Source organism: Macaca mulatta, chromosome 3 (assembly GCF_049350105.2).
Source record: "Macaca mulatta isolate MMU2019108-1 chromosome 3, T2T-MMU8v2.0, whole genome shotgun sequence".
Lineage (NCBI taxonomy): Eukaryota > Metazoa > Chordata > Mammalia > Primates > Cercopithecidae > Macaca > Macaca mulatta.
In genome coordinates this window covers 3332645-3554100 of record NC_133408.1, presented here as the reverse complement: position 1 = coordinate 3554100, position 221456 = coordinate 3332645, and the positions used below count along the sequence as shown (strand labels likewise).

The window sequence follows — 221456 nt, the reverse complement described above, 5'->3', positions numbered from 1 at the left end:
AACCTTTTTTTTTTTTTTTTTTTTTTTGTAAAAACAGACTCGTCTGTGGAGAAAACCAAGGAACCTCTTTCTCTTCTTTATTAAAAAGCAAAACAAAAACTCTCGTTAGGACCAAAAGATATTCCAGGTTCTCGTTTCGTGTCTTCTAAAAATAAGCTAAGCTGAAGAGTCTGGGTGTCCACGTGCTCCTGGGAACGGCCCTGGCAACCTTGGTGACATGCTGTCTTCTCCGGGGCTGCCTCCTTCCCCGATGGCATCGGTGAGGGTGACCGGTCCGTGCTGGTGCTTAGCCCAGTTCCTGAGAAGCTGGGAAGGCCTGGCTCAAAGTCCCGCGTCCAGATGCCATTTATTTTTTAAAAATATATCCTGAATTCAGAGCACACAGAATTTGGCATGACGTTCTGTTGTTTTCTTGGGAGATGAAAGCGAAGTGCCTGGTGCCACTTGGTATGGGGATGTCGTGGGCAGGTCAGGCCTGGCCCTCTAACAAGAGGGACTGACTTGCCTGAACCCCACTTCGCCTATTTGAACACAAGTGCTCAGGGGCATTGGGGGGCAGCCATGCAGACCCCTGCGGACTTCATCACCCTGAGCATCACAGGCATCCGGCTCACCCAGGAGAGGGGCCAAGGTTAACCGTGAGGCCCGTTGCCTGCCTTTGTTGGCCCAGATCCCACCTCCGCTTCACCCAGAAGCTCAGTACGTAGGAGTCAGACCCTGCCACCTGACATTCTGGGACATGTGAGTGTGTATAGATGCACATGCACACAGTGTGTGTGGACATTCATAGCCATACACATGCACACGTGTGCACGTCCCAGCACACACACGGGCACACCTGAAGAGTAAGGGGCAGCATTAGGAAGTGGGCTTGGGGAACCCTCCTCTTCATGTCTCTTCTTGTTTGTTTGTTTGTTTGTTTTTGAGATGGAGTTTCACTCTGTCACCCAGGCTGTGGAGTGCAATGGTGCGATCTTGGCTCACCACAACCTCCGCCTCCCAGGTTCAAGCGATTCTGCTGCCTCAGCCTCCCAAGTAGCTGGGATTACAGGCGCCCACCACCACCAGGCCCGGCTAATTATGTATTTTTAGTAGAGACAAGGTTTCTCCATGTTGGTCAGGCTGGCCTCGAACTCCCGACCTCAGATGATCCGCCTGCCTCAGCCTCCCCAAGTGCTGGGATTACAAGTGTGAGCCCCCGCACCGGCCCTCTTCATGACTCTTCTGAGCATGATGCCTGAGAACCCGGAATCGTCCAGGTGGCTCACACAGCAGCAGGGTTCATGGAGAGAAAACCCCTCTGGAAGAAAGTGCCCCCAGGGCTGAGGAACCTGATGAAGAAATCAAACAGTCCTGTGAAGTCTTAGCAAGTTGGCAACGTGGCCCGAGCTTTGCTTTGCTGTTGGACGTGAGCTCTTCCGCTGCAGGCGGCCTGCACCTGGGCTGGGCAGGAACAAGTCCAACCGCAGGTACTCTGGACGTGAGCCTCGACCATCCCACATGTGGCCAGGCGGCCTCTGAGGGTGGACGTGCACACACACATGCACACATAGACATACACGTGCAGGTACACCAGCAGGTGCTTGCCCTGCCGCTGAACCCCTGGGGGAGGGACAAGCCCAGTCACAGGGGAAGGCACCAGAGGACAAGGCCACGGAGGGCTCCGGGTGGCTTCAGCTGCTGCTCTGCAGTCGGTCCCAGCCTCCCAGCACTTGCCAGGTGGAGCCACGCCGAAGTCTTAGGATCCAGGGATGGGTAATGCCAGCAAGGTCGTGCCGTCCAAACGCCCATCACATGTGAGAGCTCACTTCACAGCTGCTGGCGCAGCCTCTGCTTAAACCCAGTTAGATCCCAGCATGCCTCTACCGTCTCAATCGGCGCATTCTGTTGATCACAGATGGGGAGAAGTGTGTTTCCGTGGGACAGTGTGTTACGGGGGAGGCTTGGATTTGGGGGCCTGGAGGCCTCTAGATGAAAACCCAAAACTCACTCCTTAGGACCTGTGTGGCCCAGGCCAAGAAGGTTCTTAGCCTCCATGCCCTTCCGTGTTCTCGCCTGTAAGATGGGGACGGTCATCGGGACGATCAGCGTACATCCTGAGCTTAGGCCGTGACAGGTGCTGAGCAAGTGGCTGCTGTCCTGGCAGACCCAGGGGCATCCCTGGCCTGTGTCTGTCCTGAGCCCTGCCTGTGCCAGCCTGGAGGGGAGGGGCTGTGGCAGTAGCCTTTGCTTCCTCTCCCCTTGGAACCTTTCATGAGCCCCCAGGGGCTCCTCCTCCCCAAGATTCATCTTTTCCTGTCACTTCTTAAACCCTTTGCGTCTGGGCGTGGTGGTTCACAACTGTAATCCCAGCACTTTGGGAGGCCAAGGCAGGAGGATCACTTGAACCTAGGAGTTCAAAATTTTTTTTTTTTTTTTTTTTTTTTTTTTGAGACAGGGTCTCACTCTGTCACCCAGGCTGGAGTGCAGTGGCGCAATCTCGGCTCACTGCAAGCTCCACCTCCCGGGTTCCCACCATTCTCCCGCCTCAGCCTCCTGAGCAGCTGGGACTACAGGTGCCCGCCACCATGCCCGGCTAATTTTTTGTATTTTTAGTAGAGACGGGGTTTCACCGTGTTAGCCAGGATGGTCTCGATCTCCTGACCTCGTGATCTGCCCGCCTCGGCCTCCCAAAGTGCTGGGATTACAGGCATGAGCCATGGTGCCCGGCCAATTAAAAAATATATATATTTTGGTAGGGCACAGTGGCTCACACCTGTAATCCCAGCAGTTTGGGAGGCGGAGGTGGGAGGATCACTTGAGCTCAGGAGTTCGAGACCAACTCGGGCAACATGGTGAGACCCCCTATCTCTACTCAAAGTACAAAAATTAGCCAGGCATGGTGGCGGGAGCCTGTAATTCCAGCTACTTTGGGAGGCTGAGGCAGGAGAATCACTTGAACCTGGGAGGTGGAGGTTGCAGTGAGTTGAGATTGTGCTACTGCACTCCAGCCTGGACCTCAGAATGATACACCATCTCAAAAATAAATAAATAAAAATTAAATATTATATATATATAAAATAGCCGGGCATAATGGTGCACGCCTATGGTCCCAGCTACTTGGGAGACTGAGGTAGGAGGATTACTTGAACCCAGCGGGTGGAATTTGCAGTGAGCCAAGATTGTGCCACTGCACTTCAACCTGGGTGACAGAGCAAGATCCTGTCTCAAAAACAAAAAATCAGCCAGGTGTGGTGGCGTGCACCTGTAGTCCCATCTACTTGAGAGGCTGAGATGGCAGGATCACTTGAGCTCAGAAGGCTGAGGCTGCAGTGAGCCATGATTGTGCCACTGCACTCCAGCCTGGGCAACACAGTGAAATTCTCTCTCAAAAAAACACTAAAACACCCGTTCTTGCTGGACTGGGCCTCCCTTGCGGGTGCGGTGCAGTTCATCCCTTAGCACCTCTGAGGTGCGTACGCCGCCCCCGTGTCCCTCCACACTGCTGTGATAATGCTGCTTTTGTGCAGTTGATAGCACAGGGCATGTGAACCGACGTCATCCCCCTCCGTCAGGGCACACAAGGAGGGTGGGCTCCTGACTGACCTCGGCAGGACTGTGCCCACCAGAGCAACACACTCAAAGCCTCTGGCTGCAGCTCCTCAGACCAGTGGGAGGTCATTAGACCCACAGGAGCAGCACGTGTCTCCAGGAAGTGGGATGGGACTGTGCTGCCAGAAAAGCAGATGAGCAAAGGCGGACAAGTCCAAGGTGTTCAGAGCTGGCCGGAGAGGCGGGAGGCTGGGAACATGGCAGCTGCAGAGCTCTCCCCGGGAGAGTCCGCGTGTGGTGGGAGGGACCCGGGACCCAGCCTGGTTTTCATGTGTGGGGCCCACAAAGACCTTGAGCTGCCTTCCGGGAGGATTGTCATGCAGGGCAGGGTGCGTCAGCAGACGAGCTGCTCTGTGCCAGGGGAGCAAGCCCCAGGGCTGTGCCAGCTTGTGCTCCCCTGCCCACGCAGCAGGCAGTAGATTCTGCACCCGGGATGCCTGGGACGCCCACAGGCCTTGGCCAGGCTCGGCTTGTGGCGTGCAGAGCGAGGGCTGGTGGAGCTTCCCGGGCGCTTGGAGCCAGGGAGTGTGAGCAGCGGCAAGGGAGGTCCTTGGAGACAAGCAAATGCTAAATGATCTGAAACTGGGATTGGAGATAGGGCAGGGGAGAGTCGGCTCTAGACAGGCATGTCCAGCCTGTTTGCAAAACCCCTGTAAGATCTAAGGACATCCAGGGGACAGACATCATGAGCGTGGGGTTCAGCTCCCGTGTGCCACTTGTCATGGAGGGACTTGAAGCCCTGACCTATGCTAGAGGTCAGAGGACCTAGAAGGACCCACATCTTGTCTGTCCTGGGCGCCTGCAGAGCTGGGTGGGCCTTGCCCACAGTGTATCTGGGAAGGGGCTATACACCTGTCCCCATGGCTTCCCTTCAGCTTCTCTGCGATTCTCAGTCGCCCATCAGGACCAGAAGGAATTCTAGAGCATAATTTCTCCTCAAGCAGTTGTTTGTTTGTTTTTTGGAGACAGAGTCTCACTCTGTCTCCCAGGCTGGAGTGCAGTGCCATGATCTCAGCTCCCTGCAACCTCCACCTCTTGGGTTCAAGTGATTCTTCTGCCTCAGCCTCCCAAGTAGCTAGGATTACAGGCACTCACCACCATGCCCAGGTAGTTTTTTTATTTTTAGTAGAGACAGAGTTTCACCATGTTGGCCAGGCTGGTCTCGAACTCCTGACCCCTCAGGTGATCCACCCGCCTTGGCCTCCCAAAGTGTTGGGATTACAGGCGTGGTCACCGTGCCTGGCTCAAGCAGCTTTTAAATGCATCACTTTCCGCCCCCCAAAATTCCAACTCACACAGCTATGATTACATGGTCAGTTCCATCTGCCCAGGACTTTGTAAGAAACCTGACCCCTCAGGCTGGCCCAAAGCCATTGGATCTGCCCTCTCCCCAGAACAAACAGGGAGGTGGCTGACACCTCCAGTGGCTTCACGGCAGAACTTGTGCAATCGCAGGATGCAGCCTTGGGTGGCTGAAGAGAGCAGGGCAGCTGTGAACGGTCTACGCCATGTCTCCTGCTCAAACCCTTTTCTGCTGCTCCCAACCAGAAAATAAGGGTGGAGACAGCCTGCACCCCTCCTTTGCCAGTGAAAGATCTGGAGGGGAGGCGTGGGGTCTCTGGGGGCCAGGGAGGCGGGCATGACGATGCTGGTGCCCATCTCTCTGGGGCATGCCACCCCCTTTGGACTTCATTGTCCCTGCCGTGTCACCAGCGGCCCTGCCATGCCCTGCCTCTGAGTGTGTGGGATCTGTACCTGCCTCGCCCCCGCTGGCCGCTTTCTCCAGGACACCCGTGAACATCTCCAGCATCCTCGGAGCAAGGGAGGAGTGCTCCCGGAGCGGAAGTGGCCACAGTGACGCGAGGTCAGCAGATGGCCGCGGAGGCCCGGGCAGTGACCGGTCGGAGAACGAAGCCTGAGGTGTTCCCGGGCAGGTTTGCATGGGGTCTCAGCGGTGACCATGCACAGAGAAGAAGCGTGCCTTCCTGGCCCCGCGGTGTGGATTCCTGGTGCCTCTAAGGTCTGTTGACGGTGAAGCTGCACCCCGGTGAGCACGAGCCGGGGTGGGGTTGGGGGTGGCCCTTCACATTCCCTGCCCTCAGTGACAGAAACTCACTGTTATTATCCTAAACTCTGTTTCTGCTTAGAATTTGGGGCAACTTGCCCGAAATAACCCTTCCCTTGTCCTTGGCATGAGAGGACTCTGTCCTCAGGGCGCAATCATGTAGAAATAGGTCGTCCTGAAGGTCCCCCCAGGAGATTCCTGAGAGGAAGGAGGGAACCTGCTGTGAGCCGCCTGGGTCGTTCCTCCTGCATGTCCCCTCCCAGACCCAGCCGGCGCTGGAGACTGGTCTGAGGTCAAAGGCAGCGCCTTCTTCAGAGAACGGCCACAGCTGGCAGAGTCAGGCCTCCCATCCCCTCCAAGACAGCTGGGCTCCCTGGGGCTGTGGGAAGTGGGGCGTGGGGAGGTGACCAGCGGTTTCTGGTCCTGTGTGCCCAGCACCTGTCAGGCCACAGAGCCTTGCCGTGGCGCCTCCCCTGCCCACCAGCACACGAAAGGAGCAGGAAGGGATATCCATCAGAGGCTTTGCCGTCAGTGGGGGAAGGAAGCAATCTCACTCCATCTTCTGGTCCGAGGCCTTTTCCCTCTTCAGGGTGGGCCCGTCCACACCCCCCTGAGGTGGCTCTTCCATCTCTCCCACCCGTGCAGATGGGACCTGCAGGCTGCAGAGTCAGACCTGGGGGAAAATCCTGACTCCGAAGTCATTTCTCAGCCTCGTCAGAAAATGAAACGCAAACTAAGAGCTCCCCAGGAGGCTGAGGGAAAGGAGCCGGGCTCCCATCCGACAGCTCACTGGGCCATAAGCACAACCTGGGGTGTGGGGAAAAGCCACTGCCCTGCCCTGGGGGTCTCCAGGGTACCTGGGCCGGAAGCCTGCAGTGGGGGCCCGGGGTACGAAGGCCTGGGCAGCGGTTCACGAGGAGACCTTGGACGGGAGCTTGTCCCTCCCTTTCTGCAGCAACCACTAAGAAAGGAGCAGAGGGACCGGGCACAGCGGCTCACACCTGTAATCCTAGCACTTCTGGAGGCTGAGGCAGGAGGATCTCCTTAGGCCAGGAGTTCAAGACCAGCCTGGGCAACATGGTGAAACCCTGTCTCTATAAAAATAAAAAAATTAGGTCGGGCACGGTGGCTCAAGCCTGTAATCCCAGCACTTTGGGAGGCCGAGATGGGCGGATCACGAGGTCAGGAGATCGAGACCATCCTGGCTAACACGGTGAAACCCCGTCTCTACTAAAAAATACAAAAAATTAGCCGGGCGAGGTGGCGGGCGCCAGTAGTCCCAGCTACTTGGGAGGCTGAGGCGGGAGAATGGCGTAAACCTGGGAGGCGGAGCTTGCAGTGAGCTGAGATCCAGCCACTGCACTCCCAGCCTCAGGTGATCCACCTGCCTCGGCCTCCCAAAGTGCTGGGATTACAGGCATGAGACACCACGCCCAGACAATTTTTAAATTTTTATTTATTTATTTTTTAATTTTTTTTTTTTGAGACGGGGTCTCGCTCTGTCGCCCAGGCTAGAGTGCAGTGGTGCAATCTCGGCTCACTGCAAGCTCCGGCTCCTGGGTTCACGCCATTCTCCTGCCTCAGCCTCCTGAGTAGCTGGGATTACAGGCACCCGCCACCATGCCCGGGTAATTTTTTGTAATTTTAGTAGAGACGGGGTTTACACTATGTTAACCAGGATGGTCTCAATCTCCTGACCTTGTGATCCGCCCACCTTGACCTCCCAAAGTGCTGGGATTACAGGCGTGAGCCACTGCACCCAGCCCTAACTTACCTCTTAATGCTTCTACTGTGTCCCATAGGTTTTGGCACATTATGTTTCTATTTTCATTTGTTTCAAGGAATTTAACATTTTTTTTTTTTTTTTTTTTTTTTTTTTTTTTTTTTTTGAGACGGAGTCTTGCTCTGTCACCCAGGCTGGAGTGCAGTGGCCGGATCTCTGCTCACTGCAAGCTCCGCCTACCGGGTTTACGCCATTCTCCTGCCTCAGCCTCCCGAGTAGCTGGGACTATAGGCGCTCGCCACCTCGCCTGGCTAGTTTTTTTGTACTTTTTTTAGTAGAGACGGGGTTTCACCGTGTTAGCCAGGATGGTCTCAATCTCCTGACCTCGTGATCCGCCCGTCTCGGCCTCCCAAAGTGCTGGGATTACAGGCTTGAGCCACCGCGCCTGGCCGGAATTTAACATTTTTAAAACTTTTTTCATTTTTAAAAATATGGATCACTTCATGAGTTTGCACATCACTCTTGTGCAGGGGTCATGCTAATCTTCTCTGTATCATTTCAACTTTAGTATATTGCCACGGTTTGCCACAGTTACTAAGGGACTGGACTGAATGAAGGGGACCAACATGCAGAAATGAAAACTTAAAACAAAAGTAACTATTTGAAAGGAAGGGGCCGGGGAAGAAGATGAGCACTCCCAGCTTCTGGTGAGCAAGAGCAGCCCCCAAGCTTCCACAGCCCTTCTTAGTTATCGAGTAGAATGAGCAGGGAGGAGGAAGTAACGATTGGTCAGCTGCTTAATTGATCACAGGTTCATATTATTACTAACTGGCTTCAGATGTGTCCTGTAGATAATCACAAGAAACACTTGTGCTTGGATCGTGACTCCCCTCAGTATTCCTTGGGGGTGGCAGAAGCAGTTTGTCAGTTTACCAATTTGCCAACATTCTGCTTTTATGAAAACAGTTTGCTGTCTACTCACATAGCCTCCAGTGGTATACTGAGTTGATCACGACCCTCACTCTTTCGGCCTGCAACAGCATCTGTGTTGCCAAAGTGAGTATGGAATTTTAAATTTCCATTCTTAATCTCTTCCTTCATCCACTGGTCATTTAGGAGCATGTTGTTTAATTTCCATGTATTTGTAGAGTTTCAAATGTTCCTCTTGTTATCACTTTCTAGTTTTGTTGCACTGTGGTCAGATAAGATACCTGGTATGATTTTGATTTTTAAAACATTGTAGAGACATGTTTTGTGTCTTAACATATTGTCAATCCTGGAGAATGTTCCATGTGCTGATGAAAAGAATGTATTTTTCAGCTGTTGAGTGAAATGTTCTGTAAAGGTCTGTCAGGTCCATTTCGTCTACGGTGTAGTTTCATTCCAGTGTTTCTTTGTCAATCTTCTGTCTAGATGATCTTTTTAATGCTGAAAGAGGGGTGTTAAAGTCCAACTATTATTCTATTGGGGTCTATCTCTCCCTTTAGATCTATTAATAATATTTGCTTTATATATCTGGGTACCCTGGTGTTGGGTGCATATGTAAGTGTTATATTCCCTTGCCAAATTAACCCCCTTATTATTATACAGAGTCTTTGTCTCTTTTTACAGCTTTTTACTTGAAGTCTGTTTTGTCTAATATAAGTACCGTTACTCCTGCTCACTTTTGGTTTCCGTTTTTGTGGAATACTTTTTCCATCCCTTCACTTTTAGCCTCTGTGTCTCTTTACATGCGAGGTGAGTTTCTTGTAGGCAGTGTATAGTTGGGTCTTTTTAAAGATCCATTCATGCCAGGTGCAGTGGTTCATGCCTATAATTCCAGCACTTTGGGGGGCTGAGGAGGGATGATTGCTTGAGCTCAGGAGTTCAAGACCAGCCTGGACAACATAGGGAGACCCCATCTCTACAAAAACACTTAAGAAATTAGCTAGGTGTGGTGGTGCATGCCTGTGATCACAGCTAATTGGGAGGCTGAGGAGGGAGCATCACTTGGGCCTGGGAGGTTGAGGGTGCAGTGAGCTGTGATCATGCCATTGCACTCCAGCCTGGGTGAAAGAGTGAGATCCTATCTTGAATGAATGAAGGAATGAATGAATGAATAAATGAATAAATATATTCAGCCAGTCTATATCTTTCAAATGGGGGAATTTAATCCATTTACATTTAGGGTTGTTATTGATAGGTAAGGATTTACTCCTATCATGTTTTTGATGTTTTTGGATTATTTTCTATATCCTTTATTCTTTACTTCCTCTCTTTTTGTTTATCTTTGTGATTGGCTGGTTTTCTGTAGAGATAAGTTTCTACTCCTTTTTCTTTATCCTTTCTACCAGTGACTTTAATAGTTTCACGTTTTCCCAACAGTTGTCATTTTTTTCACTTCCAGATATGTAAGATCTGGAGCATTTCTTGTAAGGCTGGTCTAGTGGTGATGAATTTTCTTAGTTTGTGCTTGTCTGTGAAATAGTTGATTTCTCCTTCATTTCTGAAGAATTATTTTGCTGAGTATATTTTCTTAGCTGACAGTTTTTTTTTTTCTTTTAGTACTTTGAGCATATCATCCCATTCTTTCCTGGCCTGTAAGCTTTCTGCTAAGAAATGTGTTGTTAGTTTAAGGGGGAGTCCCCTTATATGTGACTTGCTGCTTTTCTCTTGCTGCTCTTATAATTCTTTGTCTTTGACTTTTGATACTCTCACTGTAATGTGTCTCAGAAGGAAGGTGTTTTAGTTTAATCTATTTGGGATTTTTTTTTTTTTCCAGCTTCTTGGACCTGAATGTCCATCTCTCTCCCAAGACTTGGGGAGTTTTCAACTTTATTTCATTAAATATGTTTTCTAAATAGTTTCCCTTCTCTTCACCTTTTAGAATGCCCATAATGCAAATATTTGTTCATTTAATGGTGTCCCATAAACTCCGTAGGGTTTATTTTGTTTTTTTTATCTGCCTGTGTTATTTCAAATGATCTATCTTCAAGGTCAGAAATTCTTTCTTTTGCTTGTTCTAGCCTATTGTCAGAGCTCTCAATTGCTTTTCAAATATCATTCATTGAATTCTTCAGCTGTAAGATTTCTGTTTGGTTCTTTTTGTGATATCTATATCTTCATTGCATTTCTCATTCAGAGCATGAACTATTTTCCATATTTTATTGAATTGCCTATGTGTATTCTCTTGTGTCTTGCAGAGTTTCCTTAAGCTTATTATTTTGAATTCTTTTTCCAGCACTTCAAATATTTCTTTATGATTGGACTCTGATACTGGAGAATTACCTGTGTTCCTTTGAACCTGGGAGGCGGAGGTTGCAGTGAGCTGAGATGGTGTTGCTGCCCTCCAGCCCAGGTGACAGAGTGAGGCTCTGTCTCAAAAAAAAAAAAAAAAAAATATATATATATATATATACACACACACACACACACACACACACATATTTATTTATATGGAACTAAAAGAACTCAACAGCAAGGAGCCGGGCACGGTGGCTCACACCTGTAATCCCAGCACTTTGGGAGGCTGAGGCAGGCGGATCACAAGGTCAGGATATCGAGAACATCCTGGCTAACACGGTGAAACCCTGTCTCTACTAAAAAAATTAGCTGGGCTAATTTTTTCTTTCTTTTTCATGTTTGATGTGTCCCTGCATTGATTTCTATGCATCTGGTGAAAAACTTGCCTTTTCTGGTTTTATGGAGTAGGTTTCATAGGGAAAGACTAATTTCTATGAATGGGTTTTGGGGTGTCACTATGGTAGGGGTATATTCGCCTTGGTTCTAGGTGGACACAACGTAGTCTCCACGTAGTTTCTTCAGCTGTAATCCAGGCTAATGACACTTGTGAGTGTCTCAGTGGCCTAGGCTAAGAGACGTGGTGGAGGCAGTGTCATGGCTTTGCCATTGCTGGACGATTTCTCAGGTCTTGGGTACGTGTGTGCATCAGGGGTCAACCAACTTGGGGCTGGGGTAGGGGCTGTGGGACTGTTACTCTGGCTGGGAGCCTGTGCACACAGTTGCTCCGCTGGCCTGGGGGCATGCCTGCCAGCAGTGGTTGGTGGGGCTGGTTCCCAGGCCCAGGACTCAGGCACACAGCTGTCTGGCCAGCCTGGGGGAAGGGGTGCATTTGCCAGACGGGAACCATGGGGCTGGTTCTTAGGTCCAGGATGTGGTTACACAGCTTCTCAGTGGCCTGGCCTAGGTGTGTGTCTTCTGGGGGCCACTCACGGGGCTGTTTCTCAGGCCTAGGATGTCACTGCAGAGCTTCTTGGCTGGCACTAGTGTGTGTCTTCTGGGGGTGGCCCACGCAGCTGCTTCTCAGGCCTGGGATGAGAGGACAATGCTATTTGGCTGGTCTAGGGACATGTCTGCTGGGGGCAGCCCATGGGGCTGTTTCTTGGCCTGGGACATGGGCGCGCAGCTCCTCAGTCAACCTGGGGATATGTCTGCCAGGGGCGGCCCTCAGCTGTTTCTCAGGCCCTTGTTGTGGGCACAGAGCTATTGGGCAGGCCAGGGGCTTATCTGTAGGGGCGGGGGCACCCAGGACTTGGGCCAGGGCACATGGCCTCTCCACTGGCCCAGGAGTATGTCAGGCTGCTCAGAAGCTCAGGGGCCTCTCCTGCTTGAGGGAGGGCATGCAGCAGTCTGGCTGGCCCAAGGGTGGGTTCGTCCTGGGTGGGTTTGCCAGATTGTTCCTCCAGCTGGAAGAGAGGGCGATGGGAGCTGGTTTCTCTCTCTTTTTTTTTTTTTGAGATGGAGTCTTGCTCTGTCGTCCAGTCTGGAGTGCAGTGGCGCGATCTCAGCTCACTGCAAGCTCCGCCTCCTGGGTTCCCGCCATTCTCCTGCCTCAGCCTCCCGAGTAGCTGGGACTACAGATGCCGCCACCTCGCTGGGCTAGTTTTTTGTATTTTTAGTAGAGACGGGGTTTCACCATGTTAGCCAGGATGGTCTCGATCTTCTGACCTTGTGATCCGTCCGCCTCAGCCTCCCAAAGTGCTGGGATTACAGGCGTGAGCCACCGCGCCCGGCCAGGAGCTGGTTTCTCTTCTGTGTAGGAGCAGAGTCACCGCCGAGCCTTGGCCTGGGCTCCACAGAGCTGGGGTTGTGACATTCAGCCCCCGGTGCAGGCATGGTGGAATGGAGATGGAGCCCCACGGCTGGAGAGGGGGAGTGGCTTCTGGCACACAGAGCAGGTGCACTGCAGAGGCGGCTCCAGTCTCACATGGCTCTGAGCTGCAGCAGTTTAGCTCACGGGGTGTGTGGGCGGGGGGGGCGTGGGTGGGAGGTGGGAAGTGTGCACCTTGTGTTCCTAGACCAGGGCAGTGCTGCTGTGTGACTTCCCGGCAGCTCTCCAAGCTGGGCTCGGGGCTTGCAAGGACCGTGGGATTCTCCTGTTGTAAGGACTGTAGGTATTGGCGGTGGCAATGGGGGCTGATGAGGATCTTCTGCTTAACTTTGCCCCACAAGGGGGTGCCTTCCTGACTCCCAGCAGATTCAATCTAGGTGGAGGAGATGGGGCTGCAGGGCCAGGTGCCTCAACACTGCCCTCCAATTTGATGGGCTTCCAATCACCAAAGGTGTGTCTCTTCTCCCTGCTGCACTACAGCACTCTCCCTCTGACACTCCAGTCAAATCTCAGCTATTTATTTGTTGTCTTGGTCCTTTCTTGTGGAGGACAAGTGCCAGGGGTCTCTAGTCAGCCACCTTGATGACATTATGCTCTGTGGTTTTAATTTGAATTTTCCTGCAATGCAAATAATTAGTGATGCTTGGTGTTGAGTGTTTTTTTATATACCTGTTGGTCATCTGCATGTCTTCTTTTGAGAAATGGCTATTCCTTTTGCCCATTTGTAAGACTGGGTTGTTTTCTTGCTGTTGAGTTCTTTTTTTTTTTTTTTTTTGAGACGGACTCTCACTTTGTCGCCCAGGCTGCAGTGCAGTGGCACGATCTCGGCTCACCATAAGCTCTGCCTCCTGGGTTCACGTCATTCTCCTGCCTCAGCCTCCCGAGTAGCTGGGACTACAGGCGCCGGCCACCATGCCCGGCTAATTTTTTTAGTAGAGATGGGGTTTCACCGTGTTAGCCAGGATGGTCTTGATCTCCTGACCTTGTGATCTGCCTGCCTTGGCCTCCCAAAGTGCTGGGATTACAGGTGTGAGCCACCGTGCCTGGCTTCTTGCGGTTGAGTTCTTTTAGTTCCATATAAATAAATATATGTATATATGTATATAACATATTTATACATATATACATATATACATATATTATAATATATATGAATATATAAATTATATATATATATATATTTTTTTTTGAGACAGAGCCTCACTCTGTCACCCAGGCTGGAGGGCAGCAACACCATCTCGGCTCACTGCAACCTCCGCCTCCCGGGCTCAAGCGATTCTCCTGCCTCAGCCTCCCAAGTAGCTGGGACTACAGGCGCCTGTCACCATGCCAGGCTAATTTTTTTGGATTTTTGGTAGAGACAGGGTTTCACTATGTTGGCCAGGCTGGTCTCGAACTCCTGACCTCAGGTGATCCACCTGCCTTGGCCTCCCAAAGTGCTGGGACTATAGGCGTGAGCCACTGTACCCGGCCTCTTATGTATTTTGGATATTAACTCCTTATCGGATGCATGGTTTGCAAATATTTTCTCCTATTTTGCAGGTTTTCTCTTCACTCTGTCGATTGTCTCCTTTGCTATGCAAAAGCCTTTTAGTTTGATGTAATCCCATTTGTCTATTTTTGCTTTTGTTTCCTATGCTTTTGGGTCATATCCAAAAATAAATCCTTGTCCAGAACACTGTCATGGAGTCTTTCCCTGTGTTTTCTTCTAGTGGTTTCACATGTTCGGGTCTTGTGTTGAGGCTTTAATCCATTTTGAGTTGAATTTTGTATATGGTATGAGATAAGGGTCCAATTTCATTCTGCATGTGGATATCCAGGTTCCCTGGCACTAACTGTTAGAGATACTGTTCTTTTTCTGAGTAGTGAACACACTCCCATCATTCAGACATTGTAGCCATCCAGTCCAGTGCACAAGGAGAGGCCTCAGTCTCCCCCAGCCCTGTCTGCCTGTGTCCTCCACCCCTTCCTCCCTGTAGCTTGGCTGGTGCGGTGCCTATGATGCCTACTCTGAGTGGCAGGCGGTCTGTCTCAGTTGGTCAATTGCTGTGCTATACTGGCCAGCAAGTATTGTAAGTCTTGTAGATAAATATTTACATTAGTGTATGTTTCCAGTAATTTTTTTTTTTTCTGAGAAAGGGTCTTACTCTGTTGCCCAGGCTGAAGTGCAGTGGTCAACCTTTGCTCACTGCAGCCTCAACTTGTTGGGCTCAAGCATTCAGCCTCTCCAGTGACTGGGATCACAGATGTGTGCCACCACACTGGCTAACTTATTTTTTGGCAGACTTGGGGTCTCTCTGTGTTGTCCAGGCTGGTCTCAAACTCCTAGCCTCAAATGATCCTCCTGCCTTGGCTTCCTAAAGTGCTGAGACTACAGGTGTGAGCCACTGCACCTGGCCTTAGTCTTTCTTTTAGAAAACTGGACATGCTTGGCTGGGTGGCTCTCTGGAAGCTTCCTTGGCATCTTAGTGTATGTCAGTGTTTAGAAATGTTCCACTGCCATGTGGCGCTGCACCCCCACTGCTGGGTCAGGAGCGCGTCCCTCATCCACCTTATTGCTGATGCTGTTGGCGTCTTGAAGGGTTTACTTTTTCTGCTCATGCTGGGTTGGACTAAGAGAGGGAAAAACCTCCTATTACTAGCAGGTGTTGGCCTCTCCCTCTCCTGACATGAGAATGCATCTTAAATAAAGACCTACCTCCCTCTCCCATGCCTGCAAAGGGCCAAAACGCTCCGGCTGCAGTTGCCAGGAGATCAGCACCTCTTCCTTTCCCCTGCCTTCTGCAGATTGCCCCTCCCCATGGCCTCTGGTTGAATGTGTCTGTGCAAACCTCTGTAGTGATCTCTGCAAAGGGAGGAGGGGAGGGAGGCCGGGACTGAGCCCAGGGCAGAGGTGGGAGCTGGGCCTTGGGGAGCCTCCCTTGGGTCCAGGCAGTGGCAAGAGCCATGTGGAAAAAAGCAAGTCCCTTTACTCAGAAAACCCACTGCTGTCCCTCCACCAGCCTGGGTCAGGACAGGACAGATGGGCCTTGGCAAGCCTCCCACCGACACCACGCCAGCCTCACGCAACAGGAGTCAGCCACCTTAGGTCTGCAGCTCACAGCCCATCCTGCCAGGGACAGTTGGAAGACTGCCTGGAGGGAGGCCTTTGGTTCCCAACAAAGCTGGGCTGAGGCCACGGGATGCCCTGCAGACCCTTCGTCCTCAGACTTGTTTCCACATTTATTTAAAGGATGCAGGGAGGAGCTGGTTTTCTATTAATAACAATTAAGTACTCTTCATGTTCAAAACAGAACACTTATTACTTGCAATTTTCTGAGCCAGCTAAGCTTCCAGCCAGTGTATTAAACATGTAACCTTTAGGTAATGAGATGAACTCTTGATTTCAGTACCAGGCTGTGGGTACTTCTCTCCTAGAATTCCAGCAGCCGTCGGGACCCCTCTAAGGGCTGGGGGCTGGACGACAGGGGTGCAGGAGAGACGCGTCCATCACCGAGCAGTCTGCCTTCGAGGCAGAGAGTGTGCAGGGACTGGGGTGCAGGTGGTTTATTTGGGCCTAGAGAGAGGGGGAAGGGAGTGGGGATGGTGGGGTGGAGAGGACAGGGGGTGAGACAGGGACTGTCACTGAGCTGGTTCCTGCCATGGGTTTGACCTGGCCAGGGCTGTGAACGAAGCTCCTCTGAGCAGAGGGAGGTTTGCATGACCACCCACCTACCCCAGGGTGGCCATCGTGGAGAGAGGGCCTGCTGGTGTCCATTTTCCAACACTTCCTGGCTGAGCCTGTTTCTGAGCCCACGGAGAAGGTTCTAGGCCTGGGGCAGAAAAGTAGGGGCCCCAACTAGTCTCAGAGGAGGGACCCTAACAGTGTCTGGTGCCACCCAGCTGCAGCTGAAATCGGAGTGAGCTGAAGGCATGTGGCCTGGGGCACCTGATGTGTCTGTTAGGGTCTGAGTGCACCAGGGAGGGCAGTTCTCTTGTCACCACTCAGGCCACTGTGGTTGGACAATTTCCCATTGTACCAGTTATGTAGGAAGAGATGTAGACATTGGGCTAGCTGACAGCACCTTTATTCGAGTGATGTTTTGGAGGTTTGCTTACTGGCAGCTCAGCCCTCAACCAGCTCTTGCCACCTTCTTCTGTGCATGTTACTCGATGTTAGGTGTGCCAGGGGTTGGCATGAGAGGCACTGGCTTCTGCCACCTGGGCAGAGGGCGGCTCCCTGATCCCTGAGAACATCAAGGAAAAGGTGGGGCACAGACGAGGGCCTCCAGCAGAGTGGCTGCTCCTACCCCAGTCCTGAACCCCACCGTGTAGGGACACAACTGGGGGACATGAGGCCAAGGCACACACAGGCCTCTTGGGGAGTGACCTCTGCTTGGAGAGGGAGCATGAGAATCCAGGCTGTCAGGAAGCCAAGAAAGATGCAACTGAGTTAAAAATAGGAGCACGAGGCAGAGTGTTTGGAGCAGCCGTCCACAGCGCCAGGCTTGATTCCATCAGCGCTACTTATTTACATCACACTATGCAGCCTAAAACCTGGGAAGAGCGTATTGTTTCTGCACAAGCTCACATGGCAGCAGGTTCTTTCTGAAGACACCACACTGTGACGGCAGCAGTTGACAGTGTGCCACACACAAGCCTGAGACTCAGCAAGAGGAGAGGGGCCAGGCTGAAGGCCGGGCACACCCTCACCGTGCCGGGAACCTGCCATTTCCTCTTGTATAAAATGGCTTGATAGCTGCAGTCCTGGCAACTGTGTTCTGGGCGTTGCCAAGCCCCAGTGGGCCTGACCCCTAAACAGCTATGGGGCGAGCCCTGGGCCTCTGTCTGTCTCTCCTCTCATCTGTGACATGGAGCTAGGATACCTCCTCCCAGGCTTTTTGTAGGCATTAAAATAATCCAAGGCTGGGTGACGGTGGCTCACGCCTGTAATCCCAGCATTTTGGGAGGCTGAGGTGGGAGGATCACCTGAGATCAGGAGTTCAAGACCAGCCTGGCCAACATGCTGAAACCCCATCTCTACTAAAAATACAAAAATTAGCCAGGCATTGATGGCGGGCGCCTGTAATCCCAGCTACTCGGGAGGCTGAGGCAGGGAAATTGCTTGAACCCGGGAGGCAGAGGTTGCAGTGAGCTGAGATTGCACCATTGCACTCCAGCCTGGGCGACAGAGCCAGACTCTGTCTCAAAAAAAAAAAAAACAAATCCAGGTGTGTTGATTGCATAGAATACATGTTTTAAAGGGGGGAAATTCTATCATAATCCCTGCTTTCAGATGAGATAACAGACGCAGGAGACATGAAGAGTAACTGAGAATCCATGCGGCCCTGTGCCAGGATCTGCTGCGTAACCACAGTGCGGCCTCACTTTTTGCAAACAGGTAAGCTCCTTATGGACCGAGTGGGCTGGGTGTGGTGGCATGCGCCTGTTATCCCAGCACTGTGGGAGGCCAAGGTGGGAGGATCACTTGAGCCCAGGAGATGGAGGCTGCAGTGAGCTATGAATGCACCACTGCACTCCAGAGTCGGTGACAGAGCAACTCTGTCTAAAAACAGAACAAAACAAAACGGAAATAAAACAAAACAAAAAACAGTGGAAAATGCAGATGTGTGGTAAAAGGGGGAAGGAGCTGCTGAGTCTGTGACCCAGACACTGTCACTGACAACGTTTTGATGAATTTCCCTCCAGTCTCTTTTGTAATGATAATGGGGTGGAGATTTTTGCTTTTATGTAGCTGTTATTATATCACATCACTTTTTTTTTTTTGAGACAGGGTCTTGCTCTGTTGCCCAGGATGGAGTTCATTGGTACAATAGGCTCACTGCAGCCTCTACCTTCCAGGCTCAGGATCCTCCCACCTCAGCCTCCCGAGTAGCTGGGACCACAGCTGTAGCCACCACACCTGGCTAATTTTTGTATTTTTTGTAGAGACAGGGTCTTGCTATGTAGCCCAGGCTGGTCACAAACTCCTGGGCTCAAGTGATCCTCCCACCTTGGCCTCCCAAAGTGCTGGGATTACAGGTGTGAGCTACCAGGCCTAGCCTTCACTTTCAAGATTTTTATTAATTCACGTTTTAAGTATTTCCCAGATTATTGTAAGCCCCTTTAAAAAGTGTTTATAGGCCGGGCGCGGTGGCTCAAGCCTGTAATCCCAGCACTCTGGGAGGCCGAGACGGGCGGATCACGAGGTCAGGAGATTGAGACCATCCTGGCTAACACGGTGAAACCCCATCTCTACTAAAAAAAAATACAAAAAAACTAGCTGGGCGAGGTGGCGGGCACCTGTAGTCCCAGCTACTCGGGAGGCTGAGGCAGGAGAATGGCGTAAACCCGGGAGGCAGAGCTTGCAGTGAGCTGAGATCCAGCCACTGCACTCCAGCCTGGGTGACAGAGTGAGACTCCGTCTCAAAAAAAAAAAAAAAAAGTGTTTATAGATGGAGAGGGTCCAAGTGCAGTTCTGTTACGTGGATATACTGTGTAGTGCTGAGGTCTGGGCTTCTACTGCACCTGTCACCCACGTAGCGAACATCGTGCTCAACAAGCAATTCTAAAAACATTCAGAAGCCCGTTCTAAACACCGTGTTGACAGTGACACGACAGCTCATCAAATGGACGAAGCCTGGTTTATGTGACACAGACCGCGCCTGTGGTCCCAGCTAACAGTTGTCGACATGCAGGTTGTGTCCAGTTGTTGAAATGATGCAACGTGTGTTTTTATCCATAAAGGTTTGGGAGAGATTCTGCTTCTTCAAAGAGCTCTAGATGTAGAACTGCTGGCTCAAAGGATGAAAGGTTGGAACTGCTTTTTAAAAAACCGATGCCTGGCCGGGAGCAGTGGTTCACGCCTGTAATCCCAGCACTCTGAAAGGCCGAGGCAGGCAGATCACTTCAGACCAGGAGTTCGAGACCAGCCTGGCCGACATGGGGAATCCCTGTCTACTGAAAACACAAAAATTAGCCAGGTGTGGTGGTGCATGCCTGTAATCCCAGCTACTTGGGAGGCTGAGGCAGGAGAATCGCTTCAACCCGGGAGGCGGAGGGTGCAGCGAGCAGAGATCATGCCACTGCAGTCCAGCCTGGCGACAGAGGGAGACTCTGTCTCAAAAACAAACAAACAAACAAACAAACAAAGGTGGCATCTTAGAGAATCTCCCACCAAGCCCCAGAGGCAGTATTTTCCCTTTTTTGGACTATTTGCTCACCCGGGATATTATTTATGGAGAGATTGGTTAAATGGACGGATGAAAATGCACATCAAAAAATATCCGCACCAAGGTGTTGGGCTCACACCTGTCATCCCAGCACTTTGGGCTGAGGTGCAAGGACTGCTTGAGCTCAGGAGTTCAAGACCAGCCTGGGCAACATGGTGAGACCCCATCTCTACAAAAAAATAAAAAAATTAGCCGAGTGTGGTTGTTGTGCCTGTAATCCCAGCTACTCAGGAGGATGAGGTAGGAGAGTCTCTTGAACCCAGGAAGCAGAGGTTGCAGTGAGCTGAGATCGCGCCACTGCAGTTCAGCCTGGGCAACAGTGAGACCCTGTCTCAAAAAAAAATCAAAAACCAAAAACTGTACCAGGTTCAGGCCTGGCTCTCCCTGCACCTGGAGCAGCTTCTAGAATACATGGTGAGTGCAAGAGGAGGAAGTGCTCTGTGAAACACTGAAAGCCACACACAATGTGAAAACTCACATGTGATTACTTTGAAGTCACTTGGCTTTCTATTTAAAATGTGAGGCTAGGCGTAGTGGCTCACGCCTGTAATCTCTGCACTTTGGGAGGCCGAGGTGGGCAGATCACCTGAGGTCAGGAGTTCAAGACTAGCCTAGCCAACATGGTGAAACCCCATCTCTACTAAAAATACAAAAAATTATCCGGGCATGGTGGTGGGCACCTGTAATCCCAGCTACTCAGGAGGGTGAGGCAGGAGAATTGCTTGAACCCAGGAGGCAGAGGTTGCAGTGAGCCGAGATCATGCCACTGCACTCTAGCCTGGGCAGCAGGGCGAGAGACTGTGTCTCAAAAAAGAAAAATTTTGAGATGATAATGGATTGACATGCAGTGTAAGAAATAATCCAGGGAGGTCCTGGGCACCTTTACTGAGTTTCCCCAGTGGTGATGTTTCTTAACACTGGATCACAGTGTCACAGCCAGGTATTGACATGGACACAGTCCAGATCCAGAACATTCTGTTTACGCAGGAGCTGTTCTGTTGTCCTTTTCTTTTCTTTTCTTTTTTCTGAGATAGAGTCTCGCTCTGTCGCCCAGGCTGGAGTGCAGTGGCGCGATCTCGGCTCACCGCAAGCTCCGCCTCCCGGGTTCATGCCATTCCCCTGCCTCAGCCTCCCGAGTAGCTGGGACTACAGGGGCCCGCCACCGCGCCCGGCTATTTTTTTGTATTTTTAGTAGAGACGGGGTTTCACCATGTTAGCCAGGATGGTCTCGATCTCCTGACCTCGTGATCCGCCGGCCTCCACCTCCCAAAGTGCTGGGATTACAGGCGTGAGCCACCGCGCCCGGCCTGTTGCCCTTTTCTAGCCACACTCCCCTCCCTCCTTACCCCACGCCCCGGTGTCCCCTGGCAAACACTTGTCTGTTCTCCATTTCTATAATTTTGTTATTTCAAGAATGTTGTATAAATGCAACTGCACGGCGTGTAACCTTTTGGGATTGAAGGGGCTTTTCTTTTGTTTGTTTTTGAGACAAGGTCTCTCTCTGTTGCCCAGGCTGGAGTGCAGTGGTCCAATCACAGCTCACTGCAACCTCAGCCAACCTGGCTCAAACAATCCTCCCACCTCAGCCTCCCAAGTAGTTGGGACTACAGGCACATGCCACCAGGCCCAGCTAGTTTTTGTATTTTTTGTAGAGACGAGGATCTCCCTATGTTGCTCAGGCTGTTCTTGAACTCCAGGTTCAAGTGACCCTCCTGCCTCAGCCTCCCACAGTGCTGGGATTCCAAGCATGAGCCCCCGCGCCTAGCCTGGAAGGTTTTCACTCAGCACCTTTCTCTGGAGGTTCCTCCAGGCCTTGGAGGGGATCGTTTGTTCCTTTCTGCTGCTGAGTAGTATTCTGGGTGTGGATGGACCACACTGTTTGACAATTCAGGGGTTGAGGGACGTCTGGATTGTGTCCGGTTCTGGGCAGCTTGCTGTGAACATTCACTGACTGGCCCTTCCTTTTGCCTTCTGTGCAGAGGACCCGAGTAGTCCCTCTGGTTAGATAAGGCAGACACAATGTCCCAATACATAATTTAACAGGCTCTTTGCAGCCTGGAGATGATGTAACGGGTTACCAGGAAAAACCATTTGAGTTCAAGTTCCAGCAACTTTTCAAAAATAACGAAACAAAACAAAAAACACCCCAAATGCTGTCTCATGAAAAAGGGTACTAAAAAAAAAAGAATGAACATCGATTCACAGGAATAGCATCATTTCACCATGATTCATTAAAAGAAAGTGCCAAACCAGTGTTTGTGCTGAATTCAAACATTTTCTAAATTCCCAAGTGGAAAAACAAAATAAAAATTTCTTATAGGTCTGCTCAGAGGGAAAACAGCCTAGCAGTCCACTTACTGCCCACGCACCAAGGGCTGCCTGGACCCGAGCCGGTGGGGTTGGAGGCGGGGACTCTGCCTTTGCCTCCCTCCCTCCAGAAAGAACACTCCCTAATGTGGGAGCCGGTCCAGCCGCACAACAGTGTCCACGTCTTCGGGAAGGGGAAGGGCTAGTGTCTGTCTTCTCAGAGCAGGTGGACCCAGTTGTCTGTGAAAACAGAGCAAAGACATAGGTATTCCTTGGCTTGGAGTCTACACTTGCTATTGTCCGGGTTTTTATTTTTTTATTTTTTGAGACAGAATCTTGCTCTGTTCCCCAGGCTGGAGCGCAGTGGGGCAATCTCGGTTCACTGCAACCTCCGCCTTCCAGGTTCAAGCGATTCTCCTGCTTCAGCCTCCTGAGTAGCTGGGATTACAGACGCCCGCCACCACGCCTGGCTAATTTTTTGTGTTTTTAGTAGAGACGGGGTTTTACCATGTTGGCCAGGCTGGTCTCGAACTCCTGACCTCGTGATCTGCCCACCTCGGCCTCCCAAAGCACTGGGATTACAGGCATGAGCCACCGCGCCCGGCCTCGTCAGGGTTTTTAATTATAAACTTCAATTTTAGCGATTTGAGTACACGTGAAGTGGCATCTCATTTTCATTTTAACTTGCATTTCCCTGATGTCTGTTGAGCGCTGAGTGTCTTTTCCTGACATAACTGGTCCTTTCTGTCTTTGATTCTTCTGTTGTTCTTTCCCTGCCTTCTTTTGGATTAGTCAGATATTTTCTATTATTTCATTCTCTTTTCTTTGTTGGCTTCTTAGCCAAACCTCTTTTGTTCATTTTTTCCCTAGTGCTTTTTCTCTAGGGCACTGACTATGTATGCCTCACACACCAAATTTAATGTAGGGTCAGTATTGTATCACTTCAGTCTTCCCTCTTCATACATAACCCTTCGCATCTTGCACCTCACACCTGGAGTTCCACACTTCACCAGTGTGCAGAGCTTATCAGTGGATGACCTCTCTCCACCCATCCTTCACGCTGTCCTTACCTTACCAGCAACAGAGTGGGTCCCTCTCTCTACAAAAAAAGGAAAAATTAGCCAGGCGTGGGGGCACTCACCTGTGGTCCCAACTACTTGGGAGGCTGAGGTGGGAGGATCACTTGGGCCCAGGAATTCTAGGCTGCACTGAGATATGATCAAACCACTGCACCCCAGCCTGGGTGACAGAGCAAGACTGTCTGAAAATAAAACAAAACAAAACAGAAAGGCCTTTCCTGCAGCACTGCTGGACTTCCAGTCTTTGTGCCGTCCTCAACTCTGTAACAGCTGCTTCCTGGTAAACCCCATGGAGTCGTCCCACACGTGTAGTCCAGCCTAGGCCAAGGACTTTCAGGGAACCCTACACTGACTTCTGGCTCCCCACTTCTGCTAAGTTTCTTCCCCTCCAGTGCCCTGCTTTGCTGGCCTGCCACTTTAGCTGCCCTGTCTGGTCTCTTGCCTCTCACACCATTACAGCGCACCACACTACACTATGTTCACGCATTTAGCAGCTGTGTTCACACTCAAACTATCTCATATATACATTTTGTTAAAAAAAACTTCAGGACTCTAAACTTATGATGCCAAGGGTGAAGTGAAGCCCTGGAGACTGAGTCAGTAGCAAGTTTGCAATTCTGCTTCTTCGATTACAGTTTCATGCTCTTCCTCCTTGTTCTTGAGCGGAATTGTCTTCCCCATTGTTCTTGTTCTGTAAATTAGGGTTCTCCAACCCCTAGGGCCACAGACAGCTACTGGTCAGGCCACACAAGCAGGAGGTGAGCCTCGGGCCAGTGAGCAAAGCTTCATCTTTATTATCAGCCGCTCCCCATCGCTCGCATTACCGCCTGAGCTCTGCCTCCTGTCAGGTCAGCAGCAGCACAGGATTCTCCTAGGAGGGTGAATCCCATCGTGAACTGCACATTGGAGGAACTAGGTTGCATGCTCCTTATGAGAATCTAATGCCTCATGATGTGCCCCTGGCTTCCATCATCCCCAGATGTGACCATCTAGTTGCAGGAAAACAAGCTCAGGGCTCCCACTGATTCCACACTATGGGAAGTTGTATTTTACTCTATATTACAACATAAAAATAATAAAGTGCACAATAAATGAAATGTGTGTGAATCATCCTGAAACCACCCCAACTATGTCTGGAAAAACTGCCTTCCATGAAACAGGTCCCTGGTGCCAAAAAGGCTGGGGACTGCTGCTGTAAATGACTAAGAGAGACCAGGCCTCCCCCTTTCCATTTGCTGATTTTTGTTACAGATTAGCTGTCTGCTTCATTTCCTGTACCCAACTCAGACCTGATAGTACAGAGACCCCATGACTGTTTCATCTTTGGTGGACCCCAAAAGAAAAAGACCACCTCGACTAATCAGACCGTTGTAACTATGCATTAGGCCTTATACAGAAAGATGTTGAAATTGTTAGGCTTCCCGAAACGTTGGCTATAGAAACGACCCCAAATTTCTACGTTTGAGAACACTGACTTCCATTCTTTGTAATGTTTCCTGGGCGGCACATCAAGCTGCGCATTTGACTAAACTCTAGATTCTGACACTTTTGATGATTTTTGGTGGACAATTTTTGTCATTTTATTCGTACATGTTACCTCAAACCCAGTTTATGGCTGGGCATGATGGCTCACGCCTGTAATCTCAACACTTTGGGAGTTTGAGATCAGCCTGGGAAACATAGTGAGACCCCGACAAAAGAAAAGAAAAAAATTAGCTGGGCGTGGTGGCTGGCTGCCCCCGTGGTCCCAGTTACCGGGGGGCGGGGGGAAGGGGGAGGATCGCTTGAGCCTGGAAGGTCGAGGCTGCAGTGAGCCGTGATCCCGCCATTGCACTCCAGCCTGAGCAACTGAGCGAGACCCTGCTCCAAAGAAAAAGAAAAAGAAACACCCGCCCCCGCCATTTACGTGCACAAGAAGTCCATGTGCAGTTAAGTGTAAGGTTTATTTTGTGGTATTCCGAAAGCTGCCCCGCCGCCTGCCCGTGCAGACACGGCCCGGGGCCAGGTCCCCACAAAAACCTGTGCGGAGTGAGGGAGACAGGAAGAGCCCAGCGGTAGGCGGAAGGCACGCGCCGGGGACACTCAGCGGCGAGGGCCTGCGGGAGCCTCCAGCGCGAGAAGGGGCCCGATCGCAGGGCAGCGACCGCGCCGCGGGACGCCCGAGCTGCCGGGAGAGCGAGGGCCGCGAGACCGGCGTCTCCAGTCCGGGAGCATCCAGGCTCCCTCACCGTGCGCGAGGCCCACCTGCCGAGTCCTGGGCGCAGCTCTGGCGCAGGGCCCCGCGGGGCGCCCACTGCCGAGGGAGGAGGAAGGACGCGTCCCGGGAGCCCCGCCCCGCCCCGCCTCCCACTTCCCGCCTCCCGGTCCCCGCGCGGCCTGCCCGGGCGCCCTTCCGTCGGAGGCCAGGCGCCGCGAAGGCCCGCCCCGTGAGGCCTCGCGCGCCCCGGAAGTGGTCATGCCGCGGCGCCGAGGCCGGAAGTGGCTGCGGCCGGCGGCAGCGGGCGGCAGAGGAGGTGCGACCGGCTCTGGAGCTGCCTAGCGCGGCCGGGCGGGCGGCGCCGCTCAGGCTCGGGCTCGGGCTGGGCCCGGCGCGGCCTCGGGGCTGCCCATGGGGCGCGGGGGGCCGGGCCGGTGACGCCGGACGCCCATGGACGCCTCTGAGGAGCCGCTGCCGCCGGTGATCTACACCATGGAGAACAAGCCCATCGTCACCTGTGAGTGCCCGGAGGCGGGGAGGGCGCGGCGGTCGTTGGGCTGGCACGGGCCCCGGCCGTCATGCACCCGGCGCCCCCAGACCTTCAGTTCCCGGCGCGCTTCGGGCTGGGCCGCTTCCTGGAGGTGTGACCGGGGCTGCGGCTGAGGCGGGGCCCTCCGACTTTTCGGTGACGCCCTCTGACCTTCCCGCCGGGCGACCTCTGACCCCTGGGGGCGCCCTGCGAGCCGGCTGCAGTTGGAGCCGGTGGAACCCGGCGGACTCTGCCCGGGACTGGGCGCGCTTCGGCGTCGAGGGTGAGGAGAGGGGGCTGCCGCCGCCCCGTCCCGCCCCCGTTGAGCCGCGCACCCGGGACCTGGGGGCCCCGGACTTTTCCGCCGGGCGGTTTCCTTGCGGGCCCCCTTTCCCTGACTCCGGGGAAGTCCTTCGGGGCTCGCAGAGTTGCAAGCGTTGGTGAAGTAGGAACAGTTTGTTGCGGGGTGAAGCGTCAGGCAGAGCCGCCGGGACTGCTTTGCCTCCTTGACGCTTCCCTACCGCGCACTCAAACCATTTTACGGATGAGAAAGCCGAGGCTCGGGCGCTTATGCAAGCTGCTCCCCGTGAACGGCGTCCCGCTCGAGTCTACACTAGGGACACCCGGTGCCTCTTGGGTGTCGTGTCCTCCCCCCACCCCTCTTTTAATGCATACACAAAGGAACTATTTTTCTGTTAGGGGAAAAATATTCCCTAAATTTTACAAGTGTGACTCTCCGGAGTTAAATACGGTTAGGAACAGTGAGCTTATGAAATGTTGGTTGGCTTTTTGATGACTTTCAGAGAGGTGTTTCAAACTATTACGATTTTTGACCTTTGACAGTATTCTGTATTTTCATGCATGTATGCAGTTAGTTTTTTCTAATTGCCTTTCATGCTTTGAAAGGAAGCACTCCCTATTGCAAAATCTGGGTGCCAAGGCCACAGTAGAGTATGTCTTGAGAACTCCTGTTTCCTTCTCGCTCTGTCAGTGGGGATGCACCTGCTCTGGTCCTTCCTGTTAGATCCCTGAGAAACTGTATATTTAAGGTTGAATTTTGTTGCTTCAGCTTTAGATGATAGACTTCTTTCTTTCCTTCCTTTTGCTTTATTTTTTTCTCTTCCTCTCTCCCTCTTTTTTTTCTACAGAGACCTGGACGAGATAATAGACTTTTCTTAGGGAAGTGGACTGTGTCTCCTTTAAAATTGGAGACTTGCATAGTTCAGCAGTAGCCGTCTTTTTTCCTTCCCAGAGTGTTTGTGAACTGGAGGTCTTTCCCTACCCTGCACCTGCAGCCCCAGAGGGCAGATGTGGATAGAGCTGGTCTGGAAGCCCTGCAATTTCCCGAGTGCTTTCCCAGTGCTGGGGAAAGATGAAGCCATGTGCAGTTCATACTAAGTTTCACTGTCTTCCAAATGTTGAACGTTTTTCTCCTGAAGTGCTGTGCACATTGTGAGTGCTGGATACATATTAATTGCCTGTGTGGACATCCACGCATCTAATTATATCTTCTACCTCCTAGCTTGCTTACATTTCAATAGCAATATGTATTTATAGGCATTATGTAAATACATTTCTGAGGAGAAAGTTCCTAAGTTCTGTTGGATTCAACTGTAACTAAAGGGGTAGAATTTATTATCTCGATAGTCAGTGTTGGAGATATTTAATGTTTAGTTTTGTACATGCGTGCATCACGGACAGCTGAAGGATGCAGTTTTCTTTCTTACAGATTTATTGGATTGTCATCTTGGTGGAGGTTTTTTTCCTGTGTTTTGAGCAGCAGAGTGAATGGTTTTTTGTTTTTGTTTTTCTTCTTCTTCTTCTTTGAGTTGGAGTCTTGCTCTGTCACCCAGGCTGGAGTGCAGTGGCATGATCTTGGCTCACTGCAACCTCTGCCTCCCGCGTTCAAGCGATTCTCCTGCCTCGGGTTCCCGAGTAGCTGGGATTACAGGCGCACATGGCCACGCCCGACTGATTTTTTTTTTTTCCCCAGTAGAGACAGAGTTTCACCATGTTGGTCAGGCTGGTCTCGAACTCCTGGCCTTGGGTTATCCACCTGCTCAGCCTCCCAAAGTGCTGGGATTACAGGTGTGAGCCACCACCCTCGGCCTCCAGCAGCATAGTGAGTGTTAATCTCTGCACTGATACTACACTGTCTTAGAAGGTGCAAACTGTCATTCATTGGAGTCTCAGAAGAGAAAGGGGCTTCGGTAGACTTTCAAAGTTAACTAGTTAACTTGAAAAATGATCAGTTTACAAGTGAAGGTTTTTTTTAAAAAAGCTGACTTCATATTTCACACTTGAAATTATGTTGTGGTATATCTGGGACTGAAGCTTTAGGAAGCACTTGGCCTGGTTTCACTTCATACCTTCATCTTGCTCCCCTCTTTCAGCTATACATGTTTTGAAAGAAGGTAGTATGAACAGTTGCTTTCAAAAAATCCACCCAGAGGCTAATTAACTCTTAACTTTTTACTATTATATACATAGTTCTCTTAGTCAGCAACATTTTTGTTTTCAAAAACCTTTTTAAATTTTTTTTTTTTTTTTTGAGACGAAGTCTTGTTGCTGAGGCTGGAGTGCAGTGGTGTGATCTCAGTTCCTGCAAGCTCCGCCTCCGGGGTTCACGCCATTCTCCTGCCTCAGCCTCCCAAGTAGCCGGAACTACGATCGCCCGCCACCACGCCCGGCTAATTTTTTGTATTTTTAGTAGAGACGGGGTTTCACCGTGTTAGCCAGGATGGTCTTGATCTCCTGAACTCGTGATCCTCCCGCCTCGGCCTCCCAAAGTGCTGGGATTACAGGTGTGAGCCACTGTGCCCGGCCAAAAATCTTTTTAATTCTCACTTGAAATTTTATTACCTCAGATCTGTTCATTTTAAAATGAAAGTAGAGTTTATGCGTGTTGTTGAATTTTTTTTTTAATAGAATGTCTAATATTTTACTTCAGTGAAAATGCATTCTGCTTAGACCTTTCTGGGAAGAATATAGAATGTAACTGGTTCAGGTGAATTTAAAAACTGTTTATAGGTAGGGATAGAAGAATGAAAAGTTCCGAAAGATTAAGGGTGACTAGATTATTACTTTAAAACCTAGCTGATTATTTTGCTTCATTTTATTATTATTGTTTTTAGAGATGAGGTCTCGCTCTTTCACCTATAGGCTGGAATGGAGTGGCATGGTCATAGCCAACTGCAGCCTTGCTGGGCTCAAGTGGTACCGTCCCTTAGCCTGCCAGTAGGCAGCACTACAGGTAGGACCCACCTCACCGGCCTGAATTATTTTAATAATATTTTGAAGCTCTCCAAATGGCTTTTTTTTTTCTTCCTGGGACAGAGTCTTGTTCTGTTGCCCAGACTGGAGAGCAGTGTTGCGATCTTGGCTCACTGCAGCCTCTTCCTCCCGGGTTCAGTCAGTTCTCCTGCCTTGGCCTCCTGATTAGCTGGGACTACAGGGGCACACCACCAAGCCCAGCTAATTTTTGTATTTTAATAGAGATGCGGTTTCACCAGGCAGGTCTCGAACTCCTGACCTCAGGTGATCTGCCCGCCTTGTCCTCCCAAAGTGCTGGGATTACAGGCATGCGCCACTGCACCTGGCCTTAAATATTTTAGTAGACTTTAGCCCTGATTAAGCCTCCTGCCTAATGGGCTCCTGTGAAGAGGGACTACCTCAGCAGAGGCCTTCTTAAACTCAGAACTAGTTAAAGCTTGTAAATATGGAAGTGTGTATGTGAAATGTGCAGGGATGGGAGCTGAACAGTTAGTGGAATTAATGCTTTGACTGAATCATAGCAATGGGAAAACCTGTAGTATAATTTATTAATCATGAAAAATGCCTGGCGAAACTGAAACAAATCCAGCAGATCCATTTGGTCTAAATTTAAATTTTAGCGTAAATTTTTTTTCAGCCACAGGGTCAGTTTTCTGTTTTGAAATAAGAACTTGGGTTTCTGGCCCAAGGGTGTATTAGGAAAGACATGTTCCTTTTCCAGCTATCTCATTCAGTTAGTGACAAAGTTAATGTAATTCCAGTGATTTGTGGCTTTTCTTTGTTGACTGTCATCATAGCTACAATAGCACATACCTGTTATTACCTTGGAATTGAATAGTATCTGAACAATAATAGTGCCCTCCCTCTAGGTAATCTGTTTTCACTAGTCACATCTATTGCCTGTTTCATTTTTCTGAGTCTCTGTATTTGGGGTTCCAGGTCCGATATTAGAAACTTTTAAAGGGGAAAACAGGCAACAGAAATGAGCAGATTTGTAGAGCTTCGTATCTGGTTGGGCTTTGGGATTTTCCTCTGCAGGTTAAAGTTTTAAAATTTGCACATTGAAACTTTCTACTAAACCTGAAAGTGTGGTGCTTGTGGTTTAACCACCACCAGTTTTACTACCATAAAAGTCACTTGAAATGTCTGTTTAAATGGGTGAACATATAATAAATGCAGATCTTGTTCCATATTGAATTCTCAAGGCGATGTTGAACCAAAGCTTGAAAAGTAGGAGGAACATTCTCCTTAGGAAACCTCAGTTGTCACATAGAGTATATATTTGGAGGCAGGGACTAACGGCACTAACAAATGTGCTTACTGTGTCATTTCTACCCGAGCATGGTTAAAAACCATTCCATCTTGTGCGCATGACCTCGGTTCTTGCATACTTTCACAGACCCTCGGCTGTGAAACGGGTAGAGTACCAACCTCATTGGGTTGAGAAGGGGTGTGTAAAGCACTCAGGAGAATGTCAGGATTATAGTCAGTGTGCAAAAAAAGTTACTAAGGAGAGATTCCTCAGTTTTCTCTGTTCACAATGCTTTTAGTGTCTCAGTAATTTTTTTCATGGCACCTCTAGACTAAAAGGAATACTTAAAAATTCCATTTATTAAGTAGTTAGGTTCCAGTAATTTATTAAATATTATGTACTAACAGGAGCTATTTAAAAAAAACATATACATTAGTTGGAAGAAAAAAATATTTTCATCATTCTTCCTAACCACAGCAGTGTGCTGCGGGAGGTCAGGCCTGGCAGCAGCTCAGTGGCGCCTCTCACCTGGGGGTCTGATTGGATGCTGCTGCTCCCTTAGATTTTTTTTTTTTTTTTTTTTTTTGCTTTTTGGTGGTACTTGCTTTTCATCAGAGCAGCCACCCTGTTTTGCAGTGATAATGATGTCATTGAAAGAGTGGAGCTCTGATCTGATGTTGACACTGTGAATCCCTTATGTGGGATTCCTACACCACAAACATTGCTGTTTCCTCGTGAATCTAAAACATCTCTTGGTGCCTCTCTGACTGCGTAGTGTGTGGGAAGTCTAGATACACGGTTTGGTAGCCCGTGCTGTTAGTGTTACTAGCCCAACTCCAGGGTGGATTTGAACTGATACTTTAGAAGTGAAAAGCTTCCTTTCTTTTCAGCTCACATACCTAGTTTTCTACAAGATGTGTTTCTGAAGAGTTTCTAGTAAGTTCTGGCTTATGCAAATGAAATGGAAAGGTCTGATTTTTCTTTTTCTTTTTTTCTTAAGTGCTGATGAATCTCTGAAATAAGTATGATGCAGCTTAGGCAACATAGGGGATTCCTATGTCTACAAAAACAAAAATAAAAAAGTTAACCAGGTGTGGTGGTGTGCGCCTGTACTTCCAACTACTTGGGAGGCTGAGGTGGGAGGATCACTTGGACCTGGGAAGTCGAGGCTGCAGTGATCTGTGATTGTACCTCACACTGCAACCTGGGTGACAGAGCAAGATCTGGTCTCAAAAAAAAAAGGCTGGGCGCAGTGACTCACGCCTGTAATCCCAGCACTTTGGGAGGCCAAGGTGGGCGGATTGCGTTGCGAGGTCAAGAGATTGAGATCATCCTGGCCAACATGGTGAAACCCCGTCTATACTAAAAATACAAAAATTAGCTGGGTGTGGTGGCGGGTGCCTATAGTCCCAGGTCCTTGGGAGGTTGAGGCAGGAGAATCGCTTGAACCTGGGAGGTGGAGGTTGCAGTGAGCCGAGATCATGCCACCGCACTCCAGCCTGGCGACGGAATGAGACTCCATCTCAAAAAAAAAAAAGTATGACAGGCATAACATACGAGCCAGTCTTTTTTTTTTTTTTTTTTTTTTGAGGCGGATTCTCGCTCTGTTGCCCAGGCTGGAGTGCAGTGGTGCAATCTCGGCTCACTGCAAGCTCTGCCTCCCGGGTTCCCGCCATTCTCCTGCCTCAGCCTCCCGAGTAGCTGGGACTACAGGCGCCGCCACCACGCCCGGCTAATTTTTTTTTTTGTATTTTTAGTGGAGACGGGGTTTCATTGTGTTAGCCAGGATGGTCTTGATCTCCTGACCTTGTGATCCGCCTGTCTCGGCCTCCCAAAGTGCTGGGATTACAGGCTTGAGCCACTGCGCCCGGCCACGAGCCAGTCTTTACTTAGAGAGTTTTTACTGTGTGCTTCCGCCAGAGGCCTGCCAGCTGACAGTGTGATTGTGTGGCTCACCCCTGCTGAAAGCTGGTTGTCTTAGTGGAAATACAAGTAACTGACTTGAGGATTTTTTGTCATAGAAAAGTGTGTTGCCAGTTGACAGAGTGTCTTCACTGGAGTCGCATGCTTTAGCGTGTAAGTGTGTGGTTTCAGAAGGTCGCACACTGATCTCCAAGCACTGAACCTCCCACCCCCATGCTCCACCTCTGGATCCAGTGGCTTTAGATCTAGAGTTACAGACCAGCAATGGCAGAAGACTGCAGGGTCTTTTTTTTTTTTTTTTAAGACACGGTCTCACTCTGTCACCCAGGCTGGAGTGCAGTGGCATGATCTTGGCTCACTACAGCCTTGACTTCCTGGGGTGAGGTGATTCTCCCGCCTCAACCTCCTGAGTAGCTGCTTGTGCACCACCATTCCCAGTTAATTGTTTGTATTTTTAGTAGAGATGGGGTTTCGCCGTGTTGCCCAGGCAGGTCTTGAACTCCTGGACTCAAGTGATCCGCCCTCCTTGGCCTCCCAAAGTGCTGGGATTACAGGCAGAAGCCACTGTGCCCGGACTGCTGCAGGGTCTTAAAACAGTCAAAACATTCCCGCCTCAGTGCCTGCCTCTGTGGTTGAGTTTGCCTCAGAGCCCCCTGTGGCTTCCTCTCCTGTGTCTCACCTTCTTTCTTCCTCAAATCTTTCCTCTACCTGCTCTTAACATCAATTTCAAATATAGTCACAGTATTTTGGCCTTAGAGAATATTTGTTTTTAAATTAAAAATCGATAACCTTGGAGTCATTTGTGACTCCTTTTTTCTCTCACAACTGACATTATCTTTGAAATATATCTAGAATCCAGCTATATATAGGGCCTGCCTGGATAATCTGGGATAATCACATCTTGAGCTCCTGAACTTAATTAAGTCTATAAAGACCCCTTTCCCGAATAAGATGACATTCACAGGTTTTGAGGGTTCGGACGTCGTGGGGCGCCATGCCACCTGCCGCACCAGTCTGTGTTAGCTACCAAGCGCGCAGTGGCCGGCATCCACCAAGCGTCTGTGGTTTTAGAAGCTGCGTCTGTCTGTGGAGGTTTGTCCTTCCTGTACTCCTGACCGAGGGAATGTTATCTTGACATTTGGGCTTTGGAGTTCTAGATGTGGATACAAGGTGGGGTGACCCCTTAGAAAAAGTCCAGCCTCTTCTGTACTCTCTCTCTCTCATGTGGCTTTTTGGACGTTTTTACCTGGTGTTTCATTTCTGAATGTTATTTTAGGCCCCTGTTTGCAAATTTTTTTTTTTTTAAACAGTGACGGGGGACTATTGTATGTTTGGACATTTTTCTTATTTTTAACTGAGATCTGTTAGCAGTTTGAAGCCATTGTATACATTTCAGAGTTAGCTGGGTGTGGCAGTGCATACCTCTAGTCCTAGCTGCTTGGGAGATAGGCCAGAGGATCGCTTGAGCCCAGGAATTTGAGGGTGTGGTGAGCAATGTTTGTGCCACTTCACTCCAGTCTGGGCAACAGAGTGAGACCCTGTCTCAAAAATAAATAAATAAATAAAATAAATAATTTCAGGGTTGAAATTTGTCAGTGGGTTGAAATGACAGTGCCATTTGTCGGCACTGTCAGTTCACCTAGACCAGTCAGCAAGCTCTAAACATCCAGGTTGATGAGAAGGGCCGACAGAAGTCATTTTGAAATTGAGTTGCTGAGGGCTAGTTTTGCTGTGACTGGCCATGATCAGTGTAACTGTTTAGTAGCACAGCTCAGACCAGTATTAGCATGTCTGATGACTCCTGCTTTACCGAGTACTTAGGGAAGGCAGACACCATCTGTTCACATGGAAGCAGGGAGGTTTGTCCCTAAAATTATGCCTCTGAGAAAGCCTTTGCCATATAATTAAATAAAAATGTTACTTTAGCATTCTAAGAATTGAGTAAGTCAACTATACACTAGAAATTTTTAGCATAGTCTTACTCATTCCAAAATTAAATTCCTATTCTGAGAACTTGATACCCAGCACTGTCTCTGCTTCTCCTGTAGTCTGTTCTGTCCTTTGGGGATCCTGGGTTGTCTAGCGTGGAGTATGGAGGAGTTGGGCTGTTTTCATCGGTGAGCAAACATTTACAGAGCACCTATTACATGCCAGTTACTGCTGAAGGGGCTTGGGTTATGTCAGAGAGCAAAGATCCCAACCCTTTGAGAGTTTACGTTCTAGCAAGAAGAGATGGACAATAGACAAATTATGTTAGGTGACAAGTGCTATGGGAAAAAGAAAAAGAGAAGGATAAGGGAAATGGAAGAACTATAACATTTCACATATTTTATTATAAAAGTTTGCAATATGTATAAAAGTAGACAGAATATTATGAACAGACCCTACAAACCTTTCACCTAACTTGAACAGTTAGGTGAATTGCCCAGTCTTGCTTCTCTCTACCCCTCATTCTCCGCAGTCTTATATTATTTTGAAGCAAGTCTCAGACATATAATTTATCCACAAATGGATGTTATGGACTGAACATTTGTGTCCCTTCCTACACACCGAAGCCCTGACTCCCAGTGTGCTAAGAATAGGAGTTGGGCCTTTGAGAAGTACCAGCGTTAGATGAGGTTCAGGAGGGTGGGCCCTTTATTATGGGATTAGATGAGGAAGAGTGAGAGGACACCTCCCCCTTGAAACAGGGAAAGACCGTCTGAGGATAACAGCGAGGAAGTGGCTGTCTGCAGTCTGTGACACAGGCCTCACCAGAAACTGAATCTACTGACATCTTGATCTTGGGCTTCTTGGCCTACTGAGCTATGAGAAAATACATTGCAATTTTTTTTTTTTCTTTCATAGGGTCTTTCAGAGAAAAAAAATCTGTTTTCTGAGCCACCCAGTCTATGGCATTTTTTTTTGTTTTTAAAAATTTTTTTATTTCTTTTTTTTCTCTTTCATGGTATTTTTTAATTACACCTAAAACGTTTCTTTCTTTTTTTTGTTTTTGTTTTTGAGATGGAGTTTCGCTCTTGTTCCCCAGGCTGGAGTGCAGTGGCACAATCTTGGCTCACTGCAACCTCCGCCTCTTGGGTTCAAGCAACTCTCCTGCCTCAGCTTCCCAAGTAGCTGGGATTACAGGCACACGCCACCACGCCTGGCTATTTTTTTTTTTTTTTTTTTTTTTAGATGGAGTTTCACTCTTGTTGCCCAGGCTGGAGTGCAGTGGCGCGATCTCGGCTCACCGCAGCATCCGCCTCCCAGGTTCAAGCGATTCTCCTGCCTCAGCCTCCCGAGTAGCTGGGATTACAGGCATGTGCCACCATGCCCAGCTAATTTTTTATTTTTTTACAAAGATGGGGTTAGTAGAGATGGGGTTTCTCCATGTTGGTCAGGCTCGTCTCGAACCAGGTGATCCACCTTCGCCTCCCGTAGTGCTGGGATTACGGGTGTGAGCCACCATGCCCGGCCCTAAAATGTTTCTTAATACCAAATATTCAGTGTTTAAGTTTCAAATGCGTCTTAAATGTCTGTTTTTAAAACTGTTTGAATTAGTATCCAAATGTAGTTTTTAGATAAATCCTTTACGTCTCCTAAAATCTTCATGTTCGTCCTGTCTCTTGTTTTTTCTTTATGACTTGATGAACCTGGCTCGTTTGTCCTGAAGAGGACCCACTGCCTAGACTTTGGTAGTTGGAGCTGGAGGCTGGGTCGGCTTCAGGCTGGATTTTTTGTTGACAGGTCTGTTTCATGGGTGGTGCTGTTCTTCCAGCAGGTACGTGGTGTCTAATTGCCTCTCCTTTTGGAAGTTGGCAGCCATTTATTTTCACATCACTGATTCCCTAAAGGTTGCAAAATGGTGATATTCTCATTTCCCTATTTCTTTTTCACTTATTTCTGTTTGTTTTTTTTTTTTTTTTTGAGACGGAGTCTCGCTCTGTCGCCCAGGCTGGAGTGCAGTGGCCGGATCTCAGCTCACTGCAAGCTCCGCCTCCCAGGTTTACGCCATTCTCTTGCCTCAGCCTCCCGTGTAGCTGGGACTACAGGCGCCCGCCACCTCGCCCGGCTAGTGTTTTGTATTTTTTAGTAGAAACGGGGTTTCACCATGTTAGCCAGGATGGTCTCGATCTCCTGACCTCTGGCGCCCATCTCGGCCTCCCAAAGTGCTGGGATTACAGGCTTGAGCCACCGCGCCCGGCTCTTTTTCACTTATTAGCTGAACTATTTCTGTGAAAAATGCGTGTGTGTACACATATGTGCATGCATGTACATGCATACATTTACAGTCATTGGTTACCCAGTGGTACAGAGAGGCATTATATACTCGATTCTTTCCCTTTATGTAACCATTTTCAAAGTGAGTTGGTTCACTGGCATCCTTCAGAGGTGATCAGTTGGCGTGTTTTTGTTGTTCGTTTATTGTGGCTGTGAACTTAATCATAACGAACATACTTGGTGTGTTTCAGTCCATTGCATTGTTGCCTCGTTGGCCAGCATGTTGTTCTCCCTTTGGCCAGGGAGAGTCTCATTTCATGTTGGGGTCTAAGATGGAGGTGTCTTTGTCAGATTCTTTCTTATCTAGCATGACAAGATGTTCCGGGCTCATTTTGAACATTTAATGCCCTGATCTGCACTTAGCAATCGTCAGGGAGTCCTGATTCCTTTTAGTGAAAAATAGTATTTCAAGACCATAGTCTGCAAGCTTGGGCTCCTAGTTGCTGTGAGGCCTTTTCAATGGACAGAGCTAGGAATAGCTGTAGGAATTTTTGTTTGTTTGTTTTTTGTTTTTGTTTTGAGACAGGCTCTTACTCTGTTGCCCATGCTGTAGTGCAATGGCACGTTCTCGGCTCACTTCAACCTCTGCCTCCCGGGTTCAAGAGATTCTTGTGCCTCAGCCTCCCGAGTAGTGAGTAGCTGGGATTACAGGTGCATGCCACCATATCTGGCTAATTTTTGTATTTTTAGTAGAGACAAGATCTCACTGTGTTGGCCAGGCTGGTGTCAAATTCCCGACCTCAGGTGATCCACCCACCTTGGCCTCCCAAAGCATTGGGATTACAGGTGTGAGCCACACTGCACTGGCCTAGGAATTGTTCTTTGTTTTTTGTATTTTTAAGATAAAATACATCGTAAGTTCACCTTTTTGATGAAAACTCAGGGCTGCAGGGTTTTAATTAACAGCTCCGTCCTCTGTGTTTTCTGTTTTCCCCACTGAAAATCCTAATTCTCATGGGTACTTGAGGAGGCTAGAGTTAGAGGTTCCCTAGCTCATGCTGTTTCAGTCACCTGGAGAGCTTGTGGACCCACAGATGGCTGGGTCCATTCCCCATTTCTGAATGAACAGGTCTGGGTGGGGCCTGAGAATGAGCATTTCTAACAAGTGCCTGGGTGGGGCCTGAGAATGAGCATTTCTAACAAATGCGTGGGTGGTGCTGATGCTGCAGGGCCAGGGGCCCCTGAATAGAGCATCACGTGATTGCTCAGTTGCCTTCAGTTGCTTTATCCCTCACTACACAGTCTCTTGAGTAACACTATTAACTCCACCATCAACAACAGGACTAGTGATGGACTAGGGCTAGGAGTGTTTTTGACGGTTCTTATTGGCATCTGGACGTATCCCACAAGGAATGAACTGTCAAATTACTGTAGTTGTAAAGTTACTTGTCATAGCTCCTCTCTGAGATTATACCACTAAATGTATATGTATACATTTAAGTTCACTTGTTTTATTTTTCCTGATTATTTTGAGTGAAAACCTTTAAAAAATCTAATTGCTTTATAATTATATAAAATATTTACTTCCAAAATTAAATCTACAAAATGAGATCTGTTTAAAGAAGTCTTGTGTACATTCTGTCCTCTCCATGCTAACTCCTCCCTTCCTAAGTACTCCATCACAGTTTTCATGGTTTTCCTTCCACATGAAAAACATATTTGTATTTCCCTTTCTTAGCTTAGACATTGACAGCTGCGCACACTGTCCCACGTCACTTTCCCCCGGACTCCACTCACGCTGGGAGTGTGTTGAGATCGTTCTCATTCCTTCTGGCCGTGTAGAGTCCATGGTGTAGATGTTCTGTGGTTTACTCCGCCAGTCGCCTCTTGGTGGAATTTGAGTTGTTTTGTCTTTTGCTGTTTCCAGTCGTTGTGCACAGGTAGCCTGTCTGTGGCCTTTCCGATGGGCCTGCTGGGACGGAGCCCTGCAGGGCGGGTTGCTGGGCTGAGGTCGATGGTTATGTCACTGTGCTGATGCTGCCTCAGTTCCCTCCTGAATGCTTGCACCATTGGGAAGCTGCTTGTAGCCTCACGGAGAAGCCAGCCCTTGAACAAAAGCTGTGGGGAAGGGGAGGTCCGGGGGAAGACCAATTTGGGAGCCCTTCTGTCTGAAGCCTTAAGGCATTGGGGTGCCAGGAACAGGAGTGTTTCTTTCTGACTTGTAAGTACAGTTCTGTGGTTCAAACTGCTACAGGAACGCTGTGTTTATTTTAGAAAAGTACACACTGTTAAAGGCTGATTCCTCAGTATTCTTATATTCATGTGCATTTATCCAATCTTTTTGTTTTTAAACTCTTGAACTTTAAGTTTGCTCTCCAAGGGCCAGAGAAAGCAACTTGTTTCCTTGATTAGAAGAGTTCATTCAACTTAACATTCTTGGCCTGTGTGTTCTTGTCTTTTAAGTTAAAAAGACTTTGGGATTTTCTGTCTTTTGACTAGTCTGTGTGTGTAGTAGTTCCTTTTCTGCAAATTTCCACGGTAGGAAACTTGATGAACACTAATGTATGGGTTTTCTTTTGATCCCACCTACAGTGGGTAGTATTTTCATATGACTGGGTGCTGGGAGAGAGCAGCAGAGGGCAGGGTGTGTGTGTGTGTGTGTGTGTGTGTGTGTGTGTGTGTGTGTGTGTGTGTCAGAGGGAAGGTAGAGACCACAGGAAGGACCCGGAGGAGAGCCAGGCCAAATGGGTGTAACGTTAAGCCAGCGATGAAATGACGGGGTGTACTGAGTACTTCTTTAAACTTGGCCTTTAAACTTGGAGGTGCAGAATTGTGGGAGGGTTCATTTGCTCTACTTCTCAAATATGTGTCTTCTAATGAAGGGAGGACCGTGTCTATGCTAGAAATGTGGAGTCAGTGGCCTAGTCATCTTAGGGGGTAACTCAACCTTGCTTTCTACTTAGAGAATCTGGATAACATCTGGATCCTTTTTTCTGCTTTCTCGTTGACCTTCACTCCCTGCCCCCACCCCGGACTGCGAAGGCCTTTCACAGACAGATACTTTGGGAGGAGCACTGGGGAGGCTTCCATACCTATGATTATGAATTTGATGTTAGTTTTCGCCATGAAAGAGCTCCCAATCTGAAGCATTAATTTTCATTACTGCCTTGACATTATACACGAATTATAGCAAATCTACTTTATGCATTATTGAACAGGCTGAGATGACTTCCCAGTTTGTAACCTTGGATATTTTTATCGTCCATTTGAAAGCCCGTTTTACCGAAAGCCATTGAGGAGAAATTAGTGTATGGTCTATGGACAAGCACATGCATTCTTAGGCTTGAAGATAGTGCCCTCTCTGATCCGTTGTGTTCAAAAATGGACTGCATAATAGTGGATTGCAGCTTTCTTTTGTTAATAGGCTTAAAGAATCATTATTTCTGCAAAATTTTCTGTAAAGCAAATCTTAGATAAATTATACATTTCCTTTGACTTTTTTGTTAAAAAATAGAAACGTAGAAACTTGCTTGGAAGGGCCTTAAAATGAGTTCATCTCTTGTCGTAGTCCAGCCACTCCACTGCTTTTAGTCGCAACTGGGAGATGACCCAGCCCCTGGTTGAGGCCCCTAGCTGTGGGACGCTTTCTGTCATTGTTCACCCACCTCCACCCTCAGGTTCTTCTCTCTTAGGCCATAGCGCTTCTTGGGTTGAGTTAAATCCATTTCTCTGTCTTTCCCACTCATTAGTGCTCTGAGACCTACGAAGCCCTACAGAATAAAGCCAGCCTTTTAAAATAAGACAGCCTCTTAGATGGCTGAGGACAGTGTCTTGTTAACAGGTTGGAACACTCTAAATGTCTCCAACAATTTAAGATAAAGTGAGATGTATTTTATTAGAAAACCTACTGTTCCTTTTACCAAGATTATACTAAGGAATTTGAAGAAAAGTTGTCCTGTATCAGAGTATCAGCAAATATTCAGACTCTTTATGTCAATTTTTTTTTCCCAACATAAATCTCCAAATAAAAGTATTAGCTTTGAAAATATATCCTGTCAGGTATTTAGGAAAGCCACAAACTGATTGAACATTGTTTTTCTTTGCCACTCTCTCTTGGTTGCAACTTCGGGATCCTTTTATACTTTTGTATAGGCTTTGCACGTTCAAGAATTGGTTCAGTAAAAAACAGATGACAGAAATGTTCACTCTGTCTGCAGAAGGCCTTTTGGAACCCGTATTTTCAGCCAACCATTGTTAAAACAACTGCTGCAGAATAAGTAGTAAACTGGTTAGAATTAAGAAGTTAGGAAGGAGCACAGGGCAGTATTGAGTCCCAAGCTAAGCTCCCTGGGTTCGAATCCCAGCCTTGGTGTTCATTTGCTTGATGCTGAGCCAGTTAGGGCAGTTCTTGATGCCTTGGTTTCCACATGAAGGTTCAGAGAGTGAGTACACGTGAGGTGGCTGGGGCATACCATGCCCACCGTGCTGTCTGGAGGGACAGTGAACAGGCGGCCCTTCTCTTGACTCTGTTACCTAGCAATTTTTCTGGGACCCTAATGTGATGGTATTAGGAAGTGGGGCCTTTGGGAGGTGGTTAGGTCATGTGAGTGGAGTCCCCACAAAAGGGATTAGTGCCCTTGTGAAAAAAAAGGGCCCCAGAGATCCCCCACGTGAAGGCACAGCAAGGTACTCAATGTGCTGAAGCCTTGAGCTCAGACTTACAGCCTCCAGAAATGATGAATAAATTTCTACTGTTTATAAGCCATCCTAGTTTATTGTATGTTGTTATGGCAGCCTGAAGAGACTAAGACATTGAATTTATTGAAACGCTACCTGTTACACTAAATCACTGAAGTCGTCTTTTTTTTTTTTTTTTGAGACAAAGTCTCGTTCTGTTGCCCAGGCTGGAGTGCAGTGGTGTGATCTCGGCTCACTGCAAGCTCTGCCTCCCAGGTTCACGCCATTCTCCTGCCTCAGCCTCCTGAGTAGCTGGGACCACGGGCGCCCGCCACCACGCCTGGCTAATTTTTTTGTACTTTTAGTAGAGACGGGGTTTCACCGTGTTAGCCAGGATGGTCTCGATCTCCTGACCTCGTGATCCGCCCTCATTGGCCTCCCAAAGTGCTGGGATTACAGGCGTGAGCCACCACGCCTGGCCTGAAGTCATCTTTTTGAATTCTTTCCCCCACTGTGTTTAATTCTTATTTGCTGTGAACATAAAAGGTTTTAAATTACACAAGTAATGCGTGAATACGTGCTTGTAAAAATCTCAGGGAATACGGTAATAATTCAGGAAATAGCCAAGCCTATGTTAGTAATCTGATTGCATGTAACAGAAAATCCAATTGCAACTGCATAAATAATCAGAAAACTGACTGGTCCATGTAATCGGACCCCAGAGCCCTGCTCCCCCTTTCCTGGGGATTCTCTGAGCCTGGGGGCCCATGCAGCGGGCACAGGCAGCACCCTAAAAAGAGTGCCCATGTCCCCCTGGGTGGCTGCTGCTTGCCATTCCCTCTACATGTCTCTTCCCATTTGGGGGCTCCAGTGCCTGCTCTTCATCCAGGGTGATGCTGTGTTCCCATGGGCTCTGGGGATCCATGGCGCCCCAGCTCCCTGACCTGCTGCATCCTCTTCTCTCCCTGTCTCCCCAGTTGGCATGAGAGCCGATGGTGGATGTGGAGGCACACAGGGAGAGGGGTGTATGTAATGAAATTGTGTTTTGAATTGCTCTTATAAATTATTTTGGTAGGTCTCCTCTGTCACCAAAAAAAGGAGACCTTAGTTATTGGAGTAAACGGCCTGAGTTGACTCTTAATAAATAGCCTCTTGAGTCAGAACAGTAAACTTGGTGACTTTGTGAACAGAGTTTTCTGAACATGGCCACATCAATCTCAAGCCCCGTTTTGGCTCTTAGGAACTACCTTATTAACAGCTGAGTTCTTACTGGGTTTTGCTCATGCCTCTGTTGCCCGTGGGATTAAAATGAAAAATCAGCCTGGAAGGTGCTCTGCCTTGCAGTTCAGCCCTCAGAGCTGTAGTGACTTTTCTGCTTAATGGTTGGATTAGTTCAGGAAACTACAAAGTCTGTGTTGTTAATTTAATTACCTACCGTGTGAGCCACAATTGAATTCTTTTGGGCTCTTACACTTAAGCTGTTCACCATCTTTGTTTGTTTGTTTGTTTGTTTGTTTGTTTTTTGAGACAGAGTCTTGCTGTGTCTACAGGCTGGAGTGCAGTGGTGCGATTTTGGCTCACTGCAACCTCCGCCTCCCGGGTTCAAGCGATTCCCCGGCCTCTGCCTCTCCAGTAGCTGGGACTACAGGCCCGCACAACCTTGCCCAGCTAATTTTTGTATTTTTGGTAGAGACAGGGTTTCACCGTGTTGTCCAGGATGATCTCGATCTCTTGACCTCGTGATCCACCCACCTCGGCCTCCCAATGTGCTGGGATTACAGGCATGAGCCACCACGCCCAGCCTCTCTTCACCATCTTTCATGTGCTGGTTCTCTATACCTCATTTTCAAAGGCATCTCTAATTTCATAAGACTTGATGTGAAGATTTAAGAGTGTGTTAAAATAATGGTTGTATATGCTGATGAAATTGTGATTTTTCTTCACATTCTTAATGCAGCGCTTCAGTGGGTTAGAATTTGGCCTTCACATCTGCATCAGGGGTACCGTCTTAGTGTGCTCGGGCTGCTGCCGCAGAGTCACACAGTCTGGGTGGCTTAGCAGAAATGCATTGCGTCACAGCTCAGGAGACCAGGTCCAGGCATCCACAGCGTGGGCCTCTGTGTCCTTATGGGGCCTTCCTGCATTCCTCCTGTCTGTGACCAAATCTTCTCTTATAAAGACACCAGTCAGTTGGATTAGGGCCCATCCTGAGACCTCATTTAACTGAACTCCCTTACCAACTTTGAAGACCTTATCCTCACATGGTTATATTCTAAGGTACTGGATTTTAGGACTTCAACAGGTAGATTTTTGTGGGACACAGTTCAGCCCATAACAGGTACTGAGGTCAGATGGTCACAGGTCAGATCCCTACTTACGTCAGGTGACACTTTTGCCACTGTTGGATGTGCTGATTGACCGGTCATCTTCCAGGTGAACACAGGTTAGAGAGTTAGTCCGTGACGGAATGCGAGAGACATTGCTACTTGGCAGTCTCCATTTAGACGAGTCTTACTGTACCGCAGGTTCCCCGGGAGAAGAGCTTGGAGCAGGTGTTGGAGGCAGTTCCTCTTTTACTCTGTGTGGATGTTGTTTGTATAATTATGTGAAGTTACTGTATTGCAAGGACAGAGTGTGAGAGAGGAGAGAGTGATTGTGTGTGTGTGTAGTTTTATATAGAAGACCAAGTGGAAGAGAAGAAAGCTTCCATTTAGTTGGCTTACTTTCCACTTAGCAAAGAGTAATGATTTTTATATACTAATCTTGGAACTGTTTAACAAGACAACAGAAATTGGTAAAGTTAAGAAACCAGAGGCTAAAGATTTTCTTCTTTTATTGATTTCTTTTATTTATTTATTTATTTTTGAGATGGAGTTTCGCTCTCGCTGCCCAGGCTGGAGTGCAATGGTGCAGTCTTGGCCCACCGCAACCTCTGCCTCCTGGTTCAAGTGATTCTCCTGCCTCAGCCTCCCAAGTAGCTGGGATTACAGGCATGTGCCACCACGCCTGGCTAATTTTGTATTTTTTTAGTGGAGACAAGGTTTCTCCATGTTGGTCACGCTGGTCTCAAACTCCCGACCTCAGTTGATCTGCCTGCCCCGGCCTCGCAAAATGCTGGGATTACAGGTGTGAGCCATCGCGCCCGGCCTCTTTTATTGATTTCCGAGATGACTACCAAATAAATGAACAAGATGAAAAGTGATAACTTCAAACGAACATTGTTTTTGTGTTATCAAAATGTAGTAGTAGTCCCTTTTTAACCACTGTGTGCCGTGCCTTGTTTGAGGTGACTGACGCGTGGTCTCATTTAATCCTCAGCAGAGCTCCTCTGGCCGAGCTCTTCCCATTTTCCCATTGCCCATGTCCCCGCGGCACAGGAAGGTTAAATCGTCTCCCCAGGTGTAGTCAGCTGGTCAGTGATGAAACTGAGATGGGGACCGGGCAGTGAGGTTCCCAGCACCCTGCCCACTCACCGTGCCATCTGCTCAGAAATGTCATTACCCTTCCTTAGTGACTTGACATTATTATATGAGTTTCAGGAGGTTTTTTATTTTTAGGCTTTTGATAGCAAAATAAGCAGATGTGTTAATGGCACACATCAATTCCCAATGATTTCTTAAAGATCAATATAAAAGCAATTTGGAAAATAGTTTGCTGAAGTAAAGAGGATCCTCTGAGTATAAGAATTTTAGTCATCTGTATTAAAAGGTTCTTTTTTCGCTTAAGTGTAATTCAGTTGTCTCATCATTTTATGAGAACAAAATGGATTTTTCATTTACATTAAAGCGAAGATAAAAGAGCTGAATTAACACTGAGCGTGCAGTGTAAAGTCGGCCGCAGCCAGATTCCTGACTCGCGTCTGCCACTGTCAGCTCTGTGCTCTGAACACGTTGACCCTCAAAGCTGACTTTCCTCGTCCATGAATGTGGGTCATGTTTGTGCCTTTCCTCCGAGGAGTTATGGGGAGGACAGAATGAGAGGGTGGCTGGCAAGTGCCTTGTGTAATACTCGCACATGGGGAGCCACCTATAAATTTTAGCTTCTCCTGGCATTTGGTTGAACAGCGAGTTGATTTTGGTGAAGTTTTGGTTTCTTTTTCTCCATGGATTTTGGCTGTCTGGGAGAAAGTGGGGGCTGTAGAACACAGCAAAACTGGGTGAGGTGGAGCCGGCTCCCTCTCTCCTTAGCTTTGTGTCCTTGGGGCAAGTTCGTCACCTTCTCTGATCCCCATTTTCCTCATGGGGAAAATCACACCCACCCCATGGAGGTGTCATGAGGGTTCAGCTTCATCACATCTGTCCCGTGCTGGGTTTCCCTGAGACTCGTTATGTAGAGGCACAGGTACAGAAGAGTCTTGCGATATTGGTTTATTAAACATAAAATTACCTAAAAACACCAATTTATTAAGCTCTAGAGCCCATTTTGCATGTATTCACCTAAAAATATGGTAACTGAATTTTTTTCTTCCCTTCATAGGTGCTGGAGATCAGAATTTATTTACCTCTGTTTATCCAACGCTCTCTCAGCAGCTTCCAAGAGAACCGATGGAATGGAGAAGGTATGTTGTGTATTTTTTGACTGTATCCCTCTCTTCATTGTTTAAAATGAAGTACATGTTTTTAAATAAGTGTATGTTGTTTAAACATTTATGTGAACAAGTGAAGTAGCACAAGTTAAAAGCCTCAGTTCTAAAGAAACAGTGACCTCATATAATCTATGGGTCTTATTCTTTATGGAAAGCGATGGTTTTCTTTTTTTTTTTTTTTTTTTTTTGAGACAGAGTCTTATTCTGTCGACAGGCCCAGGCTGGAGTGCAGTAGCGCGATCTTGGCTCACTGCAACCTCCACCTCCCGGGCTCAAGCAATTCTCTTGCCTCAGCCTCCCGAGTAGCTAGGATTACAGGTGTGCGCTACCGTACCTGGCTAGTTTTTGTATTTTTAGTAGAGACAGGTTTTGCCATGTTGGCCGGAGTGGTGTCGAACTCCAGACCTCAACTGACCCGCCCTCCTCAGCCTGCCAAGGTGCTGGGATTATAGGCGTGAGCCACTGTGCCCAGACTACAATGGTTTTCTTAACGAGACATTGGCAAGTAGAAACAAGACAATTAATTTGAGTTAAAGACTCACTTTTATAGGAATGATCTGTGATTCTTCGTGGTTAACCAGAACGTCTTAAAGGCACAGGCATTTTGCAAAGGCGACATGTCCTCACTCAGACTCGACTTTAAAGCAGAAGAGGCCGGGCACGGTGGCTCATGCCTGTAATCCCAGCACTTTGGGAGGCCGAGGTGGGGGGATCACAGGGTCAGGAGATCGAGACCATCTTGGCTAACACGGTAAAACCCTGTCTCTACTAAAAATACAAAAAATTAGCCAGGCGTGGTGGCAGGTGGCTGTAGTCCCAGCTACTCGGGAGGCTGAGGCAGGAGAATGGCGGGAACCCAGGAGGCGGAGCTTGCAGTGAGCTGAGATTGTGCCACTGCACTCCAGCCTGGGTGATAGAGCGAAACTCTGTCTCAAAAAAAAAAAAAAAAAGAAGAACTGGGCTGTATCAGCCATCTTACAAGACCCTCCCTCCACCCTGGCTCCTGTGCGTTTTCCGTAAGGACAAGAAGGTAAACAGAAAGATGGTGTTTAAAACTTAGGAGCGAGGTTAGATCAGCCATCACAGGCTCTGTTGCATGTTTATAGTTAGTCGTCTGGTGACATACTCATAGGAAATCATGGGCTGGGAATCCTCTTTTTGGAAAACTTATTTCTGGTAAGACCAGATGTTATTTGTAAAAAATGGTTGGATTTTATCTTGTAACATAGGTAATCTAATTTTAACCAGGGTATACAGAATTTCCTGTTATTTGTGTTTATGTAATTCGGATTCTCACAGCATTATTCCTTTCTGACCACCAGTTTGTGCCTTAGTAACATGAGGGATTAAGGTGGCTTTCTGGAGATGACTTACCAGGTGAATACAGTCTAATTTCTGTGCTGATTATAGTGTCTCACAAGATATGCATTTAGTTGCTAATATTTAATAGAAAGAGTGTACAGAGTGTAAAAGAAAAACTGCTTAACATGTGAGGAGGCCCAGTGCTGTGAAAGAGAGAAAACAGTTTAGCAAATGGAGTAATCTGTAAGTAATCTGTAAGGGCATTCTGATAGATAAAGGGAAAAAAAAGTGTGTCCATGAAACAAGATAATTTTGAGAGAAAAGTTAAATAGAGAAATTATGTAGGCCCAGTGGTGGCTCACGCCTGTCATCCAAACACTTTAGGAGGATCAGGTGGGAGGATCGCTTGAGCCCAGGAGTTCAAGACCAGCCTGAGCAACATAGTGAAACCTTGTCTCTATAAAGGAGAAACAAGATTAGCTGCACGTGGTGGTGCACGCCTGTAGTCCTAGCCACTTGGAAGGCTGAGGTGAGAGGATCACTTGAGCCCAGGAGCTGGAGACTACAGTGAGCTAAGATTGCACCACTGCACTCCAGCCTGGGTGACAGAGCAAGACTCTGGCTCAAAAATAAACAAATAAAAAGAAACTGTGTAGATTTAATATTTGTATTCATCGCTTCCGCTTTCTGAAGCTCCACTAAATGGACTATGTAAATACTAAACAAATAAATGGACTGAAAAAAATTGACCAAACAAAAGCTAAACAAATAACCCTACATAAAGAACTTAAAAAGGCGGACGTGCATAAAGACAGAGAAAGGAGGAGGCAGTGGAGACAGGGGGATGTGGCTATGTTTTTGGGAGAAAGAGAAACAGGTGGAGGAATTGGGAGAGAAAGCTGAGGAAGTTTGTGTCTTGTGGCTCCGTGAGAGGAGGGGAATTTCTGACAAGGGACAAAGTGCCAGATCTTGAAAGGCCTGGGTGAAAGCAGGGCTGGGGATGGGAGTTGGCAGAGGTGTGGACAGGGGCAGTTAGACTCAGGGTCCCCACTCCTGTCTGTAGTGAAGTGATTGCTGTCATTACCCACCCCTCCACCCCTTAGGAACCAGGAAAGTCTTTCTGTGAACAGAAGAGCTCCAGACCGTTGGATCTGAGGCACTGCAGAAGGCAAGGGAGAAGGGCCGTTGTAAAACCAGCTGGCTTAGGTTCTGAACAGGGCACAGCTCTGCTCTGGGAACCCTGCAGCCAGATCCATGCTTCCTGGGCAAGAGAATGGAGAACTTATCTCAGGAAAATTGTACGGCCCAGGGAAAAGACTACATTTTTCAGAAACGACCTTGAAATTTAGGAAAGAAATGTGTTACCTTAGGGAAGATACGTCCACCTGAAACCTCAGGATGTGGCTTTATTGGAATAAGGGTCTTCGCAGATATAGTTAAGATAAGGACCTCAATGTGAGATCATTTTCAATTAGGGTAGACCCTCAATCCAATGACAAGTGTCCTTATAAGAGGCAGAAGAGAAGACACAGGGGGAGAAGACCTTGTGAAGATGGAGGTAGAGATTAGAGTGATGAGGCCATGAGCCAAAGAATGCTGAGGATGCCAGCAGCCTCCAGAAGCTGGGAGAAAGGCAAGCAACCTCCCACTGCAGCCAGAAGGAACTAAGCTCACCTACACCTTGATTTCAACTTTCGGGCCTCATGAAATATGCAAGAGTAAGCTAAGCCTCCAGGTTTGTGGTAGTTTGTGACAGCAGCCCTGAAACTCATGCAGGAGGGCAGGTTGAGAAGGATGGGGTAGGTACTTGCTATAGTTTGAATGTGTCCCCCAAAGATTCTTGCCATGGAAACTTAATTTCTGCCCTCGTGAGTGGATTAATGTTGCTGTCACGGGAGTGGCTCCTTATCATGTGGGTGGCTTTGTTATCAAAGTGAGCTCTCTTTGGCTCTCTGGCTCTGGCCCTGTCACCATGTGATACCCTCTGCCATGTTTTGACATAGCAAGAAGGCCCTCACCAGATATTGGCACCTTGATCTTGGACTTCGCAGCCTCCAGAACTGTGAGCGCAATAACCTTCTGTTGCTTATAATTTACCCAGCCTGTGATATTCTATTATAGCAGCGGGAAACAGACCAAGACATGGATGTGTGTGTATTGGTGGGCGGTGAGGGGGAAGAGAGGGAGAGAGAGAAAAGCTTTTCAGTACTCTTCGTATTGAAGTACTTATCTCAGCCCAGCACAGTGGCTTATACCTGTAATCCCAGCACTTTGGGAGGCCAAGGCGGTTAGATCATCTGAGGTTAGGAGTTTGAGACCAGCCTGGCCAACATGGTGAAACCCTGTCTCTTCTAAAAATACAAAATTAGCCGGGCATGGTGGCACACATCTGTAATCCCAACTACCCGGAGGCTGAGGCAGGAGAATTGCTTGATCGTGGGATGAGGAGATTGCAGTGAGCCGAGATCGCGCCATTGCACTCCAGCCTGGGTGACAAGAGCGAAACTCTGGCTCAAAAAATAAAATAAAACAAAATAAAATAATTACTTTGATAAAAACTAGAAATTTGAAATTAATTGATTGGATCTAGGAAATGAAAACAATTGAAACAGAGTTTCCCAGATGCACTGAACAGCTGTGTAGCTGAAAATCAAATCAGTGTGCTGCAAGAACCGAGCTTAGAGACTCCGGATACCATTGCTAAAAGCAGGAGCAGGAGAGCACGGAGAAAAAGCTGGCTCCAGAGGATAAATCCAGGAGCTCCAGGATCCACCTGAGTGGCTTTTCAGAAGGAAAGTGGAGGGAACAGAGGACAGCTGACATTTGAAGAAGGGCTGTCAAGATTCTCCCAGAAGGGAGTCGGGATACTGCAGGAGCCTAGTGAATGTCAAGCAGAATGAAGAAAACAAAGCAAACAGAAAATCATGCCAGGGCATCAGAGAGAAACGGAAGAAGAACCAAGTATGCAGTTTCTAACAGAACCACTTACAATGCAACATAAAATACATTTACGACAGTGGGTGCCTGTAGTCCCAGCTACTCGGGAATTTGAGGCAGGAGAATGGTGGGAACCCGGGACGCGGAGCTTGCAGTGAGCCGAGATTGCGCCACTGCACTCCAGCCTGGGCGACTGAGCGAGACTCCGTCTCAAAAAAAAAAAAACGTTTACGAGCAGCCTCCCCACAGTCCTGAGGGAAAGTACCCCAGACCCTAGAATTCTTTATCATTCACAGTGTCGTCAAGATGGAAGACCGTGTCACAGCTTCCCACCCTGAGGGCCTTGCGTGAGCCACAGGTGCTGAGCGGTTTTTCCTCTAGGCCTCCAGGTGGCCGTGTGGGGCCCAGGATGGCCAGGAGTTCTGCTCCACCACTTCTGTGTGCAGAAAACCATTCGTGTCTACCCCAGAGTCCCATTCAGATAACGTGTTTATTGCTTGTCATGCTATGGAGATAGGTGCACTGAAGTGAATAAAAATATTTTCAGACGTCTATAAGATCAGAAGCCTTGCCACCCTCTGAGTGATTAAAGAATGCATCCCAATATGAAGGCAAGTGAACCCAGGGATCCAGGGTGATAGCAGCGTCTGCCAGCAACATGACATGTTTTACTGAAGTTAAGGTGTCACTTTTTAAAAAAATTAAAAATCTAAAATTTCAGATGTGTGTGAAGAAAAACAGAGAGAAGGGGAGATAGACTTTAACTTTAGTCTTTGTAGTAAAACCTTAAGTTACATACTAAGAATTAAAATGTAACCAAAGGTAGAATAGAAATAGATGATAAGACTTTCAAAGCAGCAGAGAGAAAAGATGGAAAAAGAAAACTTGATTAATCTCCCAAAGGACAGGGAAAAATAGAGCCGGCAAATAGAAAATGCACATACTTGAGCATCAGCATAGTCACATTAATGATGGTTGGTTTTAAGTTATTAAACATAGCATCCTTAGATTGGATGAAAAACGAAATTCAGCTGTAACATTCAGAAGAGATGCAGCTGCTAGAAGCGAGAAGTACAGGCATGGCACAGAGATCCATGCGGTGTGGTTCACTGTTAGAAGCATTGTTGGGCCGTCACCGAGAGCCTTGGATGAGATGCAGGGGGCGTGTGGGATTTCTTGATGGGTTCCTTCTTCTTGGGTTGAGAATAAAATAGAGGTTTGTACTGCTATTTTATTTTTGCTCTGCAAACAAGAATCTCTTATCTTTTCACCAAATAACTTTGTTTCTTGGATAAAATACAAGTTGTTCCAAAAATACGAATGCAACCCTAAAGCTTTCGTAAGTTAAAACTGCACTTTGGACATTTGGGACACACTTTTCTTCTTTTATGGTGACATAATTATAGATTCCGTTACACTGAAACTGGCTGTTGAGTCTGTAGTGGCCCTGGTTAAATGCAATACTTGGAAGAATGTATTACTGTGCCTTTATCCTTGAGGAAAATGAAAGATTTTGTGGAAATGGAACTTTGACCTGTACATGCAAACTGTGTTTAAAATAATTCATAGAATGTTTTTGAGCAGAATAGTACAGTTATGATTTGCGGTTAATATATGTGCTCTGAACTCATGGCTATGATTACATTGTTTGTTGTTCTGTTTCCCCTCTTCTGATGAATGCTGTTTAGTTGTTTTCTCAGTGACTTCAAACAATTGTTTACAGGTCCTATGGCCGGGCTCCGAAGATGATTCACCTAGAGTCTAACTTTGTTCAATTCAAAGAGGAGCTGCTGCCCAAAGAAGGAAACAAAGCTCTGCTCACGTTTCCCTTCCTCCATATTTACTGGACAGAGTGCTGTGTGAGTACCAGTGAGGGGAAGAGGACGCGCGGTGGGATAGGGTTGAAAATGTATGAGTCTAGGCTTTGTTGAGGCAGCTGTAATTTTTCAAATTTACCTTTTAACATACTCTGTTGTCCCTTCATTCCTTGGCCAAGTGTGGGGCTTGCTGTTGCGTGTTTGCGCCCTCGTCTGGCGTGCTGTGCTCACCGTGGCCCCAAGCGCGGTTGTGTGCCCGTGTCTCCAGTCTTGTGAGCTGTCTCACTGTGCCCCATGGCTGCCACCCTTAGTCTGAGCTGTGTTTGATCATGACTTTCAGCTTTGTTTTCATGATCCCCGTGTTCCCATCATGGCTCCGTTGTCCTTGGTCATCTATTGTTTCTTCTGCTTGTTTGTGACCCCACTGAGGCCAGGACCATGATCTTCCTCCCTGTTGCCATGCCTGGGCAGGAGGCGCCCTGTGACTCTCCGTGGAACGAGTGGGCCTCAGCCCTGTGGCCGCCACAGCTTTCACTTGTGTTGTCTAGTTGTGTATTCATGAATCCAGAAAGAACCTTCTCATTCTTGATACACTTCTTCTGTTGTGAACTAATAGAAAATTCTGTGAGCCATTTCTTCCTGTGTATTTTGACTCAAGTAAAGCAAGATTCAGCAGCATAGAAAGTACATAGATGATTACACACTGTGACATCGTAGCCTAAATCTGAGGCACAGAGGTTAATGAGCCAGGAACTGTAAGTCTGCACCTGGTTTTCCTCAGACTTCACCTCATGCACCCTTTCTCTGCTGACTTTGCTCTGCCTCCTTTCCCAGGGGCTCCACATGGACGGGGCTTGGTTCCCCAGCAGTGAGTGAGGACGCACGTGAGGTGTTTTCCACCAGGGAAGCCTGCCCGTGGTTTTCACCAGGCTGCTCCACAGGCCCCCTCTGCCTGGCGTGCCCGAGAAGGACGCTGTCCCTGGCCTGCTGTGCCAGCTCTTCTCTCCATAGCCCCTGCTTGTAATGTTGGATTTGATCACTCCTTCCAGGAGCTGTCTGGTGTCTCCCTGGCGTGGGGCTGTTGTCCCTTTGCCATCAGTGATCTACCTCTGGGGAGCCGCTGTGAGACCACCTGAGTGTCCCGCCCGCACCCAGTGGCAGTTCTTTCCTGAGCCAGTCTTGACTAAGGGTGCTGACCTTTCTCCCCACCTCTGTCAGCCCATCCCCTAGGCTGGGGAGCGTCCGCAGGGCCTTCCATTCAGGCAGTGGTTAAGAGTCAGTCACCTTTACTGATGCTCAGGTTGTCCCAGATTTAGCCATCAAGAGTCACTTCAGACTGGCACCTGTGTTCTTTTGAGCACTTTCTAATCATTTGTGGCATACCAAGATGTTTTAGGTTCTGGGAGCTCGTCGCCCTTGTGCTGGAACCAGCCGCATCTCCACAGAGCCCTGGTTCCTCTGGCAGCAGGTGTGCTTGCTGCTGTGGGGGCGTTGCTGCTTCTCCACCCTTTCAGCAGACAGAGCTGATGGGGATGTGCCTTAGAAATCATGACCTGGGCCGGGCGCGGTGGCTCACGCTTGTAATCCCCACACTTTGGGAGGCCAAGGCAGGTGGATCACAAGGTCAGGAGTTTGAGACCAGCCTGGCCAAGATGGTGAAACCCCATCTCTACTAAAAATACAAAAATTAGCCGGGTGTGGTGGCACATGCCTGTAGTCCCAGCTACTCAGGAGGCTGAAGCAGGAGAATTGCTTGAACCCGGGAGGTAGAGGTTGCAGTGAGCCGAGATCGCGCCACTTCACTCTAGCCTGGGAGAGTAGTAAGACTGTCTCAAAAGAAAAAAAAGAAGAAATCATGAACTGATACTGATGCGTCCAATTTTATAACCTGGAGGGCTCTTTCTTGCCTCTCATTTATTTCTACTCTCACCAACATCAACACATTTCTGTATTTGCTCAGTGTTACAACGTGCATAAGATAGTTTCAGAATTGCTACACCCACGCCACAACTAGGAACAAGCCTACTGAGAACAGCTCCAAATTTGCTTGCAACTAAACTTTTCCTTTTGGACAGTATGTATCATAGTGTTTATGAACGTCTCCCTCAGCTTCATCCTTTTCAGGGTTTTCGTAGTTACTCTTGCATGTTTAATTTAGGCATTTTTGTTGTGATCAAAGTAAGTTTATAAATTCCCATATGCAGAACTAACATCTTGATCATGTTGAGACATACTCAAGAGCAAGGGCTGCCTTTCCGTTTGTGCAAGTCTACTTCTGTGTTACACTTTATTAGAGATGTTTAAAAATTCTCTCTCTTCTTTTAAGACAGGGTCTTGTTCTGTCACTCAGGTCACTGCAGCCTCAACCTCCTGGGCTCAAGTGATTCTCCTACCTCAGCCTCTTGAGTAGTTGAGATTACAGGCATGTGCCACCATGCCCAGCTAATTTTTTTGTATTTTTTGTAGAGATAGGGTTTTGCCATGTTGGACAGGCTGGTCTTGAATTCCTAGGTTCAAGGGATCCACCTGCCTCCACCTCCCAAAGCTCTGGGATTGCAGATGTGAGCCATGGTGCCTTGCAGGGTCTTGCTGTGTCACCCAGGCTGGAGTGCAGTGGTGTGATCTTGGTTCACTGCAACCTCCGCCCCTCTAGGCTGACGCCATCCTCACACCTCAGCCTCCCAAGTAGCTGGGACCACGCCTGGCTTTTTTTATTTTTTTATTTTTTGGTATTTTTAGTAGAGGTGGGATCTTACCATGTTGCCCAGGCTGATCTCAAACTCCTGGCCCCAAGTGATCCTCCAGCCTCAGTCCCCTGAAGTGATGGGACTACAGATGTGAGCCACTGCGCCTGGCCACTGTAGTTCAATACTGAACTGTATTTGCATTCCTGGTATAAATCTCACTTAGTCATAGTATTATTTTCTTAATGTGGTATTGGAGTCTATTGCTTCAATTTTATTTAGGAGTTTTTGCATCTATAATTCACAAGTGGTTGGTCGGTAACTTTTATGCTCTTTTTATGAGGTTTAGGTATTGATGTTCTACGTAATTCATTAAAAGAATTTGGAAGTTTTTACTTACTTTCTGTTTCTGAAGTAATTTATGTAGCACTGGAGCTGCTTGGTCTGTAAGGTTTGATGGAATTTTGGGAAACTAGCTGGGCCAGGTACGTTTTTGTATCTTTGATGAAAATTGGTCTGTTTCAGCCATTTGCTAATTTTGATAAACTATATTTTCCTGGAAATTATGTATTTCAATTAGGTTGTAAAATTTATTTTCATTGAGGTGTATGAAGTGGTCTTTCTTTACTTTTTTTTTTTCCCCCGAGATGGAGTTTCGCTCCGCTTGCTCAGGCTGGAGTGCAGTGGTGTGATCCTGGCTCACGGCAACCTCCGCCCTTTGGGTTCAAGCGGTTCTGCTGCCTTCGCCTCCCGAGCAGCTGGGACTACAGGCGCGCCACTGCGCCCCGCTAATTTTGTAGTTTAGAGACGGGGCTTCTCCGTGTTGGTCAGGCTGGTCTCAAACTCCTGACCTCAGGTGATCTGCCTGCCTCAGCCTCTCAAAGTTCTGGGATTATAGGTGTGAGCCATCACGCTCAGCTTTTTAGACTTTAAAAACGTGCTGTCAGCAGTTATTTTCCCATCATTATTTATTTATTATTATTTTTATGAGACGGACTCGCTCTGTCACCCAGGCTGGAGTGCAGTGGCGTATTCTTGACTCACTGCAACCTCTGCCTCCCAGGTCCAAGTGATTCTTCTACCTCAGCCTCCCAGTAGCTGAGGTTACAGGTGCCCGCCACCACGCCCGGCTCATTTTTGTATTTTTAGTAGGGATGTGGTTTCAGCATGTTGGCCAGGCTGGTCTCCAACTCCTGACCTCAGGCGATCTCCCAAAGTGCTGGGATTACAGGCGTGAACCACGGCGCCCGGCTCCCATCATTATTTCTTATTTTGTATGTTTGTGCTTTCTCTCTTTCTTCCTTGATTAAATTAGCTAGTTCTATTTTTTTTCCCCCTCCAGAGAACCAGGATTTTAACGTATTCATCTGATTTACCGTTAGTCTGTTTTCTACTCAGTTTCTACTTTCATTTTTATTATTTCCTTCTTTTTGTTTTCTCATGGTTTACATTGTTCATTTTCTAGTTTTTGGGAGTTTGAAATGCACTTATTTTCATTCTTAAATTTTTATTGATATAGGTCTTTAAAGTTAGGAATTTTTCTCTGGTTACTACTTTAAATATATCCTATTGTTTTATCATTATTTTTCAGAAATTCTCTATTTTTGATTTGAATTTCCCCTTTCATTAAATAGTTGTTTAACAGAAAGCTTTTTAGTTTACAGAAAAAAAAAAGAGATAAAAAATTTTTTGTTTAGAAATTTCTAGCTTTGTTGCATTGTGGTCAGAAAGTGTTTATATTTTTGCTTTATAAAACTTATTTTAAAAATTTTATGAATTTGACTATTGTGTGACCTAATGAATGATCAGTGTTTTTGGACATTTCATGTGTGTTTGAGAATGTATTTTCTGTTTCCAGATTGTAATGTTAAATGTCCGTAAGACCTATCTTACTGCTTGTGTTGTTTAGGTCATTTATATTTTAAATTTTGTCCATTTGACCTATCTTTAACTGACAGTGGTTTGGTAAAGTCTTCTGTTAGTGTTAAATTTTGTCCATTTGACCTATCTTTAACTGACAGTGGTATGGTAAAGTCTTCTGTTAGTGGTGTGTTTCTGTTTCTCTTGCATCTCCTGTAGTTTCTGTTTTGTATAGGTGGTTGATGTATTATTTGGTGCTTAGGTGTTTAAAACTTACAATTTTTATGGAGTGACATATGTCATTTACAGAATGGCTTCTGGGTAGTGTATCTTGCTTAGGGAAGCCTTGTGTGTCTGAAGAGAACTGATTTTCTGTATTTTCTTTTAATAATTTTGTAATTTATGTCTTATACTGAGACCTGTATAACTTCAAATTACTTGTGTATAGTTAGGAGCTGTGGGGGTTGAGGGTCTAATTTTTCTGTCTGAATGCATAGCAGATTGGCCTAACACCATTTCCTAATAGTGTGTCTTTTCTCCGCTTACTGGGAATGTCACCTTTATTTTACACCCACATCCTGTATGCACAATATTCTAGACACTTCGGTTCTATTGATGATTGTCTATCCTGTGCTAGAATCAGACTTTTAATTATTATGCTTTTTTTTTTTTTTTTTTTTTTTGAGATGGAGTCTTGCCCTGTTCCCAGGCTGGAGTGCAGTGGCTCGATCTTGGCTCACTGCAGCCTTTACCTCCGGGGTTCAAGCGATTCTTCTGCCCCAGTCTCCCGAGTAGCTGGGACTATAGGCGCCCGCCACCACCCCCAGCTAATTTTTATATTATTAGTGGAGACGGCATTTCACCATATTGGCCAGGCTGGTCTCAAACTCCTGACCTCGTGATCCACCCGCCTCGGCATCCCAAAGTGCTGGGATTGTAGGCCCAAGCCACCACTCCAGGCCTATTATACTTTTATAATATGTATCAATATCTTTCTTTTAAAATAAACCTTGTGGCTGTCTACATTTTCCCTTCCACATGTTGAGTGTCCAAATGTATTTTCTGAAGATGGCTGCAGCAGCATACCCATCCCACATGCTCCTCTCTGTGTGACAGTGACTTTCCTCTGTTGAAAGGCTGGGCCTGTGTTTCCTCCAGTTGAATCTGGGTGGGCCTCTGACTGTGGCAGAAGCAACACTGTGATACTCAAGAGGAAGTCATAAAAGAGAACGTGCCTTCTGCTGGATTCTCTCGGGATGCTTATTCTTAGATCCCAGCCGCCATGCTGTGAGGAAACCAAGCAGCCCCCGTGGGAAGGCCACTCGCAGGTGTTCTGCCTGCCCCAGGTGTTCTGCCTGCCCCAGCTGAGTCCCGCTGTGTGTTTTAGCTCCAGCCTCAACATGCCGCTGACACCAGGTGGAGCAGAGACCTTGGTCCCCAGCAAATCCTCTCGAGGTTGTAGGTCCATGAGCAAAAGAAAGCTTTATACCACTACAGCTTGGGGTGGCCTGTTACATAGCAGTAGATAACTGGAATATCAGTCGAAAAAGAGAAGGGTGGTGGCATTTTGATTGGGATTGCCTTGAATAAGTTACTCATTTGAGAATAATTTTAATCATGAGTCTTCTTGAATCAGGGAATGTGGTATGTATGTTTCTCCATTCTTTATGACTTTTTTCTGCCCTTATTTTTCATAAAAGTTTTACATTTTTATTGTTAGCTTTAGCTTTTGTGGCCATTTTGAATGAGACTTTTTTTCCTTAAAATCACATTCTAATAGAGAGCCTTTATTCTAAATCTTGATTATCATCTATTTAAAAAAAGGAGTAAGTTGATAATAGTTAGGATTTTAGATTTAAAAGTAAAACTCTTTGTTATGTTGAGTAGGTGCTTTAGGATTTATAGAGTACATCTGTAACTTACCATAATTCTTCCTTCAAGTAATATTAAATATATTACTTGATGTATAAGAGCTTTGTATCATTGACTTCTGTTTTCTCCCTCCCAGCCTTTGTTATTGTTGTCATACATTTTCTATATGTGTTAAAACCCCATAGTACATTGTTACTGTTTTTGCCTTAAACAGTCAGTTATGCCTTGGAGAGATTAAAATAGAAAAATATCTTTTTTTTTTTTTTTGAGACGGAGTTTCGCTGTGTTGCCCAGGCTGGAGTGCAGTGGTGCCATCTCAGCTCACTGCAATCTCTGCCTCTTGGGTTCAATTGATTCTCCTGCCTCAGCCTCCCAAGTGGCTGGGATTACAGGCATCCGCCACCACGCCCCTCTAATTTTTTGTATTTTTAGTAGAGATGGGGTTTCTGCCACGATGGCCAGGCCGTTCTCGAACTCCTGACCGCAGGCGAGCCGCCCGCCTGGGACTCCCTAAAATGCTGCGATTACAGGTGTGAGCCACTGTGCATATTTACCCACCCAGTTTCCATTTCCATCGCTGTCTCTTCCTTTTCTTTAAAATCTTTTTTTTTTTCTTTTGAGACTGAATCTCATTCTCTTGCCCAGGCTGCAGTGCAATGGCGTGATCTCGGCTCACTGCAAGCTCCGCCTCCTGGGTTCAAGCGATTCTTCTGCCTCAGCCTCCTGAGTAGCTGGGATTATAGGTGCCCACCCCCATGCCCAGCTAATTTTTTTTGTATTTTCAGTAGAGATGGGGTTTAGCCGTGTTGGCCAGGCTGGTCTCAAACTCCTCACCTCGTGATTCACCCAACTCGGCCTCCCAAAGTGCTGAGATTACAGGCGTGAGCCACCACGCCTGGCCAAGATTTTTTTCTTTATATTGGTTTTTAACAGTTTGATTACGGTATGCTTTGGTGTAGATTTCTTTGTATTTCTTGTGCTTGGGGTTTGAGGGTTTATTTATTTATTTTTTCTTTTTTGTGGGGGTGGATATGACCTTTATTGAGCTTATCTGCCAGAGTGGAAATAATGTCTGTACAAAACTAGATGTTTTACTATAACTTCTGCATCACAATTAAAATCCGAGCAGTTTTTTAAAAACAGTCAACTCAGTCAAAACCCACTGCTTCAGAATCAATAGCTTGTTTGAAGCCACAGTAACACTTAAATATGATTAAGACTTGAATGCAGAAATTTGGTTAGTTAGAAAGCTGATTAAACTTCTAACTTTCTCAGATAGAATTGCAGAAAGGTAAAATTGTGTTTTTCACAGAGATACAGTCCACTGGAATCACCAACACTGGACAGCTGGTATTTAGAGTCCTGAGAAACAAGGAATCCAGGCATCCTTTAGACAGTCTGCTGTTGTCCTTTCTTCCCAGTCAGAGATTTGTGGGTGTGTGAGTGACCACCACCAGCAATTGTAGCCTTGACAAGAGAATCCAATTCCTCATCTCCATGAATAGCAATTTGCAAGTGACGAGGGGTAATACACTTTACCTTTAAGTCTGTTTTTTTTTTTTTTTGAGATTGAGTTTCCCTCTTGTTGCCCAGGCTGTAGTGCAGTGCTGCGATCTTGGCTCACTGCAACCTCCGCCTCCCAGGTTCAAGCGATTCTCCTTCTTCAGCCTCCTGAGTAGCTAGGATTATAGGCATGTGCCACCACATCCGGTTAACTTTGTATTTTTAGTAGACACAGGGTTTCTCCATATTGGTCAGGCTGGTCTTGAACTCCCAACCTCAGGTGATCCTCCCGCCTTAGCCTCCCAAAGCGCTGGGATTACAGGCATGAGCCACCGTGCCCAGCCACCTTTAAGTCTTTTGATGCATTTCCTGCCAGTTCAGGCCCCTCTGTGGCGAGGTACTCCAGCATGACGGCATCGTACACAGCGGCAGTCGTGCCCACACGTCCATGACCGGCCATCCTAGATTTCAGGTGTCGATGAATACAGCCCACTGGGAACTGCAAGACGGCTCTGCGAGCGGGAAACCGCCTTTGTCGTGGCCTTTCCGGAGTCCTTCCCTGCCTTGCTGCCAGCCATTTCGAATTCTGCTGAAGCTCAAGCAAGCAAGGCAGAGAAAGGACTGATCAGACCCACGGCAAGATCCCACCACCTACTCCTTCGTCGCACCGTGATTCAGACTGCCTGGGGTTTATAGTTTTGATCTAATTTAGAACATTTTTCTTTTCTTTTTTTTTTTTTTTTGAGATAGGGTGTTACCCTGTCACCCAGGCTGGAGTGCAGTGACTCCATCTTGTCTCACCACAACCTCTGCCTCCTGGGTTCAAGCGATTCTTGTGCCTCATCCTCCCATGTAGCTCAAAGTATAGGTGTGTGCCACCATACCTGGCTAATTTTTGTATTTTTAGTAAAAATGGGGTTTCGCTGTGTTGGCCAGGCTGTTCTCGAACTCCTGGCCTCAAGTGATCCCAAAGTGCTGGGATTACAGGCATGAGCCACTGCATGTGGCCTAATTGGGATTACAGGCATCAGCCACCGCACGTGGCCTGATTTGAACATTTTTCGTCATTGTTTCCTCAGATTGTTTTTCTGTTGCTCCCTCTTCTGGGGATTCTATGTATGTATGTTTGTACGTATGTATATGTATGTGTATAAATGCTACATGAAGTACCATAACTCACTGATAATCCGTTGATATTTTTTAGTAGCCCTTTTTCTTGGTGTTTCATTTGGGTAATTGCTGCTCTGTCTTCATGTTAACCTTTTCTTCTGCAGTGTCTAATCGGCTCTCATTCCACTTAGTATATTTTTCATTTTAGATGTTGAGGTTTTCATCTCTAAAAGTTCCATATGGGTCTTTTTCTTAATTAAGTATCTTCCATGTGTCTGCTTCACGTCAGTCCACTACCTTCTTCAACATATGAAATAACTAAGTGACAGTAGTTACTGTAACTCTTTTAATTGCTTTCTGTGTCATTACTGGGGCTATTTCTATTGATTGATTTTTTCTTTCGAATATAGCTTTATGATATGATAGGTCTGGAGCAGTGATCAGTCCGGGACAAATTATTCCTTACAGCCGAGGCAAGATGGTCTTGAGTTCCTCTGGTTTTCCAGACTGGCCTATGGGGACAGCCCTGTTCCCTGCCCTGTGTGACTGCCAAGCATGGGTGCCTCTGATCGTGTCTGCGGGTTCTGTTCCGGCAATGGGTGGTTCCTGCACGCACTTACTCGTTAGTTCCCTGTGGAATACTCGAGGGCCCTGTGCCGATCTACAGGACTCATTGTGTCCCTCTCCTCTCCCAACACAGTCCTAGGAAGTCTAGCTGTCTTGATCTCCCTGGCCTTGGCTCTGTGTCCTCAGCTCAGGGAGTCTGCCAGCTTCCCCTCTGTAACCCCCTGCCCTCCCCCACTCTGGTCGGCACCCGGGGGGCTTGCTGGGCTTGTTTCCCATCTCCAGGGGTTGAGGGGAGAAATCATTGTCCTTTGTTCCTTGGGGTCCATGGTCTTGAAAACCATTGATTCATGTTTCTTGGTTTTTGGTGTTTTTTTGTTTGTTTGTTTGTTTTTTGAGACAGAATCTTGCTCTATCACCCAGGCTGGAGTGCAGTAGTGAGATCTCAGCTCACGGCAGCCTCCACCTCCTGGGTTCAAGCAATTCTCCTGCCTCAGCCTCCCAAGTAGCTGGGATTACAGGTGCACACTACCATGCCCAGCTAATTTTTGCATTTTTACTAGAGACAGGGTTTCACCATGTTGGCCAAGCTGGTCTCGAACTCCTGATCTCAAGTGATCTCCTGCCTCAGCCTCCCAAAGTGCTGGGATTACAGGCGTGAGCCACCATGCCCACCTTGTTTTTTTTTTTTTTTTTTCCGGTTGGTTCAGGCAGTGGTGTAAATCCAGTCCCTGTCACTTCATCTTGGCTAGAAGCAGTTCACTCATTGATTTCTAGTTTTTGATGGAGTGTAATCTATTACTATCGTATTAATAATTAATATCATTGATGTGCAGATTGTTCTGAATTTGGCTTCTGTACTGATGTACTGAGAATGTACTGATTCTTGGAGTACTCTTTGGGCTCATCCCCTCCTTTTGCTTCATCTCAGGGCTCAGCCCTGGCTCCTTCCAGTGGGAAATTGTATTTAGAAGTCAGGACCTGGAGCTAGGGGAGAGCTTTGCTGGTGAGCTCTCGGCATGGCTAGAGAACACGTGTGTATGCCCACACGTGTACGTGCACACGTTTACATTTGTATTTCGTGGGTAGCTGCTTGTGTATGTACATACATACATGTACACACGTGAGCCCATTCGAGTCCAGCACTGCAAGGGTGATACTGGTTTCCTCCCATCTGTGTTTGTAACTCCCTTTTTCACATGGAGGAGCTGGGTGCTGGTTCTCCTCTGTGTTTCTGATGGGAGTAATCCCTCTGTGAATGACCATCCTTCTGTCACTACTGCTCCACTTCCAGCAGGTGGATGCCCGTTCCCGCACTTGCCTGGCACAGACTTCCTCCTCACCTCACTTGATCTGCAGTACCCTTGTGAGGGCATCCCTGTCTGGGGGATGCCCTTTGTGCCCTGCTTGGCCCCTTGTACCCTTAAACCCTTATTCCCCTGTGCCAGCCCCAGAATCCTTCATCATCTCACTTGGGGCTCACATCTTGTTCTGTACTTCCCTCTTCTGCCACCTGGACGCCCTCCTCACTGCTGAGCTCTGGTACCTGGGGCGGCCTGCTGTGCTTGCCCCCCGTGGCCCTGATGCCCTGCCCCTGGCTGCTGCCTCTGTCGTGGAGCTGGAGCCTTCCCCTCTGGCTTGGCTCTTGGGTCCTGCATGTGTCCCCTGCACTGCTCATGGGTTTTCCTGTAGTGACTTTGTTTTCTTCTTGTTTTTTTTTTTTTGAGATAGAGTCTCGCCCTGTTGCCCAGGCTGGAGTGCAGTGGCATGATCTCACTGCAACCTCTACCTCCCATTTTCAAACAGTTCTCCTGCCTCAGCCTCCTGGGTAGCTGGAACTGTAGGTGCCCGCCACCACGCATGGCTGTTTTTGTATTTTTAGTAGAGACAGGGTTTCACTATTTGGCCATACTTGGACTTTGTTTTCTTTTTTTTTTTTTTTTTTTTTTTTTTGAGACGGAGTCTTGCTCTGTCACCCAGGCTGGAGTGCAGTGGCCGGATCTCAGCTCACTGCAAGCTCCGCCTCCCGGGTTTACGCCATTCTCCTGCCTCAGCCTCCCGAGTAGCTGGGACTACAGGCGCCCGCCACCTCGCCCGGCTAGTTTTTTGTATTTTTTAGTAGAGACGGGGTTTCACCGTGTTAGCCGGGATGGTCTCTCGATCTCCTGACCTCGTGATCCGCCCGTCTCGGCCTCCCAAAGTGCTGGGATTACAGGCTTGAGCCACCGCGCCCGGCCTGACTTTGTTTTCTTTAAAGACCCTTAGCTTCACTGGCTCCACTGGTCCTCTTCAGAGTCACAGAGTTGTTTTTATCGCGTCGTTTTATTTGCTCACTTGGATGAGTGATAGGCTGGATCTTGCCAACCCATTTGCCCCAGAATTATGTGGAACTTCTCTGTACTCTCTCTGTCCTGCCTCGTGCTCTGTGAGCTTTCTTCTGGAGAGTTCCTGCAAATTGACTGAGCAGATCTGCTCTAGTGTCCCCTCGGGATGTGGCAGCCCCTGCCCGGTGTGAACAACCTGGAGCCAGGACTCCTTCTTGGGTGGGGGTGGGGAGGAGTCCAGGTAAAGGGCTCCTGGTGGCCTTGTGAGGGGCAGAGAGTGGATGGCTCACCTGTGACGTGTGGATGGGGGCAGCCGGGTGCTGTGTGTCTCTTCTTGGCAGTCACGGGCTCTGGTCCCTCCTAGCCTTTGGTTTTTCTCCAGGCATGGCGCTTTGGGGCTTCCAGCAGAGCAGTTCACCAGTGCTGTAAAATCTGTGCTTCAAGTCCCAGGAGCTGCCGTGCTATGTAAAATGTGCACTAGATAATTAAGTTACTGTCGGATATTTATTTGCAGAAAATTGAGTTTACCAGATGGTTTTAACCTCAGTTTTCAAAGTAAAAGATCTTTTCAGATTGTACAATATTTGTAATTTAAATCAGGACGTAGCAGGTTTTAAAATCAGGATACAAATGAGAAGTACTGCCTTTTTAACTTTCTATTTAGTTAATTAAACCAAAAGAGAGGCTGGATACAGAATTTAGGATTTAAGATTTTTTTTGGAGATGGAGTCTCTCTTTGTCGCCCAGGCTGCAGTGCAGTGGTGCAATCTCAGCTCACTACAACCTCTGCCTCCCCATTCAAGCAATACCCCTGCCTCAGCCTCCTGAGTAGCTGGGACTACAGGTGCACACTGCCACGCCCTGCTAATCTTCCCATTTTTAGTAGAGACAGGGTTTCACCGTGTTGCCCAGGCTGGTCTTGAACTCCTGAGCTCAGGCAGTCCGCCCACCTTGGCCTCCCAAAGTGCTAGGATTACAGGTGTGAGCCACCGTGCCCAGCCAGGATTTAAGATTTAACTCACTTGTGGATACTCTGATTGGCTTCTCTCTGCGTGTTATTCAAGAGTGACTTGAAAGTCCAGAGGAATTACGGCAGGACAGTGAGGAACTAGCAAAAGAGGAAGAAGTAGCGATTTAGATGGTAGCTGTGAGTTACTGTTTGCAGATATTTTCAGTGCCTAACTTGGAAATGAATTAAGTATCTTGGTTTTAGATTTTCTAAATCTAAATGCAGTTGGACTCTTGTGAGTAGATTTATGGAATAGAAGGGCAAGGAGAAGGGATACCAGGCGAAGTGTTTTCGTGGTTCTTTATGGAAGAGAACCAAGCTGAAGGCCTTGGCATGTATGTGGGAAGGGCCCTTTCTCTGGCAGGCTCGTGCTTGGGCATCTGCTTGAGAAGCAGGATTGATTTCTGGGGTGGCGCGGCTCCCTGCTGCCTGTCGGGGAGTAGAGCAACATTGCGGAAGCTGCGGGTCGCCTTCTGTCTGGGACCTCACAGCTGTAGCTGCTTGCCTCTGACATGGCCTTCGCAGACTTCCGGTTGGGGTGGTTCCTGGGGTACAGAGCTCAGAGGCTGTGTTAGAAGCTGGCGGGAGGCTGGCCTGGGGTTCCCGTGGGCAGTCTGGGCTGTGCCATGACTCTTGCCGTGAGACCAAGGCGTGGCCAGCAGGATGGCAGTCATGTAGTGCTTGGGTCCAGAGCTGGTGGCCACAGTGGACCTGAGTTTTAAAGCCCTAGCTTGCCTAACAGATGGTATTGCTGTGGGCAGCTCACTCACCCCTCTGACTCTCAGTCTCTTCATCTGGATCATTGGGACGCTCACAGCCCTTGGGGTTGTGAGAAGTGGGGATCGTGCGTGGCCGTGTGTGGCACTGAGTCCGACAGAGCTCGCCTGCAGGCTTGCTGGGCCACTGGGCTTTTTATTCCATTTAAGTCCTGAGCCTGTCCCGACGCTTCAAAACATTGCGGCCATTGCAGGCTGTTATGAGGCATATTTTGCTGTATAAAGGGCATTAGTTAACCTGCTTTCACAGTGACTTGTTTGTTTTTAGGATACTGAAGTGTATAAAGCTACAGTGAAAGATGACCTCACCAAGTGGCAGAATGTTCTGAAGGCTCATAGCTCTGTGGACTGGTTAATAGTGATAGTTGAAAATGATGCCAAGAAAAAAAATAAAACCAACATCCTTCCCCGAACCTCTATTGTGGACAAAATAAGAAATGATTTTTGTAATAAACAGAGTGACAGGTAAGTGTATCTTTAATTTTACCTCATTTGGTTAATACTTGACATGATACGGATTGCTGGCTTCCTGGGTAGTAATAACTATTTACTCAGCAATCTCGAGTGAGCGTCCATGGGGTGCTGTCAAGGAGACCTGGTGCCTGTCCTTGTGGAGTTCCTGTTCAGGCAGGCAAAGAACTCTAAGCAGCCATCTCCGAGTGTGCCGCCTGGGAGAGCGGGTCTTGGACCCATGGTCCTGGGAGGCCTCTTGGTGGGTCCTTTCTGAAGACTGACAGCAGTAACTCTTGCAGTTCTTCTCTAGAACAGGGGTCCTTAAAGGTTTTTTTTTTTTGAAATGATGGCACCTGTGTTTCTTTCTTTACCTTAACACCTACTGAGAAGTTCCTAAGAACGTTCCTAAGTTGTAAAATGCTGACCTAACCCCTTCAGAAACTGTGAAAGGGAATCCTGAAACTTTGGCGGTTAATAGATTTTATGGGCTTTCTCCGCCTTGCCCTGCTCTCTCTCCTGGGGTAGGTCGCTCCCTTTCTCTTCAGTGATGCCGTAGCCAGCTGAGCCAGTCAGCATGTTAACTCCTCTGTAATTGATGGTCTTTATCTCATAGTTTACACTAGAACTCACCAGGGCCTGGGGATTCAGCAGCGAACCTGGACCCTGCCCTGGTCCAGCAGGTCGTTATAGCCATGGTCACCATGCTTATGGTGGCAAGGGTTCAGATGGAGGACTCCAGACTACTGCGAGAGCCTACAGCCGGGCACCTGGCCTTCTCTGGGGCCAACGGAGGCTCACTGAGAAAGCAGAGATGGGCTGAGAAATAAAGGATGCGCGGGGGGTATGGACTGAGAAATAAAGGATGCGCGGGGGGTATGGGCTGAGAAATAAAGGATGCACGGGGGTATGGGCTGAGAAATAAAGGATGCGCGGTGCGGGGGGTAAGGGAGGAGGAGCAGGGGCAGGTGGTGCGAGTGCAGCCTGTAGCCCCAAACAGACGGGGCCCCGCACTATTCTGTCATGTGACTCTCCAGGCCTCCGTGGTAGTTCTTCAGCGGGAGGAACTAGGGTGGGTGCCTTTTTCATGTTCCACACAATACTGGATACACAGTAATGTTCAGACTTGCTTTTTTAATGGTTTGAATTAAATAATTAGGTAGTTGAGCTTATGGTTTATCTTAGAGAAGTTTCATTCAATTTGGGCTTACGGAAACTGCTTTGTAACGTGTGTTACTTATAAATTAGTTAATCAAAAGGAATCAGCTTAGCATTTAAGAAGATGCTACGTGATTGAATGTCCGTGCCCTCTATGTGGTTCAAGTACTGACATTTTTTGTTCTGAAAAAGAGAGTAGACAGCTATGAAGCCTGGCAGGAGGAGCAGTGTGTTCTGTAGCCTAACGGGAGTGTGGGTCACGCTGACGGGGAGACCACTGAGGCAGCGCTAGGAATCAAAACCAAGTGCCCTTGGAGGTTTTTCTTAATATCACAAAAGAAATCACATTTATTTGGGATTATATTAAGTAAACATGTTAGTGTTAATGAGGTCTATTAGTCTTACCTTGTGAAATGTTCAAATTGTATAATTTTTCAAAGTACCTATTGATTACTTTTAAGTCTGCGTTTATAATCTTTAATTTCCAATAATATGTTTTTTACTGAGCCTATTTAAAACTAACTTGCTTTTTAATGACTGGTTTTTGTACATTAAATGTAATTTACTAAAATTTTCAACATTTCGTCTTCAGTAGGTTTAAATATACCTTCTACCATTTGGTTTTTATTAATTTGCAAAGCCACTTCTTAACAAATCTATTTTTTTTAAAATGTAAAGAGTTTGGTGAGATTTTCATAAATTTGAATTTAATAGAGTCTGTATTGACAATTGTTTTGTTTTTTTACTTTTTTTTTTGACAATTGTTTTATCACCCAGTATAATTTCTGGCCTTTGAAAATATTGTAACACTTGACCCTTAAGTGGCTTACTGTTTTTTTAACATTAGACTGGTGTTTAATTTTGATTATGCACACTACATGCTCATTGTAGAATTATTAGAAAAAGGTAATGAGCAGAAAGAAAATGCATATTAACTCTTAGCATTTTGGTATGTATCTTCTCAGACTTTTTTTCTTTATGCATGCATAATACGTGTGTGTATTTTAAGTTAATATAACGTTGTGTGTTGTTTATACTTGCTTTTTTCACTCAATATATGGTAAAGATTTTCCACAAACAAATGTATTTCCAGACTCTCGGTGTTAGTGAGTGGATAATATTCCGTAGTATTAATGTGCCATAAGTTATTTATACATTCTGCTGCTGGGCTTAGGTTATTGCTTATTGTTATAAACAGCAATATTGTGAACACCTTTTCTAGCTCAAATGTTGTGAACATCCTTAATTATTTCAGGATACCTTCCTGAAGGAAAATTGCTTGGCAACAGATTTTGCGCATTTTTCGGGCTTTTGCTACGAGGCTGGTAGAGACAAGGGTTGACTTGTGATCAGCAGTGTGACTTGTGATGGCCGTAGCCGTCGTGGTGACTTGCTGAGGCTGCAGCCGGGAGCCCCTTGTTCTACATGTGCCTCCAGCCCCTGCAGTCTGTGTGCCTTGGGGGATTGCGCCTCTCTCCAACTTGGCCCCACCATCCCTGACTTCATTCGTTTGTTTTGGGCTCTCCTTTTCTGAGTTAACAACTTAGGCTTGATGTGAACTTCTGAAGCATAGTTCTTTTTTACTTAAAAAAAATGGATGGTGATGTAGAACAGGATCTACTAGAGACGGGACATATCATGACTGTGTATCTGATTGATCTCTGGAAACGGTTACTGTTTTGGTGGTTGGCACTTGTTTAGTTTCTGTTTCCATTCACCCCTGTAGGTGCACAGGAGAATTCGCGTCGGGTCGGGAATAAATGTGGGTAATTATAATCCTTGAGAATGCCTGAAGGATAAACTACCAAGCTCATAGGTTGCAGCAAGCTCCTACTGTGGATAAATACATGTTAGTCCTCTGGGGGACCTTTGGAGGGAGCGGCTCTGGCCTCTTTGTCTTTGAGGGAGGGAAGTGTGCAGGGGGGTGGGTTCAATGGATTTGTAGCCAGCCACCAAGTTTTAAGTTTTCTTCTTGGTTCTGGTTGTTCACATGGTGGAACATGTAGAGTGTGTGCTGCTTCACTGAGGTATAATTCCATGAATTTAGCCATGCCTCCAAAGGATATGCTGGGGCACGGAGAAAAGGAACTTAGAGTCAGTTCATTTTGCTACTTTTTGGTAATTCAAGTAAAACATTTACTAAGGAGAACTGGTGAAGCTCACAGAATCGATGTTTTAAAATTATTTCTGAGTTCAGATTTATGCATTATCTTCCTAGATTAATTACTATTACCAAGGCTAAAGAAATTTACCATTTCCAGCCTATCAAATACATTGCCTTGTCCAAATCTGTTGGGAACTTTGTATAATTTTGTGTGTTTGACCTTTTTACATCATGGGTTCAGGCTCTTTGTAATTAAACTGTTCTGGCCTATGTATTAAGCCATGTTCTAAGCCTTTATTTGTTAAATTGTTTATTAACCCTCCCCTTGAAGAGCTCACAGGCTAGTGGGAGGGATAGAGGCACAGAGAAGGGGAGTGTTTTCCTGTGAGGCCCGCAGCCTAGCAGCAGTGTGGGCAGAGCAGTTGGGATGGTGATGGGGGGAGGTCGTGAAGATGCCACGCCTGGGTGGAAGGAACGTGCTCATGAAGAGAGGAGAGCGGGAGAAGGTCAGCAGGCTTGAGCTGGGAAGCAGAGGAAGTAAAGTGAGACATCATGGTGCTCGTGTGCCGTGCTGAGAAATCTAAATTTATCTTGTCGATCCCAAGGAACCAAAATGGATTTTGAAGGAGGCAGGGAACTGAGTGAGGCGTGATCACATTATTTTACAGAGAACTCAGAGCTGGGTCTTTGGCTCAGGGCTCATGTAAATCCCTTTCCCCCTTTCCAGTTGATTCTATAGCAAACTCTCCTTTGAATTTCTGTAGAACTTACTGCTCATGTTCATGACCAGTTTATGATGAAGCCTTTTCCTAACCTGGTTTCTTACCGCCTGCCTCATGTTTTTGACTGTTTAAAGAAGGAAGAAGCCAGATGCAGTGGCTCATGCCTATAATCCAGCACTTTGAGAGGCCGAGGCAGGAGGATTGTTTAAGCCCAGGAGTTCGAGACCAACCTGGGCAACATAGCAAGACCTCATCTTTACAAAAAAATATAAAAATTAGCCAGGCATGGTGGTGTGTGCCTGTGATCCCAGCTACTGGGGAGGATCACTGGAGTCCAGGAGGTGGATGTTGCAGTGAGCCAAGATTGTGCCACTGCACTCCAGCCTGGGCCACAGGGCAAAACTCTGTCTCAAAAAAAAAAAAAAAAGAGGGAGAAGGACGGAACGAAATTGCCGCCCAAGACAATGGCAGCTGCTGAGCTGTGGCACTGTGCATGGAGGGTCTTTCCCAGATAGTCTGTTCATGTCTTTGCAGGTGTGTTGTGCTCTCCGACCCCTTGAAGGACTCTTCTCGAACTCAGGAATCCTGGAATGCCTTCCTGACCAAACTCAGGACATTGCTTCTTATGTCTTTTACCAAAAACCTAGGCAAGTTTGAGGATGACATGAGAACCTTGAGGGAGAAGAGGACTGAGCCAGGCTGGAGCTTTTGTGAATATTTCATGGTTCAGGTACTTGACTCATTACAGAATTAGACAGTTCCCTTCTCTCCCTCCCTCCCTTGTTCCCTCCCTCTTTCCTCCTTTCTTTCTAAGTAAGGCACCTCTCGTGGTAATCTCATTGGCAGAGTTTTTAAAAACAAAAAACCTGGAATATCTTTAGGACTAGAAAGTTAGGAAGTGCGTGGAAGCAGATGGGGCATGTATAGGACACGCACTGCCCCGAGGAGCATCCGGGGGTCAAAGCTTGGAGCAGTTTCAGCAACAGAATAAATAAGGATAGAGTCAGGGTTTAACCCATGGAATAAAATTAATATCCTTGAGTCTGTATCGGTAGAAAGAAATCATCGGTTAAATAAATAAATGGCGGAGAAGGGTCAACTCTTCCACACAGAAGAATTCTGCTTAAACGCAGAAGGAAAGAAAAACAGAAAATCACTTTTAAGCCAATGTCCCAGCAAGAACTGTTGAAGGCAGGATTAACGATGGATGTCCAGGGTGGTGGGCAAAGGGCTGAGAAGAGGTGGGCTTGCACAGTCTCACGGTGGCCCCCCAAGATGTCTGTCAGCTACCGAGGGAGCAGTAGCCACTCCACCGTGGGGGAACCAGGTACATACCGCCTGAAGGAAATGATAAGGCTGCTTCCGCCCGTGAGAAGTTGTGTCCATCTCATGAAATCCTTGGTAAGATGTGCCGAGGAATACTTAGCATCTTTTCTCTGTAAAAAATGATCATCTCACGGCAGTCATGGAACATATCAAATGAACCCAAGTAGAGGGACATTAGACAACGTAGCACTCTTCAAGGGTGCCACGGCAGTGAAAGACAGACTGAGAAACTGACAGACTGCAGGAGCTGAAGGAAGCAGCAACTCCAGCCTAGTTGGGGGTCAAGGGTGGGGTCTTGGAGCAGAAACAACTACATCAGTGGAAAAACCACTGAAATTCCAATGAGGGCTATTTAGTTAATAGTATTATACTTAGGTTAATTTTCTGGTTGTGACAGTTATACCACGGTCATGTAAGACGGCAGTGTTCGGGAAGCTGAGTGAGGGCTATATGGAAACTAGATCCTTTTTTTTTTTTTTTCTCAATATTTCTGTAAGTCTAAGTTCAGAATTTAAAATGAGTAAGGAAGGAAATTCTGACACACACTGCAACATGGATGGACCTAGAGGACATGATGCTGAGTGAAATAACACACAAAGACACATAGGGACAGACTGTGCCTGCTTCTGTGAGGTCCTCGAGTGCTCAGGTTCAGAGACAAGGTGGAATGGGGGGTGCCAGGGGCTGGCAGAGGGAGAGTGGGAGTGAGTGTTTAATAGGACAGAGGTTCCCTTTGGGAAGGTGAGAAAGTTTGGGATATTGATTGCACAACGGTGTGAGTGCATTTAACACTACTGAGCTGTACTCGTCTCTCTCTCTCTCTCTTTTTTTTTATGATGGAGTCTTGCTCTGTCACCAAGGGCTGGCGTGTAATAGCGCAATCTCAGCTCACTGCAACCTCCACCTCCCAGGTTTAAGCGATTCTCCTGCCTCAGCCTCCTGAGTAGCTGGGATTCTAGGTCCGCGCCACCATGTCCAGCAAATTTTTGTATTTTTAGTAGAGATGGGGTTTTGCCATATTGCCCAGGCTGGTCTCAAACTCCTGGCCTCAAGTCATCTGCCCGCCTCGGCCTCCCAAACTGCTGGAATTACAAGTGTGAGCCACTGCGCCTGGCCTGAGCTGTACTCTTAAAAATGGTTAAGATGGTCAGTTTTATATTACATACATTTTAATCACAATTTAAAAGAAAAACATTATAGTGTTCAGTCTTTTTTTTTTTTTTTTTTTTTTTTTTTTTTTGAGACGGAGTCTCGCTGTGTCTCCCAGGCTGGAGTGCAGTGGCGCGATCTCGGCTCACTGCAAGCTCCGCCTCCCGGGTTCACGCCATTCTCCCGCCTCAGCCTCCGAGTAGCTGGGACTACAGGCGCCCGCCACCACGCCCGGCTAATTTTTTGTATTTTTAGTAGAGACGGGGTTTCACCGTGTTAGCCAGGATGGTCTTGATCTCCTGACCTCGTGATCCGCCCGTCTCGGCCTCCCAAAGTGCTGGGATTACAGGCTTGAGCCACCGCGCCCGGCCTAGTTTTCAGTCTTGAAAATACTTCACAAAGAAAATGAAGTTCAGTGTAACTTCGCAGTTTCTCTTGCAAAACACAGCCCACCACTGTTTTCAGGGGAAACAGGATACAAAGGAGCGCCCTCAGTTCTCACCTAGTGAGTGGGACCTGGGTGGGCCTGTTGGGGTCTGGGAATAATGTCCACAAATACGTGGGGTGGAACTGGATTCCCAAGACCTGACCATGTGGGGAGGTTTATGTGCGTGCACATTCTTCTGGTCTTTACTTTTTAATGTACAGTAATGGAGATCGGAAAGCAATCACCTGTCGCCGTCTCTTTTCATTTTCTGATTCGATAAAGGTTACCGAGCACGAACAGGGCCAGGCCCTCCTTGATGCTGGGACGCCGTCACTTTACAGTTCTTGTGAGCTTGTGTGACAATGGAGGAGACACAGGAAAGGAAATGACGCAGATGCTAGGGCGAGAGAGAGACACGAGGCAGAGATGGTGTGGGGCTCTGCGCAGGGGCAGGAGGAGGAAGGGCCTCACTGGGCTGGGGACTTAGCCAGAGCTGAAGGAGGTTGGAGAGCAAGCCATGTGGATGTTTAGAGGAAGAGAAAGTGTTCCAGGCCACGGAATGGGACAGTGCACAGGCCCCGAGGCAGCTCCCTGCCATGCACATGTGAGCAGCAGTGAGGAGGCCTTGGTGGTGGAGCTGAGGCCAAAGGGGTGGTGCTGGGGGACATAGATTTTGCAGGGCTTGGAGATGCCTTGGAAGGACTTAGGAGTCTGTTGAATGTGATGAGCAGTCGCTGACTGAAATGGGGAAGACGGTAGGTGGAGCACTTTGTGGGAAAGGTTTGGGGTTCAGGTTTCCATGTGTAAGCTTGAGCTGTCTGTTAGGTGTCCATGCAAGCGTGCTGTGCTTGCCATTGGAGCCAGAGTCAGGTCTGAGCTGGAGTCCTAAATGTGTGTGGTTTTGCTGTGTAGATAGGCTCAATCTCGGAGAGGGAATAGTGAGTGTAGACAGGGGAGTCCAAGGGCTGAGCCCTGGGGCCTCCAGCAGAGATCCTGGGGGAACTAGAGGAACCAGCCGTCTGACCAGAGGGAGCCAGAGTGAGGGATGAGGGGAGCAGGTGGCTGGGTCCTGGACAGCAGGAAACATCCCAAGGACAAGGGGTGGCCGGTTATATCCGGTGCTGCCAATAGGTCAGGGAGGGTTCAGGAGTGACCTTGGCCTCTTCTAGCTTCTCGTGCGTGTGTGAGTGTTGACGCGTGTGGTCCTCAGGACACTGGTTTTTACTCAGCGGAGTGTAGGCGTTGTTCATAGTGCTGCATGCCTTTCTCTGTTGTAATTTTTAATGGCTACATACTGTTTTTTCAATGTGTTGATTTATGTTTTTGTTTTTTTAAAAACGTATCTTGGGCGAATAGGAGGAGCTTGCCTTTGTTTTCGAGATGCTGCAGCAGTTTGAGGATGCCCTGGTGCAGTACGACGAGCTGGACGCCCTCTTCTCTCAGTATGTGGTCAACTTCGGGGCCGGGGGTGAGTAGTGGCACTTCAGTAACGCATGCTTTTCTTAGTGTGGCTTTCTCCACTTGCAGATGGTCTTGAAGCAGCCATTTATTTACCTCATGAGTATGCATGTTTTGCTGTTGTCTTTATACGCATTGTATCAGATATATTCTCATGATTCCTAGAGGAAATGAAATGAGAATTAAGAATTAGTCATTTTCACTTTTAGAAGAATCTTAAGTAACAGAAGTAATAAAAACAAACAAACTGTTTTCCAAGTATAAAATGTCCTTTCCACAACTCAGTGGCCTGCTGGTGGTGCTTCGATGCTGTCCCTCGTTAGAGTCAGAGTGGACGTCCCTTTCCCTTCCATCCGGGGGTTGTCTTTGGAATGCTCGCGTGCTCGTTGCTGTGAGCCTATGTAACACCCTTGGGTGTTCATCTTTCTTTTGCACTTTTAAGCAGTATCTTAAGCTCTTTTACAATTAAAGAATTAGCACAGTGAAACCATACACAAAAACATTGGTTACTGTCCTCAGTGTTTTTCGCTGATGCTTATTTTGATGAAAGTGATATCATGTTACGTAGCTGTTTCTCTGTCGCTCCTTTTTCTTACTCACAGCCCGTCGTGAGCGTCTCTCCAGATTAACAGGTGGGGTTTGGAGTCTCCAGGTTAACAGGTGGGGTTTGGAGTCTCCAGGTTAACAGGTGGGGTTTGGAGCTGTGTTTTTAGAGTTGGTATATTCTTGGCTCGATTCTACTCCCTGGTGTTGGACATTGGGTTCTTTCCTGTTTCTTGCCACCACAAGCAGGGCTGTCGTGGGCATCTTTGCCAGGTTCCTTTTTGAGAACCCTTGTCACCATGTGTGAAGGAAGGGGTAATTTCAAGGAGCCCTGGTGTCAGCTGGAGAACCTGGAGGGAGGTGAAGTGTGGGGATGGTCAGCTCTAGCTGTGGGCACTGTCCTCACTCTGGAAATCAACAGTGGCGCCAATGGCTACTGGCTCATAGTGAAGATTGGGTCTGATCTCAGTCTCCTGAGATGCCAGTGTAGACGTAGAACCAAAGCAAAGTGTTTACTCAGTAAAAAAAACAGAAGAGGTAAAACTCTATTTCTTATATTTTATGCAGGTGTGAGCCACCATGCCCGGTCTTAGGTGTCCATATTATACATATATATCTATTATTTAGTTTTGAGACAGTATCTCACTCTGTCCCCAGGGTGGAGGGCAGTGGTGCAATCTTTGCTCACTGCAACCTCTGCCTCCCAGGTTCAAGCGATTTTCGTGCCTCAGCCTCCTGAGTAGCTGGGATTACAGGCACACGCCACCATGCCTGGCTAATTTTTATATTTTTAGTAGAAACGGGGTTTCACCGTGTTGGCCAGGCCAGTCTCGAACTCCTGGCCTCAAGTGATCCTCTTGCCTTGGCCTCCCAAAGTGCTGGGATTACAGTTGTGAGCCACCATGTCCAGTCTACATACATACATACATACATACCTACCTACACACACACACACACACACACACAATTTTTTTTTTTTTTTTTTTTAGATGGAGTCTCACTTTGTTGCCTGGCTGGAGTGCAGTGGTGTGATCTCAGCTCACTGCAACATCCTCCTCCTGGGTTCAGGCGATTCTCTTGGCTCAGCCTCCCGAGTAGCTGGGACTACAGGCACGCACCACCATGCCCAGCTAATTTTTTTATTTGTAGTAGAGACAGGGTTTCACCATGTTGGCCAGGATGGTATCGATCTCCTTATCTCATGATTCGCCTGCCTCGGCCTCCCAAAGTGCTGGGATTACAGGTGTGAACCACCGCACCCAGCCTATATTTTTTAAATATCTTACATGTTTTTTTTTTTGAAAAATAGATTTATTTAGCAAAAAATGTTTGAATTTAATAAAGAAATGGCAATAACTGGTACATCCATTAGTTGAAAAAATTAAAATATTTTCACTGAGCACCAAATAGTTCTCAGTGTTTTCGTGGAGAACTCCTTTGAAAGAATGCCTAGAACTTAATCTGTTTATTTAGGTTTTTAATCAAGAAATCTAAAACTGCCAATCACAGTTTCAAATTACCATGAGATGACCATGTTAACAACCTTGAGGTCATATCATATGAGCTTGTAAAAGCTGTGTTGAAGCTATATATTCTAACTGAGGGCATTTGTTAGCCTCAGGCAGGCTGGTAATCACAGGTCCATGTGCCTGTGATGCCATATACACAACATGGAGTAATAAAGTGTCATTTATAAGATAAAGACCATATGGTCCCTGGCAGCAGAATAGGTGCTGGGCAGCTTCAGGGACCAGGCATCTGAATGGATGTCAGTGCCTGTGGGAGGGGAGGGGCCTTCAAGGCTGAAATATCTGACATACTTCTTATATTTCACCTAATTTATTTATTTTTTCTCTCAGTTTTAAAATTTGGGGCAATTTAAAATCCAAAAGTAAGCCTGGACGAAGTTTTGCTGCTGAATAAGACGATTCGTTTTTGTTCTTTCATTCAACAAGTACTTACTGAGGGACCACCGTGTGCCAGGCACTGTTCTAAATACAGGGAGGAATAAAACAAAATCCCTTTTTTTTATGGTGCTTACATGAAGGGGAAACAGGCGCCGAAAAGTAAATCTGTCACTTGCCGTCCGTAGTAGTAAGTTTGGGCTGTAGAAAGGGGTCCCGTGAGGGGTGGGGCAGTATGTGCCGTTGGAGCTTGGATAGGGCACTGGAGTGGCCTCTCTGGGGGGGGGTGGCACTGGCACCAGAGGCCTGACTGAAATGTGGGCGTGCCCCATGAGAATCCTGGTGGGAGGGGAGCCTAACCAAGGGAACTGCTGGTGCAGGGCTGGGCTGGCGGGTCCGCACCACACTGCCGTGTGCTCCAGTAGCCCTGAGGATGCTGGTGCAGGGCTGGGCTGGCGGGTCCGCACCACACTGCCGTGTGCTCCAATAGCCCTGAGGATGCTGGTGCAGGGCTAGGCTGGCGGGTCTGCACCACACTGCCGTGTGCTCCAATAGCCCTGAGGATGCTGGTGCAGGGCTGGGCTGGCGGGTCCGCACCACACTGCCGTGTGCTCCAGTAGCCCTGAGGATGCTGGTGCAGGGGCTGGGGCAGGTCCGCATCACTCTGCTGTGCTCCAATAGCCCTGAGGATGCTGGTGCAGGGGCCGGGGCGGGCCAGCACCACACTGCTGTGTGCTCCAGCAGCTCTGAGGATGCTGGTACAGGGCTGGGCTGGCGGGTCCGCATCACACTGCTGTGTGCTCCAGCAGCCCTGAGGATGCTGGTGCAGGGGCTGGCGGGTCCGCATCACACTGCCATGTGCTCTAGCAGCTCTGAGGATGCTGGTGCAGGGGCTGGCGGATCCGCATCACACTGCCATGTGCTCTAGCAGCTCTGAGGATGCTGGTGCAGGGGCTGGGGCAGGTCCGCATCACACTGCCATGTGCTCCAATATCCCTGAGGATGCTGGTGCAGGGGCCGGGGTGGGCTAGCACCACACTGCTGTGTGCTCCAGCAGCTCTGAGGATGCTGGTACAGGGCTGGGCTGGCAGGTCCGCGCCACACTGCTGTGTGCTTCTCGGCTCTGAGGAGAAGCTCCCGTCAGTGAAGGGAGCTTCAGTTCCTGCACACAGTTGTGCAGCATTTAACCATGTCAGGATGCCACGTAGGAACGAACTGGTTATGACACCTCTCTGTTGGAGTGAGAAAAATAGATTCAAAAGTTTTTTCATAATGATTGATGGACTTGCTATTATACATTGTTACACTTATTTTAAGATCATATTTGAGTCTTAGGGGTATAAGTAAACCTCTGGGAGCCTTGCTGAAATTTCTGACAAGCAGTCATTCTTTTTTCTTCTGTGCGCTGCTACCAAGTCCTCCCTGTCCCTTCCTCTAGGAGCTTGACTCAGGGAGGTGACGTGGTTGAGTTAGGGAAATAAGTAAGGAATATGTAGTCTAAGGAAGACCAAAAGCACCAGGATGGTCAGAGCAGGCAGCACTCCAGCCCGCAGGTAAAGATAAGGAAGCCCAGCCCCGCTGCAGCCCAAGACTAGAGCCCTCCCTCGGTCTGAGACAGAGCCTGCGCTCCCCTAACCATGTAGCCTGTTGGTCTCTGGGCGGCTTCGCGACCTGTTCAGCTCCCGCCTATGGCTTTCTGGGCATGGTAGGGTGGCGTGCCTTGTTGCCTGAGTCACGTTAGCCTCATCTCGGCTGTCAATGCCGAGAGCCGAATGGTGCGCATCACTAGACCACAGCGGGTGGGCAGTGTTCTTAGAACAACTGGTTCTGAAGCTGCCTGTTTGCTCACCATCCTCAGCCTGAGCAGGAAGCTCAGGAAGGTGAAGTACCTGCAATCAGCACCTTTCATGATGTGTGTTTGTTTAGATGGTGCCAACTGGCTGACTTTTTTCTGCCAGCCAGTGAAGAGCTGGAACGGATTGATCCTCCGAAAGCCCATAGATATGGAGAAGCGGGAATCGATCCAGAGGCGAGAAGCCACGCTGTTAGATCTGCGCAGTTACCTGTTCTCTCGCCAGTGCACCTTGCTGCTCTTCCTGCAGAGGCCGTGGGAGGTGGCCCAGCGCGCCCTAGAGCTGCTGCACAACTGTGTGCAGGAACTGAAGCTCCTAGAAGTGAGTTGGCTCTTTTCCCAATTTACCCGTTTCTTGATTGTTCCAGGAGAAATCTCTGAACCTTGAGGTTCCAGGCATTGAACTGTTTGTGCTTAAGAAAGAGTTTTCTTTTCTGAATGTCTTTTATTTTCAATATATTATTTGCTTAGTTACTTTTTACATTGATTAATTGCTCAAAAATAGAACTCTGTTCTCAACATGGTGAAGTTTGTGCCGGTCCAGAGCAAGCCTCTTAGATGAGCTCAGTGGAGCTCACTGGCTGACTGTGGCCTGCGCTACTGCGTGAGCCGTCTCCACGAAGAAGCGTCACTCACCTGAGAGACCCGCAGAGCTAGGTTTTGCAGGTAGACATTTATTTTATCTCAGACATTTATTTCATGTAGACATTTATGTTATTTTTCTTTTCAGATAAATAGTTTTGCACATGGCCATGCAGGTAGCAATGTGAGTGACACACAGCAGGCTGTGCCCCATTGATTAGTAGTACGAAGCTTCGTGGAAGATATGTCATAAATTGTGTGTGTGTGTGTGTGTGTGTGTGTGCGGGCACGTGCTCACTTATTGGGTGTGTGAATGTAGTTAGTAAAACATTTGCCTTTAGAGATAAATTCACCCAAGCACTAAACTCTTACTGTCTGTAGAACCATGGACATTCTAGTGAGGTGGAAGGACTGTAGAGACTGTATCTAGTCTGGTGATTCTTGTTTCAGGGTCCTCTTAATCCAGAATAATTCACACACACAAACGAAATGATACTTATGACTTGAGGATTCGTGTACGCCCCTGCCACCCATCCCCTGGTTAAGATCTCCTGAGTGAGTGGTCTGATGCTGTTTTGTAAACAAGAAAACAGAGTCTGTAAGTGATTAGGTCTGAAGAGTATAAGCCATTGATGGGGATGGTGTTTCATAATATAGGAACTTATTTTTGTGTACTTGGTTTGAAATTTTAAGAGATTTAAATTTAATTAATGAAGATAAATGTATTTTAGTTAATTTCAAAAGGAGAAATTCTTATTTCAGAGCCCAGCTCATTAGTATCTAGCCCAAGTCACAAACTCAGAAACTTAGGAATTTTTATCAAATGATTTTTCTTCACCTAACGAAGCAAATGAGGAAAGGCAACATTTTCCACCTCGAAATGGCACTCTGGGCTGCCTGTAATCCCCTGGATCGAGAGACTCTGCTTGGGCTGCTCAGCCCTAACTGCAGGCTGGGGACGGGGCTGCGGGGGACCATGCACTCCTGGAGCCGGGCGCTCTGTTCACGTGTGCCTCGGGCTTTCGCCTGATGTTGAGATTTTTGTCTTACTAGCCGATTGGGGAAAAAATTGAAGTATTCAAGTCCAAATGATTCAGACGTGACGTCTTCTGAGTGAGACGACCCCAGGAGGGCTGATTGGAAAGAGCTGTTGCCCATTTTGGGACAGGCGTAGGAAACCTCGGAGGATGGCACAGACCCAGTCCCTTTATTGCTGGTCTCCGCCAATTCATGAACACCAGGATTTAAGAATCTCAAGTTGTTTTTCCAGCTTCAGAAGGTTGCCTGGGAATAGCGTGACTACTAGCCTGTAGAGGGAGGAGAAAAATCCCCGCAGCCAGGCGGGGCCAGTGCAGAGTAGGCTGACCTGGGGTGGCGGCGGGGGGGACTGTGCCCTGCAACTGAGGAGGCCACTGGCCCAAAGCAGCTCCACCAGGAGGGAAGCGGGCACCTCCACCCCCCCACCCTTCCCTCTGAACTCCTCCGGGCACTCTGGAAGCTAGAGGCCAGGGAGCCCACTGATGTGTTACATACAGCTCCCCCAGCAGAGAACAGGGTGGCAGGGTATGGAAAGTGGATCTGAGAGGCCAAGCAGAGAGGTCCGGTACTGCGTGGAGATGGCAATCCCTTTTCCTCTTCTGGCGCTGCTCACTAGTGTGCTTGCCCCACCACGGCTGCCCTCCTGTGGGCGTGCGCAGGTGCCATGGAGGCCTGGAGGAGCAGCGGTATGGTGCGTAGCGCTGCACTCACTCCCCACAGAGCTGCATGCTCACCTCGTCCTGTGAGCTGTCCTCCTGTGGAGCAGGTTCTTAGGGACTTCTAGCGGTTCTCCTGGGTTCTGGAATGCCTATGGCCATTGTAGAAGGAGGTGGAAGTAGGTCTGTTATTACCTTGTGGCTGGACGGAGAAATGTGTAAGTAATAGAGGGTGTGGGTTCTGGAGTTCCTTGGAGCGTCGGGGTTCACAGGAGCCACACGGGGTCTGTTGGCTCCTCTGGGCGCTCGTCTGCAGGGCCGGGAAGTCACTGAGGTATTTTCAAGGCTTTGTATTGTGTGAGGAGCCTCTTATCTGTGGTGTATTTTCTGAACCCTTTGCTTTACTGAATGAAGTTGTCTCCTTGGCCTTTCCTTGAGTGGAAGCTGTCCCCATTGCTTTTAGTCATAGCTATTGCACTTCTTTGCACTGTTGAGTTCTGTGTCTCCAGTGAGAGGAGGTGGCCAAAACTGAATGCTGGATTTGAGGCAAGGACATGCCACCCACTGATGACTTTTTCACAGTCTCTCAGTCTCTTTCCTTCTAAGAACCCACTTCCTGTTTCCTCACCTCCTTCTGATGCACACAACTGGCTGCGCCTCCTTACATGCGCTGTGCCTGTCAGACTCCCAGGCCAGAGAGGACAGCCTCCCTTGTCACTTGTGTTGAAGCGCACACAGTCCTTTTTGCACACTTTGCTCCTGAGTTTGATCAACACTGAGATTCACACTGTTTACTTAGAGGGCTTCACCAGTAACTTCACATCAGAAGTGTTTCTCTTCCTCTCCCTTTTTCTTTTCTTTTCTTTTTTTTTTTTTTTTGAGATGGAGTCTCACTCTGCTGCCCAGACTGGAGTGCAGTGGCGCGATCTCGGCTCACTGCAGACTCCGCCTCCCAGGTTCACGCTATTCTCCTGCCTCAGCCTCCTAAGTAGCTGGGACTACAGGTGCCCACCACTGCGCCTGGCTAATTTTTTTTTTAGTAGAGACAGGGTTTCACCGTGTTAGCCAGGATGTCCTCCGTCTCCTGACCTCGTGATCCGCCTGCGTCGGCCTCCCAGAGTGCTGGGATTACGGGCATGAGCCACTGCACCCGGCCTTCTCTCCCTTTTTCTAAATTTTTGAATTTTTTGGTAGAGATGAGTCTCACCGTGTTGCCCAGGCTGGTCTGGAGCTCCTGGGCTCAAGTGATCCTCCCTGCTCACCTCCCAAAGTGCTGGGATTACAGGTCTGAACCGCCCCTGGCTGTGGTTTTCTCTCTCGTGCAGTAGTTTTTATTCCAGTCTAGTGGTGAGAGTCGGGTTTTAGGGCCACAGTTGAGCAGAGGCCAGGGGGTAGGTGCACCACGGTCAGCTGCAGATCCCACGTCCCAGTTTTGAGTGGGTGGCTTATAAAACATGTCCTGCTAACATCCTGCTTCCTTTATCAGTTGATTTGAAGTACCTCATTTATTTAAAGAGAACAGGGGGCACCGAAGTGGCCAGCTGTGATGGAAAGCAGCACTGCCTCTATAGTAGGGCTCGACCCACACTCCAGGGGCGACGGGGGCTGAGAAAGAGAGCAAGATGGCCGGATAGAGGCGTCTACCCTGTGGGTGCCGCTTACTAGCCTTGGCCCACTCCCGTTATGGAAAATGTGTTAAGAATGGAGATTGTGCCTACCTGCTGGGGTGAGCGGTAACACCCGTGAAGTGAGGCCAGTTGCACATGAGTTCAGGATCCTCCTTCACAGAATATTTCCTCTTTTTTTTCCGTAACAATTTCTAATTTTCCCTCCATTTACAAAAGTTGAATGTTTTCTCTATGTAAATTTGGAAAATACAGACAGATACACAGAAGAAAATGTCGTTGCTTTTGCTAGCGGGAAGAGGTTCCCTTTTTTTTGTGTCCGTGGCCGCCTTATGTATAGATGAACTGCAATGATTTCCTTGCTCCTATTTGGGCATTTGAATTCTTCAAAATTCTTTGCCATTGCAGTAGTTTGTATCCTTATACATACATCTTTGTGTGTAAATTCATACAAGTAGAATTGGAAGGTCGAAGATAGACATGGTTTTAAAGCTGTTAATATGTGTTGTCAATTCGTCCACCAGAAAGGTCTTCCCATTTCCAGTCATGCTGGTGATGCCTGTTTTCCTGCACCTTTGGTAAGAAAAAAGTATGATACGTATACATTTTGTTGCCAAATTAGAAGAATGAGGAAGATACTTTCTAGAAGGCCATAATGTGTTTGTTACAGTGATTGCCCGAGTGAATTTTTAGGGGGTTTGGAATGTGTTTCATTCAGCACTATTTGACCTTTTATCAGCGTAGAATCTGGTTTGGTAACTGTGTAGGCCTAGCAGGGTCAGGACTCCTCCTGACCCCAGGAAGGTCACCCAGCCTAGCCTGTGGCATGGAGGAACCGCGCATGGCACGCCATCAGAGTTAGCTGGCCGGTTTGTGAACAGAGGCTATGTGTGGCCAACCTGTAGGTTGAACCAGAGGAAGAAGGTTTACAGTCAAAGCTGGCCGGTTGGGATCAGTATTCTGAGGGGCAGGCCTGGCAGAGGACAAAGGCAGAGATGTAGTGGAGGGATGTAGGTTGTGTTTACTGAGGGCTTACAGTGTACCCGACACCCTGCTGGGTGGGTGCTTTCATGGGGAGGTGGAGGATCTTGTGTGCCCCTGAGCCATGAGGACCTGAGCTGGAGGAGAGTTGGTTGTGAGAGCTGTTGCTGAAGAACTGATGGCTCCCTGGACAAAAGGAAAGAGAGGACTGTCAAGAATCATTCAAGACACATTTTCTTGCCTGCCAGGCACTGTGGGAGACAGGGATAGATAGGGGGTGCACATAAATGAAGAGGAAAGGGCCTCACCTACCGGCATGAGGCTGCCACGGGTCATCAGCACAGTGTCCAAGTAGTGACGAAGTGTTGTCTGTGCACAGGGGACCGTAAGGGAGGGAAAGGCAGCTTTGCCGGGTGCCTCAGGTCAGCTTGGTAAACATTTGCAGGTGCCCGATAGGTGCTAGGGAAGCTTTCTAGAGGAGGCCCTGTGTGAACTCCGTTAAAAAGATTCATTCAGGCTGGACGCAGTGGCCCACGCCTGTAATCCCAGCACTTTGGGAGGCTGAGGTGGGCGGATCACGAGGTCAGGAGTTCGAGACCAGCCTGGCCAGTATGGTGAATCCCCGTCTCTACTAAAAATACAAAAATTAGCTTGGCATGATGGCGGGCACCTGTAATCCCAGCTACTTGGGAGGCTGAGGCAGGAGAATTGCTTGAGCCCGGGAGGCAGAGCTTGCAGTGAGCCGAGATCACGCCACTGCACTCCAGCCTGGGTGAAAGAGCGAGACGCCGTCTCAAAAGGAAAAAAAAAAAGGGTTCATTCACTCAGCATATCCTCACTGAGCATCTGTTTTGTGCCAACCATTGTGGTTGGCACTGTATTTTCAGCAGAGTGAAGTAGAATTCCTGCCTTTACGAAGCTTACATGCTAGGGAATGAGTGGGGGAGTAAGAATTCACCAGGTAGATGTGACTGCTGGTGGCACGGGAGAGTGCGTTTCAGGCAGAGAAGGTGGTGTTACCGAAGGTGCTCTGAAGGAGTCTGGTGTCGCTGGAACTTCAGGGGCGAGGCAGGCTTTGGTGACAATGAAGGGAGATTCTGAAGTTCTTTGTGTGTCACCTTGAAGGTTGCCCTTTGTCCTGTAACCAGTAGCGAGCCATGAAAGGTTAGGACCTAGTGAGGAGGCAGAGGACAGAGAGAGGTGAAGAATTTGGAAACTTCTGCCATAGTCCAAGGGAGAAGGTGGAGTTCCAAAAAGCAGTTGAGGTAGATTTTGTTGTTTATCATTATTATTATTTGAGACACTCTGTCGCCCAGGCTGGAGTGCAGTGGTGTGATCTTGGCTCACTGTAGCCTCTGCCTCCAGGGTTCAAGCAATTCTCCTGCCTCAGCCACTAGAGTAGCCGGGATTACAGGCACGCACCACCATGCCCAGCTAATTTTTGTATTTTTTGGTAGAGATGGGGTTTCACTATGTTGTCCAGGCTGGTCTTGAACTCCTGAGCTCAAGCGATCTACCCTCCTCGGCCTCCCAAAGGGCTAGGATTAGCACCCAGCCGGTAGATTTTAAATAAATGGGTTCAAGAAAAATTTAGTGAATTGGTGGTTCTAGGTCCACTGGATATCCATATATAAAAACAAATCTTGGTCTCACCCCATAAACAAGATTAATTCCAGGTGTAGTTTTGGTGTAAACATGAAAAATAAAATAAGAAAACTCTAGAAGATAACATGGGAAAATATCTTGGGAACCTTAAGGTTGGCAAGTATTTCTTAAATAGAACATGAAACCCTTATGGTTATGCACCAGCCGTGAAGGAAGCCAGCCCTACATGAGACCACATAAACATCAGCGCCTCTCTTCCCCGAAAGGTACTCTGAAGGGAGCAAGAAGGCCTTCCGCAGCGTGGAAGTACGAACAGTATATGCAGACAAGAAAGGGCCCTTATCCAGCATGCACTGTGAAGAACTCACATACATCAATGCAGAAAGACTGACCAACCAATAGAGAAACAGGCGAGAGAGGAAATCCAAATGGCCAATAAACTTATGAAAAGGGGCTCAGTCTCATGAATCATAGCGAAATGCAAACTGAAACCATTGTTGATGAAGTACCAGCACACACCAGCAGAATGGCCAGGATGGAAAGGCTTTCCTCGGGTATTGGTGGGAGGGTGGAGACACTGGCGCTCGTTCACTGATGATGGTGTGCACCACTGGAAGCGCTTTGGAAGGCTGTTTGCGGTATCTAGCGGGTGTCGCCATCACGACACATGCCCCATGACCCAGCAGATCAGCCCTGGTATGTGCAGACACATGCACACACACATGCATCAAAAGGCAAGTACAGAGATATTTGTGGCCCTGTGAGTCATCAGAGCTAGAAACGGGGAAGAACCCAAATGTTCATCTCGTCCAAGCGATGACGACACGGCACCATGGCCCTGCAGTGTGCTAGGGTACGGTGGTGAACGTGACTGGGTCGTAGTGGATGACTCTAACCAACCTCAGGTTGGGCTAAAGAAGTTGAGGGCATACCTTTTTTTTTTTCCTAGATGGAGTCTTGCTCTGTCGCCCAGGCTGCAGTGCAGTGGCGTGATCTTGGCTCACTGCAACCTCCACCTCCCGGATTCAAGCGAAAAGAGAAGGCATACTTTTTGATTCCTTGTATCTAAAGTTCGCACTGAAGCCACACCAGTCTGCTGTGAGCTCTCTGGCAGGTGGAGGGCTGGTGACTGGCAGGGAGTTCCTGCAGGAGCTACGGCTCTGATTCTGCTTTCATGGGAGGCATATCAGACGTTCACCTGGGACTCGTGCACCTGCCAGTGTGTGGGCTGCACTCAGATGGTAGGAGTATCTAAAGAAAGAACAAGAGTGCCTTTACTTTTATACTTGGAAGTGGCAAAATGGCACTTGCCATTGCTAATACAGCGATCAGGAGAGGAGGAGGGGCTTTAAGGAAAATTAATATAAATTAAGAATTAGTTTAAAAAGTCTGTTATTCACAAAAGATGATATCCAAATGGCCAAGAAGTGTCTGACGGCCCATTAGGGAAATGTGAGTTTTCTGGAGACGTTGAAGCCACCACCTGGTTCCAGAGTGAGGTGTCCAAGCTGCATGCTCTGCCATTCAGTCTCAGGCTCTCGGGGCAGAGCGGAGGCTTGGTCTTTGTTGTGTTGGGTGCTGTGGCATGCTGGGTGGCAGATGCCACCATAGAGGCATGGCTTTCGTAATGTTGGCTGAAGTGCCCATTTTCTGTGTCGACCACTGTTTAGGAGCAAGGGGCTGACACTTGTTTGGACGACTCAAAGCCATGAAGCCATGGCTGCAGAACAATCGCTCTTTTCCAGAGTTTGTGAGACTTTTGTGTTTTATTCTCAAGCTGCACTATAGTGGGTAAAATGAGCCCGGATGGCTCTGGCACTCTCTCTTCCCTTCCCCCGCGCTCTTGCGTCTCTGCTGCAGGGATGCTGGTGGGAGAAGAGTGCTGGCGCTGCCTGTGTTCTGCTGTGAGTAGCCTGGCGCACTCGGGGCTGGGGGCGTCTTCGGAGTCTGAGAAGGCGTCCCTCAGTTGAGGCAGGGGTAACATTGCAAATAGTTTTACCCATAGTAGCCAAACACTGGAAACAACCCAGACACTTAAAAGGAGTGGATAAATAAACTGTGGCCAACTTGTAGAAAGGTTTAATAAGCAGCAGTGAAAAAGAACAGGTTGACAGACTCTGCAAGGTTGAATCTTAAAGAGACTGTGTTGAATTAAAGAAGCCCCATGTACAAAAGAGGACGTGCGTGATTTCATTATGTGAAGTTCACAAATCAGCCAGAAGGAATTGATGGTGGCCGAAGTCAGGATAGGGGGTGCCTCTTTGGGGTGGGTCTTGACTAGGAAAAGGGACTTGAGAGAACCTTCTAGAATAATGTTGTTGCTTGATTAGGGGGTGGTTACATTTGTAAAAATCATGGACCTCTAAATTTAGGGTTTGAGCCCCTCACATACCTTGTTGTATGTATTTTGCCACTTGTTTTTTCAAAGCAATGAAAAAGTATCGCTGCAATGAAGTTATAAATAAATTGTTTTGTTAACATGTCTGGAAGTCTTCCATGTCCCACTGTGGAAGGTCTCGCTGCTGCAGAGCCCACCTCTGTCAGGCCCTGGAAAGTATAGAGAAGAAGCAGAGTGCCCGGCCCCTTTTGGGGTGTTACCTGGGGTTTGGGTGGGAGCTAAGAGACACACACAGTAAGTAGTAACATAGGAGACAGGCGGCTCCTCAAGGCGGCACTGCAGAAAGGCTTGTGTATGCCACATCACATGCCCAATTCATATGCATGTCTTTCTTTTCCATAAAAACTGAAGTTTTAAAATGGTGTGTGATAGGAAATGTAGGGAGCTGCGATTCTCCTGGGAAACAGAGGCACTTAGAGCACGAAGCCAGGCAGAACTCGCAGCCAAGACCAGAGCAGGCCCCGGGGAGGCTTCGCACTGTGGGAGGTGTGAGTTCCAGAGGGAGGGGTGGCCGAGCTCACCTTCAAGTTTCTGTTATTCAGTGACAGCCTGCCCTGTACCTTGGCGTGGGTGTGTGCAGGACCTGCCTGCTCTCTCCCTCCTCTTCCGGGGTGGAAGTTGAAGGTGAAGTCTCAGCAGTCAGTGGCCAATGGCTGCCACTGGATTTTGTTGTTTTTACCCCAGAAAAGCTGCTGTTACCTGATGCTGCTACTTTTTTAATACTGTCGTTCAAGCTTACCAAAGCGGGACTTGCTCTTTGCAGGAAAAAAATATACCAAGAACTGTTCTATAATCATGCCACGCAGTAATTAATGCCACCGTTGGCATTTTGGTGTATCATTTGGGAGCCTTTCTGAGGTGCACCTGTGCTGTCAGGCGACTCCTCAGCTCTCGGCTGCTGCTCTTCCCTGCTGACTCAGTCAGCGCCTGGTGCCTCGGCTGCTCCTGCTTCTGCATCCAGCGCCCTCTGCCGTGGCTCCTCTGCCGTGGCTCCCCTGCCGTGGCCCTTGGGCTTTATCTCCCTTCTCTGTGGATGCATCTTGACCACAAGCCCTGTACGCCTTCCTGCTTTGTAGGAGTCTCTCGTGGTCTCCTAGGAGGTGTTTTGTTTTGTTTTGTTTTGTTTTGAGACGGAGTTTCGCTATTGTTGCTCAGGCTGGAGTGCAATGGCATGATCTTGGCTCACAGCAACCTCCGCCTCTCCGATTCAAATGATTCTCCTGTCTCAGCGTCTCGAGTAGCTGGGATTACAGGCACATGCCACCACACTCTGCTAATTTTTGTATTTTTAGTAGAGACGAGGTTTCATCATATTGGTCAGGCTGGTCTCAAACTCCTGACCTCAGATGATCCACCCACCTCGGCCTTCCAAAGTGCTGGGATTACAGGCGTGAGCCACCACACCTGGCCTCTCCTAGGAGGTCTTTCTGTCACCAGTGTGTGCCCAGGGGAGGCACATGTTTACAGAAGCTTTTGTGCAGTGGGTACTGGTGGTGGTATCATCTTGGGAGATGAAAAGTATCCCAGATCTCCTGGCACCTGGAAACCAGGCGGGCCTGCAAGGTGCAGTCAGCCTGCTCCAGGTCTGCTCTGGTTTGACTGATGAGGACGCTTATCAGTCAGAGGGACACGCTCTGTCCAGGATCTCAAAGCTGCGTCCGGCTGCCCTGCTTTTCTGTGCCTTCCCTCAGTGGGGTGTGTTTGGGTGAGAGAGTTGTGCAGCTTTCTGAAAGTGGCTTCCGATTACGCAGTTTTGGTCCTATGCTGATTTTTTTCCCCACAGGATTTAAGTAGCTTATCTTATTTTTAAAAAGTTGGGCATTTTAGCTTTTATGGGAACATTTGATGGCAGTGTGTTCCTTCCTTGTTGGTTCTAGGTCCTTTATTTGTGCTCAGGGTGCCTTGCAAGAGTTGTTATGGGAGTCAGTTTCCCCGGCAGTGGCAGCTCATCACCTGTTGACTGGTGATTTGAAGAGCACCGGTGAACACATTTCACCAAAACTAAGACACGTCATGAAGTTAGTGCCACCAGAGAAAAAGCCAGCATTGCCACTGAAGAGTGTGAGGTGCCACTTGATTAAGAGAAACGTTTCTATTTCAGAGGTGCTAGAATGTGGGGGACGCTGCATCTTACAGAGCAGGCGCTTTTGCTTTTCCGATGGTGTTTCTTTTTTGTTTTTAAGTGGAAAGGCTCAAGGAAATACAGAAGCAGAGAGGGTAGCGTAATGCGTGCGTGGGACCCAGGAGCAGTCAGAGTAGGCGCGGCACCTGGCCAGCTCTGCTTCGTCTGCGTCCTTGTTCACTTGCCCTGGGACATTTTTCAAATACAGACATTGGGTTTCTCCTGTAAATACTGCAGTGTATCGGGAGCAGTAGGGAGCTCTTCTTCCCAGACATAATTGTACTGTCTTTATCACGCCTGAAGAGTGAACTGTAAGTCTTCCTGTGATATTTCTACTCAATATTCAGTTTCTGCTGTTGAATGTGATCTTTCTTAAATGTGAGCAAACAGTCATCTGAAGTCTTAGTTTTCCCTCCCCACGTGACACTGATGTGTGGCCAATCCTCACTCCTAAAGTAAATGATCATATTTGGTCTTTTTCTAGGCTTTTCCTTTTAAAAAAAAAAAAAAAATTCTCTATATATTTTTCAGATCTAGACCTGCGGAGGCTTTTTCTTAATAAGGTTTTCAAAAATACAATAATTGAAAGTTATACCTAAAACCTGGTAACACATTTGAATATAGGTCACACTGCTTTTCTCTTCCCATGTGAGTGTAGGTGATTAGTTTCTGTCTCCTGGAGCTCTGCAGATCACAGCACTGTGAGATGAGGTGGCTGCTTGAGGGGGGAGGGTTTCGCACATTCAAGCCAGAGCATGTGGGTTTGTTCAAGCTACAGCTCTCCTGGAGCGCCCCTCACACGTTCACACTTGCACCCCCACAGGTCTCCGTCCCGCCTGGTGCTCTGGACTGCTGGGTGTTTCTGAGCTGTCTGGAGGTGTTGCAGAGGATAGAAGGCTGCTGTGACCGGGCGCAGATCGACTCAAACATTGCCCACACTGTGGGGCTGTGGAGCTATGCCACAGAAAAGGTGCCTACCTGCCCAAGTGTGGAACGCTCGTGTTGTCTCTGCAGCCATGCCTGGGTGGCGGAGGAAGTCTGCTGTTTGGAGCTGCTTTCCTGCTGCTTATTTAGATCATGATGCATCCACTTTAGTGGCCGTAGGAGGTGTCTAGGTGCAGCCAAAGAAGTCATAGTTCCCTACCACATGTCGATGTAGTCAGCGGACAGCAAGCACTCGCTGTGCTCCCGTGAAAGTGACTCTGTACCCTGAGTCAGGGGACACAGAGGGTGGTGCGGAAATGTCACCTCAGCAGGCAGAGCTGTGCTGGTGTGTGCAGCAGGTAGGCTGCCCGGGCTTGGCTTCTGCAGGTGCAGGCGGAGTCTGGGGAACTCAGGGAGCTGAAGGGCAGAAGCAGAGGATTCCCGCTATCCAGGTCTTACTGGGAGCTGTTGTGTAGGATGTAGTTTTATCCAGATTTGAGTCATCTGGGTAGGAAAGCTAAATTTCTTCTAGAAGTTAGCTGGATTTGAATTGTTATATTTAAATTCTTGAATTCCCTGCTGACTCTTATGGCAAATTAATTGAAATTGTGAATTTATCTTAACAGTTAAAGTCCTTGGGCTATCTGTGTGGACTTGTGTCAGAGAAAGGACCTAACTCAGAGGATCTCAACAGGACAGTTGACCTTTTGGCAGGTTTGGGAGCTGAGCGACCAGAAACAGGTACTTTTTTGTGTGTACCTATGTTAGTGGTGAGGTGGACAATAATGAAAATGTCCTTTGCAAGTTGGCACATTTAACCCAGGTTCTAATAGTAATCATATTACTCACCATTTGGAAAATTATACCCATTATTAGCTGACTGGATTGAAGCACCTGATATTTTACCTTTTAACAGCATAATGCAATATTAGAAATAGTTGAAGGAATTGGAAGGAGTTTGAGAAATGTAGCTGAGTTTCTCCTGGGCTTAAGGGACTTTATAGCTCATGTTCAAATGCACCACTCTCTCCGAATTACAGATGATCTGTTTTTCTAACAATACAGCCTGATGGTTTTTTTTTTTTTTTTTTTAAAGAGACAGGGTCTCACTGTCTTGCCCAGACTGGAGTGCAGTGGTGCAATCTTGGCTCATTGCAGCTTTGACCTCCTGGGCTCAAGGGATCCTCTTGCCTCATCCTGCCAAGTAGCTGGGACTACAGGTGTGTGCTACCACACTTGGCTAATTTTTTTTTTATTTTTTGTAGAGATGGAGTATTGCTGTATTGCCCAGGCTGGTCTCAAACTCCTGGCCTCAAGCGATCCTCCTGCCCTGGCCTCCCAGCAAACTTTTTAAAATAAATTGGCTGGGCACAGTGGCTCACGCCTGTAATCCCGGCACTTTGGGAGGCCGAGGTGGGCAGATCACCTGAGGTTGGGAATTCGAGACCAGCCTGACCAACATGGAGAAACCCCGTCTCTACTAAAAATGCAAAATTATCCGGGCGTGTTGGCGCATGCCTGTAATCCCAACTACTCTGGAGGCTGAGGCAGGAGAATTGCTTGAACCTGGGAGGTGGAGGTTGCAGTGAGCCAAGATTGCTCCATTGCACTCCAGCCTGGGCAACAAGAGTGAAACTCCATTCAAAAACGAAAAAAAGAAAAAAATTCTCCTGATTAATAAGGCTCTTTGAAAGGAGCATTACTCATTGTTTTAAGTGTTTAAGGGAAAAAATACTTAGTATTTATATTTCACTGTTTCAACTTGAGACCATTTCAGATCATTTCAAAAGTAATTTAATTCATTAGAGTATTTGTAAAATATGTTCCTAAAAAGTCTAGTTCTAAAGATCAGAGAAAAGCATGACACAAAAGTGTTTTGACTATTTTATGAATATGTGAATTGAAAGAGAATATACATAATCATGTAGTTTCAGTTGGCATTGGCCATGTTTATAATTTCACAAGAGTCTGGTGGGGTCATCCACCTGCAGTATGTGAAGGTGAATGTAAAGTCATGTGACTGGACATGATGAAGATGAAGAGGGACTCTCGTTTCTTTCTGTTTAAGCCAACACAGCTCAGAGTCCTTATAAGAAACTGAAAGAAGCATTATCATCAGTGGAAGCTTTTGAAAAACACTACTTAGTAAGTATTAACAAGTGTTCAATGTCTGTTCCATGAATACCTGTCTCTAGAAGGCCTGTTGAGTTGGGAAGGAGCTGGTATTGGGGGCCCTTTCTTGTTAGTTTTTTTCGTTTCTTTGGTACCTGGGGAGTTGTGGACAAAACATGGAATAGTTGTTCATCAAATGCGTATTAGTACCCATGGTACCATATTAGGCATGGAATCATCTTTGAATATTTACAGTTTTGTTCAAATTGGGTTTTCTCACACAGAAATTATAAGAGAGGATAATGAATACTTTTCTTTGTAAAAAGGAGTAATTTGGACTTGGGCAGAGCTATTGTATTTGATTTTGAACGATTTAAATTAGCGAAACTTTAAAAAACGGTGTAGGTAGAAGTGTGGTGGGTCAGCATCATCCCCGGGGTCATGGGCAACTCAAGCGTTTGGACTGCCCATAATGGCCGTACCTCTTACACACACAGGTATGAAAAATATCCAGCACGTCACCCACATGCAGAAAGTCCTTGGAAAAGTTAGATGTTTTGGATGAGTTTGTGGGTTTCTTTTATTATTATGCTTCATAATTTTTACACAGGTTACCAATTTTGATTATAACAGAAAAGCTCAACACAAAAATAGATGCAAAGGAAAAAATAATGTTATATTAATAACATGTCTTCTGCAGGCTGGGCCTGGTGGCTCACGCCTGTAATTCAGCACTTTGGGAGGCTGAGGCGGGTGGATCACTTGAGGTCAGGAGTTTGAGACCAGTCTAGCCAACATGGCGAAACCCCATCTCTGCTAAAAATACAAAAAGTTAGCCGGGCGTGGTGGCACCTGTAGTCGCAGCTGCTTGGGAGGCTGAGGCACAAGAATCACTTAAACCTGTGAGGCGGAGGTTGCAGTGAGTAGAGATCTTGCCACTGTGCTCCAGCCTGAGTGATGGAGCAAGAGTCTGTCTCAAAACAAAAAAACCCAACAACGTCTTTTGCGTCAGCTTTAGGTAAATAAATGTAGTATTTGTCTGTCATGAAAAGTTCAAGTCCGTAATTGTTTTTTTACTTCCCGACAGGATTTGTCCCACGCTACCATTGAAATGTATACGAGCATTGGGAGGATTCGATCTGCCAAGTTTGTTGGAAAAGATCTGGCAGAGTTTTACATGTAATTGATTTTGTACTTTTTCTTTGAATTCTAAACATACACATGAGAAGATTTGTTATATATGGAGTTAATATAAAGTGCACGTAAATGTGTAGATTGAAAAGTGTAGATTCTCTTACCCAGTCCTCATAATTTTGTTTTTTAGTTTTTTCTGAAAACCAGATGGAGAGCTTTTCTGCTTGTTACTCTTAAAAACTGTTATTGGTCTTGGAGATTATTTAATTTAATTAAATATATAAATTTTTGTAACTAAGTTTAAATAATTGTAAGAAAGCATAATGGTGAGTAAATAGGCATATAGATCTTACATATTTTGTTATATAGCGTTTTATCAAGTATTAAGAGGATTGAAAAACCTCAAAGCCATTGATGTAAAGCTACTGCATGTGTCAGGTTCGTGAAAGAGGGATGGTCTCGGGATAACCGGAAGAAGGTGTGTACAGATACTGTAGGATTTCCATTCCAGCTCCAGCTTTGAAGTTTGATTCCAGAAAAACTCAAAATTTAGCATATTTCTAGTGTGTTTCATAAAATCAGACTATCAAAGAGAAGAAACCCCAGTGGGTCATGTGGTTACTATTTCAAAGTACTGAAAGGAGATACAAGTGTAAGGAAAACGATGCTTGTTTTCATTTTCTTAAAAAGAAAAAAGTGTGATTGAAATGAGATCTTGAAATCTGTACTCAAGTAATTTCATAGGTGAAGCAAGAAATGAGAATTGATTTGAACTGACGTGAATTGGCTGGAAAGGGATTCTTAGATCAGCTAAGTGAACTTTCTAGCTTTCCAGATGTGGTTGGAGCAGCTTAGCCAATTACCCACTAATTAACAGCAGAGTTACAGCTAGAATATAGTTCTCTTGAATTTCCATGTAGTGTATCTAAAGAGGAAGGTGCTCCTTAATGAAGCAAAGAGGCTTCTTCGGGAAGCGGAGAGGATCCTTGTTACTCCTGAGGCTTTGACAAGCCCTGATTAATTTGCATTTTAAAAGCAGGCAAGGCCGCACACACCAATAGTCCCAGCTACTGTGGAGGAGGCTGAGGCGGGAGGATCACTTGAGCTGAGGAGTTTGAGGCTGCAGTGAGCTATGATCACGCCACCGTATCCCAGCCTGAGTGACAGAGCAAGACCCCATCTCTTACAAAATAGTTGTGCTTTAAACTTTGCTTTGCGGGGGCCAAGTGTTGCTATTTTAATTCTCTGGTGTTCTCTGGAAGCTGGAGCCTGTGGAGTGCTCTTTGCCTGAGTTTCCAAGTGACTCTGTGCTCCCTTCCGCTTGCGCCCTGTAGACTGCTTCTGTGTTTCTGTGCCTTTAGTAGATAGTGTAGACCCATACCTGGACTTCCTGGCTTCATTGCTGACTAGCACTGTACTTGTGGACAAGCCCTTCCTTCACCTTCTCTTAACCTTGACTCTCTTGCCTGTCAGCTCGAGATCATTAATGATACGCTCACTTTCTTATCCTGAGATTTAGCTATGGAAGTTCGTCGACGTGTGTGTAAAGCCAGACCAACAATGTGTTGTGCTTTTATCACCACACGCTCATTTCTCAGATCTTTGCCTGGGAGTCTAATTATTCGTCCTGAGTAGGTGCTCTTTCTCACGGAGCGGGGTGGGTGGAAGAGGGCTCTCTGGAGATGCTGAGTCCGTCCTGGCGTGGAGTCTGGAGGATGGAGGCCAAGGCGGGAGAGGTGGGGTCTCAGTGTGTTGATTATCCCTAGCTGTAATGAAAGCTACTGTTTGTTGATTTTGCAAGGAGGAAAAAGGCTCCACAAAAGGCAGAAATCTATCTTCAAGGAGCATTGAAAAATTACCTGGCTGAGGGCTGGGCACTCCCCATCACACACACAAGGAAGCAGCTGGCTGAATGTCAAAAGCACCTTGGACAAATTGAAAAGTATCCTTTAATGTTTCCATGAAGCAGGAAAATTATTTTCTATTTATACAGCAACATTGCCCACAATCAAATGTTTCATTCTCATCTATTATTAAGGAGAGAAAAGTCCTACCTTATACATATGTATTGTATAGAGAATTAATGAAATATCTAGTCAATTTTTATAATCTAATTTTGAGTCCTAGTAACTTAAAAAAAAAAAAAAAAAGCCCTTTGGCTTTTGAAGCTCTGTGAAGGCTGTAGGAGGCTTTGCATCCACTTTGCCCCACACTCCTCAGTATGAGCCTCTCCACGCTCCTTACCTCTCCACTCCAGCTACCTGCAGACCAGCAGCCTCTTAGCCAGTGACCACCACCTCACTGAAGAGGAGCGCAAGCACTTCTGCCAGGAGATACTTGACTTTGCCAGCCAGCCATCAGACAACCCAGGTAAGACCAGTTCTTAAAACTTTACTAGGAATATTTTCAAACATTAGGAAGTAAAAAGGATACAAGATATACCAGCCACTTGAGAGTAAACAATTGCTAACATTTTGCTGTGTAGCTAACATGTATCTATGTCTTTCACTTGACTTTTTTTCTTTTTGCTTAAAGCCAAACTCTAGACCACATTGGATCTTCTAAATATAAGGACAGTCTCTTAACCACACCCAAAGAATTAATAAGGTTCTGATATCTACTAAGTAGGCCATATTCACATTTCCCTAATTGTCTTAAAATATTTTTATAAATCATTTTTAATAGAGTCCAACAGGATATCACATAATACATGTGGTTGTTAGATCTCGGTTCTCTTTTAATTTTAAAAAAAGTTCTGCCTGTAATCCCAGCACTTTGGGAGGCCGAGGCGGGCGGATCACAAGGTCAGGAGATCGTAGCCATCCTGGCTAACACGGTGAAACCCCATCTCTACTAAAAATACAAAAAGAAATTAGCCGGGCGTGGTGGCGGGCGCCTGTAGTCCCAGCTACTTAGGAGGCTGAGGCAGGAGAATGGTGTGAGCCCGGGAGGCGGAGCTTGCAGTGAATCGAGGTCATGCCACTTCACTCCAGCCTGGGCAACAGAGCGAGACTCCATCTCAAAAAAAAAAAAGTTCTTCCCATCTCTTTTTCTTTTTCTTCTTCTTCTTCTTCTTTTTTTTTTTTAAGACAGAGTCTCGCTCTGTCGTTCAAGCTGGAGTGCAATTGTGTGATCTTGGCTCACCTCAACCATCATCTTCCGGGTTCAAGCAATTCTCCTGCCTCAGCCTCCCAAGTAGTTGGGATTGTGGGCACCTGCCACCATCCCTGCTAATTTTTTGTATTTTTAGTAGAGACGGTGTTTCGCTCTGTTGGCCAGGCTGGTCTCAAACTTCTGACCTCAGGTGATCCATCCACCTCAACCTCCCAAAGGGCTGGGATTACAGGTATGAGCCACCACACCTGATCTTTTCCTTCACTTTTTAAGACAGAGCCTTTTTTTTTTTTTTTAATATAACAGCATTATTGTGTTATTCACAAACTACATAATTCACTCATTTGAAGTTTATAATTCAATGGCTTTTAGTCTGTTTCAGAAATGTGTGCAACTGTTACCACAGTCAGTATTGTTTTGTTTTTTTCTTTTTGACAATCTTGCTCTGTCGCCTGGGCTGGAGTGCAGTGGTGCGATCCCAGCTCACTGTAGCCTCAACCTCGCGGAGTCAAGAGATCTTCTTACTTTGGCTTCCCAAGTGGCAGGGACCACAGGTGTGGCAACCACACCCAGCTATTTTTTGTCTTCTCTGTCACCCAGAGAATCATGCAGTGGCATTATTGTAGCCCACTGCAACCTCTGCTTTTTGAGCTCAGTTGCTCCTCCCGCTTCCACCTCCCGTGTAGCTTGGACTACAGGAGCACGCCACCACGCCTGGCTAATTTTTGTATTTTTAGTAGAGACAGGGTTTTGCCATATCGCCCAGGCTGGTCTTTAACTCCTGAGCTCAAGGAATCTATACACCTCGGTCTCCCAAAGTGCTGGAATTACAAGTGTGAGCCACTGTGCCTGGCCACCACAGTCAATTTTGAAACATATTTATCACCCTAAAAAGAAACGCCGTACTTAACTCCGCCACCCGCTTCCTGCAGCCACGAATCTACTCTCTCTCTCTCGATTCCTATTCTGGATGTTTCATACAAATATAGGTGGAGTGTCCCTAATCTGGAAATCTGCAGTGTTTTAAAATTCAAGACGTTTTGAGGACCAGCATGACTCTCAGAGGAAATGCTTATTGGAACATTTTGGAGTTTTAGATTAGGGCTGCTCAACAGCATGTCATGCAAACATTCCCAGATTCACAACCATCAGAAATCTAGAACGCTTCTGGTCCCAGTCATTTTGGATAAGGGATACTCAACCTGTAGAATCTGTCAACCTAAATAGTACACATAGGGAGTCTCTCTACAAAATGGTATTTATTTGGAAATAGGGCATTGCAATGCCATATACGGGCCATAGTAAACTATGTGCATATTCAGGAAGGGGCTTTAAAGGGAAAATGAGGATTACATCACTGGTTTGGGGTGGTGGTTCTCGGCTGCAAGGATCAGCGGGGTGACGCCAGTCAGGGTTGGACAGCAGTTGCTGAGCAGATGTCTTGGTGGAAGAGTGTTTTGTATAAGGTTGCAGTGACCTTTCTGCAAGGCTGTGGTGTTTGCAGACTCTTTGTGAAGTTTTTTATCATGCATTCATGCATGAGAGTCCTCCCTTCATAGCCTTCTCTGGCTCTATTAGTCAAGGTTTTGTTGTTGTTTTTTAGCACAAGTGACTCCCTTTTGATTCTGACAACTTTCACACGTGGTCCAATGTGTGGTGGTTTGTGGCTGAGTTCTTGACTGACCGTCATGTTTTCAAGGCTCATCTGTGTTGTGGCCTGTGTCAGTGCTTCATGTCCTTTCATTGCTGAATCCTCCAAGCCAGTTGTCCTACAGGCTGGCCTGCCTTCTGGAATTTGTCTCAGTGTTTCCTCATAGGAGCATCTAAATGGAAGTTAGAGTCATGTTAATTGTTTTGGAAAATATACTTGTAGATCATGCTGTGTGGTAAGATTAAATTTATTGCGAAGCTGAGCTCCTCACCTTAGTTTTGAAGTGTGCTTATTTAAGGTGGTTACTGTGTTACTCTACTCGGGCTAACATAAACAACAGGTGTTTACTTTCTCACAGTTCTGGAGGCTGGAAGTCTGCTATCAGGGTGCCGCAGGGTCGGTTTCTGGTGAGGGCTCCCTTCCCTGCTTGGAGACAGCTGCTTTCTCGCCTTGTCCTCACATGGTGGGAAAGAAGAGAGAGCAAGCTGTCTGATGACTCTTCTTAAAGGACAGTAATCTCATCATGCGTGCCCCACCCTCACAATCTCATCTAACCCCAGGCACCTCGCAGAGCCCGGTTCCAAATACCATCAGGTTGGGGGTTAGCGTTTCAGCACATGCAAGTTGGGGAACACAGTAGTTCAGTCATAGCCATGACTAACTGCTTGAAAACCAGTTTTCCTAGAAGTTTCAGGGTCAGGTTGATGTGGTTATTGACTGCTGGCGTGTATTCATGTATCGGCATCTGCGGCCTGGTGTGGTGGCTCACACCTGTAATCCCAGCACTTTGGGAGGCCGGGGCAGGCAGATCACTTGAGGTCAGAAGTTTGAGACCAGCCTGGGCAACATGGCGAAACCCTGTCTCTACAAAAAGTTAGCCAGCTGTGGTGGCAGGTACCTGTAGTCCCAGCTACCCAGGAGGCTGAAGTGGGAGGATCACTTGAGCCCAGGAGGACTGGGCTGTAGTGAGCCAGGATGGTGCTACTGTACTGTTGCCTGGGCGACAGAGCGAGACCCTGTCTCAAAGAAAGGGGGAAACGAGATCCATCTGGATGGATTTCTCAGAAGCATCATGACATTAGTTTGGCTTTGTAGAGTCTTAACATGCCCAAACTGATTGTTGCTAGAGCCATGACCACATCTGCTGCTTTGTATTTGAGACTATTTGAGTTGTGATTTTCCTGCCAACGTCCCTTGGTATTTCTATATGAATAAAATATTCCACAGTTGTTTACTGTTTCTCATGATCTGTGGCATCAGTCTTGGCAAGTCCTTTAGTTGATGAATATTTAATAAATACTTAACTGGTCAGTTCTGCAGCCTTGTGGATTTTCTAGACAAAACTAGGGTACTTACAGTTTGGTCAGAGTGAGATGGGCCCAGAGAGAGCATTAGGCTCTCACTTCAGCAGTGACTGACCTGGCTGGTAGCTACCGTCCTGAGCCTGGGGGCACAAAGGGGTCCTTGTTTAATTGGCTGACTTGGTAGACTGGCAAACACCTGGGGTTTATTTCCACATTACAGCAGGGCACTTGGGCATCTCCACTGAGCATGTTTTTAAGTAGGTGAGAAAATATTGGAATCTCTTGAAAATAGCTCTAGAAATTAGACTGTTTACAAATTTTAGTTTGGAATTGAGAGGTAGTTGACCTGTATTTCTCTTAGGTTTGTCAAAGCAGACTTGAGAAGGTTAACTTCTGTACATTTTATGATTTCTAGGCATTACGTAGGTATTTGTTAATATTTTGCTTTTGACACAATAACTTTTGGGGGGTGTGAAGATGGCAAGAGGCTGGGCTTGGCTGTTCTGCACGTCACTGCTGCTTGCTCCAGTACGCTCTCAGTAATCTTACTGTGTCCACGGCCTGCTGCTGCTTACTGCCAGGAAGTGTGACCTGGGGAGTAAGTTACGATAATGTCTGTTTACAGGTCATAAGATAGTGCTACCCATGCAGTCCTTTGCACAACTGCGAGATCTCCATTTTGATCCCTCCAATGCCGTGGTCCACGTGGGCGGTGTTCTGTGCATTGAGATAACCATGTACAGCCAGATGCCTGTGCCCGTTCATGTGGAGCAGATTGTGGTCAATGTCCACTTCAGCATTGAGAAAAACAGCTACCGGAAGACTGCGGAGTGGCTTACGAAGCACAAGACGTCCAACGGGATCATTAACTTTCCACCCGAGACCGCACCTTTCCCTGTATCCCAAAACAGTTTGCCCGCCCTGGAGCTGTATGAGATGTTTGAGAGAAGCCCATCTGATAACTCCTTGAACACGACCGGGATTATCTGCAGAAACGTCCACATGCTCCTGAGAAGGCAGGAGAGCAGCTCCTCTCTAGAGATGCCCTCGGGGGTGGCTCTGGAGGAGGGGGCCCACCTGCTGAGGTGCAGCCACGTGACCCTGGAACCAGGGGCCAACCAGATAACCTTCAGGACTCAGGTATGCGTTCAGGGTGGGAACTTGACTTTCAAGTTTGTAAAGAAAAGGGCCATGGAGCTTGCAGGAACTGTCTGGAGTGTGGTGAGAACTGAGTAGAGTCCTTTGTTCTCCTAACCCTGTTTTTGTCTCTATCCTTATACAAAAATACACTGATGTTTTCTTTCGTATCTATACAATTTTCTGACAGTCGATACATTTTGAGTGAAGTTCTTAACGTAGATATTTGTTCTTAGATTAAGTTAGCTTTTTAACTCATTGGATTATTGGATTCAGTTAGCTTTTCCCCCTGCGTATGAAAATATACACCCTCATTTGTTAAAATGAGGTTTCAAGAAGGTGGTACACTTTCCCGCTCAACCTTATTTTCCCTTTGTGGCTGGCTGGGTGTCAAAACTGGTGTTTCTCACCCACTCTAACATGAAGTTTTCTCTGACACAGGATGTCCTGTAAGTTGCACTAACCTAACAGGATTTGGCCTGTGGAAAGTACAGCTGTTTGTCACGCTTTTAGTCTAGAGCAGGGCTTAAATCTCTGCTGAATGTCTCTACTAAATACACCCGTCAAAGAAAATGCCACAGGCCGGCACGGTGGCTCACGCCTGCAATCCCAGCACTTTGGGAGGCCGAGGCGGGCGGATCACGAGGTCAGGAGATCGAGACCATCCTGGCTAACACGGTGAAACCCCGTCTCTACTAAAAATACAAAAAACTAGCCGGGTGTGGTGGCGGGCGCCTGTAGTCCCAGCTACTCGGGAGGCTGAGGCAGGAGAAGAGAGTGAACCCGGGAGGCGGAGCTTGCGGTGAGCCGAGATGGCACCGCTGCACTCCAGCCTGGGCGACAGAGCGAGACTCTGTCTCACAAAAAAAAAAAAGAATGCCACAAATACAGTTTATAAAGTTGAAAATACCTTATTAAAGTTAAATTTAAGCATCAGTTACTCAGAAAATCATGAATTGAGAGATTCTGAGGGCCTTCTGAAGAGGCCCTCAGAGGTTTGGGCACAAGAGCAGGGGGTACAAGAGAGAAGGAAGTACAGGCCTTTCTGTAGTTGAGAGAGAACACAGCACAGCACTACCGCAGGGAGCTCCTAACTACAAAACTGGGCTGACGTGGTTTCAGATGCCTGATGTTTTGACTCTAGGCCAAGGAACCTGGAACATATACACTCAGGCAGCTGTGCGCCTCGGTGGGCTCCGTGTGGTTCGTCCTCCCTCACATCTACCCCATTGTGCAGTACGACGTGTACTCGCAGGAGCCCCAGCTGCACGTGGAGCCGCTGGCTGGTGAGTGGGGTCCCCAGCCCTTCAGGAGGTGCGCTGCAGGGGCGATTCTGAGGAGACCTGCTGAGATGCCAGGCTTCTCGTAGTTTTTAGCCGTGTCTGCCTTTAAGAGGTATTTTGGGTAACATAGTGGGAAATTTGCCTGGGAACTAGCCAACTGCCTCTTTTGTTTATCTGAATATTTGCTTTCCTATAATTACTTTTTCATATTTAATAAACATGGTGTATCTGAAAATAAGAAACGTAGAAGAATTAACTCTGAGAGTGGAAAAAAGAAACTCAAGGTGTTTTTTCTATTGGCTCCCTCAACCTAATCAATCAGTGCAGAGGACTTCTGGACCTAAATGTGCAGGGATTTCCCCCTGCCAGCAAGCAAGCAGTCAGCCCTGCAGCGGGGTCCTGCAATTCTGTTCTGACCCTGTCTACTGGAGCTGGCGTCAGACGTCACAGGGTGAGGGCTCAGTCCCCAAGACAGTCCCCCACTTCCCATGCCAGCTGCCAGCCCAGGGTTCTTTTACTTGTGCTTCTGACCGACTAGCTAGAAATCAGGGCTCCCACAACCCCCTTTCAGGGGTTGAAGAATTTGTTAGAACGGCTCACAGAACTCAGGGAAACACGTTGACTGGATTATTATAAAGGATATAGATGAAGAAGTGCAGAGGATGAGGTATGGGGAAAGGGATGCAGAGCTTCCACGCCCTCCCTGGGTGCCACCCTCCAGGAATCTCCATGTGTTCAGCTGCCCGAAAGCTCTCCAGACCCTGTCCTTTGGTTTTTATGGAAGCAACATTACACAGGCACGATCAGTTACACCACTGGCCACTGATGAGCAAGTCGACCTTCAGCCCCTCTTTCCTCCCTGGAGGTTGGGTGGCACTGCTGAAAGGCCCAACCCTCTAATCCTGCCCTGGTCACTCTGGTGACCAGTCCCCATCTTGAAGCTACCTTGGAGCTGCCAGCCTCCAGTCATCTCATTAGCCTACAAAAAGACATCGCTTTGGAGATTGTGAGGAATTTGGGAGCTAGTGCGCCTGGAAATGGGCTGAAGACCACACGTGTATTTCACAGGGTTACATTAGCCAAGTAGCAGCTCATGTCTACCACGGTTTCATAAGGTGTATATAATTTCCTGCTTAGAAGTACGTCTCAAATGCTAAACACTAGATTTAGTTATGATCTATACTCAGATCCCAGCACATTGGGAGGCCAAGACTTTGAGACCAGCATGGGCAAGCCAGTCGGGGCAGGATGACAAAACCCCGTCTCTACAAAGTTAAAAAATGAAGTAAATTAGCCGGGTGTAGTGATGCGCCATGGCCTCTAGTCCCAGCTGCAGGCTGGAGCCTCAGCTTCCTGACCCAGGAGTTTGAGGCTGCAGGGAGCTGTGATTGCGCCACTGCTCTCCACCCTGGGTAACAGAACAAAACTCCATCTCTTAAAAAAAAAAAAAAGTTTTCCTTTGAAAGGGATGATTAAACTTGTCCATCTGGCATGGCATTTGAGAAATTCAAAGCTATTGTCCTTTCTGATAAGTTCTAAAATTGGAAGGAGTTGCTGTAAACAAATGATTGCAGAACATGTGGCAACTGAACAAGAGTGAGTGAATGTCTCCTTTGTTCAGGCTAGGAACAATTTATTTATTTGCCTGTTTCTTCTATTTGGAAGAAAAAATCACAAAGAGCATTTTTCTGTTATTCCCCCATTCTCCCTATTTTTCCACATTCGTGCCTCTTGCATGGCCACCAGCAAAGGCTGTCAGATGTGGGACACAGCAGTCGGTCTCTCCAGTGATTCTTCCATCGGAACGTTGTGTAGAGAAGCTGAACTTGATTCCTGCAGGGGAGCTGAAGCACCAGGCAGCAGGCCCTGCCCTCCCCATGGCCCAGTGTCTGCAGTGCCAGGCTCATGGCCTGGCTCCTGCTTCCCGCCTAGTGTCCGCTGTCTCTGTCCACTCTACCCCGAGTCCTGGTATCTTGCCTGCCTTCTGCCTTCCCTGCGACAGGATTCTCAGAGGCCTCAGCTCACTCCTGCCCCTCACTGCTGTCTGGGAGTGAGGGGGGCCACCTGACTGCTGACTGTTCTTAACCCAAAAGCCTGTGGCCTGAAGCTGAAAAAGCCAGAGAATGTCTTGAATATTTGAACAACACCAACACAGTCAAGTTTTGTTTACAGTCTTAAGCTTCATTATCTGATTCTCTCCTACTGCTTATTGGCAGGCAAATTTTGTGACCCTCGGAGACATAGTCATGATCATAATCCCTGACTTGCTAAACCCAGATGGGGATAAGACTCCTTGACTCACAGAATTCTTTTTTCCCCAGCAAGGTTCTCCTGCAGCCCTGTGGTCCACATCATTGAGATGAAAAGTTAGGGCAGAAGGGAATGGAAATAGAGGGAATTCATGGAGATCCCAAAGGAGCAAATCTTTCATAGTAAATAAAAGAAACAGAGCCCCTTTTCACCCCATTGTAGGCCCTGACTTGCTGTCTTCTGGTTGGCAGTGGTGCTGAGCCGTGATCTCTTTTCCTTTAGATAGCCTTCTGGCAGGCATTCCTCAGAAAGTCAAGTTCACTGTCACTACCGGCCATTATACGATAAAGAATGGAGACAGCCTGCAGCTGAGCAATGCAGAAGCCATGCTTATTCTGTGCCAGGCGGAGAGCAGGGCCATGGTCTACTCCAACACGAGAGGTGAGGTGCCGACCACCCAGGCCCGAGGAGGACGTCCACCTTGCCCTGCGCTGTGTGGGTGTGAGGGTGAGCCTGGCCTTGCTGCCGTCCTGCTGAGTGCCCCTCAACAGTGTCTGGAGTCAGTGTTCCATAGGAGCACAATAGCCTGGTGCCTGTGCTGGGGTCCCATTTGAGGTGGTAAACCGACAGTGGTTCACACGCTGAGTGGCCAAGCAGTGCTTGCCTGACGGAGGATAGGAGATGTGGCATCACGTTGCACGGCGATGCCTGCCAGACCCTGTCCACCCCAGGCTGGCCCTGCTCCCGAGAAGCAAAAGCAGAGCAGCCCTCGTCGGTGCTGCTGAGAGCCCTGAGCACTCCATCCTCCCAGCCCCAGCCATGAAGAAGGGGAAGGGGAGGACCGTGATCCCCTGGGGGTGGGGGTGGATCTGCAGATGAGACGGAATGGGAGGTGGTCATGCAGGGACATAACGTAGGGCTTGGGTGGGCCCTGTGGGAAATGTCCTTTTCCTGTCTTCAGCTTGTGAGCAATGATGGGTCTGGGCTCCTGCCTGCCGGCTTTTACACTGGGCCGCTCTGTCCTAGGGGCTTTGTTCTTGGGTTTGCCTGCCAGGTGCGCAGGAGCGGGAGAGGTTGAGCGGTGGCCTCACTGCTGGGCCATCACCTGCTGTAAGGAAAAGGACAAGTGAAACCGAGAGAACAGCTTTGAAGTGACTTTTTCTGTCTTTCGCAGAACAGTCTTCTGATGCTGCGCTCCGGATTCAGTCCTCCGACAAGGTCACGAGCATCAGTCTGCCTGTTGCGCCTGCATACCATGTGATCGAATTTGAACTGGAAGTTCTCTCTTTACCTTCAGCCCCAGCACTTGGAGGGGAGAGTGACATGCTGGGGATGGCAGAGCCCCACAGGAAGCATAAGGACAAACAGAAAACTGGCCACTGCATGGTTACCACAGACCACAAAGTGAGTCGGGGCAGTGGAGGAGCTTAGCTTGTGGGGCCTCCCTACCCGCCCACCTGCTGGGAAAGGCGATGTAGTGATGCCTGCTGGTAGCCTGGCTCCTTCCGATTCCTGACGCCCTGGCCGTGTGGTTAGCAGTTCTGTGAATCACCCTTTCTTAGATAAGGGGTGCATTTTTTGCAAGGACAGAGGCAAGCCAGCTCTACCTTTCCCTCTCAGTGCCAGGGGCCACAGGGAGTTCCCTGTAAGAGGTTAGGGCCGGCCTAGGCATGAGGGGCATCAGACTTGGGTCATGTCTATTTGACCAGTGACGAGGCCAGAGGAGGACTGTGTCATGTGTGCCTCGGTGTCTGTCCACTGAAACATCATAAGCTCATCCGGGGAGGAGCTGTCTCGTTTTAGGCTTTGGTGCTGGTACTCACTGACAGTTACTTGCGAAAGATGTGATTTCGGTCCCAGATCCATAGGAAATCAGCTCATGGAATGTGTCACTACATCATGTTACTCAGGGTGTGCCCAAGTCTTGTAGCCCAGAAATCAATCCTGAGGGCTCTAAAACAGGCTGAGGGTCGCAGTAGATGCCCAAGAGCAGTGGGGGAAAAAGGGCAAGGAATGCCATCTTTCCAAAGCACGAAGTTACCAGACAAGTCCACACCTGAAGAAGAATGTTGTAATGTTCAGTTTTTGAAGATACCTGAGGAAGTGTCTTTCCCTTAACTCACACAGACGTTCACCATTCGCGAAGGTAGCGCTCAGCTCAGCAGGAACATGCAGCGCTGGTGGCACCTGTGCTGTGTGCCCGAGTATCCCGCTCTTCCCTAGCACTGGCGGCACCTGTACCGGGTGCCCGAGTATCCCGCTGTTCCCTGGCGCTGGCGGCACCTGTGCCGTGTGCCGTGTTATCCTGCTTTTCCCTGGCATTGGTGGCACGCACGGTGCGTGCTGGGGTATTCACCTCTTCCCTGTGGGGAATAAGGCTTGAGACTTGCTTCATTCCTGCCCTTAAGGGATGTAATATCTTTGTCCTCCCTGTGCCCCTAAACTGATTTGGTTTTCAGTTACATATTCAGCCTCACATGGATTAAATGCTTAGATAACTCATTAAATATGGAGTACTCATTGACTAATGTCATCTGGAAATATATGACTGAAAGCACTGTGTCAAAACCCTGTGCACATTGAAACATGGCACTGTGGTCCTGCGTTTATGGGAGCAGCAGGTGGGTCTGTTGCTTAGGGGACGGCTGTGCTCTTCCGCCATTGAGATGATTCTGGTGACAGGTGCACGTCTTGCCAGTTCTGTGTTCGTTTCTCTTGTCTCTAGACTTAGTGTCCTATTTCTCGTTGGTTTGTGTATGTGTTAGGTAAGGCTTTGCTTCCTGCATAACGAGTGGTGGAAGCCATAATAAAATGACTAGGGTGTGGGCAGGCACTGCAGGTGTATCTGGGCAGCAGTGGTGGTGGCTGTGCTGTCCGTCGGGCGAGTGGTCAGAGAGTGTCTTTGTGCTTCCTCCTCAGGTGTCAATTGACTGCCCGTGGTCCATCTACTCCACGGTCATCGCACTGACCTTCAGTGTTCCCTTCAGGACCACGCACGCCCTGCTGTCTTCAGGAACACGGTAACAGAGACGTGGTGTGCAGGCCCTGGCTGGTTTCCCAGGACTCTTCTAAGCGGAGGTTCCTAATGTTCAAAGCTGGCCTTCGTGATGACAAAGGATGTCTTCTTATGTGACCACAAGGCCATTGTTTGTCTCTTAAAATTACAATTCCCTGGTGTCCTATGACACCCAGTTCATATTCAGATTTTCCCAACTGTCTGAAAATGACCTTTTATAGTTGGTTTGTGTGACTTGGGATCCAAAATCTCCATCAGACCACTAGATCTCTGTTCATCCTTTCTTCCCTGTTTTCAAGCCATCGACTTATTCACACGCAGGCCGGGTTGCCTCTGGAGGCCCACCTTTCTGGATCTGGCTGGATTTGTTTAACTAATTCCCCTGTCCCTGTATCTCTTGTCAGTTGCCTGCAACCTCTAGAACAGGAACTTTTAAGCTCAGCATGAGTGACATTTTGGGCCAGATAACTCTGTTGTAGGGGCTGTCCTGTGTGCTGTAGGGTGTTGAGCAGCACCCCAGGCTCTCCCACGAGATGCCAGTAGCACTCCCCACCCCCAGGTGTGGCAGCCACAGATGTCTGTAGACACTGCCCAGTGTCCTCTGGGTGGGGCGGACTTGCCTCAGTGGAAAACAGCCGCCCTAAAGGCTTGAGTAGACTCCGATTCTGCTTTGAGGCAGGCGGGGCTGTGTGCTTCCTGTTGACTGCATGGGGGGCCCACGGTGTCCAGGTGCCCCACCTTAGTGACGGTGCTAGCATTGATCACTGTGCTCGGGATGCTGGCCTGGCCTCTGCCCGCAACTTTTTATCCATTGACGATGTTTGGATAATTTGGAAACAAAAATGTCAGAACCATGTTTAGAATGGAACATTATACTAGCAGCTTTTCTTCCCCTTCAAATCACAGCAAAGGGAGCTGTAGATATTAATGGTTAAAAACATCAATAATCTCTAAAAGAACCTTATTAAAAAATTTTTCATCTGGGCACGGTGGCTCACGCCTGTAATCCCAGTACTTTGGGAGGCCGAGGCAGGCGGATCACGAGGTCAGGAGTTCAACACCAGCCTGACCAACATAGCAAAACCCCATCTCTACTAAAAATACAAAAATGAGCTGGGCATGGTGGTACGCACCTGTAATCCCAGCTACTCTGGAGACTGAGGCAGGAGAATTGCTTGAACCCGGGAGATGGAGGTTGCATTGAGCCAAGATCGTGCCATTGCACTCCAGCCTGGGCGATAAGAGCAATACTCTGTCTCAAAAAATAATAACTATTATTATTATTTTTCAAAGCTTTGCATGTAATGGAAATGGAGATAAGCCCTGCCTTTCCTCTCTCAATGGAGAGTCTTTACCTCTAATGAGGAGGGCCGCTGCTCTCTCCCTGTGGCTCCCCATAGGCCAGTGAGGGTGACCAGCCATGATCACTTTATAATAAGGCTGGTCAGAAACTATATTCTTTCTTCCATTTCCTCACAGAAATCGCCTCTTTAAAAATGTTTGTTTATTATTATTTGTTATTTTTTTGAGACGGAGTCTCGCCCTGTCACCAGGCTGGAGTGCAGTGGCACGATCTCAGCTCACTGCAACCTCTGCCTCCTGGGTTCAAGCGATTCTCATACCTCAGCCTCCTCAGTAGCTGGGATTACAGAATTACAGACACGTGCCACCAAGTCTGGCTAATTTTTGTATTTTTAATAGAGATGGGGTTTCACCATGTTGGCCAGGATGGTCTCGATCTGACCTCATAATCTGCCCACCTTGGCCTCCCAAAGTGCTGGGATTACAGGCGTGGGCCACCGTGCCCAGCCAAAAAGGTTTATTTTTTTCTGACACTTTTTGGTGTGAAATCTGAAGGAGAAACATATGCAACAACGTAGCTTACTTTGCTTTGCTGCTTTTTTGATTCCCTAGACAGAGAGGGTCTCCTTAACAAAGCTAAGATATATTTAATAAAGTTCTTACATATCAAAATAATACTTCTTGTTTTTCCGCTTTAGGAAATATGTTCAAGTTTGTGTCCAGAATTTGTCAGAACTTGACTTTCAGCTGTCAGATAGTTATCTTGTAGATACCAGTGATAGTACCGACCTGCAACTAGTACCACTGAACACGCAGTCCCAGCAGGTAAACATTGTGTAGACCTGAGCATAACTTCTCAACAGAGAACCGGAGTGTACGGAAATGATGTAGTATGTGTTGCGATCGAGCCTTTAGATAGAACAGCTGCACTGCTGATGAGTAAAGGCTCCTGTGCAGCTCCTCCGGCTGCCCTGAGGCTGGATCGGGGCTTGCTGCTGAGTAAGTGGGTGGCTGGATGGATGAATTCTTCTTTTTAGAAGAATTAAATCTGAAACTGGTCCCACTGTATGCATAGATGTGTGCAGGTACAAGCTTCTGTTTGAACGCACTGTTGATTGCATGGGCACTGCTCCACTCTGCCTGGAGCGTGATGCCTGCCAGTGCCAGAGCGATGGTGCCCGACACGTCGGTGCCTTTGTAAAAGAGCCATGCTCGTGCCTGCATCTGGACCTTGCTTTTTCTGTTTATGCCTCCCTGCCTGGCTGAATCTTGACCTTGCTTTTTCTGTTGATTTTTCACATATGTTTTTAGGCAGTAAATGCTGAGTGTTTAGAGCTCGAAGGCTTTCTTAATGTATGTCTGAATCTTCAGCATTTTCAAAGGATTCTCCCCCACTAATCCGTTAGCTCTTTCAGATAGTCCTGGAGCTTGACACTGTGCTTTTAGGTGTGGACTCTACATGTAATAGCAGTGTTCAACCCATACATCAGGTTGTGCTGGTTCCTAAAATAATTTAAATATAAAATAATTGGCTGGATGTAAAGACTTACTTTTTATTTTGTTTTTTAAATTTTTATTTATCTTTTTTTGAGATGGAGTTTCGCTCTTGTCACCCAGCCTGGAATGCAATCGTGTGATCTTGCCTCACTGCAACCTCTGCCTCCTGGGTTCAAGCAATTCTTCTGTCTCAGCCTCCCGACTAGCTGTGATTACAGGCGCCTGCCAACACACCCAGCTAATTTTGTATTTTTAATAGAGCCGTGGTTTCACCATGTTGGTCAGGCTGGTCTTGAACTGCTGACCTCAGGTGAACCACCCACCTTGGCCTCCTAAAGTGTTGGGATTACAGCCATGAGCCACCACCTCTAGCCAAGATGTACTTTTTAATTAATTGATGATATATTCCCCTGTTTTGGAGCTGCATGGGATATGCTATATATTAATTAATATCCATTAATATCCTTTGGGCATGGTGACTCACACCTGTGATTCCAACATTTTGGAAGGCCCAGGTGGGTGGATCACTTGAGCTCAGGAGTTTGAGATCAGGCTGAGCAACATAGCAAACCCCATCTCTACAAATACAAAAATTAGTCAGGCATGGTGGCACACACTTGTATTCCCAGCTACCCAGGAAGCTGAGGTGAGAAGATCTCTTGAACCTGGGAGGTTGGGCTGCAGTGAGCTGTGATCACGCCATGGCACTCCAGCCTGGGTGACAGAGTGAGACCCTGTCTCTAAAAAAAGGGGAAAAAAAAATTGATGGGGCGCGGTGGCTCACACCTGTAATCCAAGCACTTTGGGAGGCCGAGGCAGGTGGATTGCCTGAGCTCAGGAATTCAAGACCCTCTTGGGCAACACGGGGAAACCCCATCCCTACTAAAATAAAAAAAAAAGTTAGCTGGGCATGGTGGCATGCTTCTGTAATCCCAGCTACTCGGGAGGCCGACACAGGAGAATCACTTGAACCCAGGAGGCAGAAGTTGCAGTGAGCCGAGATCATGTCACTGCACTCCAGCCTGGGCGACAGAGGGAGACTCCGTTTCAAAAAGAAAAAAAAAAAAAAATTAAGCTACTTTTTAATGATCTCATATGATATAAAACTTATGGAATCATAAAAAATTAAAGATTTACCAATTTTGTACAATCTTCTGCTGGGACAAGGCCAGGCAAAGGGAGTTAGGGCAGGGACAGGTGCTGTGGGGCCTAAAGCAGCGTGCACAGGCGTGCTGTGAGGCAGAGGCCTGCCCATGGTGTCTGCTCAGCACCCTTCGCATGGCATGTGTTTCGCTGCAGTGTCTGTGTTGTCTTTGCGGTTATGGTGCTGTGTGAACAGTGACCCCCGACTCTCTTTCCAGCCCATCTACAGCAAGCAGTCGGTGTTCTTCGTCTGGGAACTCAAGTGGACAGAAGAGCCTCCCCCTTCTCTGCATTGCCGGTTCTCTGTTGGATTTTCCCCAGCTTCTGAGGAACAGCTGTCTATCTCCTTAAAGCCGTATACTTATGAATTTAAAGTGGAAAATTTTTTTGTAAGTGATGTATTATTTTGGGAGGGTGGGGTGGAAAAATGAAAGATGGCATTATGTTCTTTATAATCTGAAGAACTGAATAGACAGCTTCTGCCAACATAATGAAGGAGCAGCTGGAGAAAAACAGTTGCTAGGGTAGTTGAATCATCGACTATCTTTATTTTAGAACCCCAGGTCCTTCTCAAGTGACACATCTGAGATGCCCACACTCCTGGGGGCATCTCTGAGAGGAGTGTTTGTCATTTGGAAGGCCCAAATACTCCTTTTTTCTTCTTTTTCCCTTTCTCATGTTGACTTAGTAACTCCCTGGAAATATTTCTTGGAGTCATTTCATCTTCGGGGGCATTGCTTTCTAAGGCATATCTCTAGTTTTTCAAAGAAAAGCTGAAAACTTGCTAGCTGAATATTGTGAAGATTTTCTTAGAACTTGTGCATCATGTTTTAGAAGCCAATTTGAGTGTGGAATGAAGTGTAGCCTTGAGCTAGGTGAGTAGATAGAGGTGTGTGCTGTGTTCCTTTAGGGAGATTATTCGACTTAATGTTTTACAATTTTGTGATACTTCCTTTTCTTCTCTTTACTGTTTGAAATTGTCAAACCATGTTGATTTGAAGTGTTTGTCTTTATAGTTTTGATATTAGCAGTTTTTTTCTATCTTCTTCCAAACAAGACAAATTGTTTTGACCTTCATGTTTTATATAATGCCTTATTTAATACATTTAAATGAATAAATAAAATCACAAATTATTAAATAATAATATATAATAATAATTTATATATAAATAATTTATTTATTTATGAGACAGGGTCTTACTCTGTCCCCCAGGCTGCAGTGCAGTGGCACAATCATAGCTCACTGCAGCCTGGACCTTCTGGGCTCATGATCTTCCCACCTCAGCCTGCCGAGCAGCTGGGACCACAGGCATGTGTCACCACACCTGGCTCATGATTTTTCTTTTTATTTATTTATTTTTCTGAGACAGAGTTTTGCTCTTGTTGCCAGGCTTGAGTGCAATGGCACGATCTCAGCTCACTGCAACCTCTGCCTCCCAGGTGCAAGCAATTCTCCTGCCTCAGCCTCCCGAGTAGCTGGATTACAGGCATGCACCACCACACCCAGCTAATTTTTTGCATTTTTAGTAGAGACGGGCTTTCTCTATGTTGGTCAGGCTGGTCTCAAACTCCCAACCTGAGGTGATCCACCTGCCTTGGCCTCCCAAAGTGCTGGGATTATAGATGTGAGCCACTGCGCCCAGCCAAAGTACAGGTTTTTTCTGTTTTTGTTTTTGTTTTTTTGAGACAGAGTCTTGCTCTGTCTCCCAGGCTGGAGTGCAGTGATGTAATCTTGGCTCACTGCACCCTCCACCCCTCTAGGTTTAAGCAGTTCTCTGCCTCAGCCTCCGGAGTAGCTGGGATTACAGGCGCGTGCCACCATGCCTGGCTAATTTTTTGTATTTTTAGTAGAGACGAGGTTTCACCATCTTGGCCAGGCTGGTCTTGAACTCCTGACCTCGTGATCCACCCACCTTGGCCTCCCAAAGTGCTCGGATTACAGGCGTGAGCCACCATGCTCGGCCCAAAGTATGGGTTTTTATGGGACCATATCTATTCAATTCTCCTGGTAAAGACCTGAGTGGAATTTCTGGGTCATATGGGTAACTCTATGGTTAGCTTTTTGAGCAACTGCCAAACTTTTTCCAGAGGGCTCTACATTCCCACCAGCAACATAGTGGATTCCAGCTGGGACCCAGAGAGTCCCAGCTTCTGTGTGTCCTGCCAGCACTTGTCTCACTGTGTTTTTGGTTGTGGCCGTTCCAGTTGGCAGGCGTTTTCCCAGTGGCTAGTGATGTTGTGCTGCTTCTCTTGGGCATGTGGTCCATTTTTCTGCCGCCTTTGGAAGGATGTCTGTTCAACTCCTTTCCCCATGTTTAAATAGGGTTATTTGTTTTTTATTATTGAATTGTAAATTCTTTATATATCCTAGGTACCAGGTCCTTACGTATGATTTGCAAATATTTTCTTCCATTTGTTGTCCTTTGAAGCACAAAAGTTTTAAATTTTGATGAAATCCAATTCAACTCTCTGTTTTATTGCTTGAATTTTTTGCTTTGGACCTAGAAAATCATTGCCTTTGGTCAAAAAGATTTTCTCCTGCATTTTCTTCCAAGATGTTCGTAATTTCAGCACTTATATTTAGGTCTGTGATCTACTTTGACTTAATTTTTGTGTATGGTAAGAGGTAGGGTCCAAATTTGTTCTTTTCAAGTGACCCATCAGGTGTCCCTATCCCATCTGTCATAATGATGCTTTCCTCCCTGTGGGGTGACCCTGGCCTCGCTGTCAGAGACCAGCTGGCCGTAAGTGCTCGCGTGTCGCTTTGAAGAGGCTCCGCAGTTCTGGTCACTGTGCCTGAGCTCCAGGTGCTGCCAGGTGAGGCCCCTGCTACTCACCCTGCGCTGTGCTTTCCCCCAGCCACTCTCCTTCCCAGATGCAGCTGAGAGCAATGTTCAGGCACACGCAGGTCTCAGCACACCCCACTTTGTCCTACTGCAACTCTGGGTGTCCTTCAAGCCCTTAGGCAAGTCTGCATTCTTTGCTGGATTCAGAAACATTCACACTGTGCTCCAGCCAGAAGCTTCTCAGGAGGAGGTATTTCAGGGGCCTCTAGCACAGCATTCCACTGCTTCAGTTCCCAGGACCTACGGGTATCCGGGCCCACGGCTGGCATTTTTGCATCTGTGTATTTGGGATCTTTTCTGCCCTGTGGCTCGAGAACATCAGGAAGTCCCAGCATGGCCCCTGTTGAGACTGGTGGGAGTTTGTCCCATGTCCAAACAGAGGTAATTGGGGATTTGGTAGGAGATCACCTAGAAAGGCCACGCTCAGGACTGCTGTTTAGGCTGTGAACTCCCAGCAGACGACTTCATCTTGGCTTCAGACTCCAGACAGACACTTCTTAATATACTGAAATATCTTCTTTGAACGTTTTACAATGCCAATAGAACACTTTTAAGTCAAGTTATACTGTATTACACACATGCACGCATGTGCACACACCCGCTTCCCTTCAGAAGTGGAGCTGCGCGAGCCCTTTTTCATCTTTGCGGTGGCGGATGAGTTGTGATTGTTCGCCATGGGTGGTGGTAGAATGTTAAGCATATTTGAATAACCACTGAGAATAGGTTGATTATGGAAAGAAAACATGGACAAAGCAGATTATGGACTGAATTGGGTTATACCAAGGAATTCCTGTTGCTTTTGCTAGTTGTAATAATAGCTTTGTGTTTTGGTAAGAAAAAGGCCTTAGTGTTTAGTAATGCATACTGAAGTAGATGGGGCAAAATAACAGGTTGTCTGAAATTTGCTTTATTTTTTTATCTGATTATTATTTTTTTTTGAGACAGTCTTGCTCTGTCACCCAGGTTGCAGTGCAGTGGCGTGATCTCAGCTCACTGCAGCCTTTGCCTCCTGGGTTCAAGGGAGTCTCCTGCTAAGTAATCCAAGTAGCTGGGATTACAGGCACCTACCACTGTACCCGGCTAATTTTTGTATTTTTAGTAGAGATGGGATTTCACCACGTTGGGCAGGCTGGTCTCAAACTCCTGGCCTCAATTAATCTGCCCACCTCGGCCTCCCAAAGTGCTGGTATTACAGGCGTGAGCCACCATGCCTGGCCTGAAATTCGCTTTAAATTACCTCAGGCAAATACAGAAATGTACATGGCTCGATCGGTGATGCTGAGGCATCAACATGCTGAGATCTTGGGATCCGGGTGATAGGCAGCGGGAGGGTCGCTGTGCTAGCCTTTCTTCCTGCAGTTGGAAATATTCATAATTTGAAGAAGGATGTTAAGGTTGGGGGTGTAGGACTTCCGAAAACATTGCATCTCCCATGAGAATTATTGAGAGTGAGTGGCCACAGTTGCTCTAAGGCCAGCCGAGCAGATAAGTGTCTTTCCTCAGCTCTCCAGGGTCTGCGGGCAGCTCTTCTTTTGCCTCTAGTTGCATTTCTTGAGAACTGTTAGATACATTTCCTTTCTTTTCTCTCCCTTTCCTGCCCAGACATTATACAATGTGAAGGCTGAGATCTTTCCCCCTTCGGGAATGGAGTACTGCAGAACAGGCTCCCTCTGCTCCCTGGAGGTATTGATCACGAGGCTCTCAGACCTCTTGGAGGTGGATAAGGATGAAGCACTGACCGAATCTGATGAGCATTTTTCGACAAAGCTTATGTATGAAGGTAGGTGGTCTCAAACCCATGGGCTGAAGCAGTCCTCCCGCCTTGGCCTCCCAGAGTATTGGGATTACAGGTGTGAGGCACTGCACCCGGCCTCTCTTGCATGTTGAGTGGTTCTTTTACCCAGGCATCATAGCATGACACCCTGTGCCATTAGTCACGTGAGAAGCATAGCTTCCTGAGTTGTGCAGATCTTCCAAATGGGGGCACCTTTCGTTTGACAATATTTTTTTAAAATCTGCATTTGTGATCTCTCAGGGAGAGCTTGGAGCATCAGGACTCTTTTAAGCTCACAGCGGCAAGTGTAAGTTTTCCAAAATTCTGATTTTTGCTCAGTCTTAGATGGCATCATTGGCAGCAAATACTCATGTTGTTTTCTTCGAAGTGACAGGCTTACATCATTCATTTTTCATCAAACGTCTGCCAAATACCCAACACTGAATAACTAGCTTCCCCAGCACTCTTGCAAGTGGAAAGGGTGTTCTGTGAAAACAGCAGCTATTTCGGCTCACAGCACTGAGCGCTCCCCACGTGCTTTCCCTGAGCCAGCTGTCATTCTGCAGCAGAGACCGGGAGAATGTCAAGAACACAAGCACTCAAGAATGGAAATAATTCAAACGTCCTTCAGCTTGAGAGTGGTTAAACAAACTGGCACATCTGATTCCTCCTCAGCAATGAAACAGAAGGGACTGTTGACTCACACAGTGCTGTGGTTGGATCTCAAGGGCATTGTACTAAGAAAAAGCCAGTTCTATAAGGAGGTGTACTGTGTGATTCCATTTCTAAATGACACCCTCAAAATGCCAGCCGCAGAGGGAGGGCGGGTCAGTGTTGCACAGAGCAGCAGGAGGCAGCAGGAGGCCGTCCTCTGTGGTAATGGAGAGTACTTGGCCAGGGCCGCTGTGGTGGTACAAGAATCTACACATGTGACAAATGCCATAGAATTAGACCCAAAGAATGCCTGTGAAAGGTGCTGAAATCCAGTGGGGTTTGCAGCCTGATTCATTCTGTAGTGAAATCTAGTGAGGTCTACATTCTGGTTCACTCCATATTGAAATCCAGTGGGGTCTGCAGCCTGGTTCAGTCTAGTGAAATCCAGTGGGGTCTGCAGCCTGGTTCACTCAGTAGTGAAATCCAGTGGGGTCTGCAGCCTGGTTCACTCAGTAGTGAAATCCAGTGGGGTCTGCAGCCTGGTTCACTCAGTAGTGAAATCCAGTGGGGTCTGCAGCCTGGTTCACTCTAGTGAAATCCAGCGGGGTCTGCAGCCTGGTTCACTCTAGTGAAATCCAGTGGGGTCTACAGCCTGGTTCACTCAGTAGTGAAACCCAGTGAGGTCTGCAGCCTGGTTCATTCTGTAGTGAAATCCAGTGAGGTTTACAGCCCGGTTCACTCTGTAGTGAAATCCAGTGAGGTTTACAGCCTGGTTCACTCAGTAGTGAAATCCAGTGAGGTCTGCAGCCTGGTTCATTCTGTAGTGAAATCCAGTGAGGTCTGCAGCCTGGTTCATTCTGTAGTGAAATCCAGTGGGGTTTACAGCCCGGTTCACTCTGTAGTGAAATCCAGTGGGGTCTGCAGCCTGGGTCACTGTATGGTACCAATGTCAGCTTCCTGTGTTACATGAGATGGCATAGTTGGGTGAAGCTGGTGATGAAGGTAGGTGACCCCTCTACTATTTTTACAACTTCTTGTGAGTCTATAAACATTTCACAATTAAAAAACCAAAAAAGTGTACTCAGGAGCTGAATTTAATAAAATGAACACTTTTGACTACTTTGTGAAGCGTGGCATTTTGTTTTGGTTTTCTGCTGTGAGTTCATGGCAGTGATCTGGCTCCTGAGTTCACGCCATTGTGGTTGCCCCAGCAGCACCGAGGTCAGCAGCGTGGAAAGGCAGCAGTGTGAAAGCTATGAGCTTGTGGGTGCCCTGAGAGCCACACTCTGAGAACCGTCACTCCATTGCCTTCCTCCGGACACTCCTAGGTCCTCTGTGTGTCCTGTAGTAGCCCCTGCCCTCAAAGGTCCGCCATTCCCACCTACAGAATGTCCATCTCCCTGAGCCCTTCTCTGCTGCTCATGGCCTTCTGGTCACTCACTCCCCCTGGGCGGTTGCTCAGTGTCCTCATGATGGGAAGCTGTGACCTCTTTGCCAGGCCAACTACTACTGGATGGCAAGGATCCTGTCTTGCTTACTTTCATATCTCCAGGGCTGGTCCCAGTGAATGATCACTTAGGTGTTTGAATTGCATTGAATTACATGAAGGTTGTTTTAATAATGAATGTTAATAATAACACCTGCCATATATTAAGACACTACCATGTCCGAGGAGTGGGACTAAATGCTTTACATACAAGGGTTCTTCAAACAAATCACGGAAGATACATTATGAAAAAACTATGCATGGATTTCAACACTTTTTGCACCAAAATAAGCTCCTCCTCACTGAGCAGGATCTAGTTTGAGGCACTAAGAAGGATGAGACATCAGTTTAAAAGAGCCCCATCAGAGCAACATGAATTCTGCTAAAATTAAATCAGGAACCAACACTGGCCGGGCGCGGTGGCTCACGCCTATAATCCCAGCACTTTGGGCAGCCGAGGCGGGCGGATCACCTGAGGTCAGGAGTTTGAGACCAGCCTGGCCAATATGGTGAAACTCCGTCTCTACTAAAAATACAAAAAACTAGCCGGGTGTGGTGGCGTGCACCTGTAATCCCAGCTACTTGGGAGGCTGAGGCAGGAGAATCGCCTGAACCCAGGAGGTGGAGGTTGCAGCCAACCGAGATTGCGCCATTGCATTCCAGCCTGGGCAACAAGAGAGAAACTTTGCCTAAAAAAAACAAAAAAAAAACAAAAAAACAAAAACCCATCAAATTTATGGTGAAGCTTGGGTGGAAGAATGGTGAAATCATTGATGCTTTATGAAAAGTATGAAATTCTTTGGATAATGCCCCAAAGAGTTAAGTAGTTTGCAAATGGATATCTTGTTTTAAGAAGGGACGAGATGATGCTGAAGATTAAGGCCACAGCAAGCAGACCATCCACATCCATTGTCAAGGAAAAAATTCACCTTGTTCATGCTCTAATTGGAGAGAACTGACAACAGCAGAAATGAGAGCCAACACCGCAGACATCTCAACTGGTTCAGCTTACGCAATTAGGACAGAAAGGTGAGCAAACGTTCCACTCAGTGGGTGCCAAAACCCTAACACCCAGGTCCGCGGCCGACCAGAGCAGAGCTTCCCATGGAAACTTCAAACACATGGGATCAAGATCCTGAAGCATTTACTCAAAGAACTTTAACAGGAGATGCAGTGTGGCCTTCCCAGTACCATTCTGAAGACAAAGCAGACACGGCAATGGCTACCAAGAGGTGGGGTTGCCCAGCCAGAGCAGAAGCAGACCGGTCAAGAGCAGAGGCCACAGCAATAGGTTTTTGGGATACTCAAGGCCTTGTGCTTATTGACTTCCTGGAGAGTCAAAGGACAACAGCATCTGTGTATTATGAGAGTGTTTTGAGGAAGATAGCAAGAGCTTTGGTAGAAAAACCCCTGGGGAAGCTTCACCAGAGAGTCCTCCTCCACCACGACAAAGCTCCTGCTCATTCCTCCAACGAGCCCAACTTTGCGAGGGTTTCTATTGGAAATCATGAGGCATCCACCTTATGGGCCTGATTTGGCTCCTTCTGACTTATTTTGTTTCCTGATCTTAAAAAGTCTTTAAAAGGCACCCATTTTTATTCGGCTAATAATGTAGAAAAAGACTGCCTTGACATGGCTAAATTCTCAGGCCTCCCAGTTCTTCAGGGATGGACTAAATGGCATTGTAAGCAATGGCATCATTGCTTACAAACATGTCTTGACTTGAGTGGGGCTTATGTTGAGACATAAAGCTTATATTTTCTATTTGCATCTTTGGATTCTTTTTTTTTGAGACGGAGTCTTGCTCAGTCGCCCAGGCTGGAGTGCAGTGGCGCAATCTTGGCTTACTGTAAGCTCTGCCTCCCAGGTTCACGCCATTCTCTTGCCTCAGCCTCCCGTGTAGCTGGGACTACAGGCGCCCGCCACCGCACCCGGCTATTTTTTTGTATTTTTATTAGAGACGGGATTTCACCGTGTTCGCCAGGATGGTCTCGATCTCCTGACCTCGTGATCCTCCTGTCTCGGCCTCCCAAAGTGCTGGGATTACAGGCGTGAGCCACTGCGCCCGGCCTGGATTCCCTTTTTGCGTGAACTTTTTGTAGTTCCCTCATACATATTCTCTTTCCATCCTTAAAAAGCAGCTCTGTGAGGCTGGTGGTGGTCTCACCAGTATACAGAGGTCATTGAGCCTGGAGGCCTTGGGATGCTCTTCTGAGTGGCAGAGTTGGCTTCAGACCCAGTGGTCTTGGAGACTGTCACTTACCAGACAGAACTCATTTAACTGCCAAAGTAACCATACTTTGGAAGATGACACAAAAATTTGATATCAAAATTAATTCATTTATTAACCTCACAGGAAAAATGCCGTTTTCTGTACACGTCCAGCATAATTCATTCTAATCCAGAACGAATTGAAGTTGGACTCAGTGAAATAGGTGTTGTCACCGTGAAAGTGCATGGCTGTATCTTCAGGTGCAGCTACAAGGCACTGGGCTCTGTGTCTGTGGTGTTTTGTCAGACACCGTTGGGTGAGAAGATTGGGTAACGATGGCTGAGACTCTCGCCCGAGTACTTGAAGGCCCATCCTGGGTGACACAGCGTTTCCTCTCGTTTCAGTTGTCGACAACAGTAGCAATTGGGCAGTGTGTGGGAAAAGCTGCGGTGTCATCTCCATGCCAGTGGCTGCTCGGGCCACTCACAGGGTCCACATGGAAGTAATGCCACTCTTCGCGGGGTATCTCCCTCTGCCCGACGTCAGGCTGTTCAAGTACCTCCCCCATCATTCTGCGCACTCCTCCCAACTGGACGCTGGTAAGGACTTTTTAAGAAAAAGTTTACCTTCAGTATTCGAGCAGGTGATTACTTTGTGCGAGAGCTAATAAGCTTGTGAGTGAGCAGGTTTGAGAACTAGCGGCATGTTTTCAGTGCCAAAGCTTGTGAGTGAGCGGGTTTGAGAACAAGCGGCATGTTTTCAGTGCCAGTAGAAACTGGTACCAGAAGCCTCGTCTGCTGTTAGAATCTCAGGCACCGGCTCTGAAACTAAGCCTCTGTGCGCAGAGTGCTCTGTAAAGGGGCAGCGTCGGGTGGCATTCTGCATGTTCAGCCTGGCTCCATGTGGCTTTGCCAGTCCCCAGGTGAGTGTGGACCCAGCTTGGGTCTAACTTCCTGTGTGTTTTGCAGACAGCTGGATAGAAAACGACAGCCTGTCAGTAGACAAGCATGGGGACGACCAGCCAGACAGCAGCAGCCTCAAGAGCAGGGGCAGTGTGCACTCGGCCTGCAGCAGCGAGCACAAAGGCCTGCCCATGCCCCGGCTGCAGGCACTGCCGGCCGGCCAGGTCTTCAACTCCAGCTCAGGCACGCAAGTCCTGGTCATCCCCAGCCAAGATGACCACGTCCTGGAAGTCAGTGTAACATGACAGCGCTGGGGTGAACACATGCCACGGCCCAGCTAGGAGTGCACTTTATGGGACTGTGACTGGACTCTTCTCCGTTCTGGCTCCAGCCAGACCTTCAGTGGTCCTGCCTGGCTGTGGGGACATCAGAGAGCGTCATCATGCAGCTGGCCAGCCGAGTTCTGTTGTTTTCATGCCGCCTGTGATCTCAGATTCCTGCTTTTCTCACCCCGTCCCCATGCTGGTGTCCCACGCCACTTACTCAGAGCTCCAGCCTCCCTCCCCTACCTCACACACTGCTCATGAAAGTCTCCGCCCATGCTGTCTGCACGAAGCAGCCTCTGTCTGCTGGCTCTTCGTGGAAGGCCATTTGTCTTTCAGGTAGACACTCAGCAGGCCTTGCATTCTTAGTGACATGTGTGTGCCTTTCTGGTCACACAGCTGCCCAGGTTCCTGATCGGAGTGGATTTGTGTCCCCTAAGGGGTAAAACAGCCGTTTACCGCAGATCCTCTCGTTGTGCTTTTCTAGAGTAACACCCTTCTAGGGGAGGTGGGTGGGGGGAGGGAGGGATCATAACCCCTTCTGTGCCTTGGGATGCCGGAGCTGGGGGACCTGGAGGCCCATCAGCCGGAGCCACGTGAAAGGTACTGAAGAAAGCTGAGACCCGGCTGTGAGGAACTCCTCGGCGGTGAGGTGGTTTAGGGATAAATGTTTCTGGAACCCTGTGGTCCCCCATAATGTTGATAGAATATCATATGCACTGGGAGTTAAATATGTATTTAATTTAATGATTATTATATATGTGGGGGTTAATACGTTTTTCTGTCCCTTTAAAGTCTTTACATGTAATTGTAGCTGTATAATCATTATTTTTCTTTTGCACCTTAAGTCTTAGAAATTAAGATGTTCCATCGTGAGGATGAGAGAGGTCCTCAGTGTGTTTTTAGTCTGGTTGTAGGGAAGGACTCAAGTCCTGGAATGTCCTCCGCTGGTCTACTGAGTTGCAGTCACACTGTTCCAATGGATTATTTGCTTTCGGTTGTAAATTTTATTGTACATATGGTTGATTTATTATTTTTAAAAATACAGACTAACTGATGTAATGTTTATGTGTAAGTTGCACCAAAAATCAAGGACAAAAATAAGTGTGTTTGTTTTTACAGGTGTGAAAGTCACAGCTTGTAAATAAGTGTTGTACGTATTAAACCTTTTCCAGCTCTCCAAAGCGATGTATTTTTGTACATATGAAATAGTACTCTTAATTTCCTGGGCAAGCGTGCTTGGAATTGAACTTGACAAGATTAGCGCAAGCAGATAGAATTGGGTCCAGCAGCGGGTGGCCCTCGTGTGAATCCCCGTGGATGTGCAAGTCGTGGAGAGAAGGAGCACCGGGTTCCTGCCCAGCACGGTGCTTGCGGGAGGCAGTGGGGCGTGGGAGGAAGGAGGCAAAGACTGGGGAAACGCGACAGCTGTCATTTCCAGTATTCTCTGTGTTGTCTTTTAGCTCATTGAATAAATAAAGGTGACGTGATTTTTTTTCCCTTCTACGTCTTTTTCATTTGTAGAAATTGGAGACGTGTAAAGAAGATAAATAATTGTGTATTTAAACTTCCCAGAAATTTATCTTCTTCATGTGCAGTTTAACAAACTTGGTCAAACTAGTTAGCAAATTAGAACTTCAGAATCTAATGATAGTTTAGGGTTTCTAAAATAAGGATTTTTTATCATAAAAATTGACGATTGCCCTGCATTTCTACCAAGTCCTGTGAATAAAGAGATGGGAGATTTGATTCTGTCAGAAGAGCCTGTAATCCGTGTTGTCAGCCTGGGAGCCTTCCCTAGTCTATAATGTAGCTTTCCTTCTTACCCTTTCTCTCTTACCTTCTGGAAGAGGGAATGTGATTAAATGTTTTATTTATTACTCTCTGATTTTCTTGTATCTAGTTCTACTCCCAGGATGAAATTATCCAACTTCGTATATATTTAGAGGAAGAAAGTGAAGAGGAAATTTAAAATGTTTACAGCGCTTTCTTATTGCCTGAAGATGGAATGAAATCAAATTTATCAGTTTTTCCCCCTAATTACCCAAAAGATCTTTTGCAAACTATGTTACATGAATGCTTCTGCCTCTTTAAGACAAAGAAGAATGTTACCCAAAATTGTCATTTTTTTCTTAATGTTTATCATAAAAGTCCTAAAAGAGTAACTGTAATTGGATTTTTATTGTTTTATGTAAAGTAAGGTCTATGTATTTGAGACAAGCTGGTTTTGTTGATAAAGACAAGAGATGTTAAATAATTGTGAAGCCAGATATACAATGTGTATCTAAAAAGCAAGGAATTTGCAGCTGTTTTACAAATATCTGTGGAACATGTAAATACTGTCAAATGGAAAATAAAATAAGTTATAATTTTTGTGAATTTCATGGGATGTCCTATGATTGGAAAAATTATAACTCTTCTGATTCTAATGTGGAAATTGTTGTATTTAATCAGAAAATGATTTTACCTACAACAGTTCCATTGTCAGCACAGCCCAGGAGGGTCAGATTCCTGTATTAATTACTCTTAGTGGAGACGCTAGATATCCCATACAGAATTAGCAGAAAAAATACAGGCTTCTATTCAAATTTTCTTTAGTGCTTAAAATTAAGTTTTAAAATGAAGTCAGACACTCCAGGTTTGTATATAAAATGAAAAGCTATACTACTTTTTATAAAAGGGCAAACTGGGCTGATCTAAATGTTTTACTCTCAACTGTGTTCTTTAAATCCTACCTGGTTTTTAAATTTTATTTTTCATGAAAATACTCCTTTCTCTACATTTATTCATCCTTTATACATCAGGCTGTAAGACCCCCAAGCATTAATACAATGTGTTGGGATTTTGTGACTGGAAAAGGTGACAAGTTGGTGACTTTGACACTGCAGGTATTAATTCCATTTTCATGGTTTACTATGAAAAGTCATTTTTCATATTATGTAATATATTGTTAGATTAAAACCACTGTATTAAGACTGTTTAAAATGTAAGCATTGTAATTCTGAAAATACACATTTTAAGAAGAAACTGCTGTTTTGCACTGGATCTTTTGCTGCGACACGGTGTGACAACAGTATGTAATGTGAAGATTTTCTTGTTTTACCTCTCTAGTTCTTGTTCCTGACTCTTGACATAGATTATTTGCTTTTTGGGAAGCATTCGGATTTTTTTTTTTTTTTTTTCTTTCTGAGACAGTCTTGCTGTGTTGCCCAGGCTGGAGTGCCATGGCGCGATCTCTGCTCACTGCAAACTCCACCTCCCAGGTTCAAGCCATTCTCCTGCCTCAGCCTCCCGAGTAGCTGGGACTACAGGCATGCATGCGCCTCATTTTTGTACTTTAGTAGAGACCGTGTTTCACCATGTTGGCCAGGCTAGTCTGGAACTGCCGACCTCAGGTCATCCACCCTCCTCAGTCTCTCAGGCGTGAGCCACCGCACCGGCCAGCATTCGGGACTTTATTCATAATTCCTTACCCGGTAGCTCACAAGAACGAAGACATTTGGGTGTGCAGGGCTCTGGGATGTTGTGGACGCTGCTGTGCCAGGCTGGGCCTCCGTGCGGAGAGTGCCCTGCAGCGTGGCTCCGGGGTGTGGGCGGGGCCCGGAGAAGGCCCCGCCTCGGGAGGGGTTGGGCCGCTTGCGTTCAAACTCCGCTTCGGAGCCGGGCGAGGGCGAGGAGGCTCCTCCGGCCTCCTGGGGCGCTGCGGCCTGTGGTGCGCGGCCCCGCCCCGGAAGCGCGCGCTGTGGGCGGTGCGCGCCGTCTCTTCCCGGAAGTGCGTGCTGTGGGCGGGGCCGCGCGGACCCCGGGAAGAGTCTCTGTGGGCGGCAGTCGGCTTGAGCTGCGGTGCACGTGGGGCGGCAGTGATGAAGTTCGCCTACCGGGTGAGCGCGGGCGGCGGGCGGTCTGTTCGATCGGCGCGGCTGTTCCGGTGGACGGCGCCTGAGCTGGCGCCGGGAGGGCTGGGGCGCGTGGTCTGCTTTCGCGGCGTCTGGCCGCGCGGCGGTCTGCGCGCCCATGGCCTCGGGGACGCCCTGCTGTGGTGGGGCTCCTGGGAGAGCTGGGACGGAGGCGCCGACGGCTCCTCGGGGGGACCAGGGACATTTGTCGGGGTCCCGCCCGGGGTATTTTTAACCTGAGTATGGCCCCGCCCAAAAGCTGGAGTTGGTGCCGTCGGGGAGGGCAGAGCACCCTCGGGAGGGATGAGGAGGTGGGACGGGGCGGGGGCGCGGGCAGGAGGGGTGAGAACAGGAGGGACCCCGGGCCCGGGGCTGCTCGCTAACGAGCGAGCGTCCAGGTGAGCGGAAGGGCAGGGAACCCATGTGTGAGCTCTGTTTCCCGAGGCCGGAGAATTCCTGAGGAATTCCTGAGTCGGACACCCTCAGTCTTGAGAGCCGGGGAAGACTTGTCCCAGACGTGAAGTGCAGGAGGCGGGTGGGACAGGTAATAAGAGGGGACCGCGGAGCCAGCCTGGGGGTCTCTGAGGCGTTTGCCACAGCTGGCTGGTTATGGGGACGTCCGTGTTTCCCACAGTAGCCCTGACCGTTGGGCCTCCAGGGTTGCGCGGGCCGCCTGCTGCTGAGCCCCCCGTGTACTACACTTGTCCTGTCCGAAACTGAGCATGGTACTGGTCCCTCAGAGTGCTGCTCCTGTGTCCCCTGTGGTGGTGGAGGCACCGCTGTGTGCCCAGCACCAAACCAGAAGACATATCCACGGCCTCACAGGCCAGGACTTCTTCCGCTCCATATTCTTATTGCAAAGTGGCAAAAAATGTCCCTTGAAGCCTGCCTGGCCGCTTAAAGTCATTCTGCTGATCAGGCTCCTCCCTGAGGGCCTGAGGGCGCTGCCCACCCACGGCTTCGGAGTCTGACTGGTGCCTTCCCATTTAGATTCCAGCTCAGGTGACACTTCCAGGTGACTCTCCGTGACCACCCTCTAAAGTAGCCCTTCCTCCCACACTTCTCATCCCCGTCCTGCTAGGGATAGAGCATAAATGTGCGTGTCTGTGCACATGGCAGTCTCCAGTGAACGCTCGTTCTCGTGAATTAGTAAATAAGTAAGTAGTGTGCTGGCTTGCAACACTTCTGGATGCCCTGAGCTCTAAGCACTTTCAGGGCGCTGTTCCATTGTTGCAGCTTTTTTCTTGGTGGAATGAGGGCTCCATGCCCCTCTTCACCTGGCAGGCGCCTCCTGTCTTGGGAGGCTTCCTCAGAGCTCCCCGGGGGCATCTTACTCATCTCTGTGGGAGCTTGCCCCCCCCCAGCTCCTCTGGTCTCCTGAGGATCAGGCTCCCTTCTTCCTTTCTTACCCAGGAAATGTGAACGGGCCCCCAAGGTGAGGTCCTCTATGCCATCTCTCTGCCCAGATTCCTCACTTAGTACTTTTCTAGGAGTCAACTGTTTTCTTTGTGCTAAGACAAGTTTGTTTTTTTTTTCAGTTTTCAAATTTGCTGGGTACGGTGTACCGGCGTGGGAACCTAAATTTTACCTGCGATGGAAATTCAGTTATCAGTCCCGTGGGCAATAGAGTCACTGTATTTGACCTTAAAAAGTAAGTATGTGAAAGTGCTATTGATAATGGTGATACTGATTACTATTATCACTATTTTTTAAGTAGTAGACGAAAGCTGACAGTGTCTTCTGTGCCTTCTTTTTAATGGCACACTCGTTAATTAAGGGAGCCCAGGACAGGACTACAGGACGGGTTAGGGTCAGCAGATCAGTTGTGGAAATTGGCAGCCAGATCCAGTTCTTCATTCTAGTGCCTTAGCCAGGCCCCGTATGTCGCTTGGCTCCATTACCTGGGAAGGGACCCTGTCTCTGCGCCGTAAAGGGTGGGTGGGGAAAAGGTGTAGCTCAGGGTTAGCCCTTCCCCCATCAGGGAAGGCCCCTGAGGGCCGAGAGGCCAGGGCTGCTGGGGGAGTTGAAGGTGCCTTGGACTCCTGCTCGGGAGCCCTGCTGCCACTGAGCCTCACCAGTCGGACGGGCAGGCCCAAAGCTTCCAGCTCTGCAGCCGGAGATCAGTTCCTGTGTGCTGTTGCACTTTGCTTCATGGCTCTGTGTGAACGCTGTGAAGGTGTGTCGAAATGCTGCTTGGAGCAAGTCGGTCGGTGCCGTTTTTCCAGGAGCGGGGGCTCACTGCATGTCTCTGTGTCACATTTTGGTAATTTTTGCAATATTTCAGAGTTTATTATACCTGTGAGGGTGTTCTGTGATCATCTTTGTTATTACTATCGTAATTGTTCTGGGGTGCCGTGATCTGTGCCCATGTAAGACGGCGAGCTTAATCGGTAAGCGCTGTGTGTGCTGTGACTGCTCCACCGACCGGCTGTTCCCACCCCCCGTTTCTCTTCCTCTACTTGGGTCTCCCTATTCCCTGACACAAACGATATTGAAATTAGGCCATTTAATAATGGCCTACAGTGGCCACTGCGTGTTCATGTGAAAGGAAGAGTCACACAACTCTCACCTGAAATCAGAAGCTGGAAGTGACTCGGCTTAGTGAGGAAGGCGTGTGTGTCAAAACCTGAAATAGGCTGAAAGCCAGGTCTCTGCCACCAAACAGGCAAGTTGTGAATGCAAAGAAAAAGATTTTGAAAGAAATTAAAAGTGCTACTCCAGTGAACATATGAGTTACAAGAAAGCAAAACAGCCTTATTTCAGATACGGATAAAAGTTTGAGTGATCCAGATAGAAGATCAAACCAGCCACAACATCCCCTTAAGCAAGTCAAAGCCTAATGCACAGCAAGGCCTTACCTCTCGTCTGTTCCGTGAGGGCTGAGGTGAGGAAGCTGCAGGAAAAAGGTTGGAACTAGCAGAGGTTGGTTCATGAAGTTTAAGGAAAGAAGCCATCTCCACAACACAGAAGTGCAAAGTGAAGCAGCAAGTGCTGATGGAGAAGCTGCAGCACGTTATCCAGAAGATCCAGCTGAGGTCGTTGATGAAGCTGACTACACTAAACTGCAAAGTTTCAGTGAAGACAAAACATCCTTCTATTGGAAAAAGATGGCCAGGCGCAGTGGCCCACGCCTGTAATCCCAACACTTTGGGAAGCTGAGGTAGGCAGATCACTTGAGGCCAGGAGCTTGAGACCAGCCTGGCCAATATGGTGAAACCCCGTCTCTACTAAAAGTACAAAAATTAGCCAGGCATGGTGGCACAGTCCTGTAAATCCCAGCTACTCAGGAGGCTGAGGTTCAAGAATTGCTGGAACCCGGGAAGCAGAGCTGAGATGGTGCCAGTACACTCCAGCCTGGGCAACGGAGCAAGACTCTATCAAAAAATAAATAAATTTTTTAAAAAAGAAAAAGATGCCATCGGGGACTTACATAGCTAGAGAGGAGAAGTCAATGTCTGGCTTCAAGCAACAGGCTGACTCTCTTATTAGGGGCTAATGCAGCTGGGGCCATTAAGTTGAAGCCAGTGCTAATTCACTGTTGGGAAAATCCTAATGTCCTTCACAGTGATGCTCAAGCTACTCTGCCTGTGCTTTATAAGTGGAACAGCAAAGCCTGGATGACAGCACATCTGTTTACAGCATGGTTTACTGAATCTTTCTAGCCCATTGTTGAACCCACTAAGGTTCCTTTCAAAATATTCCTGCTGATGGACAACGTACCTGGTCACCCCTGAGCTCCAATGGAGACGCTGTCTTCGTGCCTGCTACCACCACATCTCTTCTTCAGCCTACAGGAGTGACTTTAACTTTCAAGTCTTACCATTTAAGAAATATATTTTGTAAGGCTGTAGCTGCCATAGATAGTGATTCCTATAACCGATGTGGGAAAAGCCAATAAAAAGCCTTCTGGAAAGGAATCGCCATTCTAGATGTCATTCAATGAGGGCGAAATGTCGACATTAACAGGAGTTTGAAAGAAGTTGAGTCCAAGCCTCATGGATGACTGAGGGGTTCAAGACTTTGGTGGAAGAAGTTACTGCAGATGCGGTAAAAATAGCAAGAAGATTAGAAACGGAAGCAGAGCCTGAAGATGGGACTGAATTGCCACAATGTCACAATAGATATTGAATGGATGAGGAGCTGCTGCTTATGGATGAGCAAAGAAAGTGGTTTCTTTATTTTTTTTCTTTTTGAGGAAGTCTCACTCTTGTCCCCTAGGCTGGAGTGCGATGGCGCGACCTTGGCTCACTGTAACCTCCACCTCCCAGGTTCAAGCGATGCTCCTGCCTCAGACTTCCCCTCACCAAAACAGCTGGGATTATGGGTGCCTGCCACCATGCCCGGCTAATTTTTGTATTTTTAGTAGAGATGGGGTTTCACCATTGTTGGCCAGGCTGGTCTAGAACTCCTGACCTCAGGTGATCCACCCTCCTTGGCCTCCCAAAGTGCCGAGATTACAGCCGTGAGCCACCACACCTGGCCAGCAAGTGGTTTCTTGAGATGGAATCTACTCCTGGTGAGGATGCTGTAAAGACTGTTGAAATGACAACAAAGGATTTAGAATATGACATCGACTTGGTTGATAAAATGCTGGGAGCATTTGTGAGGATTGACTCCAGTTTTGAAAGAAGGTCTGTTGTGGGTAAAATGCTGTAAAACAGCATCATGTGCTACAGAAACATCTTGTGAAAGGAAGAGTCCATCAGTACGGCACACTTCATCGTCGTCTTGTTTTAGGAATTGGCAATGGCCACCCCATTTTCGGCAGCCACCACCGTGCCTGGTCAGCAGCCATCCACATCGAGGCCGGCCGTCTACCAGCAAAAAGATGAAGACTCACTGAAGGCTCAGATGATCATTAGCATTTTTTAGCAGTAAAGTGTTTTTAAATTAAGGGATGCACGTTGTTGCTTTAGACAGAATGCTAACACTGACAGATTACAGCACACATGAGTAGACTGCAGCGCACACCAATAGACTAAAGTACACACTTAGACGACAGTACACACGAACAGACTACAACGCACACGAATAGAGCACAGCGCGCACTCACAGACGACAGCACACACTAGTAGAGTGCGCCGTACTGTTTACGGTATGGTGTAAACACAGCTCGGCTATGTATGGGGAAGCCAGAACGTGTGTGCCTCGCTCGATTGCAGTATAAGCTTTATCTGCAGCATCTCCGAGGAGTTCCTGTACCCACTTATTTTCCATTTTTCCAGCAACAGTGTTACATGGGTGCGCTGTCATGGCAGTTAATTCCTGTTGGGCATGTAGCTTGCTTCTGGTATTCTGATGTCACACTGAGGCGGAATAATCCTCTCATCGTACCATCCTGGAAACAGAATTGATGTATCCAAAGCCCATTTTTAAGGCTTTTAATGCATTTCACCAGAGTTCCTCCAGGGACAATGTCATTTCTTTTTCTTTCTTTTTTTTTTTTTTTTGAGACAGAGTCTTGCTCTGTCGCCTAGGCTGGAGTGCAGTGGTGCAGTCCCGGCTCACTGCAAACTCCGCCTCCCAGGTTCGAGCGATTCTCCTGCCTCAGCCCCGAGTAGCTGGTATTACAGGCACCCGCCACCACACCTAGCTAATTTTTTGGGGTTTTTTTTTTTTGGAGATGGAGTCTCTCTCTGTCGCCCAGGCTGGAGTGCAGTGGCGTAACCTCGGCTCCTGCAAGCTCTGCCTCCCGGGTTTACGCCATTCTCCGCCTCAGCCTCCCGAGTAGCTGGGACTCGAGGCGCCCGCCACCACGCCCGGCTAATTTTTTGTATTTTTAGTAGAGATGGGGTTTCACCGTGTTGGCCAGGATGGTCTTGATCTCCTGACCTCATGATCTGCCCACCTTGGCCTCCCAAAGTGCTAGGATTACAGGCATGAGCCACCACGCCCGGCTGATTTTTTTGTTTTTTCAGTAGAGACAGGGTTTCACCATGTTGGCCATGCTGGTCCCAAAGCAGTGGGATTCTAAGCGTGAGCCAATGCGCCTGGCCGACAGTGTCATTTCTTTTTGAGGAGTGGGGGGTATCCACAGATGAGCTCTGGCACGCAGGATGCAGTGAGATGGGAGGTGCTGCTTGGGGAGAGTGGGCCGCTGGTCCTGGGCCAGGCTTGGCCTGTCTCCCTCGTGGGACTTGAGGATCAACAGCACACCGTGGTTTTTGTCTTTATCAGCAACAAATCTGACACGCTGCCCCTGGCCGCTCGGTACAACGTCAAGTGCGTGGGGCTGTCCCCGGATGGCCGCCTGGCTATCATCGTCGATGAAGGTATTCGCCCTTGATGTGGGCGGGGACTGAGGGGCCAGTGAGGAGGACTCAGGGCTGTGTGGGTCTGAAATGATCCAGTCCCCAGTGGCTTCCGTGTCGGGGCCTGGTGGGGGTCAGGGATGAGGGTGTCATGAGTGAGGCTGTGTCCCTGCCGCAGGCTGTGTCTGTGGCATCACCTGTGGCAGTGCAGGGCCTCATGGCCTTGGGCATTCTTAGTCCTGATGCCTCACAGTGGACATGAGAAAGTGGCCCTGGGGTAGCTGCACGGTGGTCACCTCTGGCGTCCTGCAGGGGGCGATGCGCTGCTGGTCAGCCTGGTCTGCAGGTCTGTGCTGCACCACTTCCACTTCAAGGGCTCTGTGCACAGCGTGTCCTTCTCCCCCAATGGCAGGTAAGGGGGGCGGCTGGGGGCAGGAGGGGGTGGGAGAGGGTCAGCTGTGTGTGCCAGTGGTGAGGCCCACTGCCCAGCTCTTTTCCCTGGGCCCCGGGTTGTGATGTTGGGCACACGGCGCAATCTCTGTCATCAGTGACCCCCTTTTCTGGAGCAGAAGACTTGGTGCAGCCAGGCTGCCCTCCCTCCAGGGCTATTTCTTCCCTGAATTCCACTTCCGCTGCTCCTGGGCCTCCATCCTGCAGGAGGCGGGACTCTGGAAGGCACAGGTGGGCAGAGACTGAGACTCCACAGGGGCCTTAGGGCCATTGCTGGTCTTGAATATCAACTGTGTCCGCGTTCCTTCCATAGGAAGTTTGTTGTCACGAAGGGTAACATTGCCCAGATGTATCATGCGCCTGGGAAGAAGCGGGAGTTCAACGCCTTCGTTCTGGACAAAACCTATTTTGGGCCCTACGATGAGACCACCTGCATCGACTGGACGGATGACTCCAGGTGCGGCCTCGGAGGTGTTGGGGGAGCGAGGCCTGAGAGAGGCCCTTTGGATGGGTCCCCCTGCTTGGGCCCTGCAGCTTCATTCTGCAGTGGCATCTTGGCCTCTTTGGGGGCTGGGCTCTGCCTGCACCACCGGGACTGGCTGGGTGACTGGTCGAGTCTTCGTGGCTCTGAAGTACGTGCTGTGGCCGAGCCTCCTGCCCCTGCACCGCCCTTTCACCTGTTTGTCCCGGAAACAGGGAATGCTGCGGTTGGCTCGGGCAGCGTCTGGGAGGCGTGAGGAAGGCACACAGGGCAGGGGCTGTGCCGGGGTGTCTTCCTGTGCCTGGAGGCTTCACGGCTCACTCTGAGACCACGGGCTGTAGCGGTCTCCGTGAGGCCCTCTGGAGCGTGCACCGGGCTGCTTTGTGGTGGCCACGCCCTGAGGAGGTGCCAACCGGGCTGCTTTGTGGTGGCCACGCCCTGAGGAGGTGCCATCTCCCTCTTTTCCAGGTGCTTTGTGGTTGGGAGCAAAGACATGTCCACCTGGGTGTTTGGAGCTGAGCGCTGGGACAACCTCATCTACTATGCACTGGGGGGACATAAGGATGCCATCGTGGCCTGCTTCTTTGAATCCAACAGCCTGGACGTACGTCCCTTTGCCAAGTTCCCTAGCCTGACAGTGGTCAAAAGCGGCTAGTTCAGGGAGACCCCAGGCTGCAGGTGGCCTCTTCCTTCGATTCCTCCAGGCTATTCCCATGTGGCCTGGGGACATCTAGGGACCAGCGGCAGCTGTTGCAGCCCATTGAAAATTGTTCTCAGAGTTCAGAGGGGCCTTCGGTGCCACTGATCCCTGGATCTGAGCTGGAGGGAGGTGTCAGGTTGTGGCAACTGGGCCAGTGTGGCTGGGGCTGGGGTGAGCCTGTGCTTTCGCTTGCAGCTGTACTCACTCAGCCAGGACGGAGTGCTGTGCATGTGGCAGTGTGACACGCCCCCCGAGGGCCTGCGACTGAAGCCCCCTGCGGGCTGGAAAGCAGACCTGTTGCAGCGGGAGGAGGAAGAGGAGGAGGAGGAAGACCAGGAGGGGGACAGAGAGACCACCATCCGGGGAAAAGCCACTCCGGCCGAGGAGGAGAAGACAGGAAAAGTGAAGTACTCACGGCTGGCCAAGTAGGTCTCCAAGGGTGTGGTGTGCTGCAGTGGGCTGCGGTGGGGCACTCCTGTGGGAATCTGTTGCCCTCATAGGGATCTGGATGTGGGGTCCTCAGGGCTGAGGAGTGGGAGGTACAGAGAGCAGGCCCACATCTCAGGGTCCTGGTTTGAGCACCCTCGAGTGCTTGGGTGTTGACCCTGCCCCTTAGTCAGGGTCCCTGCTTCAGCTGTCTGAGCTGCCTGTGTGCCCAGGGCAGGGCAGAGGGCAGTGGGTGGGGTACATGGGGGCAGGGAGGTGTGTGGGCACTCTGTGATGGGAATAGCAGCACCTTGGGCCCCAAGGGGGTTGGGAGTTGTCTGTGGCCCCACCAGCTCCTGCGGACTTCGGTGTGGGCGATAGTCCCTTGGCCTCATGCAGGGAGACACTGGGAGAGCATTTGGCAAGGCTGGAGGGAGAGGCCAGGCTGTAAGTGGGTGCAGCGGGTGGTCTGAGTCCTGCTTCGGGGCCCGCTGGTGGGTGGTGCTTGGTGCTTTTTCGGGCACTGAGCTGGGCTGTGCAGCCCCACATCTGAACTCAGTCCCCCAGACGAGAGAAGACTGAGCGTGGCCCCGCAGCCTTCCCGTGGGACGGCCTTAGCTGTGCCCGGAGCCCTGGCAGAGATGCTGCCCTGATTCGGGGTGTCCTGCATCTGGGCTGTGGGGGAGGCTGGTTGGGATCCCATGAAGGCAGAGTTGCCCGCAGCTGTGGTGTGTCTGTCACCCGGGTGTCCCAGCCTGGGCCCCTCCTTGCTGCAGTTACTTAGCACCTGCTGTGTGCAGGGCTCTGAACTTGGCACTGAGACACACTCCTTGCCCTTGTGAGGCCTCCTCTCCGCCGGGGAGGAGAGGTGCAGTGATGAGGTGGCTGCGTGCAGAGGTGGGCGGCAGTTGGGGTCCCTGGGCGGGGAAGGCTCCCACACGAGGCCCTGCCTGTGGAGGGAGCCAGGCGGCCAGAGCAGGCTGCGTTTGGAGTGTGTTGGGGTCCGATGGGTAGGTGGGAGTTGTGGCCATGAGAGTCCTGGGTCTGAGGAGCGGGGAGGGCCGGCTGGACTCCAGTGGGAGGAGGGTGCTTTGCCAAGGGCAGCGGAGTTGGAGGGCGGCCAGAACAGGTCCAAGTGGGTCAGTGTCCACGGGTGGGTCAGTGCCTGCAGGGACTTGGGGGTGTTGTGCTGGAGTCAAGACTTGAGCGGGGACTGGAGGAAGAGGAAGGGACAGTGGGTCCCCCAACACCACCCTGAGGAAGGGAGGTTCCAGGCAGCTCCAGGAAGACAGTGTGCGTGCTGGGCAGGGACTGCGGGCTGTCAGCGCAAAGGATGAGAAGACAGGGCCTCCTGCATTGGCAGCCAGTGGTCCCTGTCACTTGTTCAGGAGGGACAGGAGCCAGAACGAAGAGGGAAGGACCAGGGCTGAGCTACACTGTGACTTGGGGAGGTTTTGAGGGCGGAGGCGCCATCAGGGTCACCTTCGTCTGTTGATGGGGACCAAGGGTTCCTTAGAGGAGGAAGCAGCAGGGGGTGATGGGATTCGGGTGTGCCCAGTGGCCATGCCGCACCTCCCACACCTCCTCTGCCTCCCGTGGGCACTGCTGCCTCTGGATGCACCGCCAGCTCTGCCCCAGGCCAGCTGGCAACAGTGGAGACGCTGTATGAGGTTCTCTTGGGGTCCCGAGCTTGGGATGGAGGCAGGCAGCTTCAGGGCCTGGGGTGGAGAGGGCGAGGGCAGGTCTGGGACCTCCTGCCTGGATCTGTGGCCTGTGTCCTGGAGCCCAGAGCGAGCTGGGGTGGCAACTTGGCTCTGCACCCCTCCTCACAACTCTTCTCTCTCGTCAATTCAGGTACTTCTTCAATAAAGAAGGAGATTTTAACAACCTGACAGCTGCAGCATTTCACAAGAAGTCTCACCTCTTGGTCACTGGCTTTGCTTCTGGAATCTTCCATCTTCATGAGCTGCCAGAATTTAACCTCATCCACTCCCTGAGGTAAGCCTTTGCTCACGGTAGGGTGTGGTTTTCATGCACTCACTGGCCCTGAATCTGAGGGCCCAGCCAAGCCTGCCCTTAGAGGTGGGGGCTGCAGAGCCACTTGGAGTGCCAGCTCAGGCCACAGGATGCCAGCCTGAAACCTGCCCGGCCGCTGGGCTGGTCGGTGCGACAGTGTTGCCACCCCACCCCGGCAGTCAGCAGCATTGGTCTCGGGTCAGTCACGGCCTTTGGAGTTTTTGCGTCTGCTTTTCTTCATCTGTGAGACACAGAAAACAAAAATACTATGCTCATAAAATTGTGAAGTTGCAAGTTTTTGAACCCTGGCCACCTCTCTGGGCCTTCTCTGATTCTTTTCTTTGAGATAGAGTCTTGCTCTGTCACCCAGGCTGGAGTGCAGTGGTGCGAACTCGGTTCACTGCAACCTCCGCCTCCCGGGCTCAAATGATCCTCCCACTTCAGCCTCCTGAGGAGGTGGGACCACAGGTGTGCGCCACCACACCCGGTTAGTTTTTGCATTTTTTGTAGAGATGGGGTCTTGCTGGGTTTTCCCAGGCGGGTCTTGAACTCGTGGGTTCAAGCAGTCCTTGCCTCTGCCTCCCGACGTGCTGGAATGACAGGCATGAGCCTCTGCACCCAGCCCTCTGATACTTGAACTGAAGTGAATTGTTGGAATCTGGTGAGTGGGTGGGGTAAGCTCGACACACAGAGCTAGAGTCTGGTGTGTGGGGCTGCCCTGAGTGGGCACTGGGGTTTCAGCCCAGGCAGGCTGGCCTCCCACTTACAGGCCCATTCTCTGCAGCATCTCAGATCAGAGCATCGCCTCAGTGGCCATCAATAGTTCGGGGGACTGGATTGCTTTTGGCTGTTCAGGTTTGTCCCCAGCCCGGGTGGTAGAGATGGACTCCCCATTAGGGACTGCTGCTGCCCAGCTACAGGCCTGCTCGACAGCCGCCCACTGGGGGTGCCCTGCCCTCCCCAGCCGCCTTTCCTAAGGGGCCCTCCCCTCCCCCAGCTATCTGCCATGGGGTGCCCTCCCCTCCCTCAGCCACCTTTCCAAAGGAGCCCTCCCCTCCCCCAGCTGCGTTTCAGGGAGTGCCCTCTTCTCCTCCAGCTGCCTCCCGGGGGTGCCCTCCCTGCCTTGGTCCTCGTCAAACATCTCTCTGTCTTAAGCCCTCTTGCTCAAGGGTGTGGGCGTCATAGTCCTGTCTCAGTTGTGACATGCAGCCACTGAGTTGCACAGGTGGGGCCCATCACTGGCTGGTAGAGCTGCAGCATCGGGCAGTGGTCCCAGTCTATTCTTGGGGGTCTGTGCGTTTCGCCCCCTGCCTGGAAGCTTTCTCAGGCCTGTGCCAAGTGGGAAGGTAGGCCGAGCCAGTCTGACCTGGGATGGGCCTGAGTCGGGTACCCCAGCTTCCCCCATGAATACAGGCCTGGGCCAGCTGCTGGTGTGGGAGTGGCAGAGTGAGTCCTACGTGCTCAAGCAGCAGGGCCACTTTAACAGCATGGTGACCCTGGCCTACTCGCCCGATGGACAGTACATCGTGACCGGTGGGGATGACGGCAAGGTAGGCTCCTGTCCCCGTCCTGTTGGCCTCTGTGCCTGGGGGTTCTGAGGATGCAGTGGTCTGTGGGGCTGTGCCCCTGTGGCTGGGCCCCGACTGTGGGGTTGGAATTGACAGGTTCACCTAGGCTCATCAGCTCACTAGGCGTTTAAAAACATGCAAAAATGTGAATGGAGACGGTTGGGTGTCTTTCTCTCCCCTTTCTGACTTGGTCTCCTGCACGGTGGTAGCTGCATGGCCAAGAGTGGGTCTGTGGTGCCAGCAGCTAGCATCCAGCCAGCATCCAAGGGGCTCCAGTACGTGGCCGAGGGTGGGTCCATGGTACCGGCAGCTGGCATCTGGCCAGCATCCACAGGGTTCTGGTGTGTGCAGTGCCACCGAGGGCCATCTGGGCCTTAAATGGGCTCCTCCTGGAGGTGACAGGAAGAGACTGGGGTAGATGGCTCACTCACCACCCACTCAGCACAGCCTTGGGCCTGTGGGGGAGGCTGGGTGAGCCAGGGCAGCTGGGGGCACAGGGGCAAGGCTCTAAGGATACGGCGTCACATGCAGGGGTCTGAGAGATGGGGTATGAGTCGCAGGCAGGGGTCTCAGGGATGGGGTATCAGTCATGTGTGGGGGTCTCAGGGATGGGGTGTCAGTCATGTGTGGGGGTCTCAGGAATGGGGTGTCAGTCATGTGTGGGGGTCTCAGGGATGGGGTATCAGTCATGTGTGGGGGTCTCAGGGATGGGGTGTCAGTCATGTGTGGGGGTCTCAGGGATGGGGTATCAGTCATGTGTGGGGGTCTCAGGGATGGGGTATCAGTCATGTGTGGGGGTCTCAGGGATGGGGTGTCAGTCGTGTGGGGGTCTCAGGGATGGGGTATCAGTCATGTGCAGGGGTCTCAGGGATGGGGTGTCAGTCACGTGTGGGGGTCTCAGGGATGGGGTATCAGTCATGTGCAGGGGTCTCAGGGATGGGGTGTCAGTCATGTGTGGGGGTCTCAGGGATGGGGTGTCAGTCATGTGTGGGGGTCTCAGGGATGGGGTATCAGTCATGTGCGGGGGCCTCAGATGGGGTGTCAGTCATGTGCGGGGGCCTTGGATGGGGTGTCAGTCATGTGCGGGGGCCTCGGATGGGGTGTCAGTCATGTGCGGGGGTCTCAGGGATGGGGTGTCAGTCATGTGTGGGGGTCTCAGGGATGGGGTATCAGTCATGTGCGGGGGTCTCAGGGATGGGGTGTCAGTCATGTGTGGGGGTCTCAGGGATGGGGTATCAGTCATGTGCGGGGGCCTCAGATGGGGTGTCAGTCATGTGCGGGGGCCTTGGATGGGGTGTCAGTCATGTGCGGGGGCCTCGGATGGGGTGTCAGTCATGTGCGGGGGTCTCAGGGATGGGGTGTCAGTCATGTGCGGGGGCCTCGGATGGGGTGTCAGTCATGTGCGGGGGTCTCAGGGATGGGGTGTCAGTCATGTGTGGGGGTCTCAGGGATGGGGTATCAGTCATGTGCGGGGGCCTCAGATGGGGTGTCAGTCATGTGCGGGGGCCTCGGATGGGGTGTCAGTCATGTGCGGGGGCCTCGGATGGGGTGTCAGTCATGTGCGGGGGCCTCAGATGGGGTGTCAGTCATGTGCGGGGGCCTTGGATGGGGTGTCAGTCATGTGCGGGGGCCTCGGATGGGGTGTCAGTCATGTGTGGGGGTCTCAGGGATGGGGTGTCAGTCATGTGTGGGGGCCTCGGATGGGGTATCAGTCATGTGCGGGGGCCTCAGATGGGGTGTCAGTCATGTGCGGGGGCCTTGGATGGGGTGTCAGTCATGTGCGGGGGCCTCGGATGGGGTGTCAGTCATGTGTGGGGGTCTCAGGGATGGGGTGTCAGTCATGTGTGGGGGCCTCGGATGGGGTATCAGTCATGTGCGGGGGCCTCAGATGGGGTGTCAGTCATGTGCGGGGGCCTTGGATGGGGTGTCAGTCATGTGCGGGGGCCTCGGATGGGGTGTCAGTCATGTGTGGGGGTCTCAGGGATGGGGTGTCAGTCATGTGCGGGGGTCTCAGGGATGGGGTGTCAGTCATGTGCGGGGGTCTCAGGGATGGGGTGTCAGTCACAGCTGGGGATCTCAGGGATGGGGTATTACTCACGGGTAGGATCTCAGGGATGGGCCGTACAGGGGCGAGCGTCTTAGATGGGGTGGCATGGGGACAGGGATCCTGGCCGAAGCTGTGGCACACAGGGTTGTGGTCTGCCCCTGCCCCTCCTGTCCTGCCGCAGGTCAAGGTGTGGAACACCCTCAGCGGCTTCTGCTTCGTCACTTTCACGGAGCACTCCAGTGGGGTGACCGGTGTGACCTTTACTGCCACCGGCTACGTTGTGGTGACCTCGTCCATGGACGGGACCGTGCGAGCCTTTGACCTTCACAGGTGATGTCGTTGCTCCGGGTTGGCTCGGGGCGGGCTTCCCCGCGCAGAGGTGAAGGTGGAGGGCGAGGCTGCAGCGCAGCTGCTGGGGCAGGGGACCCGGCATGTGACGCTGACCTTGCCTCTTCTCTGCAGGTACCGAAACTTCCGCACCTTCACCTCTCCACGCCCCACCCAGTTCTCCTGCGTGGCGGTGGATGCGAGCGGCGAGATCGTCTCTGCAGGGGCGCAGGACTCATTTGAGATTTTCGTGTGGTCCATGCAGACAGGCAGGCTCCTTGACGTAAGCACCCTGAGGGGCCGGGCTGGGGCCTGGGAGGGGCCTCCTGTCTCCTGGGAGACGAGCTCAGGGAGCTGAGGTTACACTCCGAGGGCCATGCCCCGGCCCAGACCTGCCCAGAGAGCCGCCTCAGCCCCCAGCTCCACTTTTCCGCCTCCTTGCTCTACGGTAGGTTTTGTCCGGACATGAAGGGCCCATCAGTGGTCTGTGTTTTAACCCAATGAAGTCCATCCTGGCCAGTGCCTCCTGGGACAAGACGGTGCGCCTGTGGGACATGTTTGACAGCTGGAGGACCAAGGAGACGCTGGCCCTGACCTCTGATGGTGAGCACGAGGCAGCAAGCAGGAGCAGTGGCCTGGGGACCAGCGGCATGCTCTCACACCCGCTGCCTTGTTCCTGGTTGTGGGTTTGGTGTGAATCTTCTGGTGGGAAGCAGGGGGTGGTTCTTAACCCAGACCTGCTGGTGTGGCAGCCCTTGAGGTTGGCAGTACCTAGGAGACAGCAGATTGGCGGGTAGGGCCAGCGTGGCTTCCACGAGTCCTCGTGGTGCTCCCGCTCCCTGGGCGCCAGGCAGGAGAGAACAGCTCCCCGAGTGTGACGGGCTGCTGCCACAGCTGCTTCCTGATTTTCTGAGTTGCTTTGGAGCTCTGCCAGGGTTGTGTCACTGCGAGAAGGACACAGGGACCATGGTGGGGCCCAGACGCTGGATGGGGCCAGTCCTGGGATCTGCAGACTGGGAGAAGAATGAGGGGCCGTAGGTGGGCCTAGAAGCCAGATGTGACCGCCCAGGGATCTGCATACTGGCCTCAGGCCACTGCCTGTCTTTCTGACGAGGCCGTACTAGAGGCCCCCATGGTGTCCTGTGTTCATATGGTCTGTTGCTGTCAACGCCTCAGCAGCGGCGTTGAAAGACCACATGGCTCACAAAGACCCAGCCCATCCATGTTCGGGTGTGGACAGAGTCTGCCATCCCAGGAGCCTGGCTCTCCCTGCTTCCGGCTGCCTCACCCCACCCCCCGGCCTGGCACTGGCCAGGCTTTTGGTGTCACATGTGGCTTCTTTGCAGAGGCTCTGTATTCTAGTCTGTCCAGCCACACTCAGTAACCACCATCACTCCCCCGTCAGCCTCGCCTCCCCAGCGCCCCGTCCATCAGCCTTCGTGGGTCCTGCAGCCCCAGCTGGACCGCCTGGTGCTCTTCACTGGTGCTGAGCTGTTCCCTCACCCACCTGGGTTGGAGCTTCTCCTGGGAGGAGATTCTTGTGTACCAGACCCAACAGGCGCTGGTCTCTTAGGGGTGCCAGGGAATGGCCTGGTCTCCAGCCGAGGGTGGTTGATGGCCTGCCTGCGGGAGACCGGGGTCTTCGTTGGGCCTCACTTTACATCTCTGTTTAGCTCTGGCTGTGACTTTTCGCCCTGATGGTGCGGAGCTGGCTGTGGCTACGCTGAACTCACAGATCACCTTCTGGGACCCCGAGAACGCGGTGCAGACGGGCTCCATTGAGGGCAGGCATGACCTCAAGACCGGCAGGAAGGAGCTGGACAAGATTACAGCCAAGCACGCGGCCAAGGGGAAGTGAGTGTCGGCGTCGGGCCTCCTGATTTGAGACCCCAGCCAGCCACCAGGCTCCTGCAGCTTCTCCATTTTTGTCCTTGTCCTTCGTTCCTGAGACGGCTGAGTCCCTGTGGATGGAGGCAGGTGGTCCTGAGCCCTCTGGGGAGAGGCCATGTCCTCCTTAACCCCTGGGCTCGCTCAGCCTCCAGCACAGGAGGACGTCTGGATTTGCTGAACATAAACTTGTTCAGCTGAGAGCCTACATACACTTCCAAACCTTGATCCTGAATTACAACATCGTTCTCGTGTGCAGAGGGGAGAGTAGCTGGGTGCCTGAGCTCAGGCCGGAGACCCAGCACTTGGGGAGACGGAGGCAGGTAGATTGCTTGAGCCCAGGAGTTTGAGACCAGCCTGGGCTACATGGCAAAACGCCACCTCTACAAAAAATACAAAAATTAGCCAGGTGTGGTGGCACATGTCTGTGGTCCTAGCTAGTCGGGAAGCTGAGGCAGAAGGATTGCTTGAACGCGGGAGGTCAAGGCTGTAGTGAGGATGGTGTCATGCCATTGCACTCCAGCCTGGGTGCTAGAGCAAGACCCTGTCTCAAAAACAAAACAAACGAAAGCACCCCCCTAAAAGTAAAAATGCAGGTCCTCAGTCACCTCACCTGGCTGGAGAGTGCTACATGGATGGTGAAGACGTGGTGTCCCCTTGTCTCGAGGAGTCGGGCCAGCACAGCACTGACCGAATTGCCTGCTTGGGGTCCTGGCTGGGCTGTGAGGCTCACCTGGGTGGTGGTCAGGCTTAGGAGAAGGGGGAGGATCTGTGGGGTGCACCCGGGGTGGGTGTAGCCTTGGGGCCTAGACCTGTGTCGCAGGAGCTGGGAAGCCTGTTCAGCAGAGGGTCTTCCTCCAGAAAGAAGTAGCAACCCTATCTTGGAAGTGGTACGAACGCCTGTGTGCAGTCCTCGTGGGTTCGGCCTGAGTGTGGAACTGCTGGGTGCTGGTGGTGTTTCCGGCTTGGAGGAGCTACACGGTTGCCGTTCTCATGAGGACGCTGTTGGCTTCTGGCTTCTCCACCTCCTCGCCAGCACTTGTTGCTTTATTTTTGTTTTTAACGAGAGCTGTTCTGGTGGATGTGAATTCATATCTCGTCGCAGTTCTGATTGTAGTTTCTCTAATGACATTCAGCATTTTTCACCTGTGGCTTGGCCATTTGTAAGTCTTGTTTGGAGGAATATCTGTTCAGGTCTTTTGCCTGTTTTTGAATTGAGTTGTTTGGTTTTTTGTTTGTTGATTTTAGGGGTTTCTGTGATGTCTGATGTGCAGATACTTGTTCTGCTTTGAGAACTGTGTTTCTACCGTTTTGGTGGCACTCTTAGTTCTGATGACGCACAGTTTGCTCATTTTTTCTGTTGTTCTTTGTTCTCTACTGTCATAGCTAAGGGGCCTTGCCCACCCCTAGGTGCCTGCTGAGCGAGGCGGTAAGGGCTGGTTTCTGGTTTCTGCAGGACTGAGCAGACGTGATTGAGAGTAGGCTGCCCAGGGCGGAGGCCGACTGGCTGCCGTTGTGTGCTGACCTCAGCAGGGAACACCGTTCCTTGAGCCACTTGTTCCTTTTGTGAAAAAGACATTGACTCTCAGGAAACCGAAGCATTTAAGGGTGGTGCTGGCTCAGAGTGGAACCAGGTGACGGTGCCATTGGACATCGTGGGTTTTTAAAGTCTCGCGTGAGTTGAGGCAGCGAGCCTTGGCGCAAGTTGCTGAGGCTGTTTGCTTCCTGAAGCACTGGTGTAGGATCTTCTCTATTTCCTAGGGTTAGTTTTTGTTTTATTTATTTTGATTTTTGATTTTTGAGACAGGGTCTTGCTCTGGAGTGTGATCATGGCTCACTGCAGCCTCCATCTCCTGGGCTCAAGTGATCCTCCCACATCAGCCTCCTGAGTAGCTGGGACTATAGGCATGTGCCACCACACCCAGCTAATTTTATTTTTTGTAGAAACAGGATCTCGCTATATTGCCCAGGCTTGTCTCGAACTCCTGGACTCAAGCAGTCTTCCCAACTCAGCCTCTCAAAGTACTGAAGTGTAACAGGCGGGAGCCACCATGCCGGCCTAAAGTTGGTTTTTAGAAGCCATGTGCTGAGGTTTCTGTGGTGGCCACCCTAAGTCCATGTCTCCTCTCCACCCAGGGCCTTCACCACCCTGTGCTACTCTGCAGACGGCCAGAGCATCCTGGCGGGAGGCATGTCCAAGTTTGTGTGCATCTACCACGTCCGCGAGCAGATTCTCATGAAGAGGTTCGAGATCTCTTGCAACCTGTCTCTGGACGCCATGGAGGTGAGCTGGCAGCACAGGGCTGGATGGACGTTGCTTCCAATGCAGGTGGAATGCGTCGGGCTCCTGCCTTCTGCACTCCTGGCTCCTCGGGGCCTTGGGCACAGTCGTGACGCTTGTCCTATATCTCTGCACAGGCCCCTCACCTGCCCCAGCAGAGCCCTGCCGTGGAGCCCAGTGCCTCCCTCAGCTGTGTGTGGAGCCGTGGTCCCCAACCCTTTTGGCATTTGGGACCAGTTCTGTGGAAGGCAGTTTTTCCACAGACAGGGTTGGGTGGATTGGTTCTGGGATGAAACTGTTTCACCTCAGATCAAGGTCATAGGCATTAGATCTCAGAAGGAGGGCACAGCCTAGATCCCTCACATGCGTGGTTCACAGTAGGGTTTGCGCTCCAATGAGATTCTGATGCTGCCGCTGATCTGTTGGAGGTGGAGCTCGGGTGGTAACGTGAGCGGTGGGGAACAGCTGTAACTTCAGAGGAAGCTTCACCCACCTGCCAACCACTCACCTCCTGCTGTGCAGCCCCTTTCCTAACAGGCCATGGGCTGGAACCAGGGGTTGGGGACCCCTGTTGTGGATGACCCTGCCGGGGCCGGTTGCTGTGAGGCTGGGACTGTGGGGGACAGTGCCCAGCACACACTGGCTCGGGAGACACAGACACCTGTCAGGGAAGGAGTGAATGAAGAGGGTGCTGGCAGGCCCTGCCCGCTGGCTTCCTGCCTGGGATCCCGCGTAGAGGGCTCTGCCCTCACTGTCCCCGCTGGTGCCTGCCCTCCCTCCTCAGCACAGCCCTCGGCCCAGGTCCCATTCACATGCTGGCTCCCGCAGGACCTCAGGATGTGAGGGAGCCCTGGAAGCCTCTAAGCAGGGGTATGGCTGCTGGGTTCACCTGCCCACGCCCCATCGGGGCAGAAGCCCACTGCCCCCCTAAGTGTTTCTGGGGGAGAGTGTCCTTGGCATTTTCATGAGGGAGCAGACGGCCACCCTCGCTGTGAGCCCCAGCCTTTGTGGTGGCAGCAATGTTGGCATGTAGACCTCGGTCCATCCCCCTCCACAGCCTCCACGCCCACCCTGTCTGCAGCTAGCTCTGCAGGAAGGTCCCTGGGACGCTGCAGGGCTCTCTCCCCGTCCTCCTGCTAGACGGGGCTGAGGCCGGTCTGGTGTTGGGGTCAAAGAGCAAGGGTGGGAGAGGAGGGCCAGGCGGCCGGGCCGTCAGAAGCAAGGCGTCCACTGCTTTTCTGTTCTAGGAATTTTTGAACCGAAGAAAAATGACAGAGTTTGGCAACCTGGCACTAATTGATCAGGACGCTGGGCAGGAGGATGGAGTCGCGATACCACTGCCAGGCGTCAGGAAAGGTAAGCAGAGGTTCCTCCCGCGTCTGCCCGGCACACATGCCTGGGTGACTGCGCACTCGTGCCCCTGGTTGGGGCTGCAGTGTGTGAGAAATAACGGTCACCGCATGGTGACGTTTGCTGGACATTGAGGGTGTCGAAGGCCCAGTGGGTTGGTGTTGGTGCCGTCGGCCCCTGTGGCAGGAGAAGCTGCCCACGTGTTGCTGCACGTGGCCTCCCTGCCCTGGCAGGACCCATGCATTTGCTCTTGGGACTGGGTGCCCCGTCTGCTACACAGCACACGGAGCATTCTGGCGTGAGGCCGTGTGTGCCACACACAGAGCCAGGTGCTCTAGAAGACCTCGGACTGCCTGAGTCCCAGGTGGACCATCCTGATGGGACACTCACCAGCCACAAACCCTGAGTGCTTCCATATGCAGGCCCAGGGTACCATGTTGAGCACAGCAGACCCACTCCTGGGCTGGGCCGGGCCCTTTTCTGGGTGGGACACGCCGTCTGCTGGCTGGGCCAGCTTTTCCGGGAGCAGGGGCTGGGCCATCTGTTTGGCAGCTCACCTGGAACAGCCTCTGCGGCCCCAGCACAGGCCCACCTGCCACAGCTGCAGCCAGGGAAGGGCTGCTTATGGCTCTGCTTTGTGCAGGGCCCATTGAGCAGAGGCTGCTCCTCTTGATGGGGTTCCCACGGCACCCCCAGCCAGCCAGGGGCCACAGGATGACCTGTGTCGTGGGGAGAGCAACCTGGATGTGCTGCTCAGTGACTGCTTTTGGTTCTTTTTCCCCAGGTGACATGAGTTCTCGGCACTTCAAACCTGAGATCAGGGTGACCTCACTCCGCTTCTCTCCCACTGGTGAGCACCAAGCCATGGGCTGTGGGTGCCGGTGGGCACTGGGGCATCTGGCCGGGGCGAGGCTGGCCACCATGGTGCTGCCTGCAGGCTCTGGTGTGTGTCCTATGCCCCTGGGTAAGAACATGGCCCTGCAAACTCTGCAGGCCACAAGATGGCTGCTGCCCCTGAAGATAGACAGCTATGATGGCTCCAACCTCAGATGCCTTGAGCTTTGAAACATGGCAGGCCTGGCATGCCCTTGCTCTAGCAGCTCCCCGAGTGCCCTGGACGTGCTGCCTGGCTGGGGTGGCTCTGCCGTCATGGAAAGCCCGTCTCTTCCACACTGCCCCCATCCTCTCACGGTGGGGAGGAGGGTCTGTGCCACAGGCCTGTGGAGCCTGGCGGTACACGTGGTCTCCACACAGAGGAGCCAGGAGCAAGGTTATTGGCAAGCGTGCTCCAGCCTAGACTGAGTGTCAGAGCCAGGGGTAGAGAGGCCCACGTGAGCCAGGGGTCTGTGCCCTGGGGCCCAAGGGCCAAATCTGGCTGGCCACCAGCTTTGGTCATTGATGTTTTACTTGGACATTTTACTGGGCGTTTTCTTCGTTGGCGGATCCTGTCTGGCTATCTCGAGTGCACCATGCAGCACTGAGTAGGTGCAGCAGAGACCACAGGGCCTGCGGAGCGGAAGACGCCTGAGCTTGACAGAAGACTTAGCTGGCCCCCGGTGTCGGGAGAGGAGGGCGCGTGCGTGTACATATTTGTTATATGTGCATCAAGTCCCTGGGAGAGTAACTTCTGGGATGATCCATTTAGTCCTTCCCAGGGGAGTTGGGGGGTGGGGGCTAAAGGCAGACATCCCAGTTCCTGTTGACTTTTGTACTTTGTCCCAGGAGAATGTACTTAATACTCTTTCTTTTAAAAAAAAGTTGGGAGGAATGAACTTAAATTTTTAAGAAAGCACTGTGTAATTTCCCAGGGCGCTGCTGGGCAGCCACCACCACGGAGGGACTCCTCATCTACTCCCTGGACACCCGTGTGCTTTTTGACCCATTTGAGCTGGACACCAGCGTCACCCCTGGGAGGGTGCGCGAGGCACTGCGCCAGGAGGACTTCACCAGGGCCATCCTCATGGCCCTCCGGCTCAACGAGAGCAAACTGGTGCAGGAGGCTCTGGAGGCGGTGCCCAGGGGCGAGAGTGAGTCAGGGCTTTGGTGTCAGGCACCAGGGGTCGTCCTCTTTTGCCCTGGTTTGAGTTGTTGGCAGAATAAGCATGTTTTTTTCTCCTTTTGCAGTTGAAGTGGTCACCTCCTCCCTTCCTGAACTGTATGTGGAGAAAGTGCTGGAGTTTTTAGCTTCCTCCTTTGAAGTGTCTCGCCACCTGGAATTCTACCTCGTCTGGACTCACAAACTGCTCATGTTGCATGGACAGAAGCTGAAGTCCAGGTAGAGGGTCTCCCCTGCAGTTCCTCTGTGGCTCAGGTCACTGGACCAGCTTGTCCTGCTGGATAAAAGGGAACCTTGACATGCAAATGCAGCATGAAGTGAGCCCACTGTACCCACAGCATGGGTGAGCTCCGCACGCTTAGGGAGTCTCCCTTTCAGAGCCGGGACGCTGCTGCCTGTCATTCAGTTCCTCCAGAAGAGCATCCAGCGGCACCTGGACGACCTGTCGAAACTGTACGTGCGGGTGCAGGGCCTGGGGGTGGGCAGGGGTGCACGGTCCCCTGCTGGTTCACGCTGGTGGAGTGCTCCTTATGTCATCTGATTTGAGGACAAAAGGAACCAGTGCTGGAGGCTTGTCTTCTCACTGGCGGGTGAACTGCACCTGCCCGGCCACCCTGCTTGGGAAATGGCCTGGCACTGAATGGAAAGCAGCGAGCACTGTGGCAGGCAGACAGGCAGACAGGTGGTGTGCTCCAGGTGCGGCCGGAATTCTCCAGGCTCTTGGAGGGATTGCCACATTCGTAGGACCGGGCAGCCTTTCCTGGATTTGCAGGTCACCTGCACAAGCAGCGGGGGTGGTCACAGGACTGTGAGGCTGGGCGGCCTGGAGTCCTGGAGGTGTGGCTGCCCTGAGCCATGGCTCCCCTGGAAAAGGGTGCTGCTGCTGCAAGGATTCATCCACGGGCCTAGGACAGGGCCCCGCCCTCCGCCGTGCTCACTCTGCAGGGGTGCCCGCCTCTTTTCCTGTCATTTCTTTGTGGTTTGTGCCTTTTTTGTCCCTAGCAATTCACCCTCCCTAAAGGTCCAGCAGAGCCTGAACTAGGCAGGCCTCAGAGTAGCCATGTGAGGGATAGCTCCCTCTGTTGTCAGTCAGTTGCCAGGTTTCCCAGCTGTATTTCTGAAAGGTCTGTTCTCTGCCGTGTCTGCGAGTTGCTCTGTCCAGGGTTCAGGGGTTGAGGCCTGAGCTTGGGCCTTGTGGGTTCATGTGGTCCTCCCATCTGTGCTTGACGTGTCTCTCAGTCTTTGGAATGTGTCCCAGAGTCTAGGTCGAGCCTTTCCTCCCCTCGTGTTCTGGGTGCCCTACAGAAGGCTGGGATGCGCCCTGATCCACGATTTTGGTGCCAGGCCTTCCCTCGGCTGAGATGTCCTGGACTTTGCACAGAGCTCTCTAGAGGAGGAGGAGGAGGGCTGTCTAGCTCCTTTATTTATTTTTAAAATTCATTCTTTTTTTTTTTTTTTTTTTTGAGACAGAGTCTCACTCTGTCACCCAGGCTGGAATGCAGTGGCGCAATCTCGGCTCACTGCAAGCTCCGCCTCCCGGGTTCACGCCATTCTCCTGCCTCAGCCTCCTGAGTAGCTGGGACTACAGGCACCCACTACCACGCCTGGCTAATTTTTTTTGTATTTTTAGTAGAGACGGGGTTTCACCGTGGTCTCGATCTCCTGACCTTGTGATCCGCCCGCCTCGGCCTCCCAAAGTGCTAGGATTTCAGGCGTGAGCCACCGCGCCCGGCCTAAAATTCATTCTTTTTTTTTTCTTTCTTTTTTTTTTTTGAGACAAAGTCTCTCTCCGTTGCCCAGGCTGGAGTGCAGTAGCATGATCTCGGCATATTGCAGCCTCCACCTCCCAGGTTCAAGCAATTCTGCCTCAGCCTCCCACGTAGCTATGATTACAGGCGCGCGCCACCATGCCCACCTAATTTTTGTATTTTTAGTAGAGACGGGGTTTCACCATGTTGACCAGGCTGGTCTTAAACTCCTGACCTCAGGTGATTTGCCTGCCTCTGCTTCTCAAACAAAGTGCTGGGATTATAGGTGTGAGCCACCACACCCGGCCAAGCTCCTTTAGGTTTATTCCCTCTTATGGGAGGTTTTAGAGTTCATGTGAGCACATTGTTCCTTGGACCTTGTGTCTAGGTGTTAACTGCCAATCTGTAGGGCTGCCATTGGCTGTCGGCAAGAGTCCTGCATAGAGGATCCTGTGACCTGCAGATGCGGCGGGGCGCTGCCTGCCTTCCTTTCTCATCCATTTACCTTTCAGTTCTCCTTTACAAGGTGCTTTTCTATGTAAAGTGAGGGTGGCGTCACTTTTCTCCTTTATTCTGTTAACTCAGGAAATTAACTGATTGAGAGCATGCCCTCCTCCCCTCTCCCTCCAGAACACGCATAGCTCTGCAGAGCGGTCTCTTCCTAAGTGCTTGGTGGAACTTGCTGGTGAAGCTGTCTAGATTGGGCCCAGTGGAAGGGCTGAGCTGCCAGGATGGGCCCAAAGGGATGGGATGTTACAGTTGGGTCCTTGGGTCCTTGAAGGCCTTTGCTGCCCTAGGGCTGGATGCGTCAGAACCAGATTGTTGGGGCAGGGAAAGGAGGAAGCAAACGGCTGCTGGGGTGGAGGGACTGGCATGTCCAGCCCCTGCTGCTTTTCTCAGGGGTCGCAGAGGAGGTGGTTGGGTGCAGGCCAGGCCAGGGCCTGGGTGTTGCTGGCACTGACCCGTCCCTGTGTGTGATTGACAGCTGCAGCTGACCCGTCACTGTGTGTGATTGACAGCTGCAGCTGACCTGTCCCTGTGTGTGATTGACAGCTGCAGCTGACCCGTCCCTGTGTGTGATTGACAGCTGCAGCTGACCTGTCCCTGTGTGTGATTGACAGCTGCAGCTGGAACCGCTATAACATGCAGTACGCACTAGCAGTTTCCAAGCAGCGGGGCACGAAACGCTCCCTAGAGCCGCTGGGAAGTGAGGAGGAGGAAGAAGCATCTGAAGACGACAGCCTGCATCTGCTCGGAGGAGGAGGCAGAGACTCAGAAGAAGGGATGCTGGCCTAGAGCCAGCCGGTTGCAGCGTTGGATTGTGCTGGCTAAGACCTGCCAGGGAGATGGGACCCTTGTGCCACCTGGGCCAGCAAAGAGGAGGGTCCAGAGAGCAGCTGAAATTCTGTCGCTGGTGGTAGTGACTTGCTTTTCCTGTGCAAACGTGTAGCCCAGCGGGACAGCGAGCCGACGGGTCACGCCAGGGGCCAGCACACACTGGTACCCGGCGCCAGGAGCGGGGCCATGTGAACAGTGATGAACATTGAAAATGCCTCTCAGAGAGAGATTCACATGGACTTTGTGTGAGACTTATTTATATCTTTAATATAAAGGTTTGATAAACAACTTAGGGATAAAAAAGAGGGGGTTTTCTAACGTGAGGATGAAGTCTACACTTCAGATTAAAAAGGGTTATGTTGTATCCTGGTGTCTTGTGGGGGCTCGAGACCTGCCTGCCTGCCTGCCCACCAGGGCTTCTGTCCTGGGGAAGCAGGGTGGTCCTGCCGTCCAGCGGGGGCCCTGCCCTGTGACCTGTATCCTTGGGGTCGGGCATAGAGCCGCTCCCTGACCTCTCGGGGTCACTTTGGAGTCTGGGGCTGGGACTGGCCTGTCTTGGTGAGCTCGCTCAGACCTGCACCCGCTCTCCGTGAGCCACACGGAGGAGGGGACAGCTCCTCCCCTCTGCAGTGCCCTTGGGAACGGTCATCATGAGAGTGGCTTGGGCCTCCATCATGGCAGGGCGTCGTCATCCCCACAGCTCAGTAACAGCAGCCTCCAGGGTCAGGACCTGAGGCCGACCCAGTGTGGCGGGCGCTTCACCGACTGCCAGTGCTGTCTGCCAGGCCCAGCCTGTCCCTTGCCAGAGGTGTGGCCCACGAGACCCTGGGTGGTACCTGGCTCCTTGGCTTATCTGGGAAGTGGAGCTGGTATCTGCCTGCCGGCCTTCCGGGGGTGGTGAGGCCACGGGCTAGAGAGCGGAGATGAATATGACAGGCGGTGCCTTGTGGCCCACAGTGCTGTGCTTGGAGGCCTGCAGACCAGAGATCTTTGTAGAAGGGAGGAGCTCAGGCCCTGGTGCCACTGGGTGTTCTGTGGCTGCACAATCTCTGTGTGACCTAGACTGGAGAGAATCCTTAGCTATCACCTGCCCAAAGCACAATTTCCAGGTTTCCCCCTCCTCACCTCACCCTTTTCTGTATCACTTGTGCATGGTAATGGACACCTGAGTAGTCGCCCCTGGGACAACTGGAGCTGTGCTCTGCAGTGGGGTCCGTGAGCTCCAGGCCAGGGGCAGCTCCTGCACACTTGGTAGAGACAGGGTCCTGGCTGCCGCACTGACTGAGAGTCTGCATTCGGCATTTCCTTTCTGGGTGGCCCTTGGAGTTTTTTTGCGCCATCCCACAACCCCATCACTCCCACCAGCTGATGCTCCCTGGCTGGCCGTTCCCCAGGAGCTGAGAAGCCTGAAGAGGGCCAGGCACAGAGGAGCAGGAACGAGGATGGTCAAATGTGCCAAGCTCATCTTTGCTTGTAACGTAATGTCCCATGTCTGTTATTCTAGTTCCGCACTATCTTTCAGAGATTGGCAGTAAAGTCCTAGTGATGGACGATGCGACAGTGGGGAAAGTGACAGCTGTGGGCTGGATCATCAGATGTGTCTGCGGAATCCAGTGTGTCCCTGTGAACATCCTCCAGCAGTGACCATTCACATTATTTCAAAAACCTGCATTATTGGGTTGAAAATGGGTAAATTGGGGAGAAAAGGCCAGCACTTATACAGCCATTCCTCTGTGAACCAACCCATGCATAACAAATAGATTTTTTTAATGGAAGAATTCCAGCTAGGATCTGAACAGGTGGGATCTTCACGCTGACCATCCATGCTGTGAACGGAAAGAAACAAAAACTGCCCGGTAGTGGTGGCTCACGCCTGTAATCCCAGCACTTGGGGAGCCCAAGGCGGGCAGATCACCCTAGGTCGGGAGTTCAAGACCAGCCTGACCAACTTGGAGAAACTCCATCTCTACTAAAAATACAAACTTAGCCTGGCGTGGAGGCGCATGCCTGTAATCTCAGCTACTGGGGAGGCTGAGGCAGGAGAATCGCTTGAATCTGGGATGCAGAGGTTGCATTGAGCCGAGATCCAACCTGGGCAACAAGAGGGAAACTCTACCTCAAAAAAAAAAAAAAAAAAAAAAAAAAGCGGCCACTTGCCCCCAGACTAACCCAGATCAAGCCCCTGGGTGGAACGGCAGTTTCCAGGGTACGACATCCCAGGGTCAGTAAAACCCGAAAGGGTCGCTCCGCGGGAGCGGGAGCCGCGAGGAGACAGGGAAGCGGAGGGGTGGTCCTGACCCCGCGTGGGTCCTGACGCCGAGATTAAAATGAGTGGCCATTTAGGAGGATGTGGACCCTGGGTGCTCGTGCTGGTGAGTTAAGGATGAGCCGGAGGTAAGGTAAGAAGCGCCGGGCTGAGCCGCCCCGAGGCAAGGCTACTTCGCGGATGGCAGGAAGGGCGCGCCGCCCCGAGGCCAGGCTGCTCCGCGGATGACAGGAAGGGCGCGCCGCCTGTGGAGGCGTCCGATGGGGGCGGCGCTGGAGACCCCGGGAGTCACCAGCATCCCTCAGCCTGGAGCCCGCGCCCTCAGCCACCACCGGAGGGAGAACAGGGTTCCCGGAACTCTACCCGGAGGCTCTGCGCAGGCGCGGCCCCGCCCACCGGCTCACTCTCGTGATTGGGCTGAGACGGGGGCGGGTCTTGTCTCCGCCCCGAAGGCTGCGCAGGCGCGGTCCCCACAAGCAACGCGTTTGTGGGCGGTTAGGTGCGCACGCTCTGTCCCGGCGTGACCTTCCGACCCCGCTGTCCTCACCGCAATGGCGGCTGTGAGGGCCCTGGTGGGCTCGAGGCTCGCTGCGGCATCTGCCTTCGCGTCCCTGTCCCCCGGCGGTCGGACGCCTTCCCAGCGCGCAGCCATTCACCTCTCCGCGCCGCAGCCCGCGGCCAAGGTCGCGCTGGTGAGTGGACGGAGCGGGTGAGGTCAGCTCCCGCCTCCAGAGATCAGCCTTCGCTGTTCCCCGCCCAAGGTCGGCCCCTCTTCCTAGGTCTGCTCCCGCCGCCCCAGGTCGGCCCCTTCACCCGGAGTCAACTCCTGCGGCCCAAGTCGGCCCCTTTTTCCCGGGTCAGCTCCCGCCGCCCAGATCGGCCCCTTTCCCCGGAATCAGCTCCCGCCGCCCAGGTCGGCCCCTTTCCCCCGGGTCAGCTCCCGCTCCTCTCGCAGGTGCTGTCTGGATGCGGAGTCTACGATGGGACCGAGATCCATGAGGCCTCGGCGTAAGTCCTCAGGGGCAGCTGGTCCTCCACCTTCACCCCGGGGGCCTCAAGAAGGCTTGTCTACCAGTGCAACTTACTCTTTTTTGAACAGTTTAGAGAAAGCATGTATCTTATTTTATTTTTATTTTTTATCTTTTGAAACAGCGCCCAGTCTGGAGTGCAGTGGCGCGATCTTGGCTCACTACAGCCTCCGCCTCCTGGGTTCAAGCGATTCTCCTGCCTTAGCCTTCCGAGTAGCTGGGACTACAAGCGTACACCACCACACCCAACTAATCTGTGTATTTTTAGTAGATAACGGAGTTTCACCATGTTGGCCAGGCTGGTCTCAAAGTCCTGACCTCGAGTGATCCTCCCGCTTCAGCTTCCCAAAGTGCTGGGATTACAGGCATGAGGCACCGCACCCGGCCTAGAGAGCTTGTATTTTAAATACCCTATTGGCTAAAAAAAGCAAAAACGACTCGCAAAACCCAGGGAGACACTAAGGAAGCACAGTTTTTAAGTGTCATACTGTCACCTAGAGGTGATCACTCAGCTTTTCACTTGCCTGTTTTCAGGACACACACATTTTGAAAACACTGAGATCATGCTCACCCGTGTTTTGTAGATGTTTCTGACACATGGGAACTAATTCCCATTCATCCAGTTCTCAACGTTAACAGTTGCTTGTTATTTCTGGGTCCTAGACAGGTTACCGTTTATGTAACTGGTCAGCTATTGCTGAGTGGTTGGTGGTCTGATTGCCTATGTTACTGGAAATGACTGCAGGCCGAACTGGTAGGGCAGGAGGCCTCCGCGAGTGCCAGGTGCCTGCAGTTCCCATGTGGTTCAGGGTGAACTGGAGAGGGGAGAGCTGGGTGGTGGCGAAGGGGTGTCAGGCCATGAAGAAGGGCCTGAGGCTGGTGGCTTTGTAGGAGGCCCGACCCGGCTGGTTAGAGTTGGCACTAGGCAGAGTGAGCTGGGGGAAAGGGCCAGGATGTGTTTCATTTTGGCCTTGGTGGGATAGCAGATAGCCTTAGAATAGCTTGAGCCCTCCCAGGCAGAACGACAGGGTCTTGTGTCTGGGGTGTCTGAGTGGATTTCTTATGGGTAGCGGAACCCAAGTGCCAGGGCCAGGTCCTGACCTCTCCCTCTGGCAAGTCACTGATACGGTTTCCTCCTCCACATAAGGGGCAGTGAGGACTTAGTGTGTGGGTGGGCTTAGCGAGCTATCTCCTGTTGGCACCGGGAATTGCGGATGCCAGCGTGAGCCCACGTAATGTCAGCTGTTGTCTCCAGGAGGAGCTTCTGTTGCCCTTGCCCTTGGGGAGATGGAGCTGCCTGGCCTGTAGTGTTGTCCTGGGGTCTGTGTGTCTCTCCCACCATCTGTGATGGGAAAGTTGAGGGAGACTAGAAATTGAACTAAGTAGCGACTGAAAGCCCCCTCATACCCCTCTGTGCATGTGGCCCTCTGAGCACACTGCTGCTTCTCACTCTTGGTGCTCGCAGCAATCAACTGGAGGAGGGCAGCCAGGCCCTGGGTGTAGGCAGAGCACTCAGCAGCCGGGGACCCGCATGCCTTCAGGCTGTGCCCTCAGTGGAGTCACCTGGCCCCCATACCCCAGCTTGCAAAGGGAGCTGTTGGGACCAGCTAATCTCCATAGCCTACTTTTGAGGGTCTGTCATAGTCGTAACCCACCAACCGACAGTGAATTGGAATGGGGCTGTGGGGGACATTTGGCTTGGTATGGAACCAACCGTAACTTTTTGCAGAGCAAGTAAGGTATTAATGTACATTAGGAATTTATTCCTGGCACTTAGCTAAAATCCTGTTTTTAAAAATGTGTTAACACAAATCTGGATGGGGCAGATTTTGAAGACTTGTCTCTGGTTTTCCCCGGTGCAGGATCCTGGTGCACCTGAGCCGTGGAGGGGCCGAAGTCCAGATCTTTGCTCCTGACGTCCCTCAGATGCACGTGATTGACCACACCAAGGGGCAGCCTTCTGAAAGCGAGAGCAGGTGGGGGTGGGATTGGAACTTGCTTCTTGTCCACCTCCCACGGTGCAGCTTTTTTTGCTGGCTTAGCTTAAACCAAGTCGTGGGTGCAAGTGAATGTCTTCTGAGCAGTTGTGCTCAGGCTGTTCTGGAAGTAATGCTGCTGAGGTTCAGTAGTACCTTCCTTCCAGTACTCACAGGAGTGAAAATATCGACCGTATCGCTTCCCACTGAGTAAAGCTGCTCATACCTTTGTCTTGAGCAGAGGTGGTGTTTCTCAGTTTGGCTGCCCACCTTCTTCCCCTGTCTGGCCTCCAGATCTGTTTTGTTGATTCCCAGCAACATGTCTATTACTGCGGTGTGTGTGGTTCTGGCCTGCGTGGCCCGAGATCCACTTCCCTTGCCCGTCCTGCCCGACAGCCCTGGGCAGGCCATTCCCAGGTGCCTTCCAGCTGGCTTCGGACCGTGAGAGGTCGGGGCTGGAGACTGGAGGAAGAAGCCGCCGCTGCCTCCTGGGGCTGTGCTTCTCACCAGTGGGGGGTTTATTTTCCTGCCTTGGACCCTGGCTTCTGTACCTGGACCTGCACCTTCGGCCCCCACACCTGGAGGCTAGCGACTTCCTGTGGTGACTGGCCTTCGTGTTGCCTCACTCTGGTCCTGAGTCCTGGCTTCTTACCTTCCCCACTGAGTCCCACCGTCCTGATGAGTGCACAGAATTCTGTCTGCTTTAGACACTCAGAGAGACTTCATTTCCCGTGGGCCTTGACTGACGGTGCAGGAGATTCAGCGTGATTTGGTGCAGGTTCGGAGGTGCTGATCTGAAGAGTCCAGCATAGACTTAGCGTTGCTAGAACCATGTTGCCTTTCCAGGTAGTGACCAAACATGCCGACCTGGAAGTAAGTCCCTGTGTGGCTGAGAGCCATGTGTGTGGAGCGTGTCGCCTGTGGGCTGTGCCCCTGCCCCACTCCGCAGTCCTCCACCAGCATGCTGAGGCTTTTTGCCCTGTGCTCTTTCCCAGGAATGTTTTGACCGAGTCTGCAAGGATTGCCCGTGGCAAGATCACAGACCTGGCCAAGCTCAGTGCAGCCAACCATGATGCCGCCATCTTTCCAGGAGGCTTTGGAGCGGCTAAAAACCTGTGCGTATTTGTGCTTTGAGGTCTTCCACTTTCCATGTGGAGATGGGAAGGGGGTGCCCCTGCCTGCTGTCCGATGTGGGCAACAGAGTGGTGATGGGAGGGGGTAGTGATGGGAGCAGCCTCTGGGTTTAGGGGTCTGGGCAGGGCACGTGACTGCTCTCTGATTTGGGAGCCGTTCTTAGGGTTGGGTCTTAGGATTTTAGCAAGACGTGCTTTTTTTTCTGCTTCTCTGCTGTCTTGTCTCTGAGCATTCCTGGGACCCAGCAGTGGTCAGAGTGGGTTTGGGGCTACCTCTTATCTAATCACTGTGCTGGTAGATCTCGTCACATTGAAATCAGTCTCTATTTACTCGTTGGAGATCCCACTTTTCCCTCCTTTTATTTTATTTTTTCTTTTTTTTTCTTTTTGTCTGTAGAGATGAGGTCTTGGTCTGTTGCCCAGGCAGGGATGCAATGGCACGATCGTAGCTCACTACAGCCATGATCTGGGCTCAAGCCATCTTCCAGCCTCATCCTCCTGAATAGCTGGGACTATAGGTGCATGCCACCACGCCCATGTGTTTTGTTTTTGTGTTTGTTTTTTTGTAGCCTTACACGTAGCCCAAATTGGTCTGGAACTTCTGGGCTCAAGTCTCCCTCCCGCCTGGGCCTCCCAAAGTGCTGGGATTCCAGGCCTGAGCCACTGTGCCCGGCCCCAGTTCTCTTATGGAACCTTGCAGCGTCAGGAATTGGTTTTCTTCGTGGTGGTTTAGGTGGAGGTCCTGACCAGGAAGAAGGCGGCCGCCTCCGCGTGGCTGCTTGGGTTGGTTCCATGGTAGCTGGATCGTGAACTGTGGAGGCGTGGCCGGCTCCCACATGGTGGCGTCCTTGAGTTCCAGATCCTCTTTCCATTCTCTGTCTCCTCTCTCTCATCGCACATTTGTGGAGATTCTCTTGGCACCACCCCCATGGCCCTGCCTGCGAGGTGGAGGTGGTGCCGGGCTGACCCTCCAGGGACAGCTCTGTCACCTGCAGGAGCACTGGCCACAGTGCGTCTGAGCGTGCAGGTGGCTTCTGTGCCACGGTGTGGGTGGCAGCCCCAGCAGGGCCGTCCCCGGTTGGCGGCTCCTGTTTCGAGGGCAGGCTGGAGCCTGACTGGCCGCTCGCCCCGCCCTGAGCAGCCTGCATCCAGAGTCGAGGGGCAGGCAGTCTCCATCTGAAGAATGCGCCCTTCCTATCCCGAAACCTCGGAGGTCTCCTTCCTCAGATGCCAGCCGTTTTCTCTGCGCCCTTGGCCGTGCCCTCACCCCTCTCCCACCGGAAGCCCCGCCCCAGCCTGTCAACCCCTTCTCCTGAAAGCCAGCAAGCCTCGTTGGTGCTGCCTCACGCAGTCCCACGTCAGGCTCCATGTTTTGTCCAGTTGTCCCCACGTCGCCGCCATCTCCACGAGGCTCTGACTGCTGACACCGTGTGTGGCAGGGCCCGGGGGCAACTGGAGGGTGTGCTGGTGGCTGTGTGCCCTGGCGTGGCTCCTCCACGTTTTGCCAGCCCGGAGGCACCGGCGTGAGGCGCGCGGAGGAGTGAAGTGCGCGGAGTAGTGAGGTGCGCGGAGTAGTGAGGTGCGCGGACTGAGGTGCCGGTGCGCGGACTGAGGTGCGCGGACTGAGGTGCGCGGACTGAGGTGCGCGGACTGAGGTGCGCGGACTGAGGTGCGCGGACTGAGGTGCGCGGACTGAGGTGGGGGTGCGCGGAGTGGGGTGCGCGGAGTGAGGGGCGCGGAGTGAGGTGGGGGTGCGCGGAGTGAGGTGCGCGGAGTAAGGTGCGGGTGCGCGGAGTGAGGTGCGCGGAGGAGTGAGGTGCGCGGAGGAGTGAGGTGCGCGGAGTGGTGAGGTGCGCGGAGTGAGGTGCGCGGAGTGAGGTGCGCGGAGTGAGGTGGCGGTGCGCGGAGAAGTGAGATGCGCGGCCTGAGGTGGAGGTGCGCGGAGAAGTGAGATGCGCGGAGAAGTGAGATGCGCGGAGAAGTGAGATGCGCGGAGAAGTGAGATGCGCGAAGAAGTGAGATGCGCGCAGTGAGGAGGCGCGCGGCGGCGTGAGGCGCGCGGCGGTTCTCGGGGGTCAGTGGGTCTTGCTTTTGGCTTTCAAGGTGTTGATGGACCCTGGGACCGATGTGCCCGTGGGTCTGAGCCCACATCTCCTGGGCGAAGCTCCCATTTTCACTGACCTGCCCAGCGCGTTCTGGGAGAGCCTGCCCTGCGTGTTCACAGTGCAGTGCGCTCTGACGAGCTGCAGCCGTGGCCGCTCCCCACCCTCTGAGACAGTCACCCGTGGGGACGGTGAACACCCGCTGCCTCCAGAAGATTCCCAGTACTCTGCCAGCAAAGCCGTGTGGAAAATGCTGGGGCGGAGGACTGGGGTGCGTGAGCGGTGGCGTAGAGCCCGGGGGTGGCGTTCGTGGGAAGGTGTGTCCACTTGTAGATTTGGTGGCATTGCCAAACACACGCCCCATGGGCAGTGTGGAGAGACCTTCCCCGCCCCGCGTGCCCTCCACAGCTCCTGCTCCTTGGCCTAGGTGTGGATGCTGGTGTCTTGGGTAAACCTGCGTTTGTTTCATGGTCACTGGAGCGAGAGTGCTTGTTATGCCTGGGGGCGGATTGCGTTTCTTTTTCCAGAAGCTCTGGAGTTTCTTGCGGCCCCTTTGTTTTGAGGAAAAACTCACACACCGTGTTTCTCCTCCTCCCACCACAACAGCCGTCTACACAGAAGGCTCCTGTGAGCGGCTTTGAAGGGTCTTCCCCAGGCACCACGCAGGGATCGCTGCTGCCTTCTAATTCAGTTCTGACAGTATGGACCCGGGGCAGCGTCCGACCCCACGGGTTGAGGGCTCCGTCCCCAAGACTGCCCTCCGACACACACTGGTGACCAGCCTTGAGCTTCTGGAACTGACCGATTAACTTCACTGAAGTTGGGGTTCCCACAACCCCGTTTGCTGGAGTGGCTTACAGTGCTCAGGGAAACATGACGTCAGCATTCTCCCCCAGGGAGTGGGGACCCTCTCAGGAGAAAGGCGGGGAACATTACAGTCCTGCTTTGGGGCAGGTGAAAAGCAGGCAGGAGGTCAGAGGCTGCCCGAGGCCCAACACAGCCAACATCATAACAGAAAGCTGACAAGCGCCATGGGAGTCAGGAGCCGGATACCGGTGTCTGAGTCTCAGCACCGCAGCCTGGGTTCCGCCAGCTGCTCCAGAAGGTTCCAGGGCGTGAGCCCTCTCGGCCTGGTGGCCTCCTGCTCCACCCTTCCTGATCCTCCTGCTTTCTGTGCTGCTTTCTGTTTAAAAAACAGGAAAAGGTGTTCACATCAAACGCGCGTATGTGCAGCCATGCCCATGTCTTGCTGCAGCTGACTGAGGGTCTGGAGCTGTGCCTAGGAAGCCCCCCAGGAGTAGACCCTGGTTGTGAGGCTGTCTGAGGAGGCCTTTTCTCTCCCGGTAGGAGCACGTTTGCCGTGGACGGAAAAGATTGCAAAGTTAATAAAGAAGTGGAGCGTGTCCTGAAGGAGTTCCACCAGGCCGGGAAGCCCATCGGGTATGTACCGCCGCTCAGGCCTCGGGCAGTGAGGGAGGAGGGTGCATGGGCCTGTGGCCTCCATACCCAGCCAGGAACTGCCACTGATCCTGAAAACTCACAGCTGGTTTTCTTGTTTTAGCTGAGGGGATTTCACGCGATGTCACTGGTGACTTAACAGGAAGGAAAGGGTACGCTCCACTTCCCTAGCGGACACTTGGAATTCTCTCAGCTCCCAGAGGCATCCGTAGGCAGTCTCTCAGGACCCCTAGCCTTTACCAGACCCCTTCTCCCAAGCTCCTTAGCCACAGTATCCCCAACCCCGCTGACTTCTGGTCAGTCACTACAGCACGTGCACCATCCCTGATGCCGTCCACTCCCAGCAGCCTCCCTCCTGGGGAACCACAGCCGACCATGCCCCTTTGCCCCTGCTCAGACAAAGCCTGGATCCTGAGGCTGGCAGCACGAGGTGGGTGCCCACTCCATCAGTGCCTTGGCTTCCGTGGCGGGTCACGGCCCTGAAGGGATTGTGTGCTCTTCGCCGTGTGCAGCCGGGAAGTCACCCTCAGATGAGTGACGGTGACCCAGCAAGGCCGGGTTCCGCCGTGGCAGGTGTGATGCTTCCACGAGCCTCCCCGCACCGGCTCCTTGGTGGTCCCGGAACCCGGTGCTGCGCTGTCCGGGTCTCAGCTGCATCTGGTGCTGGCATCTGTCCCCAGTTGGAGAAATCCCTGGAGCAGGGCGAGAGCCGCAATTGTGTTGATGAACATCTGTGAGGCACGTGCAATGGCCGCTCACTACCGGGTTCTGTTAACCAAACAAGGATAAGGCTCTACCAGAATCCTCTGTCTGAGCAGGGCTGGGGAAAAAAACCCTCCCCACCCACAGTCACTCACTTAAGGACCCGCCTGGTCACCGTCCCGGGTGACATGGCGGAGCCACAGGAAGAGGTGCAGGCTCAGAGCTCCCGAAGGAGGTCCCTGCTACAGGCGCACACAGCCCAGGTGAAGATACCGCCGACAGTCCCCACCTTGGGATCCCGTCCTTGTCAGAGAAACGTTCCTGGGATGAGCGCCCAGAGGGAGGAGCCCATGGCCCTTTCTTTTGTGGCTGGTTCAAAATCTCGGTGAAACAAGATAGCCCTCCAGCAGGTGAACATGCCTCCCCTGAAAACAGTGTGGGGTGCAAGCCCATCTCCTCCCCCGTCCAGCCATGAGGCTCCCCTAGAAACAGCACAGGGCGCAAGCCCGTCTCCTCCCCGGTCCGGCCACGGGGCTCCCCTGAAAACGGCGTGGGGTGCAAGCCCATCTCCTCCCCGGTCCGGCCATGAGGCTCCCCTAGAAACAGCACAGGGCGCAAGCCCGTCTCCTCCCCAGTCCGGCCATGAGGCTCCCCCGGAAACAGCACGGGGTGCAAGCCCGTCTGCTCCCCGGTCCAGCCACGGGGCTCCCCTGAAAACGGCGTGGGGTGCAAGCCCATCTCCTCCCCGGTCCGGCCATGAGGCTCCCCTAGAAACAGCACGGGGCACAAGCCCATCTCCTCCCCGGTCCAGCCACGAGGCTCCCCTGGAAACGGCCTGGGGCGCAAGCCCGTCTGCTCCCTGGTCTGGCCATGGGGCTCCCGTGCACGGTGACCCACAGGCTTTTTCTCTTGCCTGAGGAAACCTAAATCCTTTCCCGCTGCAGCGTTCCCTTCTTAAGCGGAGAGGGGCGTGGCAGTGGTTCTGTGGCTGGGTACACAGTTTCCATGTCAGCCTGCCTTGAGGTCCCTCCTGCAGCCGGCCCCACCCACCCCTCAGCCTGGTGCCAGAGGCCTGCGTGGCCGGCCAGGGGCTGTTAGGCGGCCCGGCTACTTAGTGCTGGGACCCTTTCCTTGAATGCAGTAGTCGAGGTGGGTGCTCGGCTGTGCCAGGAGATGCTGTGGTATCTGTAGCTGGCACTTGATGGCCAGGCGGCTGCACACAGCATCAGGAGCCCCTGAGACCCTGCTTCCCAGACTTCCTGTCTGCTCGGAGGGCGGCAGGGGGCCTTCGTCTCATAGGCAGCCGGAAGTTGCTTCAGCTTTAGGACATGCAGTTTTGAGGGGTGGGTTTGTTTTGAGAGAGTCTCTCTGTTGCCCAGGCTGGAGTGATCTCGGCTCACTGCAGCGCCCCCCCCCCGCCCAGGGTCAAGCCATTCTCCTGCCTCAGCCTCCCAAGTAGCTGGGATTGCAGGCACCTGCCATCAGGCCTAATTTTTGTAATTTTAATAGAGATGAGTTTTCGCCATGTTATGCTGGTCTCGAACTCCCGACCTCAGGTGATCTGCCTGCCTCAGCTGCCCAGAGTGCTGGGATTAAAGGCATGAGCCACTGTGCCTGGCTGTGACATGTGTTGTTAACAGTGTTTTGTTGTAGCAGTTTCCACCTGGGCCTGTTGGGAGTGGGTAGGACTATAGACGGCGGGAGGAGGGATGAAGGAAGACAGGCCAAGGTGTGGGGTGTTGGGGGCAGGATGGGGCCTGACAGCTGTGGGCCACACCACAGGTTGCCAGGGAATGGGGCTGCTGTTTGATGAGGCCGTGCCCTTTCCACTGTTGCCCCTGGGTGGCCGTGAGGTGTGGACAACACAGGTCGCTGAAGGCGCTGCTGTGAGCACAGTGCCTAGCACACAGAGGGGCCTCTGTTGGCTGGGCAGGAAGGGGTTCCTGGTGAAGCAGAAGCAGGACCCAGGGGTGGGCATGGCGGGACCCTCAGCTTCAGGGCCCGGGTGGAGCTGTTGTGGCCTGCGTGTCAGGGTCGGGCATGCGCCACCAGCCTGCACTTGCTGAGACTTGCGCTGCAGGTCGGAGGCTGGTGAGGCTGCTCCTGGCCCGCTGTGCCTCCACTGTGAAGGGGGTCTGGTGTGGCTGGTCAGTGCAGCTGTGATACCTGTTCCTGGGGTCACAGAGCATCCCACAACTCAGGGCTGGGGCAGCCACACGCCTGTACCTGCTCTGTGAGTGGACTTCGGCAGCCTGGGATTCCCGCCAGTCTGGGGTGTCCTGGGGCTTGGGGCTCATCCGTGACTGTTGGGGGCTCCCCTCGGGGTTCCGTGGCCTGGTGCCTGAGTGCCTGCAGGGAGTGCTGGGTGGGGAGTGGGGCTGAGGACACCTCACTCAGCCTTGAGTCACCTGGTGCGGCCTCCACCACATCCCATGGGCCACAGCCTCCGGGCAGCCCAGGCTCACAGCGGGCAGGGACAGCAGGGCCCCCATGGCAGGGCAGCCTGGGGTCATGGCGAGGGTCATTTCTGTTCTGCAGGCCGTGCAGCCTGGGGTCCCGCACCCGTCTGACCCGTGTTCTTCTCGCCTTTCAGCTTGTGCTGCATCGCGCCTGTCCTCGCAGCCAAGGTGCTCAGAGGAGTCGAGGTCACCGTGGGCCATGAGCAGGAGGAAGGTGGCAAGTGGCCTTACGCTGGGACCGCGGAAGCCATCAAGGCCTTAGGTGCCAAGCACTTCGTGAAGGAAGTGGCCATATCCTTCCTGGTAGCCAGGCCCGGCCTGCAGTTGCGCTTGTCCCTGAGCCGTGCATAAGGACGCCCCGCCTCTGGGCGGCCTCTTCACTGGGAGCTGCACCTGCTGCTCTCCCTGTGGGGCCTGCCCTGGTGGGCACCGTGGCCATACGTCTGCGGGTGTCAAGCAGATGGCTGTGACGGCCCAGCTGGTGCGTGGTTGGCAGGTGGTCCAGGTCCCTAGCCTGACTGTTGAGTCTGCTCAGCAACCCCCAGACAGCCACACTCGGGGCCTGCCTCGGGGGAGGGGGCAGCACCCTGCAGGGGAAGCTGTGGGACCTCAGGATGCTCCAGCCCAGGGGAGGGTGAGGAAAGAGTGTGTGCGAAGTGTGGAGGGAGAGCGGCCAGGTGTGCAGGAGGGAGGGGCTTCCTGAGATAATGGGGGAGAGCATCTGGGCATGCAGGAGGCAGGCGCTTCCTGGCTTTATTTGGGTGGAAGTTCTCAGGCCAGTTTGAATAGCCAGGTGATTCTAGCCAGCCTCACAGCCCCCGGCCTCTCCTGTTGAGGTGTGTACCCTGGATTCTGAGACGATGGACCGAGAGCACCAGTGGGGCTGTTCCCAGGGAGATTTGGAGGAAGGCTCCTGGGAGGCGCTGCCTGGATCTGGAATAATGTCCATGTGGGCCCAGTTGAGAGAACAGAACAGTCCGGGGTGCCGGAAGGTGCTAGAATGAGTACAGCATGGACCCGGTCCCCTGCAGCTGTTGTTCTGGAGGGTGCAGTTCCTCTCAGTGGGGCAGCTTTTTACTCACAGGCAGCTTCCGACGTCAGGCCCGTCTCCCACTGCGGCTTTCCTGCTGGGCAGGAGCACGGGGCAAGGCTGGCCCGACGTCGCTGACTGCTTGCAGGAAGGTGGGGGCACATGTCTTGGTTGGTGTGGAGGCCTGGCCACTGGTGCGTGGCGTTGGGGAGGCTCAGGTCTGGCCGGCCGGCTCTGGTTGTGCGCCTGCTGCCCTGTTGCCTGTTTCCCCGCAGCATGAGGACCGGCTCCCTCACTGCCAGTTCTTCCTCTGAAAAGTGAAGGCGCTGCTACTGCCTCCGGTGGTGGTTGTGAGGACCCAGGCATGTGTGCGCCCCCATGGCGGGGCAGCTCGTGGCCATGTGTGGGTGTTGGGCCTGTGTGATGCTGGCATGAAAGGTGCCCTGAGGGCAATGCCCCGTTCCCTGGAATTTCCCCGCTGCTTCCTTCCTCTAGAATGCATGTCAGTTGGGAACAGGTACCTTCGTATGTTGTTCAGCAGCATCAATCATACAGAAAGCGGGGTCCTGCCAGCACAGACTGCACCAGGAGCAAGTTCTCCTGTTCCAAGTTACCTGAGAACAAAGTTAGGACGTGCGGTGAGGGTGGGGCAGGGGCCGGGGCTGCACACCTGAAAGTCCCTCGGGTCCCTGCACGGTGGCTTTTCCATAACTCTGCACACGAAGCTCACGTGGACCAGAAAAACAAGGTGGTCACGACCCCAGCCTTCATGTGCCAGGCGGCACTCCACCACATCCACGACGGGATCGGGGCCATGGTGCAGAAGGTGCTGGAACTCACTGGAAAGTGACGCGCATGGACGGGGTCCCAGCTCGGTGCCAGGACTTGGCCTCACGCTCTGGCTGAGGTGCTGTCAGCTGCTTTCCGTCCAGCTGGGGGTCTGGCAGGCCCTTTTTTTTTTTTTTTTTTTTTTTTTGCTGAACCCTGCAGGCGTTCTCTGTAGGGAAGGTGGCTGCAGGGCCTGGGCGGGTGTTTCTTCCTGGGCTTGGCTGGGCTGCTCTCACATACAGAGGCCGAGGGGCCAATTCGTTCTCTGCCACAGGGACTTGCCTCACTGTGTCCCAAAAACAAATCGCAACCAGCTTTTCCAGAAACAGAAAATTCTGCTGTCCGAGGTTTTATACTTCAGGTTAGTTTTTGGAAGGAAGAACATTTTTAGGTTTGCAAGCCTCCTGATGAGGAAACCAGAAATACCACATTTATGGACCGTGAAATGTTGGTTCTCTACTCTGAAGGGACTTTTGAGTTAATGGGCGTAAGGGGGTTTCTAAAGCAGGCAATCCCTGTAGCCACAGAGAATAAATGCCTTCCCAAAGTGGCAACTTCCCAGAGCCACGTTTCAGGCCTGCTGAGACTGCTGGGTGAGGAATGGCAGTGAGGTTTCTTCAATTAGTCTCAGTTCTCTTAATTTTCAGGAAGAAAGGGAAATTGCAGCACCTCAGCCTCCGAGATTGACCTCTGGGGAGTGATGGTAGCGTTGGTGCCAGGCCGTGGGTTCAGGTGTGGCAGAAGCTTGCAGACGCATCCGAAGGGAAATAAAGTGTGTTGGCGTTTGACTGTGCTGTGTTCATCTGTGTATGCAGGATGGTTTGGGGGAGAAAGCACTTGGGATGGGAGTCAGGTGTCTGCACACTTCACTCAGTGTCACATATCTGTTGCCTTTTGGATCTGTCTCTGCCTGAGCAGCCAGGGCCAGGCCAGCCTGAGAGGCCCCACGCTGGGTGAGTGGCAGGAACTGCCCAGCGTTGGGGTGGGGTGTGGGAAACGCCCGTTCTGGCTGCTGGCACGGCTGTTCTGTGTGGTCTGGTTTGCACCTCCCTGTGTGTTGGCTGCTGGGCCTGGAACAGGGCCCCTGGTCCCGCAAGACTCGAACTCTCAATTGCACTGTACCCACCACACCCCCTTGGCCTCCCCACCCACCACGTGGAATCAGCAGATTCATTCCACCACCTTGAGAGGGCACGGGGGACCCATGGGTAAGGCAGGAAGGCCCCGGTGCACCCCACATCAGGTCTTGGCCTGATGCTTCTCGTTCTTCCTCCGTGGGAGCTGGGTTCACCAGTGGCCTTCCTCCCACCGAGGCCAGGCCTCAGGAAGGCCTCACAGGTGTCCACGCCCACAGCACTTGCCTTGGGGCCAGGATTACCCTGGCCAGGGCAGCAGAGGAGCCTCCCACGTCCCGGGTAAGGTGAGGCTCCTCCCCTTTCTCATAGGCTGGTGTGGACACATTTTGTGTGGTGGGGGTACCCATATACCACACATGTATATTCACGTGTGCGTGACTGCGTGAAACGTGCACCATATACCACACGTGTATTCACGTGTGCGTGAGTGCATGAAACGTGCACAATTACAAGCATGCACTTTGGGGTTTCCACCAAGAAAACGTGCAAAACCATCCCTTGGGCTTGGAATGGCGGCACTGTCCCCAGAACCTCCCAGCCCCGTGCAGGCCCCGGCTGCACACCTGTGTACTCGCCTTCGCGCGCGCGTGCTTTCTCTCTCTCTCTCTCTGAGGTGATCCAGTGTGGCACCCCACACTCAGGTGCTTCTGCTGGGCCAGGCCTGTCCTCACCTGCGTCCGCCCTTAGCCCAGGCGGCCCTGGGAGTCCTCAGTGTCCCCACTTGCAGATGAGGCTTTGCTCCACCCAGGGCCCCGCAGCTTGTAGGGCTTGACTGGAACTCAGCTCTGAGCAGTGTAGCACCAGAACCCGAGCCCTAGAAATAGATCTTGGTACGTTGGGAAGCCCACAGAGGGGCCGTGACAGAACCGGAGAGCTTGGTCCCAGGTTCACTGGAGGAGAGCTCGGTCCTGGGTTCACTGGACAGTGACTCCGTGGCTGCTGCGTGCCAGGCACCTTCAGGTACCAAGGGCATTGTCATGAGCATGCCCTCGTCCTGGAGCTCAGGTGGAGTGGAGGCAGCCAGTACGTGGCCCGGTGAGCTGTGGAGTCCCCCAGCAGTGGTGGGGGTGTGGACATGCTGGGAAGGAGGATGGCAGTGCCAAGCATGCATAAAGTGATCAAGGAAGGGGACAAGAGGCCCAGTGGGAACAGGAGCTAACCAGGGGTTCAAGGTCAGGCCGTGGGGAGGGAGGGGTGCTGGTGACATGCATGGTTCCAGGGACCAGGCCCTCCTGCCATCCCAGAGGCCTCTCCCACGGCCTGTGCGCCCTGGAACATGGTTGTGACTTCAGATGCTGCCACCAGGGGGCGTGGCAGAACTGTCTTTGGGGCTGACCCCGGGAGGGCGGCCCCCCACCAAGCTGCTTCCTGTTGGCGCCATCAGAGTCTGGGCTATCCTCTCCTGAAGCCCCCCCTGGTCTCCACATACCCCGCCCCTTTGCTCTGTCCCTCTGGTTTCTTTCCAGGGTACCTCGTTACCTCCTGTCCAGGTTCACCAGAGCTCAAGCTGTGGACATGTCCCATTCCCCAATAATCTTGTCTTCATTCTCTGTTTCTCCACCACTCTCAGTTCCCCCACCACTCCCAGCTCCTCCACACTCAGCCCTCAGCTCCCCCACCACTCCCAGCTCCTCCACACTCAGCCCTCAGCTCCCCCACCACTCCCAGCTGCTCCACACTCAGTCCCCAGCTCCCCCACCACTCCCAGCTCCTCCACACTCAGTCCCCAGCTCCCCCACCACTCCCAGCTGCTCCACACTCAGTCCCCAGCTCCCCCACCACTCCCAGCTGCTCCACACTCAGTCCCCAGCTCCCCCACCACTCCCAGCTGCTCCACACTCAGTCCCCAGCTCCCCCACCACTCCCAGCTGCTCCACACTCAGCCCCCAGCTCCCCCACCACTCCCAGCTGTTCCACACTCAGTCCCCAGCTCCCCCACCACTCCCAGCTGCTCCACACTCAGTCCCCAGCTCCCCCACCACTCCCAGCTGCTCCACACTCAGTCCCCAGCTCCCCCACCACTCCCAGCTCCTCCACACTCAGCCCTCAGCTCCCCCACCACTCCCAGCTGCTCCACACTCAGTCCCCAGCTCCCCCACCACTCCCAGCTGCTCCACACTCAGTCCCCAGCTCCCCCACCACTCCCAGCTCCTCCACACTCAGTCCCCAGCTCCCCCACCACTCCCAGCTCCTCCACACTCAGTCCCCAGCTCCCCCACCACTCCCAGTTTTTCGACACTCAAACCCCAACTCCCCCACCACTCCCAGCTGCTTCTCCATTCCCACCTGTTCTTCCTTCCTGGTCTTCTCCCCAGACCTGGTCTGACTGTCCCTCCCAGTCCCTCATCTACCTGGGGATGGTTGTCTTCCACCCTGATCTCCAGGCTCTCTTGGATGTTGCTCCTTCCCTTTCCTCCCCCCGAGCTCCTCACTGTCCCAGACCCCTGCCCAAGGAGGCCTCGAACTCCAGCCCTTCTCTGTGCACTACACTTGGAGTGGAGCACCGCCCACTCAGCATGTCCAGACCAGGCCCCCCACACACGCTTCTTCCTGTCTCTGTCTTGGGGGCCATTGTGTGCCCAGCTCCCCACGGGAAACTGGTCCCAGCCGCCTATGTCTCCCTGCCCCTCCCTCTACCCAGCTATGGGTTTTGCCTCCAAATATTGTCCAAGCCACCCCCTTCCTCTCCTGTGCCTAGACCAGGTTCATGCCTCCTCCCCATGTCTGGTCCTGACACCCTCCATCCCTCCCTCCTGGGACGACCAGCCCCCCTCTTTGTATTACTGGCTCCCCTTGTCTCTCAGCTCTCAGCGTCACTCTGCAGAGAGGACTTCCCCGCATGCCCTGGCTGAGGAGGGGCCCCTGGGCCACTCATCTCGCAGATCTCGAGGTCTGTGAGTACACACGTAGCACAGTTTTACCATCTATCTCCCCACTGCACTGGGAGCGTCAGGAGAGAGGATGGGGGCCTCATGGGTGCCCCTCCATCTTCCCTGGCTAGGCCTGGGCCCTGAGGGTGGTGGGCTCTTGGCATGAGCTGGCCGGCGCGTGCTGTGAGGCTCAAGGCTCATGGACCTGACATGCCACCTTGGCGCCCGCCCGCCCCCAGGCCCCTTCCACCTACTGCTGGCCAGCGTCTTCCTCTAGGGCTCCCTTAACATCACCTTTTCTGGTTTTTTTTTTTTTTTTTTTTTTTTTTTTTTGAGACGGAGTCTCGCTCTGTCGCCCGGGCTGGAGTGCAGTGGCCGGATCTCAGCTCACTGCAAGCTCCGCCTCCTGGGTTTACGCCATTCTCCTGCCTCAGCCTCCCGAATAGCTGGGACTACAGGCGCCCGCCACCTCGCCCGGCTAGTTTTTTGTATTTTTTTTTAGTAGAGACGGGGTTTCACCGTGTTAGCCAGGATGGTCTCGATCTCCTGACCTCGTGATCCGCCCGCCTCGGCCTCCTAGAGTGCTGGGATTACAGGCTTGAGCCACCGCGCCCGGCCATGTTTTGTTTTAAATAGACTTTATTTTCTAGCACAGTCTTAGGTTCATGGCAAAATGAAGCGGAAGGTACAGAGAGTCCCACACACTCCCTGCCCCCGCGCATGCATAGCCTCCCTCACCATCACCCCTGCCCCACCCTGGCAGAGCACACATTAATTATAGGCAACCAACCCACGCGAACGCGTCATCACCCCGAGTCTGCGGCATCCGTTAGGATTCACTGTCGGTGTTAGCCATTCTGTAGATTCGGACAAATATAGGACATGGATCCGCCATTTACAGAGAATGCAAAATGGTTTCATTGCCCTGAAAACCCTCAGCTCTGCCCATTCCTCCCCCACCCTCCACCCCCATAACCACTGATGGTTTTTACTGTCCCCACAGTTTTGCCTTTTCCACAATGTCACGTGGTTGGACTCATGCACTATGTGGCCTTTTCTGATTGTCTCCTTTCGCCTGGTAATAGGCATTTAAATTTCCTCTATGTGTCTTCATGGCTTGACAGCTTCTTTCTTTTTAGTGCTGAATCATATCCCATTGTCTGACTGTACCACAGTTTATCCATTTACCCTCTCAAGAGCATCTTAGGTTTGTCCCAGTTTGGGGCATTTATTAATAAAGTTGCTATAAACACCTGTGTGGAGGTTTTTGTGTGGACATACATTATCAGCTCCTTTGTGATTGCTGGATCATATGGTGAAAGTTTTACAAGAAGCTGCCAAACTGTCTTCCCAAGTGGCTGCACCATTTTGCATTCCCACCAGCAATGAATGGGCGTTCCTGTTGCTCCACGTCCTCACCAGCATTTGGTGGTGTTTGTGTTTTGGATTTTGGCCAGCTGATAGGTGTGTAGTGATATATTGTTTTAATTTGCTATTTCCTAGTAACATATGATGCTGAGCCCCTTTTCATGGCTTATTTACTATCTGCATATCTTCTTTGGTGAGGTATTGGCTCAGAATTTTTGCCCATTTTTAAATTGGTTGTTCATTTTCTTTTTGCTGAGTTGTAAGAGTTCTTTGTAAATTTTGGATCGTAATCCTTTAATGATATCTCGTTTCTAGTTATTTTCTCCAGGTTTGGGGCTTGTCTTCTTATTCTCTTGACAGTGCCTTCACAGAGCAGTTTTTAATTTTAATGAAATCAAGTTTATCACTGGTTTCTTCTTGGATTGTTATTTTTCTCCCCTTATGAAAGAGAGAGAGAGAGAGAGAGAGGGAGGGAGGGAGGGAGAAAAGAAAAGAAACGAAACGGGGTCTCACTGTGTTGCCCAGGCTGATCCCAAACTCCTGAGCTCAACTGATCCTCCTGCCTCAGTCTTCCAAAGTGCTGGGATTCCAGGTGGGAGCCACTGGGTTCAGTCTTGTGTTTTTAAAACTCATCACCAAACCCTCGGTCATCTAGAATTTCTCCTGTGTTATCTTCTAGGAGTTTGATAGTTTTGCATTTCACATTTAGGTCTGTGATCATTCTGAGTGAATTGTTGTAGGGGTGGAACGCATGTGTTGGGATTCATTTTTGGAATGTGAACGCCCCATTGTTTGGCTCCATTTGGTGGAGACTGTGCCCCATTGCATTGCTTTTGCTGCTTTGTCACAGACCAGTTCACTCTCCATGCAGGTTTGTTTCTGGGCTCTCTCTCCGCTTTCATTGGTCTGTTTTGCCAGCACCTGTCATGAGTAATGTAGCTTTATAGTAAGTCCGGAGCCTGCCAAGTCATCAGAGTTGGAATCTGCCCCTATCAGATGTCCAAACCGTGTCCCCAGGTCCCCAGGAGGGCCTGGCTGGAGTCCCTATAGCCCTGAGCGCCAGGAGAGCAGGGTCTGCCCACTCTGGGAGGTCTGTCCTCGCGAGGCTGGACACCCAGCCCTGGTTGTCCTGGTCCACCTGGTATGACCCTGCCCTGTTCCTGCTTCTCCCAAGCACCCGTGACCCTGGGAAGCCCATCACAAACACCTCCCTGGACCCATGCTGTAGAGTGCACCACTCCGTTCCCACCACAGCCTCAGGCAGCACTGGCACCCACAGCAGGGGCCACCCTCACAATCTCACATCGCAGGAGCCCAGGTGTGATGCTAGCCAGGCTCCCCAGAGGAGGCTTTGCCGGCCCAGGCAGCTGCATCTCTCCAGGACCCCACTGCTCCCCGGGTCCAGCCCAGGCCCTGATTCAGCAGCGACTCCATAAAGAAGTAAAATGAGAATATGCACGAGGCCCACACTTAGGGGACTCCTGTCCCATGGTGTCCAGCATGGCTCACAGGTGAGGACAGCAAAACCACCAAGAAATGACCCGAGAGGCCAACAGCAGCTCCCTGGGAAGACCACACTCTCCAGGAGGACATAGCAACTCTGAAATACACAACTTAGGTAGAAATCTAACAAGGTATGTACAAGATCTATGAGGAAAATTATAAAACTTTAATAAGTCAAAGAAGTAAAATGGAAAGATACTCCACACCCCTTATTATGCATACCCCCTTTTATCCCTGATAAGCTTCTTTGCTCTGAAGTCTGCTCTGAAATTAATATAGCTATTCCAGCTTTCTTGTGATTAATGTGGTATGGTATTTCTTCCTCTGTTCATTTACTTTTAATCTACATGTGTCTTTTTATTTATTTATTTAGAGACAGAGTCTTGCTCTGCCACCCATCTCTACAGTGATGAGATCTTGGCTCACTGCAGCCTTCACCTCCTGAGTTCAAGCAATTCTCCTGCCTCAGCCTCCTGAGTAGCTGGTACTACAGGCACACGCCACCACACTCTGCTAATTTTTGTATTTTTGGTAGAGATGGGGTTTTGCCATGTTGGCCAGGCTGGTCTCGAACTCCTGACCTCAAGTGATCTGCCCACCTCTGCCTCCCGAAGTGCTGGGGTTACAGGCGTGAGCCACTGTGCCCAACCACTGTTTTTATTTTTAAAGTGGGTTTTGTGTAGATAACATATAGTTAGGTCTTATTTTTTGATCCATTCTGACAATCTCTATCTTTTAATTGGTGCATTTATACCACTGACATTCAAAGTCACTATTGATATAGTTGGATTAATATCTACCGTATTTGTTCCTATTTTCTATTTTTTGTTTTTTTTTTTATTTTTTCTGCCTTTTGTGGTTTTAATTGACCATTTTATGATTTTGTTTTCTATTCTTTCTTAGACATACTTTTTCACGTTTTCAGTGGTGACCCTAAATTTTGTGATACACATTTCCAACTATTTCAAGCCCACTTTCAAATAACACTGAACTGCTTGCTAATGGGTAGCACAAGTATCTTTTTGTTTTGTTGTTTTTTGAGACAGGGTCTTGCTCAGTCGCCCAGGCTGGAGTGCAGTGGTGTGATCTTGGCTCACTGCAAGCTCCGCCTCCCAGGTTCAAGCCATTCTCCTGCTTCAGCCTCCCGAGTAGCTGGGACTACAGGCGCCTGCCACCTCGCCCGGCTAATTTTTGTATTTTTAGTAGAGATGGGGTTTCACCCTGTTAGCCAGGATGGTCTCAATCTTCTGACCTTGTGATCCGCCCGCCTCAGCCTCTCAAAGTGCTACAGGCACGAGCCACCGCGCCAGCCCAAATGTATTCTTATTCTATAGCTTAGGTGTTCCTCCCCTCCCCGCCCCAACCCTCTGCTGGCTTCTTTCAAGATTGTTTCTTCAACTTTCTGCAGTTGGAATACCAAATGCCTAGGTGTGGATTGGGCATGATATCACTTTTAACCTGCTCTAAAACACAAGGAGGACTTGATGCCGGAACAGGCACCCAGCAGGGCAGACGGTTCCAGGACTCACCCTGGCTGCTGCGAGCGTTTCCCTGCAGGAATGCGGTGTGGCTGCGGAAATCCTTCCAGGCTGCTGCTGGGTCTGGAAGTGCCCCCCACCCCTGTGTCTGTGTTGTTTCCCTGGGGCCTCCAGCCATGGTGAGAAAGGCGTGGGTGGGGGCTGAGGGAGGGGCTGGCTGTCTTCGGACTGTGCTGCCGTGTAGATGGGTGCCTGGCAGCCTCCTTGGGCACAGCCGTGGAGGAGACGGTGCCGTGGAGGAGACGGTGCCGTCTCCGTCAGCCTCAGTCACCCCGACGCTGAGGCCCAGAGGCTGCCCTAGAGGGGAGGAGCTGGAACCTAGGAAGTCGGTCAGGTGTGCACCACGGGGTCATTGGCCGGCACCAACCACCAAGTGGCTTCAGGGGCGGGGGCAGCCTGGGTAGACCAGGCCAGGAGACCAGCCCAAACCAAACGGCTGACTCACAGGATTGTGAGCAAATACAGTGGTGGTTGTTTCAAGCCACTAACAAAATGTCTCCATTTCACTCAGCGTCATGTCCTTGGGGACCGTCCATGTTGTAGCATGTGTCAGAATTCCCTTCTTGTGGCTGAAAAATATTCCACTGTGTGTGGGGGCCACGTTTTGTGTGTTCCTTCCTCTGGCGATGGACACCGGGGCTGGTTCCATGTTGTAGCCGGTATGAATAATGCTGCCGTGAACGTGGGTGCCAGGTGTCTCTCCGAGACTCACTTTCGGTTCTTCTGGGTACCCGCCTGGAAGTGGAATTGCCGCGTCATGCGGTCGTTCTGACTTGAGGAACTGCCTTCCTGTCCTCCCGCAGCTGCACCATCTTCCATCCCAGCAGCGCTACACAAGGGTTCCAGTTTCCCCACATCCTTGCCAACACTTTTTCTTGTGGCTGCATCATAATGGATGTGAGGTGGTTGTGGGGATTTCTTGCTGGGCCTTCCCAGGGAGCTGCTGTTGGCCTCTTGGGTCATTTCTTGGTGGTTTTGCTGTCCTCACCCACGAGCCATGCTGGACACCACATGACAGGAGTCCCCTAAGTGTGGGCCCTGTGCATATTCTCATTTTACTACTTCATGGAGCAGCTGCTGAATGCAGGGCCTGGGCTGGACCCGGGGAGCAGTGGGGTCCTGGAGAGATGGGGCTGCCTGGGCCAGCACAGCCGCCTCTGGGGAGCCTGGCTAGCGTCACACCCAGGCTCCTGCGGTGTGAGATTGTGAGGGCGGCCCCTGCTGTGGGTGCCAGTGCTGCCTGAGGCTGTGGTGGGAACGGGGCGGTGCCCTCTGCAGTGTGGGTTGTCCAGGGAGGTGATTGTGACGGGCTGCCCAGGGTCACGGGTGCTTGGGAGAAGCAGGAACAGAGCAGGGTCATCCCGGGTGGACCCAGACGACCAGGACTAGGTGCCTGGCCTTGAAAGGACAGACATCCCAGAGCGGGCAGACCCTGCTCTCCCGGAGCTCAGAGCTACCAGGACTCCAGCCAGTCCCTGCCCCGCCCCTCCTGGGGACCTGATCTCAGGGCCCTGAGGGCGTGGTTTGACGTCTGACAGGGCAGATTCCATCTCTGATGACGACTTGGCAGGCCTCCAGCGAGAGGAGTGCAGCAGCTGGTGCTGCGGGAGGGGCAAGGGGAAGGCGGGGCAGGGCCTTCTTCCCACGGCCACCGAGTTGCCTGGAGGGCCTCATGAGGAAGGAGTTTCACTGCCCAGACAAGCAGTGTTGACCAGCCAGGCCCAGTACCTGATTCCAGCTCAGCAGCTGCCTCTCCTGCGGTGGGACCTCAGACAAATCACGTGCCCACTGTGACTCCTGCTCATGGGGCTTGCGAGGACTTGAACTGCGTGTGTGCGCAGGTGTGCACATAGGCATGTGTGATGTGTGTGTCCGTGCACGTGTGTGTGCAGCTGTGCAGCGCACCTGTGGGCAGGCAGGTGTGTGTGCACACGTGTGCACATAGGCATGTGTGATGTGTGTGTCTGTGCACGTGTGTGCAGCGCACCTGTGGGCAGGCAGGTGTGTTTGTGCACAGGCATGTGAGATGTGTGTCCGTGCACATGTGTGTGCAGCTGTGCAGCGCACCTGTGGGCAGGCAGGTGTGTTTGTGCACAGGCATGTGAGATGTGCACAGGCATGTGAGATGTGTGTCCGTGCACGTGTGTGCAGCTGTGCAGCGCACCTGTGGGCAGGCAGGTGTGTGTGCACAGGCATGTGAGATGTGCACAGGCATGTGAGATGTGTGTCCGTGCACATGTGTGTGCAGCTGTGCAGCGCACCTGTGGGCAGGCAGGTGTGTATGCACGTGTGTGCACATAGGCATGTGTGATGTGTATGTCCGTGCACATGTGTGCAGCGCACCTGTGGGCAGGCAGGTGTGTTTGTACATATGTGCACATAGGCATGTATGATGTGTGTATCCGTGCATGCGTGTGTGCAGGTGCACAGCGCACCTGTGGGCAGGCAGGTGTGTGTGCACACGTGTGCACATAGGCATGTGTGATGTGTGTTTCTATGCACATGTGTAAGCCACTGGGACCAGGTCCGGTAGGTCCCAGCCTGCAGGTGTGGCATGACTAGTAACTATTTTTATTGCCTTGCAGTGTGAGTTACCTTCTTAGAAACCACCGCAGCCACAAGAAAAACAAACAGCAGCCAGTCATTTAGAGACACAGGCTGGGTGCTGAGTGCAGCAGAGCCTTTCGGTGGCAAATGCAGAGCCTGTGGCTGGCAGGAGCTGGGAGGGCATCGTCTCTAAGCCTGGAGCTGGCCGGGCGCTCCCGCTCCTGTGGTGGTGGTAGTCCAGGGCCACCAGGCACTCTGGCTGTCCCGGTTCCCGCCTCGGCCTGGTGGGCAGAGGGGAGGATTGGCAGTTTGCTCCTGCCATGTGGCATCTGGCTTGTGGGGGGCCCACACTGCCGGTCCTCAGGCTGTGGCTGGGACACACACACTGAATTTTCCTGAGGACCAAGTGCGGTCACACACAGGACCGCGCTGTAAACTTGTGCAGCTCCAAGTGAGTGCACAGGGCTGGCGGGCCCTCGATTCGTCAGCAGTCGGGGCTCAGTGCTGGCCCAGAGCCAGGGCGGCTCGTGGGTGTCTGGGAGGTTTTGGGTTGCTCAGAGGAGCCCCCGGGTCAGGCTTGGTGCCCCAACCCCTTCTGGAATTCTTTGGTCCATCCCAGAGCTCAACTCACGTTCTTCTCCCATCTTTTAGGCTTTCTGGAACCTTCCAGGGCCCTGTTACTCCCACCACTTCTTCTGAGGGCGTGCCCACCACGTGCTGACTCTGTACCCGTTTTACCTCATTTAGCCGTCGCTGCAGACGTGCATCGTAGCTGTATCGGCAACTCAGCGCTGCTGTGGCAAATCACCACACACCCAAACCAGCAGAGAGTCCCCCTCCCTGGCTCTGGTGCCAGAAGCCCAAGATCAAGGTGTGGGCAGGGCTGGCCCCCCGAGGCCGTGAGAGGGGTCTGTCCCAGGCCGCTCCTGGCCTTGTGGCCTGAGGTCTTCGGTGCTCCCTGGCTGGTGGAAGTGCTGCCGCGGCCTCGGCCCCATGTCGTGTGGCCTGCTCTCGCTCTGTGTGTCTGGGTGGGTCAGGGCCCACCCGGCTGACCTCGCTTTAACCTCATTACCTCTGTGCAGACCCTGCCTCCAAATAAGGTCACGTTCACAGGTCCTGGGGTCAAATAAGGTCACACTCACAGATACTGGGGTCAACTAAGGTCATACTCACAGGTCCGGGGGTCAGGACCTCGACACATGGCTGTGGGGAACACAGTTCAGCCCAGGAGGGAAACTGAGGCACAGAATGGGGTGCACTTCCTGAGGCCCCATGGCTCACAAGGAGACAAGGAGGGGCTGCAGGCTGGGGTCCCAGATGCCCTCTCACACAGCAGCCACCATCCTAGCCAGTCCCAGCCCCTCCTGGGTCCCCCCGTCTTTACTCAGGGTGGCCCCATGTGCCCGGCCTGTCCTCAGGTCACCCTGACTCTAGCGTGGGATACCCCACCTCAGAGGGCACCTCCTCGGGGTTGGGTTACGGTTTTTTAAGTCTCGTGGAACGCCCCCCGACGGCGTGGGCCCAGCTGTTGAGGAGGTGGGCCGTGGTCTTGGCTGACGGTGCAACACCCACACACCTGACCCACTTAGGACCTCTGATCTGGAATGGCTGCTGACTCAGTTTCCCTACATGGAAACCACCCCTCATGCCAGCCTTTTCTGTCCCCTGCTGCAGCCTCCCTGGTGGGTCTCGTGCACCCTGGGTGGCCTGGGTTCTTGGCCCCAAGGGAAAAGGGGGCTCCTGCTAGGGGCAGAGAGGGAGGGACAGGGCAGGGCCTGGAGACAGATTTCAGGATTGTCTTCGGATGGCACGGCCTGGTCCTCAGCTTCTGATCATTTTCTTCATTTTCACGACTCCCTGCACTTCCTGGTTTTGGGTGAGGCCAAATAGCAGAAGTATTAAAATATTCCTCCTCGAGCGTCTCGTGGTGTTTCTGATCTGGGCCGAAACAGGAAGCTCTGTGAGATGTGTCACCGGAAGTCTCTGGGAGCCTGGGCTGCGATCCTGCCCAGCCCACCCTAGTGGAGAACGCATCCCGGGGACCGTGCTGGGTTTTGGGAAAACACTGGGTCACCCCCTCCCATTGAAAGACAACCTTGGGGAGCTGGGCTCCGTCTGCGTGACTTTGCTGGGGCCGCGTCGCACACACCACGGCCAGGCACTCCACAGCAGGTGCAGGTTCTCTCCAGTCCCCGGTCGAGGTTCAGCGTGGCGGTTACGAGGCCGCTTCTCAGCAGGCAGGCGGCGCCACCTCCCCGTGTCCTTGCGTGGCCATCCCTCCTGCGTGTCCGTGTCCTCCTCGTTTAAGGACACCGGCAGCTCGGGTCAGAGCCTACCCTGGTGACCTTGTTTCACCTTCGTCACCTCTATAAAGACAGGCAGATCCTGAAGTTGGGACTTCACCCTGTGAATTTGGGGGACGCAGTGCAGCCCATAACCTTATCGTGTGTGTGTGTGTGTGTGTGTGAGAGAATCTGTCTGAGGGCTGACGGCAAAGCCATTAGCTGTGTTGTGTAGACAGCGCCGTGGGCAGAACAGAGCTTGTTCTCGGGCAGAAGGACAGCGAGGAAGCTGAGCAAGGATGACGTCCAGAGGCCTTTCGGGCCCTCACATGGTCCAGGATGCCCCCCAGGAAGGCTCTTGCTGTCCCCAAGCCCGGAGATTTTCAGGGGTATATATGAATGGTCACTGTTTTTCTTTTCCTTTTTTTTTTGAGACCGAGTCTCACTCTGTTGCCCAGGCTGGAGTGCAGTGGCCGATCCCAGCTCATTGGAACCTCCACCTCCTGGGTTTATGTGATTCTTCTGCCTCAGCCTCCAAGTAGATGGGACTACAGGTGCCCACCACCCTGCCCGGTGAATTCTTTCATTTTTTTTGTTTGGTTTTGGTAGAGATGGAATTTCACGATGTTGGCCAGGCTGGTCTCTAACTCCTGACCTCGGCCTCCCAGAGTGCTGGGATCACAGGCATGAGCCACCACACCAGCCTGTATTTCCTTGTTTTAATTGGTAGAATCTACAGGGAACACAAGGTTTACCACTTCAGCCACTTTAAAGAGCTCACTTGGTGTCCCCAAGAGCCCCGAGGTGCCACCACCGCCAGCGAACAGGCCTGGCCCCCGCCCCCCCAGCCCAGGCCTGTCTGTCTCTAAGGCCCGCTGTGGCCGCACATGGACTCCGCACCCTGGAGAACCTGGGCTTGTCCTCAGAGGAAGAAGTAATGACAAAGAGCCCACCCAGTCTTGGATCTCAGCTCTGCACCAATGGCCGTGAGACCGGGGCCCATACCTCAGTTTCTTCATCTGTCAGCAAGCTCGGACCAGGGTAGTGAGGTAGTGTGGGGGCCATTGCATTCCTGGGCACAGCCCTGGGGGCCAGGAGACGCCGCCGTCCGCTCTGGGCCCAGGCGCTGCCAGCGGCAGGGCAGTCCCTGAGGGCCTTCCCGGGAGCACTCCAGACCCCCTTCCCCTCTGGGTCCCTGTGCGCCTCCACTCCTCAGCAGACGGCAGGCCAGCTGCCTTCCTGGGCTGGTTCTGCAGCGCCGACTGAGATGAGAGCTCCTGTGCAGATGACACGGAGGAGGGATGTGCAGTGTGCAGGTGAGGGGCCAGGTGAGAGGCGGGGCAGGGCCTCCCTTAACCCGCCCCCCATGGTCCTGGCACAGAGCTTCCAGTACCTGGGCTCCAGGCAGAGTGTATCTAGCAGCCCAGAGGCCCAGGTGGGCTGTACTGTTGGCTGCTAGGAGCCAGACCCCTGGCTGGGCAGGCAGGGGACAGGGAGGGGAGAACATGAGGGGACCCTCCCAGCAGCCTCTGCATGCGGGCAGCCGGCCTGCCACCCTGGGGAAGCGGGAGGGGCTGCCTTGCCAAGGGATCCTCACAGATGAGGTGTGGGCGACAGAGACCCCCAGCGGCTGCTGGAGGCGCCCACAGGACTCCCTGGAGCCTCTCTGTGGTCCTGGGTCCCCTTGCCCACCCGGCGGTTCCTGCAGGAGGGGCCAGCACAGGGCAGGTGCCCAAAGAGCAGGTGCAGCCCAGACAGCAGGGGAGGAAGTCCGTCTCCTCAGGGGGGTTTCCAGACAGGGACCGTTTTTATTGAGGGCACAGAATGTCTCCGAAAGGTCGGTTCTTTATCACATGAGTCACCAGAGAGGGGGACAGAGAGAGGAACGCTGCAGCCTCCATTTCCCCTTCAGTTGGTGGAGGGTGGGAGCCAGGCTCCCTGAGAGGGCAGCAGTGGAGGCTACACGTCCTTGTCCTGCCCCTGCACCTGTCCTGCCCCTCTCCCTGCCCTGCCCCACATCCCTGCCCTGTCCCTGTCCCTGTCCTGCCCCGCATCCCTGCCCCTCTCCCTGCCCTGCCCCACATCCCTGCCCTGTCCCTGTCCTGCCCCGCATCCCTGCCCTGCCTCTGTGCCTGTCCTGCCCCGTGTCCTGTCCCTGTCCCTACCCCTGTCCTGCCCTGCATCCCTGCCCCTGTCCTGCCCTGCCCCACGTCCCTGCCTCGTCCCTGTCCTGCCCCGCATCCCTGCCCCTGTCCTGCCCTGCCCCACGTCCCTGCCTCGTCCCTGTCCTGCCCTGCATCCCTGCCCCTGTCCTGCCCTGCCCCACGTCCCTGCCTCGTCCCTGTCCTGCCCCGCATCCCTGCCTCGTCCCTGCCCTGCCCCTGTCCTGCCCTGCCCCGTGTCCTGTCCCTGCCCCTGCCCCTGCCCTGCCCCACATCCCTGCCCTGCCCCTCTCTCTGTCCTGCCCCACGTCCCTGCATGTGTCCTGGGCCTCAGCACCAGGTTCTGGGCCCGCTTCCTTGCAGCCCCTTCCCCAGAGCCCACCAAAGACCCAAATCCTCACACTCTCGGGACAGATGGCTGTGGGTGGCTGAGAGAGACCCGGCCCCTCCCTGGCCAAGTCCACAACATCAGGACCCTCGCTGCCCTCCTGCTTCGGGCTCAGCCCCGATGCACCTGATTTGAAGTGAAACTGTCCAGTGCCCTCTCTGGGGCCCTCCCAGGGGATGCAGGTTGGAGGGGCTGCCCTGGAAAGCCCTTCCTTGCCCTAGAGAGGTCCCCGCCCTGAGAGGGAAGGGCCCGGGCAATGGTTCCAGGCTGGGAGCAGGAAGGTGTGTGCCAAGCGCTCCTCGGAGCTGGTGCCCTGCGGTGTAACGTGCAGCTGCTGCTGGAGAAGAGACGCAGGCAGATTACCGAACCCTGAGACATGAAAAAGCATGATCGCGGTCTTGCCAGCCTAGGCGGCCGCGGTCCATGCATACAAGTCTGAGGGCGGAGGAGCCCGCTGCTCGCTTCTCATGGGCCCACCCCTGTGATCCAGCATCTGTGAAACTCCCCGGGAGGCCACGGCCTGCCCTGTCCTAGCCCCGGGACTGCCGAGGGCCGCGTGATGCTTTCCCCAGTGGCATTTACAGAAAACTTCCCTCCGCCCCACCATGTTAGTTGGCTTCGGGATAGTTTGCAGTATTTCCTGATTAAAATAATGTTGAGAAGAACATTTTGGTCTCTGAGGCCTTTTCCCTCGGGTATTTTCTGAGAAATGACATGGATTCAAGGGCTGGGAACATTTTGTAGCCATGTTGCATTAGAGAAAGGCATGTGGGTTCCCACGTGTGGGCTGCCCTTCTGTGGGATTCTTCAGACTGGACACGCGGCTGGGGGGGCTGGACACGCGGCGGGGAGCTGGACACACGGTGGTGGGGCTGGACACGTGGCGAGGGGCTGGACACTCAGGGGGCCTGGATACATGTGGCGGGTCTGGGCAGGCAGGGGGCCTGTGTGTCAGGTGCCTGTGGCATATGGTATGAGCCCTGCTTTGCTTTTTTTCTTTTTTTTTTTTTTTTTGAGACAGAGTTTTGCTCTCGTTGCCCAGACTGGAGTGCAATGATGCGATCTTGGCTCACTGCAACCTCCGCCTCCTGGGTTCAAGCGATTCTCCTGCCTCAGCCTCCCAAGTAGCTGGGATTACAGGTGCCTGCTCCCACACCCAGCTAATTTTTGTATTTTTAGTATAGACGAGGTTTCACCATGTTGGCCAGGCTGGTCTTGAACTCCTAACCTCAAGAGATCCACCCGTCTCGGCCTCCCAAAGTGCTGGGATTACAGGTGTGAGCCACCACGCCCGGCTGAGCCCCACTTTTCTGGATCTTGGGCTGGGGGAGAAAAAGGAAGCCGTTTCCTCCACTCCCAGGGCCCAGGGACAGGGAAGTGGCCTGGACCCCTGGGGAGGGAGGGACAGGGAGGTGGCCTGGCCCCTGGGGAGGGAGGGACAGGGAGGTGGCCTGGCCCCTGGGGAGGGAGGGACAGGGAGGTGGCCTGGCCCCTGGGGAGGGCAGCACGTTGGTTGTAGGGTTGGTCCGGAGAGCCAGAGGCGGAAAGGATCTCCAGGGGGAGCTGGTGGGCCCTTCCCCGCGGGGCTCTGCTCAGCCTGTGGTGGCCACACGGCAGGGGCCCTACTCCCAGACCCTCAACCACTGCCAGCCCAGCCAGCCTGCTTCTGACGATGTCCGGTTCTCTCGGGTTTCCTTGATCAGGCTTCTTCAATGCCTAAAGCTTTGGGACACTTCATGGTGGCTCTCTGGGGTCCAGGTGGCCGCTGTCCGCCCTGGCTCCCTGTGTTGCCCCCTCCTGAGGCCCTGGCTCCTGGATGCTTCAGCCTACGTGTGCCTCGTCGCTGTATTTTCGTGGGCACTACCCCTTCGCAGGGCCCACCTCCTGGCTTCCGCCCCTGCCCACTCTTTGAGCAGGGGTGGATCTCCCCAGCACCGGCCCACACGGCTGTGCTTGCAGCCAAATGGTATGGGCGTGGCAGAGACTCCTGGAGCCTCTTCTCGAGGGGGCCTCAACCTCGGGCTTCCACGTGCAACCCCGCTGAGTCCAATGGAGCATCCACGTGCAACCCTGCCGAGTCCAATGGAGCTTCCACGTGCAACCCCGCCGAGTCCAACGGAGCTTCCATGTTCAACCCCACCAAGTCCAGCGGAGCATGAACCCCACCCCGATGTCTGAGCACCAGGAGCTGATCAGACCTCAGTCCTCGGTGCCCTCAACAGAACATCCTGGCCCCGCCGCACCCTCCTGGCGATTTTCCAGCCACGGACCCCGTCGCTCCTCAGCTGTGAACCCTCCTTGTCCTGCTGCACCCAACACAGAGCCCGTCTCTCCCCCGCTGCAGGAGTCCGGAATGAAGTTTTCCTTGCCATTGTAATAAGCACCACTATAATTCTCCTTTAACAGGTTCTCTCTAGACTGGATCAGGGACAGTCGAGGCTATAAATTGTGAATTAGCTGTGACCCTGCCACCCACGGTTGCCTGCCAGAGTTCTTTCTAAATGTTCTATCTGAGCCTGGCCGTTGCTGCTGGCTCTGGAGGTGCCGTCACGCTACCCTGGTTGACACCCCTCGGCCTGACCTGCAGTCTCACCCCACAGAAGGATCTGGGGGGGTCTGGCCCCACGTGCTGCGGCGGCAGGGCTGCTGGGTCTGTGTCGGAGCCCACAGAGGCTTCCTGGGAGAGTCGTCACAGGCCCTGTGGACCCTGCTCCCCATGGGCTTCCGGGCATCGATCAGGTACCCAGCATGTACCCCCAGACAGGGGCCCCCTCTGCCTTGCCTCTGGGACTCAGTTTCACCCAAGTCCTGTGGGGCTGGCACAGCCTGGGGCCCGGGTGCTGGCAGAATCTGGCTGGAGCCTGGGGCAGGGCAGGGCCTTCCAGGCATGTTCCCGAGAGTGCACTGAACGTGTTGGCACGTGGCACTGGAGACACCAGACTGGACGAGGCTGGACAAGCACCTCCGCCAGAAGCAGCACAAGCCTGACACAGGCAAACCTCCCGGAGCCCACCCCACTGACCCCAGCCCCCGCTGATCCTCCCAGAAGACGTTCCTGGAAACCCACTCTGAGAATGCTGCTCCAGGAGCTGAACTAGCGGTATCAGCGTCTTAAAGCTGACCTCCCTCTCGGCTGTGTGATGCCTAGGGGTCCGTCCCAGACCAGCATCCGGTCTGCAGGGCACAGGGATGTGGGACCTTCTGTGTGTCTGCCCCACAGTGGCCATGCCGGGACACAGAGCTGCTGCTTGGGGAAGGGACAGATTCAGACACAGTAGTGGGTTCACCTGAGGCCCTCTCGAAAGACACGCCCACCGGGAACCTCGGGAAGGGGCGCGTCCGCCTGGAACCTCGGGAAGGGCCACGCCCGCCTGGAACCTCGGGAAGGGGCGCGTCGGCCTGGAACCTCCGGAAGGGGCATTCCCGCCTGGAACCTCGGGAAGGGCCGCGCCCGCCTGGAACCTCGGGAAGGGGCATTCCCGCCTGGAACCTCGGGAAGGGGCGCGTCGGCCTGGAACCTCCGGAAGGGGCATTCCCGCCTGGAACCTCGGGAAGGGGCGCGTCGGCCTGGAACCTCGGGAAGGGGCGCGGCCGCCTGGAACCTCGGGAAGGGGCGCGCCCGCCTGGAACCTCGGGAAGGGCCGCGGCCGCCTGGAACCTCGGGAAGGGGCATTCCCGCCTGGAACCTCGGGAAGGGGCATTCCCGCCTGGAACCTCGGGAAGGGGCGCGGCCGCCTGGAACCTCGGGAAGGGGCGCTCCCGCCTGGAACCTCGGGAAGGGGCATTCCCGCCTGGAACCTCGGGGAGGGGCGCGCCCGCCTGGAACCTCGGGGAGGGCCGCGCCCGCCTGGAACCTCGGGGAGGGCCGCGCCCGCCTGGAACCTCGGGAAGGGGCGCGGCCGCCTGGAACCTCGGGAAGGGGCGCGGCCGCCTGGAACCTCGGGAAGGGGCGCGGCCGCCGCGCCCGCCTGGAACCTCGGGAAGGGGCATTCCCGCCTGGAACCTCGGGAAGGGGCGCGGCCGCCTGGAACCTCGGGAAGGGGCGCTCCCGCCTGGAACCTCGGGAAGGGGCGCTCCCGCCTGGAACCTCGGGGAGGGGCGCGCCCGCCTGGAACCTCGGGAAGGCCTTTGCAGATGTGATCGAGTTAAGGATCTCAAGATTCAAGGTAAGGTCACTCCAAGTTGCCTGTGTGGACCCTGAGTCCAATGGCGTGTCCTGGCAGGAGACCAGCAGAGGTGGAGGGCGCGTTCTATGGGCTAAGGGCAGGACTATGACTCGAGGGAGGCGCGGGGCTGCTCCCTGGAGCCACCGCCTCCCCACACTTGACCTCAGGCTCCTGGCCCCGGAACTATGAGGGAACAAACTGTCCTTTTAAGCCACTGCTGTGTGATGATTGGCAGCGCCAGCAATGGGAGCTGATACAGGCCCTGATTGGGGACCCCGACACCTGGCAGCTTGGGCCAGGCCCCTTTGGGTTAAAGCTGGCCCTGCCGCTAAGGAAGGAGACCACTACTCCTCCTGCTGCCCTCCTCCCCCAGCCTTGCCTAGTTCACAAGACAGGCAGAGAGAAAAAGCAAAAAGTTGGAAAAAAACAAAAGTAAGATAAAAAGCCAGGCAATCTTGGCACCGCCACCCGGCCCTAGGAGTTAAAAAAAGTAATAATAACATCAACCCCTGACCTAAACTACTTGTGTTATCTGTACATTCCAGACACTGGAGGAAAACAGCATTGTAAAACTTTCTATTCTGTTAGCTGATGCATGTAGCCCCCAGTCACGTTTCCCACGTTTGCTCGATTTATCATGACCTTTTCACGTGGACCCCTTGAAGTTGAAAGCCTTTTAAAAGGCCAAGAATTTCTTTTTCAGGGAGCTTGGCTCTTAAGACACGAATCTGCCGAGGCTCCCGGCCAAATAAACCACTTCCTTCTTTAATCCGGTGTCTGAGGAGTTTTGTCTGCATCTCGTCCTGCTACATTTCTTGGTTCCCTGACCGGGAATCGAGGTGGTTAATGGATGGTCGAGGCAGCCCCTTAGGCAGTTTATGCCTGCCCTGTAGAACATCCCTGCGGGGACCTCTGGCCAGCTTGAGCCACGCGGATCCTGAGAGCGCTCCCGGGTAGGCATTTGCCCCGGTGGAACGTCTCGTCAGAGCACTGCATAGCAGGCCCTCGCGGAGGATCCACACAGGGGCTGAGCACCGGGAAGGAACTGGCACTTTAAGTCCGGACATCTGAAACTTGGTAAGACTGGTCTTGGGAACTTGCCTGCTCCATTTGAGTGGAAGCGTGGCCTGATCACTCACAGCGTGCCTGTACCTGCACTTTGGTTTTTGTTTTTGACTTGACTTGAATTAATTGCTTGATACTTTGGTTTTAGTTTCGATTTTGACTTGACTTGAATTGCTTGATAAACAGGTGTGCCTTTATTGACACTTTGGTTTTGGTTCTGATTTTGACTTGGCTTAAATTGCTTGACAAACAGGTGTGCCTTTAACAGCACTTTGGTTTTAGTTTTGATTCTGATTTAGTGTAAATTAGATGAGTGAGTGATCTTTTAGCCTCTCCTTCTTGTAGTGTGAATGTTGTTTTGTCTCGAGAGAAAAATAGGTCAGACACAAAGTAAGCCCACTCCGCTAGGAAGTGTGTTAAAAAAAGTTTCAAAAAGAAAAATAAAAGGAAAGTCATCAAATCATCAAGACTTACTCTATTAAAATGCATGTTACAGAGCCTTAAGAAAGGTTTTGCAAGAGATTATAGAGTTAAGTTAACCCCTTAGAGGTTAAGATCTCTGTGTGAATTAGAACTGCCCTCTTTTGGTGTTGGATGGCCCACCGAAGGAACTATAGACCGAGAACAATTAGCCATGTATTTAAGGTGGTGACGGGTCAGGGGACAGCCAGTGTACCTAGATCAATTCCTTTATATTGACTTGTGGTTAAATATAATATAGACAAAACCGGCATAAATTTAGCCCTGTTTAACAGCTTATTGCAAAAAAGCCAAAAGGAAAAGTAAGAGCAGCTTTGCCAGCAAACACAGAGTTAAAAAAGGAGTCCCAGAAACAGCAAGAGAAGCCAGTTTTGCAGGAGCTGCCAGAGAGAACAAAAATTCTTTCTCCATATGTCCCAGCCTACCCCGCTTTACCGAGGCCAACAGCCCTCTCAGAAACAAGATTCAGGAGCTAACACGCCCCAGGTCTCCCCTCGAAGGGGAGGATCAGAGCCTCGAGAGGCCAAGGAAGGAAGTCAAGATAGTCAAGTGGGCCGTCTCAGATCTGGTCTTGTTCGAGCTATGCAAATACCTCTCAGGGAGATGTGAGGACCTGTCTATTATAATGACCAGGCCTACATCCATGGGGGCAACAGACTTTCATCTATCAGCCCCTTTCAACCATTGATCTACTAAACTGGAAACACCCTGAACCCGCCGCCTTGCTCCCGGCAGCTAAAGCCCTGTCGACATGACTGTGTAGAGGTGTTGGACTCCAGTTTACTCCAGCAGACCTGACCTCCGGGACCAGCCTTGGGCATCAGTAGACCAGGAGCTATTCGTGGACGGGAACAGCTTCATCAACCCACAAGGAGAGAGATGTGCAGAGTATGCGGTGGTGACCCTGGACACTGTCGTTAAGCTGAGCTCATTGCTTTAGTTCGGGCCTTAGAACTCAGTGAAGGTAAGACTGTCAACATTTACACTGACTCTCGGTATAATGCCTGTTTCACCCTCCAAGTGCATGGAGAATTATATAAAGAAAAGAGCCTGTTAAACTCTAGGAAAAGGGGAAAAAAACACCCAGAGAATGCAACTCAGCTTCAGTGTTTGCAGAGGTACTGAGAAGCACTTCTGCAGAGGCTGAGAGTTGGTAGAAAAAAGCAAATAATATAAAAAAGATTTCAGAAATGCTTCAAGGAGCTGACAAGAGCCTGAGTCAGTTTTATAAGAGTCTCTATAAACATTCTGGCTTTACACCCCATTTAACCCTGAGGCTGCTGAAAATCAGTATATAGTAAATACTTTATTTGCAAAGCAAGCATGAATACCACCTAGCCTATAAAAGTGGCCACCAAGGTGTACGTTAACTGTGACCAAGGAACAAAACTAAGGAAGAGCAAAAGAAAAAGAAAGAGTAACTGTAAAAAAAAAAAAAAATCGAAAAGCAGATCGTCCAACCCGGCTGATCCTGGGACGAGAGCAAGCTGCTGCTGAGGACGACAGCCCTGCTCTGGTCACTTCGGAGACTGACCTGTCTACACATGGCTGCAGCTTGAGGAGACAACAAGCCCTGCTCTAGTCACGCACCGGCAGCTGACCAGTCTACGCACGGCCGAAGCTTGAGGACTCGTCAAGCAAGTAAATGTAGTTTAAAATCTTAGGACTAATAGTTTTCCTGTAATACTAGCTGTTTTCCTGTTGTTCTGTTGCTGTATTCAACCTTTTTCCCAGGTAAGGACCTCTTTTGTCCTTGCTGGATATGAATATACTGTACATTGTTTTGCTATTGTTACCCCCCCATTACCGTGCTAGAAGAAACACCTATGTAAGGTGTCCCCACTGCACACAAACTGCTAGGAAACCCAGACCTGTCCAGCCCAGCAACAATTCCAAGTCTTGCAGTCGTTCTTTAAACATAGAAACCAGAAGTTACCAGAACCTCCTCCTTCAGCAAAAACAGAAAAAACCTATTTGCTCAGCTGGCTGAACACACTGCTGGCAGCTTGGATGTTTCTTCACGTTATGTTTATAAAAAGGCTCACATAGGAGACCGACGGCCTTGAGAAGCAAAAGAGTTAATGCCTCATGATAACTTTAACTAACTCTTTCCCCAAACAGACGCCCCAAGTGCAAGCGTCTGGCTCTTAAAAACTTCTATTATTAAAAAATACTGTGTTACTCACTAAGAAAAAGCTTTTAAGACCCAGTAACAAAACTAACCTGCTTAAGACATGACAAAGTTGGCACATGTGCCTGTGCAGGTTTAACTCAGGTTCGATCCTAGGTCTCCATTTAGAAAATAGTTTCCAGCTATAAGAAAATGTAAAACCCTCACGGTGAGTGTGTTACTACTAATAGAAACTTGCTTGCTGCTCCCCTGTGTGTTACGCTTGCTCCTTCAAATGATGAAAGGTTTTGTAGCTACCATGGTTCCTCAGAAAACTTCAACACAAGTGTAATACGTAAAACACTATCACTCTGTCTCACAAAAACACTCAAAAAGTAAAAACAAAAGAACTCCCACTAATTACTGAAAATTCTCAAAGCAGGGGATAAGGAGGGAGACCACTACTACTCCTGCTGCCCTCCTCCCCCACCTTGCCTAGTTCACAACACAGGAGAAGAGAAAAAGCAAAAAGTTGGAAAAAAACAAAAGTAAGATAAATAGCCAGGCAATCTTGGCACCGCCACCTGGCCCTAGGAGTTAAAAAAAGTAATAATAACATCAACCCCTGACCTGAACTACTTGTGTTACCTGTACATTCCAGACACTGGAGGAAAACAGCATTGTAAAACTTTGTGTTCTATTAGCTGATGCATGTAGCCCCCAGTCACATTTCCCAGGCTCGCTCGATTATCACGACCTTTTCACGTGGACCCCTTAAATTTGTAAGCCTTTAAAAAGGTCAAGAATTTCTTTTTCAGGGAGCTCGGCTCTTAAGACGCGAATCTGCCGAGGCTCCCGGCCAAATAAACCACTTCCCTCTTTAATCCGCTGTCTGAGGGGTTTTGTCTGTGGCTTGTCCTGCTACACCACCACCCGTCCCTAGCTGAGTCCTCGCCACACAGTGTGGCTGCACCTGGCAAGCACAGGGAGCTCCTGGGGTCCTGTGGGTGCAGACGCGGGTCCCTCGGTCTGGGTGGCTGAGACGGAGCCCCTCCCCAGCTCCAGGGAGCACTGGGCCGAGGACCACCCATGAGTGGTGAGTGTCTCTCTCGCTGCACCTTGAGGTCACCCAGGAACCTTCGGAAGTGCTGATGCAGACACCCCCCCTCCCCACCGTCCAGGGTGAACCGGCGAGGCCGTGGCCCGGGCGACCCCCTCCCCACCGTCCAGGGTGGACCGGCGAGGCCGTGGCCCGGGCGACCCCCTCCCCACCGTCCAGGGTGGACCGGCGAGGCCGTGGCCCGGGCGACCCCCTCCCCACCGTCCAGGGTGGACCGGCGAGGCCGTGGCCCGGGCGACCCCCTCCCCACCGTCCAGGGTGGACCGGCGAGGCCGTGGCCCGGGCGACCCCCTCCCCACCGTCCAGGGTGGACCGGCGAGGCCGTGGCCCGGGCGACCCCCTCCCCACCGTCCAGGGTGGACCGGCGAGGCCGTGGCCCGGGCGACCCCCTCCCCACCGTCCAGGGTGGACTGGCGAGGCGGTGGCCTGGGCATCTGGACACATTACAGCTCCCCAGGGTGCGCGGTGTGCAGCCAGGATGGAACCCATGGTCCTGGCACTGAGGATGGCGGGCGCCTGCTTCCACCTCCATGGGCCAGCCTCCCGTGCCCAGTTTCCTGGAGCTGCGAGGGCTTCACATGGCTGTTGAGCTGCAGAGGGAGGGGCCCTCTCCCCACCCCATCCAGAGCAGGTGGAGGAATCTGAAGGCAGAGGGAAGGCAGGGTGCAGCCCAGGTTGTAGAGAGGCGGGACCCTGAAACCTCAGGAGTTCAACTGGCATAGAGGAAGCGGCAGCCGGAAAGCCAGCCTGGAGCTTTCTCATCTCAGCCTCCTTTGCTGGCCTTAGGTGGAGGGGCCTGTGGGGCGGGCGGGTGGCTGGAGCCTGAGGGGCCTGTGGGGCAGGCAGTGGCCGGAGCCTGGAGATTGTTTGTTGTCAGCACAGAATTGTGGCACAAGTCATTGAGACGCAGTGACAGGCAGATGACTGCCCAGGCCACGGCCTTGTCTGAGCCTGCCTGAGCATGAGGAGAGGCCCCCACGCTGGTCACCCAGAGTCCAGGTGTGCCCACAGATGCTGTCCCCGCGCTGTGGGCAGCCCTGGCCCAGGCAGGTTCTCCGGAGCTGCTCCCCCAGTGCAGGCCGTGTGCAGGACCTTTGTTTATGCCCCTGGGTGTTGAACTTGGCCGGCGTACAGCACTGAAACAAGGGCCCTGCTGCCTGAACCCGCCCAAGGCTAACTTCCATGCCCAGGCCTGTGGGAGGGGCTGGGGTGTGCAGGAGAGTTGGGCGTTGGGAGGCCACCCCACCGCGTGCCTGCAGTGCCCTCTCCTCGGCCCCAGCCCCCAGCATATCCATGGGGTCCCTTCAAGTGTGGGTTTCGGGAACTTCCACATTCCGGCCTGAAGTCCTGGCCATGGGGAAGGGACGCCCACTGCGCTCATCCCGTGCAGCTGCCTTGTGCCCATCAGAGGCTGCACCAAACCCTGTGCGCCCTCCTGGCTATCAGAGCCAGAGGCCTCAACTGGCCCAGCCCTGCCGGCGGCTGAGGGACCTCAGCTGCTGTGGGGCAGGCGTCTGTGGGTTCCCAGGGTCCTCCCCTCCCCGCGGGGGTGTGAGGAGTTGCAAAGGGGATGCCTCCTGCCCTGACCCCACGGCCAGACCAGCGCTGTGTGTCCTGAGTGAGGATGCCTGTCCCTGGGCCCCAGAGACTCAGCAGGAGGCAGGTGTGAGATGCCGCGTCCCCAGCCCCTGCTGCCGCCGGCCCACAGCAGGCCCCTAGAGGCTGGGCGGTGAGGGGATGGCTCAGACCGCCCATGCCCAGGACCCCTGCGTTGGCCTCATCCTACGCCTCAGCCCCAAACCCTGCAGCTCGCGGGCCCCTGGCACCCGCTCACCCTCAACAGCACCTCAGGGCTCCTCTGGTCCGACCCTTGTTGCCAGCCCAGCCAGAGTCTGACTCCTCCCTGGTGCCGCCCCCACCCCCAGGAATGGCATGCGGGGGCAGCGGAGCCAGGCCCTGGGCCGAGGGGCAGGACAGGCAGGGACAAAGAGCAGCTCCATGGAAACCCTTCCCTAGGGCCTCAGGGGCCAGGTGGGACCCCCACTTCTAGGAGGAGACCCCAGTGCCCTCACGCTCAGGGGAGCGGTGGGTGGAGAGATTAGGAGGTGGGAGCTGGGGGCTCTGGAGGAGGGGCCGTGGGTGAGGCCCATCTTCGAGGCTCCCTTTGGCTGCAGCAGGCAGTGAAGCTGCATCAGGGGCTCCACCCTGCTGGCCACAGTCCTGGGGCACCCCGTGGTGGCCGGAGACACCAGCAGGTTCTCCTGGTCACATGGCCCCCACCTGCCCTGGCCCCCAGAGCCCCCCAGGCTTGGGACGAGCTGTGAGGCAGAGGGGTTGGACGGAGGGCACAGGACACAGACGCAGAGTAGGTGCGGCGGCTGCCCCCAGGGAGATGTGGAAAGAGGCCCCAGGGCACCCTGGAAGCGGAGGCGGTGGCTCTGCGTGTCCCAGGCCACAGCACCGCCCCTTACAGCCGAAGCTCTGATCCCTCGGTCTCAGGAAACACTCGGGAAGTACGGGGCGGACACGGGTCTGGTTTCAGGACAAGGAAGCTGGCAGCCCAGGAGCGAGGAGGGCTCCAGTCCCCTTTCACCAAGCCCGTCCTCGCCTTCCCGCTGCCACAACACCCGCGCCTGCAGCTGTGCAAGTTAGGAGGGCGATGTGGACGGGCTTTCTCCTTAGAAAGGATCCTGGGGTCCGACTGAGAAGCTGGCTCGAACGCTAGGCCCGACTGAGAAGCTGGCTCGGGCGCCAGGCCCGACTGAGAAGCCGGCTCGAACGCCAGGCCCGACTGAGAAGCCGGCTCGAGCGCCAGGCCCGACTGAGAAGCCGGCTCGGGCGCCAGGCCCGACTGAGAAGCTGGCTCGGGCGCCAGGCCCGACTGAGAAGCTGGCTCGAGTGCTAGGCGCTGTGCCTCAGAGCACCGGGTGGGCGCCCAGAAGAGGAAGTGCTCATCATGTAGCAATTTTTTTTTTTTTTTTTTTTTTTTAAGAAACAAGATCTCACTCTTTGCCCAGAGCAACTGTCTTATTTATCTCTGCATCCTAAGAGTCTACAACAGGCCGGGCGCGGTGGCTCAAGCCTGTAATCCCAGCACTTTGGGAGGCCGAGACGGGCGGATCACGAGGTCGGGAGATCGAGACCATCCTGGTTAACACGGTGAAACCCCGTCTCTACTAAAAAATACAAAAAACTAGCCGGGCGAGGTGGCGGGCGCCTGTAGTCCCAGCTACTCGGGAGGCTGAGGCAGGAGAATGGCGTGAACCCGGGAGGCGGAGCTTGCAGTGAGCTGAGATCCGGCCACTGCACTCCAGCCTGGGTGACAGAGCGAGACTCCGTCTCAAAAAAAAAAAAAAAAAAAGAGTCTACAACAATGACTGGCATGAAGTATACAAACTATAAATTGCCTAGTAAGTGGATAAAACGATTAATTAATTTGCCCAACATTCAAAATGCGACGGGATTGGGATTCACAGTCATGTCTTCTCATTGCAATGCGCAAGCTCCTTGTGCTGCTCCACACCGCCTTTCAGTAAACGAGAAACTAGGATCCACACCGCCTTTCAGTGCACGAGAAACTGTAGGACAAATGACCTTATGCCCAGTTTCCAATGGCAAGACGCCACACCCCTTATGATACTATCTTTGTGCACGTAAAATGTTCATTTCTGTCTAAGAAATCAGTGACTTGTAATTAGTAATAATAAGTAAGTGATTGCTCAATGACTTAAAACTACAGTATCTCTAATTTCTTCTAATGGAAACTTCTCAGGCCATTTAGGGACATCCACAGATAGCGAACGGCGACATTGGAAAGAGGACGTTGAGCGTGGGGAAGTCTGCACAGTTCCACCTGTTTGATTGATGGATGTGTGGTGGTGCAGACGTGGACACGATTCATCTTGTTTTGTTTGTTTTGTTTTGTTTTTGAGACGATGTCTCGCTTTGACACCCAGGCTGGAGTTCAGTGGCGCGATCTTGGCTCACTGCAAGCTCCTCCTCCCAGGTTCAAGCAATTCTCCTGTCTCAGCCTCCTGAGTAGCTGGGACTACAGTCACATGCCACCACGCCTGGCTAATTTTTGTATTTGTAGTAGAAACGGGGTTTCACTATATTGGCCAGGCTGATCTTGAACCCCTGACCTCAGGTGATCTGCCTGCCTCGGCCTCCCAAAGTGCTGGGATTATAGGCATGAGCCACTGTGCCCGGCCAACACTATCCATTGTAAAGAGGGTTCATGCTCTTCGACCCCAACAAAGAATGATTCCCTTTGCGGTCGTGGATGGGTGAGAAATCAGCCTTGGCCACCTAAGGGTATAGCAGAGCTTCTGCATTAGGTGACAATTTTAATAACCCTCTGTTTTCCGTTCACACCTAAGAGTCTGTTTCTGCCCTGGGACGAGGACCCAGAGGCCACTTTGACGTTATGGAGCAGGCTGTCTCCTCGGTCGTCATGCTGCAGGGAGTGCTGTCAGCTCTGCCACCACCACTGGCATCCGGGAAGCTTGGTCTGTCCGTAGTGACAGATCTGATTCCAGAGAACCTGGAGCGTGTCTGATGCATGAGGGCAGAATTGTACCCAGTTACCCACGGTGTGGAGATGAGGGAGGGGATCTAACCCTGCAAACACTTTTGAAAAAACCCTAGTGTATAAAAAGGAATTAGGGAATCAAACCTTTCTTAAGGGGCACAGGATAAGACAGTATACACCAATGTGACCGAAGTTTTTATTTCTACTGAAGAATTCAGCTAAAGTGTGGCGGCATTATCATAGCTCATGGGAACCTCCGTCTCCTGGGCTCAAGCAAGCCCCCCAGCTCAGCCTCCCAAGTAGCTGGGACTACCGGTGGCCATCACCATGGCTGGTTACGTTTTTCATTTTTTCGTAGAGACAGAGTCTTGCCATTTTGCCCTGGCTGGTTGTGAACCCCTGACTTCAAGTGATCCTCCTGCCTCAGCCCCCCAAAGTGCTGGGATAACAGGTGTCAGCCACTGCCCCTGGCCTGGCAATTCTACTTTAATCGTTTTAGGGACTGCCTTCCTGCTTCCCACGGTGGCAGCACTGTTCTACATTCCTGCCAGCAGTACACGAGGGGTCTGGTTTCTCCACATCCTTGCCAGCACTTGTGATTTTCTGTATTTTGATAATAGCCATCCCGATGTGTGTGTGTTGTGAAAACTGTGACGTACGTAGAAAAGTGTAAAGAATAAGAGTGTGGATGCCCAGCCCGTCCCCTCAGGAGACACATGAAAGTCACCCAACCTCTTTCAGGATCCATGTTCCATTTGCATTATTTTTTCATGCACCATTTTTGAACACAAGTTGCAGACATTTGAACACTGGCCCTAAAAACATCAATCAGCCCGGCTGGGACCTTCTGGGAACGCGGACGCTCCCCGCGTAGCTGCAATAACATCAACGCCTTCGGAAAATTCCACATGGCATCTAGCCTCCCTCTCGCGTTTGGATGTCCCAGGTGCCCTCACTCAGTTCCCGCCTCGCCTTTCTGGAATCGTGCCCCAGCTTGTTCGAGTGGCACTGACTGCTGGGAGGGTGTCCTGCCAGTGAGGTTTGTCCGATCCCACGGCCCCAGCGTCTTTTATAACCACTTGTCCCTCCTTCCCCTCCCTGGGTTTGTGATAACCTGGAGGTTAAAGCTTAGAGCAGCCGCTCTTCACCTGGGGACTTTGCCCCAGGAGGCGTTGGTCAACTGTCTTGTGCCTGGAGGAGGAAGGCAGGCTGTGCCTGGAGGAGGAAGGCAGGCTGTGCCTGGAGGGAATGGAGCGGGTCAGGTGCTCTGCCCAGTTCTGCTCCTGCGCGTCTCTGCCGCTTCTGCCTCCCTGCTCACTGCCCTGTCTGTTCCCAGCCTCTCCTCTCACCCTCAGAGTAAAGGTCACTTCCCAGAGGGCCACTAGTGCCCAGGCCACCTCTCACCCTCCCGGCCTGCTCCTCCCTGGACTCCAGTTTCCCACGTCTGCCCTGCCCGGGCCCCTCGGCTCCACACCCAGGACCCAGGCCTGGCACTCTTGGGGGTGGCTGCACACCTAAGGGCAGAGGGCTTGGGTAGGGGGTGAATGGGGGCTGCGGCTGTGGTGCTGCTGTCCCCGCTGCCTCAGTGGGAGAGGCCCTGTGGGCAGCCTGAGAGCTCAGGCCTCAGTGGTGCTTCCTGGGAGGGCAGCCCCCAACCTCCCGCACCACAGAGGGGCTGGAGCAGGACGCAGGGTCGCTGGTCCCAGCCTTGGGAGCACCACAGGGCACAGGCCTGGCCCGGCCGTAGCCCGGAGCTGACTTTTCCTCGTTGACCTGTGGTCCGGGACTTTCCAGGACAGGCTTCTTGCCACAGAGAAGGTTCCTGGGGAAACCCCGGGCGTGTGAAAGTGGAGCGGCCCAGGTCCCTGCCCTGGAAGAGCCGCCAGGAGCCAGGACACCCCCTCCCAGGGGCCCCTCCCACCCTCCAGCCCCAGCTTGACCCCAGACCTCTGCCCTCAGCCCCCTGGTGTGTCTGAGCACTTCTGCCCCAGGGCCTTTGCACGGACAGTTCTGCCTGGAAAGCTCTTCCCGAGATCTGCTCGGCCATATGCTCGCTGAGGCTTCCTGCCCCCGCACACACGGGCACTGCCTGCCTGCCGGTCTCGTCTCTCTCCAGAACCTTAGCTCCAGGGGGTAGGGACTGCCCGAGAGCGGGTGTTCCTTCTGTGCTCGTGGAATGAAAGCGAAGTGGCCAACAGCAGGCTTCTTCTGAGGAAGACAGAGCAGAGATCACAGCTGAGGCCTGGGGGACCCTGTGGCCCCCAAGGCCACCCAGCTGTTCCCTGCAGACAGCCCTGGGTCCTGCCTCTCCCAGCCAGGAACCAGGCCCCACCAGCCAGGAGCCCGGGACACGGCCATGTTCTGGGACTTGACCTCCGTCTCCCCACAGCCTGCATTCCCACCCTGCTTGGCTGCAGCCCTGGTTGGTGGAAAGTGGCTCCAGGCGGCCCCGCTCTGCTCTGGTGTGTGCAGACATCTGGTGTGCCGTGACCTTCATCCCAAGCAAGACCTAGAAAGGCGGAAATCGAGGCAGCATAGAGAGCTGGCCCAGGGCAGCCTTCTGTGCTGGAGCATGGGGGTGTGAGGGAGCTGCCAGGGTGGTGTGGGTGGCCCGGCCCCTGGTGGTGAGTGTGTGGCGTGGGACTCGGCCTCTGCATGTACATCCTGCTCAGTGGACCCGCCCACTCCCTGGAGACGTCTCTGTATGGTTGTGTTACCAGAAAGGAGTCCTGATCCAGATGCCAAGAGAGGGTTCTTGGACCTCGCACAGGAAGGAGTTCAGGGCGAGTCTGGAAAGTCAAGTGAGAAGTTTATTAATAAAGTAAAGGCATAAAGAATGGCTACTCCCCAGGCGGCGCGGAGGCCTGGGCTGCTCAGCGGAGTATCCTTATGCTTATTTTGGTCATTTCTTGATTATGTGGTAAACACAGAGTGGATTATTTACGAGTTTTCTGGGAGAGGGTTGGTCAGTTCCCGGAACTGAGGCTTCCTCTCCTTTTTAGACCACGTAGGGTAACTTTTGGACGTTGCCATGGCATTTTTGGACGGTCATGGCGCTGGTGGGAGTGTCTCTTAGCGGCGAATGCATCAGAATTCGTGTATAATGAGTAGAAAGGATGACCAGAGGTCGCTCTAGTCACCATCTTGGTTTTGGTGGAATTTGACCAGCTTCTTTCCTGCAACCTGCTTTATCAGTAAGGTCTTTGTGACTTGTATCTTATGCCGACCTCCTGTCCTGTGACTAAGGATGCCTTAACCTTCTGGGAACACAGCCCAGCAGGCCCCAGCCTCATTCCACCCAGCGCCTATTCAAGACAGAGTCGCTCTGGTTCAGACACCCTCTGACAGTTGGACAAGTTGGTGACAGCCAGGAGGGCCCGACGTGGACATGTGACAGACACCGTGTGGCCATCAGATTCTCAGGAGGAAGAAATCCCCTTCTGAACTAAAGCACCCTGAGAAGCGGCGGGAAGGAGCGGGGACTCCGTTGGGGCTTTCCAGGGAAGCAGCCGGGGACTTGCCCTGATTTTGGTTTCTCCAGGTCGGAGCTGCCCCCAGGCTGCCTCCGCCGGCAGGAGGAAGTGAGCAGCTCCCGCAGAACCTCTGGCTGGCACAGAGCCCGGGGGCGGGGGAGCCCTCCCTGACGAGAGAAGCTATCAGGCAGAGGACACCGCACTGACTGGGCCAGCGGGGCGTTCTCCAGCTGGGTCAGCCGTGGCCCCCGCCTCAGGGCTGCAGAGATGGAGGCAGAGCCAGGTGGAGGAGCTGCCTCCAGGTGGAAGAGCCCCCACAAGATGGGACGCTGGGGTTAGGCTCAGGCTATCAGCCCCGGAATCCAAGCACGTCGCCCTTGTGCTAACCCAGCCTCACTAACTGGCATCCAGGGGCACCCTCCCAGCCTGCCAGGGATACCACACTGGGCACACACCACTTCGGATGCAGGACCCCATCCTCACCGGCTGTGGCAGGAGACTGGTGAGCCGTCCTTGTAGACGGGACTCCCCCTAAGGTCCTGAAGGACTGTCCTGGGGGCTGGGGAGCTGCTGGAGGCAGCAGCCTGGGCCAGGAGATCATTGCAGGGGTGGTGAAGGGGGGAGGGTTAGGGCTTCGGTAGGGGGACCCCCTATAGACCGGACAATGGAATCCACAGCCACCACCCCCAGCCCTGGCTGACCCCACCTTCTGCCAGGGACCCAGTCCTGGACAAGGTCACTGAATTGCTACCCCCCCCCACCTGTCCCCACCCACCAGAGACCTCAGCCTGCCCTGCTCACCCTGGCACCGGCCAGCCTGTCCACGCGGGGTGCCCAGGGCGGGAAAACAAGCACGGGTTCCTATTTTACCACATCTCAGGACTCCAGACTGAGCCCCTTCTTGGCGTGCTTTTAAATGTCTTTGTTAGGCCGCTCATTATGATCCCTCCTGTTCTAATGGAAAAATCTTTTAAACACTGGGAGGACCAGTGGTCTTCTTCTTTCTTAAATAGAGACGAGGTCTCACTGTGTTGCCCGGGCTGACCTCAAACTCCTGGTCTCAAGCGATCCTCCTGCCTTGACTTCCCAAAGTGCTGGGATTACAGGTGGGAGCCACTGGGCCCGGCCTAAATTCTTCTTCTGTACTTGCTGGTTTTCCCAAAATGTGCGCACACTGATGTTAGAATCAGAAGGATATCACTCCTGTGACAGTAGTGGGAAGGTGTGTGTCACAGCACAGATGTCCACAGGATAAAATCTCACAGCAACAGACGTGCTAATGTGGGCGCTGGAGCTTGCACCCTACACTGGGCACTGCCATCCCTCCCCAGTTCCCAGACCGGCTACACCAGGGATCCAGAGTCCCCTTCCACGAGTGTGATGAGGACAGGCAAGGTCTCCTGAGTCCTTACCAGCAGGTCGGGCACCCCGTTGGGTCATCTTCAGAACCCTGGAAAGTGCACGCCCCCCGCCCTGTGGGTCTGGGCCACGATCCCAGGACACAGTTCTGACTGCTGACGTCCTGAAACATCAAAATCCCAAAACTGTAATTCTGGAAAAAGTAATTTGAAAACATTCTGTAAAAAACATTTATTTGGCTGGGCGTGGTGGCTCACGCCTGTAATCCCAGCCGAGGCGGGCGGATCACGAGGTCAGGAGATCGAGACCATGCTGGCTAACATGGTGAAACCCCGTCTCTACTAAAAATACAAAAAATCAGCTGGGAGTGGTGGCGGGCGCCTGTAGTCCCAGTTACTAGGGAAGCTGAGGCAGGAGAATCGCTTGAACCTGGGAGGTGGAGGTTGCAGTAAGCTGAGATCACGCCACTGCACTCCAGCCTGGGTGACAGAGTGAGACTCCATCTCAATAAATAAATAAATAAAAGGCACTTATTTATTTACATTTTTAAGGGAGATTTATTTGAGAAAATGAAAAACACGGCAGAACTCTTCATAGGCCACTTTACCCAATAAAGTCGTCAATCCTAACATTTTCTCCGGCACAAAGACACAGGTGTGCTCACTTAGTCACGTGGATATGAGTTACACGCAGATGAACCGTTCGCAGAGAAACTGGTCAGGACACCAAAGTGTTAGATTTTGATCTTTCAGGAGTTCAGGATTTGGGATGATGGTGTTCGGGGTCAGGTGTTTCAGGGTTCTGATCGGCGCCGTCTCACCATGTGAACCAACGCAGAACAGGGAGACCCAGGCAGTCCAGGAGCTGGACTCCAACCAGAACAGTCTGTCTGTGTCAGACCCCAGGTCCCTCATGGGGGACTCAGGCTTCATTCGGGTTTCCTGCAAAAATGGAGAGCTTTTTTTTAAAGTAAGGATGCCAAGGATGGCAGGCATGAAGCGGGCAGGCAGAGGTGGGAGCTGGTTAGCGGCATCTCCGATTACCATGATGGGCAGAAAGAAGGTTCTAGACAACAGTGTCTTGATGAGGTCAAGAGGAACTGAAACCCCCACCCCACTTCCCCTGCCCCATCTCGTTCTGGGAAAGGGGAAATACAGGTGGGGGCTGTGCATGGGGCACTGGCCCGCCCCCGCCTCTCTGCCCCGCGGACGTCCAGACTTCCGAGGCCTGGCTGTCTGCAGGGCGGCCATTGCTGTGCGTGTGTATGTGTGTGTCTGTGCACACGTGCGTGTGTGTAGTTTAGGGAAGAGGCTGCATTTCAGAGACTGTCCCAGGAGGGAGGCATTTTCTTTTCTCCTCTCCTCTTCTCTTCTCTTCCTTTTCTTTCTGTTTTTTGAGACAGAGTCTTGTTCTATCGCCCAGGCTGGAGTGCAGTTGCGCAATCTCGGCTCGCTGCAACCTCCACCTCCCAGGTTCAAGCAATTCTCGTGCCTCAGCCTCCTGAGTACCTGGGACTACAGGTACGCACCACCATGCCCAGCTAATCTTTGTATTTTCAGTAGAGATGGGGTTTCACCATGATGGCCAGGCTGATTTCGAACTCCTGGCCTTAAGTGATACTCCTGCCTCATTCTCCCAAAGTGCTGGGATTACAGGCATGAGCCACCATGCCCAGCCGACATTTTCATCTGGACTCTGCCATGGGGCCGAGCAAATCAGATGTGACCTGATGACAGGTGCCAAGGTCTGGTGACCACAGGTTTCTTGTAGGTTTCTGCCTGGGACCCCCGCACACCTCCTACCAATATGCCCAACCCAACCAAAGACCGGCCAAGTACAAACCAAGGGCAGCCCTGAAGCCCAGGACCGCGAGGCCGCCCCGGGGCAGGTGATCTGTGGCCTTGGTGTCTCAGGTCAGGAGCAAGGCAGAGCCACCTTCCTCCCTTCCCCTGCCGGGCTGCATGAGTTCAGGGACCCTTGGATCTGAGAAAGGTCAGGCTCACTTCCTCCCCGTGCCCGCGGTTGGCCGCAGGGGGAATATTCTCCTGACCTGAGTCCCGAGGTTCTGAGTGTGGAGTTTCCCTGGACTAGGAGAAAGTAAACACCGAGGGACTTGCCAAGAGGAAATGGACAAGCCCAGGTGGTCTAGGCGGAGCTGAGTGTCCCGCGAGGGGGTCCCCGGCTCCTCGTCTCTGGAAGAACAAGGACAGCTTCCCCCAGGGCTATAGCCTCACACTCCCCTCCCATCACGGCCGGGCCTTTAGAGGGGGATGAATGTCCCACAGACGAGGGGGCTTAAAGCTGCAGGAGTGCTGGGGGCTGGAAGTCAGGTCAGCCTGTGAGGGCTGTGGTCGCTCTTGGTCCTAAGCCCTCCCTGGCTGCTGATGTCATGGGCACTCCTTGGGGTTCCTTGGCTTGTGGGTGCATTGTGCCAGCCCTGCCTCTGTCATTAGGCTGTCACCCCTTCTCTTCTCGAAGGACACCTGCTAGGGCGAGGGCCTCTACTCCAGGATGACTTCATCTCATTCTTCACTAATCACAGCTGCAAAGACTTATTTCCAAATAAAGTTGCCTTCCTGGGTTCCAGGGGACCTGAATTTGGGAGGCGCTGTTCCCCCAGCACAGGGGTACAGCAGGCCCTTGGCTTCATCAGACGTCTGGTGCCTGCGCACCCTCTCGCTCACATTTTCCAGGCTTCTGCCCTTCTCAGTGCCCGGATGTGGGCGTCCAGGTGTCCTTCCTGCCCTGGGGTATACCCCACTTAGCTGAGTGGGGGGCTTAGGCCTCCACCCCACCTGTAGTCCTCCTGGGGCCTGCCAATCAGACCCCCTACAGCTGCATGGTTTTGGGGCATTGCTGTTGGGCCCTGGGGCCTTTCTGAATCCATCTGCAAGCTGGAGCTGAGGTTGGGAGCTGAGGCTGAGAGCAAGAGCTGAGGCTACTGGAGCTGGAGCTGGGAGCAGGAGCTAAGGTTGGGAGCTGAGGCTGAGGCCACTGGAGCTGAGGCCAGGAGCTGGAGCTGAGGCTGGGAGCTGAGGCCAGGAGCTGGAGCTGAGGCCAGGAGCTGGGACTGAGGCCACTGGAGCTGAGGTCAGGAGGTAGGGCTGAGGCCACTCGAGCTAAAGCAGGGAGCTGGGGCTGAGGCTGGGAGCTGAGGCCAGGAGCTGGTACTGAGGCCAGGAGTTGGGGCTGAGGCTGGGAGGAGGGGTTGAGGCTACCTAGAGTTTGGGAGCTGGGCTGAGAGGCCAGGGAGGAGAGCCCTGCCGCCAGCTTGCCGCCCTCGTGCCACCTCCACACCGCTCCCCTGCCGCCACCCTGCCTCCTGTTTGCAGGCCTCTGGCCAGTCTCTGTGTTCGTTTTCTGTTTTCTACTTACCAGAAACTTAGCAGCTTGAAACAGCACCCGCTCGGCACGCATTTCTGATGGGAGTGTGAAGTGGTGCAGCTGCTGTGGGAAATGGTCTGGTGATTCCTTGCAAAGCTAAATGGTTGCCATAGCACTGTGTCATTCCATACCTGAGGATGCACCGCCAGAAATGAAGTCAGGCGTCCGAGCAAAAACTCGGACATGAGTGTTCACAGCAGCGTTATTCACAGGAGCTAGAAGGTGGAAAAACCCAAGTGTCCTTGGACCGAGGAATAGGTCGACAGGCCGCGGTGCCGGTGCGATGGAATACTGTGCAGCCGGAAAAAGGGTGGAGCTCCCTTACACATTACGGCATGGGTGAGCCTCAGAAACATGGCGCTAAGTGACTGCATATATATAAAAAGCTTGCACTGGTGTAAAGTGTCTAGAGCAGGGAAATCCAGGAGATGAAGTGGATTGGTGGCTTCCAGGGTCTGAAGGTGGAGGGAATGGACTGGTGCTGATGAGTCTCCATCTGGGAAGATGAACGAGTTCTGGAGCTTGCTTGAGGTGGTGTTTGCACAACAGTGTGAATGCATGAATGCTGCTGAATTTGACTCTTTAAAACAGTTCAGATGGACAATGTTATGTTATGCGTGTTTTACTACCATCTAAATAAGCAAGTAGACAAGCCTGCACCATCTTGTAGCTCACATTTGCAGGTCAGGAGCTGGCCTGGGTCCCCTGCTGGGGCCTCACCTGGGGCTCAGGACTCCTCCCGGGCTGGTTCAGAATCCAGGTCCTTGTGGGTGTGGTACTGGGGTCCCCGTTTTCTTGCAGCTGTTGGTCAGGGACTGCCCTCAGCTCCTAGGGCTTGCTCTCAAGTCCCTGCCTGGTGGTCCCTGGTGGCCCCTCCATCTTCAAGCTGCAGGGGCTGGTGGAGTCCTCCCATGAGTGGCTCTCTCTGGCCATCCCTTCTGTACCCGCCAGAGGAAGCTCCACTTCTAAAGCGTTGGTGTGATGAGGTCAGGCCCAGGGCACCTCCCTGTTTTAAGGTCAGTGGGTTGGTGAACTTCACCATGCCTTCAGAATCCCTCTGCCACACAACGCAGCCATCTTGGGAGTAACACTAGAGACAGAGACCACGGGTGATCTGCAAGGTCTGCTTACAACAGTCGTTTCAATAGAGTTGAGTTTGCTTGGGGCTTCTCCGAGCGACTGCACACAGGCGTCCCTGGGGTCCCTGGGGTTAGGATGCTGACGCTGGCTCAGCAGGTCTGGGAAGGGCCAGGATTCCAGTGCCCAAGCTACCGTCCAGGTCCACACCATGCCCCAGTAGACGTTCTCCAGCCCCTCCCTGAGGCTGGGGCCCTGGGATGAGCTCGATGGCATTCAGATCAGAGTCCACCCCCTCCATGCCTCGCCATGGTCCTGATGTCACCAAGTGCATTGTAGTTCTAACCTTGTGGACCCCCCTTCATGGGGTGGTGCAGGCAGTGTGTTCTCTGAGGGTAAGGACAGGACCTAGCAGGGGCTGCCCCAAGGAGCCAGTGGAGCCGTGGTTCCCCATCTGCCCATTTGCCTGCCCACCCTCCCCTGAGTGGAGGCAGAGGAGCTGAGAACGGCCTGCTGGCCAGCCCCGGGGGAGCCAGACTCTTCATGGTCTGCTCAGCCACAGAGCTGGAGGCCCCTCCCAGCAGCTCCTGCCTGCCCACTGTGCCAGAGCTGCTCCATGCAACTTTTCTGCAGCACGGTCCTGTTGCACAAACACCTCTCTCTGCTTTTTTCTTTTTTTTTTTTTCTTTAACCATATCTGCTGTATCATACAAGCACTTAGGATCTTGGTTGCAGTGAATGGAAACCAATGCTAAACAACTTTCTCAGAGGGCTCTTGGGGCTCTGAGAACCAGCCAAAAGGCTGGAGAATGAGGGCTAGGTGTAGGTAGGTCCAGGGAGGCCAAGAGGGCAGCCTGGCTGTGAGGCCGCTGCTGATACAGCCCAGACTGTCCCTGCTTCTGGGTCACTTGCTCCAGACCCAAAGCTCTGCCCGGGAATGTCTGGTGGTCAAACTCCAGTCATGTGGCTCCCTCTTTTCAGAGGTGAACTCAGTCTTCACTGATAAGGTTAAGGTTCCTGGTGGATCCTGCATCCCCATGAATCCGAGCTGAGCCTGCAGGGCTCCCAGACCCAGGCCTCCATGGAGAGGAGATGAACCGGCCCTGCTGAGCCCTGCCCAAACTGCGCATGCATGAGTTAAAGAAACAGCTATTACTGTTTAAAGCCATGCATTGTTGGGCTGGTTTGTTAAATAGAAATAGATTACCCAGGCTGGGCTCGGTGGCTCATACCTGTAATCCCAGCACTTCAGGAGGCTGAGGCAGGTGGATCAATTGAGGTCAGGAGTTTGAGACCAGCCTGGCCAATATGGTGAAACCCCATCTCTACCAAAAACTATTAAAAAATTAGCTGGTATGGTGGCATGCCCCTGTAATCCAAGCTACTTGGGAGGCTGAGGCTGGAGAATTGCTTGAACCAGGAGGTGGAGGTTGCAGTGAGCCGAGATCATGCCACTGCACTCCAACCTGGGCGACAGAGTGAGACTATCTCAAACAAACAAACAAAACAAAACAGAAACAAACAAAAAAACATCACCCACCTCCACAGATGATCATCAAGTTCATGAAGATGGACCTTCAGGTTGCAGGGGCTGTGTGTCCTTCTCATTGGTTCGGGTCTCCTTTTTTATCCTCAAGGGACTCCCAGGTGTTCCAGTGCCCTGGCACTGAAGACTCAGGCCACACCCTGGCCCACACCTTGCCCTGTGTGTGTTGCAGCCTGAAGCGGTCCACTGGGCCTGGCATGTCTCGAAATGCAAAAAGGACTCTTCATTCAGTGACAGCATGTCAGCAGCTGGAAGCCAGCATCAGTGGGAGTGTTTACACCATGGGAATGGGCCCACTCTGCAGACTAGCACTGTACCAAGAGAGCCAGTTTGGTTTCTGGGGGTCACTGGGTTGCAGGTCCTCATGCTTCTCTCGGACCCACCCCCTAGGAATGTCCCCACCCAACCCCCACTGTAGCCTGGATGGATGGGGATGGCTCTGCGGGCCTCCCACCTGAGCCATCTTGTCTTCAGCTGGGTTTGGGCTGTGAGCTCCAGCCATGCTGGCTGCATGACCCAGGATGGGATTCACACACTAACGTGAAGAGAGTGACCTCCTGAACAGAGGAAGAAGTGGGCCCTGGAGGAGCCGTGGCCCCAGGTGGTGGCACCAGGCAGCTGCAGGACCACGGGCAGCTGCAAGGCATGAAGCCTCAGACTGGGTGTGGTTCCCACTCGTCCTTGCTGGAGAAACCTGCCTTCCAAAGCATAATTTGATCAAAAGGCCTTTTGTGGAGCCCAAACTAGAAGGCTCTGGGTTCCAGCTCTGTGCCTCAGTTTCCTCATCTGGAGCATAAGGATAGGACCGTCACTGAGTGTGGATGTGGGGTCCCGGGAGGTGTGCAAGGGCTGTGTTTGGGCAGGTGCCTAGAATGGAGGAGGCCTTGGTGAGCATTCATGAGCGAATGCCTCCACCGGCTCATGTGTCCTGCTCCCTCGCGTGTGGGTTGGCGTGTTGTCACCCTCTCCGCAGGGAGGAAACTGAGCCCAGCAGTCTGGGCAGCCCGGCTCCAGAGCCGGACAGGGAATTGTCTCCCTTCACTCTCAGGGTGACTCTGCCAGTGCCCACGGTGACGGGCGGGCTGGGGCCGGCTTGCCTGGGGTCTGCCTTGCCGTCTGGCAACACCACATCACTCCTTCCATCCTGGCATTTGGGTTTTGTTACCAACAGCTTCACCAGACCGCCTTTCACGGCACCCAGGACAGCCACGACGCTGCCCATGCCTTGCTCCAATGGGACTGGCAGCAGCTCAGAGGCTGGAGGGAGGTCTGGAAGCCCCCAGTGCTCAGTAGAGCAGTGAGACGGGAGAGAGGCAGCCGGGGAAGGAGGCCAGGTGGGCATGGCGGGAGGCCTCTCAGTCTCTGCATGCTTGGGAACATTCCAGAGTGACTGGCACTTCCCACGACTTTTTTGAGATGAAGTGAGGCTGCGAATGTGAAGTTCCCAAGGGTTACAGAGGCTCATTGTTGCAGACACAAAAGACTAATCATTCCATCACGGGACAGTTTTCCTTTGGAAAGAGAATGACCCAATTTCCTTTTTTTCTAAAACTTAAGTCATTCTGCCAAATTTCAACATCCTAATTTTAAATCACTGGTAGAAACTCCATCCTGAAGTCTATCTTGGCCTCACTACAAGACCCCTAAAGAGCCGTCGTCCCTGATAAGGTGGAGGTTTTAAGTTTTAGTGGTTGTTATTTTGCAATTCTTAGATTTTATTCACAAAATTCACGTGGACTCAATTGTAGGTCCAGCCATTTCCGTGTACTGGCCACCACTGCCTGCCTGCCCTTCCCTGTTTGTGGGTCTTTGTTTGGAGTCACCTGTTTGCCTCAAATAATCAATTTTGAGTTGTTTTTTTCGGGAAGGAAATGTTCTTGGTGCAATTTCTGGCCTCCATGTGGCTGAGAATGTTTTTTTCTGTTGCCTGGACTTGTGCAGCAGGTCTCCCTATAGTGGCCCGGCCAGGCACAGAAGTCTGGGTTTGCAGCTGTGAGGCTCCAGCCGTCGCCCCATGTTCTCCTGGCGTCGGTGGGTTTGCAGCTGTGAGGCTTCCGCTGTTGCCCCATGGTCTCCTGGCACTGGCACAGGATGCTGTTGGGCTACTCAGTTTCTCTCTGTGCTTGTCTGGTGTTTTATGCTTGAAGTGGAAGATTTCCACCAGATTGATTTTCATTAATTTTGCTTGTCCCCATGAGTCGTTTGATTAAATAGATTTAGATCTGTCTTCAGTTCTAGAAGTTCCTTCTCTTACGTACTCTATGGCTGTGCCGTTCCGGTTGTTCGAGTTTCTTTATGTGGAAAATTGCTCCTCTGCCCGGTGGGTATCTGGCTTCCATCCTCCATGTCTGCTTTCTCTCTCCTCGTCTCTGCCTTCCTCCTCCCTGGGGCGTGGGGCGTGGGGCGTGGGGCTTGGGGCTTGGGGCTGCTGCCGCCTGTGTCTCAGCCTCCCAGTCCGGCTCTGTGCCACATGAGTGCTGTTCTTTCAGCTCCCAGTGTCCTTGAAAGCTGCCGTGGGGTCTCTCCTGAGATCGCCTCCTTACACCTGCCCTCAGCTAATTCATGCCCATCCACCAGCTCCTGTTCCATTACCATCTATTTCATCTGACCCCTAACCAACTCCTGTTCATTTCCCATCTATTTCATCTGAGGTCTCACCACCTCCTGCTCCATCCCTGTCTATTCATCTGACATCTCAGCATCCAGTGCCTGCACTTAATGATTTCCTGAATCTATCCAGTGAAACCAGCAGCCTAAATGTATTATTTCTTCCTTCAGAAAGTTTTTTAATCTGTAGGTTGTCTGAGTACTGTGTTTTCCTGGTTTGATAAACGGAATATTTTTATAGCTCTGCAAGTTTTCCGTTTCTTCCTCGTGAATAATCAGAGTGTGATTCGGCTGGGACTTTCCCCATCTAACAGGGAGAGTGGGTTTTCCCAGCCTCTCCTCCTTTTCACTCCCCTGTGGTTGAATTCCTACTTGCTCTTTTGGCAGATGGTATTTGCCAACTTGGTTTTGCAGCTGCCTGGGGGGACTGGGGTGGAAGCAGCCCCGGGAATCCCCATCGGGGACTTTATGGCTTTTACTCCATCACAGCGGGGCTGGGCCAGGCCCTGCCCTTTGGGAACAGGCTCCTCTGGTGCGGGCCTTGGCCTTGGCCCCACTTCATCCTGGCCCCTGCCCAGGCTTCCAGCCCCCCACCCACAGCTGCCACCTCCAGGGGCTGCCACTGGCCAGGTCAGGGAAGGCTCTTGCTACCTGGGGGAGGATGCCCTGGCCAGGAACTGTCCCTCAGCTTTCTGTGGTCTCTGTGTCCCCCATGCCCTCCGGGTGCCCTGCCGGGGCCCTGCCTCCCCTTGTGGCTCAGCTTTGATGTTAGGGGCTGCAGATCCCAGTGCCCCTCCTCCTCCTTGGTCACTCACCTCCCACTGATGCAGCCTCGTCTGCACCAGTGTCCGGGAAGCCCCAGTGAGGCCCCTCCCTGCCAGCACCCCAGGTGTGGGGGCTTCTGCTCCACCTGCCATGTCTGCCACGGGGCCCTTTGGAGAAAGTGTTTTACCCAAAGAGGTGAGTCCTGGTGATGCTGGAGCCTGGCCCTCATTGCTGTCAGCCCTCAGCACCCGGTACAAAGGCTGCTCATCCCAACCTCTGAGCCCTGAAGACAGTGGAGGGCAGCATGAGACGCAGGACCCTCTCCCACCAGCTCCGGGGGCCAACGCCAGCCTGGCCAGCGGCCGGGGCTAGCACAGAGGCTGTGGATGGGGAGGGTGGTGCTGGAGGCAGGGGACACGCTGGCGGTCTTTTGGGGGTGGTGGACAGCTCCACACCCTGCTTACAATGGTTCGTCAGGTGGCAGCCCATGGTGCCGGCTACTTCCCCAGCAGTGACCTTGGCTTCTCTTCTGCAAGCCCCTGCCTGCCCCGAGATGCCAAGCCCCAGATCCTCCAGAGCTGTCATCACCCCCTGTGCCCCCGAGCGCCCACTCTCGGGGCTGGACCTTTGCAGGAGAACAAGCCATGCCAGCCTCAACTGGCGGAGACCTCTGTGGCCACCCGTGGGTCCTTTGCACTGTGTGTGGGGCAGTGAGGATGGAGCTTCCTGCCCTCCAGGGCCTGCTCTGCTCCTGCTCCTTGGACCTGGAGGAGCGGTGTCCACACAGACACAATGAATGTGGCCACAGACATGCACGATGAATGCAGCGTGGTGAGCCAGACCCAGGATGGTGCCTCTCCCCGGACAGGAGCAATGGCCCGAGCCTGGCCCTGGGTGAGCTGCACAGCTGTTCCCTGCCTCAGTTTCCCATCTGAAGTCAACACTCCCTCCACAAGCTTGCGTGAGGACTAAGATCGGGGCAGACCCGTGACCCTCAGGGGAGAGTCCCCACAGGCATGAGCTCCTTGACTTTGTTTCACGACGATCGTGACCACCAAGCAGACATAAAGCATCCCCTTACGTTTAGGCCCCACCAGAGCATAGCCTTGGCTGATGTGGTCCTCACCCACCATGCCTGGCAGTGACGTCTGCTGGCCTCTGCTGAGGGGCCGAGAAAAGATGAGGGCGGGGAGGGTATTCTCTGCACCTGCCCTCCTGTCCACAGGACACCAGGCCCTGACCTTTTACTGAGGAGGGCATGGGTCCCAGGCAGGCCCGTCCGAAGCCTGCCTCAAGAGTGTGAATCTGTGGCTAGGGCCACCTTTCCAGGACACCTGGACATCAGTTGGCTGAGGTCCCCACCCCTGGAGACTGGATCAGAGGTGGCCAGAGGGGAAGGAGGCAGTGTCCAGCCCCCAAGAGGAGCAGGGAGGAGAGATCAGGCCACAGTCTGAGGATGGCGGGCGCCCAGGGTCCACTACTCCTGGCCTGGTTTGGGATGCACAGATCGCCCTGCTGACACGCTCCCTGTCTGATTCCGCACGGAGGACTTTGCTGGCTGTGGCCTGCAGCTCACACATCCCAACCACAGACACGCCCTTTCCCCACATTTTGGTCCCTCTAACAACTCAGTGCCCAGAACTTTCTATTGCCCAGGACTCTCATGGTCCCTCCGGAGGCTGGACAGACCCTCCCCTCCCCAGGCCTTCATGCAGCCCCTGCTGCATGCCAGGCCCACCTTGGTGAGGCCATGTTGGGGCCGAGCTCCTGGTCATTCTGTGGCTGACTGGGCCCAGCCCTCTTTCCAGTTGCCCTCAGGCCACCCAGGAGCAGCTGCATAGGATTGCTAAGTCTGAGTTCTCTGCATCTTTCATTATTTATTATTATTATTTTTTTGAGATGGAGTCTCGCTCTGCCGCCCAGGCTGGAGTGCAGTGGCCGGATCTCAGCTCACTGCAAGCTCCGCCTCCCGGGTTCACGCCATTCTCCTGCCTCAGCCTCCCGAGTAGTTGGGACTACAGGCGCCCGCCACTGCGCCCGGCTAGTTTTTTGTATTTTTTTTTCAGTAGAGACGGGGTTTCACCGTGTTAGCCAGGATGGTCTCGATCTCCTGACCTCGTGATCCGCCCGTCTCGGCCTCCCAAAGTGCTGGGATTACAGGCTTGAGCCACCGCGCCCGGCCATCTTTCTTCTTTCACTAACTTCTTTTCTTTTCTTTCTCTCTTTTTTTTTTTTTTTTTTTTTTGAAACGGAGTCTCACTGTGTCACCCAGGCTGGAGTAAAGTGTCGTGATCTCGGCTCACTGCAACCTCTGCCTCCCAGGTTCAAGCTATTCTCCTGCCTCAGCCTCCCAAGTAGCTGGGATTACAGGCGCCTGCCAACATGCCTGGCTAATTTTTGTATTTTTAGTAGAGACAGGGTTTCACTATGTTGGCCAGACTGGTCTCAAACTCCTGACCTCAGGTGATCTACCCATCTTGGCCTCCCAAAGTGCTGGGATTACAGGTGCGAGCCACTGTTCCTGGTCCGCTAATTTCTTTTTCATGCTGATAGACTGTCCTGTTCTTGAACCATCTTTGCATTCCTAAAATAAACCACCTGCTTGGGGGTGGTGTGTGATGATTTTGACACATTGGTAGTATATTTTTGCTAATATTTTATTCAAACTGTTTGCATCTATAGGTACAAGCAACGTAGCTTTATCATTTTATATGCTCCCTCCCCCCCCCACCTTTTTTTGTTTTGAAATGGAGTTTCACTCCTGTTGCCCAGGCTGGAGTGAAGTGGTGCAATCTTGGCTAACCGCAACCTCCACTTCCTGGGTTCAGGTAATTCTCCTGCCTCAGCCTCCTAAGTAGCTGGGATTACAGGCATGTGCCACCACACTTGGCTAACTTTGTATTTTTAGTAGTGACAGGGTTTCTCCATGTTGGTCAGGCTGGTCTCGAACTCCTGACCTCAGGTGATCCACCTGCCTCGGCCTCCAAAACTGCTGGGATTACAGGCATGACCCACCGTGCCCGACCCTGTATGCTCCCTTGACAAAAGGTATGCCTTCACAAATAGGAGGTTTCCCATCTTTTTCTGTGGCCTGGAAAAGTTAGAATTATCTTTTTAGATGTTAAATAAAATTCAGCTGGGCTGCATTTTCCTTAAAGATAAATATCCATCACCTTTCTAATTTCTCCTGTGGAAATTGGACTTTCCCAATATTCCAGTTCTTCTAGGATTGAGTTTGGTGATTTCTATTCTGCTGGAAAAGCAGCCCTCTCTGTTTTCGTGGGGATGGACTTGACTATCTTCATCAGTCCCAAAAGTCCCAGGGCGGACCCTACTGCCAAGCCTGGGTGAGATGCCCACCTTCAGCTGCGTCTCAAGACAGGGGCTGGGGCAGGCACCAGCCTGGGTCCAAGATTTCCCGGGACCAGCGTAGGTGGCCACGTGGCCGCCCTGCAGGAAGGACGGCTCTCCCTTGTGGTGTTTGGGAAGTGACTTCCATGACAGTGACTGTCACAGACACTTCTGGGAGAGATGAGAAGGGAATGGATGATTTTGAGGCCGTTCAGGCTTCACACATGGTTTTAGTCCCGATATTGCAATCCTCATCAGCAAATGTGATCCCTCCCCCACCGCTTCGGAATATTCTGTACCAGGTTGTATCTTACTGTTTGAAAACAAGTTCTGCTAGTTAATCGGTTCAGGAGCAGCACAGGTAAGTAACCTCCGCATCTTCCCAACTTGGAATGTCTGCCTCTTTGTAGACGTATCATTGTTAATAGGCTTTTTATTAAAATTAAATTCTTTTTATGTTTTTAACGTTTGATTGTAATTTAATGTATTCATTTTTCTTTTTAAGCATTTCAACTAGCTGACAGGAAACATTTGCAAAACAGACAGCCAGCTTGTCAAACACTTAAGTTACTCTTATCCTTTTAATAAATGAAGCTCATAGCAAACCAAATGTACTTAAACATTCTGATAGCTTCACAAACATGATCACTTAACATCTCCCAGCTTAAAGTCAGAACTCTAATAGAAATAATACATTATCCCTAAACTTTACTTTAAAAATGACTATGCACTTTGGGAGGCCGAGGCGGTGGGTCACTTGAGACCAGCCTGGGCAACGTGGTGAAACCCCGTCTCTACTGAAAATACAAAAATTAGCCAGGTGGGCCGGGCGCGGTGGCTCAAACCTGTAATCCCAGCACTTTGGGAGGCCGAGACGGGCGGATCACAAGGTCAGGAGATCGAGACCATCCTGGCTAACACGGTGAAACGCCGTCTCTACTAAAACATAAAAAAAACTAGCCGGGCGAGGTGGCAGGTGCCTGTAGTCCCAGCTACGTGGGAGGCTGAGGCAGGAGAATGGCGTGAACCTGGGAGGCGGAGCTTGCAGTGAGCTGAGATCTGGCCACTGCACTCTAGCCTGGGTGACAAAGCAAGACTCCGTCTCAAAAAAAAAAAAAAAAAAAAAAGCCAGGTGCCTGTAGTCTCAGCTAGTTGGGAAGCTGAGGTGAAAGAATCACTTGAGCCCAAGAAGTTGAGGCTGTAGTGAGCAGTGATCACACCACTGCACTCCAGTCTGGGCAATGGGAATGAGACCCTGTCTCAAAATAATAATAATAATAAATAAATAATAAATAATGACTGATACAAAGAGTTGGCTTACTGTATTATTTCTAGTAAATTTTTCTTTGTTTCTATATAGTATGGTTTAATGCTAACTTTGACATATCTGTAAAGAATTTAACATTTTGGCTGGGCGCGGTGGCTCACGCCTGTAATCCCAGCACTTTGGGAGGCCGAGGCAGGTGGATCATCTAAGGTCAGGAGTTCAAGACCAGCCTGGCCAATATGGCAAAACCCCGTCTCTACTAAAAATACAAAAATTAGCCAGGCATGGTGGCAGGTGCCTGTAATCCTAGCTACTCGCGAGGCTGAGGCAGAAGAATCACTTGAACCTGGGAGGCAGAGGTTGCAGTGAGCCAAGATCGTGCCATTTCACTCCAGCCTGGGCGACAGAGTAAGACCTTGTCTCTGCCAATTTAAAAAAATCATATTTTGGGCCGGGTGTGGTGGTTCATGCCTATAATCTCAGCACTTTGGGAGGCCAAAGCAGGAGGATTGCTTGAGTTCAGGAGTTCAAGACCAACCTGGGCAACATAGCAAGATCCAGTCTCTATATTTAAAAAATAGTAGTAATCATGGCTGGGCACAGTGGCTCACACCTGTAATCCAGCACTTTGGGAGGCTGAGGCAGGTGGATCACTTGAGGCCAGAAGTTTGAGACCAGCCTGGCCAACATGGCAAAACTGTTTCTACTACTAAAAATTAACTGGGCATGGTGGCACACACCTGTAGTCACAGCTGCTTGGGAGGTTGAGGCACGAGAATCGCTTGAACCCGGGAGGCAGAGGTTGCAGTGAGCCAAGATTGTGCCACTGCCCTCTAGCCTGGGTGACAGAGCAAGACTCTGTCTCAAAAAAAGGTAAAAATAAAATAATCATATTCTGCATATTCATCCCATATCAGATACACAATTTGCACCTATCTTCTCCCATTTCATGGTTGTGTTTTCACTGTTCAGTGTCCTTGGTACACAAATGGTTTAAATTTAATGTCTTTTTCTGTTGTTGCTTGTGCTTTTGGCGTCATATCCCAGAAATCACTGCCAAAAGCAACATTGTCAAGCTTTTGCCCTGGGTTTTTGTCTGAGAGTTCTACAGTTTCTGCTGTTACCTTCGGGTTGTTGGTCTGTTCTGAGTTAGTTTGGGTACATGGTGTGAGGTAGGGGTCCAGCACTATTCTCTTGAGCGTGGAGATGATGGGCTTTTCTGAGAAGAAATAGTTAACCAGGATTTTTCCCTGTAGATGGCTCTGTGTTCTTGGTTTGCTTTGCCTCTGGCTATAAACTACTGGCAGAACACACTGTGGACATGAGATCAAATGAAGGATTTAATTAAGGCTATTTGTTTAATCTTGGCTTGGATTTGCAAGTAAACAGACTTAGAGACAGACCCAGACATCTGAAACCACTTGATTAATCTAGTCTATGAACAACACAAATTCCACACACAGATGGAAATTTGACCCTTGGGAACTTATCTTGTGTGCTGCCTTATCCTCAGCTCCTAGCAGGCTCAATACTGACTTGGATGACGGATGGATTGCATGAATCCTGCATCGTTGCTGCTTATGAATTCTACCCATTCCTAGTGGTTTAAAGGCTACCCAACCAACTCCTTCTGCCTGGTCTCCCTCTGCCTATCTGTCCATCCAGCCGGCAACACCATTCTCCCTCCTGTCCTCTGGCCATGGTGGCCCTGTCCTATGGCATCACATGGGTGCATGTCTCTGTGTTCATCATCCAGGCCAGGAGCCTCTTGTCTGCTGGCCTTGGGACCTGGCTTGCTGTGTGCTCTGGGCCTGGGAGCCTCCCTCCGTCCATAGACTCAGGCCATGCTTGGGCCCCATGCTCACCTGTGTGAGGGGGTCTTCAGTGCACGTGTGACGTGGTGTGTGCGGCACACTCTCAGTCGCCCTTCCTGTCTTCTCTCCCCTGAGCTTAGGCAGTTCTCCACCGTGTTGGGACGCAGGACCCCAGTAAGAGGGATCTTATTTCTCCTTCACTTGTGAAGCTTCGTTTGGCTGGATGTGAAATTCTGGGTTGGAAATTATTTTCTTTAAGAATGTTGAATATTGGCCCCCAATCTCTTCTGGCTTGTAGAGTTTCTGCTGAGAGGACCACTGTTAGTCTGATTCCACTGCTGTCCCATCAGTGGCACAGGGCCCTCCATGTCCTTGGTGCACACTAGCCTCTGGGGACCCAGACAAGGTGGGGCTGGGTGGGGGCTGGCGTGGGCTGCATACACCCAGGTCAAGCTGAGCCTGGCCCACACTGGCCACCTACAAGTCAGGAGGACCCCTACCCACCTGGTGCTTACACATCAGGGGTTCCCAACCCGGGGCCTCAGACCACTACTGGTCCATGGCCTGTTAGGAACAGAGCCACACAGCAGGAGGTGAGGGTGGGGGGCAGCGAACATTCCAGCCTGAGCGCCCATTCCTGTCAGATCAGCGGCCGCATTAGAGTCTTATGAGACTTATGAGACGCAGGCGAGGGGTCTCAATTGTGTGCTCCTTGTGAGAATCTAATGCCTGATGATCTGAGATAGAACAGTTTCATCCCAAAACCATCCCCTTACCTGCATCCATGGAAAAATTGTTCTCCATGGAACCATTCCTGATGCCCAAAAGGCTGGGGAGTGCCATTTTAGAGCACACAGGAAGCGCTGTGATTTGGGGCATCAGGACAGAGACGAGGGACAATGGTGTTATTTCAAAAGGCTGCATGTGGTTTGTCCTTCTTCCCTCAGGACGAGGTGTGATGAGCTGGAAAGTCTGACGGGGCTTCCCAGCACTGTCCTAAGTCGTCCTCTGTAGGGCCTTGGGCTGCCACTGGCCCAGGAGACCACCACTTGGCCAGTACCCCCAGACCCCAAGGGTGAGCCTCCCTGCCTGGGCATGTGCCTAGGGCTGCTCCCTGCTGGGCTGCCTGGCTGGCTTTCTCTGCCCGCTCTGACAGCAAGTCATTCTGGGTCTCACTTGTGACCTCGAGTGGCTTCAGGACACACAGTTCACATCTCAGGGCTTCAGGCTCGGGGCTCTCTCTGAACATCTGGGGGCCAGGGAGGGACCTCAGGTCTTTGTAATGGGAGGTGACCCTTATTCCCTGGACACACAGCTGACAATAGACCCCACCCCCCGCCACCATGCGTGAGCGCACGGGGGTCCCCACCCAAGGATGTCACATGACAGGATGAGGGCAGGGACCCACAACTCGGGCTGGCAGGTTGGGGCGGCCCTGGGCAGAGGCCCCTGGTGCTGGCCTCTGTGTTTAGCAGAGACTCAAAGGCAGGCAGGGAGGGGAAGCTTTGGAGTCGGAGAGTGGAGGCACAGGTGTGCCCTGGGAAGGCAGGTGGCCAGGGATGGGGCTGGATCACCAGACAGCAGGCTTCCTATGGGATTGGTGAGGGCTGCACAGTGCCTTTCTCCAGTTGGTCCTAAGTTTAAAGAGAAGCCGGGCACGGCCGTTCACGCCTGTAATCCTAACACTCTGGGAGGCCGAGGCCGGCGGATCACTTGAGGTCAGGAGTTTGAAAACAGGCTGGCCAACATGGTGAAACCCCATCTCTAATCAAAATACACAAAAAATAGCCACGCATGGTGGCAGGCACCTGTAATCCCCACTACTCAGGAGGCTGAGGCGAGAGAATTGCTTGAACCCGTGAGGCAGAGGTTGCAGTGAGCTGAGATCATGCCACTGCACTCCAGCCTGGGCAACAGAGAAAGATTCTGTCTCAAAAAAAAAAAAAAAAAAAAGTGGGAGCAAAAATTAGGGAAGCTAATTAATGAATTAATTACATTTGTCATTTGATGTATTAATCCAGTCCCAGCTGTTTGGAGCTGATAGTAACAGGAGCTGTTGTTTAGCTTCCTGGATGCTTTCTGGAGATGACAGTCTCCCTTCCTGTGAGTCAACACAGCAGGCGGCCTCTGGGCTGCTCACCAGGGATGGGGTTGACCTCCCGGGCTGGTTATGGGGGGCGGAGGGGCGGCCTCCTGGGCTGGGTGCTGCAGATGTGAGGTGGAGTTCCATTTTCATAGCTGGGCTGGCCGCTGTCCATGTGCACATTCAGTCTCTAACAGCTAAAATTTCTCATCGTAAGTTTAGGTAGTTGCAAAGGATATAACTTCTGATATAAAATCAATGTGTGAGAAATAACCATGAAGTCACTCTTTTAAATATATTCAAAACCCCAGTGATTTGATAGCCACCATTATCTGTTTTAAAAATACAGGCAAGCTGGGTGTGGTGGCTCATACCTGTAATCCCAGCACTTTGGGAGGCCAAGGCCAGAGGATAACTTGAGCCTAGGAGTTCCAGACCAGCCTGGGCAACATAGCAAGACCCCATCTCTATATAATTTAAAAATTAGCCATGGTGTGGTGGCACGGGGCTGTGGTACCAACTACTCAGGAGGCTAAGATGGGAAGATCACTTGAGCCCAGGATATCAAGGCTGCTGGGAGCCATGATCACACCACTGCACTCCAGCTGGGACGACAGAGCAAGATCCTGCCTCAATTCATCCGTCCATCCATACATCCATACATCACTCAGTTTAAAAGAGCAAAAAACCAAAGAAATCTGAAGAGCTTACAATGAAAAGATGCTCTGTATTCCCTTCTCCTCCCTGAATGAGCTGGGTGGGTGCCAGGTCATCACAGGGTCCTTCTCCTCCCTGGATTAGCTGGGTGGGTGCCAGGTCATCACGGAGTCCTTGTAAGAGGAAGGCAAGGGGTCAGAGGGGAGGAGAGGCTGCTGACTTTGAAGATGGAAGAGGGGCCTGAGCCAAGGGGTGCAGCGGATCCTAGAAGTGGGAAGAGGGACACGGATGCTCCCCTAGCGCCTCCAGGGGGAGTGAGACGCAGCCAACACCTGGATCAGAGCTTCTGACCTCCAGGGCTATAGAATAAACGTGTGTTGCTGAAGCCACTGACTAGTCAGCTACTGCAGCCACTGGAAACTACAGCTGTTATCCCAATGCCCATAAAACATGTTCCAGCAGCGTGAGAACAAAGACAGTTGTGTGGTGGTTATGAAACCTCGCCTAACAAGACCATGTTTAAGAAAAGCCAAGTATAAACAAGAAGTAACTATTTAAGCAGTATCCCAATAAACAGCTTGCAAAAGTATGTGAGCAAATGAAGTGGTCTCCATCCAGAACCTTGATGCTGGTATTTATTTGGCTACTTAAAAGAGTAAGAGGGCCATTTGGATCATGTCATGGAGGGTGTTTCAACATCAGGTCCCTGCTGGCAGCTGCAGAGTCAACACATTGGTCCACGCTGTGTAGCTGGGCTCCAAGCTGCTTCCCGTGGGGCAGGGCAGCTGCTCCAGGAAGAGGCTGAGAGCTGGGGTCTGGGCGGCCAGGCTGGGATCTGTACCAGGTGGGGAGGAGAAGCCCACCGCACTGGGGTTCAGGGGTTCCCAGAAGAGGAGACAAAAGCCATGCAGGGTGCTTCGCAGCCTGAGTCTGAGCTGAGCTGGTGGGGAACCCCCAGTGCAAGGAGGACGCACCGGGTCACAAGGACTGTGCTCGCTGCATGTCAAGGACAGGGTGGGCCCACCTTGCCGAAGCCGTCAGTGCTCCCCATTGGGCCAGCGTCTGGCTCACAGCTGGAAGGGCTAGGAGGGGCTTCATGGGTCCTGGACACCCACCAAGAGCAGTGTTGCTGACTAGATGGAGCCGGGAAAACCAAAGTTACACTTTTTTTTTTTTTTTTTTTTTTTAAGAACACAAGATACCCTTGGAGTGTGGTTCTTTTCGGTTCTTTGTGATTTGGTTCAATTGTTACCATTCCTGCTGCTTCCTCCTAGGAAACAAGAGTAAGCCACAGTGGCCTATAAAGCAAATACTGAAATCTCGCATGTACTCTTGGGACAGACGCTGTCTTGAGTGACGGCCTTCCCGGCCCTGACCAATGCCTGTGCACATCCGGAGCTTGTCTGAGAGCCAGAGACCCCTCTGAGAAGTGGGATGGCCCCAGCCGGGAAGTCCCCGCCCTGCCCAGGAATGCCAGGAGCCTCTAGCAGATTTGCTCTTAGACATTTATTTTTAATCGAGTCTAACAGTGATCGTTGAGCCAGCCTGCCTTTCTTTCTTTCTTTCTTTCTTTCTTTCTTTCTTTCTTTCTTTCTTTCTTTCTTTCTTTCTTTCTTTTTCTCTTTCTTTCTTTCTTCTTTGTTTCTTTCTTTCTTTCTTTCCTTCTTTCTTGCCTTCTTTCCTTCCTTCTTTCCTTCTTTCTTTTTCTTTCTTTCCCCTTCCTTCCTTCCTTTCTTTCCTTCTTTCTTTCTTTCTTTCCTTCTTTCTTTCTTTTTTGGAAGATCCCTCTGTCAAGAAGGAGCCATGAGTTGCCTTTCATGGAATGGGCGCTCTTGGTGGCCACTTAGAAACAAAACCTGGCTGTGTGGTCCTGATCCACTCACAGAAGTGGCGTAAACACCTTATTTATGATCTGGGACATTCAACGCCATCTTATAAAAGAGTCGTACAACACACATTCACACACCCACAAAATCAGAAGATTTTCTAAAAATAAGTGCAAGAAAGATCCAACTTCAGGATAAAATTTTAGAACCAACATTTCCATTAACAAAAGCGGTCTTGTCTAAAAATGTACCGATCGCACTAAAATCCCATGCAAAACAGAGCTCTGGTTATGTAGAGTGTGATCAAGACATGAGAAACTGTGAGGCGTTCCCGTGGGATCGGACACTTCCTAGGGGGACTGCTCCTCTCCACTGGTAATAAAGATATAATTAGGAATTTCAACTACCTGCGATTTTGTCAACTTACGGCATTTATTGAGAATTTCGGTCCCCGTATTTATGCACATACCTTTCAACCTTTTAGATTTGATGGTGATGGGTTAGTAAATGTCAGCTCTAAAGTGGTCGTTTTCAACCAGGGGCGATTTTACCCTGCAGGGGACACTGGCAGTGTATGGAGACATGTTTGGTTGTCACGACTTGGGGCAGAGGTGCCACGGGCACCTGGAGGGTGGAGGCCAGGGTGTAGCTGAATACCCTAAACATACAGGATGGCCCCAGGACAAAGACGCCCCTGGTGCTGAGAGAAGAGCCCTGTGCTAAGAGACGGGTGGCTGGGGCCTGGGCTGGTCCCCCAGGTCCCCATCTGCCGGGTCAGGGGCCCACGTGGGCCTGCAGGATGTGCGTGCTTCTCTGCTGTGGAGATTGCATCAGCACAACACCCACAGCCACGACACGGGGGCAGGCACCTCAGTGACGCCAGAGTCCGGATGGGAGGTGTGGAGATCTGAGCTTACTTCCTCTTTTCAGTCCCAGGACAGCTCCCGTTTGGTGGTGAGAGGCCCAGCTTCAGCCTTGTCTGTGGCTTCCTGGTGGGAGGACGCAGGCCTTGAGGAGCGTTTGTCCGAGACGGTCCTCGTCCTACTCGCGGGGACGCAGAGCACCAGTTCCTCTGGCCCCTCCAGGAGCAAGACACATGCACTGTTGAGGCCTCGGAAGCCTACACGGGTTTGTCACTCACAGCCAGACCTGTCTGTCAGTCAGTCAGGGAGCACGTGGGGTCGTCCTGCCCTGAAGCACAGATGAGCTGATCCTGGTCCCGCAGGGCGGGTGGGGACCTCTTGGCCGGACCATGTACGTGTAGCACACACGGCTTTGCTGCCCATAGAATCCAGGGCCCCCAACGTGTGGCATCACTCTCCATCCCTGAGGCCAAAGCCTTACCCTGGCGGCAGGCTGAGGCGAGATACCCCTAATGGACCCACCTGGCAATGGACTGCTCTCAGGTCCTTCAGCTCATGCAGCCACCCAGGAGCCCTGTGTTCTGTCCTGGGGTAGAGGCTCAGGGTTGGTTTGAAGCCGTGTAGTCACCCCCAGAGTCACAGAAATGTCCAAGGAAGAATACACTGTCCG

The 221456-nt window shown here is 51.5% G+C and overlaps 4 protein-coding genes, 1 long non-coding RNA gene, 1 other non-coding gene and 1 pseudogene across 32 annotated transcripts; 3 read left to right on the top strand and 4 right to left on the bottom strand.

Moving 5' to 3' along the window:
* Positions 1 to 7864: 7864 nt before the first annotated feature.
* Positions 7865 to 7967, bottom strand: LOC114677151 (U6 spliceosomal RNA). Its single transcript, XR_003728460.2, has one exon. It is a non-coding gene; the product is annotated as a U6 spliceosomal RNA (small nuclear RNA).
* Positions 7968 to 25560: 17593 nt separating this feature from the next.
* TRAPPC10 (trafficking protein particle complex subunit 10) lies at positions 25561 to 124671 on the top strand. 11 transcript variants are annotated; one of them, XM_077995136.1, is made up of 23 exons: positions 25561 to 25800; positions 45614 to 45695; positions 51685 to 51820; positions 65749 to 65945; positions 70449 to 70644; positions 74173 to 74284; positions 78648 to 78895; positions 90404 to 90550; positions 91131 to 91245; positions 92573 to 92649; positions 93704 to 93795; positions 95552 to 95692; positions 96008 to 96120; positions 100445 to 100959; positions 102101 to 102242; positions 104772 to 104930; positions 105664 to 105893; positions 107409 to 107509; positions 109506 to 109632; positions 111666 to 111836; positions 115896 to 116073; positions 116329 to 116374; positions 116456 to 117840. In XM_077995136.1, exons 1-23 carry the CDS (start codon positions 25734 to 25736, stop codon positions 116517 to 116519), a joined length of 3456 nt encoding a protein of 1151 aa, XP_077851262.1. In that variant the 5' UTR covers positions 25561 to 25733; the 3' UTR covers positions 116520 to 117840.
* Positions 59584 to 60413, bottom strand: LOC144339600 (histone H2A.Z-like; annotated as a pseudogene).
* Positions 124672 to 125448: 777 nt separating the features above from the next.
* On the top strand, positions 125449 to 150830 carry PWP2 (PWP2 small subunit processome component). Of its 4 annotated transcripts, none has more exon segments than NM_001257755.1 (21): positions 125449 to 125525; positions 127079 to 127191; positions 131718 to 131812; positions 132104 to 132203; positions 132555 to 132698; positions 133191 to 133326; positions 133618 to 133847; positions 135703 to 135846; positions 136649 to 136719; positions 137278 to 137414; positions 139661 to 139809; positions 139942 to 140089; positions 140259 to 140409; positions 141480 to 141660; positions 143830 to 143977; positions 145222 to 145330; positions 146109 to 146174; positions 147133 to 147351; positions 147449 to 147599; positions 147759 to 147833; positions 150250 to 150816. In NM_001257755.1, coding segments are annotated over 21 exon segments (2760 nt in total). In that variant the 5' UTR covers positions 125449 to 125507; the 3' UTR covers positions 150425 to 150816.
* A 2374-nt stretch (positions 150831 to 153204) lies between these two features.
* GATD3 (glutamine amidotransferase class 1 domain containing 3) lies at positions 153205 to 178327 on the top strand. 13 transcript variants are annotated; one of them, XR_003727743.2, is made up of 8 exons: positions 153269 to 153424; positions 153688 to 153740; positions 155623 to 155736; positions 156732 to 156851; positions 160319 to 160411; positions 163725 to 163881; positions 165342 to 165527; positions 177062 to 178327. XR_003727743.2 is itself a non-coding variant. In XM_015132717.3 (8 exons), exons 1-8 carry the CDS (start codon positions 153284 to 153286, stop codon positions 177107 to 177109), a joined length of 831 nt encoding a protein of 276 aa, XP_014988203.1. In that variant the 5' UTR covers positions 153269 to 153283; the 3' UTR covers positions 177110 to 178327.
* On the bottom strand, positions 170076 to 174144 carry LOC144339606 (uncharacterized). The gene is made up of 2 exons (XR_013414849.1): positions 173855 to 174144; positions 170076 to 172422 (listed from the first exon to the last, which is right to left on the bottom strand). It is a non-coding gene; the product is annotated as an uncharacterized LOC144339606 (long non-coding RNA).
* Positions 178328 to 194901: 16574 nt separating the features above from the next.
* LOC144339596 (uncharacterized) lies at positions 194902 to 197689 on the bottom strand. 2 transcript variants are annotated; one of them, XR_013414817.1, is made up of 3 exons: positions 197432 to 197689; positions 197117 to 197223; positions 194902 to 196922 (listed from the first exon to the last, which is right to left on the bottom strand). XR_013414817.1 is itself a non-coding variant. In XM_077995658.1 (2 exons), exon 2 carries the CDS (start codon positions 197209 to 197211, stop codon positions 196297 to 196299), a length of 915 nt encoding a protein of 304 aa, XP_077851784.1. In that variant the 5' UTR covers positions 197212 to 197223; positions 197432 to 197689; the 3' UTR covers positions 196169 to 196296. The 2 variants fall into 2 exon arrangements, 1 of the variants encoding a protein (XP_077851784.1); XM_077995658.1 differs by having other exon boundaries at positions 196169 to 197223.
* Positions 197690 to 221456: the final 23767 nt, after the last annotated feature.

Bases quoted from the DNA above. Each gene is read 5' to 3' on its own strand.
- GATD3 (XM_077995123.1), top strand. From the start codon at position 153,284: ATGGCGGCTGTGAGGGCCCTGGTGGGCTCGAGGCTCGCTGCGGCATCT. The intron at 153,425-153,687 runs GTGAGTGGACGG...CTCCTCTCGCAG, and splicing joins CCGCGGCCAAGGTCGCGCTG to GTGCTGTCTGGATGCGGAGT. The intron at 156,852-160,318 runs GTGCGTATTTGT...CTCTCCCGGTAG, and splicing joins TTTGGAGCGGCTAAAAACCT to GAGCACGTTTGCCGTGGACG.
- LOC144339596 (XM_077995658.1), bottom strand. From the start codon at position 197,211: ATGAAGGTCACGGCACACCAGATGTCTGCACACACCAGAGCAGAGCGG.
- TRAPPC10 (XM_028845014.2), top strand. The intron at 95,693-96,007 runs GTATCCTTTAAT...TCTCCACTCCAG, and splicing joins CACCTTGGACAAATTGAAAA to CTACCTGCAGACCAGCAGCC. The intron at 111,837-115,895 runs GTAAGTGATGTA...TTTCCTGCCCAG, and splicing joins TTAAAGTGGAAAATTTTTTT to ACATTATACAATGTGAAGGC.
- PWP2 (XM_077995254.1), top strand. The intron at 140,410-141,479 runs GTGAGCACGAGG...ATCTCTGTTTAG, and splicing joins GCTGGCCCTGACCTCTGATG to CTCTGGCTGTGACTTTTCGC. The intron at 145,331-146,108 runs GTAAGCAGAGGT...CTTTTTCCCCAG, and splicing joins ACTGCCAGGCGTCAGGAAAG to GTGACATGAGTTCTCGGCAC.